Source organism: Emydura macquarii, unplaced genomic scaffold (genome assembly GCF_026122565.2).
Source record: "Emydura macquarii macquarii isolate MOO-44397 ecotype Brisbane River unplaced genomic scaffold, CSIRO-AGI_Emac_v2 contig_2676, whole genome shotgun sequence".
NCBI classification, from domain to species: Eukaryota; Metazoa; Chordata; order Testudines; family Chelidae; genus Emydura; species Emydura macquarii.
Window position 1 is genome coordinate 2,000 of NW_027132813.1, and position 281,443 is coordinate 283,442.

At 49.2% G+C, this 281,443-nt stretch overlaps 10 protein-coding genes and 2 long non-coding RNA genes across 19 annotated transcripts; 4 read left to right on the forward strand and 8 right to left on the reverse strand.

Annotated features, from left to right (window-relative positions):
- Nucleotides 1-12,218: 12,218 nt before the first annotated feature.
- On the reverse strand, nt 12,219-22,336 carry LRRC73 (leucine rich repeat containing 73). 2 transcript variants are annotated; one of them, XM_067564697.1, is made up of 6 exons: nt 20,892-22,336; nt 20,071-20,231; nt 18,857-18,979; nt 16,186-16,286; nt 15,263-15,374; nt 12,219-13,142 (listed from the first exon to the last, which is right to left on the reverse strand). In XM_067564697.1, exons 1-6 carry the CDS (start codon nt 21,161-21,163, stop codon nt 13,072-13,074), a joined length of 840 nt encoding a protein of 279 aa, XP_067420798.1. In that variant the 5' UTR covers nt 21,164-22,336; the 3' UTR covers nt 12,219-13,071. The 2 variants fall into 2 exon arrangements, with proteins under 2 accessions (XP_067420798.1, XP_067420797.1); XM_067564696.1 differs by having other exon boundaries at nt 15,191-15,374.
- An 8,048-nt stretch (nt 22,337-30,384) lies between these two features.
- YIPF3 (Yip1 domain family member 3) lies at nt 30,385-38,808 on the reverse strand. Its single transcript, XM_067564698.1, has 9 exons — nt 38,586-38,808; nt 38,098-38,304; nt 37,742-37,848; nt 36,853-36,898; nt 35,898-35,990; nt 33,825-33,956; nt 33,113-33,226; nt 32,406-32,529; nt 30,385-30,856 (listed from the first exon to the last, which is right to left on the reverse strand). The coding sequence occupies exons 1-9, from the start codon at nt 38,679-38,681 to the stop codon at nt 30,735-30,737; spliced, it is 1,041 nt and encodes a 346-aa protein (XP_067420799.1). The 5' UTR covers nt 38,682-38,808; the 3' UTR covers nt 30,385-30,734.
- A 324-nt stretch (nt 38,809-39,132) lies between these two features.
- Nucleotides 39,133-44,211, forward strand: POLR1C (RNA polymerase I and III subunit C). Its single transcript, XM_067564702.1, has 9 exons — nt 39,133-39,293; nt 39,414-39,485; nt 39,742-39,849; nt 40,695-40,827; nt 40,998-41,117; nt 41,287-41,439; nt 41,918-42,067; nt 42,597-42,713; nt 43,595-44,211. Exons 1-9 carry the CDS (start codon nt 39,225-39,227, stop codon nt 43,711-43,713), a joined length of 1,041 nt encoding a protein of 346 aa, XP_067420803.1. The 5' UTR covers nt 39,133-39,224; the 3' UTR covers nt 43,714-44,211.
- A 2,579-nt stretch (nt 44,212-46,790) lies between these two features.
- Nucleotides 46,791-82,072, reverse strand: XPO5 (exportin 5). 3 transcript variants are annotated; one of them, XM_067564699.1, is made up of 33 exons: nt 81,857-82,072; nt 80,849-80,970; nt 80,053-80,125; nt 79,008-79,145; nt 78,533-78,715; nt 77,560-77,601; nt 75,575-75,601; nt 74,953-75,138; nt 74,095-74,171; nt 73,415-73,514; nt 71,964-72,047; nt 71,371-71,496; nt 71,020-71,110; nt 70,288-70,416; nt 69,350-69,465; nt 68,241-68,396; nt 67,618-67,659; nt 66,217-66,306; nt 64,508-64,707; nt 63,540-63,639; nt 62,316-62,497; nt 56,702-56,802; nt 55,342-55,438; nt 54,690-54,826; nt 53,701-53,798; nt 52,832-52,878; nt 52,088-52,182; nt 51,024-51,089; nt 50,316-50,398; nt 49,391-49,498; nt 49,054-49,191; nt 48,695-48,859; nt 46,791-48,043 (listed from the first exon to the last, which is right to left on the reverse strand). In XM_067564699.1, exons 1-33 carry the CDS (start codon nt 81,959-81,961, stop codon nt 47,903-47,905), a joined length of 3,645 nt encoding a protein of 1,214 aa, XP_067420800.1. In that variant the 5' UTR covers nt 81,962-82,072; the 3' UTR covers nt 46,791-47,902. The 3 variants fall into 3 exon arrangements, with proteins under 3 accessions (XP_067420800.1, XP_067420801.1, XP_067420802.1); XM_067564700.1 differs by lacking the exon at nt 77,560-77,601; XM_067564701.1 differs by lacking the exon at nt 80,849-80,970 and having other exon boundaries at nt 81,857-81,919.
- A 229-nt stretch (nt 82,073-82,301) lies between these two features.
- On the forward strand, nt 82,302-95,164 carry POLH (DNA polymerase eta). 3 transcript variants are annotated; one of them, XM_067564705.1, is made up of 10 exons: nt 82,302-82,740; nt 82,834-82,968; nt 83,558-83,784; nt 84,693-84,862; nt 86,156-86,259; nt 89,046-89,165; nt 90,155-90,278; nt 91,668-91,733; nt 92,495-92,667; nt 93,685-95,164. In XM_067564705.1, exons 1-10 carry the CDS (start codon nt 82,604-82,606, stop codon nt 94,535-94,537), a joined length of 2,109 nt encoding a protein of 702 aa, XP_067420806.1. In that variant the 5' UTR covers nt 82,302-82,603; the 3' UTR covers nt 94,538-95,164. The 3 variants fall into 3 exon arrangements, with proteins under 3 accessions (XP_067420806.1, XP_067420807.1, XP_067420805.1); XM_067564706.1 differs by having other exon boundaries at nt 82,302-82,572; XM_067564704.1 differs by having other exon boundaries at nt 82,302-82,968.
- A 2,292-nt stretch (nt 95,165-97,456) lies between these two features.
- GTPBP2 (GTP binding protein 2) lies at nt 97,457-111,657 on the reverse strand. Its single transcript, XM_067564707.1, has 12 exons — nt 111,490-111,657; nt 107,881-107,907; nt 106,936-107,120; nt 106,411-106,519; nt 105,593-105,790; nt 104,973-105,147; nt 104,068-104,287; nt 102,793-102,928; nt 102,291-102,349; nt 101,146-101,317; nt 100,599-100,763; nt 97,457-100,119 (listed from the first exon to the last, which is right to left on the reverse strand). Exons 1-12 carry the CDS (start codon nt 111,655-111,657, stop codon nt 99,922-99,924), a joined length of 1,812 nt encoding a protein of 603 aa, XP_067420808.1. The 3' UTR covers nt 97,457-99,921.
- A 3,856-nt stretch (nt 111,658-115,513) lies between these two features.
- On the forward strand, nt 115,514-120,578 carry MAD2L1BP (MAD2L1 binding protein). Its single transcript, XM_067564709.1, has 3 exons — nt 115,514-115,598; nt 115,733-115,998; nt 117,784-120,578. The coding sequence occupies exons 1-3, from the start codon at nt 115,562-115,564 to the stop codon at nt 118,318-118,320; spliced, it is 840 nt and encodes a 279-aa protein (XP_067420810.1). The 5' UTR covers nt 115,514-115,561; the 3' UTR covers nt 118,321-120,578.
- A 681-nt stretch (nt 120,579-121,259) lies between these two features.
- On the reverse strand, nt 121,260-135,891 carry LOC137164122 (epoxide hydrolase 1-like). The gene is made up of 9 exons (XM_067564708.1): nt 135,768-135,891; nt 132,415-132,625; nt 130,703-130,883; nt 129,795-130,022; nt 128,332-128,461; nt 126,640-126,854; nt 125,812-125,920; nt 125,324-125,449; nt 121,260-122,203 (listed from the first exon to the last, which is right to left on the reverse strand). The coding sequence occupies exons 1-9, from the start codon at nt 135,794-135,796 to the stop codon at nt 122,002-122,004; spliced, it is 1,431 nt and encodes a 476-aa protein (XP_067420809.1). The 5' UTR covers nt 135,797-135,891; the 3' UTR covers nt 121,260-122,001.
- Nucleotides 135,892-168,217: 32,326 nt separating this feature from the next.
- Nucleotides 168,218-189,841, forward strand: RSPH9 (radial spoke head component 9). 2 transcript variants are annotated; one of them, XM_067564711.1, is made up of 7 exons: nt 168,218-168,535; nt 169,623-169,785; nt 170,701-170,830; nt 171,630-171,776; nt 188,958-189,030; nt 189,257-189,271; nt 189,471-189,841. In XM_067564711.1, exons 1-7 carry the CDS (start codon nt 168,309-168,311, stop codon nt 189,565-189,567), a joined length of 852 nt encoding a protein of 283 aa, XP_067420812.1. In that variant the 5' UTR covers nt 168,218-168,308; the 3' UTR covers nt 189,568-189,841. The 2 variants fall into 2 exon arrangements, with proteins under 2 accessions (XP_067420812.1, XP_067420811.1); XM_067564710.1 differs by lacking the exons at nt 188,958-189,030; nt 189,257-189,271.
- A 1,158-nt stretch (nt 189,842-190,999) lies between these two features.
- MRPS18A (mitochondrial ribosomal protein S18A) lies at nt 191,000-219,304 on the reverse strand. Its single transcript, XM_067564712.1, has 6 exons — nt 219,160-219,304; nt 217,949-217,980; nt 214,680-214,784; nt 206,264-206,387; nt 201,949-202,015; nt 191,000-191,738 (listed from the first exon to the last, which is right to left on the reverse strand). The coding sequence occupies exons 1-6, from the start codon at nt 219,257-219,259 to the stop codon at nt 191,594-191,596; spliced, it is 573 nt and encodes a 190-aa protein (XP_067420813.1). The 5' UTR covers nt 219,260-219,304; the 3' UTR covers nt 191,000-191,593.
- A 2,353-nt stretch (nt 219,305-221,657) lies between these two features.
- On the reverse strand, nt 221,658-222,099 carry LOC137164461 (uncharacterized). Its single transcript, XR_010923037.1, has 2 exons — nt 222,000-222,099; nt 221,658-221,801 (listed from the first exon to the last, which is right to left on the reverse strand). It is a non-coding gene; the product is annotated as an uncharacterized lncRNA (long non-coding RNA).
- Nucleotides 222,100-256,342: 34,243 nt separating this feature from the next.
- Nucleotides 256,343-265,889, reverse strand: LOC137164462 (uncharacterized). 2 transcript variants are annotated; one of them, XR_010923039.1, is made up of 4 exons: nt 264,778-265,889; nt 263,849-263,909; nt 261,930-262,003; nt 256,343-257,990 (listed from the first exon to the last, which is right to left on the reverse strand). It is a non-coding gene; the product is annotated as an uncharacterized lncRNA (long non-coding RNA). The 2 variants fall into 2 exon arrangements; XR_010923038.1 differs by lacking the exon at nt 261,930-262,003.
- Nucleotides 265,890-281,443: the final 15,554 nt, after the last annotated feature.

The following is a 281,443-nucleotide window of genomic DNA, read 5'->3' on the forward strand; positions in this document are numbered from 1 at the left end:
TGCAAAGTATTTCACTTAGGAAGGAAAAATCGAATGCACAACTGCCAAATGGGGAATAACTGGTTAGGTGGTCGTACTGCTCAAAGGGATTTGCGGGTTATAATGGATCACAAATTGAATATGTCAGTAGTATGTTACTGTTGCGAAAAAGGCTAATACCCTCCCAGAATGATATTAACAGGCGTGTTGTATGAAAGCCATGGGAGGTAATTGTTCCATCCTGTTCAGCACAGGTGAGGTCTCAGCTGGAGTACTGTATCCAGTTCTGGGTGCCACACATTAGGCAAGATGTGGACAAATTGGAGAGAGTCCAGAGGAAAGCAACAAAAATGAGCAGAGATTTAGAAAACAGGAGCTTTCAAAGGTTCTTCTTCGAGTGCTTGCTCATGTCCATTCCGCTATAGGTGTGTGCATATCTCCGTGCATGGTTATCCAGAACTTTTTTCCCCTTAGCAGATCCCATAGGGCCGGCTCCGGCACCCCCTGGAGCCCCGCGCACATACCACGGTATATGAGGCGCTACCAGCCCTACACCACCTCAGTTCCTTCTTCCCGCCCATGACGGTTGCTGGAACTAGCCTTGCTCACAGCAAGTACTATTCCCCTTGTTTGGACTTGTTTGATATTCTCAGTTAGTTTTAGTTAGTTAAATAGTTAAGTGTTGTTAAAAGTAGCTAGAGATAAGACAAGTCCCTGTGGAGACTTCGAGCGGCTGGGCTACGCCCCGATCGCCGGGATTCAAGCCGTGTGCCTCCTGCAGGAATGCTTCCCACTCAGCGACCCCCGTGACCACTGCCTTAAGTGCTTGGGGGAAGCACACAGAACAGATAAGGGTAAGATCTGCAGGGCTTTTAAACCAAGGACTCAAAAGGACCGAGAAATCCAGTTGAAAGCCCTGTTGACGGAGGCAGTGCTCCACCTGGCGTCCGAACCAGCCTGCTCCATCTCGGCACCAAGCATGACCTCGGTACAGAGCGCACCACCGTCACCAGCCTCAACTCAGCACCGCGCAACATCGCCGGCACCAAGGAGGAAGAAGCTGCGCGCGGAGTGCGGACACTCCACAGTGCCATCGGTACAGGCAGTGTCGAGTACAGAGATGCACCGGACCCAGCCCGTCGAGTCTTCTCCAGTGCCTGCATCTCCGGTCAGGGAGCCTTCCCCAACTCCTGGGAGTGGGAGAGTGCCCCTGCCAAAACTATCAACACCGGAGGCTTTTCAGGTGGCAAGAGCCTTGTTGGCCTTGCCTACGCCACCTCCACTCCACCCTCTGCCGAGGGAGAAGGGGCCAGTGTCACAGGGGAAACCCACGTTGAGTCCCCCTGAATAGCGGTGAAGATCCCCGGTATGGGGAGGAAGATCTCCTGCTGGATGGTCTCTGAGGGTAGAGCAGAGCCACTCCCCCAGCAGTCGCTCCAGGTCAGTGTCGTCGAGCTGACCTGCTCTGGCACAGGACGTGGAGTCTCCCTCTCAGCGCCAACCTCAATCCCCGGCACTGGAGGCAGCACATGCCAGGAGGCGGCACCGGTCGAGGTCTGCCAGGCGGCGGTCGGACACCTCCCACTCCAGATCTCCGGCACAGAGGAGTTCACCTGCACCTAGACAGCACAGAACCCAATTGCCGTCGGAGGACCCGGCACCGAGGAGTTCGTGTGCACCGAGGCGGCGCAGAACCAGTCACCATTGGAGGACCCGGCACTGTGCAGTCCACAATGCGGAACCCGGTTGCCAGAGTCCGGCTCAGCACCGAGGAGTTTGGAGCTGTGTCAACCTCGGTCACCGAAGGTGTCTGCAGGGCCGCAAGGCAAGCGGCAACGGAAATCATCGGTACCGAGACGACGCTCCGGTACCTCTAGCTCTTCAGAGCACACCTCCGTTCATCGGCACCGCTCGTGGCAATGGAGACAGTCCTCATCGTCCTCCTGCATCAAGAGGGCGGTCCCCAGCATGGAAGGGCACCTGGGACCAAGGACGTACACGGCACCGCTGGTCTAGTGACTCGGGGTCTCCCAGGGAGGACAGTTGTTGGGAGAGCTGACACCCCCACAAAGTGTCACAGCCTGTGGTGCAGTCACCCCTGGGTGGCCCTAGGGTCAATGGCCGCAACAATGGCTTTATTGGGCACCATGTGGTATCCAGATGGGGCTGGGGCCCCAATCCATTATGTCATCGGGGGTGCAGTCCGTGCCTTCGGCACAGGAGAAGACCCATAGACACCACTCCTTGAACAAGGAGTTCGACCCCATGGAGGGACCCTCAACGGGTGCAACCCTCCTCCAGGAGGGGGCGCACCCGCAGGACGCGCCTCTGCAGTCCTCTTCCTCCTCACTTGATGAGGCAGTCTCTCAGGACCACTCGGCGCCACTGGAGGATTTCAGGGCGCACCAGGAGCTACTCAAGAGGGTGGCCTCCAACTTGGGGCTGGAGGTGAACGAGTTAGAAGAGGCCGAAGATAGCCTCTTTAATGTGCTGGTGGTGGTTGCCCCAGCAAAAGTGACCTTACCAGTCCACGAAAGGGTCCTTAAGATTGTAAAGGCCCTGTAGCAAAACCCTTCCTCGGTCGCCCCTATGTCAAAGGTGGCTGAGAAAAAGTATTATGTCCCGGCCGAAAGGTTTGAGTATTTGTTCACTCACCCTGCCCCGGGAACCCTGATGGTAGACGCAGCTAACCAGCGAGACAGGCAAGGTCAGCCAGGGTCCACTCCCAAGAACAAAGACAGTAAGAAGCTGGACTTGTTTGGGAGAAAGGTTTATTCCACGGCAAGCCTGCAGTTCAGGATTGCCAACCGTCAGGCCCTCCTAGGCAGATATAATTTCAACTTGTGGGACTCCCTCAGGCAGTTCGCTGAGGCCCTGTCCCAGGACCAGGCCTCAGACTTTAGCACCATCGTGGAGGAAGGAACCACGGTAACTAGGGCAGCGCTCCAGACATCCTGCGATGCTGCTGACTCCGTGGGCAGGGCCATAGCCTCTGCCATCTGTATGAGAAGGTGCTCGTGACTGCAATCCTTGGGCCTATCTGAGGTGCAACAATCTATTCAGGACTTCCCCTTGGATGAGTTGGCCCTATTCTCTGACCAGACCGATGTGAAGTTGCACGGTCTGAAGGACTCCAGGGCCACGCTTCTCTCCCTGGGCCTGTACATGCCCCAGTTTTCCAGGTGTCAGTCACGGCCCCAGGCGCAGCAGCAACCAAGGCCTCCGCCCAGGCTTTTTCAACCCAATAGGGATAGGGTGTTTAAAAGGAGAAATCAGCCCCCCAGCTCATCCTCAGCTCCCCAGCAGGGGCCCCCCAGGAGATCAGGCAACCAGAGGAGACAATTTTGAGGGTGCGCCCAAGGGTGACACCCTGACTGCTCTCCTGGATCCGCCCCGCCCCTTCCTAAACAGGTTAAGGCCCTTCTATCCCAAATGGGGAAAGATCACTTCGGACCATTGGGTCCTTGGGATAGTCTCAGGGGGCCATGCCCTACAGTTTACAACTACCCCCCCATCTACTCCCTTCCCCTCCGTTCCTCTTCAGGGACCCCTCTCACGAGCAACTCCTCTTGCAGGAGGTGGCCACCCTCCTCAACCTGGGAGCGGTGGAAATGGTCCCTCAAGGCAGAAGGGGGAAAGGGTTCTATTCGAGGTACTTCCTCATCCCCAAGGCGAAGGGGAGGTCTGAGACCCATATTAGACCTGCATCGTCTAAACAAATATGTCAAACGACTCAGGTTTCGCCTGGTTTCCCTAGCCTCTATAATCCCTTCTCTGGATCCAGGAGACTGGTATGCTGCCCTTGATCTCAAGGACGCATACTTTCATGTGTCCATCCTCCCCAGCTACAGGCGTTTTCTCCGTTTCATGGTGACTGGCTCCCACTACCAGTTTACAGCCCTGCCCTTTGGCCTATCTTCAGCTCCAAGGGTGTTCACCAAGTGCATGGCAGTAGTGGCTGCCCACCTGAGACGAAAGGGTGTGCAAATTTTTCCTTACCTAGACGATTGGCTGATCTGGGGCAGGTCCAGGTCCCAAGTGCAGGAGAGCGTGATTCTCACTTGCTCCATGTGCAGCAGGCTGGGACTGCTCATAAACGAGCAGAAGTCCACACTAACCCCAGTGCAACGCATATAATTCATTGGGGCCACCCTGGACACTTCCCAGGCCAGAGCCTTCCTGCCTCAGCCATGTTTCGAGGCAATGGTTTCTATCATCTCCCAGCTGCACCGATGCCCCACGACAACAGCCAGGCACTGCCTACAGCAGTTAGGCCACATGGCGGCCTGCACGTATGTAGTGAGACTACCTCGCCTGAGGCTCAGACCGCTTCAGGCGTGGTTGGCCTTGGTATATGTGCCGAGCAGACACCCATTGGATTGGGTGGTTACAGCTCCCCTGCCCGTCTTAGCCTCCCTAAACTGGTGGCGGACTCCCAGGGCAGTGATGAAGGGAGTTCCATTCAGGAAACTGGTCACGTCGGTCGCCCTAATTTCCGATGTGTTGGACATAGGATGCGGAGCCCACATCAGTGCCAACCTAGGCACTCAGGGGCTCTGGTCGGAGGAGGAGAGGCTCCTGCACATCAACATGAAGGAGCTGAGAGCCATTTGCCTAGCGTGCAAGGTGTTCCTCCGATTCCTGACAGGCAGAGTGATGCAGGTGCTGACAGACAACACCGCAGCCATGTTCTACATAAACAGGCAGAAGGGAGCATGCTCCTCTGCAGAGAAGCTATCCACCTGCCTGTGGGACTTTGCCAGGAGGCACGATTTCCATATGATATCCTCTCACCTCCCGCGAGGGAGGAACGACGAGGAAGACCACCTCAGCAGGTCATTTCTACCCCACCACGACTGGTCGCTACACCCAGAGGTGCTGTCTATGATCTTCCAGAGGTGGGGCTCTCCCCAGGTGGACCTGTTCGCGTCGGCCTGGAACAAGAAGTGCCCACAGTTCTGCTTTCTCCATGGTCAAAAGACTGGGTCGATCTCTGATGCCTTCCTCCTGGACTGGTCGGGGAACTTCATGTACGCGTTCCCACGCATTCCCCTCCTGCTCAGGGTCCTGGTAAAAATCAAGAGGGACGGAGCAGATGTTATCTTGATCGCTCCAGCTTGGCCGCGACAGCACTGGTTCAGCATGCTGCTGGACCTCTCAATCGCCCCCCCCTCTGGAGCTACCGAGATGGCACAACTCCTGTTCCAGGACCATGGTTGTCTGTTGCACCCGGACCTAGACTCCTTGCAACTCACGGCATGGAGGCTCTGTGGCTGACAGAAGGCGAGTGAGCCTGCTCAGTGCAGGTCCAGCAAGTCCTGCTTGGCAGCAGGAAGCCTTCTATGCAGATCATGTATTGGGCTAAGTGGAGACAGTTTACCTGTTGGGCGGAGTCCCGGGGTATCCCACCCAGTGTCTCGCCTATACAGGCGATCCTGGAGTATTTGCTCCAGGTAAAGCTCCAGAGTCTAGCTGTGGCTTCGTTGCTTACCTAGCAGCTATTTTGGCCTTCCATCAACCGCTAGAGGGGAGATCGTTGTTCTCCCACTCAATGTCAGTCAGGTTCCTCAAGGGGGTGGAGAGGCTCTAGCCGCAGGTCCATGACCCGGTGCCTCCCTGAGATCTCAACCTGGTCTTTTTGCGACTCACAGGTCCCTACTTTAAACCCATGGCTTCATGCCCTCTGCTCCTGCTTTCCTGGAAGGTGGCCTTCCTGGTGGCCATTACCTCTGCAAGGAGGTTCTCCAAGATTAGAACGCTGACCTCGGAGCCTCCTTATACGGTGTTTTATAAAGATAAGGTTCAGTTGCGACCACACCTGGCCTTTCTGCCCATGGTGGTTTCCCAATTTCATTGTAATCAGGATATTTTTCTCCCCGTGTTTTTTCCCAAACCTCACAGTTCGGAGGAGGAGAGGAGATGGCATTCGCTGGACGTGAGATGAGCCCTGGCCTTCTACATCGAGCACACAAAGCCATTCCGGAAATCGACGCAGCTCTTCGTGGCTGACTGTATGAAAAGCTCACCTATCTCCATCCAGCACATCTCCTCGTGGATTACATCATACATCAAGTTCTGCTATGAGCAGGCGAAGATGCCACTTCTGGGAACCATTACAGCACACTCAACCAGAGCTCAAGCTTCGTCTACAGCCTTCCTGGACAGAGTGCCCATGCAAGACATCTGCAGAGCCGTCAGGTCGTCGGTGCATACCTTCATATTCCACTACACCATTGTCCACCAGGCGAGAGAGGACGCGAGATTTGGCAGAGCAGTGCTGAGGGCAGCTCATCAGTAACTCCAACCCACCTCCGAGGTATTGCTTGTTAGTCACCTATAGTGGAATGGACATGAGCAAGCACTCGAAGAAGAAAACAAGGTTACTTACCAGTAACTGCTGTTCTTCGAGATGTGTTGCTCATGTTCATTCCACAACCCACCCCCAGTCCCCGCTGCCGGAGTTGGCAGAAAGAAGGGACTGAAGAGGCATAGGACTGGCATAGGACCACAGCATGTGCGCGGGACTCCAGGGAGCGCCGGAGCCAGCCCTATGGGATCTGCTAAGGGGAAAAAAGTTCCGGTAGCCGTGCACAGAGGCATGCACACACCTATAGTGGAATGGACATGAGCAACACATCCCGAAGAACAGCAGTTACTGGTAAGTAACTTTGTTTTTCTGCTTGTGCCAAATTCTGACTTCAGTGATTGCAAGTTAGTTGCAAGTGAGTTCCAAGCGAGCTCCTCCTCCGATCTCCAGTGTCACCCCATCCCCTCCGTGGGGTCCCTGGTGAGCCACCCACCGCAGGGAAACTGGAAGCTGCAGGCCCTCCAAGCAGCCCGGGATCAGAGCAACCCCGAAGGGCGAGCATGGAGCCAGGCCCCCAGCCCAATGGTAAAGGCAGCATCCGTGCTCTATAGCCTCTGTGCCTAGCTTCAACTTCCAGCCATTGGATCGTGTGAGACTTTTGTCTGCTAGACTGGAGAGCCCAGTGTTAAATAGTTGTTCCCCGTCTAGTTACCTATAGACTGGGAGCATGTCACCCCTTAGCCTCCTTCGCTGATGTCTCTGCACTTTATAAACATCCTGCTTGAATGGTGGGCACCAGAACAGGATGCAGGATCCCAGCAGCGGTCAGAGCAGGGCCAAATCCAGAAGTAAAATAATGTCTCTGCGCCTATGAGAGATTCCCATTTATCCACCACAGGATGGCATTAGCCCCTCTGCCCCTAGCATCGTGTGGGGAGCTCATGTTCAGCCGATTATCTACAATGGGAATCAAATCGTGTTTGCAAATGTCCTGCCACTTTCCCACAGTGGGGATGTAATTTCACAGCTCTGCTAGCAGTTGCACGTTCTGTGCTGGTGTTAGCCCAGCTCTGAGGAGAACGAGCCCCCAGCATGGCATCCTGAAGTGATCCAGGGCGATGGCATGAGCTGAGTTGTTGTAACATGAGCTGTGTATCCCCAACACTGCATAACTAGCTTGAGCATCACCCCATTGCCCTGACCTCCCACACCCCACCGTGGCCCACCCAGCTTGCATCCAAAGCCCACAATGGAAGTTTTTATGTGTGGCTGTGAGCCAGTTTGGGGGGCTAGCACTTGAGTTATAATTCATGATGACTGGGCTGTCTCCTGGCTCCCCCAGTCTCACAACCAGGACAGGGCAACTCAGCCCCCACCATAGGGATTCCCTATATTGATCATTGGGGCTAAGAGACACCAGGATGGGGTCAAGAGGTCATGAGAGTCACAATAAGGTGGGGTCAATGTGGCATCAAGGGATCATACTAGGTCACAAAAAGGGGATTAATAAAAAATAAAAGGGACATACAAGGTCACAATGGGGGCGTCAATGAGTCACATGAGGTCACAATAGTGGGTCAATGTGGAGTCAAGTGGTTACAATTGGGATCAATGAGGAGTCAAGGCATCATACGAGGTCACAAGAGGCATCAAAATGAAGTCACTCAGTCATATGAGCTCACAATGGGGGTCAATTTTGAGTCAAAGGGTCATTTGCGGTCACAACAGGGGGTCAATGAGGAGTCAGGGGTTCATGAGATGTCACCATGTGGATAAATATGAAGTCACTGGGTCATATGAGGTCACAATTGGAGTCAAGGAGTCAAATGAGGTCACAATTGGGGTCAATGAGGAGTCAAGGGGTCATATGGGGTCAAAAGACGGCATCAATTTTGAGTCAAGGGGATCATATGAGGTTACAGTAGTAGGGCAACGTGGAGTCAAGGGGTCAAATGAGGACACAAGGGATGTCAGCAAGGACTCATGGGGTCATTTGAGGTCACAATTGGGGTCAATCTGGAGTCAAGGGGTCAAATGAGGTCACAATTGGGGTCAATGAGGGGTCAAGGGGTCATATGAGGTCAAAGCAAGGAATCAATTTTGAGTCAAGGGGTCATATGAGGTCAAAACACTGGGTCAATCTGGAGTCAAGGGGGTCAAATGAGGTCACACTTGGGGTCAATGAGGGGTCAAGGGGTCATTTGAGGTCAAAACAAGGAGTCAATTTTGAGTCAAGGGGGGTCATACGAGGTCACAATTGGGGTCAAACTTGAGTCATGGGGTCAAATGAGGTCACAATTGGGGTCAATGAGGCGTCAAGGGGTCATATGAGGTCAAAAGAAGGCATCAATTTTGAGTCAAGGGGTCATATGAGGTCACAATAGTAGGGCAATGTGGAGTCAAGAGGTCAAACAAGGTCACGATTGGGGTCAATCTGGAGTCAAGGGTCAAATGAGGTCACAATTGGGGTCAATGAGGGGTCAAGGGGTCATATGAGGTCAAAGCAAGGGAGCAATTTTGAGTCAAGGGGTCATACGAGGTCACAACACTGGTTCAATCTGGAGTCAAGGGGTCATATGAGGTCACAATTGGGGTCAATCCGGAGTCAAGGGGTCACAATTGAGTGGGGTCAATGAGGTCACAAGGGGTCATATGGTCACAACAAACTTGAGGTCAATTTGAGGAGGGTCAAGGTTTTGAGTCAAGGGGGTCATCAACGAGGTCACAATTGGGGTCAGTGAGGCGTCAAGGGGTCATATGAGGTCAAAGCAAGGAAGCAATTTTAAGTCAAGGGGGGGTCATATGAGGTCACAATAGTAGAGCAATGTGGAGTCAAGAGGTCAAACAAGGTCACGATTGGGGTCAATCTGGAGTCAAGGGGTCAAATGAGGTCATAATTTGAGGTCAAAAGAAGGAATTAATTTTGAGTCAATCTGGAGTCAAGGGGTCAAACAAGGTCACGATTGGGGTGAGGTCACATTTGGGGGGATGTGGAATAAAGGGGTCATATGAGGTCACAATTGGGGTCAATCTGGAGTCAAGGGGTCAAATGAGGTCACAATTGGGGTCAATAAGGGGTCAAGGGGTCATATGAGGTCAAAGCAAGGAAAATTTTAAGTCGGGGGGGTCATACGAGGTCAAAACACTGGGTCAATCTGGAGTCATGGGGTCAAATGAGGTCACAATTGGGGTCAATGAGGGGGCAAGGGGTCATTTGAGGTCAAAGCAAGGAAGCAATTTTAAGTCAAGGGGGGTCATACGAGGTCACAATTGGGGTCAATCTGGAGTCATGGGGTCAAATGAGGTCACAATTGGGGTCAAGCGGGAGACAAGGAGTCAAATGAGGTCACAATTGGGGTCAATGAGAGGTCAAGGGGTCATATGAGGTCAAAGCAAGGAATCAATTTTAAGTCGGGGGGGGTCACACGAGGTCACAACACTGGGTCACTATGTAGTAAAGGGGTGAAATGAGGTCACAACTGGGGTCAATGAGGAGTCAAGGGGTCACAATTCAGGTCAATCTGGAGTCAAGGGGTCAAATGAGGTCACATTTGGGGGGGGTCAATGAGGAGTCAAGGGGTCATACGAGGTCAAAACAAGGAGTCAGTTTTCAGTCAAGGGGTCGTGCAAGGTCCCAAAGGGTCATACGAGATCACAATTTTGAGTGAAGGGGTCACAGAAGGTCAAAACAAAGAGTCAAGCTGGAGTAAAGTGGTCATATGAGGTCACTATGGGGGTCTATGTCATATGATGTCACAACGGTGGATCAATGTGGAGTCATACGAGGCAAACCCGCTCCTGGGATAGCAGGGGCTGTGGGTCAGGAGTCCAGGGTGCCAGCAGGGTTGGTGGGGGCGGCTCCTGTGGTTCCCCCCATCCTGGCTGCTCCTGTGCTGACTGGGCCCCCCCCACTTGCTGACTCCGACCTGTTCAGTGTGCTGGGTGTGGCCGAGCCGGCCGGATGGTTCCCAGTGTGGGGAGCCGTTTCTGCATCCCCAAGGGAAATCTACCAGCTATTAGCAGCACAGCCTCCCCACCCCCCAGGTGCTGCTGGCCTGGCTGGCTCATTGCCAGTGCTGGCCTCCGCTTTGTTACCTTAGCGCCTGGGCCCAGTCTACGGGAGCACTGTCCCTCCACAGGCCCCCCCGTTCACCAGCAGCCCCACTGTTCCCCCTCACCTTCACACACAGTCTGGGGTCGGGGATGTCCCTGACCCACATTGCCAGAACTAGAGAAAAAGGACCTGAAACAGCTGACGGTGAAAGGGTGGACCCAGCCAGTTCTCAGTGAAAGCCGAACTGCCCCATAGAATCTATTCCCGTTCCCAACGGCCTGTCCCAGCTCCTGCAGGATCTCTCCCTCATGCCCAGTCCAGGCAGTGCCTGGCCCTTCCCAGGAGCTGAGATCAGATCTTGCACCCTCTCTTCCCTTTGTCCCTTTCCACACAGAGCGTTTCAGTGCCGCCCCACAGGGCCCCCTCCAGCATCATGCCTCGGGGGGGCTCGTCTAGGCCGGTTGTGACCCTGCTGTCCCCATCAGGCTGGTCTGAGCCAGACGATGCTGCTTGTTCCTCCTGGACCAGGTCTAATCTCCTTCCCCCCCTCCAGCAACTTAACTAATCCCAGGCTCAGGACTTGTCTACACGAGGGAGCGAATCCAACTTAGCTTTGGAAGTGGATTAGTTAAATCGCTGTGTGGCTGCTCTTGTTCAGAGGCAGGGATCTGCTCGATACTGCCCGAGGGAGAAGTGGGGTCCCTGCTGGACGTGGAGAAGGGCTGACGGTGGTGGCAAGCGTGGGCCATGTGTACAGGAAGCTGCGTGATGGCAATGGCGAATGGGCCAAAATGCAGGGGCTGCAGTGCGTTTCCTGTGGAACTCAGAGCCAATCCAGTCACGAGGAGGAAGGAAGGAGACTAGACCTGGCCCAGGAGGATGGAACAATCCGGTCATCCGAAGCAGGACACTGGGAAAAACACAGACCTCGAAGGCAGGAAATCCCAGGGTGAGATGGCCCTGGCTGCGTACTGGGCTAGCAAGGCCATCCAGCTGTGGGGGGAGATACAGAGCTCAGGGAGCTAGCAGGATGGTAGCTCTGGGGGGAATGATTAGGAGGGTTGAAAACAGTTTGTTTCCCTTCGGTTTTGGACTCAGAGGCCCAAGCAGCCCTGTGGAGAAAAGATGTCTGGGTTAAATTACCCAGTGATGTTCATCTGTGGAGCTCAAAGCCCTGCACTCAGGAAGGACATTTGCGTCCTTCATGTGCTACAGAGGGGGAAACTGACGCACGGAGCAGGGTGGGGGACAATGATTCATCCCTGGTCACCCAACCAGGCAGCAGCAGCACCAGAAGCAGAGCCCAGGCATGTGGATTTAGTGTCAAATGAGACATGAGCAGATGGAGGAGGCGGCCCCTGGCCGTTTAAACAGCCCTTGGCTTTGGAGCCATGCAGGGGCTGCTAACTAGACACTAGACACACTTTCCTGGGAGGAGGGTGCCCAGCCTAACCACAGAGGAGGTGGAGGGGAGGGAAGGTCATACACAGATCCTGGGCTGAGTGGGTTAGAGCGGGGGGGAAGGGGAGACTGGGAGCCAGGACTCTTCTAACCACTGGGCCCCACTCCCCTCCCAGAACTGGGGATAGAACCCAGGAGAGGGAATACTGGGTGGTCTCTGAGGAGCAGATGTATCCATCCTGTGCTATACCCTACACACTCTTCTACCTACCTACCTAGGGGATCCTGAATTTGTTCATAGCATGGAGTCTCCTCCACCCCCATTATGTTAACACAATCCCACCCTCCTGCTGAGACAGATGCTGATACAGCCCCTCCCCTCCCGGTGCAGGGCTTGTCCCCTCCAGCAGGGGGTGGCAGGGATGGGGACACACACACACACACACCCCTCATTCTCTAGTATCTAGGGAAGCCTAACTTGAGGCTGGGGGGATTTTCCATTTGTGAACAGAGACATGTCCAGGGCTGCAGCTGCCACTGTCCAAGTTCAACCATGTGATTTGCTGGAAGGGGCGTGAAGTTGGGGATGCTGCCCTTGTGCGGGGGAAGAAAGAAGGCAAATAGTTCAGGGGAGCCAGCTGCTAATCCCTGTCCCCCTTGGCCCACAGAGAAGTTTTACTTTCCCCTTACAGAGGAGACATGATAAAGGACTTCAGGATAACGGTGCCCTGGAGTTACAGAGGTCCCTCACCCCCACAATCAACCTCTCCCAGCCCATTCAAAGTCCTTCCCTGTCAGTGGGAGCAGGAACGACAGAGCCTCTGGCAGCCATGATGTTGTGCCATGTCTGTGAACTTTATAAAACTCTCCTCAAGACACTGGTACAAGCAATAGAAAGAACATCTGTTATACACAAATATACACACCTAAATAAATACAGCCTCCAGCACTGGGTCAGGAACGTACAGCTGGGAGGAGGGCATGTGATCTAAACATGCAGTAAGTGGGCAAGCAGAAGCAGCTGACAGAGCATGTGAGACACAGACAGCCATGTAGATTCACTCAGGCCAGGATCCAAAACTCAGAGCTGAAAGGCGGCATGGATGGGACTTAAAGGGTGTGAATGCACAGTAGGGGCAGGCCTGGTGGAGGCATGTGGGCATGGGCACGGCCGGGCACGGCAGGACATGCACACATACAGCACAGGCATTTACCCAGCATGTGTGGTGTGAACACACACACACACACATACTCTGTGCACGCATTGCACATGATCCACACATACAGGGGAACAGTACTTTTCTCAGCAGACGCCACCGTTGTATCCTAGTCACATCTCTGTTTCTGCTAAGAGGCTCTCGCCCAGACCTGACGTCACCAAGACCATCTGAGAGCTGGAATCTGTGGAGCAGTTGGGAGAGAGAATGTTAGACCTTTGGGCTGGAGAAGAACAGAGGTCTGTACACCAGGCGCAGAGCCGAGAGCAAGAGAAGGGAACAAAGGACATGAGAGAGGCAGAGCAAATGAGGGCTAATGGCATGAGCCAGAAACCAGAGAGGATTCTGAAGCGGAGAGGTGACCAGATGCACTCTCTGTGCAACGTGGCAGAGTTAATGCTGTATGGGGGACCCTTAAAGTGACTGTACCAATGCCACTCTGGGGATCTGGATTAATCGTCTCCCAGGGACTCCATGTGCTCTGGTTACACAGGAAAAGCCAGCCCTGAAAAATCTCCTTGGGATCTGAAAGTCTTTCCATCACATGCATCATCACAAGCGCTATGGAGTCTGTTGGCCAAATTAGTGACACCTGTACAACCCCACTGCCTGCAAAGTCTGCCCTTAATGACAACTCCTGTGCTCTCAGAGAGGCTGCACAGGTATAACTGGCTGGAACTTAGCCACCAGCTCCTTCTGTTGCTGATCCACAACAACAGAATTCAGCTCACTCCCCTTTAGCTGTGCTGGCACTGCAGGGTTCACAGGAGTCAGCCCCAGATCTGCGCTTGACACACATGCGGTAACAAGGGGCTATGTGACCACCAGCACTTGGCACTTTGTTTCCCGGCTGACACCCGGAAATTCTCACTCTTCATGCTGTCTGAATAGAGGGCTGACATGTAACTTTCTCAGACAGTTTTAAAGAGGAAGGTGAAAGTGGACAGGACATACCACTTCCCCACCCTCCCCATGGCACTGCCCAGTATGTAACTGCACAAAGAACCACTCTGCCACAGGATTTCTTCCCCAAACTCGTCTAGGTGACTGAGCACCTTGAGGATGGCAGGTTTGGAGGTCAACACGTCATATGTGCTCCGGTTGAGACGGCTATTTAAAAGCAGACAACCCTATCCTCCTCCCCAAAGGCTAGAGTCAGGTTCTTGCACCAGGAAGTGTTGGTATCTAGATGTTTTTGAACTCAGAACAGCTGTGCTGATCTCTATTTGGACAATGAAATTTGGGGGATTGGGTCCAAAAATTGGTCGAATCTCACAGAATCTGGGTGTTGGAGCCAGGCTTTTGGGTACAGCTGCACCGAGACACGTCAGGGTACAGATGTTTTCAGTGCCGCATGAGCAGCTATACTTGTTTTCTATTCAGACACTGGGACTGGGCGCAGGAGGGAGTGCAGGCAATGTCCAAAAACTGGCTGGATCCAGATGCTAGTTCCGAGTCTTTGTGGTGCTGTGGCATTGGAGTCTGGATTTGTTCGGCGCTTTAGGGACAGCTAGACTAGTTCCTATTATGATGGGACAAATGGGGAGTTTGGGTTAAAAAATGGGCAGGATCTGGGTAGATCTACTTTTTGCCTTTATCCCTGTTAGTTCTGCTGGATTCCTATCAAACACTGGAGCACAGTAGCTCATTGGTATCTCTACAATATCCTTTTCCTTCAAATACAGCCACTGCACAGATAGAATATAGTGCATGGTAACCCTCATGAGGTGTAGGCCAGGAAGTGAGGAACAGTGGCATACCCCATTCAGAGTGCAGAGGAATTTAGGGAAGCAGTGTGGAATGACACGAACTGGAATTTTTCTGAGACACCAGAGCCATCACCCCAAGTTTTATTAAAAGACCTGTGGGATCTTTAATACCCATGACTCTGGTTTTAAGTCTTTGATGAAAGATGTTAATTCTTGCAGCAGCATATTGGCGCACCGGTACTGGAAACAGCCCACTGAGCCCCACCCTCCACTTCCTGCAGAAGCTGGGTTGTCTTAAGGGGCTTCCATCCAAGTACTGACCCAGCCCAACGGTACTTAACCAGCCAATCAGTCCTGCAAGCAGTCTGTATTCCAGCTCACACTGAAATGGGACCTTCTCCATTTACTAACTCCACAGTGACAGACTCATCCCAGTAGAAAACAACACAGAACCATCCCTCGTTCCTGCCAACCTCCCCAGTCCAGCCTCATCTCCACTTCTCTGGGGTCCCAGAGGTCTTACTGCTCTGGCAGATCCAGGGGTTCTTCTCCCTGGCCGTGACTTCACGAGTCTCATTCTCCTCTTCTTCCTCACCCTCAGAGAGCAGGTCCGAGATCTGCTGCTGCAGCTCGGGACTGATGCTGTTCTCTGCCAGGATCAGCGTCCTCAGGGCTGTTGGGTAATTCTCCACCATGTCCAGCAAGATCTGAGCAGAAGAAGAGCCAGAAGCAGGTGGACAGGCAGCACAGACAGAGGTCAGACTGACAGGAAAGGGGTTCAAAGCTGCTTTATACTTTTCATCCCCCCAACCCCTGCCCTCGTTTCTTCTCTCTGCCCGCCACTGGCTCTGAGCCCGCCACACCAGCTTTTAGGGACGCTGAGAACTCTCCACTTTTTCCTGAGGAGAAGCGGAGACCCTTGCCAGGACTTCCCGGCTGTACCCAAGGAGGAAACTACACATCCTGCTGTCTCCTAACTGCAAATGTCCCCTGCCACCTCCAGTTGTGTCCCCTGAAAGCATGTGTCAGATGAATCTGTGAGAAGGGGAAATCTCAGTACGAGCTGAGCTTCTCAGAGAAGAAACCACTACGCAGATAATGATCTATAACCCCTAACCTCAAGCCCTACCCGCCCTAAGCCTGCACTCCAACCCTTATTCACAAACCTAGTTCCTGAAGCCAAACCTTCTCTCTCACTTTTCCAGAGAGCCAAAGAATCCAGAAATGCAAAAAAACCCCAAAACAACAACCCTGCTCTCTTGTCCCCCACCCGTTGGAGGCTGAGGCAGGGGCCAGGAACCTCAGGCTACGGTCTGAGCAGCACCTGCATGGGCTGAGTGCCATGGGCCAGGGAGAGGAACAGACAGTAACAGCACTTCTTGTGCAGAGACTGCTCTGAGAAGAGAAGTGGAGGGAGGGAAGCAGGTACATCTCAAGGTTGGGGACTCTACTGTTTGTTGAGACCTGTGCCCCTGAGGTGCAGCAGATGATGATATATCAGCACCAGGCACTCCTTACCTGGGCCGACTGGTTGGTAAGCCCTGTTCCTTCCAAGTCCAGAACCTCCAGGGTGCGACTGGAGGCCACAGCAACAGCCAGCATCCCTGCGACCTGGTCACCTAGAGGAGAAGAAAGCCAGGGGACGTCAGCAGAGTCTGGCTTCACACGGGCCGTGCCCCACTGGGCCAGGCAGGTCCTGGCATTAAACCTCTGGGAGCCTCCCCCATCCCAGTGCTACCAGCCAATCTCTATGTGCTAAGCACATCTTGGAGAAGGAGGTAAAGGGTTATTGGTTGTGAAAAGAGACAAGTTGCGGGGGACGGATTGTTGGTTGTGGGCTGTGACTGGCTGTTCCAGGAGCGAACATGGAGAACTTGAAGGAACAGTGAAATTGTCTTTTACAAGAAGATTTTGTTCATCCACAGCACCTTCCATCCACATACCCAAGGAATAGAACCCAGGAGTCCTGGCTCCCAGCCTTCTGCTCTGACCACTAGCCCCCACTCCCTCTCAGAGCCAGGAATAGAACCCAGGCATCTACTGTCCTTGTAGGGGGATGTCTCCTTTGGGGCTGGCCCCACTGGCAGCCAGTGCCAGCGAAGAGAACAGATTCCAATGCACTCCCCTGGCAATCCCCAGGGAGGAGGCAGGGGACGGTCACAGCAAGCTACTGGTCACTGTCCTTTGTGGAGGGAGGAGGGGGCTCCATCAGCTACCAAATTAGGGACTCTTAACAGAGAGTAGAGAGCACCCAGCCAGCCAGGGCCGTTGCTAGGTCATGGGGAGACGGGGCAGGGAGGGGAGGCACAGCTGCCTGGCCTAGTTTCCTGGGGCAGCGTGAGGTGGGAGAGCCGCATGGTCTGGTCTGTGTCTCACCAGCTACCAACCCTGCTCCAGCAGCAGGAGCTGGAGAAGGAGAGTTGGTTTCTATGGCAACCATTGCCAGGCTCTTCTCCTCCTTGCTATACTCTGGGGAAGGAGCTGGGGGAAGAGGGGGGGGCACATTCATCTGGCAGGCCAGTGGCTGAGGTCTAAGGGATTGGGAATGGGAGGGAGCAGAGAAGGTCAACACCTAAGCTGAGGGCTGACACAGACAAACACACAGGCAGTGGGATAGGCAGAGGTCAGAGTCCCCAGGGATGGAGGAGGGGACACTGTCTTTCCCCCCTAGGTTGCCTGCAGCTGCTATCTCCTCTGTGAAACATGCTTGATGCATTTCCTAGCAAAGCATGTGTCCTCATCACACAAACTACCAGCACAAGTGAGACGAACTGGCCCCCAGTCTCAGCACAGAGGACTGAACGAGTTATGAAGAATAAACTCCCCCCTTCCTAGGGTGACCAGATAGCTTGTGTGAAAAATCGGGACCCCCCCCCCTTTTTTTTTGGGGGGGGGCATAGTTGCCTATATAAGACGAAGCCCTTAATCATAGAACTGTAGGACTGGAAGGGATCTCAAGAGATCTTCTAGTCCAATCCCCTGCACTTACGGCAGGACTAAATATTATCTAGACCATCCCTCACATGTGTTTGTCTAACCTGCTCTTAAAAATCTCCAATGATGGAGATTCCACAACCTCTCTAGGCAATTTATTGCAGTGTTTAACCACCCTGACAGTTAGGAAGTTTTTCCTAATGTCCAACCTAAACCACCCAGGCTGCATTTTAAACCCATGGCTTCTTGTCCTGTCCTCAGAGATAAGGAGAACAATTTACTTCCCTCCTTCTTGTAACAACCTTTTATGTACTTGAAAACTGTTCTCCTGTCCCCCCCTCAGTCTTCTCAGCTCCAGACTAAACAAACCCAATTTTTTTCAATTTTCCATCACAGGTCATTTTTTCTAGACCTTTAATAATTTTTGTTGCTCTTCTCTGGACTTTCTCCAATTTGTCCACATCTTTCCTGAAATGGGGCACCCAGAACTAGACACAATACTCCAGTTGAGGCCTAATCAGCATGGAGTAGAGCAGAAGAATTACTTCTTGTGTCTTCCTTACAACACTCCTGCTAATACATCCCAGAATGATGTTTGCTTTTTTGCAGCAATGTTACACTGTTGACTCTTATTTAGTTTGTGATCCACTATGACCCCCTGATCCCTTTCTGCAGTACTCTTTCCTAGGCATCATTTTCCATTTTATGTGTGTGCAACTGATTGTTCCTTCCTAAGTGGAGTACTTTGCATTTGTTCTTATTAAATTTCATCCTGTTTACTTCAGACCATTTCTCCAGTTTGTCCAGATCATTTTGAATTTTCATCCTATCCTCCAAAGCGCTTGCAACTCCCAGTTTGGTTTCATCCACAAACTGTATAAGTGTGCTCTCTATGCCATTACCTAAATCAATGATGAAGATATTGAACAGAACCAGACCCAGAACTGAGCCCTGCAGGACTCCACACGATATGTCCTTCCAGCTTGACTGTGCGCCACTGATAACTACTCTCTGGGAATGGTTTTCTAATATCGGGACCTCTGGTCACCCTGCCCCTCATCTCCAGAGCAGGGAAGAGGCCCAGCAGAAAGGACAGCGTGGAGGAGTCTGCCCTGCCCTGCCAGTGCCCATGATGTCCCTGGTCTAGATTCAGTCTCCAGCATCATCAGACCAGCATCTTCAGCAGCAGCAAACTCACACAAAGCCTGTCACGCTAGTAGTTCAGAGTCTCTCACACGCTTGCGCCCCAGCTCACCGAGGGGGTTGTAGTCCAGGTTCAACACTCGCACCTGGGAGCTGTGAGCCACTGCAATGGCCAGGCGCCCCCAACCTTTGGCCGTGACACCTGGATTTGCACTCAGTGTTAACTCCTTAAGGCCTGGAGAAGAGAGAAAAGCCAAAGAACACCCTAAGGGTCCAGACAAGTCACCAAACCTTCCAGAGGAGAACCCACTCTGCCAATCACAAAGCAAGGAAGTGGCATACTTCGGAGTTACACAGCTCCTTGCATTCTGATTGGCTGAGAGTATAGGATGTACAGAACGATTGTGGTAAATTACCTAATTAGCTACTGCCTGCAGTGCTGCCCCTTCATTTGCTCACAAGAAGCATGGCTACCTGACCTTCTGCCCTCTCCCATCCTGACACCTGCCCACCCCAGACAGCAAATATAATGGACTCAAAAAAGGAATCAGTCTCAGTGTAGGAGGGGGGAGATTGGCAAGCAAGGGCAGGACCAGCGGGTATTGAAGCTTGAGTTTCAGGAGAGGTGGCTGCTGTGTCTAATGTGAGCATATACATGGGAAGGCCTGAGGTCAGTAGCTGGTTAGGGTGCTGGGATAAGAGGGTGGAGAGCACAGGCCTCAGACTTCATCCCTGTAAAGAGGAACTTATTCAGCTAGCAGACAATTATTCCCCATAAAACAGCCACAAGGGATCATTCAGTGTTAATTCCCAGAGGAGCCATTGGGGCACATTAGCTGTAAATCCCTGTTCCGGGATGGGGAAACGTAATGTGTATTGATCTACATTCATTTAAATGCACCAATCACAGCTCAGGCATCATGAGTGCAAAATATTAACACCAAAGCAGAAGTCCAAGCCCTGCGCCTCCCTCCCCCCAAATTCAATCTCTCTCATCAGCAATCTCTCCCATCAGCAACCTGGCCCCATTCCTCACTAGCATCCTGCCAGTGGAACAGTCCGGTGTACCAGGTGCCATGCTCCATTGGACATGGCTCCCTCCCCTTCGGAGTAGTACGCTGGGAGGAAGCAGAGTCCTCACCCAGTGCTATGTCTCCGGTACTAACAGACTGTTCTACTGTATGTTCGCTGGGAGGAGAAGCCTCATGCCATGTCTCAGCAGAGGGAGAAACTTTACATCAGAGGAAGTTTAGCTCTGAGCAGAGGGGCCTGAGCCATATATGCGTTCCACTGGCAACTGCACATCCCACAGACCCTTTTGCTTACCTGACTTGGCCCCATCTGGAGGCAGAAGCCCACAGATCAAGTTGATGCCCTCGTCACCCAGCATGCAGTCTCCCAAGTCCAAAGCCACCAGTGAGGGATGGATGGAGAGCGCTGGATTGAGGAGGACTAGGCCGGCGTCTGTCAGGGGGCTCCCATGGAGGCTGTGTGGATAAAGGCTAGAAATTATCAATTTGCCTTTCTCAAGGCACCGGGGACTGGCTCAGCCAATGGGAACCAAGAAACAGAAGGAACAGGAGGAAGATGTTGACAAATGCCACTGCCTGGTGGGAGCAAAGCTCCAAAATGCCTAGGGATGCTGTGACCCTGAATGAGGGAGCTTAGTTCAAACTGGGCAAAAAGAGCTCTGGTGACAGATGGTAGAGGTACAGAGACTGTCCTCTCTCAGGCTGGGACAGGAAGCAGGGCTGGAGACTTTAGGGGGGCAGACAACTCCCACCCCTCATGGGACAGATGGGTGGTCTTGGGAGTTAGGGATGCAGAGACAGACCCCTTCCAACATAGGAAAGAGATGTCCCCAGCGGAGATGCCAGAAGAATACAGATCGGAGAAGTGCCCGGGTGGCCTCAACCCAGCATGGGGGAGGAGGACTCAGTGCTTAAAATCAAGTACATTTTTTCTCAGATAAGAATTCATTTGCAGGACTGAAAAGCAATAGAGAGCCCCAGAGGGAGGGGTGAGGCAGTGGGGGCAAGCACATTTCCCACATGGGTGCTCACTGGGGAAAGGGATACTTCCCTTCTGGATAGCCACTATTGAGGGTGGCACTTCTCCCTGGCACCAGCAAGGTCTTCCTTACTCACAACAGAGACTGGATGGAGCGGTTTGTCTTCAGGGCTTCAGCCAGTTGCTTGACCCGGTGGATGTTGGACACAATCCCCAGGTTGAGGTTAAGCTGAGCCAAGGAGTGAGATTCTGCTACCCCTCGGCAAATGCGCCCAAAATCCCGGTCAGAAAGCTGGCAGCCCCGGAGTGACAGCAGTCGCACCGAGTTCTCCCGCAGGCTCTCGCAAATGTCCCGGATCTCAGTACTTGATAAAGTCTCCCCAGAGATCTGGATAGACCCCGGCAACATCTTTCACCAGTTCTGGCAGTGAGCAAACACACTCAAACACCTGCAGAAGCTGTTGTGCAATCTGGATCTGTTGTGTAGGTAAACAATGTGCAATCTCGATTGGTGCAGGTGAATAGAGTGCAATCCAGATCAATGCAGGTAAGCAGTGTGCAATCTGGATTGGTTCAATCAATGCTGGGATCTGCTGTGCAAATCTAATCAGGGTAAAGGACTTTGTGCAGTCTGGATTCGCATAAGGGCTATTGAGCAATCTGGATTGGTGTGGGGATTGCAGTGCAATCCGGATTGGTGCAGGTAAATAATATGCAATATGGACCTGTGCAAGGGTAATCCCAATTGTGCAATCCCAATCCGTGCAAGTAACTAATGTGCAGTCTGGAGCAGTGCAGGTGCTTGTGTTGTGCAGTTGGGTCAGTGCAGTGCTGCTGTGCGATCCGGAGCCATGCAAGGAAACTATATGCAATCCGGATAGAAGCAGGTAGATAATCTTCAATCCTTGTAGCGGCTGCTAAATCCCACGCAGTTAATGGTAGAGTGAAAGGTGCAGTCCGGATCGAGCACGATTGAGGTGTGCAATCCGCAACGGAGCCGGGTACCGTGCAATCCGGATGACCAGGAAGCAGGGTCTACATCTAGAGCGGAGCCGCATCACAGCGTGGCTCACCCCCGATTCGGAGGGATCTGAGCCTGTCCTCTGATGACATGGGGAGACGCAGCCGCGAGATCGGGGAAGAAACACAGAAGAGGCCTGCACTGACGTCCGGGTTCAGTCCCGCATCAGCGGCCGGGAGCTCCCCGGGCGTGGATCATCCCTTACCCGGTGCCCGGCTCCCTTCCCTCCGTAGCCAGGCCGGGATCTCTGCCCTGCGGCTCCCTCCGCCCGCTGCACCTGCTCCGCTGGAGGCGGGGACTCTACTCCCGCGGCGCCGAGATCTCCGGGGCGGAGCTGGCCGGCTCCCCGGCCGGGCCCGGCTCCGGCTCCGGCTCCCAGCGGCTTCCTCTGCACCTGGCTCTGGATCCCGTGTTGCCAAGGGGGAGCGGCTTCTCCCGCAGCCCCGGCTCCTCCTACCGGCTCGGCAGCGGCTGGAAGCCCCGGGGCATGGTGCCGGCCGAGCTCTTTGGCTGCCTGGTTCCTATGTCACGACAGCCTCCTGCCCTGCCTGGCGCCCACCTTCCCGCTGCTGCTTCCTCTCGCTTCCCCGCGGCACGGTCAGGCGCTGCAGGGCCGGCTGGGTGCGGGGCAGCAAGTCCCCGCTCCCCCCCACCCTTTCCTTAGGTCACCTGGCTGCACCTCTGTGGTGGGATATAGCCCCTCCCCCACTAATGTAGTGAGGGCAGGAGGCCTTGCACCCCCACACCTCAGTGAAGCCTCATCTCTCCCTTTCCCTCCCTGGCCCCCGCCCCTGCCACCAGCCTACCAGAGAGAGGGAGGAATTTTGCACTCTCTGGTCACCAGCCCCTGATTCTCCCCACTCCCCTGCTCAGAGCACAGGCCTCTCCTGGCTGAATACCTGGGTTCCAGCTGACGCTTAAGGAAAGGAAAGTGAACCCTGCTGGGGTGTGTAGGGAGGGAGAGCCATGCAGACGGGACTTGCTCAGAGGCCAAGGCTTGGAGCAGCCCCAGTGGCATTGGAGCAGTGCTCCAGAAGGCAAAGAGAAGGGCCAGTGGCCCAGGTAATAGAGCCACAGAAATGGGTTCAAAGGCTCAGGAGATATTAGGGTATCCTGGGACTGACAGAGCCTTGGCTGAAGCACTCAGCCAAAGAGCCAGGAGACTAAGACGTTCCATGGATGTCTGGGAGGGCCAGGTGTATGTGAAAAGGACCTAACTTCCAGGCCGGAGATAGGTGTGGAGGATGTTGTGGTGTGACCAAAGAGCTACCTGTCAAGTGAGGCAACCCCACACACTGACCCCAGAATGATCAAGCTATTGGGCTGGAAATGGGTGCTTTCCGGGCTGCTATCATCGGAGACATCTGCTGAAGTTGGGGCTGGGCAAGTGAGTGGAGCTGGTGGTCGGCTGGGGGTGAACAAAGTGATGCTAGGAACAAAGCTGCTGTATTACTCAGTGTTAGTACCATTGTTGTGGCACAGGTAGAAGCAAAATGCCTGATCTGACATACAGCAAGCGTGCTTGATATAAAGCTCTCCACACCAAGGGTTAAAACAGAGGGCCTGCCCCAAGGGACTCCATGAGGGCAGGCTGCAGCAACAGCTTCCAAACGGGGGTTCAGGGATCCTGTCAATTCAGCACTTTCTCTTCTCTGGTTGGGGAGTTGCAGAGGAACTGGCTGCAGAGGGCATTGGCTCTAGTCAAATCTGGCTGAAGTTCTTCTGTGTTGTAGCACAGCTAGACCAAAGAAGAGTTAACATCCAGGCCTGCCTGAACTAGCTAGCCCCTGTGATCCAGGCTAGTGACTTTGGGCTAAAGAGTTTTCCAAATGGAAGGCCAGGCCAGGATACAGGGACAGATGGTATGTGTTGAGCACAAGACAGAGGCCCAAGGTCACGGAGACAGATGGCTAGCAGCTCCTTGGCTAAAGCCCTTGAGGGGTGTCTGAGTCACGTGGTCTGCAAGCGGAATTGTCCCTGTGAAGGTTTTGGCCACCTGTGTTTAAGGTGATCAAGTTCCATGAACGTGGCCTGCTGTTTAAACTAGAAATGGAGAAGAGCCATTCAGAGGGGCTGGCCCAGAGCTGCTCTGGTGGAACTACAGCCTGGCTTGAGGGGGAAGAGTGAAAGGAACATTCTCTTCTGCACAGGGACACAACAAGGGAGTCACATGGTTTCAAAGGCTAAGGAGCTATTCTAGGGTATCATGAGACTAATAGAGCCTTGGCTGAGGCAGGGAAATGACTGGGAATTGTAGATCCCAGGAGAGGTTTGGTGGGGAAGGATTCTGATAGCAGTGAAGGAAGTCAGGCGGTTTGCCCACCCCCGCAACCCTGCGCCTTTCTTCATCCAGCAGAGAGAATGAATGAAAGCTGATCAGGAAATGATCTGACAGAGCAGAGAGGCCTGAGACATGGGGATTTGTTCGATAAACAATGGTGGCGTGTTCAGTGACATGGTCCCTGCCCCCAGGGCTCATCGTCTGAGTTAGACAGGCCAGGCTTTGACCACATCCCTTGCTCAATGCAGGGAGGCAGCTAGCATTAAGGAGAGAAGGGGGTTGGAGGCATCCCAGCTTTGCTTAGATCAGCAGCACTCACTGCGCAGGACTTTGCTGGCCCAGAAGTCCCATGAAAGTGCGAGGAAGGTAGGTGAAGGGAGCCTGATCCTCTTCTGTTCTCAGTGCTCCCCCGAGGTGCAGATCAGAGAGAGCTAGGGAAAAACCATGCTCAGGCCTCTAAAAGAATTCAGAAGGGGGTGGGAAATAGGAAGCAGAGAGTCTATGGCTGGTGGATTTCAGCTCAGAGAAAGCACAAAAGAAGCTAGTGGAGTGATGTGAAGATTAGGCTAAACTGCATACGTAGGCAGCTTTCTGCAAATAGCTAATCTGTTAAAGAAAAGGATTAGGTGCTGGATATAGAAACCCCCAAGCAAAATCCCATCCAGTGGGTAATTAAGGAAGCAAAGCCAGGCTTGTGAGCATCAGGCACAGGCCAGGAAGGGGAGAGGAGATGGAAAGTGAGGGAGAAATAGGATCCTGGGAGCATGTTAAGTAGCCATTCAACTTTTCTCTTTGCAGTGGAGAAGGGGTCACTTGAGCCAGGGATTGCGTTTCATGAGGTGGCACAAGGTAGCATATAGAAACCAAAGTGGAGCTGCAGAACAAGGCAGATAAAGATGTGGGCTCAGATGACAAGTCCCAGGCCTTGGTTGCAGCATCTATGTCAACATCCTGGCTGAATAATCCTTAGCTGTCTTCTAGCACTTTCTGGCCACCACTTTATAGAGGTGGGTGAATATCCATCTCCCCATTTCACAACATGTAAGGCTGGGATGGAGAAGGAGGGGGAGTAAATGGGGGGCTATGTTTTCAAAAGGCTCAAAAACCCAAGCAAGAAGACTCAGTGGGGTAATGAGGGTGTGGAGAAGTAGCCACAATGGCTCTGGAGCAGGAGAGGAGCTTCTGTATTGTGATGCCAACACTGACTCCCTGCATCCGGGTGTCCGGTAGTGGTACAGGTGATGTTTTGCAAACAGAACGTTGCAGGATCTCTTATGCGCTCAGATTAGCTGTCGGAGTGGTGTGCAGTTTCTTAATAGAATGGCTTTGTGTCAGAATATCCCAGCAGCTCCAGCGGGGGAGGATGGTCAGATAGTCAGCCAGATCTCTTTTCAGTGCCTCTGGCCAGTGCGGGTTGAAAGGGAGATGTTGCATTTTCCTTCATGGTTACCTCCAGGCACCAATTATCCTTGTTCCACTAAAAGGGCTATTATTAGAGAGTGGCTCTGGGACGAGAGCCCATGGGACACGTCCAACTTCCGTTAACCACAGCAGCCCTGCAGCATCACTCGGGTTGAGTGCTAAGCCATTTCTAAGGCCCTGGCACTGAGATCTTCTGCCTGCTGCTCCACATGGTGAAGAACACTTTGAGGGGACAGAGACTGTTAGTTCTGAGCATAAATAGCTCTGGGTGTTTGGAGCATGGGCTCTGAAAACAGCCGGTGTGTTGAGTAACACGGCTTGGTGGCTAATCAGTTCTTAAACCAGGGCCCCAGATCAGGTTTAGTGAGTCACAGGGAAGGGGTTTATGCAGCAGTAGATAACACCCTAAAGCGTAAGTTTTGATCTTTCTTATGCAAAAGGACTGACTGACCTCCATTTGGTTCAGCAGAATGCAAAACACTAACTGGGCAGAAAGTGCCACTGTACACTCACACTAGTGCTCGCAGAGTACAGACTGGGGCTGGGAAAAGGAATGACCCAAGCCGCACTGCAGCTCAGACAGCAGTGGGAGTGGGGAGTCAGACCTTATGCCAGTCTCCCAGACTCAGGCGTGGTACTCCCCAGAGACTGACTTTCAGTGAGCAGGAGGGAATGGGCTGGGAACCAGGCAGTGGGGCTGAGCTGGAGGGACCAACGCTAGGTGTGGAAGCGGAGACATAGCTCTTTATCTCTTGGCTGGGAGCCCCGCAGATCCAGTTGTGACGGAGACTCTGCCCTAGCAAGAACTGCAGTGAGAACCTAGTGTCCACTGGCAGCGGAGAATGACTTTTGGGCCCTGCTGAGGTGGGCTGCAGTTGTCCCAGTGGCCTGGAGCTGAGTCTCTCTCCTTTCCCATCTCCAAATCAGTTCTGCTGCATCTGTTGCATGGGGCGTTGGGAGAACCAGCATTGAAGGAAGAAGAGGAATAGACTCATTCTAGACTATAGAGCAGAAGGGACTAATTGGAACCTAGGCTTTAGTGCCCAAGCTATTAGAAAAGAGAACAGTGGACCAAAGAAAGCCACTCAGAGTACCCAGTGCTGGATAGTGCCCCCACAGTGATCCTGACTGGGTCATTCTGGATGATCATAAGCCCAAGTAAGATGCCTGGAGAGAGGGAAACCAGCCAGGCAATTCTGGGGAGGAACTTGCATTGTGTGTGTGTTGTTGGAATGTTCTATCCCCCTGAGGAGAAGCCTGTGATGAATTGGGGAACCTGTATACAACTTAGGAATGCCGGTTGATATTCCAAAGTTGTTACTATGAAAACTGCTGGATCATGAAGCCCCTCTGTCTGTGCATGTGTGGATTCCACCTTTGTTGGCAAGACTGTCTCACATCTTACCCCGACCGGGCACAAAGGAGAGTTGCCAACCTTAATTACTGTACTCTGACCACACAATAGTTATGCTAAGGAGAGTGTCTGAGGTTTGGAAAATGAGTTTGACCACATTGGTCTGCAGGGAGAGTAGAAAGTTATCAAGCAGCGCAAAGCGACAGGTGATTAAGCAGCAGAGCTGAGCAAAAATTTTGTCACAATTTATTTGCCAAAAAGTGCTATTTTGGTCAACATGAAATGTGAGCTCAGCAAATAGTTTCAACCAAAACCAAAAACATCAAAATGTTTCAGAAATATCAAAACGTTTAAGTTTGACCCAACTTAAAATTCTGCATTTCAACAAAAGCCAGGGAGACTAGTGTCTCAAAATGGCTTGGTGGGGGGAAGAAAAGTTCTCCCTTATAACCTGTAGCCCAGTCATTAGGGCCTTCATCTGGGCTGGAAGAGATCCTGGTTCAATTTTGCTCTCTGCCTGGTGTAGAGAAGGGATTTGAACTTGGTTCACCCACATTACAGGAGCATATGCTAGCCATTGGGCTATGGGATATTCTAATGCTGCTCTTTCTCAGTCTCTCCTTGTCACAGTTGGGCCTGGCCCCTTCAGAGGGAGCAGATCCAGTCCCACTGTTGCCAGTTAAGTGCTCCCAATAAGGTTAAGAGTGGGCACCTCTACCCTATATAAAATCAGGTAGTTGTTAGGAAGAAGGGAAGGAAACAGGAAGTACCAGCAAGGTGAGCCTTGAGGAAGGTGGGAGGATGGCACCCTGGCCTAGACTAAGGAGGACAGGTAATCCTGAGCTCAGGAAAGGATCCTTTGTCCAGGGAGAGACCTGGGTGGCATCACCTGGTAACGGATGAACGATTTAATTATTTTTCTGAGGACTGTACATAAGGCTGTCTCAGGGAGAGGTGTTCAAGAAGGGTGGATTTAAAGAGGATCTGTGATTTATTGATTTGGCTTGGGAGCGTACTTAAAACAGCCTCAGGAAGAAGAGCTCAGGCATGGCAGAAGTCCCAATGGGCATGTTCCTTTGGCCAGGTTATTGGGAGTTTGGACTTTGGCAATCTTTCCATTATTGTGGGACTAAGAAAGTTACACTTGTGCCAAAAAAACCAAGCCCAGCTAAGGTGTAGCAACAGTAAGACTTTTGCAGTTCCTGCTTAGGGACAGAGAGAGAAAGAGTGTGTGTGTGTGTGTGTGTGTGTGAGTGAGAGAGAGAGAAATGAGGCAGATCTGGGGCACATGCGCAACTAGCTACAAGGGGGTGCTACAAGATGGCAGTATCTGACATCATTGCTGAAGCAGTTTAATTTTTTAAGAGACTGTGGAACAGGGTCTCCCAAGTCCTAGGTGAGTGCTCTAACCACCACACTGTGGAGTAATTCCCATACTTTCCCCTGGTCTATTGACTAATCATTGTCATTCAGGGTGGCAATTTATAGGTGCTTGACTAGCTCTACCTGAGCTGAGGGCAGATTCTATGAAATGATGGCTCCCCTCCTACACAGAGCAACCTAGAACAGCCTTCAAGAAGGGGGAGAAAAGGGGAAAAAGTTGAGAGCCAAGAACCAGCTACAGCTTTCTACTCTTTGCTCTGGTACAGGTTAGAATAGCTTGGAGGCTGCTCTCATTTACACTAGCTGGCTATAGCTGGCAGAAGACTAAACAGGGCTAGGTTGAGCTGCTCCTCTGCAGGAACGGTGCAGAGGGAAGGTCTACAGAGCTCAATACATCTGCTCTATGGCCAGTGGGGACCTCCCCCTTATGGGGGAGTCCCTGCAGGGGACTCTCGGATGGCTTCTGCTTGCCTGGTGTTACCTGAGTGGTGCAAATAGAGTGAAGCAGGCCTGAGAATGTGCTTCAGAGCACTTCAGGGAACCAGTGCTTGGACCTCCAACTGACAAGGTTGGACAGCAGAGGGCAAACCATTCACAGAGTGTGCTAGGGAGCTGGAAGCCCCTCCACTACACCAAACATAGGCAAACCACTGCCCACAGCTAGGAGACAGGCAGAGTAAGTGATTTGCCGACTGCCAAGAATCATAAGACTGGAAGGGACCTCGATAGGTCATCTAGTCCAGTCCCCTGCAATGATGCAGGGCTTAGTATTATCTAGACCATCCCTGACAGGTGTTTGTCTAACCTGTTCTTAAAAACCTCCAGTGACAGATTCCACAACTTCCCTAGGTAATCTGTTCTGCTGCTTAACTACCCTGACAGGAAATTTTTCCTAATGTCCAATTTAAACCACTCTTGCTGCAATTTAATGATTAAGAAAACAATCACCCTTCTTTATAACAACCTTTTCCATATTTGAAGATTTATGTCCCCCCGCAGACTAAACGAACCCAATTTTGTTCAATCTTTCCTCATAGGTCTTTTCTAGACCTTCAATCACTTTTGTTGCTCTCCTCTGGACTTTCCTGTTCGTCTACATCTTTCCGAAACTGTGATGCCCAGAACTGGACATAAGGTCTCAACTGGAGTAGTATCAGTGCTGAGTCAAGTGGAAGAATGACTTCTCATGTCTTGCTTACAACACTCCTGTTAATACAACCCAGATGTTTTCTTTTTGCACAACAGTATTACACTGACTTGTTTAGTTTGTGATCCCCTATAACCCTCATCCTTTTCTGTAGAACTCCTTCCTACGCAGTCCTTTCCCATTTTGTATTTGTGCAACTGATTATTCCTTTCTAACAGTAGTACTCTGCATTTGTCCTTATTGAATTTCATCCTGTTTAATTCAGAGCATTTCTCCTGTTTGTCAAGATCACTTTGAATTCTAATGCTGTCCTCTAAATTGCTTGCAACCCCGCTCAGCTTGGTATCATGAGCAAACTTTAAGTCTACTCTCTCTATGCCCTTATCCAAATAATTTATGAAGATATTGAATAGAAGCGGATGCAGGACAGATCCCTGCAGGACCCCACTTGAGATGCCCTACCGACTTGAGCATTGACAGCTGAGTATGGTTTTCCAGCCACTTGTGCACCATCCTAGAGTAGGTTAATCTAGAAGGTAAATAAGCCCCTCGGCCAAAGGCCATGAGCAGGCTCAAGTAGTGCAGTCACTGATGGGGGTGGAGGAGGGAACCCCCATGCCACGGAACAATAAAGCGAAGGAAGGTGAGAGAAGACCAACAGCGGGATCATGGAGATGGAGGGACTATGTCACAGGGCCAGACTGAAACAGCTCGCTGGCAATGGAGAAGAATTATTTGTGGGGCATGCCAAGGAGGAAGGGGGTTCAGTTAAGCAGTGCAATGTTCCAGCTGAATCTCAGGGCACTTTTGCTAATATTGAAGGGCCTCCGGGCTGTTGAATTGTTGCTCAAGGGAAGCTCCCTCACATGGGACATTGTCTAACCTATTTTTAAAAGGCTTAGAGAATAGACTGCAGTGAATATTCCTGTTTGGCCTTAGGAGGGGAGAAGGAAAGTTAGATGGGACCCAACAAAGCTCTTTCTTCTCTCCCCTGTATAAGCAGGTTCCAATATAAGACATCATTCAGCACCAACATCCATTTAATTCTTCCCTCTTCAGGAGGGGAGCAGAGCACATAGGCTGGGAATTACAAGAGCAAGCAAAAGGGTTGAAGAGGGAATAACAGAGCTAGGAAATCCCAGATCATTGTGCATGAGGCTGAGAGGATGGCTCTGCCCAGCACAGATGCAGGCTGGGGAGAGCTGAGTTCCTTTGAGACACTATGGGGAGCCCTGCACTCAGCTCCCCAAAAGAGAGGTGCAGAGAAACCAAGTCCTGCTTGTGCTGTTTTGTCCTTTCCCAGGTAACAGCGGGTGGTTATGACCGAGACGGCCCCAGAAGAGGTGAGGGCAGCAAGTCAGAGTCCATGAGTCTACAGTGTCAGCGCGATGGCTTTGGCTGTTGTGTTCAGTACAGCAAAGGAAACAACGGGGATGTCTCTGGCGACTCTCTGAAAGGGGGGAACGTTGGGTCCTTCCAATGTGTCCAGGATACCTGTGGGGGAGGGTAAGAAGGGGGAGTTAGACACTAAGGGAGATTGTTTCTATTCCACTCTGGTCAAGGAGTAGGGTATTGATGACAGATGGGCCAGGGAGATGGGGCACATGCTCAGAGTTGTTGCATATATATGCTGGAGGCCAGGCTTTCAGGACAGGCAGCATTTATGTTCATACCAACAGTAACACTTCAAGAAGAAGCCCTACATGCACGTGGCCAAACAGCTGCACAAATTGGAGCTGGTCACCTCTGAAATAGGGCAGGGTGGCTGTGTCTCAGAGTGGAATACAGAGCCCCTCACCCTGAGGCTGCCAGCTCTAATCTTCTCTGGGGGACCACAGCAAAGTTGTAGATAGTGAATGCTGCTCCCCTGCGATACTCCTAGGCAATTCCAGCCTGAGGGACCTTAACACTGATCCTGTTGTCCCCTGGGACAGCCCCACAGACCTCACATTGCTGTTCATCCTTAGCTACACATACAGAACTTACAGTGGGAGGCTGCAACACTTGTATCATTCTGCATTACAAATATGGAGGTGGTTTGGCAGGGAACACAAGTGCAGAGGGTGGAACTGTGCCCCATACCCTGCTTGTAATCCCTTTAAAGCAAGCGGTCACTCCTGGAAGCTAGGGAACTCCTTTGGAATATGTTCTAGCATAAGTCATTTTCTAGCATGAGTCACACACCTAGGGCTGGGAGCCCTGGCTCTGGCAGAGAGAATGGATCCATGCCAGAGCAGTGCTGACTTCCGAAAAATGTTATGTTATTCTATAAATATAAATGGTGAGGCCTCCTCTGGAGTACTCTATGCAGTTCTGGTCACCCCATCTTAAATAGGATATTGATGAATTAGAGGGGCACTAGAGAAAGGTCACAAGAATGATTAGGGGCCTGGAAAAAAACTCATTTGAAGAGACTGTGATTGTTTACAGTTGGAGAGGAAACTATAATGAATGGGAAACAAGGGAAATCTGTTCTACCTGCCTCATAATACCATAACAAAGGGATGTTAATCACATTTAAAAATGGCTCATTCAAACTGGATAAAAATACTTTTTCATACAATGAATAATTAGACTGTGGAACTCCCTGCCACAGGAAGTAATTGAGACCAAAAATTTAGCAAGATTCAAAAAGGGACGACATTTATATGGAGGACAAGAACATCCACAATTATATTATGGACGACAAGAATATCCACAATTATAATACTTTATGCTAACAAACACTTTGGAAGGGATATTAATGCTTGTGCTTCAAGGCTTATGCCAGGCTCTAGCTATTAGAATGAGACCTAGTGTAGGCAGAAGACTATGCCATATCTACCTACTGTTAATCCCTTAGACCCTCATCTGAAGCATCTGGTACTGGCCACTGTCAGAGACAGGATACTAGAGTCGCTGGATCTGATCCCATATGGCAAGTCATAGGTTACTTGGCCCTGAGCCAGGCTACGGCTTGGGAAAAACAGTAAGCAGAGCCCCAGGGTGCCCAGCCAGTAACCCCAAGCCTAAACAGGTGTTGCCTTCTCGTCCCTTCTCCTACCTTCCACCACCTTGTGATAGGCAAAGTGCAGATAGAGGAGGAAAAGCATGTGCAGAGCAGCTAGGGTTCCGCACAGGATGAGTCGCTGGGTATGTCCCACTGTGCGTGACACCAGCACAGCAACCTAAGAAAGAGACATGGATTAGAGAGACAAGACTCCTGCTGCCCCAGCCTCTGACTTCAGAATCTTGAGCAGGAGGATGCATATGGGAGATGGGCCAAGCAGTACAAGCTTGCCAATCTTTCACCCCCTCTTCAGCCAGAACAGTAGGATCCCTGCTGCAATTAAGCCTCCAATATCCCTAGATGGAACTCTTGAGTCTAAGTCTGAGAACGCTGGTATGGATGAGATAGTATCAAGTTCAGTGAGCAGTCACCTCCTGTCAGCACTAATAGAAACAGGAAACTCTCTGTGGGAATGGACATGGACCTCTGGGACTCCCTATCGTGCCGCCGATTACAAAGGAGAGTCAGGCCGCTTCTCCAAGCATCCCACTCAGTTGCAATGGGAATTACTGCCAGTCCTATAGAGCAGAAAGCACATCACACTGCCGTCTCCTCTAGTCCCATCTGGAGAGGGGCTTCTAGCAGCCTAGAGACACCCAAACTTTAGCCACTAACCTGAGGGGGAAGGGTGACACCAAGCGCAATCTTACAGCTCTCGAGCTAGCTAGCAGAGAGCCTCTGCTGGGCTGCCCATCCCTTACCATTCGTAGTGTGGAGAGGCCACCGATCCCCAGCCAGAAGACATAGAAGAGGGAGTGGAAGTGGATGTTATAGGTAACGAAGAGGGTGATGCAGTGTCCAAAGAGACCGTAGCCCTGAAAGGAACAGAAAACGTGTGGTAAGAGTGGCAGCCCTGCATGGAAGCACATGAACAGCAGCAGCTCCTGCTGAGGATCCCAAAGCTTCACTAAGTGTACATACACCAGAGAAGTGCAGCAGCCAACTAGCACACAACCAGCTGTGGCTACCGTGCCTGCTGGAAGTATGGCTTCCTGACCCAGAATGCCAGGGTCTGGCTGTGGGGCCTACAGAGGACTTAGATACCACAGAGCCTGGCTGTGGCAGATGAAGGAAACCAACTTATGTTTCGAGGCAAATGGGAATCTCCCAGTTTCACAGCTGGGCCTTGAAATCAGGGAAAGAAACAAGATGTCAGTCTGCAGAAACTGCCCCTTTCCCTCATCCCAGGAGAGGGGTCCCCTGCAGGGCAGCATGGAGCAGGGAGAGCAGCTTGGGACTCCTATTAAATTCCTGCCTTGCCCCAAAACAGCTGAAGGGGTTGTTCATATATACACAGTACAGACATAGAGACCATCAATTTACCATGATGCAAAGGCTATATTCCCAACCTCCATCCCCTGTTGGAGCTCTGTGCAGTTAGTCTGCACCCTGGAGACTCCGCTCTGTACATACCAGCAGTGACAGCATCTGCACCATGGTGATCTGGGCATTGCATAGGTATGCCAGGAAATAGATGAAGGAGGAGACACCTAGCCAGTAACCGAAGCAGGTGCCAATCGCTGTGCCCATCAGCGTGCCTTCCCTCTGCAGAGAGAGAGCAAGAGGATGAAGAGGATGGGAGAGAAGACACCACACACACAACAGTTACCAACCAACCACTACTCACCCTCATCAGATTCCCCCTTGCCTTTGGTAGATGTTCACCTAATGCCTAGCTAGCAGCATCTAGGGGCGCTGGATCAGTGATGCAGTGCTACACTGTACAGAGTGGAGGAGGCCTGCAGAAGTGGTCTCAAGTTGGTAATTCTGTCATGCACGAGACAGATTTTGGAGGCTTATCTTCTCTGTGACATGGCCATAAGAGAGGCCCCATATTCAATACCTGACATTTTACTCGACTGAAAATCTGCATAACAGCGATTATACACAAAGAAGCTTAGGCTTGATTAGCCTAACCAAAAGAATGCTATGGGGAGATTTGATTGTTCTCTATAAATACAGCAGAGGGATAAATACAAGGGAGGGAGAGGAGTTATTTAAGTTCAGCACCAATGTGGACACAAGAACAAATGGCTATAAACTGACCATCAACAAGTTAAGGCTCGAAATTAGACGAAGGTTTCTAACCATCAGAAGAGTGAAGTTCTGGAACACCCTTCCAATGGGAGCAACAGGGGCAAAAATCTTAACTGGCTTCATAAACCTATCAAGCTCAGTTTTGGAGGGGAGGGGATGATGGCATGGGGCCCATCTGCAACTGCCTCTAGCAAAAATCCTCAACTGCTGGAGACGGGATAGTAGATGGGGAGGGCTTTGAGTTACTACAGAGAATTCTTTCCCAGGTGTCTGCCTGGTGGGTCTGGCGCACATGCTCAGGGTCTAACTGATCACCAGATTTGGGGTCAGGAAGGAATTTTCCCCCAGGTCAGATTGGCTGAGATTCTGAGATTTTCTGCCATCCTCTGCAACGTGGGGCATGGGTGACTTGCAGGTTTAAACTAGTGTAAATAGTGAATTCTCTGTAACTTGAAGTCTTTGAGGACTTCAGTAACTCAGCCAGAAGTTGGGGATCTATGTCAGGAGTGGTGAGGTTCCATGGCATGCGGGGTGTGGGAGATTGGACTAGATGATCACTCTGGTTCCTTCTGACCTTAAAGTCTATGAATCTATGAGACTTCAGACCTTAATAATAAATACACATATCGTATCAATATAAAACATGCATAGTTCAACTTTTATATGCCAAACTTTAAATTAAGTAGCAAGGCACAGCCAAAGCACACAGGTAGTTAATCAAAAAGCCTATTGGTGGCACATGTAAGATACCGTTTTACAACATTAATTGTCTCTACAAATTTCAAATAAGGGCAACCTTCACTGGTGTGCTCCAGCTACGTTTGTTGGGCTGCTCCATAAACCCAATTTAACTGGGTGATCGGACCAGCTTGACAGCAGTTTTCCCCCAGCCCCCATTTATCTTGACAGCCCCCACACTCATCCCAGCAGCCCTGACAACACATCCCACTTCCAGCAGCCCCCCAACATCTTAGCCCCACTGGCCACAGACCAACACCTCCCACTCATCCCCAATATCCTGGCCACCAACATCCCCACTCACCCCACAATCCACTAACAACTCACCCTGGGACCTTTCTAGCCACCCACTGGCAACCCCCGGCTCAGCACTTCGCTCCTCTCCCAGGCTAGGGCTGCTCCTCTCCATCCTAGCCATCCCGTCCTGGCTTTCACCTGCCAGAGCGCCTCTCTGGACACTTCCAGTGGCACTACACCTCTGCATCGTACCATCCACTGCAGTAGGCTATTTCCCACAGTCCAGCCTCCCAGACAGCAGAGTATTGGGTTCTTCTGACCCTGCCAGCCCCAGAACAATAGGCCTTACTGCACACCAAAGTCCCTTTCACCAAGGCATTTCTAAGTCACTCTCAAAACAGAAGCACTCCGTGTAACCAACAGCAGCTCAAAGCCTGGTGCAAACCCTGGCTTGAAACTGAAACATTCCCTTACAATGATGGTGTCTGAGGTCTTCATTCCATGCAACAGAATGGCCACCAGCGTGAAGACCAGCATGAGGGGGCCGTAGAGCTCACCTGCAATCTTCTACAAGAAGAGACAGAGAAGGAAGGGGTTTGATTAGTGCTGCAGGCAGCCAGAGTAACTCCAGGCTTCATAGAAGTGCCCCAGAACCAGCTCATACTCCGGTCACTTACTGACCTGAGTAATTACAGCAAAGTCTGGTGATAGGAACCAAACAGAACCAATCACATAAGTAAGGTTCGCTTAACAGAGGTACTGACTGAGGAGTCAGATCAGGCTCTAGGGTCACGCTTGTTGCACTGCATGGGGGTAGGAGGATGTGGTTTAATGGAAATTAACCAAGAAATTTGATTGAGGCACCATATAAGAACGATCCCACACAACTCATACAAAAACAATGACCCTTGCACATGTATGGCAAAATGCTTTTAACTAATTCATTGATACAGCCCTACTTTATAGGGACAGGGAGGAGGAATGAAGACAAAACACAAGGTCACATAAGGAGTCTGTGTCAGAGCTCAGAGTTCCCTGTTCTCAGGCCTAATACAGCTCTGATACAATTACTGACAGAGTGAGCAAGAGCTGTCTGTAGCACTGTGCCCACAGCACTTTGCTGACAGGCTTATTACTTAGCAAACTGACAGCTTGGGAAAGCATCGGACCTGGGGGTGGAGGGGAGTAGGCGTTATGCAATTGTGCCAGCTCCGAGAGAGGCATAAAGGACAGCCCTGCCTTAAGAGAGCCATCCTTATGGTCCCCTTGCTGCCAGTTAGAACTGCTGAAACCCTGTCAGGCAAAGGTGTGCAGTCTACTGATAGGCTTTTTATAACACTCGTCTCCCTAACATCTGATTAAGTGCTCCTATGCCTCTGAAGCCCATTCACTCAGGATACAGAGCCTGGCTCATCACAGGGGAACTCACCTGGGGAAAATTAATCATCTTCACGGGGATCATGGACTCCAGCAATCTGCACCGCACAAAAGCACAGGAAGATGTCAGGAGTGGGGAAAACAATGAAAAAGTTAAGAAACCTGGGAAGTCAGAGATACTGTATTCCATTCCCTGATCTCTTGAGCCAGCATAACCCCTTGACTTGGTGCCAGATTGGTACTAATGCTCTAGTCATGTATATCCCTTTCCCTCTGACCCCCAACAGAGCCAGCCAGTCCCACTAGCAACCAGGGACCAGACTGGAAACAGTGCCCTAGAGGAGAGAGGATCTCTGTCACAATCCTAACCCTCTGAGCAAAAGCACATTTCTGAAAGAACTCCTGCCCACTGTGGAAACAAACTTTGTGTTACACAGTTGGAGGTTTTGTAGGGCTCTGAGCTTTCCCCACACAGAATGCAAGATCAACAATGAAAGGCTAAAGGAACTGCTGGGCTCAGCGCCACAAAACCTGTATCTTACACTCAGACTGGCACCAATAGGCTACAAATGAAACAGCATCCAACTCAGTTAGAGAATATATTGTATCCTTTACAGATAATGAGGAGTAAGTAATAGGAGGATCTCCAAAAGCTCTCTCAATAGAAAGCCCCTAAGCAGAAGTGGACTATTTAGGAGCTATCCAGGCCTTCATTATCCAAGGGATACAAGATGGAAGATGCTCCTCACTTTATGGCATGACTTTTTGGCCCTGTTCAAGCAGCAACTCTACTATGTGTCCCTGGTCCATTATCATGGAGCAGCCCTTCCAAAGCACCCTGAATATGGGCCACAGCAGCGGATGTGGCTGCCCAAGAGAGGGTGGGAGGGTAAGATGCCTGCATGACCTCAGTCATTTGCCCCTCTGCCCAGTTTGCTCACCTGTTCCGAACCTGGAGAGGCTCCACGTCAAAGTAGGGTCTGAGAATATCAATGTTGGCATAGAGATTGAAGGCCTTCGAGGCTTGTCTCTTACCTGCCTGCCACATCTGGAGAGAGAAATGGACAACTGCAGCAGACTGAACATGAACACTCCCTTTGCAAAGCTACGCTGAACAGATTCCCTTGGAACCCAAGCACCAGGTGGCTAAATAACCAGAAGGGAAACGAGGATAGCACAGAGTCATCTGGGAAACGGCTACTTGGACCTAAGATGGGACCTGGAGCCCATCACAGTCAGAGTCTGATGCATGAAGATAACACAGCCAGCACCCCACCCCTTGCAGTGCTCTGCTCACCTGGTCAGCTACTTGCCGGCCCAGCTGTCCCTTAAAGCCCTTCATGCCCAGAAACTCTCCATCCTCCTCATCGGCTGCAGCAGCTTCTGCATCCACCTCCTCTTCCTCCTCCTTCATGCGCTGGTGCATCTCGCCCATGTCCTCGAAGCTGGAGCCAGACGTGTCGTCCATGTTCTCCATGTCGATCACAGCGGAGCCTCCTCCTGCCTGCGCCCAGGGCAGACGGGACGGACAGTCAGTCTCAGAGCCAAGGCTCGGGGCAGGGCCGGGGAGCCCCGCTCCCAGCGCTGCGGGCCCGCAGCCACAGCAGGTTCCGCTGTAGCGCCCGTGCCGGTGCCTCCGTCCGGGGAGCCCGGAGCAGCGCAGGAGCTGGGTCAGGGGGACAGAGCAGGAGGCCCGGCTCGGAGGGGGGCAGCTGCAGGACTGCACAGTCCGGCCGCTCCCCCAGGCCGCCCCCCCACCCCGGGCTCCCCCAGGCCGGGCCGTACCTGCATATTGTCCTCGAAGCCGCCCCACTCCGCGGCAGTCCCGCTCCTGCCGCCGCCGCCGCCGCCTCCCCCCGCCGCCCCGGACCCGGACATCATCCCCCTGGGCTGGGGGGACAGGGGCCCCGCCTGCTCCGCGCCTCGCTGCAGGGGCTCCGCGGAGCCTAGTCGAGCCTACGGCGGAGCCGGACGTGACGGACGTCAACCAGCCGCCCCGGTAACTCACTCCGAGGACGTGGAACCCCCTTTGCTCTCGCGACAGTTTGCGGCAGCGGCCTGGCCGCGGCGCCATCTTAGTTGTGGCAGAAAAAGCAAAGCGAGCGTGAGGGAATGAGGAATGGGGGGACCTCTGGGAGAAGGGTCTCGCCCAGCGGTGCCGCGCCAGTGGCCAGACAGCGCGCGCCCAGCCCGGCCGCTAGCACCGACACAGCAGCGGCTGTTTCCCATGACAACGCCACACCCAATATGGTGAAGACCAAGCGGGGCCAGTACGCCTGCGCCGCCAGAGGGGCAGGACAGGCCACGCCTGTATCACGTGACGGAGGGAGTTGCGCCTGCGCGCAGGGAAAAGAGGCGCAAGGTAGGCGAGCCGCACCCCGGCCAGCCTTCTCGCGGCTCACACGCGAGTCACGTGTCAGGAAGATGGCAGCGCGCGGCGGCGTGGAGGAGATGCGGAGCCGGGTGATACTGGGGGAGTTCGGGGTCCGCAACGTAAGTGGGGGTGGGGAGCGGGCGCGCGCGCGCGCGCCCAACGGTTCTGGGGGAGCGGCGGTTGAGGGCATGGGGCGGCCCGCCCCCGCCCAGCACCGAGCTCACTGTGCTTCGCTCCAGGTTCACACCACGGACTTCCCCGGCAACTACCCCGGCTACGACGACGCTTGGGACCAGGCCAAGTTCGAGAAGGTGAGACGCCGCCGGGGCGGGGCCCGGATGGGGGGCGGGGGTGAGACCCTGAGAGCGGGGGCTGGGGGGGAATCGGGGCCTCCCGTGGCTGTAGCCCCGACAGCTGGCCCCGGGCCTGGACGTGCAGCGCGGGGCTCAGGGCCCTCGGCTGCCCACTCGATGCCCATCTGCCCCTGGCGGCAGCCGGCGTGGCCGAGCCAGCCCTTGGGAGCTGGGGACCCCGACTGACTCTGCCCCCCTTGCCTCTGCCCTGCAGAATTTCCGTGTGGACGTGATCCGCCTGGAGGAGAACACGCTGGAGTTCGACATGGTGGGGATTGACGCCGCCATCGCCAATGCCTTCCGTCGCATCCTGCTCGCTGAGGTGCCCAGCATAGGGGGCGGGGGGTCTGGACCCTGTCCTTCATGCCAGGGCTGTCTGACCCAGCTGCTGGCCCCATCAAATCCTGTCACGTCTGTTTCTCCCACTGCTAGCACTGGTTAATGTTGAACTGCTTTGGGATGGACAAAAAGTGTATCCCAACCTTCTCTTTCTTTCCCCAGGAGCTACGTTGGGTTGACTGGTAAAGAAATCTCAAGGGAGGCTGGCTGGGACACTAGCTCCTGGGAGTGGCAGGGAAAGTGAGACCCAGCTTTTGGGAAAGGCAAGATTGTGACAGGCATAGAAAGAAGGTAGAAGCCCCAAACACAGTGGGGTGGAGAGTAGGCTCCAAGTGCAATGATGATATTCCATGGATTGCAGAGTTCACAATACACCTTAGGTAGCATCATCTCTGTCCCTGAGAAGGAGGTAGATAGTCCTTCTGTAATATAGAAGAGCTTTGGGGGCATGTAAGAGACCAGCTGTATTAAGCAGAAGCTGTTGCTTTTCTGGGATGGTAAGTATACTCCTACAGCTAGTAGCCCTTAAACAATCTTCTAGGATCTTTTGCACAGGTCTGTGCTCCCAGCAGAGTGCTCATGTTGGGTAATACAAATCCTATTAAAAGCAAATACAAAGAGAGAAAGAAAGGGTGGTAAAAGCAGGGAAGAAAGAATTTACAGGATCCTGGTCCAGATCCCTCCTTGGGTAATAGTGTCAGTGAAGGGCAAAAGTTAATCAAACTACAAAGAGGGTAGGGGTGGAGCAAGAAAACTTCTGACTGGATATTAGGGAATGGTGCTTACCTGGGGTACTGCCTGCCTGATTTGCTGTCTCCCCTTCCTCAGGTGCCGACGATGGCTGTAGAGAAGGTCTTTGTGTACAACAACACGTCCATCGTGCAGGATGAGATTCTGGCCCATCGCTTGGGCCTCATCCCCATCCGAGCTGACCCTCGCCTCTTTGAATATAAGAACCAAGGTGAGAATCTGTGCAGGAGTTCTTACAATAAATGGAAATAGTGGACGCTGCTCCAGAGAGAAACCACTGCCAGGTGGATTAAATAAACCTGCAGTTTCAGGAGGGAATGGGAATCTGGTGGGGAGGTGGCCAAGGCAAGGACTCATTCTGCTTTCCCCATCCTTTTGTAGGTGATGAGGAAGGCACAGAAATTGACACGCTGCAGTTCCAGCTGAAAATCAAGTGCAGTCGGAACCCTCAGGCAGCCAAGGAGTCATCTGATCCCAATGAGCTCTACGTTAATCACAAAGGTAAACTCTCCCCTCCCCCAGGTGGATATTGACTCTTGATCCCAGTGAGCTCCACCTCAACCAGACAGAGAACTCTTCTCTTCTCCTTCCTTCTCTGGTATAAGTGTTGCCCCATCTCCCTGGCTGCTGAGGCAGGTTGGCCTGATGCCTATGGCACATCTCTCCACAGTGTATAGCAAACACATGACGTGGGTGCCCCTGGGAAATCAAGCAGACATGTTCCCAGATGCAGATTTGCGGCCTGTTCATGATGACATCCTTATCGCCCAGTTGCGGCCTGGCCAGGAAATTGATGTGCTCATGCACTGTGTCAAGGGCATAGGTGAGTCAAGGGTGCTTAGCTGGGTAGTGAGATGGAAAGCATGGGTCTCTCAGGTGGGGTATGGTGTGCGTAGGTGGCATGGGGTTATAGGGATTCCTCCCTGAGCTGTGGGGCCTTAAGTGTGGCTTGGCTATCTGCTTTATCTGTTTCAAATTGCAGGCATTAAGGAGCATTTCAGAGCTTAACCATCTGTAATGGGTATTAGTGGGCACTCTGAATGAAGACGTGCTCCTCATCCTTACTGAAGCCCAAGGCAGTCCTAGGATGAGCCCCACATCACCCAGCAACTAATTCAGGCTTCGATCCTGGCCACACAAAGTAGCAGAGCAACCTCAGAGTGGGTTACGATGCCTTGTTAGCCCTGCCTGTGGGCCATTGGGCTGGGAAGTGCCATGGTAATGGCAGGCCCCCGGGGGGTCTTGCAGCAATTCAGACAGGGTTACAGGTGCCCCTTGCCTTCTTATCTCTTTTCCATCAGGTAAAGACCATGCCAAGTTTTCTCCAGTGGCCACAGCTAGTTACCGGCTACTGCCTGACATCACTCTGCTGGAGCCCATCGAGGGTGAGGCAGCTGAGACACTGAAGAAGTGCTTCTCCCCTGGAGTCATTGAGATCCAGAACATCAAAGGTACCTTCCTCTTCCAGGGATTCAGCATTTGCAGAGATGACTGAGTATGGTCTAGAGCCAGGCGTTGTACAAACAACCCATTCCTCCAATGGCCTTTGATCCTGAACCTCTATTCTGGGTTTGGGCTCCAGAAATGAATGGGTTTGTCCTGTGTAAAAATGTGTGAGGTTGAGGTGCCCCATTTCTTTCCTTGGGATGCTAGGATGGGATATGCCTGTTCACTTAGCTTTATTGTTGCTCTCTCAGCCACCAGTGCTGTTCTGTTGTCCACAGTGCTTTGTTGTAACTGTGAGCTTGCCATGCCCAGCAGTCTTGAAGCCTCAGGTGGATCTGTGCCTAATGTTGGACAGGATGCATATTAGCTTGTTGAGCTGGAGCTGCCAGTTCAGGCTTATGCCTTGCTGAAGGTTGTGTTGGGAGTAAGGCAATTTCTTGTGCAGGACTTTACTGTCTTTTCCTGGTGGGGAGAATGTTTTGGGGGCAGTGCTGGCTGGAAGGAGGGACAAATGATTGCCCCCATCTCCTGCAGGGAAGAAGGTGGCAAAAGTGGCCAATGCTCGGATGGACACGTTCAGCCGGGAGATCTTTCGTCATGAGGATCTGAAAAACCTTGTGCGCCTGGCCCGAGTGCGAGATCACTACATCTGTGAGTAATCCTCTGCTACTGAGTGCTGCAGCCCATTCCATGGCTGCTCAGTGTGCAGAAACTTGTCATCACGCTACTCTAAGCCTTTTTGTTTATTGCCTGCAGAAGATCAACCCTTTCATACACTCACGTGAGTGGCTGCCCCATGTGGGCTTGGCTTGTTGTGGCTTTGGGGCAGGAGGCATCCACATTTCTTACCACCTGTACTAAACAAACCCTGCAATACCTGATCTGTTGCCCCTAGTGAATTAACTTGTCAGTGTGGGCGGGTCACTTTCTGTTTGTAGTCACAAGTAGGTAGAGTGGCTGGGAGCATAGAATCATGGGAATGGACCGCAAAAAGTCATCACTGAGGCAGGACCAAGGAAAGCTTGACCATCCCTGTGTTTGTTCAGCCTGTTCTTAAAAACAATACCGGGGATTCCACAACCTCCCTTGGAAGCCTATTCCAGAGCTTAACTACCCTTCCTTTTTCAAGACTTAAACAAGACTAGTTTTTTTAACCTTTCCTCATAGGTCAGGTTTCTGAGGAGAGCAACAAAAATAAAAGGTTCAGAACTCTCTCACTTTTGTCCTCATCTTTCTGAAAGTGGGGTGCCTGCAATCAAACAAAGCATTCCTGCTAAGGCCTCACCAGGGCCAAGTAGAGGGGGACAATTGCTGCCTCTGCCTTACATAAGCCACTCCTGTTAATACACCCCAGAACATTAGCCTTTTTTGCAACTCGTGTTCAATTGGTAACCCCCAAATCCTTTTCAGCAGTCCACCTCGCCAGGTATTCCCCATTTCATAGTTGTGCATTTAACATACTCTCCACTCCATTATCCAAGTCATTAATGAACCTGTGGGAGCTGTTGTGACCCGTGTCTCTCTTTCCCTAGTCTCAGTGGAGTCGACAGGTGTCCTGCCTCCAGATGTGCTGGTGAGCGAAGCTATCAAAGTGCTGATAGGAAAATGTCGACGGTTCCTGGATGAGCTGGACTCCAACCACATGGATTGAGCAGTTCATGTCTGAGACGCAAAGACATACTACTGGCCTGGGCTCTTTGTCTGCGGGGATTGTTTCCAGCCCACAAGCCTGTGTAAACAAGAGGGGTAACTTCTGTGTTCCCAAGCACTAGGACCATCCACCATGTAGTCCCCATACTGTATACAGGTTTGAAAGAGGGCTGCAAGCAGGTGGATACACCAAAATGAAGGTGTGCTGTTAACAGCTACAGGACCAATATACACAGAGCTGGGAAGTAGAGGTACTATGCACTAGCTGGAGCGAGGCTCTCATTTTCTAATGGTGCAGAAGACTGCCAGTAAGGTACAGCAGGGGCTTTTATTGGCTACTGCCTTACTAAAGGCCCTAGATCTCCTAAGTGAATCCTTACTAAGGAGAAGAGCCAGCTCCAGCCCCAGGGAGATTGTGTGGAATTGTTAGAGGCTGCTTTGACTGTCAGACATTTCTTTAAATAAACTTAGCCTCTGCGTGGCTTGATTTTTCTAGGTGTGTAAGTGAAAAGATGCACCATTTATTGCATCTCATTCATTAACAACAGAAATGCTTGTGCTGGTGCTTCAAAAGCTGGGCTACCATCTTGAGAGGCTAAAAATGCACCAGTTACCCTATTTCCCCGCCCAGTGTCAGTAATTGCTGTTATGGTTATTTATCACCAAAGGGAAGAGAGATGCTAAGACCATCTCTAAGATGGAGTCCTCTCTGTGAAAGTTGAAGCTGTACTGCTTATAGAGGAATGTGTGCTCTAGGGCGAGCTTAGCAAAGCATGAAGAGTAAAAACGAATTGGATTTTCAATATTCTTAATCATCTTCAGGCCTCAAATGAGCATAGCTGCAGAAAGTTTTAGAAATTCTTAGAGTCCCATCTTGCTAAATGGAGGTGCATTTGCAAGGAGGTCTGATTGCAAGATTATCACAACTAATGAACCTAGTAAGATGGAAAGCATAACACTCATGTAAGGGTCACAGTGTAGAGGGAGCCCTGCACTGGCTCTGAGCCTGTTCATTGTACACAAGTAGCTTGTTAAGTTGCAACTAAGTATCACTCGTGATGGGCTCCAGTAGGTGACCAGAAATAAAGGAATATCAGTAACACACTACCCTAAAAAAAGGCTGCCCAATTTTTACCTCTTAAGAAAAAAACTTTGACTAAAATTTAATTTCAGAAGTTAACTTTAGAAACAGTAACATGCTCTCACATTAGGAACTTAATGCAGGCCAGCTGATGACTGCTGGAGCCCTGCACTTGTTTTTAAAAATGGCTCTAGCCCTCTTCCTTGCAAAGACAGACTCCAAAAAGTAACCCAACTTTTTAGCAAAATAATTCTCTGGGAAGAAGTTTTCTACCAATAGTGAAATCAATCAGGCCAGCTGCTTGTGTACCAAAAAAAAGTGACTGTTTAAGCTCTTAGAAAGGAGTAAGGATGGGGCAGCTTTCAGCCTGACATCAGGAATGGTGATAAGGCTCCCCTCTCCTACAATCCTCTGCTGTTCAGGCCCAGATCAAGAGGGTTAAACTGAGGAAAATCCTAGGCACAGTATAAAAGCTGGGAGTCCATCTGATTTAAGCATATTACACTTTCTAATTTTACCAAACCTTGAAAGGTAAGTTAGGGAGCAGCTCTCACACAAGGCACTGACTCAAATAACTATCACACTCCCTTAACTCTGCTCCTCAGAGGAAGTAAATGAACTGACATCTAAACTCTAATCCCAGGTTGCAAAAACTAGTGCAAAAGCCAAATGTTTGCAAGATGCATTCATTTGTGCATCGATTTTCATATCATTAAGTTTGTGCATAACTAAGCATAGCATATTACATGTCACTTAAACATATTAGGGGAGCAGCCCACTTCAAGCTTTCAAGTTTAATGATTAACATGCACAAGTACAGGCTATAGTTCTTTAACTGCAACGTTTAAAAAAAAAATTCCTACTGTGTAAGTCACAGCAGTGTACCTCCCCATTCACTGCCTTATTTTCACATCAACTTTAATAGATTTTTAGGGCCAGAAGGAACCACTTATCATATAATCTGATTTTATGCAGGTCACAAACTAGAATCAACCTCACCCCATTGAAATTAGCTTCCATAGCTCAATATCAGGAGGGACTTTCAAAAGACCAATTAATCATGTAGGCAATACAAGAATGTATCGCCATCATGAAACAAGGTATGTCAGTGGCAGCAGATTTAAGGTGGAGGTGGTTATGTGAGTGAGCCAGTATTTTGTTTTAGTGCTACTTTAGCTTCTCATTTCCTGGCTTTCTAACTTCAACAGTGGGTCTGGAAAGATCATGTATGCTTTCCCCTTAACTAGATACCTTGAACATAGACTTGAACACAGTCCTTTAATTTCTGAGTTGACCTTCAAACAAATGTAGCTCTTGGCATAGTCTCATTCAAGTGAGACCAGAAAGCACATTAATTTCAATCCTGTGAGTGACTTTTGCCACTGGAGTAAAAAATGGGTTATGGGAGGAGAAATACAGAAGCCTCAGTATCAACTGGACAAGAGAATGCCACAGAATAAAGGCAAACTTGATACCTTGTGTATGAAACTGAAATACCTTTACTGACAGTCCAGTTTAACAACCAATTCAGAGACAGCTTCGCATTTAATATTCCTACAAAAGAAGGCTCTAAAACCATTTAAAAAAAATCTTTGTTTCTAGCATGAAGTCACCATGTTAAAAATACCACAACACAATAAATACAACCAGCCTCTGCTGGGGCCAGGAGCCAGTTCAGCTCTGGAGTAAGTAAAAAAATGATGAGGCAAAGAGTGGAAGGGACTGTGCAACAAAGGCAGTAAGATAAGTGGGCTCAGGCCATAGTGATGGTCACAATGTTCTCAAAGCCTGCTGTTCTCTCCAGCCCCATTGTCCTAAGCTTTTCTGTTCCGCCCCTTGCTCAGGCCCCAGCCTAGCCAATACACTTCTTATTAGCTTCAGTTATCTGTTCTTTTGTAATCTCCTGGATGGCAAACCATACAAGCTGGTTTTGGACAGAAAGACATTTGCATTACAGAGCCCAACTCCTGCCACGACACTTGATCCTCTGATAAGTAACAGACTCTAAACCACTCTCTCTGCCACCAGAACAGGGCACAGAAGGGTCCAAATCTCAGTCCCCATTTCCTTATTCTGCTAAAATGGAAGATCAGGAATTTAGCCCCCATCTTCCTCAACCTTGGCTGCTGGAGGTCAAGATTTCAGGGAGAAAGGTGATGCCGGACACTGCATATCCCCAAAGCAGAATGCAGGCTCATTCATCCCCACACAAAATTGAGGGCTTATCCCTTTAGAGTTTACAGGCGCTTGGCAGACTGGTCCAGATTTTCCATACCCTGCCCCTGTCATGTTCCAATCGACAGGGCGTGCTGGGTAACATTCCTGCCCAGTCCTTAGGGGCTTTTGATAGAAACTGGCAGAAGGCAGCTTTCCATTTGGTTCCTTGTGGAATAAGATCTACTGAGTACATGTAGGACAGCAACATCTGTCTCCTTCCAGAGAGGAACAGTGTTTTAAAAAACATTGAGAACACTGAGTCCAAGGAGATTCTAGGGCACTGTAACACTCCCAAGCATGCAACCTCCAGCCAAGAGAGCAATCACAGCTTAGAAAACTAGGGCTTTCAAGTAGTCCAAGAGGGAAAGAGATTCATGAGAAAACAAGCCCTCTGCTGATGTCACACTGGAGATGATGCCAGATGGGGACAGCCGGTGGTGGGCACAATAGGAGTGTGATGTGTCCCAGGTGAAGGTTGGCTCCTTCCCTTCAGAGTGAAGCTGGGAGTGCCATCTTCAGCTGGGACCCCATTCCACCTCTCCCATGAAACCTAACTCCTGAGGGACTAGCCCAGAAGCAGGTGGGGTTCAATTGACCCAAGGCTGCAAAATGACTAGGCTCTACCTAGTGGAGTCTATGTGCTCAGCTCTCATCTTGCACACAGGCTGAGGCCTAAAGCTGCAAATCCGACAGGGAAAAATCAGGGAAAGCTTGACAGGCTGGATCAAGTCCAAACTCAGGCTGCATCCCCGCACAGGAAAAGTAGGGGGATGAGACCAGTAGGGGTGTTGTTTAGGCAAACGCTCATGGAGGAGTGAGAAGGGGAATCTTATGTGGTTACTACAAGTGGAGACAGTAAATAGGAAGTGGTGGTGGTTGAGGTGTCCCAGGCTCAAGGCTCAAAGAGCGCAGTGAGGCCTTCTCCATCCTCGTTCTCCAGTATATCTGTCTCCAGCGACGGCTTCACCTTTTTGAAGAGAGATGGGAGGTTCCGGATGTGAACCTCTTTGCGGAACTGCTCCCCCAGAGGCTTCTGCAGGGGACAGAGGGACAGGCCTGAGTTAGTCACTGCACCTGCAGACCCACTCAGCCAAAGGATCCCAGAGTCACCTAAGTGTCTCGCAGGCATTCTCTAGTTCGAGGGCGGCCACCACCCAGCTCAGGGGCCATGCTTTGCCTCAACCTCTCGGTTCACATCCCCCATCTTTTCTGGGTTCAGGAGAGTAGCCTGGCATCTGCAGTAAATGCCAATGCAGCTGACACTACCACAATGAGGTCCTGACTTGTGACCATACAGTCAATCTATTAGAGTCCAATGCCTCTTAACCCAATGGCACTGTCCTGGCTAAAGCTCTGTACCCACCTGTGGGCCCTGCCTAGTGGTGCTTACACCCTTCTCTGCAGGAGCCCTGTATGGAAAGTGCCAGCAACCCCTCAGCTAGGAGGTCCCCCAAGGCGCCTTGAGTGCTCAGTTACCATCCCACCTGGACCACAGCTGACAAGACCCAGCAGCAGCACGAACACTAATCGGACACGCTGCAACAACTTTCCAGCCGCACCACAGAGCTGGACAAGGGAAAGGGGCTGAGGGGAGCCACGGGCTGGCTAGGGCCATTTCTGCAGGATTCAAGAATCCAGCATCCAGGGAGCAAGGAGGTTTCCTCTGGGCTCTGTGGTTGCCTACCCCGATGCAGCCTGCGATGAGGCGTTTGAAATTATCCTTCCGGCGCTTTTCTGCCGCTTTTAGCAGAGTTGGGTTGAGAAGCTTGGAGTCAAACTGCTCCAATGATTCCTTCTGGATTTCTGGGATCTGCTCCATCACCGCCTTCAGCTCAGTATAGCGGGGGCGCTACAGGGAGAAGGAAAAAGGCTAATCAACAGGAGTTCTACCAGAGAACTGGTGGTGGTGAGGGCACAGAAGAAGGGGGCTGCTACCTCCTCCACCCCTTACCCACGTGGGCTTGGGACTCGTTCATTCATTACAACCTATCAAAACTGGCACCATAAAGATTCCCCTCCTTGCCCCCCCCAACAGCTCCTTACCAAAGCCTCATAGATCTGGAAGGCCAGGTGGACAAGAGCCGCCATGCAGCCGTCATGCTGTCCGTGTGTCTGTAACCCTTTCAGCACACTGGTGAAGAACCAGGTCACTGCATCGGGGAGCAGGCTCCCTATCAGCACCTAGGGGAGAGACAACAGCAGCTGAGATACTAACACAAGCCAGGCCTGCTCCAGATGGCCCAGGGGGAGGAAACACCCAGTGCCCATCCAGACCAAAGTCGGAGTCTGTCCGTGAAGATTAGGGGGCCAGAAAGGGAGGAGTACCCCGATTCTCACCAGCACCCACAGCCTCCATTTCTGCCCCCTCCAGGGAAAGTACCTGTTTGAGCAGTGGCCAGCAAAGCTGAGTGGTGGTTCTTTGGCAGGACAGGGTGTCCTTCCAGGATAGGGATCTGTAGGCAGTGATCAGTAAAGCAGTGCAGACATCCTAGAAAGGGGAAGGAGGGGGAAAGAACCAGTCAGTGGAAGCACTTCCCAGCTTGGCTAAAGGATTTGTTCCTGAAGGGGTGTATTCACAGGAACCTACGTGGGATATCTTCCTAATAGAGGTGCCATACTTAATGCTCACAAAAGGCAAGACGCATCCTGAGGTCTCTGCCTATCCTCACATGAAGCACTCCATTCCACACGTGTGAGAGTGAGGGTCAACATGTACCTGGGCAGCCTGCTCCTATTTGTCAGCCTCTGCTGAAGCAAGGTGGCAGGCAGCCAGCCGCAAGTAGGTGGAAACACTCCAAGAGCTCACATCAGCTGCTGCTTTGGAGTCAGTGCAAAGAATTCTGGGGCATCTCTGAGGAGTTTGAGTGTGGGGATGATAGTGAAGTGGACTATGCCAGTGCCTCAGAGCAGAGAACTCCCAAGTGCGCTCTGACCTGAGCAAAAACTGCTAATTTGGGCAGATGTAACAGAAAAATCAGCCGCTGCAAGTAGTTGTTCTGGAAAGGCAGCGCCCAGGAAAGGGGGCAGGGTAAGGCAGGCAACACTACAGGGAAACATGGACCATCCATCAATTCAGATTAAAATGCCCTGGAAGCCTGTTATACTGAATTCCCTCCTCCCCCTTTAGTGCTTTCAAGGATGACGGGTGGGGCCCTTAAAACAGACTTTCCCTCTGCTACAGGGGTTCTTGTTTCAGGGGATGCACACAGACTAGACAGCTGCTCTGGGAGCATGGACAGACTACAGAAAAGTACGAGAGGGGGTAGAAAAAGTGGGTAAAGCCGCCAGCATCTTCACTCCCTTACCTCCTGCTTCATCAAACACTTGCCCAGTTCCGTGAGCTCTGCATTGGAAGGTGGGGTCACCTCTGTGGACATCATCTCATCATCTACAAAGCGAGGAAAAAGCGACTGCATGACCAGCTCCTTCCCTCGGGAAGGGTCTCACAGCAAGGCTAGCTCTAGAACTAGAGTTTAGTTGACACTGTGGGGTCACACCTCAGCACACCAGAGAAACACCTCAAAGCTAGTCTGTGTGGGTGAGAATGTCCTCCTAGCTAGGATGGAGGCCATGCAGATAGCCTCCCTCACCGGACACCCCAGCTCATCATATTGGGGTCAACTCCCACCATCCCATTCATGCCAATGAGGCCAGAATAACACCGTTTGGAGGAGGTGGCTTGCTTCATATGTTGGGGTGGAAAAGGCATCTTTGTACCCTAGAGGGAAGAGCCAGCTGAGAAGGGCTGGGAGGAGAAAGCCTCAGCACCACAGAACAAAGAATCATAGTTCCCCAGTGCCTGGGTTCCTGCAGAGCTGCCTGCAAAGTCAGCACAGGAAGCTAACTCACAAGGCTAGGACTGGGCCTCTGAAACCTAGAGAGGCTCCACCAGGGACGGGGCTGGAGACCCTGATCAGACACTGCACAGAGCCTCAGGTGAGAGCCAGCCTAAAGATGGGAAGCGTTTGCATGCACAGCAGTGGTGAGCAGATACAGCAGGGCAGCTTACTCACCATCTCCATCTGCAGCAGCAGAGCTGTTATGCTCAGCGGCACCCTTCTTTGAAACACAGCAAACAGCTACAAAGACAAGTACAGGTCAGAAGGACGGGGGAGACATCAGTACAGAGCCTGCTCGCCCTCATGGGGACCTGCTGCTTCGTCTCCCCCCAGAACTCCCCAAACTTTGTTCCCTGCACAACGGCTGAGGAACGCCAAATGCAACATTAAAGCCGGGAAGTGAAGCCCAAAGACTGGGCTAAATGGGAGGAAGGTTCAAGTGTCTCGGTCGCAGCGTTTTCCCCAAAACCTGCTGCCGCATCAGACTGGAGAGGGGGCTTCACAGAGTACATGACTGTCTCAGAAATCCTGAGCAGCAAAGAGGACACTGGACCAAGTTTATTCAGTTCCAGGGTCCTGTCTGCGGTGCAGCAACCAGAGGGCGAGGAAAATTAGGAAATGAATCACGCGATCAGGTTCTTACACCATCTTGTAATTCTTGTGTGAAAATAAATTTCCCCAAACTCTGGCCTGAAAGCTGCCCTGGGGTGTGTGAAAGCCTGGGAGCTAAATAAAGAGGAATGCAAAGGAAAGGGAGAGAGATGCTCTTGGGACAAGATGCTCTTCTCGTACTGGGGAGAGGTGATGTGATCACTAGCAACAAGATGATTATCTGGCCAGGCCCCTGACTCTGCACTCTGCTCCTGTAAGCGCCAATGCACTCGGGCTAACACCCCCAACCCCCACAAGGACAGACATCACATGTAACCCATCAGACTCCTGTCAAGAATTAAGCAAGATTCAAAGAAGCACTGGTCTTCTACCTGGATAAATAGAATAGTCAGAATTCTTACAGTTAATGCTAACAAAAAAACGTATTGGATGGAAAATTAAAACCTCCTGCTTCAGAGTGTAAATGGCTCTCTAGTGGGTATTAGATGAGACCTTCATGGTGGCAGTTTCTCTCTCATCTACTTTCCATTGCTGGCCACTACACCACAGGTCTGATGGAGTCTGGCAATTCCTGTGTTCCTGCCCAAGGCATGACTCCCCCCCTGCAACCAGCCTGTTTCACTTACTGATCAGATCCATGACTTCCCGGGTCAGCAGCCTGACCAGCTGCTCCTCAAGCATCTCCTGGGACTCAGGGTTGTCATCTGCTGTGTCCTCCTCACTGATAAGAAAAATAGGGTGGGGGAAGTTTAGGGGAGCACGGTGGGAGCATGGAGGTGGCATCTTAGCACGCTGGCTTTGCCTACATACATGGAGTGAATGACCCAGCTGGCCAAGCTTCTAGCCTGGACCATCGCCAAGAGTAACAGAAGAGGGGAGGGCAGAAACTTCTCTCACGACCAAAGAGTAACTGGGACCTTTGCTTCCCCAGTGAGGCAGGGAGAGACACTGTGGAGCTGAATGAGTCACCCCACTCAGCTCCACTGAAGACTCAGCATCAAGGGCGGTGGTGTCTCCCTTTCTGGGGTGTCTTCCCTCACAGCTCCGCGGGCGTGGAGAGAACAGTCACTTCTCAGGCAGCTGCTCACCAGCTCACCCTCTCCACTGACCACGAGCCCAAGGAGCTGCAGATCCTAGCCCAAGGCCCAGCATCACCCCCATTTTGGTTCCCTTTCCCTGGGGACGGAGGGCGGTCTCCTCTGCCCCAACCCCATCAGGAGGGCTGGACATGACTCTCTCTGGAGCTCATAGATGTTGCTACTGAAGGATTATTCCCTTCCCCAGTGCTGCCAGCTGGAGGCAAAAGGCCAGATGAGAGTCCCAAGCTGTGGTTCCCACCCCTTGCCTCCCCTTCAGTCCATGTCCCTTACCAAAGTAGACTCCGCTGGCTGATGACCTCCCATTTCTGGGACAGCCTCTGCAAAACACCAGACAGGATTCAATAACCTCAATGAGCCATGCCAGAAATGCTGTAGATAGTCCTGGACACCCATTCACCAGACCACAGGGCCAAAAGGGCAGGATTCTAGCCACCGGAGATGGCTCTGTGAACAACCTGGTCTCACTCAAAGGAGCTATAAATATACCTCTCCCCAGGCCCCACCCAGAACAGGGCAGGAGCCCAGTAAAAACTCCTTCCCCGCATGAACCCATTTGCAGATGTATTGCTTCCCGTGACCCCAGGCAGGATGGAGGATGCCATTTTAAAACTGCAGCCTCTGCACAGCACAACCTTGCATGGAGTGTGCGCGTGGGATTACTGCAACCCTGTTGGCCGATAGAGCAACCCCACTTGGGGCATGACCCATTGTTTGGGAACCACTGTCCTAGTGTTGGCTGGAAAGCTGGTGTAGCTGGGCTGGCTCTAGGAATCACAGAGCTAGGAAAGAGAGAGGGAGGGAGTGCAGACCCAGCGTTGCCCGGGGCTGAAAAGGCTACAGAGATTCAAATGACTGAAGACCACGGGGGGCTCACATCCCCAAGCCTGGAAATTCACAGCAAGAATCTGAGCTCTAACACACCAGCACAGGGGGTGCAACCGGGCAAGACGACGCCTGGAATCCCGACACTACATCCTGAAATGGCCAAAAGCAAATTTCTCGGTTCTGCTCCCTGTGTGATTGGGCTCTGGAGCCCTGCTACGGTTGAGGCGGGAGGGATGTCTCCACTCTGACACAGGAGCTCTGAGCCGTCACAGGAGCCAGAGGCACCAAGAGCCACTGAAAAAGCTGTTGCTTACCAGGTGGAGATAGGTAAACAGCGGTCCGAGCATAGGACAAATAAGGGTTTCGTAGTGCTCCGAGGGGCAGGAGAGAACCAATGGCTTCACAAACACACCTGCATGGGCTGGTTAAGGAAGTTATGCAGCACGGAAGTCTCATGTTAGGGAGAGCTGCCATGCACCAACACAGCTGACAACCACACAGCCTAGAGACCGTAGATCCCAGCATGCAAAGCTCCATTGCCTGTGTGGAAGAGCCCCATGTGTTCTGCTTCTTGGCTGAAACAGACTGACTGACTGACAACAACCAGCGAGCCATTCATACCAGACACCAAACGGCAGAGCAATGTTAGTGCTCAGGACGGTGCCAGCATTCGAGGTCAGAGCAGGAACCGCACAGAGGGCAGTGCACCAGGCTTCTCTCGCCCACCTTCCCAGCGGCTCTGAACTGGGTCATGGAGGCCCCACTTCTAGAGTGTGAGGGGAGTTCGGTCTCCCTGGCTGTTCAGCCCAGAAGGGAGACACATAGTGTCAACTGGTGTGGTACTTTTGAGATGTGGACAGCTGTGCCCTGGGAACTGAATGGAGCGCCCGGCTCATTTCACACAGTCAGTGGGAACCAGTCAGCAGATTACCCTCTTTCCAACCTCCTGAGTCATTTAGCTGCAAAGAATGTTGTAGGCTGAATACGTCAGCAGAGAGGTCCTTTTTTTTTTGCAACTTCCCAGGGCAATGCAACTTCTTTGCATGCAAAGCTGACGTCACTCTTTGCGGTGCCTTTCCCTGTGCATCTGCTCACATTCCCCGGAACAGAGGGGGACAGCCCAAGCTGCCATGTAAGGGAGGCAGAGGCAGGCTCCATTTAATTTGATCTACCTTCCCTACTCCCTCCTCTTGCCCAGCTTTAGAGAGGAGGAGGGGTGGCTGTGAAGCCAGTTTGGAAAGGGAGACCTCTGCCACGTTCTGTAGTAGTTGCTGGCCTGGCTTCAGCCACAGCCAAAGGATACGAAGCATGGGGCGCAGCCTGTAGTCGGGAATATTGTTGAGGTTAATGAAGGCTGAGTTGAGGAACTGGCTGGCTAGGCCTTCAACAGTATAGAAGTCTTGCTGCATTGATGGGCCGGCATTTCCCAGGATGTGGAAACTGCAATGAAAAGCCAGGTATAAATGAACTAAACTGCACAACAGAAGTGATGCCTTCAATGGTAGCAAAGGCCAGAAGTGCTCCACTCTGGAGATGTGCGTCACCTTGTGGTTATGTAAAGCTCAGAGGAAGTTTCATGGTGGGGTTCCTCTCCCAGGAATCTGCAGCGGGACCACCCCTGGAGCACCAATCATTTCCAAGTGCTGATGTTGCTAACCCCGAAATAGGCTACAAGCAGCAAACTAGGTCAGGGTATTACAGTGACAGTGAAAGAGTGATCAGGAGACCCACCCGTCTGAGATGCTCATCTGGCAGCTGCGCTCCAGGTACTTTCGGTGGGTTCCAGGAGCCCTCTATAGTTCAGCACTGCTCATGGTCACTTGGTTCTTAGAAAAACTGTAGTGCACACACATGGAAAGCTGTGTCTGCTAGCTGAGGTCAGAGTGCCATCCCTTTCCCCAGGATGGGCCACTCTGGGTTACATCTCATCAGTGACGGTGTGTGGGAGGTCTTACCAATTATCATAGAGGGTACAGAAGAAGCCCTGCATCCTTTCCAAGATGGTTTTGTAAACAGGAGAGTCATAAAGTTCCAGTAGAGGCTGCGGGAGGCCTGAAGGGAGAGGAAAATAAAATTCATCAACCAGACCCCAAACCCTCCTAATGGCACCTTCACGGGCAGCCCCAGTTCAGCAAGACTTGGCTGTTGGGAGAGCACCAAGATGCTCAGCAAGATCACATGGACCCAAGCAGTGAGGCTAGGAGCCAGTCAGCCCATTCACGGTACCCATCCCACGCACCCAACAGAACCCCCACCTCTAGGCAATTGCTGAATTCTAATGGGACGTACCCATGCTATGGAGGGGGCAGCTCTCGAAACTTAGGGAAATGCAGCAAATGCGTGTGCAACTTCCAACAGCTTTAGCCCCTCTGCACTGCTCCGGATTGGCTGACAGGGCCAGCCTTTCAAAGCAGGCCAGAAGAGAACCAGCCAGTTCTGCAACCCTTCTTCCAACAGCCCCTGCAGGCTCAATAGTCACCTTCTGTCCGGGGGGCTGGCCAGTCTCACTGGGTGCCCATTGTTAGTACCATGGTCTCATCTAGAGTCCCCAGCAGGGCCCCATTGTCCTAGGTGCTGTAACACACAGGAAGAACCAGTCCCTGCCCTGCAGAGCTTTCAGCCTAAAGAGAGGAAGGCAGATGGGGAGCAGAGGCACAGGAAGATGAAGTGACTTGACCGAGGTCACAGTGAATCAATGGGAGAGTCAGAAATTGAACCCTGATCTCCCGAGTTCCAATCCAGTTCCTTAACCCTTGGACCATCCAACACTTCATTTACTCGTGTGCCTGATACATTCCAAATCTACTGACTGAGGTTCTGAAATGCCTTAGAATGCCTGGAGGCTAACAGCAGGGCCAGACTGCAGGACTTCTATGGAGAATGCCCAGGTGGCAGGTTTCTGCTCTATGGCAGCAGCCAGTGTTGCTTTGGAACCAGGCTCTGGTTATGGGAGCACATAGACCCAGAAGTATGTACCCTGAAAAATCGATGCAGCTCATGAGCATACAAACATGAGTAGCACAGTCTCTCTTTTGGGAATGAGCTGCCAGGAAACAGTGATGTCCCCCAGCTGGGCTAGGGAGATGTGCTACCACTTCCTGCAGGTGAGCTGGGTAGGAGGGTTGATTCAGACTCTGCGAGATCAGAGGTTTAATAAAAGCTAATGAATTCAAGTCAGAGCAGAGAGCTGCACAGCTGGAAAGACACCAGACCCCTGGTTCCTTTCAATTTCAGCTGCTAGTATTAAATGCAGATGCCCCCTCCTGATAAGGCTGCCTACATGTCTTCCTCTGAAGAGGAGCTGGCTGTCTTTACCTAGGATGGCATTCTTCTCCACTTCCAGCATATCTAAAGCCTTTGCAAATGTTTCCCCCAGCTTTGCCACCATCTCTGGCATGTAGAGATTGTTGTGGGTCCTGAAAGAGAAGGGAGAGTGGTTTATACTCATGCAAGTCAAGCCCCTTTGCTGCTTGGCAGTGAGATCCTCCACCTTCAGCCTGTAAACAGCTCCTCAGTGGCTGAGGAAGGTGAGACCAAGCACTTGTGCATGGGATCCCCCTTCTCCACCTGGGAAAACATCAGGGAAGCTCATCCCCCAGAGACACGGAGAGACTCCCCCCTCCTGTCCTGGAGTTCCCAGCTGCCCTCTCACATTCCAACCCATTCACCCCACCCTTCTGGCAGCAAAGACTCTCAACAATTCCCCAGTCAACGCTGGCAACAGCTCGTTAGCTTGGCCAGAGAAGAGATTTAAAAACCCCACAGACATGAGTTCTGTTTCCAGCAAGATCTTCTGCACCTGATGCCACGGCAAAGGGAGAAGCTGTCCCAGCTCCAAAATACACACGCTGCCCCTCAGGGATGGGTCACAGTCCCCAGAGTGGCAGGCGGCACTGGAGGACCTCTAGGGAGCACAACATCCTTATATACACATGCTACAAGTGGCAGTGTGGCAGAGACACGTGCCCCCTGGACAATGCATCCGGCAGGGAAGAGTTCTGCATAATCAGGAGATAGCCACTCACTGTCAGCTCTCTATGATGGACCCCAATTCAGCCAAGGGTGGGTGGTTCTTTGCCATCCAGGCCAAAAAGGGTCCCTCACTAGCCAGAGTAGTGACTCTCAGAGCTTGTCTCAGCAGGGGGTGTCTCTCTCACCTACCTCTCTCCTTTGAGACCTCAGACCTTCACTCTGGGCGTCGACAGCTGCACACAGCATAAATCCTGCAGCCAAACGGCCCAACAGCCTCCTCCAAAACTGCAATGCCATTGTACCTGCTGCTAGAGGTGATCAAGGGCAACTCAGTATCTCCCCCTAGAGCAGCGTTTCCCAAAATGAGGGGCGCGCTCCCCTGGGGGGCGCGAAGGACTAGCTGGGGGCAGAGGGCACAGACAAGCCTCAATTGTTCTCTGGAGTCTCAGCTTTCATTTAAAAAAAAAAAAAAAAAAAAGCAAGTCTCTAGCTGCTACGATCATGAAGAAAACCTTCAAGACATGACTCAAGTACAAAAACATTCAGCAATCTCTGCCTGAGTTTGCAGAGAGCCTGAAACAATAACAGCTCTGAGGTGTGAATGATCCCATTCATTTCAATGAGTGCTAACACAGATACCAGTGAGGAGATTTGTAAGTCTACACAATCTACTGACTGACTATTCATTTTGGGTAGGCTTTCAACACCATGCAGTGGGGCTGAAAGGGGGCCATGACTGGTTTTACTTCCCTGAAAGGGGACTCAAGGCTTGTCTATATGAACAGTGAATCTGTGGCAAGCTGGGGTGTAAATCTCCCTTGCAGTAGACTGCCGCACACTAACAACAGGCATGAAACCTTGATGCCATGCACTAAAAGTTCCCTGGTGTGCTATGATCTAGGCCAGTTTGAAATGCAAACAGATCAAAGTGCACCACAGAACTTCTATTGCCAGGCAGCAGAGGCCACATGGGCATTTAGTGTGTGGCCGGCTACTGCGGGGTAGATTTACACCCCTGCTTGCTGAAAATTAAGTGTTTGTATAGACAAGGATTCGGTTCTCAAAAAAAAAAAAAAAAAAAGCTGGGAAATGCTGCCCTACAGGCTCAGAAAGCGCTACACACCTCTGTCAGAGACTTATGCAGTGCCTTGTGGCACAACCAGCCAAAGGGGCTTCATCATCTTTAAACAGTCACCTAGGGTGTGTCTCCAGCCTGTTTCATGCTAATAAAAGCTGGAGCAGAGGGATGTGTGGTTGGATGCTAAGCCATATCGTAGCACTCCAAACTCAGGACTACGGACTGGCCGTTAGTCCTGCGGGGTGGCTTCGGAACATTACTGGTCTGACCAAAGATGTTGTCTAGCCAGTCCTGTGAGGATTAGAGTATCACATCTCACAGCTCTCTGTCTCGGGTCCTATCTTAGAACAATTTCTTAAACTGGGAGTACAGCTGCATGAGTCAGAGTTTTACGCCAAAAGGGACCACGAAATCATGTAGTCTGACCTCCGGGATATCAGAGGCCAAGGCATGAGCTGATGCTCAGTCAGATAAAGGTCAATCTCCCCTGGCTAATGGCTTGGCAAAGCTACAGCAGTAGCTGAGGCTACATGAGGGGCTGATCTGCTGCTCCCCATGAAATCACAGACACTGTGCATGGTGGAATGCAGCCACTGTGTATGGCAAGATCAAAATTCTCAGCCCCACTTGTGATCAATGAACATAATCAAGGGGGCAAAGAGGCCTTTGGGGAATTCAGCACCAAATAAAACATGGAAAATGACATTCCAAATAGACACATTTATAATACAGGAAAGACACAGGGAAACGACATGACACAGGGCATGAGGGCTATATTTTCAGAGAAACAGTTACAGCTCTGCTCAACAGGCAAGGCACTGTCTCCAGCGTTGAGAGAGTTAGTCTTCTGGGCCAGAGGACGGGCCTTTCAGAGCCTCCCAGAAATCCATGTTGGGGGAAAAAAAAAATATAGTCAAGATGGATTCAGAAAGAGCCCTGTGGCTGTGCAGGGCACACGATAACCCTGTTTGGTCTGTTTCTAATGCAACATGAATAGATCCCAGGCACGGAAGATGTTGAGTGAGTCAATCTGTGCAGCTGCTGACTCCAGGAAACTGTGCTTCCGGGTAACTTCCCTTTCTCCAAAGTCAGAGATCATGTCCAAGGCCAGAGGGCACTGTTATTCAGGCTCAAACCCAGGAAGGAAATAAAGATAGCCATAAGCCAAAAGCAGCTGGATAAACTGAAATACCACAGAGGACGAGGGAAACTATTGGCCAACAAGCTGCAAGCAACATGTAATTAATGGAGCAATCTCAAGCCCATTCAACAAATATTCACACAACCAGCAAGACAGCAAGTTAGGTCAGGCACAAAAGAACTGGCCAGCTGAGGTTACAATACACTATCTATGCCCCTCAGCTTGCATGCTGACTGCCTTGGAGGAGCTACCCATTTACCATGTAAGCTGAGGAGCTTCATCTCCCTGAGAGCTTTCCCACATACTACTTACCTTAGTGCAGACCGAATGACTTATTTGTTTTCACAGCCTCTACTCCCAGCCATGGCACAAAGGCCCAGGCAAGAAACCCAGAGAAGGGTAAGCACAACCATTTACACTGGAGAACAGTCCCACACCACAGGGGCTTCTTTACTTACAGTTCAATTCAGCTGCTCAGGAGGCTTTGTGTGGCTGCCTCCCGCCGATCCAGTCGCTCTCAAGCTGCAGGAGCTCCCAGCCCCTAGCATAAGCCACTTCTACTCAGCAGCACATTAACCATGCAGGAGCTGGCTGATTCTCCCAGAGAGCTGGCCTGTTGGCACAGCGCTCTGAGCAGGGACTGATCCCAACAATAAGGCAGCTATTGTCCTGAACCTGCAATTGCCACTCAAGGCAGCCACACACATTCACATGGTCTTCTCCAGACCTCACAGCCCCTTGTGCCGTCCACATTAACAGATACCCTAGGAGACCAGTGCAGGGGAAATACATTCTGGGAGAGCAGAAACAACTCCAGAGAGAAGCACAACACAAGCTCTACCCTTTCCTGGCAGCTCCAGAGCTGCTCATGTACGGCTCTTTTTCAAATCTAGAGCAACCACAGAGAAATCCCTGCCTCCTGCATGCTGGGGGTGTCATAGAGAGTTGGGCCTCACCTCCCATGCTCAGCAAAGTAAGTTGCAAGGCTGGGGGCTGGTCACTTTCAATATCTCAACCATTCAATTCACCAGCACGGAGAACTCCATTGGGAAAGAGAGGGCGCCTTTGAGGATGGAATGCAAGCCACTCCAATATGTTCCAATCTGCTTCTCAGACATGCCTAAAACCGGTGGTCCCAACAGTACGCGACAGAAAAGTCTTATTGGTAACACTGGTGCATCACCCCAGAAAACAGCATAGGAGCCACTTCCACAGCACTAGCAACAAAGCATGTTATGTGCACATTCCTGTTAAGGAGTAGTCCTGGAGCTTCTGCTTCTTTAGAAACAATACAATGGGAGTTTGCTGACATACAAGGGTGGAATTTAGTTTTCCAGGCTTCTCACACAGGTATCCTAAATAAGCTAGGCATTGGCAGTGCGGTGACCGTGGGGGCGAACAGCTCACTCAGCCTCGGCCACCAACCTGCTTCAAGGATGGGGAATGCTCACTCGGACACTGATTTACTGGATTGTATCGATACGATGCCATGTAAACATTCACAGACAAAGTGCTCAGCACCCAGGAGACTCAACATGAGACCGCCTCGGCCTAGAGAGCTTACAACCTGCACAAGAACTGACCCATGGGATCTTCAAGCTTCACGAGTGAAAGGCAAATCTCATTTACCATGGCAGGCCCTGCCACATCAATAGCAACTGGACAGCTCAACATTGACAACAGGCTGAAGTGCTATCAACTGAAGCATCCTTATTTGCTTGAGTGGGTCAAGACTATATACGCCTCCCCTTCGCCCCCTTCACAATGGAAGCAGCACTGTCCTGATTTGGTCAATGACTCATTTTTGAAGTCCCTGGCTAGTCAGAGCCCTACATGGTCCTCACCCCATGGATCTGAATGCTGAAAAGCTACGTGGGGATTAAAAACACTTCCCACCTGCCAACTGCCACCCAGCTCCAGTGAGAGAAAGTGAAGAGGGGACAGTCTCCTACATGACACACATCACTGGCCAACACGTGGTTCAGAGCCAGCCGTGTCGGCAGCCACAGAGAATTCACCGAGGGGTAGCTCAGACAGCTGACACTCTCTGAAACACTGCATTGCTGGGGGAGGGAACTGCACAATTCAGAAATACTCCTCCCAACCTGAATGACCTTTATCTCACCTCAACCCCGGCCAATCTGCAGACACACGATGCAGACTCCCAGTGGGTACACGGAGAGGTGGCACTGCCAGGCACAGAAAGAGCCTTAGCGTGAGCCCCCATTGGTTTCAATGGCAGATCATGCTTCAGGCAGACAGAATTCACACTCAGCAATCAAAGAAGCTCAACTTAGTACTGGCGAGAGAACAAAGCAAATTCCCCCTGGACGCCATGAGAGCCGGCCCTGCTCTGGTGGTGACTGGAGAGGTGGCCTGGTGGGGGCTGAGGGCAGAGCAGAGATGTTAGTGGAGAAACACTTGGTTAGTCAGGGAAGCAGCTTTAGGTTGGACACATTTCCAGGCAGAAGTGGAGGTGGAGGAGGCAACCCCAGCCTGAGCTCCCATTGGCTGGAATGGAATCCCGTGGGCCAGGGCTGTGAGTGTGGAGAAGGCTCAGTTTCCCCAGTCCCATTCCCCGCTGAGAACAGCCAGGAGCAGGACTGGTGCAGGTGACCAAGCCTGTGCTCCCGTTGGCTTCAATGGGAGGACACGCTCAGAGCACACAACGTACATGGAAGTTTCACTTCAAGAGACTGTTTAGTCAGCACAACTGGCGTCACGTCAACTCGACCCACCTTATGAGAGCGAGCAAGTTGTCGAGAAGTTTCAGGACCTGCTCAGTGCAGGGGTTACGGTAGATCGGATTGCCGCTGGGCATGCACCCGATCACAAATCCTCCGGCCTTAGCCTCTTCCAGGGTAGTGGGCCAACGAGCCCGTTTCACAACTCCCAGAATGGTGTACACGCAAAAGCTTATCTACAGCAAAACAAAAGACATGGAGAGAACTCTTCTTAGCAAGGGCACAAGCAAAAGCAGCAGAAGGCCAGAGAGAACCCTCTCCCCCTGGCCCTTCTCCTGGGATGCTCAGTGGGATGGCACTCCGCTTGCCCAATTCTGAGGGGAACGTGCCCATGAGAAGATCCCACATGCTATCCTGATACCTTCCAGGGTTTGCAATAGCCCTTTGGCATGCAGAAGTAGCACAGGGGCTTGTTACTGGACCCAGTGTCAATGCAGAAGGTCTCGCGGAGTCCAAATGACTACGCGGGGCACCCTCTAAAAGGAAATGTTTAAGTCACCACTGTCTCAACTCCTGCACACATCATGAACTGACCAGAAGCTCCCTGTCCTTGCAACTGCCTAAAACTCCATTAGTGTCCATCACAAGCAGAGCCCTGCCATTGGCATTTCAACATCTGCCACAACCCCGAAGACAGCAACTATCAGTCTGTAGCGAGAACATCCTGCAGCTAGCAGCTCATACAACACAGGTTCCCAGCGAGTACTTGAGTTACACACCATGCCACACAGGCTCAGTCTCATGCTTTTTAGAGTGCTTCACGTGGGAATCGCAGATCACTGCGCCACATTACCCGAAGCATCCAACCTTAGCTCAGCTGCTTCCACAAAACAGACTGCTCCAAACAGAACCTGAGCTATACCAGGTATAAAGGTTTACAAAACCCCACGCGAGGGATACATCGAGACTCCTGCCTGATCAGGTTACAGATCATCTCAGAATTCTATATGTCACACAGGGAAGGGGGAACGGGAGACATGACCCTGCTGAGCCTGCTTCTCTTACGTGACCCACGTCCACCAGAGCTAGAGTCAGAAGCCATCCGCCATTCTGTAGCGTGAACGACGTGGTGATCTGGGTCCAACAAAAGGCGCATGTTTAGAACAGGTCTTGCACAAGGCCCTATCCAAAAGGCAGAATAGGTGAGCATGTGTCCGATGCAGAGGAATCACTTGCCACTTTCTGGAGACCGAGCCTCCCCAGGCAGTGGATACTCACTCTCGAGCGGTTCAGGCCACTGGGATCTTCCAGGATGGGATCAGTGATTTTGTTATCAGCACCCACGTAGGAGATGAATGCTTCAGGATCGGATAGGACTCTGAAGGGTGGAAACAAACAAGCCAGGGATTACCAGCAGCACTGCAGAACTTCAAGCCGAGTACGGCATTTGATGTCTCAGCACAGACCGTCAAAATTCCATTCACCAATCAGTCAATTCGTCTGAAAGGTGAACTCAAGGTGACCCTGGGAGGCAGCTGCCCCGAACAACTGCACTTAGCTTTCCCTTTCAGTTTAATGAAACAGGCCCCCATGCTGTTCACAAGGCCTCAACAACGCCAAGTGACCCGCAATCAGGACAGGCTGGTGGGAATGGCATGAACCCGAGCTGTAGTCTGCTTTTCTGAGTCGAGCTCTGCTGACTTGGCCCAGAATTGCAGAAGCAAGCCAACACATCCCTCTCCAAATATCCCCAGGCACAATCCACGCCCAACACCCCAGCCCAGAACCTCTTTCAAATCCATTAAGGAATATTCCAGAGAAGCCCTCTTGCACCTTCCAAAGCTCAGTGGTACTGCTGCGTGGCGGCTTCGCCAGGCAGAGGACAGCAACTTTGCTCACATGGCTTCTCCCAGAGGTAATGCAGGGGGCATTTTGACTCCCCTTTTTGCAGAGGTATGGAGCGTGCTGTGACCCCATCCCCTTCTCTGAGCTCTCGACATGTGCTGGTTAGATATACTCCACACCAGGCAGGTTTTTCCATCTCCTGGATTATAAGCAGGGACTCAAATGGTGGCCAAATTTCTTAAGAGTACAGAGGGCTTGTGGTTGGCAAATGCAGGAGGCCGCTAGGCACAAAGCCATGCTCCTCTGGTGCACATGTTCTCTACAGGCAGGCACATGCTAGCTCTGGAATCTCTGCCCCATCTTTAGCTGTAGCTCAGGAACAGTTAACAGGAACCCTGTACCTCTGCATCTCTTCAGAGAGCCACAGGCTGGCAACCGGAGACATGAGCTCCTCCAGGAAAACCTTCTGCCGCTGGTAGTCCTTGAACTGGTTGCTGATGAGGACCAGGGCCTCCATGAGGGCACACTTCTCCATCTGCGTCAGGAGCAGCTCGTTGGACAGCAGCTGCTTCACGTGGTTATACAGCATCTCAAAGTTAGGCTGGAACAAAGCCCGCAGCAGGACACGGTCACTCACCCACTTGGCCTAGGGATACCTGTCTGGTGCTGCTGCACTCACTTTTGGGGGGCAGAGACAGACTGGTACATATTCCCACACACAAGATGCAGGAAATAGCTGGACAAATGGGGCCTGTTCTGATCTTCCTTGTCCCCCTCAAGGGCTCACTTGCCTGCCCTGATCTTTCAAACCTCTTCCTTCAGCCTGACAGAGCCTTGTTTCTACCCTGCCCCTCTATCTCCCTTCCTCCCCCAGGTTACTCCAACAACCTCCACTGCCTGTGGTAAATAATGTTTGAGGTCAGGATAGATACTGCTGCTCCAGCTGATTGTACCATGGCAGCATGTTCTAAACCCCAAATCGCTCTAGTCCTCCATGGATGGCAAGGAAGTGAGCTGGTCTCTGGGCACTCAAATGTCAAAGTCCAGGACTTTCCAGCTCTCTGCTCCCACCCTTGTGAGTCTAACCAAAAAGACCCGAATGTCCAAGCAAACAGGCTATCCTCACTGCAGCGGTTCAGTTTTCACTTGCCCACTCTACTAACAAATCAAGCGTCAAGGAAGAAGCACACAAGCCAGTACAAGCATCAAGGAATGTCCACTGCCTTTGTGATGGATGATGACAAACCCCTCTTCCTTGGCGGCTGTGCCGAAATCCTCAATGACCCCAATTAGCACCTTCAAAGCAGCAGCTTGTGTTTCGCCACAAAGTGGAGACTCATCTGTAGCCACAAAGTGAGTGACAGCTGCTATGCCTCCAGGACATGAAGGGTTCCTCCAGAAGAGCAGAATGTCATCCATTATCCTTCGAACCACCAGTTTCCTGCCTTAAACAGGTTGACAATGCCCCCTAACAATCTCATATCGGCAATGTTGGAGCCAAGAGCCCAGAATTGCCAGTAGTCTGTGGGCTTGCTGGTTAAGCAAAGCTAGTAGAAGAGACTAACCTGGTGGGATCAAAGAGAGAGTGACCAGTGTTTATATTCTCTTCTATGCTCCCCGAATGGCTCCTTCACATCCTTTCTCCTGACCCACTTCTGATGCAAGATCTAAGAGATCAGCCAGGGCTAATGGCTTCAACTAAGTGGACAACTGATATTACAATATATAAAATATAGCAAGTGTGTCTATAAAATGGTTATAGACTTGAATGTCTCCTTTCCCCATTTCAGATGTTGATCAGCATCTTAGATTGTAAATTGTGGGGCTGGGACTGTGCCTTACTGTATATCTGCACAGGGCCAGCACAACAGGGTCTAGGTACAGACCAGAGCCTGTGTGTGCTACTGCAATTTACTTAAAAAAATCACTATCACTCAAGAAAGCTGCTTGGTTATCTGTGCAGCAGAAATATCTCTGCTCTAAAGTCACATCCACGTAAAAATAAGGAGAGTCTTCCTGGAAAAATAAGAAGGGATTGATGCACAGGAAGTGAAGAAATGCAGCTGAAGATGGGGCAGTGGCTCCCTGGAAGAGAGTTTTGTGTACGTACCAGGACAAGCTGAGGATAGTCCCGACACATCTTTATGATTGAGGAGCATGCATGTCTTCTCACATTCTTCACTGCACGAGTTCTTGGGGCCTGGACAGACAACAAAATTCAGGGTCAAGCTACAAAATCCAGACAGACGCAAGGCCTTCTCCCCAGGGCCAAATCCACTAACATACTTTTCTGAGCTGTGGACATCAGGGTTCAGTTGATGGCCAATTCCTAGAGGAGTCACTGCAAGCCAAAACCACTGGACTCCAATTCAACTCCTGGGATGAAAATGCAACTAATCTATTGTGCTACAGTTCCCAGCATGTACCCTGGGGTAGCAGCCATACCAACACCAACCACAGCCACACACACGCCAACCACTGAAGGGTATGCTTGGCTAGCGAGTGAAATTCACTCCCAAGTAGAGGTCTCCTACACAAATACCCAAGTGGATTATATCCTGGACTGTTTCATGGAGGTGAATTTCACACTAAATGCCTCCCAAGCTTCCATCAGCCAAGGCTTATTGGCTAAGACAGTGAAGAGGGGATTTAAGTGTCTAGGTACCCAAGGACAGGTTTGTGATTGAGAAGTGAATTGCAGTGCAATTTTAAACTCTGTCTCAGGCCTCAGTGTGCCTCTCAAAGAGGACACACCAGAAGCAAGTACTAGAGTTAAGGCTAAGATTTTGTCACAGTTATTTTTAGAAAAGTCACAGACACATCATGGCCAGTGCACACAAATGCACAGGCACTCTTGACCTATCTGTGACTTTTATTAAAAATAATGGGGGGAGGGGAAGGCTGTGGGCATCACTGAAGTCCTAGCCCCACTGAGGGAGGGGGAGGGCCCAGCAATCATAGCCAGCCCGGTCCCCTCAGCTCTGGGGTTCCAAGCTCCCCCTTGGTAGCTCAGGGCTCTAGTGTCCACTTCTGCCCGCAGCTGGAGTCTGTGGGGTTTGTCAGCTGAGGCTGTGGCTGAAGGCTGTAGGGTCCTCCACCACCCATGGCAGGCCTGGGCTGCGGGGTCCCCTGCAGTGGCTGAGAGCTGTGGGGGGGATCCCTGTCATCACTGGGTCTCTGCTGCCCACAGTGGCTGGGGGGTTCCTATGGTGGCGGCAGTTGGGGGTTAGGGAGGGCCTCTGCCAGCAGTGGCTTGGACCTGGGTCCCTCCACGGCAACTGAGAACTGCCCCCCTTGCTGAGAGCTCTGGGACCCTCGCCGCCCGTGGTGGCTGAGAGCTCCCTGCAACCGCCAGAAACTGACAGCTTCAGCCCTGCTGCCCGGGGCAGAAGCTGAAGAGCATAATTTCACAGAGGTCTCTGGAAATCACGGAATCTGTAACTTCCGCTACCTCCGTGACAGAATCACAGCCTTAACTAAAGCATTTTGTGGCCAAGTAGTATGGACTTACCTTACTCTCTTCTATAACTTCAAAAGTGACAGAGGTGAATAGCTGTGGGACAAGGAAAGAGTCAGTCATTCGCCAACATCTGGCATTCACTCTGGAACACTAGGCACAAGGATCTTGGTGTGACTTCACCAAGCCAGTGGAAACTCCTTTATTGAGGAGGGGATGAATTCCCAGTGCACTGAGGCCTTGATATAAGATAAAGCTTTTATTGAGACAGAGTGTGTCATTGAGTGGTTGGAGTCTAGGGCTGGGAATCGAGAAATCCAGGTTATCTGACTCCTCCACTGATTCCCTCCATCTTTGGGCAAGTCACTTCACTTCAGTGCTTCAGTTTTAATCCCATTTCTAAAAGGTGGGATAATTTCTCTTGTAGGAGCGTCATGAGGATTAGCTAAAATATGTAAGGGCCATGTGGTACTAATACTCCACTCAGAGGCTATCTGATTAAAGAGTATTCTACAGCAGAAGTTCTCAACTGGGGGTCCACAGCCCCCTGAGGGTCCGTGCGCCATTTCAAGGGGTCTGCGAGCAGAAGCCCCCAACCCTGCACCTGCCAGGCTCTAGAATTTTTATAACATGTTGGGGGGCCTCAAAGAAAAAGGTTGAGAAGCCCTGGTCTATACCTTGGAGAGGACTTGGGGTAGATACTCTGGCCTGTAGGTGACAAATGGGAAGAGTGCAGAGACATTGGTGAGCACACAGGACAAGATGAGAGGATCCTTTGTTTCAAAGTTCAGGACAAGCTGCAGCAGCTCTATGCCATCATTCACTGGGATCTCCTGCAAGGACAAAATGGGAAGAGGAAAGAAAGCAACAGTGAGAGATGTGACATGTAGCCAGCACTCCAATGTCTCCTCCCAGGATCTGACCAGGGAGCTGCTGTGTTGAACAGCACACTTGGGTGAAGTCTTCCATTTCTCAAGTGGGTGAAAAGTGGCAAAGCTTATTTTAACCCACGTGCCTGTTATGTGAAATTGCTGCTGGAAGAAAGAGGGAACAGAGAGCATCACCATCTCTATGGATGTCACAACCCGAGGTTCCTACTCTTACTGACTCTCGAAGGTGTCCACTTCCACCCATCTCTTCCCCAGCTCTCCTTTTGCCTCCTGTCTAACAAGTTTCAGGCTTAACCAGCCCGCACACAACCACCCTTGCAATTCTTCGCTGTGACTGGAATGACAAGCTAAAGTGCCCAAGCAGCCCAACTCTGATTAAAAATTGGTCAGTCCCTAAATGGCTAATAAAGATCATGTGATTTGTGATTTTCCAGCTGCTGCACTGCAAACAGCAGAGAGAAGCTGCATTTTTCTCATCTTTTGCTGTTTACATTTCTCTCCCACTGGGTGTGCAATAAACAGAATCTGATTTGAATAATAAAATCTGAGCACTACCATTTAAAACAGACTCTTTCTTCCAACAATACAGGCTGCTGTGAATAAATCACCTGGGACCCTAATCACTGCACTGGCTCCTCACTAAATAGTGCATAGATCCAAAGCACTTTTCTGACATTCAAAGCTCCAGTGGGACTGGCCCGACCTACCTAACAAGATCACCACTCCCAAATGCAACTATGACCTCACTCAACAGCTGTAGTTTCAGCGCTACTGTATTTTGCTGTTGCAAGCTAGCACTTTTTTCTACATTCTGTATGAAGGGCAACATAGCCAGCAAACTCCCATGTCAATCAAAAACAAAGAAACCTTGAAAACAGAGGTTAGAGGGTATGTACTTCCTTATCCAGTGTCCGGAACATCTGGCTGATGATGCTCTCCGAAAAGAAAGTCATAGCATCCCACTGTACAAAGGAAGGAGAGAAGATGGAGCAGAGACCTTCCCCAGTCTTAGCTGTGAGTGGAGAGAAAAGAAGAGAAGATCGTTGGCGCTCCTGTGACACTGGAGAAGTCTAGCTTCCCCTTTCCTCTCAAGCACAATGCCAGCCTGGAAAGCCCTCAGGGAAACCTTACTGGATGTTTTAACTACCCATTAATGAGTGCTTCTGTCCTTTCCTTCTATTCCCTTTGCCAGTAGGGGGAAGGTTTCTGGCAGGCAAGCGCAGGAGGTACTAAATGGTATTCAAAGACTGTTTGTTTTGTCATTGAGGCGGAGGCTTCTGAATCACAAACAACATCCCTGAGACACAAGAGGAAGTGCTTCCAACAAACCATGGCAGAAGGAAAACAAAGGAAGGGGCTGAATGCCCAGGCTTGGCACCAATGGCACCTGGAAAAGGACCTCAACTAAATGGGGCTTTAAAGGCAGCAAGTGGCCTGCGTGGAGAAGCGATAACAGTGACAGAGTCCTTTGCGAGGCAGATATGTTTGGATTTCTCAGGACAGAGATTGGCCAGATTTTAGAGGGAAGACAAATCCAGTCAAGTCTGGCCTTTCGGTTTGAAATTGTTTTCATGGGAAAGTGACCCATCTTCCATTTAGATACAAGTGAGAGGAACCAGGGAAGGGAAGGAGCTTTCCTGTCAGCCACATGTTCCGGACCAGGGGCTATTTCAGTAAGCAGTGAGGGATTTTTCCTGCAGAGACCTTGGAAAGCCTGACTTGGAACCCTGGACAATCTTAAGAGAGGTGGCTTCAAAAGACACACACAAAAACTTGTTTTGGGCTCCAACAGGAGTCTGAGCCTCTTGTCTCTCCTGTTCTTCAGGCAACTTACAGTTCATGAGTCCAATATCAACAGGAGCTGCCAGCTGGTACTTCAGCCACTCCCCGGCCATCTGGAAGCCAGTCCTTGGGTCCAGGCGACAGGCCATCCTCATCACCTCCCCCTGCTGGGCACGGAAAGCTGCCAAGAGAATTGGAGTCCGGTTCAGATATTAGAAATGGCTCTCCCCTCAGGGTCGCTCTTCACCTTTCCAAAGCTGGGAACATCTGCGGCTGCTGCTTTGGCAGTGGAGTTGTGCAGGGTGAGCTCAAATATCCTGGTGATAGATTAACTAGTAGGATAGCACGGGTCAGAACAGCTTTACTTTGGGAAATAAAATTTAATGCCTTAGCTAAACCCTCCCTTCTTCAGGATCCTTGCCTCCAGGCCTGGTTCCTGTCCAAGTCATTGTGTACAGTCAGTTTCATTCCCCTTATTACCCTGGATGTCTGACTGAGGAAGCATTTTCCTCAGACACCAAGTAATTAAGGCTCAGCAAAGCCTTCCTCTTGGCCAGCAGGTGGAAAGCAGAACTGAACTCCTGGGCTGCCATAGGAGAATGCCAAGAAGTTCACCAAGCACAAAACAAGCAGGAAGAGCTGGGGCAGCAATGTGAGCAAGTGAAGCCCATTGCCGAGCTGAGGGGGCAAGCATTATGCTAGACTAGGAACCCCCAGCTCTGTGAGAGAGAGGGGAAGACTGCAAACCTCAGACAGAGGTAGCAGGAGGTCCCCGGTGACTTACAGTTGAAGAAGGCATTGAAGTCCTCATCACTGTCGAAGTCAAAGCGAGAGTACTCACAACTGGGGCTGTCTGTTTTAGAGGGGAAGCCCACCTGGAAAAGAGAAGGGATTTGGTGAGGGAGGGAGTGGAGAAATTACCAACCTCTGCCTAAGCATCAGGTCCAAGGGGGCTCATACTATGGGAAAAGCTAAAGAACTGTAAGCTTCCAGTCAGGACTGCTACCCTGCAGCCTGGAGATGATGCTCTACTACACTGCTGTGTCAAAATACCCAGCTTCTCCACCATTACCAGGATGGAACATTCACCTAGGCACCACCTGCTCATATTCAGCAGAGCAGAGCTCCTCCATACCTTCACTAGGTTAGTCATAGATGCACGAAGGTACTTGGGGATCATAGCCAACAGCAGAGGGTCACGGGACAGGACTTCATGCCGAAAGAGGGCTCCCCAGGTGATCTGAGTGGAAGAGCGCAGGAACTGGGGGGAAAAAGAAGGAGAAAGAACAAAAGTTTCAACAGGGTTGGGCTCTCTGGTGCAGAAGCTTGAATCTTTGTGCTAAAAGGGCAATGGCAAGCTACAATGACCCCCCAATCCAGGCCATGCACCTTCCAGGCTTAGCCAAAACTGCCAAGCTACACTAGACTTAAGACCAAACGGGAAAGAGTCTCCCACCAAGCAAATACCAGGGTTTGCTCCAGCCTCTGAGACTTCTGCTCTCCACTAACAATCTGTCAGGCTATGCTGTGCTGGGACACTGGATGGCAGTGCAGCACAGACCACATTGCTGTCCATATTTTCAGAGGAGAAAATGGAGAGGTTGAAAAACAGGCTGGCTCTTGGAAAACGTAGCAGACATGAGCAGATTCCCTCTGCAGCAGGAGAGACACAGCCTCCGACATTAACTGCACACACTGCACTCAGAGCCGCCTCTTCCTTTCACCTACCTGGCTGGGATGGGTTGTGAAAGCTAGAAACGAGTCCAGGTATTTCCCAAGGTTGGCTGGTGTGTCCACGTCAGAATCCGAGCCCTGTTAAGAGAAGATGGGTGGCAGCACCATTTGGAAACCAGAAGCACAAGGTGCTAGAGACAGACAAGCCAGAGCATAAGAGCTAAAAAATAGCTGTGTGCTGAAACTGCTGCAGCTCAAGGAGCACCAAGTTCCCATAACCTGCACTGGAGGTGCCAAGGGGACAGTGGCCACGCTCAGGAGAAAAGGATGGACTCTGAGCAGCTTGGAAACAGTTATAACCACTCCACAACACCCAATCCATCATGAGGCATTCACTTGGGGGGCAGGGAAAGGGCAGGATGACCTGACCACCCCAGAAATGGAAGGAAAAAGGAGACCAGAGATGTAGCAATTCTTTCTGCGACCTAGTGCTGTCTTGAGTGCTCCCTTCCCTGGAGCTCTTCTTCTCAGGATTTCCCTTGCAGCATAGCTTTCTGTGGGGTTTCCTGTCACTTGCCACCCCTGGAGGGTGCCACTCACAGCAGGCTTTGCTAAGGATTAATAGCCAAGGTTGCCCTCCCTCATAACAGTGAGTGAAATCAGCTGGCACGCACCCTAGCCTGAGGTAGTTAAACTTCCTATAGCGAGAGCTGTCCCTAGGGTATGGAGAATCAGGGTGACCGCCCCCATGCTACAACACCGTGATGATGTGTTACAGCTCTTTGCACGCACCCATCAGTGAACCCCTTCCTCGCCCCCACCCCGTGGGAGAGGGAGAGTCTGTGCTGCAGTGTGCCTACGCTGTGTCCCCCGCACACGTCACTGACGGTTCAACAACCGCCCCCTGCATGCTTCCCTCGCTCACCCAGACCCAGTGGCAGGAGCAGCTCAGCTTGGCCGTGATCTGCAGCCCGTGCAAATCGAGGCCAGGTGTGCACTGCTGCCAGTCAGTCATCCCCGGTGACCGTGGGAAGGAATGTGATTTTCCCTGGGCCCCGCACCCCCAGGGACGGCCCTGCCTATAGCTGCTTCTTGTTAAGTCTAGCTTCTCAAGTGGTTTAAGATTTTCCTTCCTCCCCAATCCCTTTTGAGTTTACTCCATCACACAGTTTCTCTGCAACCTGCTGAATTGGTCTTTCCATAAACATTCTCCAGCCTCCCTTGATATATGACCACTCTTGATAAACTCCCTCTTTGGCGCAGTCAGAGGAAAATCCAAAATTCGAAGTTCCTAGTACATCCCTAGAAGAGTTGGCAGCAAACATTTTCCAGGTTTCACTGCATGCAAGGCCCTTTCTGTTCCCTCCACTGTTAAGGGGAAAGAAGTGGAGCTGTCCACATCAATGGTACAAACTAGAATCATGGAATCCATGGTATCCATACTCGGTCATCCCTGTGAAAGACAGCTTTATCAGAACTGCTTCCAGTGTTTGTAGAGGACTCACCACTAATGCGCACAGCTGACTGCCCAAAGCGCACAAGACCTGGCAAAGTCTCTTCAAGAAAACATAATGCTTCTCTACCAGACCTTCTCCATCTGCTGTCCTGGAAGGGAGGGAGAAGGGAAAGGGCAGGTCAGGATTATGCATGCTGTAGTAAATTGGGATGGGTTGGGTTCCCTTCACCATTACTGAAGTTATTGGAATAAGGGGATCCAACCAAGATTAGATGTATTTCTAGTCTAAACCCTTTGGACTTTCTCCCAGTACCTCCTGATCGGTCTCAGGCCAAAAGAAAAGGGTTTGGGAAGTTGGGAGTTACCCTGAGCAGCTTCTTTTTAAATCATGGGGCTCAGGAAAACCGTTGGCTTTTCAAGTTTTGGAGAAGTAACACTTTCTACCCTCCCCTGCTCCAACGCCTGCTTGCTGCAGTCAGGCCAGACCATAACTGCACACTGTCCACATTCAGGATTTGTGCACAGCAATGATTTGATAGGCAGCACTTGATGGTACGAGGCTGAGCACTCTATCCATCCTTGAGCCAAAGCTGTGACGGGAACAGGTGCTGAGATCAATTTTAGTTTTGCAGCTTTGGGGCGGGGAGATACTTATTAATACAGGCCAGCCGCAGCCAGTTTCCACTTAAGGCCACGATGTGCTCCCACAGCAGCTAGAACAGTACTCACTGGGCAGCAGAGAGTATGTAGTGCATGGCAACATCTCCAAATAAGACCATCAGGGGCTTCCGATCCTCCAGCTTCCCCTAAACATAAAGGGAAGGAAACACGGGTCAAAACACTTGACTGCCAACACTCATCTCATCAGTGAGGGGGCTGACAGGTCACTACCTGCGCTACCATTTGAGGACTTGCATTTTGTTCTGCTCAGTGGTGGAATGTAACAAGAAACTAAAGAACTCGTGGAGTTTAAAGGTGTTTTCTCCAGCAACCCCTTTGGGTGCCTTCAACCGAAAAACTGGTCCTTATAGGCCTATTTCTTCTTCCACTGCATACTGGCTTGTTGCTGCAGGGCAGCTGGACTGGTTTGTTATGCAGGGTTGCTTGTGAGCACTGAGCTTGTGCCACTGATCTGGGATAAACACACCCTGGGTGGGCATGGCAGCAGAACATACAGGGCACATCTCTATGGTGCTGTTTCAGCAAAAACCTACTAGGTTCTTATGGCTGGATGGCAATACCCCAACATTCTTCTGCAGTAAAGAGCACTGGGAACAGCAGGGGTTAACAATGAGCTAACATTATTTGTTCAAGCAGAGATTTGAAACTTCAAAGCTGTATGGACGGGCAGACAGACAAAATAGGGCCTGGATGGATTCCAGAAACTGCTCTGCCCATTGTCTTGGGGAAGCATCCACTCAAGTCACTCAGGAGCCCAGGCAGCCAAAGGGGCAGGTGACTTTTCATTGCTTAGATAAAGGAGTAACATTACCATTGCTCAACATGATAAACCCAGAGTGAGGGGGGAATGCGGAGGGCAGGAGGGGTCAGTGAGGAGATTAGGGAGGGTCATGAGGAGGAACTCACTTTCCTGCTGACAGCGATCAGAAGGCACTCTGCTGCTCCCACTTGGAGCTCAGGTTCATTCAGGAGCAAGCACAACATCTCCAGAAGTTTGCAGTTATCTGCTGTGATGTGGCTCATAGCCACCCAGTCAATGTAGCCCGCCAGGGTGTTAAGTGCTGCTATCCCAACACGGCAGTTTGCCTGGGCCTGTAAGGAGACCGTAATCAACAGTTCAGAGCCAGAGCAGCTTTCTACAGAAACACTCTCAGTGCAGAGCTTTGCCTCTGGCCAAGATGCAGAGCAATCCATGTCTTGGTCACAGCTGACTTCTCCATGCATTACATGACAGCAACTACTTTCTGATGTGCCCTTCTCTGGGAAAGTAACTGAGGTGGTAGGGGATGGAGAGCAAAGTCCTCAGGCTAAAAACATCAGTTCTGAAGGGGGTTATTCTCTGCCTGCAGCCCTAACATTTCCTCTCTTTCCTCCCAAGGCAGGGCTGCTTGAAATGAGCCGTTTCCTCCTTTCCACCCTGTTAGGTAATTAATCAAAGTATAAATAGCAACTTGGAGGCTGCGGCATGGAAACCCGAGTCTGGTTCTAACCAGCCTCAGTCTGCACTGCCTCCCCTGGCCGTACCCACCTTTGGCTCCTGAGCCAGGTCAGTCTTCTGGAAAAGAAAACAAGAGACAGTAAGCGAGCTGCTGTCATGCACATCTCCTCCCAGCCACTGCTGGGCAGTCCGTGGCTCATTCAAAGAGGGTGCAGCCACGAGAAGCATCAGTAAACATATACCCCGTGAAAGAGGCTGCAATACATTTTCCAGCTCGAGACACTCCCCCAGCCATTGCAACCACTTCCCCAGGACTTTCCACTAGAAGTTAAGCCACAGTTTCCCTTATCTGAAAGAAGACGTTCCAGGCAGCTGGTTCCTCTGCATGTGTGTGGGTGGGTTCAAATACTTCCTTGAAACTTCCAAGGAAGAAGATGCCTTTGTCCTTTTACAGCATCTTACATTCAAGGATCATAGCCTCTGGGAAGCATTGGTGGCCTCATTTTAATGAAACTAATGCTTAGAAAGGAGAAGTGACTTGACCAAGATCACAAAGCAAGCCACTGGCAGAGCTAGGAACGGAACCCGGGAGTCCTGACTTCCAGTCCTCAGCTCTAACTGCTTAACAGCAACAATGCACTGTGTGTGCCATCTTATAGCCTAAATTTATGCAACATCAGAGTCTGATCTGAGTAGATGCTCTGTTTTTCTGGATGCAAAGAAATTGCAAGTGTCATGCTGGCTGGATTGGGGGGTGGAGGGGGTTCATTTAGTATATTGTTTGACATCAGTATGTCAAAATCATAGTAATTCATGTAAGATATGCCATGTCAGGTACTGTTAGAAAGGCTATAATGTGCTAAGTAAGATGATAATGTTTATGTTCATGTGTTATATGTGTAACGGAAGTTATGGATATGTTTGAGATGTCTGTATTTCAAATTGTGCTGTCTGGGACACACCCCAGACAGAATGGCTGCAGAACAATAGCCTGCTTGGTGGGCCATTAAGACATTCACAGGTGCAAGGGGCCCAGGGGGAGAAACCAGGGATATAACTAATGAGTCACCAGGACTTGTTCATATGACTCTGGACTCCATTTTGGTTCCTGTGAAATTCCACAAGCAGCATGGCAAGGGCCAGAGGACATAAAAAGCAGAGGCCCAGAATCCATTTTGTCTTCAATCCTGTTCAGCTTCAGCCACCTATCTACCTCTGGATCAAGTCATCTGCAACTGAAACTGTGAAACAAACGACTGAGACCCATCCAAGTACTGGATGTATACCAGAGGGACTATACAAGCCTGCAAACTTCACAATTCTTCTAGAAACCTGATGTATATGGGACTTTCAAATCAACTGTATGTGTCTGATTGCTTTAATCCTTTAACATTTCTCTTATTGTTTGTTTCTTTTTATAATAAATCTTTAGTTTTAGTTACTAAAGGATTGGCTGGCAGCGTGGTATTTTGGGTAAGATCCAAACTTATATTGATCTGGTACTGTGTCTGACCCTTTGAGGTCAGGGGGAACCTTTTTGGTAAAGAGCATGGAGTTTGAATAACTGGTCTCTTTATTGGACCTAGTGGCCGATTGGGAGCCAGAGACTGAAATGCAGTAAAGGGGGCTGTGTGTATTTGTATACTGGCTTCTTGATAACCAGTGTGGGGAATCAGAAGCACTGTTTGTGGCTGGTTGGGAAGCCTGACTTCAGTGTCACCCACCAGTGCTGGGAGAATCTGCTCTCCTTTTACAGCCTGCCCTGCCCTTGGCATTTTCAGGTGGCTACCCTAGGCATTGAAAGGTCACAGCAAACATCCCTTTCTGCTGCGAGGTTTTGCTTTGGAAACTCCATTTTGTCAACATTTACAGTGCAATGGCTCAAATCACCCCAGTTGTACCCCAAATGCCTAAGTACAGACCCACCACACCACAGTTGAATATCTAACAGCACTGCAGAGTACAGCTCCCAGGCGTGGAAATTCCCTCCCTCTCAATCCAGTGTGCAGACTGGTAGCTGGACACCCAACCCTCAAAATTCACCCCGTGCACAAACAGCTCAAAGATCTGCTAACCTGTGGAGTGGTGAGGGCATCTCGCTCCTGGGGCGCTCCAACCTTGCCAATCAGAAGGATTCCACCGTTAGCAGAAAAACCCACACTTAAGTCTCAGCATCGTAATTCAGACCTCACCTGGAAACTTATTCAACCGAACTACGAAACGCAACAGGGTTCCCCATCCCCACGACTCAACCACAAACAGCACAAAGAAATACACAGCTCCATGGAATGGTCTTTGTGGCCAGTGAACGTGCCAAGGAAGCTGATTGAAATGTCCCTCTCGGCAAATAGGATACAGCCTGTCACTGCTCCACCTGCACGCCACAGTTGTCATGCTAAGCATGGCTCCAGATTTTAATACATTATAGGGAACAAGAAGTGCACATAAGAAGCTTGTCTCAGGATTGGTCACTGCTGTATCCCTCACTTCCCAACTCCATCTCACTCTCACTGGATCAGACTGCAAGCTCCTTGGGGCAAAGATCTGCCATTATTACATGTCTTGAGCAACCTGCACATCTCCAGTATCATCAGTAATAAAGCAGAGCCCAAACTGCCCTGTTTACAAGAGAACAAGGGGCATCTGCAAGAGGAAGGTAACAGCACCCCATACCATCTATTCACAGGTAGGAGTTTCTGAACTGACTCTAGGAGGAGAATAGGGCCAAACAGACCCCAGTATAGCTCACAGTGCATCAAGCAAACTGATGCCTAAGTGCCAGCCAGCTGAGCCCCCAGTGCCAAGCGCAAGGTTCTCATCCATCTCATGTGATCAACACTAGCAAATCCAGATTGCTGACACCAATGCTGCCTCCTGAACCTTAAGACTTCTTCATCAGCCATCGGGAGTTTCCACGCTCACTGCAGAGCTCTATGGGGTAACTACAGAAATTGATTTCAGATTGATTCTTCTCTCACTTGCCCAAAAAGTGTGACTCATATCCAAGACCCCAAGTGCTGACGGGGCTCCCAGGAAGGAGCCTCTTACCATGCGCCTATACTTGTTGACGTTCTGCTGTAGGGTAGTGAGCAGGAAGCTGAAGATCTTCTCCATGTTCTGGGTGAGGGTTTGTTGGATGTCCCGCCGCCGCTGGGTGGGCAGCGTCTGGAAGGTCACCACATCCTCTGCCAGACGCAGGAGGATAAACATCACCAGTTCTGTCTGTGTCTCCTAATGTCCCAAACAAACACACCCATGAGTCTAGCAGGAACATTATGCCTGTTAGAGAGCAGCTCAGACACACAGATCAAGGCCAAATCATGGTCTGGGGAACAGCCAGAGAGGAGTAACTAGGATGGTTTAATCTCTGATAACATGATCTCCTGGAATAATGGGACCTGACAACAGCCTATGAATCTGCTAAAACTCCAGCTTGTTTGACCATGAAATAAGGTAAAAAGACCTAGATTTATGAGCCACTGGAAGAGTACAGACAAGTCTGACAGGCAGGTGTGCTTCATACCCCTTGTTTGGAGAGCGTGTCCAGCTCCTTCAGCATATCAGGCCAGTGCTGAGGCCATTCACGCTTGATCATCTCCACCACAATGCGAGACAGGACGTCCTTAATGTGACTTTCCTCCTCTAAAATATTCTGCGTTCCCTATGAGACAAAGAAGAAGAATCACACAAGATGGAGCCAGTTGTTCCCAGAACATCATGGGGGAGTCTGGCTGTAGACACACTGAGCAATAAGAAAAAACACAAATACACCTTCATCCCAGCTGTCCCTGTCCTGATTGGAAGTCTCATCTTCCCAGGCAGTCACAGCTGGCAGGCTCTGTGCACCAGGACAACCTGAGAAGCACGTATCTGAAGACCATCGCCTCCATGGGATGGATTGACAGTTGTGGATGGGAAGCTCTGGGAAACCTCCTGTGCTGGCCAAGTGGGAGGAGGTCTAGAACTCTAAGTCCCTTTTGGATTCAATCTACAATTCTGCTTTTCCAGACACTGCTGACCTTCAGCACCAGACCAAACTGCATTCTCTACAGGAGTCACGGATATGGCTTTGATGCTGTCTCTATCCTTCATGCAAAAAGCAACAGAAATCCTTTCACCTCAGAGATGCATTTTAGAGCAGTGAGTACTGCACTTCAACTGAATAAGTGACAATCTCTGCATTTACTGAACTTTCCATCCAAGGACCACAAAAACACTGTAGATATGAAGCAAGCCTCACAACCCTTGCCCCCCCTGTGGGGTGGGTAAGTTATCCACATTTTACAGATCAGGACACTGAGGCAGAGAGGGAAATGGAATTGAACTCGGGCTTCCTGTACTTTAACCACAAGCTCATCCTTCTTCCTCCTCCCTTCCACATGCCGCCACCACAACAAAGTGAAAGAACTCTGCCAGAGGTTATGGCTCTATTATAGAAGCAGGTGGGCGAGCTTCTGTGGTCTGCAAGAAACAGGTCAGACTAGATGATCATGATGGTCCCTTCTGGCCTCAAAGTCTATGAGTCTGCTCCATATGGTAGTTTGGCCCTGGAGGAAGCCAGCACTTACATTGGATATGAGCCCCATGACGTTGTTCTTCAGATAGACCTTCTCGAGGCGAGGCATGCTGTTCCAGCGAAACCTGCCCAACAAAACACACAGAGGGCACCAAATCAACATGTTGGTACAGATCACTGACTTGTCTTAGTAATCCATCAGCCCTTTGCCCAAGCTCGGGAGGCTGGGGCTACATCGCTCACTTGCTCTGCCAGTACCCAATCCCTTACTGAAAAGGCTGAGCAACATCATGGGCTGAAGTTAAAATTAGTGCCCAGTTAGTGCACCTGCACTACTAAGATCAGCACAGTTCAGGGAATGGGCAGGATGCATTAACATCCACAGGAAAAGGAGCAAGAGCACAAAATATTGGGTTTGTGGAGCCAACCGAGAAGGATCTCCAAGCTGTATAGTGCAGAGGTATTTTCATTAATCTGAAACTAGTGGCAGAGAACTTAAGAGAGATCTACTGATACTTTCCCTGCCTGTCTCCAACATCTTTTGTCTAAAGATCTGTGCGATGAGTTAACCTGCACGGCCCCTGGCAGTGTTTGCTATTACCCCCATTGTAAAGACAAAAAGACAAGGACAGAGATGAGAAATGACTTGCCCCCTTAGGTCACCCAGTGAGTACATAGCAGAGCTCAGCACAGAACCCAAATCTCCTGACATCCAGTCCACCACTGTAAACAACAGACATCTCGGGACAATAATCAGAACTGACAACTCTGACAGTTTTCTCTCCATGAAAAGCTCTCCAGAGTTTGGGATGGCACCACATCCATGCAGCCCAAGTGAGCTCCCTTACTTGACCACATGCTCCAAGATCTGAAGACCAAAATGCCTGACAATGGCTGTCTGGGTTTTCTCTGCCAGCTTCAGACCACAGGGGACACAGATTGGACACTTCTCCTTAAACTCCTCGCAGAACTGAAAAGGAGCAAGGAAAACAATGAGCCAAAAACTATCAAGTGGCAATATGGAAATGAGCATGGGAAAAATGAAATGTCAGGGCAATTTGCAGATAAAAGGAAAAACAGAACTTCAAAAACTTCCCACTGCAAGTGGGGGAACTTTCCCTGGAAAGCACAAAAGGCTAAGTGAGCCATGTCTGTACGATTTAAGTTTCACCTCCTGTCTGAGATCCTCATCAACTGAGAATATGCTCCCAACGTGGCCCAATACTGCGAGCTGCCTTCCTAAACCTGCAGACTCCTTCAGCGACCCTGATGCTGCTCAGAGCCTCCTGAGCAGCAGAATGAGATTCTCTGATGCGCTTTTGACCCCCACCCCCGTCCCTCTGACCAGCCCTGAAAGAGACAAACCTCAGGTCATTTTCACTTCGGGAAAGGTGCTGCAGCCTCTCTCTATGGGCCTTTACTAGAGGGTATCACGGGGTATCTAAACACCTGCACGCTGGCTGAAGACACTACAGGCTGCCAGCTCTCCATCCTACAGGGCAGGGCGAGCCTGCAAAGGGAGACTGGGGAACCCAGCTCAGGCGGGCGCAGAATTCAGGTGCACCGGATGCCTGCTGTCCCGGAGCAGACCCAGGGGCTGAAGCCGGCACAGGCAAGAGGCTCAAACCTCACGTGGGTCAGAGCCGGGCGGGGAGGCCAGCGGGTTGGCCCCGGGCTCAGAGCCGGGCGGAGGGAGGGGAAAGGGGGGTTACAGATTTCAGAAGCGGGGAGGAGGCGTCACCGGCCTCCCCGGGATCTGGGGCCCTGAGGCCGAGCTCTGCCCGGGCCAGGGACCCCGGTGCGGAGCGGGCAGCGCTGAGCCCGGCCGCCCCACGCGGACCCCGCTGCCCCGGTACCTTGAGCGCCTCCAGGCGGTAGCGCTGCGTGGAGGCCGGGTCCATGATCACCGTCACCGCCTTCACCAGCTGCTCGCACAGGCTGCTCACCTGCTCCGCGGACATGGCGGCACCGGGGGGAGGGGCGGGGTCCGCGCGGGGCGACCGGAGCAGGCGAGGGCCAGGGGCACCGCACCGGGAGCAGGGAATAGTTAGTGCGCAGGCGCGCGCGCCCGGGATCAAGATGGCTCTACGTTACTACGCATGTGCCACGCGGACCGGGAGGCCTCTGCGCATGCGTCCACTGAACCGCGCGACGCTTGAAGGAGGAAAACCGCATGCGCGGACGGAGGATAGGGCGCGTGCGCCCATCAGGGATGTGGCAATGCGCTTGCGCCAGCTCCGTCCCGACTCCTTAATACCCGGCGACCAATCACAAGCAGCTGCACTTAGCGCGGCAGTTTTCCGAACTGGAGGAGCGGGGGGGCGGTTCTATCACCGGAGCACGAGCCCGATCCACCAACCCCCTCTCCGCGAGAACTACATCTCCCAGCGTGCATCGCGGGCCTCCTATTCTCCATCCCCCTCCCAGATGCGGTGCTGCGCGCGGGGACTACAGCTCCCGTCAGGCCGCGCGCGCGGCGTCTGAGTCGGGGGGGGGGGAGGCGCGCGGGAGCTGTGGCCGTTGCTTCTTGACTTCTGCCCGCAACTGCCAGGGCGGCGGCGGCGGCGCCCCGGTTGGTTGCTGCGCGCGCGGTGTGGGGGGGCATGTCTCGCGGGCGGGAGCGCGTGGTGGCGCTGGCGGACATGGACTGCTTCTTCGTGCAGGTGGAACAGCGCCGGGAGCCGCGGCTGCGGGGCCGGCCCTGCGCCGTGGTGCAGTACGACGCCTGGCGGGGCGGCGGGTACGTGCTGCCCGTGCCCAGCTCTGCCTTAACCCCCCACCCCACCCCGCGCGGCCCCGGGCCCGGCCCACTCCCTGTGGTCTCTCCCCGTAGGATCATCGCCGTCGGCTACGAGGCGCGCGCCTTCGGCATCAACCGGGGCATGCGGGCGGACGAGGCCCAGAAGCGCTGTCCGCAGCTGGTGCTGACGCGGGTCCCGGAGGCCTACGGCAAGGCGGATCTCAGCAGGTGAGGCGGGGTGAGCCCCACTGGGTGTCCGGGCAGCGTCTGGCGCCCTGCCGTGGGGCCAGGCCCTCCCCGGGCGCTGCCAGACCCGGATCCTGCGGCGGAGCTGGTGGAAACCTTCCATCGACCTAACGCGTCTACACACCGGGAGGGCTGAGGTTGGCATAGCTACCTGCTGTCTCTCGGGGGTGTGGATTTTCACACCCCTGAGAGCCGTAACTATGCCAGTGTAAGTCCCTACTATAGATCAGGCTTCGGTGCCTGGGTCTGTCAGGGCAGACCCTTCCCAGCACTAAACTCACCCAAATTCAGAAAACTCCACTGAGACATGCCTTGTGAGCTCAGCCCCGTGAGGGTCAGATTACTGTCATTAAACAGTGGGGCAAAGATATTAATGCAAAATATAAACTCCGCTCTGGGAGAGGCATCCATCCATTAAATCAGCAGCATAGTAGCCCAAGTGGCTGGTTAGGCCTTTCAGCCAATCAAGGAGTTGGATGGAGACACAAAAGGAAGGAGACCATGGGCTGTGAGACCACTGAGTTCCCATTTGCATGACAGAAACTGAGTCTCTTATGTCTTTCCGATGTAGGTACCGAGAGGCCAGCGTAGAGGTGATGAAAGTGATGTCACGCTTTGCCGTGATTGAGCGTGCCAGCATCGATGAAGCCTACATGGACCTGACTAGCGCTGTGCAAGAGAGGCTCAAGAAGATGTCAGGGCAGCCTATCCTAGCGAAGCTGCTGCCAACTACCTACATCCAGGGAATGCCAATTGTCTCTACAACAGCAGCAAAGAAAGAGTGTGTGGATCGCAAAGGTAATGCCAAGCCCCCAGGCAGATGCTTCTTTCTGTTTCTGGAGTTAAGCAGTTTCTTTTTGCTTTTCATCTTAGTTTTATTTTCCTTTAGCTCTCAAGAGAGTGAGGTTAAAATGAAATTGTCCTAAGCTGCAGTTCGTGTCAAAGGGAAAGGAAAATGGAGGTCTCACAGTGTAGGAAAGCCCTAACCTATTGCAAGGGAAACAAGGCTGCCCTAAGTAACAGGTGAAAGGTGACTTACTAGTGACTGTAAAAGGCCAACATTGCAAATACTCTGGGGAAGGATTTCTAAATAAACCATGTCCCCTTTCCCTGCTTCACCCTTCCCAACCGCTTTCATCCTAATCTGCCACACAGAATGCCTGGTCCCAAGGCTCCATGGTCACCTGCTGCTGGAGCTCAAATTCAAACTAAAGTTCCATTTTGCAAAGAAAACCTTTATGGACTGGGATTATCTTTAAAAAGAGTGCTAAGATCTAGTCTGAAATGTACCCAAAGAACCACTTGGGAGCACTGTTGTGCACGTAAATATAGCATTTTGTACATCTGGACAAAAGTACGGTACTTACTAACGTGTCTATCTAGGGCAAACTCATTAAGATATTCTACAGCACAGATGTGTGTGTGTGAAAGTCTTATTTCCTTCCTCTTCTTAGGCTCCTATGGGTGCAGTTGAGGTGTAGTTGTTTCTTTTTAAATAGTTTGGAAGGAAAGTGACGTACAGATCCTTTCGAAAAAGGAAAGTAAAGTAAATAGGATTTCTCCTTTTCTAAACACACTGGTGCAGGGAGCTTACCTCTTGACCATGGCATGAAGATGCAATGACAAGTATGTGACCACTGTTCGTTCTGACTTGCTAGAACCACCACGCTGTGTTGGGTTTTAATCCCCTTTGTGCTCTTTTTCAGAGGAGCTCCGGCAGCGTGGCTTGCAGCAGTGGCTTGAGTCACTACCTTTCGGTGACATCAGCTGTCCAGAGCTGCAGCTGACAGTGGGAGCAGTAATCGTGGAGGAAATGAGGGCAGCTGTAGAAGCGGTTACCGGACTGAGGTGTTCAGCTGGGATTTCACACAACAAGGTGCGTGTAACATGATGAGGCAGTTTTGTTTTGAGTGGTGAACTCTGATTATGCTGTAAACTAAATGAAACTTTGAGTCACCATCTGATGGAATCTGAGCAGAATTGAACATCATGGCCACATTTAAACACATGTAGTTGAAAATAACATTAAACATGGGAATGGGTTGTAGTATTTGCCCAGTATTGTGGAGATGTAAACTATCTAGTCAGAACTGAATTCACTTACTGGCCAGGGCTCTGAGTTTCCTGGCATATCTCAAGCAGTCAACTTACTGTGGAAAAGGTCTTTAAAGTGCTCAGCAGAGAGTCCACTCTAAAAATGACTGATTAAATGTTTCCTTCCTAGAATGAGACACATCCTGTGTCCATAAGATGGCTTTACTGATGTAAACTCCTGTTTAATTGGACAGAAAGAGCCCTAGTTCACTGCTTCCCCTCCCCCCAAAATGTTGATGTGAGGTGGGTCAGGTTGTCTTTCTGAGTCTCACTTTCCTCCAGCCTGGTGGATATGCTTTGGGTAATGTACAAACAGCCACTAGCAGCAGCCACAGGAACGAACTCTCACACTCACTCACACACACACACTCACACACACACACACACACACACACACACACACACACACACACACACACACACACACACACTCACACACACAGAGGCAGCTGCAAAGGGGAACTGACTCATTCCGATACTGCAGCTCTGGTGGGTTTCCTGCTGCATCAACCTATGTGAGCATCTCGTAGGTTTCCTTCTGTAGCACTCTGTTGCTGCTGACCTTGCAGAGAGAAGACTAAAGAAGACACAGCAAGAAAGAGCAAGACAGGAGCACAGAGGATGGAAGAGGAAAGGCCCAGACAGAGAGAGGTGGCAGGGGTGGGGGTAATACGGAAGGAATGTGATGGCTACTCTTGGGGTTCCAGCAGTTTCCAGACCAGAACTGAGCCAACAAAACCACATTAAATACCCTGACTGTCTAAAGCAGCGTTCTGAGTCCCTTCTCAGAGCTAGACTCTTGCATGTAACAATTGTTTAAAGACCGTTCAACCCGCACAGTTCAGATCTTGTGGTAGCTAATAGCTGGGAGTGAAGAGAGGTGGAATCCGAACCTTGTCCTCAACGGAGCTGTGCCTGTGGAAAGCGCTGTGGAATCCCAAAGCTTAAGAGCCCTGCAGCCTTTAGCTTGAAGGCCTACTGCAGAACCTGCTGGACAGAGTCTTTTAGAAGCCTGTAGTCCTCTGAGCGTGTAGGGTTTGCAGTAATGGGGTTTCCACACTCTTCCGTATTCCAGGTACTGGCAAAACTGGCCTGTGGGCTGAACAAGCCCAACCGCCAGACACTGGTATCCCAGGGATCTGTCCCACAGCTCTTCAGCCACATGCCCATCAGCAGCATGTAAGTATTGGGGAGCTGTCTGCTTTCATTGAACCCGGGAGTTGGATTGAGCTGGGACCTGTCTCAGAGGACTGGAAAAGGGTGAATATAGAGCCAATCTATAAAAAGGGAAATAAGGACTACCTGGGGAATTACAGACCAGTCAGCTTAACTTCAGTACTCAGAAAAATATTGATTGCTTAATTATTTGCTCCATTTTGCAAACACCTAGAAGATAATAAGGTGATAAGTAACAATCAGAATGGATTTGTCAAGAACAAATCGTGTCAAATCAACCTAGGTTTGGTTAACAAGCCTTGTGGGTGAGGGGGGGGAAGCGGAGGAAGCGGAAGATGTGGTATATCTTGGCTTTAGTATGGCTTTCGATACTGTCTTGCATGATCTTCTGATAAACCAACTAGGGAAATACAACCTAGATGGAGCTACTATAAATGTGTGCATAACTGGTTGGAAAACCATTCCCAGAGAGTAGTTATCAGTGGTTCACAGTCAAGCTGGAAGGTCATATCATGTGGGGTCCTGCAAGGATCAGTTCTGGGTTTGACTCTGTTCATCAATGATGTAGATAATGGCATAGAGGGTACACTTACAAAGTTTGCAGATGATACTAAGCTGGGTGAGGTTGCAAGTGCTTTGGAGGATAGAATTAAAATTCAAAATGATCTGGACAAACTGGAGAAATAGTCTGAGGTAAATAGGATGAAATTCAATAAAGACAAATGCAAAATATTTCACTTAGGAAGGAACAATCAGTTGCACACATACAAAATGGAAAATGACTGCCTAGGAAGGAGTACTGTGGAAAGGGATCTGGGAGTGATAGTGGATCACAAGCTAAATATGAGTCAATATTGTAATACTGTTGCAAAAAAAGCATACATCATTCTGGGATGCATTAGCAGGACTGTTGTAAGTAAAACACAAGAAGTATTTCTTCTGCTCTACTCCGTGCTGATTAGGCCTCAGTGAGTATTATGTCCAGTTCTGGGCACCATATTTCAAGAAAAATTGGAGAAAGTCAAGAGAAGAGCAACAAAAATTATTAAAGGTCTAGAAAACATGACCTGTGAGGGAAGATTGGAAAAAATTGGGATGGTTTAGTCTGGAGCAGAGAAGACTGACCGGAGGGGGGGGACCATAACAGTTTTCAAGTACATAAAAGGTTGTTAAAAGAAGGAGGGAGGTAAATTGTTCTTCTTCACCTCTGAGACTAGGACAAGAAGCAATGGGTTTAAATTGCAGCAAAGTTGGTTTAGGTCGTATGTGAAGATAAATTTCTTGTCAGGGTAGTTCAGCACTGGAATAAATTACCTAGGGAGGTTGTGGAATCTCCGTCATTGGATACTTAAGAGCTGGTTAGACAGACACCTTTCAGGGATGGTCTAGTTAATACTTAGTCCTGCCATGAATGCAGGGGACTGGACTAGATGACTTCTTGAGGTCCCTTCCAAACCTACAATTCTATGATAATAGAGTATCGGCCTCTCTTTACTGCTTCTGCTTTGTCCATCAGAATCCAAGCTTTCATTTTAAAACAAAAACAAAAAATCCCCTCTAGCTGGTCTGGTTGCCAAGATGCATGTTTCAGTTCATGCTCACTCTAAATGCAGAACCTGAATAATTCAGAGAGGTGTGAACTGTCCCTTTCATTTCAGCGAGGGCTAATTCAGATGCCAGTGGTGATGATATAGAAATTTCAGGCTTGTTTCATGAATTTCATGAATGTTTAGTATGCGGCAGGCTGGGGTGTGAATCTCCCTGCTGCGCATGGTCTGTTTGGACCCTGCTTACATTCACGAACAGTTCCTTAATACACTTTGAAATGGGACTAGTTCAAAGCATGTTAATGGACAGTTAGTGCATGGCAGGCTAATTTCAGGGTCAGTTTACATTCTAGCTTGCCAAGAACCAGTTGTTTGAGTAGACAATCCCTTAAAATATAACTACTTCACTGTTCGTTAAAGCATACAGGAAAGGAGAGGGAGGATCCTAGTAGGAAGAGCTGTACAATTTACTGAGAGTGACCACTCATTTTGACACCATGAGTAAGTGGATTAGGGAGATGCCACCACTTCCTCCTGCCCCAGCGAAGGAGGCAAGCCCAAAAGGCCTACCAGAATCCAGTGGGCGTCACCTGAACCTCTTTCCTAAGGTGTAGTGAAACTCAAGAAGCACAGGGGGACAACATGCCAGGCTCACCAAGTGGAAATGTACAGACTCCTCATTCATGGGGTTTTCAGACCTTAGGGGAGCTGAGCACCAGGAGCCCAGAGAACATGCACAGTCAGATTCTGAACATCTGCTATGAAGAGAGCTTATTTTGTGGGTGGCGCCTGGAAAAGTACCATCACCTTTTCTTTTCCAGTCTGAAGCTGTGCTGAGGAGCTGCAAAGTTAGCATCTGCCTTCAGGGAGCTACTGCTAGGAGGTTTCCTGCCCATGTAGGATGGCTAGATCCAGGGGCTGCAAAAGATACTCAAGGTTGGGCTGGGGAGAGTGAGTGAACAAATAGATTTTAAGCAATGGTGGGTGCTGCCTTTGTGCATCTGTCTTGTCTCTCCCTGTTCCTATGCAGCTGCCTCTCTGGCTAGGAATTGATATGCTGTCCCATCCACACTGGAATCCTCATATTTTGCCCTTTGTCAAAGAGTCTGGCTAGCCAGCACTGCTCCCTCACCTATCCTGCTTCCTGCTGACATAGCCCGTGAATGGGAGCTGTGCTGTGCTGAACATGCTGCAGTCTCCATGTGATGGCTCTCTCCTGTATTTTTTCCCCTTCTCCTGCAGCCGCAATCTGGGAGGGAAGCTTGGTGCCTCCGTTACAGATGTACTGGGAGTGGAGTACATGGGGCAATTGACCCTATTCAGCGAGTCACAGCTCCAGACTCACTTTGGAGACAAGACTGGGTAGGTGACACGCTGCCTTCTGGGCTGAAGATCTCAACAGGAAACTAGGCTTGTGTTCTCTCTCCCCTTCAGCAGTAGATTCTTGAGCCATTCTGCTGAGGTTGCTGCTCAGGAGAATTTCTGTCTGGGTCTTTTGAGGGTTGCATTGCCTCTGGGAACATGAGCAGTGTCCCATAATGATCTGTTAGGCATGTGCACTGGCGTCAGATCTTTGTAGGCACCTGTCCATCCTCACAAGGCTAAGTCCTTGGCTGCCATTCAGCTGCCCCCTCTATGCTGCTATGGAGTATGTGCTGCTCCAGGGACGCAGCCCAAGCGCCAGCACAGGTTAGAGAATACAAAATGGGAGGCAAACAATGCTCAGGCCCAGCACTGAGGCTAATCACTTCCTTGTTTGGTCCATGCTTGAAATGCACAAAGCAGTGGCTGAGAACTCCTAGTCTGGGGAAGGGGGGGGCGGGACAGACTTGAGCAGTAACTGCTGTAAGGTATGTCCTCTTAGTAGCTGAACAAAACATGCCTCTGGCTGCGACCACAGCTGCCTGGGAGCTGGCCCCATCACCGGAGTATAGTTTAAAACTTGGCCAAGCAGAGAAGCAGCCCATTGCTTCCACTAGCTGAGGTCACCTAGCTCTGTAGCTCTCAGATACGGCCAATGTGAGATGCAGTTGGGGCCATAACTCTGGAGTAAGATTGTGCACTACTCTGCAGGAGTAAAGGACTCTATTCCACGCAGCCCACTGCCTGCCTGTCTACCTAGGCACATCTGGGCAAGGAGAAGTCAAGTGGTTGGCTAGGTTTAAAACAGGAAGTTGCCCCTGAGCCCTGCCTGTGTGCATTTCCCCAGGAGTCCCTGGGACCTAGTTTCACAGGCAGGCGCAGGAGCCATCAGGCCTTCCTGAGCTGAATACGCAGTGACCCCAAATGGAGTGGGGAAGAGAGATGGAACGTTCTCGGCCTTAATCTCAGAACTCCTGTGGGACTTTCAGATCCTGGCTCTATGATCTGTGCAGAGGAATCGAACAGGAACCTGTGAAACCCAGGCAATTGCCTAAGTCCATTGGTTGCAGCAAGAACTTCCCTGGAAAAGCAGCCTTGGCCACTCAGAAGCAGGTAGGAGAGTGTGAGATCTCCCAAGCAGAACTTGGGCTATGAGAGAGGGAGATGGCCAGTGAGCCACTCTGCAGGCTGCAGCGCCCTCCCTCTGGGCTCAGACTGTTGTAAAAGATGCTCCATCTCACCATGCCAAATGCAGCGCCCTGAAATCAAGCTCTCCGGCTTTGTAGGCTATGTGCAACAGCTACTGTGTAACTCCTTGGGAAACACTACATCTTCCTCAGTCAGCAGAGAAGAGCCTCTCAGCCCTTCATCCGCTAGAGCATGCTGGTCAGTGTGGAGAGAGAGGAAGGGGTATTTCTTTGTCCTGCCCTCTCCACAGCTGCATGCACAATCACTTCTTGGCACTGATGAGTTTCTATCCCCCTGGTCCTGCTGTGCCTGAGGGAGCACCTGGATGCTAGGGTGCTGGGATGAGAATGTCCTGTGCACTCTAGTCTGCCTTTGCCATCACCACCTGACATTCTAGTATCTCCCTCCTCAAACTGCTCCTGCTGCCTTTAGCTGCAGTTTACCAAAGCAGACCGAGTGGGAGCTTTGGAGGAAGACATGTACCTGATCGTGCTGCTGGAATTCCCTCTGTCAGGATTGCTGGCCTTTCCTTCTGTTACTGCTAAGTCTCTTCTTCACGGGGAATCCAGATTCCTGCTGGAAAGGAGCCTTTAAATCCTTGGGTGGAATGAAAGTTGTTGTGTGACTACAGCAGTGCAAGTGGTGGTAAACCTGCTAACACAAACACCACCCAAGTCAGTTGGGCCCATACTGGGAGCACCTTGGCTCTGGGCTGTCAGGGGGGGAGTTGTGTAAACATCCATATGAGAGAGCAGCACAAAGCTGAATTCTTAATCTCCCAGTCTAAGTTCAAGTGCAGGTTTAAAGGAACACTGTCATGTTAGAAAGTCTGTCCTTCCTTGTGTTACTAACAGCTGGCAGTGGGGGGGGCTCTAAAAATCTGCAGGATTTCTGCACTTGCTGTGTTTCCCTTGGCCTGGGGTAGTGTCATTATGTGATCCCGTCCCTTTCAGATTCCCTGCATACGCATGTGATGCAGTGTCTGGGATGCTCTAGCTTCTGAGGCATGGCTGCATCTCAGATTAAATCCAAACCCTGTCTCCCCTGGATTTACTGAGTCCCTGGAAGCATTTGTGGTAATCTTGGTGTTTTTGTTTTAAAAAAAAAAAAAAAAAAAAAAAATTGACCTGTTGGTCCTAGTCTGAACCAAGTGCCCCTTGAATGTTCCTCACTGTCTGGGGCTCTGGCTGTGTCAGCAGCTTGCCGAGTGTGGTGTCATTCAGGGCTAACTGCCAGGTTCTGTAACAGCAGCTGCTTCGACGTGCATGCGGGCGTTCTGGGTCTGTATCAAATGCTGCTGTGTGCTGCTTGCAGGTGCAGCACTGGCTTCTGCAGATGGCCTTGGAGCTGGAAGAGAGACTGAGCAAGGACAGAGACCAAGTAAGAAGGGGCTTAAGAGGGTTTTCTGCCTCCCCTTGCTGTGGGGTTGGGCCAGAGGCAGCTGGGTCTCTGCTCCCTGAGCTGTCTGACACCAACCTCAGGGATGTGACTGTGATGAGTGGCAGAGGAAGTTGCCCTGCACTCAGATGTACAGCTGCTGGCTGACAGTTGATTTAAGAGGTGAAAAAGGATGCACAGAGGGGAAAAATGCCATAGGAGGGCCTGGCCCCAAAATACCCTACCTAACCGCTGTCCTTCCCTCCCTTACTGAGTGTGAGCATCAGGTATGCCAGAGGGGATGAGTGTGCTTGGGGAAGGCAGCTTCCCCTCTGCACCTCAGTCCTAGGATGCAATTCCTGCTGGCTCATTCTTGGGAGCTCCCCTGACCACTCTGAGGAAGCCCCTCAGTCCTGCCCTGCACCCCTAAAAGTGAGTGAGCTGCTTTATAACCCGCAGATCCTAGGTTGCAGGCCAGGGCTGAGACTAACCTGGCAGTTACACTGTATTGTGATGTGGATAAAGAGGAACGTACCCTTGTAGGGCTGGAAGCAAGGATTACACCCGTCCCCCATCTGTGCACTGGGTATCCACCTCAGACAGTGATGGTGACAGACGACAGCTTGTCCTGCCAGAACAGATTATGGCATTGGATTGAAAACTTACTGGCTGGCAGTGCAGTGCTCCGGGCTGAGTGCCTCTCCGAGCCCGGTCCTGGCATTCATTGCTTTGCCTTGTAGTGCAGCCGTGTCCTCTCTCCACAGAACTGCCGTGTGGCCAAACAGCTGACCGTGAGCATCCGCATGCAAGGTGATCAGCGAGCCAGTGCCCTGTCCCGCTGCTGTGCCCTGTCCCGCTACGACGCCCAGAAGATCAGCAGTGATGCCTTCACGATCATCCGAAACTGCAACGTGGCTGGAGCCCAGCAGGCTGCGTGGTGAGCAGATCCCCTTCCTGGCCTTGGGTGGTGTGCTGGGGGAGAGGGGCTGGGCTCTGCCCTAGAACAGAGGGGCTCCGCTGAATACAGACAGGAGCAGGGATTGAAGTCTTTGGCAGGAGCTCGCTCTGGCAGAGGGAGCTGGGGCCTTCAGAGCTTGAAGACACAAGGTGCATGTTGTCCTGGGCTCAGGTGTAGGTGGGCACTACCCGTGCAGAAGGGCAGCTGTTGAGCATTCCCCTCTCTCAAGCCCACAGCATGCAGAGCTAGCATCCATGTTCAGCATGTGGGCAGGGCCAGTAGAAGGTGGTGATGGGGGGTGGGGGCTGCACAGCTGGAATGAACAGAGCCGTATCTGCTGCGGCGCAAGGACCTGGCTGGCTTGTGCTCAGGGGACCATACCCGGGCTGGCCAGAAGAGTGGCTGTCTTCTAATGCTGTGAGGACAAGGTGCTTGTTTGGCAGATGGGCTATTGGGGTGGGGGAGGAGAGGGAATAAAAGCACTTTAGCCAAACCTCTTTCCTTCCCTCCCCTCCCCTCCCCCCACGTCATACCTACGGCAGGAGGATGCAGTGTGCTGGGCTCAGAGCAGCGTGGCTCCTTCAGGACAGGTGGCACCTGAGAGTTGCAGGAGCGTCCACCCATGGCGGATGGGACTGAGGGTTCAGGCTCCCTGCCAGAATCCAGGGGACCTGGCTCAGCTCCCTTTGCTCCAGTCATTCCTCAAGGAAACATTGCTCTGCTCCTGGCAGAGACACAGGCAGTTTGCAGCACCCAGGCCTTTTCGTGCCACGTTCATGGGGGCGGTGGAGTGGGGAAGGGAGGTACCAGTATTTGGCCAAAAGGCATGACTAAACCCCCTCCTTTTTCCCCCAATACCACATCCTGTCCTGGCTCTCAGCTGCCGCATTGTCTCCGGGCCCAGTGAAACCTTACACTTACTTAAATCCTGCCTGGAAAGGCTTCTTGCTTCCTGAGCTGGGTCTGAGCTGCTGCTAAATCGGCCTTTCTCCGCAGGTCCCCTCCACTCACGTTTCTGCATCTCTACGCAAGCAAGTTTTCTGAGGCTCCCACGCTCTCCCCTGCAGGCATTGTCGCCTTCCTGACCAGCGATGCCCAGTGTACCCGGCTGGCTGGTACCACTGCAACCAGCCCAAATGCCAAGTCCACTGGGAGCCCAAGAAAAGAGCCCAGCAAGAAGCCCATGAGTGCTATTGAGTCCTTTTTCCGGAAGGCAGCAGAAAGGCAGCAAGTCCGTGTGGCCACAGGGCCCTGCCTGCCTGGTGTCATCAATGCAGAGGCAGAGTTACCAAAGCCTGATCCCTGTGGCCGCAGTGAGAGCAAAGGTCTCATCCTCGCTAAGAGTCAGACTCCAGAAGCCCTTGTGAGACACAGTCCCAAGGGTGGCAGCTCTCCCTCTTCTCGTGAGGAAGCCATCGGTCTGAAATTGCTCCCTGATTCTGCAGAAACCCCCTCTGCTGGCTCAGCCTCCAGGAGCACACTGGAAACAGAATCTGCTGGAGCAGCAGCTTCAGAGCTACCTAAGTGTAAGGAGCAGAATTTGCCACCTTCTGCTGGGTTTGCACAGAGCCCTCCCAGCTCACCAGGACACCAGCTGCACTGTGAGAAGTGTGGCCAGCAGGTGCCACTGTGGAAGCTGCTGGAACACATGGACTATCACTTTGCTGTGGAACTGCAGAGCTCCTTCTCAGAACCCAGCCCCCTCCGGGCCCCTGCTGCTGCCGCTGCTTCCCCTTCTCCTGCCAAGGGCAAAAACAAAGCCAAGAGCCCTGGAGGCTCCAGTGCAAAGCGATCCAGGCAAGGAGTTACCAGGACTCTGGATTTCTTCTTTAGACCACTGCCTCCCTAAGAGCTCTGAGCCCATTTTAGCCTGAAGCTGAGTGATTTGTGAAATTTTTTTATCCTTCTTGTAAATAACTTTTATCCAAAGATTGTATAATAAATGTCTGGAACCAGCGAGGCTTTTGAGGAAACCCAGCAGAGAAATGAACCCGGCTTTGCACTTGACAGATTCCGGTAACGTTACTCCGGGCTTTAGCTGCGGATGCTGACAAAGTGTCAGGATGGCCCACGCTGCGTAGTGATCTGGCATTTCCATGGTCCCATTACTTTGAGCTCTGCAAACAGTAATGAATGTTAAATGTGCAATGCCCCTGTGAGTTGAAGTGTCATTATCCCCATTTTACAGCTGGGGAACCATGGGACAGTGACTGCCTGAGGTCATGTGAGTCTGCAATGGAGCCCTCAACCCTGTAGTGCCTTAGCCACAGGGTCTTCCTTCCTGTTTTACTATAATACCTCCAGTCCTTGCTACTGCCAGGAAGAGGGGTAGGGTGGTAGCTTAGCCCCATGTTCAACACTCCAGCAGGAGAGTTCCTCTAATCGGCACTTTTGTCTGAGCCAAGGCAGAGAAGTTGCCATTGGCGCTCAGGAGGCTCCAGGGGCAGAGTGATGCACTACAGCTTTCTGTCAGCCTGCCTTCTGCATGGAGGGATGTGAGCAGCTCCTCTGCCTGGGCCAAGGTTCTTCAAGTATGCTGGCAGGCCAGCTGAGCAGGCCTTTCTTCACTAGTCAGTGCTGCCTGATGGCAGAGCCCCATGGCTGAGGAGGGTCAAATATCAGCCCCTGCCTGGAAGCCATTACAGTAGTATCTGTAGGACCAGTTTAGTACTGGCTGAGAGCTGCTGGCAGGCCTGCTGTGACCCTCTTGCAGAATAGACTGGTGCTTCCTGTGAGGTGGCTTGAGCAGCAAGGCTATACAGCTCAATGGGCCTCTGAGATGCGAGGCCAGGGTCTCATTACCTCCGTAATGATGCGGGTGTAGTTAAAGTCCAGCACAAGACTCCTTGTGGGTGGGTGAATCACATTCTCTAAAATCAAACCCCCTGCTTGGAGGGGTAGAGGAGAACTGGCTAATGGAGTCTCTCAGAGGCCACATCACCCAGTTTGTTTTGTGTCTAAGGGCACATCCTGTACCCCAAGCATGAAAGCAACATGCGCTACTGGCCCAGTTCTCCCCCACTGCACCAAGGATACAACAAGGATCTGGGTGGCTTATGCTGCCTGGCTGGGGAGTGATCGCTTGCCTTTGGGAGGATGGAAAGGGCTGCCCTAGCACTTATTACCCCTGCAGCAGAGCAGATCGCACTAGAATACAAACAAACCTGAACTGAGAGCTGGACAGCATTCAGTGAATGAGGAGCCATCAGCCTGTGCTGCTAGCACAGAGCTCACTTAATAGGGAACCAACCCTCCAGTAGATATTTCTTGAGGTTTGGGTCCTATTCAAAGCAATAGTCACTGCCATGCGATTGAACTTAATGCTGGGGGAAAGCAGCTCTTGTAGGCAGTTTCATCAGCTGGGGGATTCCCCTCCTTGAGTGAGCAGTGTCAGGTCAGCCTCAGGGTCCTACTGCTGAGTGTAGATAGCAGGGACCAGCTGTGTTTGCATGATTATTTCCATTCCCTTCTCCCACCAGCTCAACTTCAGCAGCAAGTACTTACAGCAGTGGCTAGCTCTGTCTCAGCCACAGCCTGCTTCTTTGCCTTGCTGTGGGAAGGCTCCTCTGCTGGTGCTAGTGCAGTTCTACTACCTTCCCATGCATTCCACTCCTGTAGCTTTTCTGAGGGGGGTGGGGGAAGAGATTCTTTTGCCTCATGGTGCTGCCCATACTCATTCAGAAGGAATGGAATTAAAAGGACCTTCCCACTAATGTTAGGCTTCCCATTGAGAAAGAAATGATGGGATTTCCCCCTCCCACCAACAGATATTGCAACCTGTTTGGTGGGATTGCATCACTTTGCTGTGACAGCAGCTGGTTCCTGCAGGACATTCAGGAAATGAAGTTGACTCAGATGCTGGTGACCCTGACCAAGGGCAATGCCATAAAATAGAAAACAGACTGAGTAAGAGAAGATGCATCAAGATGGGATGAGCAGAAGTGGTGTCAGGACAAGGCAGGTCACCCTCAGTGATGCACCGAACAGGAATTTTCCTGCACTTCAGTCCCTTGGAGGAGGAACACGAGCATTTCCAGCTTTGTTAGTCTCCTATTGTATAGGCTTGGAGGAATTAGATTTTAAGCCATAAGTGTCAAACATCCATTTCACTGTATGCACCCAGACTACTGAGAAAATATTTCCATTGATAATCAGTTTACAGACAGGCACGGTAAGAAGAACGCTGTTTGAGAACCTGGTTTGATTTAAGGCTAGATTCTTCGTATATTTTGACATATGCTGACAGTTTGTGTTTTTAATGGTTATAAAGCTTTAGCTTTTTGAATCTCAACACCTACTGTCATGAAACAATTGTTTGACCTCCCCCCATTGTTTCCCATCACTGTAAAAACATAATAAACATTTTAAAAGTGCTTAAAAACGAACATTGCTATTATCCATCCCAATTTAAAAAAAAAAATAAATCACATTCTACCAAGTTTACTCCCACAGCCAGCCCTGTTTGCAGCCTGCTCTGGGAATGAGTGGAACATACTCAGCTCCTCTCCCTCCCAGCTTTACATATTGCCTTTAAATTAACTTCAGCTGTGTCAAAGCACCAGTGAAGGTCAGTCACACGGTGTTTCCCTTTAATCAAAGGCCAGAGTAGCAAATTTGTGGCTTCTGAGAAGCATAAGTGCCCACTGCAGTAAGAACTGCTCAGGATGACGTGGCTGTCAGCCACGTAGTCACATGTTTGGTCAGGCTCAGCTAAGCAGGCACTGTGCTTTGATACATGCATTCCTTAGCAGTATTTATAGGGCCCAGCACAGAGTGTTTACTGAGGGGGAAGAGAGCAGCTTTCTAAAGCTGTGATGTAACTGCAAGGGCAGCGGGTGGGGAGGGCTCTGCTCAACCATCTCCCTTCACAACTCAGCCAAAGTTCCTTCTCAATAAAACATCTTTATTCTGTACATTATATATAGATGCCAAGGAAATGGAAACCATCCTTCTGCATTAGAAAGTCCAAGAGGAGAACGGTGAGCATGAAGAGCATGGTACTGAGAACAGTCATGCCACAGCAGGCAGGGAGGAGATGCTCAGCTCCTGTCATCTCTTCCAGGGCTGAAGGTTACCCCAAGGTCACTGCAAACAGCAGGAGGCAACACCCCTTCCTCCCCCACCCTGCTCCATTATTTGTACTTGCACAACAACACCAGAGGGGAGTGCTGGCTGGGAGATTCCTTCCTGCAGGAGTGTATGAGGGGCACGCACTGTAATGGACCCCAGCTAAGTGCCAGGGCTAAAAGAGGAAGGGTCCCCTTTTCTTAGACAATCTGAGCCAGCAAAGCAATCATGGGCAAGAAGAATGAAAGGGAAAAAAAGACAGACTAAGCCTTTCCCTCGCCCCCTCTGCACAAAGTGTGCAGGGTGCAGCCAGCAGAGTGAACACACTACCCCACCCAAGGGCAGAGGCAGCACCTGGCTCATGCCTGCTACTAACAGCAATACTAGGACGGGTGGGCTTGCCCTACAAGGCCCCACCCTAAGCCAGAAAGATTCCAGCAGAAAACATGGTGGGGGAATACAAAGGAGCTCCAACTTAACCCTTCACAGGGGACGAACAATTCTCCTCTCCCCACAGACCAGCTTGGTGCACTTCAATAGCTTGCAGGCAGAAATCCCCGCCCCCACATGGCCTGGGGCAGGGAGAGCTGCTGTGAGCATGTCACCAAATTGGGGTGGGAAGCACCTTGCATGCACCGCCCACACCAGGAGCCCCAGTAGGAGACCCTGAGCTGGAGGCAGCACAGCCTAGCAGTGCATGGGGGCTGTGTGGAGAGGTGGTTCAAGGCAGCAGGGTGTGAGCAGCTCCGTTTAATAATCATCAGTGAAATCAGAAGCCTTCTGTACAACTAATGAGCCTGGACTACACGACCCTCCCCTGCCCCCCAGTTCCCAGCTGAAAAGGGCTGACCCTCAGCACTGGGTACCTGAAAGGCACAGCTGGGGAGACATGGCAGCAGTGAGGGGCAGGAATTTCCATCTCTTCACACATCTACAGAGTCTCTGGCTGTGTTGGCTCCCACCAGCTCTCCTAGACCCCTGAAACCTCAGTGGCAGAGACAAGAAATGACGTTTCCCTTAAGCAGAATGAGAGCAAAAAAATCATTGCAACAGCTTTGTCAGATTGCATCCAACAATGAATGTCCTCTTGGGTCAATCCCACAGCTCCCTTCTGCCTCTCCGCAAGAGTTGAGGCAGGTCCCAAGGGAGCAAGCCGGGCTGCAGCACAGACTGACTGCCACAGGGAAACCCATCACAAAGCACTACCACTAACTCAATGAAGGAGCCCTCTCACAGGGGAGCTTCGTTGAAGCAGACAGCAGGTGTGTGGCCAGCTCTGTTCCACAAAGTGGCCTCCTACTTGGGGCAGCAGGATGCTCAGCTGCTGCAGCGAGCAGAGGTCTAGGCACAGACTCTGGCTTCATGCAAGTTCTAGAGGAGGCTGATTGCACTGGGATATGTGGGGGCAGCCCGAGCTGCACACAAGGCATGAGCACTAGGAGGGGCATGGGGCTCAAGTCGCCGTTTGGCAAGGGCTAGTCCAGGGAGGAGATCCCTGTTTGTGCTGGTTTGGGGAAGAGCTGGGACAGCCAAGCAGGAGCCACTGAAAACCGAACACACAGAGGGGGGCACACATGGGATTAAAATCAACCAATATTAAAAGGGCTAAAAGTGTCCTGAACTTTTCTGGGGTTCCTTTTTTTTGTGACCAAGCCCCTGCGCCCTGGGTGGCTGGGCTTCCTATGCCTGCCCAAAGCTCTGTGCCCAGGAGGGAAAGCTCGAGGCTGGGAGACGGGGGCACACGCAGCGTGGGTAGGGCCCGATGCTCAGAGCTCGAACGGGACTGATCCTGTGTCAGAGGTGGCAGCAACCCTTCACTACTGCTCAGCACCTCAGGAGCTTTGCTATGTGCCAGCCAACAACTTCCCACTGAAGTACAATGCACAAAGCCAGGACTCGCCTGCCCAAACTGAGGCTGCCACTGGTCTATTCTGGTGGAGGGCAGGATAATAAAAGCAGCAGGCGATGCAGAGACAACATGCTTAACTTGCCCCGTGTGGGGTGCTGACCACAGGAGCTCTTCTGGGCTCCATCTCACAGTGTGGAGAAAAGACCATGCTGGAACCGGACAGCAGCAGCTCCAGTCACATGAAGGGCAGGAGAACTCCCTCCATCTCTCTCCTCCCCCATTGCTGGTGTCTGGAGATCCCACAGACCTCATGGGAGTCAGAAGGTCAAATGCCCAGGCCCCAGGGTCTCCTCCAGGCCATTCTCTTCGGTGGTGATCGCTTGGAGGTCGGTGACGTGCCCAATACCTTTGGTGACTCCTTCACGGAACAGCAGCTTGGCGCCAATCTTCAAGTATTCAGGATGTTTGATGAGCCTGAAACGAACGACAGCCTTCTCCCCTGTCCGCAGCTTGTCCTGAGGGAGAGGAGAGGGCACAGTCCATCATAAACAGGAGCATGCCCACCCAGCCCAGGGCACTGGGAAATCCAAGGCAGAGAGGGGAAGGAAGGATGCTAACACCATCTCTTGAGGCTCCCCCAGAAACCCACCATTTAAAGTACCACAACTTGAGGCCCTTGCACTACAGTCAGGGCACTGGGGGCAAAGGAACTCTGACTTCCAGCAAAGAGATCAGAGACCAGGGGCTCACTTGTCTGCCCTGCCTCACTGATGTTCCCTGGTCACACTAGCAGGCCAGGGGACAAAGGCAGCTTCCAGGGAGGAGAGGAAAGGCAGGACCCAATGCAACTCCAGTGGCATTAGGGGAAGGAGTAAAGTGAGACTTCCTAACAGAGGGGAGGGGAGGAGTCCCAACAAAGGAAACCCAACAAGCTGGAGCAGGCGTGAGTCCGAGAAGCTGCCAGAACACCCTCCTCCCCCGGTGAGAACCTCACCTTTCCATGGATTTTCTCTACAATGGCCGTCTGCCGCACATTCCCCACGTGCACCGTCACCTGGAATCCTTTTCGGAAAGTCGTGGCATGGAAGAGCAGCACAATCTCGGCTTCAAATACTGAGCAGATGGTGGGGTTCATCTCCGGGCTCACCATCACCATGCCCTGCACAACAGCTTCAAGCTCAAAACCCAGACCATCGGGGAACAGCTCCCTTGCTGCCTCTGAACCCCATGGCCTCTCCTCCACAGTCTCCCCCATCCCATCCTCTGAACCCCACTTAAAGCTCCATGCATCCATCCCAAGCCCTGAGGCCAACTACCCCACCACTTGAACCAGAATCTGGCAGTAGGACGAGAGTGGGGTGGGGTTTCTACTGGGGATGGGCCCTGTTACACCTGTTTGGTGTTTCTCCTCTCAGGTAGGGAATCTCAGAGGAAGCACAATAGCCTCCTTCTTGCTTGCTCAGGATCCTGGTGGCTGATCAGTCAATGCTGACTGGGGAGGGGAGCAGCTGCAGCTCCCTGGAGATGGAAGCAAGACTCACCTTGCGCAGCAGGGAGCGGTCGAAGGGCCCAAGGGCCAGCGTGGCAGCCTGTCCTGCCCGGAGCACACGGCATGCGGAACGGTTCCTCTGGATGCTGCACACCTTCAGCCGGAGGAACTTGCCGTCATCAGTGGGGCCAACCACGAGGCTCTCCCCCTCCCTGCAGATCCCACTGCCGGGGCCACAAGAGCAGGACAGAGTTTAACCAGAGACACAGGGAAAGACACCCAGTGAGATGAACCCGCATAGCCTCTCTGAATCCCACTGGAAATGCCTGGACTCTCCCTCACCTGTGCCTGACCAGCTAACCCAGATGCCCAGCAGCAGGGAGTCAGGATTGCCAGGACTGGCAGCTAAGGCAGCTCTCTTAGATTCCAAGGGGTCCGACGTCTTACACACAGGCACCACAGACAATTTCCAACTGCTCTTCCACTCTGTGCTGCCTCTACTGGAACAGAGGCAGATGACCAGCATCCGTGCTGGTGCTGGTGCTGCCCGGGATCCTTGAGAGACTAGCTGCATTGGGCTAGTCCTGGAATACTGACCAACAGCTAAAGCTGTCCCACACTCCTACTGGAGCTGATGGAGCAAGCATTGCCCTGACCTGCCTGATGCTTGCTGAAGGACTTCTGAAAGTCCTGTGAAAGAGACACCCTTTGGGAGGCCAGCCAAGCTCCAACCACAGCCCTGTTTGGAGGGCAAAGCAACTCCCAGGCCACACTGGATTCTCTGCATCCTGGCCTGATCTTCCTCCCGACTAGGCAATGGAGCCACATCATGGACCAAGCAAATCCTCAGGCACTAACCTCACGGCTGGTGCCCTTTCTCACCACCATGTTAGCAACTGGCTGCCCAGGGTTCCCACCAACATGTTAGGGCCCTGCTCTGGAGAGAGCCCGTCCTCTGGGCTGAGATTCAGTCCGGAGCATCCCCCTACACTGCTCCCCACCCAACCCGGGGAAGGATAAATTCAGCCTCCAAGTTCACCCCACCCCCAGCACTCACAGGCAGCTTCCTCTACCCCGCTCTGCCCGTACAGGATGAATTTAATCCTCTGGGAGATCCGGCAATGCTCAGCCCACATCCTTCCCCCAGTCCATAATCCCCCCGAGCCCATCCCAGGCACAGCGCAGAGCAGCACTCACCTGGACAAAGTTCCTCCCACAACAGTCCCCACTTCAGGCACGGTGTAGATTTCATCCACCTGCAGCAGGGCAACAAGAACAAACTCTTTAGACTCACCGGGCAGCTGGGAGAGCAGCATTTCAGAGCTGGAATGAGCCACCATCCACCTACCACAGACTGCATGGGAGCCTCCTCTGCCCAAGGGCCCATAGCAGACCTGTTCCCTGCTCCCACTGACTCCCATTTTGAAGCGGACAACAGAGAGGTCATTATTCAGAGATGTGCCCAGCACACCTCCTGGCTTGCACTGAGCTGGGCCCTTTCAGAAGCAGCACATAGCAGAAGTGGTGCCGATCCCCTCTATATTCCAACTCTCCAACCTCCTCATTACTCCAGTGGCTCAGCCCATTATCTCCCCTCACCCCAGATATAGGGGTCTCCAGTGCAGCTGCCCTCAGTTAAGTGCTGAGATGCCATGGTAACGGGTGCAGTAGAAGAACCTCAGTCAATGCCCGCATGTACCTGGAACTCTGTAAGTTGCTGCATCAGCTCCTCCTGCTCTTTGCTGTTGGTCAGAGGAGGAAGGATGTTGAGGAAAACTTTCAAGAGATCCAGGTTCTCCCCAGAAACACTGGACAGAGTGAAGATCGGGGTGATGCTGCCAAATACACACACAAAGGAATGAGCTGGGGCCACCACGCAGCTGCAGAGCCCATCTTGGGGCAAGTACTGCAAGGAATTGGCCCCCCTGGGAGGAATACATGAGCTAGAAGGGACCTAGGAGAGATGGCGCTAGGAGTTCCTCTCCAGAGCTCAGCCCAGGTCATCTGCACCCACCAGTCCAGGCTTCCTCACCAGAGCCCTGCCTCCAAGGTAAGCAATGAACACATTCACCCCAGTTTCAGCCATTGGCACTTGTTCTTGGGGATCAGAAAAGGCCTAGGAGAGGGGGCCATGTGTGAAAGGAGCTGAAGGTGTGAAATCTGGGGAGGAGACAGATGGACAAGTTTATGTCAGTTAATGCCTCCTAAAGATGTAGTCTCCTTCCTTGTGTGAACGGAGCCATGGGCATAGTTTTGGAGGGGAACGGGGGGCATTACCTCCCAAACAGAGGTAAGGCGTGGGGAGTCCATGGACCACTTCTCCTCTCCCCCCACCATGATTCCTCCGAGCTGCCCTGCAGGGCTTGCTGTGCTCAGCCTGTGGGGGTCATGCTGGGCCTCCCTCCCCTCCCCAGCAAGTTTTGGCTCTTGGGGAGCAGAAGGGGCAGGACTGAGCACTTGTTCTCCTGGGTCCTAGTGCCCACCTGTACAACAGTGAGTGCCAGTGGAGGGGGGAGCGGCAGGGCAAGTGGGGGACTGGGGGAAGAGACAGTGGAGAAGGGGAGTGGGATAGGGCAGGGGCAGTGGGAGAGGAAGGGTGAGGAGGTGGGGAAGAGACGGGGATGGGGAAGCGGGGGGGGGGAGGAACAGGAGCCCGGCATGCCCCCTGAGCAGCAGCTGCCACCCCAGCAGGGAAGTGTTGGCAGCAGCTGCCAGTCCTACAGTGGCCTCCAGCAGCAGCCAGGGCTCCCCATTAAGCCGGCCCATCCCTCCCAGCACGGGCAGCCCAGGACTACCACTCAAGGTGGGGGGAGAGAGCCAGTGAGCCAAGAGACCTGGCTTCAGTGTGCATGTGTGCGCGCACACTTTGCCCCCACCCAAACATAGCAGTCAAACTACGCCTGTGAGCAGAGCTGATAAAATCCCAACAGACTAAACAAAGCAGACTTCCCCTGCCCCGTGGGGAGTTCCTTACTTGGGAGACTGTGCAAACTGCTGCGCTGCCGTGACGGCGTCATCATCGGAGTTCACTAACAGAGGCAGCTTGTTGCAGCCCGGCTGCTTCAGGATCCGCTCCAGCTGTTTCACTGTCCGTTCCATGGTGGCTTTTGAACACAAGTCCACTTTGCTGACGACAATGAAGAAGGGAACCTTGAGGGCCATGGCCAGGCCCAGGTGCTCCCGTGTGGTACCTGCTGCAAGAGACAAGGGAGAGCTCAGCTGAAGGGAGCACAGGCACCAAAGCCACCTGGTCACAGGATGCCAGAGTCTCCCAGCACAAGCAGCACACCATGGGCCCATCATACAGATGAGGATGGAACTGCTGTTTCACCCCATCTGCTCAGCATCTCAGGCAACAACAAGGGGGCAGTTTTTAAACACCATTCCAGAAAGACAGATCAGAACTTTTCTGGGCCAAGGCCTCCGCTTCTCCTCCATTCCGACCCAGGAGTTTCTCTCCAGAAGCTAAGGGACTAGTCAGAAAAGTGGCTGTCCAAACGGCACAGGAGAAGGTTCTAGTTTACTTCCTTTAACAGGCTTTGGGATCCAACATATCCCACTAATATATCAAGGGGATTTTCTCCTGACATGATCAAAATGCCCTCAAATGCTACCCAAAACTTTCCTGCCCTGGACACCACCCTCAGCAATAAAGTCAAAGCTAAGGTTGCAATGGTGTATGAGGCAATCAAGTTCCCAACTTATCCGCAGCACCCGCAGCTGCATTGGAATCACTGGGCTACAGAGAGTCAGGAGGGAATTGGAGTCAGCATCATTTTTTCTAACTATGATCACCCATTAGCCAGCATCTACCCTGCCCCAAAAGCATCCTGCCAGACTCTCCCTGCATACCTCCAGGCTGGGTCACGGCACACTTACCAATGCCGGTGTTGGCACTCACCACCAGCATGGCAAAGTCTGGGCAGTAGCTAGTGAGGCCAAAGATGGTGGTTTTCAGGTACTTGTGGTGACCAGCCAGGTCGATGAAGGTGATCATCTTGGAGGAACTCTCACAGATCTCTTCTGCCGTCCGTGAGTCACTGTAGTTCACCACCTAGGGAAGAAGAGGAACCAGAGACTGAGGTATGGGGGTATGCAAAGGGGAGAAGAGACAACCCCAACCAGCAACAAGTGCCAGAGAGCTTGAGACTCTGCGCCTGGAAAGGGACTAGGCCTGACAGAGCCTGCAGACTGCTGTGGCTATACTGTGACGTCCACCCCGCACACCACTAATCTGGAGGCAAGAAGCAGGACACCAGAACAGATGCCTGTTCCCCTCCCACCTCCAACTGATCATTCCTAGGCTCACTGCTGCAGCAGTAGGGGGCACAGAACTGGGCAGCCTCCACTCCTTTGCTGCTATCGAGTCAGTCCTGCTATGCCCACTGCAGTGACAGGTAGCACAGAGCCAGGGGGGCGGTCATGTTCCTCCCACTCCCCGTAGGGGATTGGGTCTGTCACTCTCTCCGCGCTGCCGCAACAGCACTCACACTGCATACCTCTCCTTTGCTATTGAAGCCAAGGATCTCAAAGCTGATGCTGGATGTTCTCCCTGACTGGATCTCATGGAGATGCCGGAAGAGATTGAGGCGAGCTCTGCCCCGCCCATTATCCAGCTCACCCTGGGTCAGAACGCCCAGCAGGGTCGACTTCCCTGAGTCCACATTCCCCAGCACAGCCACTCGCAGGTCTAGGAACTAAAGAAAAAAGAGCAGAGAAACCATAGGGCACCCTGCTCCTAGTGTAGGGACACCACCCACAGGCATGATGGCATGTGCTCACCCCATGTCAGCAGACATGCCCCACATGTTCCCTCCAGGATGAGCAGGGAAAGGCAGGGATCGTTATGCAGCACAACTTCTTTTTAGATTCTGCCCCTCCCACGATGTCACAGACCAGGGTTTGTGACACCACCATGGCAAGTGTGATATCCTATGTCAGGCCTATGACATCACAAGAAGGTCATCTACACACACACTGTAATACGGACTCCATATCACTCCCCAGTCTCTACAATGGGCTGGATTAGAATTGGTGCAGTGGCGGTGAAAGGCTTAATATCCCAGTCTCTGAGCCAGCCAGTCTCCCTTGTCTGGGGTGGGTTGGAGCTGGTATCCTGGAAATGAAAGGCTCTGTCCCTCAATCCATTTTTGGTAGCTCTTTAAAGCATGCCTTGTGAACCATTCTAAGGTGAAGTAGCTCCAGGGGAGGGGTTACCATCTCATCCCAAAGAGAAGCATCTTGAACAGAGTCTGGGAGTCTCCTGTAGCACAGGGCTCCCAGATCAGGGAGAGCAGCTCAGCCAAGAGCTCCCTACCTGCTGGTTATCCGGGACCTTCCGGACAAGAACCTCCGTTATTTTCCTGGGAATGTCGCTGTCATAATCTACCTCGCGCTCCCGCAGGATGGTGATGTCAGCTCCAACCCTGCAAAGGAGACAAGAGGGAACAGTTGGGGTGCGCAAGTACATGACTGGCCCCTTATCCAGGGCATCACCTGCCCAGAGCACCACAGGGGACCTAGGAGCAGGCTCAAACTGCAGGGCAGGCTGGAGGCTCTGAGAGCTGCAGGGCAGAAGCCTCAGACCTTCAGACAGGGGACTCTCTAGCAGCGAAGACCCCAAAGCCTCAGCTAGGCTGTTTTCCCTGGCCTGGGGCCTCTCGGAGCATGATGAGGAAGAGGCTCTTGGCTAGGAGATGAGTTCCCTTGATCTACAGGCTTTTTGGAAGGGGAGGGGCGGGAAAAGAAAGAGCCACCAGGACCCTTTTAGGGGTGGCAGGGACAATGGGGCCCAGCTGGGTTTCTCTGACCCAGCAGAGGTTAGAGATCCTGAGAAACATACTTTTCAGCCATCCGGCGCAATGTCTTGAGGGACGCACGCATCTCCTCCTCTGACAGGCCCACCAGTAGCCCATTGTCCTCCACACCAATCTGATAGACAGCCTCACCCCGGCCTTCCTGCAGCCGCCACTTCATCTGCGTCACCAGGTGCTCAAACCGATACTGCGAGGGGTTCACCAGCTTCAGCTGCTCGAGGGAGGGAGCGGTTACAATTGCTGCCTGGGGGCAGAGAGAATCCCATCTCCCTGGGGCAGTGACTCCCTAACCCTCTGCCGTGGAGCAATGGCCCCCACAGCAGACCCACCTCTGGGAAACACGCTCCGAGTTAGCACCTGCAGAGGAGCCAGTGGGATAGGAGAGAGGGTTACATGAGACAAGAACTTCTGTAGCCGAACATGCCTGCATCTTGCAGATGGTACCCGAGAACCGCCAGGACGAGGGAAGCACTGAATTAGGGACCTAGTGCAATGGGGCCAGTGGGGCCCAAGCCATGTGTATTCTGGCCTGAGTAACTGAGAATGGCAGGACTGCCCCAAAATGCAACTGGAAAAGACATAAATGGCACCTGTAGTTCTGGATCTCTAAGGAAGGAGTGAGGGGAGTCAGGAGACGGGCCTCAGAGGAAGGAGGGTGGACAGTGACTGGTCAGCACATGTGACACAAAACACACCTCAGGGGGCTGAGTGGCCCCCTCCAGGGCATAGTCCCAAGGGACTCTGCACTGCACGTTCTCTAGGATCCAGTTTCTCACACTGGGTTCAGAGAACCCAAAGTGCAATGGATAGCACCCTACTCCCAAGGGCAAAGCTGGGATAGTTCCCTTTAGGGTATATCCCTGGGCCTGTTCCCCATATGCCCCTTTTGCTCAATTCATCCCCTTGGTCCCCACATTACAGGGTCTCTCTCCAAAAAGAGGATCCCCCTCTGCAATCCCCCAAGGACTCACCTTGTATTCTATGTTCCCATCTTCTGCCTGGTTAAAGAACCAAATGAGAGATGGGTTAGCAACGACCTCACAACATCAGGCATGCAAAATCCAGATGCCCTTGCCCTCCCCACGTCTTCCCTAACACCATGAAGCCCACACACCATTCCGGATGGTCTGGAATGATGCATGGGTAATCAGCTCCTGTTGCCAGCTTCGCCAGGAGAAAGAAACCACAGGGAATTCAACATACAGTACATGCTAAGTCATAGCCTCCCCTGCCAAAGCTGCAGGCCACAGTGCCATGCCGTACTGGAACCTACTGTGTGTATGTTGCTGCTGTTTGTTCTACAAAGCAGCTGGGACACTCTAGTATGAACGCTGAGAGGCTCAAATTCAGGGGTCCTAAAGACTTCTATGTCCACAATAGGCACAACCCAGGCAGTGGAACCCACAAGCCTCTTCATTCACCTCCCAACCCTGCCCTGGATTCACCCCCTGTAGGGGTGAGAGCAGAGCTCATTCTCCATGACCCAATCAACTGATGCCTCTGCTGAGGTTACCAATGGTAGCGTGTCCTCCTAGGAAGCGGTCTGGGACACCCCCAGCCCAGTTTATGTTACACAGAGACCATTAAAAGACTGATAGGAACAGCTTTATCTGGTGACCTGGGGCAAAAGGTTCCATATCCCACTCCCCAATCCCAAACCACCCAGCTCATCCTCTCCTGGATCTATACTGGAACTGGTGACTGGGGTAAAATGCTCTGTACTCCTAACCCCAAGCCAAAGCCACCTAAGGCCCTCCCTCCCTCCCAGCATTATACTGCTCTAAAACCTGCATTAGATACAAGTGAACCTGAGAAGCGCTCCAACACTCAGCTGATCTATCAGAGACTGTCTCACCTTTCTTGACAGTGACTGCACCCACTGCTAAGTGTTCCTCTACCTGGAGCATGCAGGCTGCCCTCCAGGGAGAAACGCTCCTCACAGCTCCATGAGGAAGTAAGAGTTACTGATCAACTTGTGGTAAAATAAACCACTCACTGGCCTGACAGCTCCAAAGAAATAACACCAGCAGCTTCCAGGGGCACAGAAGGGCTTCCCCAAGAGACCAGCTCCAGGCCAGATCATTGTAGAAATGAAAAGACCCATTAGCTCACCAATTCCATTCCAGCCAAGGCATGATCCAGCCCCCAGAGAGAAGACATGTCCAATACTAAATTGGATCTCCCACTGATCTCAGTCCAAAGGTTACAGAGATAAGGCTGAGCTCTGCAGGGAGTCAGGAACTCTGGTGAGAAGAGCAATAAACCAGACTGACAGCAGTGTGAAAACTGATCTGCTTGAATTTCACATCTTCCTGAACTGCAGGACTGCCCTGACTGGGCTGGTTTCTCTGGAAATATACAGCTCCCTTTCCCAGCACGTGAATCTGTCCAGCAAGGGAAAGTAAAGTCCCCTCCCTGCATTTTAACTCAGCCCCTAACTACAATAAATGTCTTATGGTGGCAAAAGGGCCAAAAAAGCAAGGCCCTGGATTAGCAGCTCTACTCAAAGTTGAAGCTGCTTAGCTAGATAAGGAAACTTCTGCTAACTCCTCCCATCCATCAGCCTTTCAGCTCTGGACACTGCATCAGTATCGCTGTTATGCTCTAAACAAGAGGGTTGTGCCTGACTCATAGCAACTGACATTCTAGTGCAAGTGGTACAAGGGCAGTGACAAGCCTAGACTTGCCGGATAGTGGTGCAGGCAGGGGGTCTTGGGACAGGAAGGAAGGGATACTGAAATCTTTGAGGACTGTCCCTCCTGCAGCTGAAAGGCACAACAACCAGGTCACTGCAGGGAATGATCCTGTCCTTGAGGATGGACTATTTGGGACTCAGCAGTGATTAGCCTGTTCTAGCTTCTTTGTTCCTCATTCCTAAGAGCAAGGCATCCTGCCTTGGACAGCAATACCTGTCCCCACCTCCCACTTGGGACTGTACACTATCATCAGAAACATCAGCATGCCAACATCCTATGATGGGACACAGGGCCAGACCATCAATGGTCCGTGGCAATCCTCATTCTCCTCAGACAGTGATGTTCATAAGCTCCATGCGAATGGGAAGTGTCTGAACTACCAAGCTCATTTTCACATTGCAACAGGCAAACCCCATCAGATATGGTACCACTATCTTGGGCTGTGTGCTGAGCTGTATGGCAGGACCTATTCCCAACGCTGTAGCTATCAGACTGCCAGATGTGCTCAAGTGGCATGCCAGGCAGCCAGACTGTGCCCCACCCATGCCAGCTCACTAAACACCAATGGAGTTTAAGGACCTCCGTGGGACTGGCAGCACAGAGAGGAGCACTGCCACATCAGAGCCCGAAGGAGGGACTGCCCAGGTGTCGCCCTCCCCAAGAGGCCAAGCGGCTAGTACTCATTAATCAGAGTTAAACACAGAGAAGGCAAAATGTGCTAACAACATGCTCAGGATGCGGCCAGGGTGGGGAAAAAGGATATAATGTGGCCTCATTAACCAACTGAACTACATTAATATCCTAGTGCCTTAACAACAGATACACACCATCACATTCTCCTCATTGACCCAACACAGGATTCACACTCAGGAACTGCTTCCAATCTTTTTAATCATCATGAAAACCTATTAGGCTTTTTCACACCTAAAAGGGTGGGGGCTAGTGAAGAGACAGCAAGAGACTATGGTCACATACAAAGAGAGGCAGGAATACCTCTGCTACCACTTGGACCATCATCTCTCACCTGATGCAAAGCCCCTTTTATAACCTTCCCAAGCCTCAGCTCTCCTGCATCCAGCACGTATATTGTCTTGTCACCCCCTCACTGAGCCCTGACAATTTTCACTCGCCTGACAAGCTTTCCCTGGCAGGAAGTGAAGCTATTAACTTATACAGAATCTAACCTGTCAATTAAAATGTTCCTAGCCCTTACGGTTGCAAAGACTCTTCCAAATATGAAGTGGATTTAACCTAGGCAGACAGGCAACTCCAGTGACTCCATCACAACTCAGAGCTTCAAAAAAAGTGAAAAATTACTAGAGCCTTGTTCAATTTTCCATACTTCTACTGGAAACCCCAAAGCAAACAAGAAGTACACCAATTTCACTCTCTTGCTGGTTGGCAAACATTAGCAAAAACAGAGGCAGGTAGTGGAATTCTCTGCCAACAGGGGTTTGAGAAGGCCTCAAGCATACCAGACACCTACTAGTCAGAAGCTGATATGACAGCAGAGACAGCATCCCTACCTCCAAAACTTTATAATCAGTCCAGTGGCACTGGAAGTGAGATAAGGTCTTTCTGGGACTCCAAGATACAAGACACAAAACAGCTGCACACAGAGATCAAGAACCCACAACTCCATATGCAGAGACGGGGGCACTCCAGCCCTGCCGCCCCTCCTAACACAACCCATGTCAATGCACAGCTATGAGGACCTTCTAACCCCATTAACACCCCCAGCCACTGGGATCCTTATTCATGGTAATAAAAGCACTCAGTGCTGCCCCTCGACAAAGAGCAAATTCTACTCGACCTGACTAAAGTTACCCACGTCCCCCTCCCCCCACGTCCCCTCCACCAGCCCGGCCCCCGGCCCCGGCTCACCTCCGGCGGCAAGTAGGGCGGGTTGTTGGCTTTGCCGCCCCGGTTCCTCCCGCTCTTCTTCTTCCCCTTGGAGCCCCCGGCGCCCCCGCGGCCGCGCAGCGCCCCGCCGCCCCCGCCCCCCACGGGCCGGCAGCAGCCCCCGAACAGCTCCGACACCCGCGAGTCCATCCCGGCCCTGCGCGCCCCAGCCTGAGCCGCCCCGGCCCGGCTCCCGCCGCCCCCCGCCCCGCTCCGGGCTCCAGCCCGGCCAGCTCCCTCCGGCCTCTGGCTCGCTCTGGCGTCAGAAACAGCCGCGGGGCTCCACGGGAAACCGAGCCCGGCCAGCTCCCCATGACTACAACTCCCAGCACGCACCGCGCCGCACACGAAGCCCACTCCCAGCATGCACCGCGCCAGCCGCGCCTCTCTCCCTAGGGGACTGCCTCGCAAAGGCCCACGGGAGCAGCAGTCCGGACTCCCAGCAGAGAGAGCTCTCTGTAGCTCCCTGGTTGCTCCATGGGCTGCTTCTCTGTACCAGAGCCGTGACCCGCATCGCTCTCCGCCAAGCAAGTTCCGCTTTAGGGGTCCCTCCCAGCAAGCTGCTGATGCCGCTTCCTGGTTGGGCAAAGTTTGGGCACCACATGAAGATCTGATTTTTAAAACGTACAGATTTACATCATGTGTGCAGTGCTTGCGTGTAGGGTGCTGTGTATGTACATAAGATGATGTATAATTATAACAATATGTTTATATCAAACATGGTCTGTAACACGTATTTTAACCGTATGGTTTAGTGATTAAAGCAAGAATTTTGGACTGAGAAAGTCCTGGGTCCTCCTATAGGTCCCCCAGTAACTGACTGTATAGTGTAAGCCAAGTGACTTTGCCTCTAGTGAGGTTTGACTAATGTTTGTAAAGCACTTCGAAATTTTTGGATGAAAGGTGCTAGAGATGGACATGGTATCAGTGTAGCTCATACATCACATCCCCACACAGACGAACATGCAGAAGCCACAGAACTACAGATCCCATCATGCCTTTAAAATATACAATGAGGGCTCCCTTTTCTTCCCCATTTGGACTTTTAAAATTGCAGCCAATGAAGCTTCAGGGATGCTTTGTTTTCAAACACAGCTAGCTGTAGCCACACCCTCTCAGTGCTTCCTGGTTCCGCCTCCTCCAGAATTGACCTATTGGTTACAAATTGCATCACCCACCGCAGGAGGCTGGGAACGGATAATGGAGTCAGAGCAGTTCCTTCATTCAGCCACAGGGAGGCATTCAGCAGAGTACTGTACATCACTACCTCTGCACAGTTCAGGTATGTCATCTGTTGTGGATGACATGGACACAAAAATATCTGATATTTAACCACCGTGACAATACCATTCCAGCCATAACTAATATATTACCAGTGCCATCATTACCATTACTAATTATAACAATGGGATTTATACAAAAGGCAGATCAGAAGGTCCTCTGCAGAGTGAGCCATGACATTGTAAAGAGCTAGGACTAGAACCAGGAGTCCTAACTAGTTAGCTTGTGTCATAACCATATGACCATCCTTGCATAGCTAGTCTTGCTGTATTTTTATAGGAGTCCATAGGAAAGCCCAAACCCCCCTGGGGAAAGGCAAGGGAGGGAATTAAATGCAATCCCTATTTAACTTGCAATATTGAGGAAATTGCAGATTCTGCCACAGTTCTGACAGTGGGAGCCCTGGGTCCCCACTCTCAGTCCCAAGGGGCTAACAGCGAGGGGCCCATGCTCTCAGCCCCGGGTGGCTGACAGCAGAAGATTGCGGAAAAGTAATAATTATTTATTAGCACAAATAATAAGGTCCATTATTACTTTTCTGCAATTTTCTATGGCTTGTCCACAACTCAGCCACAATTTTTTGATAATCATCCTGCAATTCAAGTAGGGCCTTAGCTCCATATAAACTGGGTCTCCCGTTGCATTTCTGTATACCACAGCATCTAGGTAGATAGACTTATTACTTTTAACTTGGCTGTGAGAACAAACTGAATTTGGCCATCAATGTGCTGCAAAGTAAAGGCCAGGTTGTAGGGTCCTTCTAATGACCTCTCACCAAGAACAGGAAGGGATGTCAGCTGCAACATCTTTTTTGAGACTCATATCAGTGGAACAGGGCCTGTCCATGGCCTCCTAGGTGTGGGAATAATGATTAATTTTCTCAGACTCTCCAAGTTTGGAGAGGCGGGGGTACATCTTTCATAACACACCATTTCCCCTTCTTTAGTTTCCATGTCAAACTGGTTTACTATAGGCAGAATTGTCTATTGATTAGTGCAGGCTGGGGACGGAGACGCAGGGCTCCTGGATTGTACTGCCTACTCTACTACAAATTCACTGCATGACTGTGGCCAAAACACTTATTCTTTTTATTATTTATATTAAGGTAGAACTCAGAGGACCTAATCAGGATCAGGATTCATTATTTTAAGCACTGTACAAACACAGGTTTACATTACGAAAATGAGGACCCATAATTAACCACCAGTTGAAAGCACTGGACTTGACTAAACATTGTAGTTTTTACTGTGTCATTTAGCCCTCCGAGCAGCCAATGTTCAGCCGGATAAGCCAGTGGTTATAATACTGGTAACCTGTCTACACTAAGGATTCCACCAGACCTTCACCAATATTGGGAGGATTTGTGAAACCCCTCAGCATAGATGCAGCCCCAGAGTGAGAGTTCGTTCCTGGAAGGGTTTACAATCTAATGTAGAATGAAGAGGTAAGGGGCAGAAACATGTGGCTATAAATTATAAGTCAACATATGGATCAAACCAATATCAGCAATGGCCCCCTGCAACCAACCCAACTACTCAGCTGTCAATTTCCCTTGGGCCTCATGGCAGAAGTGGCTCTGGGACGATGAGTATTGCCAACCTCAAGGCTTGAGTTTTCACTGATCACTATGCATAAAGTAGCCTAAATATTATCAAACAACGGTTTACTTCAAACAGCCCAATTTTTCCCATTTCAAAAAAGGTTAACATTGATGAGGTAGCCTTTACACAATCATGTGGGCTGTTTCCAAGTTTATATGCTGCCTGTTTCCCTATTGGCTGCCTCCTCACCCAGTTGGATACATCCCAATGTCAACAGGCAGTCCTACTTCATTGTGGCCAGCGGCTTCCAAATCCCAATGGTACAAGTGCTACGTGGCCTCTGCTTACCAGAGAGGTTGATTTGGTCCAGCTGCCCCTGTGCCTCGATGGCTGCTCATTTCAAAGGCCACCAGGTAGCAGCGAAGAGCCAGGGATTGGGGGGCTGCAGGACTCTGCATAAAATTGCCCCATTTCATCTCAGAAAAGTAATTTGTAGCCCCAAAAGCCACCCTGTTGCTGATTCAAGACTTTTCTGGTTGAGACCTTTTCAAAAATGGCCCAATGGGTGCAAAATCACCAAGGTTGGCAACAACAGGGGACTCAGGGAACGGAACTGGAGGCTGCTCGTGCACCAGGCAGGCAGGGCTGTGGAAGGAGCAGGGAGATGGGCGATGGGGGTGGAGCGCAGTCCGGTGAGACAGGAGCAATAGGCAGGGCCCAAGCATATTTTTTTCAGGGCTGGTACAAACTTGTAAAAGAGGCCACCCCCCCACACACATACCCATGGGGGTTGCAGCCTGGCCCTGGCCCCCCAAGGCCTCCGTGCCCTGGTAAAGTGTACCCCCCCCCCCATGTGGGGGCCCTGGCAATAGGACACAGCTAGGAAGGGCTCTCAGGGCCAGGCCAAGGCGCCTAGGTGGGGCAACAGGGAGGGGAGCCCTGGCTCTGTGGTGCCTTGGGGCTGTGCCCACCGCCTAGTCCACCATGCCCCGGCCCTGGCCCCCTCTGTAGCTGAGACCCAAGAGCTTCCCCCCGCCAAAGAGCCACCGTGACCTCCGTCCCCAGCCCTGCCAGACGCTCAGGGCAGAGTCGTAGCCCCGTGCCCCAAACAAAGATGGCTCCGGCGGGGTCAGGACCGGAAGCAGAAGGGCGTGACCGCGGGGCTCCCATGATGCCCCGGGGCGGCGGCCATTCAAATCGATTCAGGGTCCGGGACGCAGGCGGCGGCGCCCATGGCAGAAAATGGCGGGTCGGGGCCGGCAGGAGCGGGTAGGTAAAGGGCGGGTCCCGTCCCGTCCCGTCCCGGGGGCTCCTCTGCCCGTGCGCTGCGGGACGAGCTCTGTTTCCCCCCCCGGCCGTGCCGACGCCCCGGGCGCGCAGTGACCTCTCCCTTCTCCCCGCAGCTGACCTGCTCCAGACCCAGCCCGTGGAAGCCCCGACGGTGACTCCGGACCCCGCGGCGGCAGCAGCAGCAGCAGCGTTCCCCTCCCCGCAGGGCCCGGGCTGCCGCTTGGTGTCGGTGGTGTTCCCGGGCCCCGTGACCCGGCAGGGCTGCTGCCACTTCGCCTGCGAGCTCCTCAAGCACGTGCTGTACCAGCGGCACCAGCTGCCCTTGCCCTACGAGCAGCTCGCCTACTTCTACACCAGGCCGCTGCCCCGCCAGCCGCAGGTGAGTCCGGGGCCGCCCTCCCCGAGGACGGGGCCTCCGGGCCGAGCTGCGTCGGCTGGCGAGAGCCGGCCCGGCCGACGCTTGGCGCAGTCCTGGAGCCCGGCGGCTGCCAGGTTTGTTCCGCGGGCGTAGCGCCCTGTGCGGGGGGAGACGCTGTTCTGCTGAGCTGGCTGCCAGGGGCCCGCCGCCTTCCTTCCCCCTTCCCCTCCCAGGAAATCTGCTTCAGTCCTCTGCCTGAGCAGCAACTCGCTCTTGGGGGAGCCTTCTGGGATCTCCGCTTCCCTCTTCTGCACTGTAGGGATTTTACCGTGGGCCAAGGAGGGCTGGAGGCAGTTCCCGGCATGTTCGGCAAAGAGCAGCGTGCTCGCCCTGCTGGGGAGGAAATGGCATTCCAGCTGCTCCCTCCAGGTCAGGTGGGAATGGGATGCTCAGCCCTGACTCAAGAGAGAGCAGCTACAAATAAGGTAGTGTGCTTTCTGGTTGGTTCAAGAGCAGCAGTGACAGGTTGCAGAAAGAGTCCTGGCTGGAGTGATCTCTTTTGGAACCAATGAGAGTTGAGCTATGAGAAAATGTCTAACTACTCACCTTTACACAAGTAGGGTAGATCTTCAGACTCCGTGGGAACAGGGTAGGTCTGCCAGGGATGTGAAGCCCCATGTATTTTGAAATAGGTTATTAGTGATAGAAACTTGCATGTGGTAGCGAGAGTGTGTATTTTAAAACAACCCATGAGGTTAGCTAAATAGGGAGATATAGACAACCTTTCTCTCAGACCTATCGAGAGTTTGGTGTGCAAGACGACTGAGCCCTGGTCTACACTTATCTGGCGATTCAGCAACAGTCGACGGGAGTTACGCAAGCTACTCTGTGTAGCTTGCGTTACTCCCAGCGACTGCTGTGCTTCCCTTCTGTGCAGTGTCTTCACTGCACTGCGCTGGTTTCCGTCAATGCAGCGCTAAGCCACTTGAGGGGGTGGATTTACAGCGTCGACTTCTGGATCGATTGAGTGGGTCTTCACTGACCGCTCAATTGATCCAGAAAGGTTGATCTGATAATGGTGACTTTGCTGCTGTCAGTGTAGACATACCTTTTGGATAAAGACCAAGAGGCACATCTCTCTTTCTCAATGAATGAGGAGGCACTGGCTCCTGAGGCAAGTCAGCCTTTTCTAAGACTTGGCTGTCTAATCTATTAACTCTTGTCTTGATTGTAGTTTGTCAAGATTTCTTTCTGTATTTCAGTTTATAGGTGCTGTAGGTTTTGTCTTAAACACTGATTGCATTATGTTTAATGTGACTCCTGGGGGGACAATATCCTAACGAGAATACATTCTGTAAGGACAAAACTACTTCATCTCTCTGGCTGTGCAAATTGTCTTAACTACAGACCCCAGAGCACAGCAGAACATCAGCATCGTAAGAAAATCCAGAGGACACCCCTCCACCCCCACCCCCGAGTGGGGTGAAAGTTGACTGACATCTGACATATTGAGCTATGACAAGCTCTGAAAGGTCACAAGTTTCTAGCTCAACTAGATCCATCCTGATATCTTTATTTCTACTGATCTAAAATCCAGGCAACACTAATACTGAAATGTTCCAAGCTGGTTGCTAACAAGACACAGGATAATTCCTTTTTTCAGTCTTAAAAAAACTCTAGAAAACCAATACAATCTTTCAACTCAATTCTTCTTGTGTCAGGTCTGGTTGTTCAGGGTGCTAAATATAGTCAAATGCACCACCACTTGCCTAGTATTTCAGAATGTACCAACTTTTTCCTTGACAGGATGGAGATGTGATTAAGAAGAAGCCACATCTCACAGACCCAGGGAGCAGCAGGAAGTGCCAGCAGGTGCTAATGGAGCTAGAGGGCATGTTCTCACACTTGGAAACCATGTTCAATCTGACATTGGTCCCCCGGATCCTTATTCTACTTGGAGGAAATGTCATGAGACCCAAGGAGCTCTATGAGATCAACTTGGAGGGCATCTCTGTGGGAAATGCCGACGAGAGCCTGGAAACACCATCCTGCATTCGTAAGCTTTTCCACTCACTCTTCCTTTCAGATGTCTTCAGTGAACTACAGGCTGTCCCTGTCATGGGTACGATTGTCATGGTCCAGGGACACCGTGACTGTGGCATTGACTGGTTCCGACCCAAGCTCAACTACAAAGTGCCAACACGAGGGAGGAAGCTGACTGTTAATTTGTCCTGTAGTGGAAACAGCAGTACAAATCCATCTAGTCAGCAGGGAGTGACCTCTGCCTGGGACAACTACATATGGTTCCAAGCACCAGTGACAGTCAAGGGCTTCCATGAATGATTCTTGCCTTATAACATTTTAATGGGGGCATTTTTAATAATCTGGTGCTACTTTAGTTGATACAAAAGAATGTTTTATGATCTGTAACTACACATCCCTTCTCCTCTCTAAATCCTGTATCCAGGGTATCTGCTATTTATAAGCAGCTGGGGTGTCTTCTACTGTCCATGCAACAAAGCTTTAAATGTCTCCATACAAGGGGTAAGCACTAGAGCAGTTGTGCCCACAGATGTAGGTCTCTTGGAAACTGAGTCAGGAAGAAGGCATTACCTAGAGGGTTGGTGGGAGCAATTTTATCTTTTGCAGTGTGCCCACTCACCTAACCAATACTTGAAGCAGCCTTTTCTGAGCGGTTCCCCCAGGAATATCATGGTGTTCACACAGCTGTTCCCCTCTACTTGCTGATAATGTAATGTGCAATGTTAATGGATGAATTGGGACTTTACTAATCAGTGCTTATGTTTAATGTGGGGGTAGCAAAGGCTATATAGCAGGTCTTACCAAGGTGCTCAATCTCAACTTCTTTATGGTCTGGTAATACCATGAAAATTGGAGGGAGGCTTGCTTAGCTAGAAGTTAATTCACTTAAGATTAGAGCATCCCTTACACAAAAGGGTCCTAAAGAGGGAGACCTCTAAATGTGAGAGAGATCTCCTATCCAGCACTGCTTTTTGGATTCTTATGAGAGAAGGGATGTCTGAGCAATGCCACTTGCACCCATGTCTTAAATTTTCCAACCATCAGTGAAACAATATGAAACATGAATCATTTATTTATATGAATGGCTGAGCTTCACTAATCTCAAACTGCACAGCTTCTGATGCCCTAGTTTAAACTAGGGATAAGTGTCTTCGAGCTTGTGGGTTTCACTTTATAGCCCTTACTGTTCTTCTCTCTCCATCACCATTCAGGAGAAGGTGGTACAAGAGGTTTTTCACTTGATTTATGCTGCCCTACTTCCAGTATATACAATCAGTTTGTCAAAGATAGAATTTGTTACCCACTCTAAATTTTGTTGCAGAACAACTAGCACACCTATCCCTATCCTGTTCTTAAAGGAGATGGAGTGCTTCTGTTCTCTAACCCATGGGTTTTGTAGACTCAAGTTCAGTAAGGTAACAGCAAAAAATTGAGGCTAGGCACTGAGAAACTGGAAGTAGGGGCAGCAAAGTGACCTAGATGTGGTAATACCCTGCATGTGACCTTCATAACCTGAACAAGATACTGCTTGCTCAGCAGCAAAACTCTCCTGGTGCCCTTGATGACCTGTGCTGAGACTTGAATGGGTCACATCTACCCTGGAATAACAGAGGGGAGAGACATGGAAACCTACTACTTGACTTAATCTAGTACATATTCCCTTTCAGAGTATATCAGATTCAAAGCATGGCTGGAGCTAGTTCAAAAGGCATTGGGTGAGGTGATCCTATTGCAATTCAACCAGGTAGGCTTTTGTTACCCAATTTTTGGGTATGGCCTGGGCCTATACAAATGCCTCAATCTACCTAAAGAGAACTAAATTAACTCTTACGGGCAAGGTCATTTAGGTCTAAATCCACTATAGGAATTAGGTGCCTAAATTTAACATTTTAGCATCCCTGAGATGTTCTACTTAACGTTGGAGGCACCTAAATGTTCACTGTTAGTCTCCAAAGCAGCTAAGTTTTTTGCTGCGGGGTATGTGCACTGCTGCCTTGTTCCTGGTGACTGGCACCTAATTCAGACCTGAGCCCTGGTGGGATTTTCAGACTAGGTGTTCCCATGCCTATCTAGGCTATGGATCCTGATTCAGTAGGTGTTCTTGGAACATTCCTGGCTTCACAAAAAATGGCTGGGGGCTAAAGAGAAGGCAGAGAGGGCCTCCCTTTTTACCCTTTAGTCTAGTGGTTAGGTCTACCACATCTCATGTGAGAACTCTGGGTTTGGTTCCTCCCTCTGCCTGATGTGAAGTAGGATTTGAACTGGGTCTCACAAAAGTGCCCTAACCTCTGGTCTATGGGATGTTTTAGTATACGTCTTTGTCTCTCCTGTTGAAACTGTTTTCTGGTGTAAATAATTAAACATACAGTGAGCCAGAAAGTGTATAGTCGAGGGGCAAGGGCACTCACCTGAGGGACTCCTGTTCAAATCTCTTCACTTCAGGCAGAGGAAGGAATTGAAGTTAGGGCACTCACCCAGGATATGGGAGACCTAACTGCAAGATTAAAGGAGTCAAACTGGTTGTGGGAGGGAGAAAGGATATGTGGATTTAGATGCATGCTGCTATGTTTCTTGCAAGATGCTGCTTATATGCCCGACTCCAGGAAAGGGTTCATGACTGGATCCCAAGCAGAGATAGGCTTCTACATTTTTGAGGGGGGTGGGGCTTAGGTCACGTCCCTCTCCTTGGCATCTGCTATTGAGCTTAGGTAGCTCACTGCTCAGCAGGCTGGCTTTTTTTGGATCCAATTCTTAGGCACTTATCTCTCTCCCTGCATTGTATAGGGAGCCTGGATGCCTAGCCCAGTGCTGTGGATTCCATTGGGTGGCTAGCTGCCTAAAAGTTAGGTATGAGTGCAATACTCAGTGTTGCAATGAAGTTGCCTAATGGATTTAATGATTAGATTCTTCCTTACCAGCAACTGACCACAGTAATGGAAGATTTTTTTTTTCTGAGAGTTGTCAAAGGAGAATTGAGGTGAAGCACGGAAACTGAAGTGTGTCTGGCTCCCACAGGAGTGGGGTAGGTCGGGAGAAGTAATGCTTCCTGTTCTACGTGAACCATCTCTGCCTTGTGTGAATTTAAGATTTGGGGATATAATTTTAGCCATGCCCTCCTGATCAGTCTTTAGTTGAAAGCCTGCCAAGCTCACATGACACTAACCTGAAATGGAGAACAGCAGTACCAACTCTGCTCTTCAAACAATCTATGGGGCAGCTTTCTGTACTTGTGTGCTATATTGTTGTAGAGAGACTGAGTGGTGAGTTCTGTAACATTTAGCAAATGCATTGATCTACAATGAGGCACAATCTCTAAACAAAGTCAGAAAGCTGCCTTCTTTGCAGGGCTATCCAGACCTTGCAGGTGAATGGTGCATTCTAACATGCTGTGCTCTCTGACCTTTGTGGCACTGTTTGCCATATGATGCTCGGTAGTTATCCAGAAGGAGGGTCTTGGACCCACATGCCTGAAAGAGTGAGACCTTCACACCTGTCACTTCTACCTCAGCTACTGAACCCTGATCAAGTCACTCTCGAGATGAAGACAACTTGAGTAGGCTTTTCTGTGGAAGCTGCTGCTCTTACTCAGAAATAGGTGGCCATTTTGTCTTCAAAAAGCCAAAGTCCAGTGCAATATCACACATTAAACATCAACTATCTGCTCTCTCCTGTAATGGTCAAAGTCCATGTACAACAGGAGTTTGCCCTCCAGAATGCTCCTAGAATGAAATAAGACAAAATATTCCTATCTTTTAGTGAGAATTTAGCTTTTTTTTAATTAAAAGCTCTAGAAATTAATTGATTTAATCTTCATCTGGCATTTTTTTAAGGTGGTGGCCTACCAAGCAAATGGTGGCCTATCAAGCAAATGAATATTTGGCTTTATACGGTGTTAGCAGAAATGCAGTTAATTACCTCATGCTGCTGGTCAAACAATGTGCTCCCCTTTCACTGTGAATAGTGCTCCTGCTTGCTCATGGCTCACAGATGCTCCACCTTTCTGACCAACTGTCTGATATCCTGTGCCAGGAGTTCTGGTTCCTCAAAGGCAGCAAAATGCCCCCCACGTGGCATGTAGGAGTACATGACTATGTTCTTGAACTTCTTCTTTGCCCAGGAGCGTGGGGTATGTGCAAGCTCCTGGGGGAAAGCAGCAAGGCCAGTAGGTACGTACACTTCAACCCTTTAAAAAGAAAAAGTATCCTATTAGCAGTTTTTTTTAAATCAGTGCATGTTCTTTGTGAAGGTATTATTTAAAGCATTTGGTTTTTATCAATAAAATGTCAGATAATCAAGCTCAATCAGATTTAATCTTGAACTAATACTCTTTGGCTAATCAGCACAAATACAAAAATAGGAGTTAAATCTGGGAAACAGATCTGCAGTGTAATCTGTTCTGGAAATATACTTACTACTAAGTAACATGTATACCTTAGTATGTTACACCATGACAGAAAACACTCCAAATTGGTTTGTAGCAGGAGTACCCTAATATTTCCTTTCCCATGCAGTCTGCACTGGCTGTTCAAGGTTACTGGAAATCTGTATGCAGTTTGTTGCAACAATTCAACCAGTTTGCTTATAGTTATCTTGTTCTTTGCAATCTCTACCTGTTCCAGGAACAAGAGTTCATTCATCACAGTTTAATATATTTCAGTACATATACTGGGAAAAATGTCTCACTACTTCTTCGCAGGGTGATGTAGAGCAACTTTTACATTTACATTACATTTACATTAATTTTACATTCAGATGGTTAAACCAGATAATTGCATCAGGAGTAGCAGTGTCACTGTGATGCATCCTTTGGATTTGTGAATCTGGCATTGATTTCTGTGTTCCAGGGTCTGTTCTGAGTGACCACAGGAGAGACTTTAATCTTCCATTTGTGCAAGTATCCGCATCTGCCATGATTTGTGCAGATGCAGTTGAGGTTTGCCCGTGAGCTTTGTGAAAGATCAAAGCCAGGAATCTTCTACACTGGGTCTTTCACGAGGGGGGTGTGTGTGTGTGTGTGAGTGACTTCTTGTGAACTCCATTCAGCTTTTCAAGCTTCCTCAGAGTTGAAGTTGCAGTGGCAAAGGTAAAACGTGTGGGTCTAAAAGGGCATACATGACTTCAAGGGGTGGTGAGGGATGTTAAGGTTCTCATGGTTGGGGAGACAGTCGTTTTCCATGATATGCTGGAATTCCCAAAGGGTGGTGGCATTGTGGTAAATGGGGGGGGGGAGGGGAAGGAAGCAATGTACAACTGCATTGGCAACCAAAGTGTTAAAGTCAGCTTGAGGGTTCCAGTGACGCACTGCACTGCAGTATTCAGTGGGACATCAAAAGTTGACTGGTCCAGTGGTGACCCGTACTTGGTTCACTTTAACATAGCTAATAGTATGTATTTCTAAAGAATTGGACAAAATTGTTACCTATAAACAGTCCCCTGTCTAGTACCTAGCCACAAATGGAGAGACTGGTTGAGAATCTTGTTTGAACCCAAGCTAAGCTCAAGTAGGTTAAAGCTATTTTGATAGCTGGAAAAGGGTCATGGAAATTAACTGTCTAGCACTTGATCCCAAGATAGACAACTTTAATTGGACTCCCAGCAAATTAAAATATCTTAGGTTAAAAACAAAAACACAGCCCTGTAGATCATAAATCTGATTGGCCCAATGTAAAACACCAAACCAGGGTCACCAGGCCTAAGTTTTGCCTTTCCATATGCATGCTGTTATAAGGCAACTTGACTTCATAAACCGAATTGAGCTCACTATTCAATGTCTTATTGTTCAGTGGTATAAACCGAACCTTATTAGATATACACTGAGAACAATACCATTTAGCTAATTGTTGCGTCACTGATTAGAGCAGGCAATTTACCTTGTCCAGCCTCCCTTAATAAATTGGTTTAGCCAGTTAACATATAGCTACCACAGATAATCTCTTTACCCACATGGTGCTCCTTTACTTATTTTCTGTAATTCATTAATTTTTACTTGTATTTGGTTAAAACCCTTGAACAATTTCACATCTCATACAGTATACCTTTCTTCAGTGGCCAGCCCAATACCAGGCACTGTAGGTTTAACAACTGTTTGTAAGCTGATGCTTGAAATATTTAACATGTCTTTTGATATTTTCCATATCTGCACTGTTCCTCCAAATCTGCTGGCTGTAGTTGCTGGTTGAGCCTGCAGCAGCAGCTGCACAGCAGCTCATGTCATGGCCATAGTGACTACTGCCTCCTGGGGGGTGCCTCATTTTTTCTGGCTTACTACTTAGGCTGGAGAGGTGATATGTGCCATTCAGGCTCTGAAATGCTTCCACTGAAAAGCTATATAGCAAATTTGGACTAGAAACAACCACAGCCAGCTTCTAGAACAGCTCTGCCTGCTCTAGACTAGAACATATTACAACTTTAACCTTACTACATTTAATTTTATGTGGCAGGAGCCCAAACCCTTCCATTCAATGACTGTCTCCTCTCAGTAACTGATTGCATTTTAAAGCCTCTGTTGCTGTTGTACACGGAACCCTTTTAGATTTGTATAGGGGGCCTATGTAAGGGTCAATTTTCTAGTTTCATGCACTAGGGGGAAACTGAATCATGCAATTATTAGGAGGGGGAAGGAAAGAATCATGCTTAGCAAGGTGCTCCTTGCTTTGCCTCATCAGTGGCAGTTAGTTCTTCACAAACACAAAGCTAATACCTGTTCAGCATACCAAATTCCATAGAGTCATCCATGTTCTGCTTTAATACATTAACAAGTTGTAACCTCTCCTGGAGGCCCACCCCTTTGTAAAATTCTTCTCTAAATTCTCCTTCCCTGTGTTCCCTCTTCACTTATATGGGGAGCTCCTAGTTGCAGTCTGTCCAAAAGTGATCGCTCCCTTACTAATTTGATGAAACTGTTCTCCAAAAGGGAGAGAACCCCCACAGGAGCTAACCTTAGACTAAACTCACTCCCAGGAGAACTAAGAATGACCATGGGCCTCTACTTTGAACACGTCATGTACAAAACTCATCACTGTGACTTCACGTTCCTTCAAGAAATTCTACACGTGCACCACTCACCTCTACATTCACAAAATAATCAACCTATTTCTCCAACAGATTGGGAGGAAACCCCCCCACACACACATGCACCCTTTATTATAACGATAGCACCGCCCTCAGAACCTGGATTTATTTGTTTCTGAAAGATGTTAGGAGCTCAGCTACTGCAATGATGGAGCCATATAAGCACCCGTATGGTTTATCCTATGGGGCTGCAGAGGGGTCTACCCTGCATCTCACCCCACCCCTCCTTTACCTGGCATCTGGAGCAGTGTTGAGGTTCTGAGAAAAATTCTCTTTGTAGAAGCGCATTGAGGGCACAATGGATGAAGTTACCCAATAAATCATCACATTGGTCAGAAGGTCATCCAGAGAGAATTTCCTATTGAGGGATAAACCAGAGAAGCATCACTGTCACAGGAGCTGCTCACTGCACATTATCAGGTACATGCCCTGAGGAATGGGCAGCCTATCTGTTCTCCACTCATCACTCCTGAGCAGTGAGTTAATCAGGGCCCAGTTTGCCCCTGAGCTGAGCTGTAGCGCACCGAATGTTGGTGCAGCAGCAGTGCAATCAATCCATTATAATTCTAAATTGTGCAAATTGCTTTATGTATGTTCCCTGGCCCTCCACTTAAATTTGATCTCTGTGGTGGATTGTCTCACCTCCCTACCCTTGTGAGGAGCTCTCCTTTGGTTGCATTTCTCCCCACCCCCATTCATTGGCTTGCCTCTTTTCCATACCTCTCCAGACCCCCATTGTCCATGTTGCGGAATGATCTATCAGTCCAGGTAGAGAACTTCTCCAGAATGTATGCAGCAAGTCCCACCGGGGAGTCATTTAGACCACAGCCTAATTCAGGAAAGCAACAGAACAGCTCTCAGGTTCACATGGTACTGAACTACCTCCACTAAGGATTAACGGGACTTCCAGGAAGTCACCATCAGGGATCGAGCAGAGACTTTGAATACTACCCACCTTTGTGCTATTCCATTTGGGCCAGTTTAGTATTGGCAGAGCCCAGACTGTCACTCTCAGACTTGCTTCCTCTACCCTCCGTTTTTTAATGCAGTGAGAAGCCAAGAAATAGGACAGTCATGGCGGTGGCAATAATAGCACAAAGAATGTCCAAAGAAACTACACTTTAAAGGAGGCAGGAAGTAGGGATAGTTTTCCCAAACAATCTGTGAATGGAAAAGGTTAGCAAGTCCTAGAGTGTCTTTAGTCACTTCATGGAGGTGGAAGGATGAGAATGCTGTGCATCCACTCTCCTCTTCTTACCCAGGCTTTGTGAACCTAAACATAGCATTTATATAGCATAGCATCTGTTCACCTTGTGGGGTAGGGAAGCATATTACAGTTGAGAAAACAGCCAGAGGGAGATAAAGTGACTTGCCAAAGGCATCTGTAATAAATCATTGTTAGAACTTGACTAGAACTCTGGAGCTCCTGGTTCTCAGTCCACATTGCTCCTCAAACATTCTAGGCCTTTGTCCAAATGTGATGGGTATCTCATGGACCACATGTGTCTATTATATGAACTCCACAGCCACATGGAGACTGTGCTTTACCTGCTGTATCTGGCTTGGTGGCCTGGATGTGCAAATACCCGGACTCCCGCAGAAGATCATACACATTCTTCTCGAAGAATGGGAATAAGCGGTTGGAGTCTTCCCTGGTGAGGCCCACCAGCCATGGCACGTAGGCCCCCAGCAGTAAAGAAACCAGCTTCCCCAAACCTCCTGAGGTAATGAAAACCATATTCAGATGAAGCCCTTTCACAGACCTGAAACCAAGGGTATTGAGGAATAGAATAAGAAGCAGCAAAAATGGATTAACAATAATAACTGAGAACAAAAGGGATCCTGTCTCCAGGTTCCTTCTGAGATACAGAGCTGTGCTAGAACAGCAATGCTGATAGCCTTACATTCAGCTTGGGCACTCACTGTGTCTAACGTTTTCAGAAATGACCACTAATTTTGGGTGCTGAACTTGAGGGATCAAAAACTGGGATATCCAATATTAATGGTCATTTTAAAAAATGTGGCTCTATGCTATTTCTTTTTTTAAAAAAGACACTAACACTATGGAGAGAGTCCAAGTGACAGTAACATACAGAGGAAAAAGTATGGAAAAATAAGAGGAAAGAAGAATCCTTGACTCAAGATGACTGGGAGGAGACAAATGCAAAGGAGATGGGGGACCAATTCTTATTCAGCTTCACAGGCTCCAGTTATGGTGCTTTTCTTGGGTTAGTTTACATTCTAGGATCTCTCTACTAATTGGGGTATTATGTTAGATCAAGAAGTATGTTCCAACTCTATCTAAGGAAAGCTTATAACCTCTTAGGGGATTGTAGCTTTGCCACTTGCTCCAGAATCTGGACTGCTGCCTAGCAGCGATGCAGAAAAGTCAAGAGAAATCATTTCAGAATCCTCCTGACTCCTGCTAACCTGGAGACTGCTCATCAGCTATATTTTGGTCAGGATTCTCTGGGCTAGGGCTGTTCAAACAAAGCATAGATAACTTGGCAGGAGTCCGAGGACTGAAGTTAATCCCCATCCATCGGAGAAGATGGCAAGCATCTGAATCTTTAATACAAGGTGAAAAGTTCTAGAGGGGTAGCCGTGTTAATCTGTATAGAGCAAAAACAACGAGAGTCCTGTAGCACCTTAAAGACTAACAAATTTCTGCAGGCATAAGCTTTTGTGGGCTGCAACCCACTTCGTCAGATGTGTGAAGTGGAAATCACAGATAGGAGGTATATATATACATCCAAGGGTAAGAAACAACAATGGGAGGGCAAGTGCTAACAAAGTCAATTCAGGACCTCACCTCTGTGCCAAAGAGGAGTGCGGTCAGCATTTACACTCTGGCCATCACTGTTCTGTATACTACCAACCCAAAGCATTCCAAAATCAGGAGTCAGGCCCTACAAATCATGAGATTTAAAAAAAAAATCATACATTATGGGTTCTTTCCATTTGCCTTTTGGGTTTTGAGCCTTTAAGTTCATATTTTTCAGTTTCTCTTTCCAACTATGAGAACTAGAAATGTTCTTTTATCTTTCAAATGAAGGCTGAGATTCTTATGTAGTCACGTGACTCCAGGAGCTGGGGAGCAAGACTCCAAATATTGCAAGACTCGGGATAAAACTAAAAGAGTTGGCAACGAGGTGTCCTGAGTACAAGGGGGAGGGCAGGGAGTGTCATGGGAACCAGAACAGACAACTATCCCCTCTCCTAACCCCGTTTGTCACTCACTTTGGCAGCATCTGAGCCATGTTTGTGGTGATCCGAGAGCCCCAATCTCCCCCCTGTACATAGAACTCCTGGAAACCCAGTCTCTGCATCAGCTTGTGAAATATCCGAGCAGCAGCCAGCGTGTCAAAACCTGTGCATAAGGAGAAACTTATCATTAAATACTTGTTCTCCATAAGCTGGCTCCCCCAGCCAGGAATCACTGATACCAAAGAGGATGTGAGTCAGTGTTCTGCTGGGTATTGCCTGGCACTTTGTGCTTTCCCAGGCACAACATAGGGCACAGACTCTCTTTCCTGCTCTCTAGCCTCTTCACTTCTGCCTTCTCTCCCTTGTAGTTCATCCAAGTTAATCTTTCTCCCCATACCTGTACCATCCATCCTCAAATCCCTTCACTGGCTCCCACTATCCAGCATCAAGTCCTGCTCCTCCCTTTTTAAGGCTCTGCAGTCTCCAGCCCAGCTCTCATTTCCCCTTCCACTCTCTATTCTCTGCTCCCTTTGCCTCCTTCACTCACCTTGCATCTTCTTCCAGGCACCCGAGGACCTCTACCACCCTCCCAATTAAGGTTCACATAATGCCCTCCCTTGTCTCCTCCAACAACACTGGAAACCCCTTCCCCCCGCACAATCCATGAAGTGTCCTGGCTCTAATGACCAGTCACCTCGCGTTGCTCCATGTTCTACTGCACATCTATTCCTTGGGGAAGGGCTTTGTTAGGTATAATCTCACCCCGTTGCACAGCATGGGGCTCACCTATTGTGCTACATACATAAGAAAGAGCTGGCACATAAAAGGACTTGCTGGCTCAGGGGGGTGGCAGAGTGGGATACAGAGTCTTTCACCCCTAGGACTCTGGTTCCAGACAGGGGAGACTAGCGGGGGGACTCAGGGAAGTGATAAATGGACTGTGGAGCCTATTGCCTATGGAGCATCAGTTCCTCTTCAGCCAATGATTGGGGTGACTGGCTGTCTTAGGGGGTATGGGATATGGAACCTTTCACCAGGGCAATAATCACTTGGCTCACAGGACTGGGGCACAAAGCCTTTCATTTTCAGGCATTTAGTGACCTGTGTGACTTGAACTGTAAGTCTGAGTCCAGTTCCCACTGGACACATGTCAACAACACAGACATCATCATAAATACTCCCTCCCCTCTAGCCCAGTGGAGACGCCATGGACTGGCCGGCATGAATTTCCCTCTCACACTTAGGGGTGATCTCTGGAGGTCAGGGGAGGCAGGTTGAGAGAAATCTGCCCTGGCATTGTCCCTAGTGTACTTGTTCTGTGGATACAAGTCATTAGGGCTATCAATCCACCACGAGATTTGCTTTATTAAAAGAACAGGTGAAGAATCCAACTCCCAATGTTCAGAAATTAACCTCTGGTTCCAGGGATGTGTCTCCCAGGTGCTACACTAGAAAGCACTGGGATTCTAATTGCCTGTCTCCTGCCCATCACTCACCTTGTTGGTGAGGTGCCTCGGAGAAGCCATAGCCTGGGATGGATGGGCAGATGACCTCAAACACCACATCCTCATTCAGGCCCTGCCCAGCTGGGTCCGTGAGCAGTGGGATGATTTTATAGAACTCGTAGAAGGAGCCGGGCCAGCCATGCACCATCAACAAAGGCTTGGCTGCCTGACCGTTGGGGACACGAGGGGGCTTCACGTGGACAAAATGGACTTCAATCCCTGCCAGAAAGCCAAGAGAAACAAGTTAATGCTCCAGATGCTTCTCAGGTCCTGGCTTAGACCCTAAAGGACAGAGGCAAAGTCCTAGCCAGTGTTTACAGCAGAGTCACACAGAGAGAGGAAGCTGCCAAGCTGGGGCTGGCAGCGGGATGTCCTGTACCCCTTTGGGTTTATGTTTGCTCCTTTGTGGGTTAGGGATAATGCTACAGTGAGAGAGGCCTAGACCCCAGTACTAAGTCTGTTGGGAAAGGCATCCTAAGTTTGTCTCCATGATTCTGAAGGTGGTGACCCTAACAGAAAATGGATGCCTTGGATACCTCAGCCTGCCTTACTGTATCTCAGTGCAATGCCCAGCTATGCATGGAATAAGCTGCCTAGTCTTGGATTCCAGAGAAACTTTGTCTCAATTATGCTCCCTGCATAGGAGGGCAGATGGGAATAAACATGTGGGGGGCTCCAAGGTGGAGTGCTAAGCCAAAGGGGGGGAGGAAGAAATGGAGGGGTGATTCATGAGTAAAGGGACAGGGCAATGGGGTAGGGGGATAAAGTAAATAAGGGGAAGTTGTGAGGAGCACCAAGGGCACTGGGGGAGCGATATGTGGGTGCTCCATTGAGAAGGAGGCACCAGGGCTGCTGGGGAAAGCAAACGGAGCATTCAAGGGCAGCTGAGACTCACTCACCTTCAATGGTTGTTTTGAAATGTGGATATTGGTTCAGAATTTCCAGCTGCTTCCGCCAGTCAAACTGGTTCCTCCAATAGGCAACAACTCTCTGCAGGAAGGTGGAGTTGAAACCATACTGGAAGGCAGCTCCCTCCAGGGGTGGTATGTAGCGGGTCTGGTCCAGGCGCTGGTGCAGTTCCTGCAGAGGGAGAGTTCCCACACTGCTCCATCACAAGCCAAGCTCACAGGGCTGCTCTCAGTGCCCATCACCCGCTGGAGGAGATGGAGGGGAGCCAAGGATAAAGTCTCCTGCTTGCCCAGGGCCTTAAGGAGGCAGCTCTGCTTTTTATATCATTATCTGGGGCCCAAAGGGCACTGTCCAGGCAGCCACATGCTGCACAGGATTTCCTGGATCAGGTACATGGTGAAAATATATTTTGTATGTTATTGGTTAGAACTGGGGGCAGAACTCCTGGGTTCCATTCCTGGCAGTGCCTCTGATTTGCTACGTGATCTTGGTCAAATCACTTCACTTCTCTGTGCCTCAGTTTCCTTGTCTATACAGTGAAATAAGCCTACTGACCTAATGCAGATTAGGGGCTGGGAGGCTGTTAATGTCTATAAAGGGCGTTGAGCTCTTTGGAGGAAAAGGGGATAAAAGGGGTTGCTGCGTGGAAGTGCCAGGTTCTAGTTTATCAGCATCCTCCTAAAGAGCCTAAAGCACCCTGCTTTCGGAAAGGAGCTATACTGCCAATACCTGGGTTTCATGCTGTCTTTTTACCATGGCTGGAGTAAGAGCCCTGGAAGCTGAAGGCCTCTTTTTATCCATAATATGGGTCTGGCATGGAACCCTGTCCTGCCCCAGCAAACGTGTCTCACCCCTGCCCTGGAGGGACAGTGCTCTAAAGGGGAGGAGGTGAGGGTCAGTCGCCAAGGCCCATTCACCAAGGCCCTTGGTGTCTCTGCTCAGGCTGCAAACAACAGAGATAGCTGGTGCCAGATGCAGGGTGGATTTGCGATCTGGCCACCCAACATGAGCAAGCTCCTCAATCAAATCAAATGACAGCAGCTTTCAGTCACTACTGACTGGGGCTTGAGTGGAACTAAAGGTGACCTAAAGGTGAAAGTCCCCATGGCTCAATCCTAGTTACCAGAGCTGCCCACTGCCAGTAAATTAGAGGCTTAGTGGTAGGAATAGTCCACACTTTCTCATAATAGCTCTGCCAGTGCCCCTCACTCCTGACCTGCAGTCTCCTGCTACCTCAGCCCTGGGCTCCCCACACACAGTTCAGCTGATGCCCTCAATCCTGATCTGCAGCCCCTTGATATTTCTAAACCCGTACACACATCTCTACCATTCAGTGCATCTCAGGCTTCACTAGCAGCCTCTGCTGTTCCCAATGTAGGCCCCTCAGCAGGAACTGTCTTGGACTCTGTGGAGATTTTGTGATTTTGATAAATTTCCCTTAGGCTGGGACCCAGAAAACTCGGTTATTTTGTAATCTATTTTGGGCTAGAACTCAAGTCAATAGGGATGGATAGCCAGTACATTATCTCACGGTGCCAGACGACTGTGCGGGAGTATTTAAGCACAACCCTAAGGTCAATAGGATATCACGCTGAAGCAGATGGATCTGACTGGCTAGCTCTACCTCACTGCTTTCTACTCCCCACCAACTGCCCCATCCTGGATTCCTCTCCCAACCTCCCTATTTCCCAGCCAACGATACCTGAATTTCCCTGTCAGAGGTTTCAATTTGGAAAGATTGGATTTTCTCATCTTCTTTCTCTGTTGGGGGTCTCTCGCCTGAGCCCCACCATCCATCTCCCATTGCTAAGGTCTTGATCTTCCGTCTAGACAGTAGCCAACAAACCAGGAATCCTCCAGCTCCCAGAACAGCAGGGGCAAAAATTGCACTCCTCTGGGGATATTCAAGGGACCTAGGAAGGCACAAAGATGCTCGCATTCAGGAACAGAAGCTGCAAGACACTGACACTGCACCAAGACCTCATACATACATGGTGAGTTTGGGAGAGGACGAGTATCCACAACTTCCATAAAGTCAACAGGAGCTGTGAGTTCCCATCCCATCACCTCAGGAGATCAGTCCCTATAAGTGTCCCTCCCAAGTTGGGGATCCAAAACTGGGGACCCCCAGAATGAGTGGCCAGCTCTGAAGATGTCGGCCTAAGAGCCTGAAAGCAGGTTAGAAACAGAACAACAGTTTCAACAAGAGCTGAACAGAACTGCACCAGCCGGGGAGAAGCTTCTAGGCTTCCACAGAGCTTCCCCAACAGCTCTCCAACAAAGGCCATCAAGGGATCACACTTGCAACTAGTGAAACGGGTTGAGGAGCCTGGATCACCATCTGCCTGGCCACTGGTCACAAGGCTGCCCAGGCCCTCTCCTAGTGGTGACCAGCAGTCCCATATTCTCAACAGCAGAAAGAATATCAGCATGGACTGAGGAGCTGACCACGGGAACACAGGGAGGCCTAATGTTCAGACATACATTAGCACTGCAGTGGGGGAGGGGAGCACACACATATAGCTCAAGGTAGCCGAGTCAACTCATCCAATCACAAGCTGGATTAGTGTCACTGCCATGCATGGGAGTGTGATGGTGCAGGAGGTGGAACTTTCCCAATGCACAGCAAGAGTGGGCTCTGGGACAAGGGCAGACACAACTGCTTCAACCTCTGGAAGGAGCCATCAGCACAGGAGCATAGGAGATAGTCTCCTCCAGCTCCACTCTGCAAGGCCTCACATAGGGTTTAGCATCTCCTAGGTCACCACTGGATCTGGGGCCTTTGTTCCCCACAGAACCAAGGATCTTCAGGGCTGTGACACTGGTAAACCAAGTGCCAGCTCCTGCCAAGGTCATAGGCGTTACTGAAGACCCGACAAACTCATAGCTGTAAACCAAACCAGCTCACCTGTATGTTAGTTTTGTTCAGACTAGGTATTAGTCTTATAAAAATGCTTTTAGTGTTTAGACTCTATGAAATGCTTGTAAGTTGCTGCATGCATTCATCTCACTTGCAGTGTCCGTATTCCATGCTACAAGGTAAAATATGTTTGTTTTATAATTGTAAAAAATGCCTGCTCTGAACTTGTAAACTCAGACAGGAAGATTGGCTTCCCTGCCATCTAGGAGGACTCTCAGAAAGTAAGTGATGAGCCATTGTAGGATAAAAGCTTTGTTGATTGCCCCACCCACCCAAAGAGAAGTATGTGCAGAAGGCCTCATTCCATCAGTTTGGATGCTGGAAGAGGGAAATAAAAATAGTTAACATAAAGATTTTTCATCTCTTTGCTGTTTGGACTCTCACCAGGACTGGAGTCAACACAAAGCAGTGATTCCCAGGGTCCATCTGAGTTAAGCCTTAAAAAGACATTCAGGGTTGACAAATTACTACATCTCTGTCACCGTTTGAATCACAGACTGAAACTCATCTGTGTATATATGCGTGTGTGCTTTAACCTGTAAATAACTCATTTCTTTTTCCTAGTGAATAAGCTTTTAGTTAGTTTATTACAGGATTGGCTACAGGCGTTGTCTTTGGTGAAAGATCTAAGGTACAGATTGATCTGGGGTAAGTGACTGGTCTCTTGGGACTAGAAACAACCTGAATATTTTGTGATTTTTGGTGTAAGTGACCATTTATCACTAAGTCCAGCTTGCCTGGGTGGCAAGATAGACTGGAGAGTCCAAGGGGACTGTTTATGACTCCATGGTAAGGCTGTTACAGTAAACTAGGTGTTTACATTTTTTAATGGGTCAGTGAAATCTAATTTTAGAACATACCACCAGCTTGGGTTGTCTGTCCTGCTTTTGACAGTCTGCCCTAAGGTTGGCACTCTTTGTCGTGAGCCACTCCAGGCAGCATGACAAGGGCCATCTCTGTCTGGTGCCCTCATTCCCTCCCCAGGGCTGTCACTCTCTAGGGCCCATACTCACCACGACACTGGGCCCAGATCATGTTGCAAGATGGTGCCATAGACTCTCTAGGAAAGTGCCACGTAATCAGGGCAGGCACTAGCAAATTTGAGGCATCATGTAAAGCCATTCAATCGCCCCTCAGCTAAACATTGGTTCAAGACGTAATGTACAACCCCCTCCCTCCAAACCTTGCCCCAGCTCTTCTGCCAGCTAAGAGAATAGTGATTGTGCCTAGACCTGACGTGGGGAACTGTGAAGGAAATTAGGAGGGTCAGGAAAGAAGATTTTTTGTGACACAAACAGTGTGAGGGGCTGCACTGTGCCTAGCCAAGGCAGTGAAAAAGGGGGAGACAGCTGCATCAGGTGGCTCCCACTCCACCCACATGATCTGGAACAGAAACAGCTCCTGAGTTGCCACCTCTGAGGTGCAAAAACCCAGGAGATCTGGGCTGATCCCGATCCTAGACAGCTGGCAATATGTCCTGAGCAGCTTGACAGATTTTCCAGGACAGCTACCTCCAAAAAGGGACGATCCTGGGAAATCCCGGACGGGTGGCAACCTTACTGGAGACCCTTGTGATGGCTGGTTTGGCGACATTCTCTGAAACAGCCCCAGTCAAGTTGCTGCAAGTTCCTGCTAGCTCTGCCTGCCAAAGCAGAGCAGGGCTCCTGAGAATAAAAGCCTAAACTGCACCCTTCATTGTGCTCTCCGGGCACTGAGCAGTTTACGCAACAGGTAATCGAATCCCCGTGAGCTTAAATCCCAGAGGGTTTAGCTGCTTGGCGGCCTGAAACGCAGAGTATCATGGCAGGTTATGGCACCAATTCAGCACTGAGCAGCTTAACCCTGCTAATCCACATCAAGCAGCTCAGATCAGCAGCCCCTTGACTGCCCCAAAGCAGGGTTCACTAGCAAAGCTTTGTCTGTGACCACATTCCAGGGGCTGCATAGTCAGCCACCCCCCATGGGACCCTTCCGAAGGGAATGGAACGGCTCCCCTGGGTAGCGTTCTCTCCCCGGCATTAGATTAGTGCTGGAGCTTTGAGCAAGGGCCCTGTTGGACTTTACCCCTCTGCCATGATTCTGGGTGACCAACAGCACTCGTCCCCAAAGGGCTCTCCTGCACCTGCTGCACTCACCGGACACTCTGAAGGATTTGCTGCCACATGTCTGTACGGGTGTCTGTGACTTGATCTTCAGCTCAGCCCAACCGTAGTGCTGGACTAAGAAACGGGCCCAGGGGTCCCAACCACAGTTACCGCCTTCTCAGTGACGATGCAAACTATCTGTATGTAGCCTTATAGTGCCACCTGCTGCCTTAGTGTGGAATTGCAGATGGCCCAGTCACCTGGGTTCACCTGTGGTTTTGGATGAGACAAAAAATTGAGGCCATGTCCAAAGCATCAGGGTGTCCTACCTGCATTCTGACCGAGGGAATTGTATTTTGCCTCCCTAACATTCCACTGCAGTCTCATTTGGATAAAAGATTCTCCTTTGATTCCTGTCCTAAACTGCCCTGTAGTACCATTGGTGCAAAATGCCAGCTATGTTTCACTGAGGTGGTTGCAATTCAGTGATCAGGGAAGAAAATTCCTGCATCTATGCCATGTTCAATGAAACAATTCATAGATTTCAAGGCCAGAAGAAACCACTGTGATAATCTAGTCTGACTTCCTGGGTAACACAGGCCATAGACCTTCCCTGAAATAATTCCTGTTTGAACTAGAACAGGTTTTTTAGAAAAACCACACTCATTGAGGTCTTTGATGCTGAAGTCCCATTTGCTGTGAGTCTCTCTGTGTTTTCAGGGCAACCTACACCTCTGGCAGTGGGAGAAGCTTGTAGGTACTTCAGAGGTCAGGATTCAACCAACAGCTGTCCCATATTTCTGGCTATGTTAGTGAATGAGGAGCAACAGAAGGAAGAATTAGAACCCAACAGTGTGGAAGGCAGCTGGGAAATCCTGTAAAAACATAATTAAAGTGCAACAGACTGTGATCCATCTGAAATAAAGGAGAGCCCAAGGGACACCTTATACTGTGAAACCCTTACTATTTCTTACCTAGCACTAAATACAAGTGAAGTGGCCTGTGTAGTTAGAAGAGGAAGTGGCTCAAAGATCTCAAGGTAAAATCCTCTGTCCAAGGGAAGGAATCAACACCGATAGTTAAGGATGCAAAGAGAAAGATAAAGGCTGAATGAGTTACTGCTGCCAAAGGGCTAAGGGGAATCAGATGGACTTTAGCTAAGTTATAAGGGGAGACAGTTGGATCATTAATAAAAAGGAGGCAAGGCAAGATAAATAAGTGATGATTCTGATATGGCTGAGATACTGAAACTGCATTTTAAAAAGGGCTCTAACAAGCATAGAAGTTTTGTCTGTGAGGAACTGAGGAAGCCCAGATGGGAAAGGGAGTACAAGGGAATCCTGGAAAATCATCTGCTCTTGGACTGCCCAGTAAACAAGGATAATTTTCTCTTACACTGCTACCTCTAGTGCGCCAAAATGCAGAACATCTGGCAGGAGTTGCTATAGCTGAATTCAACAAGACTTTCATGTAATTTTAACGTGTGTCCTAATAATCTTTTTAAGTCTGCACATTTTCTCATGGAGATATCTGGTCTGAACTACAATACTCTTTACTATCTACTTTATTTCCTTTTTCCTGGATACATCTGAAATGAGCAGAGGTTGACCACATGTAATATACTGATTTTTTTCAGCAGCTGGCAAATTAATTCAGCAGCTGGCAGCCTCTTTCCACTTTTACCCTAGAATTTTACTGCTGACCTGCCCTTCTAAAAAATTACAATGCTGCTGCTGTTTTGTACAGTTGTGGGTTCAAACACTGTCATTTGTAGCGCTTGCATAGATTACTGCAGAATACCCCCCATTATCAGAGGGAAAGCACCCTAAGTTTGAACAATGCACATTTAACAAGATAAACTTCCTCAATTCAGAATAGAATTAAACTAAGCAGTATCACACAGTTTCTCATCTTAAATACACTTTGAATTAACTCATTCATCCTGAGAGCATGCCAAGGAAAGGGATAAAGGATTATTATCCCCCCCTGCTTAGAAATGGGGAACCTTCCCTGGCCATGTTTGCAGCAGGTTTTAGTGCCTGAGAACCAGGAACAAAGAGGAAATTGACAAGACTCTAAAGGAAAACTGACATCTCTCCAGTTTCATTGTCCAAACCAAGTGAAAGGCAGAATGCAAACAAGCAGCATCAATAGGGAAAAGTGATTTCTATCTTTACAATTATTTCAGTCATCTCAGGAGTTGTCAGTGACCTAAAGGAGGACAGGGTGAGTGGCTGTTAGTAGCATGGCTTTACAGTTTCCTGTTAATGTCACTGATTTTCATTAATGAGAGGAGCAGAATTTGTCCCATTTTGTTGCCCTTAAGTTTGCTTCCCAGGCACAATTCTTGTCCTGGAGCAGAGAAGGAAATTCCATTCTACCGAGGGCATACACACAGGTACATACATACATACATACATTCTCGGGGTAATATTCCACCCAGGAGCTGCAAGAGGAGCTCAAGGGAAACCCTGGAGCTCCTACTCTCTTCCCAGTCTGGTCTCTAAGGAGATCAATAACACAAGTGTTATTAAAGCCATATCGGATCGGATGGAGTATGTAGGGCGGTGGACAGAGAATTAACTCACCCAGCTCTCATTAACAAGAACATGAATTCCCCACTCACCATGCTGACATTCCCCAACCAGCTCTGACTACTTTAGCTGTGCGATTCATTATCTTCATAGCAATTAGGCTTCCACTAACAATGCTTTCTTTTTTAAGCTGTTAATTGCGTCTATCTGGCATGCAGCAAAGTGAGGAGCAGGACCCGCTGTGGCCACTTCGTGACTTTGCCGAGCTTTCCCTGCACCAGCTGCTTTTATATTGTCCAGAAAGAAAAGGTGGCAAAGAAATTAGCCTTAGTGCACTTCAGTCTACTAGATGTAACTCTGAGGCTTGAGAGATTCTGGTAGCCTGCAGCCACTGTATCCAGTGAAACAGAACCAGTATCTATTACAGGGGATCACAAACCTTTGAAGAGCATGAACTGCATTTTAACAGAGACGAATTTCTTGGACATCTCCACTCCCCTTTGCCATTGCTCTTTGCTGCTACTGATCATTGCATATTATCCCCATAATGACTATAGTAAACACTTACATGGCAATGAAATAGTAAGCATTTAAGTGTATTTTAGCTCCAGTTTAGCAGCTGGAGACAAGCAGGGTAACCTGCCAGCTCACTACACACTACCAGCAAGGGCTTCACAGATCAGAGTCTGAGCACTGCTGCTTGAAAAGACACCAGGACATCTGTCGGAAAGGATCTCCCTATAAAACTAACTTCTGTGCTGTGGGCTGAGAGGCAACCAGAGAAACTGCAATACAGTAATTTTGTGTGCATTGGGCTCCCTCAGGTGGACATAAGAAGTTCATGCTGTACATGATAATACTGTTTTTTTCCCAGTTCTAGCGCCTTCATCGAAGGATCTCAAAGGCCTTTCCACATGTCAATGACTTAAGCCTCACAAGTTAGTACCCTTATTTACAGAGGGAAGAAAACTGAGGCACAGAGTGGGAAACTGGCGACTTCCTCCTGGTTACCCAGTGAGTCAGTGACAGAACTGAGACTAAAGCCCAAGAATCCTGACTCTCAGTCTTGTGCTTTGTATCTCAGGGTAAGAGGGTAACTTGTAGGACCTAAAACAACCATTGTAATCTTCAAAGTCACTGTAAGCCTCTGACTTGAGTTTGTGGAGGTGGCTGTAATGCTTGCCCCTTCTCCTCGGGGGAAGTGCGTCTCTGGTAACATCGGCCTTGGTTAATAGTTCCTCCTTTCAAAGGAACAATGTCAGCTTCAGCATCTCAGAGAATCTCACTAAGGAAACAAATATCTCAGTGTGTAACAATGTTGCCAGGAGCCCTTGCTCAGTGACATAAGGGGGACCAGGCTGCCACCTCTGCATGTGGACACCTCATAGCTTGCTGGCTAGACTATGTGTGTGCAGTGCAGGGCACTGTCCCGCACGTTCTGGAAGCTTCCTGGGAGCTTCCGTGAGTCTTCCTCCTCATGTTGGGTTCCATATGCATTATATCCTTAGATCCATAACATCTTTCCCCCCAGCTAGCTCCATTCACTTCAAAAGCACTAGGGGCTATCCAGAGCTGGTCAGTAGAGAGGGCTGGGAAGCATTTCCTCACCCTGCAGGGAATCTGTTGGTCATCTCCCAGTTGCTTTCAAGGACCAAACTGTACCAAGCCTTGAGATAAATATAAGGGGAATGCAGGGTCTCACAGGGAGTTTGTCTAGATATGCCCTGTATGCACCACTGCCCAGAAATGGCAAGAAAAATCCAGATATTGCATGGTCACCTTTTAATAGCACTAAGGGCCTTTGCACAGTGCATTTCCCAAGGACCTGTGGGCTCCGTCTTGGGCCATCATCTCCTTCCGGGGGATCACAAATCCCCCCAAAATGCCCCACAACACATTGCTATTGCTTAAATCAAACCAAGAAATCTCATCCCTCTTGCACTGAACATGTGACTGAGCAGAGAGTCTGTGGCCTCTGGCTGGGTCCTGGAGTCCAAGGAAGAGTTCTATTCACTCACCAATATCCCCAATCAATAGGCAGAGAAAGATGTCCCCTTACCAAAGGAAACAGTGATCTCAAGGGATTCAACTGGTATAGAGGAGATTTGTTTTGCCCCGAAATCTGCCCCAAGCATGAATGGCGGCCTCTGTACTCAGCCTTGATTATTATATTTTGGTAAAAAATGCTGAACTCCTAAGCACTTTCGAGCCGTTAATTCCTGAATCTTATTAACAGCAAATAAATCATTATATCCGAGAGCAGCTCGAGGCATCACCTCCCGCCTTCCCTGGGAAATCTGTCCACGAGGTCTCCACAATGGCTGATGCCTCAAAACATCTTACATAAAACTTAGGTTCAAGTAATTGCGAGCAGCCTGGAGGAGTCACAGAGGATCTCCTTCCTCTCTACACCTACTGTCCCAACATCCCATCATTATCTCTACAGACCCCTTCTGCACAGCTTCCTCCCTCCACCACACATACACACCTCCTTCTCATGGTCTACTGTAGTAAGCATGGGAATAAAAGTTTGTGTTTTCCCAGCTGGAAACGGCCTCTTTCATTCTTAGGAGAGTTCACAAATGCTTCACTGCTACCTCCAGCAAGGATTAGCCCCTTCTGTTGCTAATTAGGAAGCTAAGAGGGTCCTCAGGGCAATTTCCCAATGAAACTGAGTCCATTAAATGAATGGTAGGCAGTGGGATTGAGGGTAGGGGGGAGGGAAAGGAGGAGTTACACAACCACCACATGGAACCAGATGATTTGTTGTTACATGTGCTGGCTTTAGAGACTCAGCAACATTGAAAACAACAGCAAACAAAAGCAACCTTCAGATCCAGGACTGTTTATTTAGGTCACTGATACACAGGGGTGGGAATGGTTGGGATATCGTACTCAGAGTCCGGGTGTGCAAGTCCTGGCACTAATGCCCTCAGAGTGGATCCTGCTGAGCCCAAGAGGCCGTACTAGTGCCTTGGGGTATGGATCCTGCAGTACATGGGGGGTGGTGATGCAAATCTGGGCTAGTACTCTGGAGTCCTCCTGTGCTCAGGTACTGGGAGTGTGAGTCCTGATGCTATTGTGCTGTATGACATAGGATCTGGATCAGGAAGTGAGAGTGGCTGAGACAGGCAGGCTTGGCTAAGTCAGGGATCTGTACCCAGATGCATGGACATGGGTAAACTCTACACTGAAGAATACACCCTCAGTGACAGAGGCCATCAAAGCTGGACATCCTGCCTGGAGGTTTATCCCAAGTGCCCATGCCATTGGGACTTTAAACTGCAAGGTTTTTTTTAAAAAAGAATGTTTTTAAAATATCCTGCAGGGAATTAAACTCAAAATCAACAAGGAGGCTGCTGCAGAAACCTTCACACTTACTGTGTTTATTGTTTTGCAGCCCCAAACTGTATGGAGCATCTCATATAGCCCCTGCTCCAAAGCACTTACAGTATCATTTCACATGACCCAGGAGAAATAACACAACAGTGGGGTAGAGATGGGAGGGGATCACAACACTAAAATGAAACAGTTGGCCAAATGCCTGGGCACAGCATGGAGAAAGAAGGTTTTTTTATTTGAAAGACTATATAGAAATAAATTAATAAATGTCTCCTGGAATAGAGTGCCTCAGATGTGTCGCTTCTTGTGGGTGTTGTGGTAGAAGAGTCAGAGGAAAGAACGGAAGTCAGGATAAATTAGTATGGCTAAGGGGCAGACCCAAGAATGCATTCAGGCCAAACCATAAAAACCTCCCAGCAATCAAGTCTCAGTGAGGCCAACAGAGCCAAAGAGAAATGGCAGAGAATTTCCCTCCCATCACGCTCAGTAACAATGACCAGAGCAAAGAAATTTTCCCTCCAAAGCATCCTCTGTCTCTGGGACTAAGCCTCTAATAATAATAAATAATAATAATTAATAGTTACCATGGGCCAGATTCCAAGCTCCTTCCACTTAGTCCTCGCTCAGGGAAACTCCTGGACTTGCCTTCAGATACTACAGTGATAGGCCTGGCATAAGAACATGGGTATATCGCACTAGTGCAACTTCCATTTCTTGCTGGGGGAAAAGAGAAGAAGGAAAGAGTAAGAATAAATTATCAGTTCCCAACAGTGGGAAGAGGTTAATTACGTGCTACCCCTTGGAACCAGCATTAAGAATGGTGATGGCCAACATAGGTCAAATACAACCCCTTTGAATTCAACGGCACAGTTCTTCAGGACTCCAGCAGGACCAAGATTTGGCTCTCTATGAATGATCCAGAAGAGGGAGTGATTAGAGAGGTGGCCTGATTTGATTATGGCAGAACATGAAGTTACTCAAGATGAGAGGGAGTTGTGAAGAATTTTGGAAGGCCCTAATAAAGATTTTTGCTCCAGCTCCTACTGAAGGCAAGGGGCATTTTGGCATTATCTTCAACGGGAGCAGGCCTGAGCATAAAGCCAGGTGTTTGGGCAACATAAGAGTAGATAAAACTCTATGTGGACACGGCCAGTTAAGGTATGTTGAAAGCAGTTGTACCCGCAGCTGTACGCCCGTTACGCACAGTGCATACCGTCGGTAGGGAGGCACCGCCATCAGCACTGGGCCCTCCCAATGACAGTGGGCCGCTCTACTGCCCATTGGGGTTTGGCCCCACGGCCCTTCCATCATGAGTAGGGTTGCTAGGTGTCTGGTTTTTGACCGGAAAGTCCAGTTGAAAGGGACCTATGCAGTACTGCTGACCAGACACCAAAAGTCTGGTTACCACAGTAACTGCAGTTGGCCTTCGCTGCCAGGAGGGTGGGAAGAGCAGTTGCTGCTGGAGTTGCTCAGCTGCTGGAGAGAAGCTTAATCTGAGGAACTGGCTCTGGTGGAGAGGTAGGTATCGGTTCCACCAGGTGGAGGGATCCTCACAAGTGTGGGGCATTTGAGGAGCAGTGCTAGGGACTGGGCTCATCGCCATGGTGGCCCTGCCTGTCCTGCCTTCTCAGCCTCCTGGCTCTTTCCACCCCCTCGCTCCGGTGACCAGCCCCTGCCCCGCCTTGCCCTGATTGTCCCCAGCCCCTCGCTCCAGCGACCAAGCCTCCCTCCGTCCCACCATGCCCCAATTGGGCAGGCAGGCAGGCTCCACGTCAGTGCCTCCCAGCGTGGCTTTGCAAGTGGCAGGTGAGTCCAAGGTGTGGAGGAAGTGAGTGACAGCTGGGGCCTGTAATGTCCTGTTTTAAAAAATTGGAAAGCTGGCAACCCAAATCATGACCAGAATGATAGAGGGCCAAAACAGAGAGAGTGGCACATGGGAGGGGGTCACAGCCTCACTCACGTTTGGCCCCACAGCTCCTGTCATGACTGGGGTCCCCACAGCAGCACTGTAACTCCAGGCACGAGGTCACCACCCCACTCACTCAGTTTAGGTCCCCTCATGACAGAGGGGACATTAGGCAAAACCTGAGCATGCAGAAGGGCAACCAGCACTACTGCTCATCTTTGCTGCCATGGGGCCAGGTCCTGCACCATCTGTTATAATTATATAAACTAGAATGCAGGAACTAGAGCGCACTTGGTTAATAAAAAGGAAACAAACTTGAAGTTGTGGTAAAGGGTTGACTTCCTGGAGGTGGCTGGGCATGCTGTAGTAGCTCCTTCCTGTCTAGCACCCCCTGCCAAGGGTTGCTCTGGCAGCCTGCCTCTTCTCATCACTCAGCCCTCCAGACAGCTCACATTTTAGTTCCCCCCTTTCCAGGGTACCAGAAAGTCCAACAAATAATTTCAAGACTGTGACAGATTTCCAGTCTCGGACTCTGGGCCCTGTGATCCTTACATCCTGTTCTCAGGCTTTTAAAATCACCCTTATCTCATGTTAGGGGGGCTTCAAACCACTTTCCCCATTGCTTGGGAAAGGAACAGATCCACCTTCTACACACCATCCTTAGGGTGAACAGCCAAGACCTGTTCTATCAGACACCTAGCCACTGCTTCCTGAACTCCTCCTTGCCTCAGGCCTTTCCCCCCTGCCATCCTTTTTCAGGGCTCTTTGTAATGAGCAACACCGTCCAGGCCTTCTGCCCTGAGGTCTGGTTTCTACCCTTGCATCAGAATCAGCCACAGGAGTTTGTTTAAGTCCTGTGTCTTCCAGGCACCTTCGCTCCCACGGGCTCCCTCCTAGTCCTGCAAGAGCCTTCCTATCCCCCAGCTCTCACCATTCTTTAGAATCAAACAAGTAACTACACAATTCCTACGCAGCTGCTTCTGCTCTCAGCTTCCTGCCTTTATAGCTCCTCCCCAGCTGCCCTTCATCTTTAATTCTGCCTGGCACACACACCAGGTGCAACCAGTTGCATTCAGAACCAGCCTGGGGTATACACCTCCTCACACAAGGATTAAAGGAAAAACATTTTATGCGGCATATACTTGTGAAACTCACTGCTGCAGAATGTGACCAAGGGCAAATAGCTTAGTCAGAATTAAAAAAAAGAGTATTTAGATATGTCTATGAAAATAAAAACAAAAAGCCCCCCCAAACAAACACCTCCCTCAGCGTTAGAAGTGACATTGGATAGGGCAAAGGGACCAGGGCTAGCCTCCTGGTTCAAGGCAGACACTCACTGGCTCTGGTCAGGAAGAAGTGTCCTTCTCATTGTATAATGCTTCACCATTAGCTGAATTTTGGCAGTTTTATGACACTGTTGGAGTCAGCCTCCCAGAACAGATGGGTCATTATTGGTCTTTTCCAGTCTGGCACTTCCTATGTTCCTAGTCCCAGGATTCTCACACACAGTCTCTGAAAGCAATGTGAACCATACACCAGGGCACTGATTCAACCTCCTACAATGGGAAGAAGAAACCTGGAAAGCTGCAATGAAGAGACTTAGGGGTCAGAGTAGACAGCAAGAAATGGCCAATGGGATCCTGGGTTCCATACACAAAGGCAGCGAGGCAGGGGCTGTCTTTTTGTTTTGTGTTGGTACAGCACATTCCACAGTGGGGTCCTTGTCCAGGACTGGGGAGCCGAGGCACTGGGGTAATACAAATCAGAAAGAATAATAATAATAATTCTCTCCACAGCTCTGGTGCAGTAACAAATCTATATGCTGATATGTATTATAAGTCTTCTCTAAACCACATCCTCTTTGGGCTAGCCCCCGGACGGCAATTTCACATACCTGCTCATACACAAAGCCCATATGCCTGGAATATTGCCTTCCGTTCCAGGCACTGCACTACCAGAAAGATATTGGCAAATAGGAAGGAGTACAAAGAATAGCAACAAAAATGATCATGGGGCTGGAGAGACAGATGAGGATAACATTAAAAAAAACAAAATCTTTCTAGTTTGCCCAAGGAATGACTGATGGGGGACATGATAACAGTCTCCAGATAGCTGTAATGTGTAAATAGTCTCGATGGAAGGAGATTATTTAGCATAACAAAAGGAGGTATAATTATGAGTAATGGGTAGAGGATATAAGACAGGAAAACGTTCCTCATCTTCATGTTGAGTTTTCCCTAATAGTGAGACATCAGGCTGTAAAATACTATTATTGTTTATATTCTGGTAGCATCTAGGAACCCCAGTCAAAGAACAAGGCTCCCGTGTGGTGAAAGATAATCTCTAGGGCAGAGACTACGTGTCTTCCCCTGCCCTACAGAACTCATAATCTACATGACAGACAGGATGCAATATGTGGATGAACCAGACAAGCGTGGTGGGAGTAGGTGGAAAGGACGAGGGAACGATAAAATGAACAGTTTAGAGAAAAGGAGAAGTCAGTCACCTTCTTAGGAAAGTGACGCAAGTCCCATTACCTGGGACATTTGAAACTAGATTGGACAAAGCAAAAGAAAATTTCTTTCAGCATTGGCCTACATGACATAATAGGATTCTTCCATCCTAATGTCTGTGATACAAGTGCTAGATCCTCCCGCCTCTGTGCACATAAGCAATAGCTCCAGTGTAGTGGGGTCCACAGCTTAGAGCACTAGCACCAGAATTCATCCTCCCACCTCCTAAACATGGTGGGATCCATAGAGCAGGAGACTAGCACCAGAATTCACACTCCCAGCCTCTGAATGCACAAGGACATACACACTGTTGATAATAATAAGCTATTGGTCGCCTTCTCATTCTTCCCCTAAGGTTGGTGTTTAGCATCACGTTAAAACTCAATTCTTACGTCTAGAGGCCCCAACTCCTGCTGTGTTACACTGAGTAGTTTTGCTGCCTTGTTTAATTCTTCAACTTCTAGGCTAATTCAGAAAAGCACCTGCCCTGATGATCTTCCCCCCTCTCTGGCATTCACCTAGAGCCCCTGCGCCTGTGAAGACGTGCTGCTTTTACCTATGGAAGAGAAGTATAAGTCTTGCATGATGGAGCTGGGGGAAGGGGAGATGAGATAGGATGGGGAGGCTCAGAGGCTGATATCCTGGGTAGGGGCAGGCTAGCATGGCAGTGTCTCAGAAGCCCTGAATATTAGCCCTGGCTAAGCCTTAGCCTCACATTGGATTCCTCAAGACAAAGAGTAGATTCAGTAGCCTAGGAACTCACATAGTTGGCAGGATCACACCTCGTCAGCGCTGAAGGCTGAGCTAAGCTACAGGGCTAAAGCCGCGACACTTTCACCCAGTTAGCATCTTTCCTCTTTTCAGAGTGGAAATCCCCACCCTCCCTCAGCCCCCAATTCTGGCAGGGTGATTTTCCTCCCTCCCTCAGAGCACATAGGTGAATCTGGTTCAACTCAGCCTTGTACAAGTTTATAGGCAGCGGCCATGGGGGGCAGCTGGATTCAGCATGGTCTTTGGATCAGAACATTGTGTGGGGAAATGAGGAATACATAGTATTTTCCCATGGAAGCCAGGCTGGGAAATACATCCTATATGTTCCCATGGGCCCGTGAAAGCAGGGCAGGGAAGGAAGGGGAAATAGCCTCAACATATCTCCATGAAAGGTAAAACAAAACCTTCACGTCATCTCCAAGTGTCTGAAGCAAGTGGTGAAATGTGCACAGAGCCAGTTCTGTGAAGTTGTCTCCCATTTCACAGTTGGTAGCTGCCAACCTGTCTGGGTCATTGGTGCTTGATGGAGTAGCCACCCCAGGCCATGGCAGTGTTCATTGTGATGCTGTGAAGGGAATCCAACTCCCTTCTGTTTGCGTGAGCACGGTCTACATTTCTATAGTACCCAATTCCTTTATGTCCAGCAAGAATATAAAAAAGGCCATATTGGGTCAGACCAGTGGTCCATCTTCCAACCATGGCCAATGCCACATGCTTCAGAGGGAATGAACAGAACAGGACATCAATCGAGTGATCCATCCCGTCGTCCATTCCCAGCTTCTGACAGTCAGAGGCTAGGGACATCAAGAGCATGGGGTTGCATCCTTCATCATCTTGGCTAATAGCCATTGATGGACCTATCCTCCAGGAACTTATCTAATTCTTTTTTGAACCCTATTATAGTCTTGACCTTCACAACATCCTTTGGCAATGAGTTCCACAGGTTAACTGTGCGTTGTGTGAAGAAATACTTCCTTATTTTGTTTTAAGCCTGCTGCCTATTAATTTCATGGGCTGACCCCAGGGTTCTTGTGGTATGGGAAGGAGAAAATAACACTTCCTTATTCACTTTCTTCACACCCGTCACAATTTTATAGACTTGTATAGTATCCCCTCTTAGTCATCTCTTTTCCGAGCCTGTAACTGGAATGATTCCTGCAGGGACTGGAATAGCTGGCATTTCTCCCCACAGCCAGCGCTCCTGCCCTATTCCCTTCAGCGCCTCCTGCTGTGCAAGGCAGGGACTGGAGTAACTTAGAGCTCTCCCCACAACCAACAGTTCTTCTTCATTCTTGAATGGCCATTTCCCGTGGTCTCTCTCTGTTTGTCTGCCCATTGCTCTCCCTTTCCTTGTGTCCATGGATCTCTCTTCAGTGATGTGTAATTGACCCAACAGGAGCCACAGTGGCTCTTGGAAGGTGTCTTTGTGTTGCGAGAACACTCCTTTCGGTGCAGAGTTCTCAGAGAACCCTTGCAACTGTGAAAGAGTGGCCTCACCCTTAACAAATGCTTGGCTGGAAGCAAAACAGGCTCAGCTAATCCCTAAGGAAAATGATTACAGCCACAGAACTGCCTCTCAGTGGCACGAGATTTGGGATTCATTTTATTAAAACACTGCACAGTCAAATACAAAGGGTGCTCTGGAGCTATTGCAAAGCCCTGGGAAAAGAGTGAGCATGGCCCTCTCCAATTTCTAAAGTGCCCCCGGTAGAGCAGAACCTTGGATCCAGGCAGGGGGCTGTATATTTAACATTCTGACAGGCTCTGGGGATGCAGCTCACAGACGGCTGCTGTGATGTATAATCGTTGAAAGTTGGGGGGGGAGGGGGAGGGTTATTTGAAAATTATGAAAACTGTTTTGGTTTTTCAAGGAAAACCTAAAAAATTCCCCAATATTTTTGTTTAGTTTCATTTGTTTGTTTTTAGCACAAATGGAATATTTTAGTCTTCGAAATATTTTCACAGGAAATAAAATACCTTTCCCAACCAGCTCCCGATCCTTACTTTTACATGTGTGTGAGAGAACTGCTTGTTAGTATGCATCACAGAGTATAAAATGCTTCAGGTAGATTCCAGATGGCAACCGTCCTGGGGCAGGGCCGGAGAAGGATACAATTCCTACGTGTCTAGTGAGAGTGAATAGCGGGAGATGGAGGCTCTGGGAGGCAAGTTACACTGATTCAATTACATTGACTTCAGAGCGGCTGCAATGGTGCGGTGGTGCAACTGAGGAGGATAAGGATCTCTTTTTCTCTTCCTTAACGTCTGTTTGAGGGGACAAGAAGCTGTTCCTTTTAATTCTTTTAATGCTCCAGTTAAAGTGCTGTTCTGTACCAGTGATAGCACGTCCTCTTGGGAAACAGAACATTTATCTGTAGATGAGTTTAGCTACATCCCCTCACTCAGTTTGCTGCCACATTTCTTCAAACTGAGGATGGTGGGATCCACCCCCAGGGTACCAGCCCATCCCAGTCTCTGGAAGCAGCAGGATTCACACCTCAGGAGCACTAATACCAAGATCCACAACCCAGCACTATCAGGTTCTTGTTAAAAGTTAATAATTACATTTCAAAGAGCTTTGTTTTAGATTCTGTCACTGATTCTAGCCTGGACTCGTGTTAGGGCAAGAACAAAACAAAGGGGTGCTCCTTTCTTTGTGGGGACTGCTGGCTCTAAGCACAGAGAACAAACCCCTCTCTCCTTTCAGCTTCTGGATGGTTTATAAGGCTGGTCTGAGCCTCAGAAGGCCTTCCACCCTCTACAGCATCATAGATGGAGCCCATGCCCTTAGACCCACAATACAGGCCTCTACCATCCAAGCTAAAGGAGCAGCTCCGCCAGCTCAGAAAGAGGGAACTGTTACACATAAGCAGGTGTGACATAACCCCTCCCACAAGCCTCTGCCTTTCTAATGCTCCTGGAGTGACTCTGGCTGTTCTTTACTAGCATCTCTGTTTCCATTAGTTCCAGGCTCTTCAGCAGTAGGCAGTCCAGAGACAAGCATGTGGAGGGGGTTGGGTGGGAAACAAGGGAACCAGGCTGCGGAAGAGGTTCTCACAGCTTTATGTAGAGTGCCAACACCTCCTTCCCCAATATCTCACTGTTGCAGAGCTATGCCTAGTGGGTATCCCACAATGCACTCATGTACGTGACCTGCGTGGAGATAACAAGAGCACAAAGAGGGAAGCACAGAATGTCCTGAAACTGGAGAGGTGACAGATGCAGAAGGGGAAGCCACAGCTGGGTGCCTGTTTATTTTTCCTGGCAGTTCTCCCTGGCTGTGCAGAGTCCATGCCCACAGGCTGTGTTCCTGGGAGAAGCAGTTAAAGATTTTCACTTGAACTCATCATATCCTGTTTTTTACCGGCCTCTTAAACATGAAGCTATTGCGCGTGTGAGAGAAAAAAACAAACAAACATTCACACACATTCACTCAACAGCAGCGGCAGTCTCCTCTGTGTCTCAGAGGCTCTGAGGGAGAAGCTTCTCCTGGGTAACAAAGAGCCCTGATGAAGCAGTGTCCCCTGGTTAGCACAGAAGCCATGGCAGAGAAAGCTGTCAAAGTATCTGCTAGTTCTTAACTGAAGATCCCTATCCAGCCCTGGTTGACGAAATGCTACCATCATACCAGAAGGAAATCCCTGCCTCTCAGAGATGTGTGAACAGGACAGCAGCCTAGCTTTCCATGAGATCTCTCCCCCTCCCTGTCACACTGCAAGCTGCCATTGTCCCAACCTTTCTCTTCTTGACTTAGGGAGGAGCGGAGCACATACACCAGAGCAGAGAGCAAAGTCAGCTAGAGATGGTGTTGGTGTGGTGCATCTAGAGATTAGCACCCCCCTCTGCCTGGGGCCCCATGTTTTGTTCATCCTCCCCTGCTCTGGGACTTGGGACTCTGGATCCTGCCAGTTTTGTTGTTCAGCTGGATGTAAAGAGGTAATTTCACAATACTTTGGAGCTGCTCTGGGTTCACTGGCCTCTGAAACCCATCCCACTGTGTATTGCTGACATTCCCTTTCCATCTGAAATGGTTTCCTCATCCAGAGTATTGCCAGGTGTTACTGCTTCTGACTGCAGTATGGCATGGTGCGGGAGAAAGGTGCTTCACCGCAGCAGCTCAGAGTTTAGTTTCCCTGCATATTTCAGCTCCCTGGGGACTGCTAGGATGCTGAGAGTTAGCAATGATTCTGGCACACGCCCCTCACTCTGGGGAAAGATTGTAGATGGAGGGCAGTGCTATTTTATCCTTTTGTGCTTCCTGATCCCAGAGGATCAGAAGGAACAACATGAGTCATCAAGGAGGAAATTATTGCATTATCGGAGGTTTTCCACATCGTCTGGGGAGGAAACCATCTCCCGCTCCTAGATCGCCTGTAGGTTCTACAGAAACTCTCAGCACCACTGGGTGACCTTCATCTTTCAAACCTTAGCCCTGGATGATCCCTTGTGAGCCACCTTGGTGGGGGGAGGTTTGAATGGGGAAAGACTGTATGTGATAAATAAGCTGTCTCCTTTTAGTAGGACACTGTCCCTTGACTCCTCTCCCAGTCTCACTGAGCTCCCACAGGCAGGAGCAGAAGTTGACCAAGCACACAATCTTTGTTGAAGATCTTTAGGATTCAGTACACTGCATCACAATATCAGACCATGGAGCAGGGGAGTATACTAAACAGCATTCACAAGAGGTTAAAAGCTCCAGCATCCTGAAGACAGGGGCCCTGCAAGTGTGGGAGTAGCAGGTATCGACTGTGTAAGAGGGTGTGAATAAAAAGGAAGCCCATAAGGTTGTTCTGACATGTCTCTTGTAATCAGAACAACTGGAAACAGTGATGTCAGGGAAGTGAAATAGAAACAACTCTCCAGTCTCTTGCAGCTGAGCTCTTGTGACATAGCCTGGGGACACTGCTAAATTCTGGTAGGACAGGAAGAGGTACAACCAGCAGAAGTACACCTGCAGCAGAGTACGCCGGGCAACCTCTGAAAGCATCCCAGATATAGCTGTGAGTGCTATAAGAGCCCTTCTGTCCCAGCACACTCCCAGAGAGCTGCAGTTCAAGGTAGTAGGCTGTGGATGAGCCAGGAAGTGTAACTCATTACATAGAAGAGCTCCAAATCAAAACACAGAGGGACAATAGATTAAAGGGGAACAGATGTTGGCTGAGCCTGCCCACCATGCTCCTGGGAGGCAGCCCTGTGCAGCTGCTGTCTGCCTGGGGCTCTGTCAGTTCAGGCTAGCCGGGATGGGACTCTCTCAGACAGTCTATTCTTCCAGATTGGGGCCCTTGGTTAAGTACTTTCCTGCCTTGTTTTTTGTGGGAGTCCTTTTTAATCAAAATTTTATCAAAATTCACTTTAAATAATCCACAATCATAAGACATTTACTGTAGAATCCTGGTCTCCTCCTCCCATGCTGCAAATCGGGATGTAGACCCCATTGATGACAAACCTTCTGATCTGTAACCAGAGAGGAGTCTTGCACTACCAGGTCACTGGCTCCAGTTCAGCCTATGCCACTTGTGAATGAAATCTGTTGCCATCAGGAAGCCCTTTGGTGACCAGTGTAGGCCTCTATCTCCAGCCTTTCAATCAGCAGCCTTAGTTCCAGCTGATCTCCAGCACTTATCAGCCTGCAGACAGTCAATGATTGGGTGAGATGGTCATGGATGGCAGTTTTATTAGCTGGCAGGTATTTCTGGTCTATAATAATTTGACAATGACCTTGAATTTAGACTGACCACTTGCTCCACATTGGAAACCTTCTCAGCCAGATGAGGGCACATCTCCTCATCACAGAGAGGTGGCAAGAGACAAAAAGGATCTTGGCATTATTCCCGAAAGGAAAGATAGGGATAGATTAGAGCCTTCCCCAGCCACAAGCCTAAGCGCACAAGAACTCTAGAGAAAGTGGACCACTTTGCTCTTTTAAATGCCTCAACTCTCCTGTATTAGACCTTTGGATTTTCAGTCAATTGAAGTAAATTTCTCTCTGTGGTTTCAGGGCCTAGTTTTTGGCACAAAGTGAAATAGCCCAACAATCAGCTGAACTGCAACAGCTTTCTTCAGCGTCTTCCTTTATCACCTCTAAAACCAGCCTTTCCCTGTCCCTGCTGACTGCCCAAACCCTTGTCCAAGTCTTGCCCATGTTTCGCTTTGACTGCTGCAACCTTCTCCGGTCTCCTCATTTCTTACCTCATGGCAGTTTATGCAGCATTCAATTGCCAAAATTGGTCTCCTCACTCAATAACTAAGCCATGTTTTTCCCTTATTCAAATCCGTCCTGGCGTCCTCTCATCTTCCAAATGCTCCCTTTCAAAGTTCTGCATAGCTCTGTCCCTGCCTATTTTTCCCTCTCCCTCTTCTGCTTCACTCAAGCCTCCACTCTTCACTTTCCTTCTATACCCTTCTCCCATCCTCAACTTCATGCCTGCTCCATGCTGCCCCTTACATGTACAACAGACAAATTTCCTCTCCTCATATGCTGGTCACCCACATGCTCTAATTCCTCCTGAAAACGCTGCCTCCCACCTTGCATTTCAGGTGGGATTTTCAAAAGTGTTGAAATAACTTTTGATGGGACTTGTGCCTCTCAGTCACTGTGACACTTTTGAAAACCCCACCTTTCAGCCAGAACCTCCCATTGAAAGAAACAGAAATTACTGGAGGCGGTGGGAAGTGAAAAGCTAACCAACCAAAAACAGCCCAAACTGAACAATTTACTCACGCTCCTCTCAGATACCTTCCCCCAGGACCCCTTCCCTCACCAGTCATCCAGCCACTGGTATCTGTGAACATAAATGGAGTCTATGGGTCAGAGAACTTGGGCACAGTAAAGCTATAGAGACAGAATTTGACCCATCACTCTAGTATCCAAGTAGTAGTGAAATCCCTGTGAGTCATGCCAAAGTATCTTCCATGTCAGCACACCCATAGGATTATACTGCAACCTCCCTGTTAGCTCAGCCCCAGGACCACACTTATGCACCTTTCCCCTCAGTGCCACCTTACCACTTCACTGTCTATACCCCCAACTGGTCTGTACCTTCCCCATCAGGGAGTTCCAGGACAGCATGTTCTTGGAGATTTAATACAGCCTCATATGCCACCTGATTCCTGCAAAAGGAACATCTTTCCCAGCAGGTGTCCTGAGCCCCCCCATGAAGTGTTTGCTGTTCTCTGTTTGCAGATCTATTCTCATTTGTCAGGCTAGCCCAGTCACTCACCACCTCCTATGTTAATGCTGCACTGTCCAGGCGCTGAGTGCAAGAGTGGCAAAGCCGTTACGCTCCAGCTGGGCAAAGGTGGAGCCTCACTCGGTAAATATTGACAAATCTGAAAGCAAAGAGAAGGCAGCTTTCAGCAAGCAGCTCTCTGGCTCCCTGGGCTGATGGGGACCAGGGAAGCTTCTTGCTTTGTGGTGATGAGCCTCTGTTTACAGAGTGGATGGAGGAATGGGTTTCCAGCAGCTGCGATGACAACAGCAAATTGATGGGTTCATATGAGTCACCAGCTGGGTGCCCACTGCCCACCTGCAGCACAACAAGTGGCTGCAACCACTTCAGCCTCTGGAAAAACAAGCTGTGTTTCTGTCTCCCCCAGCCGAGCCCATCACTCAGCTATTTTCATCCACTGACGGAGCGAAGGGCAGAGCGGGTGTGAAGAATGTATGCAGTACAATCTCCCTAACAAATGTCCCACACAGCTTTGAGTCTCACCCTCCTGTCTTCCAGGTTCCTTGTCCTTAGATCCTCCCTTTAGAGGTGGCTGTTGCACTGGGAGGCCTACAGTCACGATCAGCAAGGTTACCAATGAATTGTCAGACTGGATCAGCCCTGTGGTCAATCTAGATCAGTATTCTGTCTCTGACAGTGGCCAATATCAGTCACTTCAGAAATTCTAATGTAAACAATCATGGAATAACATGCTCGTAGGGGAAGTTTCTTCCTAATCCCTGGCAAATACAGGTTGACTTGTGAGGGTTTTATAGACTATTTCCTGTTAGATCAGGAACCCCACTCCTTTGCAAAGACTGGACAGACTCCCCAACTTGGGAAGAGATGGAATTGTGAGATTTAGACACTGGATCAGGACTCAGGAGATGTGGGTTCAGTTCCTGGCTCTGCTACAGACTCATGGTGTGACTGTGGTAGGGTGACCAGATAAAAAGTGTGGAAAAATCAGGACAGGGTTGGGGGGTAATAGGATCCTATATAAGGCAAACACCTACATATCAGGACATCTGGTCACCCTAGACTGTGGGCAAGTTACAGTTCTCCATTTATAAAACAGGGACAATAATACTTCCTGTCTCCCGCTCATTGTCTGTCTTGCTTATTTAGAATATAACTGCTTGGGGTCAGGGACTGTCTTTTTGTTCTGTGTCTGTGTGGCAGTCAGTATAGTGAGATCCTGGACCATGATTGGGACTCCCCTAGGCACTATGGAAATACAAATATACTAAATAATAATCTGTTCTTGGTTGGGCCCCCAGGCACAATCACAAAACAATAAATAATGATAAGAGGATGGATCAGATGCTAAAATGATCTCAGAAGAAAAGGCAAGAAGCAGAACTACCAGTGCAGGGGTGGTTCAGAGGCCCCCATGTGATAAGGAGTCTCCCTTTCCTTCTTTCATGCCCTCCTCAAAATTCCTTCTTCCAAACTGCTTTCTACCCTGCTGTTGGGCCCAGTGTCCCGCTCCCTCTCTCACTCCGGATGAAGACAAAACTACCTGTCTTCTACCCCATGTGTGAAACAAACTCACTGACTATTGTGAGAGCTTTGTGGAGAGAACTCTTTTGAGAGCAGGTCCCTATCCTTGGGGCATGCAGTCCCTTTTCCTCCCTTGTGCTCTGTTGTCCTTTTTCACTGTTATCATTCTATCAGTTTCCTGGGGCAGGGACCTCTTCTATAGCACCATGCACACTTATGGCACTATAATAACAATAGTAGCGGCTGTGCCACTTCCCAATGCCAGACCTGCACTCATAGGAAACACACACCCCCAGAGGCAGCAGAAGCTTGCTTGAAATGGGGGCTGCGTGTGTGTGCATGGAGACTCTTGCCAGGGGTAGCTGCTCCCAGCTGGATCACCTCCTCCAGGATCTGCTCTAGGTGCTGTGGGGATTATTCCAGCTCCTTTGGTTCCCACTCAGGGCCCCGGCCAGCCTGAGGGGCCTATGACATACGGAGGCAGAAACATACATCAGTTCCCATGATGCTTCCATTGCAGGGGTTCTAGCCCCCCACTATCCCCCAGGTCTGCTACCCCTGCACACTGCAGTGCTCTATCATTAATTTCTGGGGTGGCATTTTTTAAAATGATGACCAAAAATCCTCCACCCCCATGGCCCATGCTTTGCAAATTGTGGATGATGGCAGATCTACAGCATGGGGACAGGAGGGCATATATGGAGCCACTACAAGTGGGGGAGGTAGGGGAAGCACAATGGTTTGGCCAGTGTGCGTTGAAATGTTACAATGCTACTGCAGCTATTGTCCTGGACAAGATGCAGTGAACAGAACTGGGACCCACCAAAGTGCCGCTTGTTAAAGGATCAATTTTCTGACCCGAACCTGAATTTCTACAAAGACACTTGATTAATGCTAAAATGTCTCAGTTGTTACTCTCCCTCTAGTCTCCTTGCTTTGTGGCATCTCTCCAGGACCCTATATGGAAACCTCCAGGGTTTTGGTTCAACTGAGATCAACTCTTCTTCTGTGATTATTGGATCCCCTATAGGAGCCAGTGTCAAAGTGGCTGTGGGCCTCCTGCTATGGCAAATCTACCAGCAGAACATGATTATAGGGACTGAGCATAACCAGGCACATTGCAACAGAACTGAAGTATGGGAGGGGCCAGAGAGAGAGAGAGAAGGGGAGAAGAAAAAGAGGAAGACAAAGGGTATAGACAGAAGGGACAGATAGGAGGAACATTAATCAAAGAGGCTGACTGGTAACACCTTTGTTAGTTACTAACTGAATGAGTGTTCACACACCATCACTCAGGAGCAGTGACATAACTAGAAATTGAGACCTCATGGGGCTAGCAAGCTCCCTGTCTCTTCTGGAGGTCACCCACACTGGCAGGTCCTTATATCTGGCTTCCTCAAAGGATTCTGGGATATGATGATAGCCATATAACATTTTCAGTGTACCTGGTGCTGTACCACAGGAGAATTGTGTCAAACAAACAACAGGCTTTTGCCTCAAAGAACTTCCCGTGTAACAGCATGCAGGTACAAAGGAGCACCACACAGTATTAAGCACATGAAATGGTGACAAAATGGAGAATCCAATTATTTTGTCCTGGGCTTTTCCATGACCGGAATGGTGCTGGAGTGCAGCACTGTCTGGAGTCTGAGCAGAGTATTCTCAATGCAGGATCCGTTTGGAACACTTGCTTTTCTCCACCACAGACAGATGTGCACAGACACAGGGAGGAAACATCTCTTGGCTGAGAGGTCAGAGTATATTGGCGATCAGCAGTGGAATGTTTTCATAGCAGACACCCGGCCCTGTGCAGCAGTAAACATACCTCCTGTGGGGAGCAATGTTTTGACCCAACTGAGTCCCTCTCCAGGGACTGGATTCCCAGGGCCTATTCACAAGACCCCTGTGGTATTTACAGAGATCATCCATTTAAGACCAGCTGCCACTCTGCACAGTTTGTTTCTTTTCCTGATTAGTTAGTTTGTATTTTCATTGCTCCTCCTGTCTGCCTCTTCATATAGTTCCTGGAACCGAGAGTGTCTCTGGACCTCTGAGGCTCCTATGTGCTCCAGCCAGACAGAGCAGCTGCAGGATTCCTCCTTGTTGAATGTGCTCAGTCAGCCATATTTGTCTCTAAACTCCTCCATGCAAACAGGTGTCTCAAGCTCTGCTCCACGCAGGACAGGCACAAACCATGTTCATTTCCAAGCACAGGACCCATCCCAGCTTTTTCTACTACATATGAAAAAACTCTCCTGTCAGCATCCAACATCGCTATTCTCTGTATGCCATTGGTGATTCCTGTTACACTGCAAGAAATGTGCTAAAAGCCAATTGTGCCTTTCTTGCCCCCTTCTCTGTGACTCAGAAGGCGGGCAGTGGGGGATGCAATGCAGCTACAAGAGTGCTTCTTTGAGAAGGAGGAATGTGAAGTCTTGTGATAGTGATTCCAGTGACAAAGTTCATGTGTGCATAGAAATGTTTATGAGGGGAGAGGGTCACCGAATGAGAGGCTCGCTAAATCTACATGTTTAGGGCCTCCCATAGGCTCCTGTAACCAGAAGGGCTCCAAATTCCCTAGGCTACCCACCTCAAGGGAAATAGAGCTTCAAGTGGATGTAATTCTAATGATCTTGTGGAAGGTAACAGCACCCTGCACCAATGTTTGCACGGGTGCAACGGCTCCTGTGTTCACGTTTGCAAGAATTCCCTGTATGAGCACAAATACCCCTAACTAAATGTTCGCTGTGCTCTGTCTTGCGGCTGTTAGGACCCTTAACTTGCACATGATTTCCAAATGCACAAAGATTAGCTTCAAGGGGCAATGCTGAACTGCTGGCATCTCCTCCACGTGTCTGTCAGGCAAGATTAGCAATGATGAAGGTACAGAAGCTGCAGTCTTGTTTGTGGTACAAAGAGGGCAGTGTCTACCAAGCTTTTCCAATCTGAGATAGCTTAGAAATCTTCCATACGCACCAACTCCCTGCTTTCTCTGTTCAGAGGGCTTCTGCCTCCACCACCTTCTCTAGTCCCTTTAATTATGATCTAACCTCCATTACAATGAAACAGTCAATCTACATAAATTGTCCCTCATATGAAGTACACAGCTGTTCACCATCCCTGGGGACTGAGAAAGAGAGAGAGAGAGAGAGAGAACTTCCTCTGTCCAGCCCAGATGTATTCTAGAGGGTCAAAACCCTGCAAAAATATAATGAGCTTTAAAGAAAAGGCTGATTTAAAAAACAAACAAAAAAAAACAACAACCCCAAAACAACTTTCTTCAGATGTGAAGGAGTCACTGCCCCTCCTTCCTTTAAGGTTTTACTGGATCGAATCATTCAATCTAAAAAAAAAATGGGGGAGATTCGGAATGACAACATTATTATTTGTTTGTTTATAGCACCCAAGAAGATGCTATTTAATACAGTACTGCATTATGCCAAAAGCTGAGATCTCTTGCAAACCACCCCTTCCAAAACCAGGTTCCTAATGTTTGGCAAGAATTATCTGTTTGACATTCTTACATAGCTGAGGCAGCTGCTCCGTGGGGTAGAAAGTCTAGGAACATTTACAAGGCAGGAATTATAGAGCACACAGAGATAGCTAGTCATCAGCTCCAAGGTTAGCACAGGTTTGAGCAATCAGTTTGATGGCCTATAGTATTGTTATACCATTGTAACCAGAAGTGCCCTGCACCATATTGTGCTCTCGCAGGAAGTAACCTGGCAGACAGCCCCCCTTGGAGTCTGTGTGGATTGGTAATGAGGAAAGGCATCAAGATCTGTCTTCAAGGATGAGCTACCACAGCCTTATTCTATGCCCTTGCCATCCTGATGTGAATCCACTTTCCAGCTCTTCTTCATATGACATGGCCACTGTAACTTTCTCACACTATCCATGATGCTCTCCACCTATCCATGAACTTGTTCTCATCTCTCCATGAAAATGTAGGCATTTGCCTTACAGCCCATTTTGCTCATTTTTTTCCATCACATTGAGGATCCATGTTCCCACTCTATGGGTGAAATTCTGGTTCCACTGAAGTCAATGGGGAGTATTGCCACTGATTTCAATAGGGCCAGGGTTTCATCCCATGTGTACTGGCTGCCAGCATACCAGGGTCCTGATTTCAGTTTTTCTATCCCCAAAATTCACATCACTAGGGGCTCACCAGCAACTCAGCAGCATGACTGTTTGCCCAAGCTCCTGTTTCTGCTACGATGCATATACCAAATGGATAATGCTTTGAGCAATGCTGCAGCTTCAGCTGATCTCCAGTGAAGTTCATAAAGCTGTGACCAGCATCCTATTACTCCAAAGATGTGATACTGGGTTAACTGGGGCGGAAATAAAGCCATGGTCAAATGAAAAGCAAACCCTCAGTGGTTCCACATTTTGGAATCAAATAGGCTGGTGTTTGCAAACATGGAGTCATGGAAGCCGCAGATCAATCAGCTCAGCAGCACCACTGGAGTTCTGTGTTGAGACGGGCTCCCCTGAAACTAGAAATGAGGCCCATGCCAAAGAAATGTCAGACACATGGCTCTGAAAGACAGTGGTGACTGTGACAGCAGAACCTCAGTTTAGGAGCATTGTTCCAGACTTAGCCCTCATGCTTCAGGTTTTCATTTGCCAGCAATGTGAATTACTTGTCATAGATGCCACAGCCCATCATAGAGTAAATCTGTTGCCCTATTTTCTTGCAGTCCATCATGAGGGACATAGGTCCCAAAAATTTAACAGCCCTGGAGCTGCAGTGCAAAGTCATAAGAGTGCAGCATGTAAGGACAAGCCAGTTGTCTAGTGGCAGCATGTTGTGCTGCTTCCTGGACAATCTGAATTTGGAGGTTTAGAGAAGGGGACCCTGTTACTATCACCACAAAACTTTCACGGTTGAAACCTGGAGTGACTTCCAACACTTCTTGGATAAGAGTAGTGTCACTGCAATGTAAGTGACTTGGAGGGTGCACCGCAGAGGAGTCTCCAGAAGCAAATCAGTATTCATTCATTCATTATTATATAGGATTTATTACTTGTATTCCAGCAGTGCCCAGAGGCTGCCACTGAGATTGGGGCCCCATTGCTAGATGCTGTACAAACACACACAGAGACAGATGCAAGGTTCCCCACGCAGGTTCCTCACGGCTGAGGAGTTCTCTGAAGGGGTAGCATTTACTTGCCTATTTTTTGCTGTGACTTTTTCCAAACTTTTAAAGACTGTGGAATTCGAAAATGTATCAAACCAGGAAAGGGTGGCTTGGGGATTTCCTACGGATCAGTGCTTTATAGGGTTAACCTGGACTTGGGAGGGATTCAGACAAGGACAGACAAGTCGAGGAGGGAAGGAGAGAAGCAGGAAATAATTTTCAGAGGATTATAAGTCTGGATCTGGGTATTAAAAAGATGGAGTGAGTCGTCGCTTACATCCATGAAACCCCAGCCTGTGTCTCTCTCTGGTACCAGTGGGAGTCTCTAAACTGAAGGGAAACAAATATCCAACCTAATAGAGCCCTGTCAATGACAGCTCACTTGATGAACATGATTTCCCAACACATGATATAAAACACAGCAGGGTGGTCAATCACTCCTCTAAATGACACCCCACCAGCTACAAGTGCTTACTTATAGTTTCAATAGCTATGCTGGGGGTATAAATCCATTAAATGTTTTAAATATTTCACATACAATACTCTCCTGAGCAGGGAGCATGATAGTTTAGGCTTTCATTATATAGGATACATCCTGGGATAAATTCTGCTCTCAGAAAAGCAGATGTAAATCTATCTCCATTAAAGTCAATGGACATAACTTACACAGGTATAGAACCACGGGGACTGTGAGCAGAATTTGGTCTCATGACGTCCAGTAGAAAGACAGGAGGTGGGCCGCAGCAATGGAATACTTTAAGTCAGATAAATAAATAATAATTTTGAGAGCCTTTGTTGCTGAAAGGAGATATTCAGTCTGCTCAAAGCACCGTCTAAGTCATTAAAGGGTTCCCAGGTGCCAGCATTCGGAAAGAGTATTAGCTCTTCAAATAGTTTAGGCAGACTGCTGTTCTCTCTCCTGGGCCATCTCAGGTTTCTTCAGCCACAGCCCAGCTCTGACCAGAGGCAGAAAGGAGAGACTAGGGATTTCAGAAGGGCAAAACTTTCTCTAGAACCAGAGAAAGCAGTTTTTTCCCCTTCCACAGCAATAAGGATACCCCTTCTGTTAATGCAAATTTAAGGCTACATGGAGGAAAGCCTATGCAGTGTGTGTGTATATATATATATGAAGGAGATGAGGGGGAATGAATGGGCTCATTGGCAGATGCAATGCAGAGAACAATGAATACTTATCCCTTTCTTGCTGTAATTTACCTGAATTGACTGTATCATTGGGAGAGAGAATGAAGAGAAGCCACACAGCATGAGACAGCTGGGTTGTTTGAACATGTTATGAGGCATCTAGGGACAATGGTGGAACCACACAAACGCAAATGGTTACAAAGGGGGGGTGGGTGACCACAACAAGGAGTGAGATGCATTGCCAGACCGTCAGTGCTCCCACAGTGAGAGACACAAACATCTAACTAGGAGGGCAGTGCAGGCTGATGTCTCAAATCCCCCTTTGACTCTTAGTTCCGGTGCCTGCTAAACTTTTATAAACAGGTACCTGAGACTGAGCAGAAGTTTCAGGTTAGAAAGTTTTCCTGAGAAAGATGAAGGGTGTCAAGCCAGGGGTTGGAACGGAAAATGAACCCAGACAATGCCATTTTTCTGCTCTTCTTTTGTCTGGCTGACCTAATAACGTGGCTATAACTAGATGGGTAAGGCTCATTCTAGATAAGAAACAAAGCTAGCTAGAATCATTCTGAGGAAGTGTCATTTCACTTTGAGTTAATGGAATTTGCCCTGTGATCCCAGTGTCTTTGTGGACTCATTTCTGCTCTGGATTCTCCGATAACAGGTCAGAAATGTCCTTGTCATCTTCAGCTGGCCAAATGATTGAACTGGGAGTCTAGCAATGGTCATCCAGATTTTTGTCACTTCCATGCTAAACTAGTACAATATGTTCTATCTGGAAGCACTGGAAGCTACAGAATGTATTGGCCTACTTTCTATAGGACAGACTGATGAGACCATGCCAGACCAGTGCTGTGCTTTCCATTGACTGCCAATTCACTTCTAGATGCAATTCAAGGTCTTGGTCATGAGCCTTAAATGGTCCAGGACTCTGGCAATCTTAGAGACGACTTCTCCTCCTGCATCCCACTGCAGCAGTTGCAGATCACAGAGATGATCTGGCCGCTGGTCAGTCCCCAGGGTTGAATTTGTGGGGGTAAGACATAGGCTCTTCAAACAGGAATTCACTCCCCAGAGAAATCTATCAAAGCTTACATCTTGCCACTTTTAGGGGATGATGGAAGATGCATCTCCTTCTCTGAGCTATCTCTTAACTATGAATTCCCCCTGGCTGGTTCTCTCTTGATTCAAGTATCCTTTAAGAAAGTAGCATTGGATGACATGAGGGACAAGATGAGTATTATACCCTAATTTAAGAAAAAAAATGTATTTTCTCAAATGATTTGTATTAAAGGGGCCAAGATACTAGGACAATGGGATCCTTAGAAATGTATCAAATAAATAAATACAGACATTGAAGCCTCCCACAACCTTAACTAGGAGTCATGACTGTGACTTCATAAAAGAATTTCTTTGTGATATTTACCCCTCCTGAAGCACTTTAGCAACACGCTGTCCATCATACTGTGGGCAGCTTGATAGGCAGTGTGGTGAGTACCATGTCCCACAGAAGCCTACATCTCATTGCTCTGGGTGCATGGAGAGCACAAAGGAAGGGGTCTACACTAGGTCTGTTGGCAGGAGAATGGCAGCTGCTGTTCATGTGATGCCCCCTGTAGTACAATAAAAACAACACACTGGCACTTCTTTCATAAGTTCTTCCCTTTCCTCTGCTCCAGCCAGGAAGCAGGAAGGACACTACTACAGAAGTGCTGAAAAACATGGAATGAAGCCAAAAGACAGAAAACTATATGTAACTAACTGATATAATGAAGACAGCTCTTTGGCCCTGGTGCCTGTCTTTTCCTTGACTAGGGCAGGATAACCACACTGTCTGGGCACATTTCTTACTCAAGTTCACGCCAGAGTCTCCAGGGAAAACTGGCCACAGTTATCCCACAGATTTGCTCTATCTCAGCACAGCTGTTCCCATCATGACCTGCTGGCCCGGTTTCTTCCTATCTTGTTACAGAGAATGCTACTACAGGAATTCCAGATGTGAAACATGTGGGATGAATCCCAGACTCTGGAGCACTTTGAATCTCTCACCCCTTCCTTTCCAGATCTTTTCAACAAAACAGTTTACTTAAGTGCCTCGGGTCTCATCTATGAGGAAACTTAAATGGATGGAACGTGCATAAAATTTTCACATATATAGCAAAAAGGGCAACAATCATGGAAAGAGTCAAAAGAAACTGACAGTCTCTGGTATTACTCTGCACTCAAAGTAACTTGTGTTTCCCCATATTTAGTGCAAACTCCAGGCCAGAACAGAGCACTTGTGCTATGAGAAAAAGGGACATCTCTGGTCCTTTCCGTCACTACCGTGCTGTCACTGAGCTCCAGTTCCCTGTTCACTTTTAGTGTAGCTCAGGGTTTTGCTTTGAAGCTCTTGATGAAGTTCGTGCAATCATTTACCATCCACAAACTCCTCCCACATTAGCCCATCCAGTCATGAACCTCCCTATTCATCCAACCCTCCTTAACACAGCAAGCTATGCACCCTTCCCTCCTGCTTACTAACATTTACAGCCCCATCCACCCACCGAATGCTCACTTATGCACAAAAAATCCCTCAATGTCATGGATATTTTTAAATGCATGACAGTCCTGAGACTGCCATGAGGAAGGTCTAATCTTACACTTTAGGGATAAATAATCTCAGCCTGCATCTCACTCCATCAAGGCCAACTTCTGTCTTGTCTCATAGCACCAAGAAGTAACCCATGGCATGCCAATGATACTGATCCCACCTCTGTTAATTGTATAATCTGAGAGTAGTGATGGACTACTGGACACTCTGGACTGGGCAGAATTTGTCCCAGAGTCCACTGCAGAGCAGTCCTTCACTGGCTGTTGTGGTAGCCCTGGCTGCTCTGCAGTGCCCCCTTCCAGGCTATGTATGGTACTGCAACTGTTCCCTGCCTTAGTCTGTAAAGTTTGGCCACCTGCGTGGGGCAGTGTAGCCTGTGCCATAAGCTTGGTGACAGTCTCTTATCAGTAATGTAGCAAAATAGCAACTCAGGATTTGGCTGCCTGTACCTTAAAACAAAGAGCAAAAAATCTCTTCAAAATGTAAGCACTTAGTTGCAGTGCTTAGTACAAGGGCCAGGGCCTGGGTTTTGGGTTCTCCCTGAGGAACCTCTAGTCTATCCCAGTCTCAGTCTCACCCAGCTCTGCCTTTCTTAACTGTCCTGCTGGTTCCTGATTTGCCAGTATTTCCTCCTGGCCCTTCTAGAGCTCTGAAGGACTGTCTTGTTGGCCATCCAGTCTGAGTGGATTTTCCTTGGCGGGAGTATGTATCTGTGTCCCCGCACCCCCCAGTAAGGGGCAGAGAAGGCCTGAGATCCTGTCACAGCTATTCCAGGAGGTGAGGAGACATTGACCAGGCCATTATTAATATGATATCTCCAACTGGTTCCCAGGAGGTAGTTAATGGATCAACAATTGTTTTTTCCTCTTGAGTTGTGATGCCTTAATTAAACACCGTAGAAGATAAACTGTTTTTCTAGAGCACCTTTACCACTGGAAGTATCTCAAAGCACTTTATGAACTCAAGTGATATTGGCAGTGTAAAGCTTGCAGGGGCTATTCTGCATCCAGCAACAACCTACACAAAGTCTCCGGCATTAGAACTGGTCTAATCAAAGAGGAAATATTTGACCCTGACACCGATGTTTTTCTTGAACTCTTTTTTGAAAACTGCCATAGGATATTTAATATCCCACCAGAGATAGGTGGAAGGGATCTCAGTTTAATATCTCACCCAATGAAAGATAACTCTGACAGGACAGCCATCCTGTTAACCTGCGGTAGGAGGTGAAATCTCATTTGGGGTACAGACAAGAGAGCTAGCTGCATTGACAACAGGTTGGTGTTTGCTCCTGAAACACTTGACTTCCCCTCTTTGAAGAAGCTATTAGAAATGAAGCCCACAACCAAGTGTTGAACTGAACTATATCTGGTGTCCGTGCTTTGTTTCCTGCAGCCTACCTGGCTCCTCAGCTGCTTGCTGCTTTATCCTGGAACAGCCACTGATGGGAGAGGTTGCTTTCAAATTGTTTAATAACAGTGATGGTAACCTTTGACCTTGCTGAATGGCAGCGCTTTTGACCTTTCATTTGTTAAATAATACAGCCACTTACTTCCCGATCCTTATCAGTGTTTAGTAATTGGGGTCAGGACAAAGCAAGGCAGAGTACAGTTACCCACCAGGCTTTATTGAACCTGGAAGAATTTCCTTAAGCTATAGATTTCCTTTTCGATAATCTTCAGTCAAGACAGGCAGAGACTGGAGACTGGGTGGCTTAGGGGATCAGTAATGGGATAAAAAGCCTTTCAGTGCTCGGCATCTGGTTTGAATTCAGTTATGGATGATAGTGATAGAAAGTCATTACCATGTGAGGGTAGCTGGCTGACCCATGCGAATTGGGTTGGATTTCTCAGTGTAGTTCTTACTGGACAGGTGTCCATATAAAAAAAAATCACCCTAACAGTTGGTGTAGTTGACAGTTTCAACAGAGAAACCAAGGACAAAATGGACTATGGAGACTGTACTCCCCTATTACTTCTCCAGGTAATTTTTCCTGATCATAATGAGGCACAATGGTAGGTGACAATGTATATGGAAAACTGGAGTTGTTCGTGCCTGTGATGATCTGAGATTAAATGGAGGCTGTTAGTCTCCAGGGTTATCAATCTGACCCCTTTCCCCAGAATTAACTAAAAGTAATAGACCAGATTCTGTGCCGTGCCTCTCAGAAAGCACATCCCAGGGCTAAGGCTAAATTTAATTATGCTTGGTAGAGGGGCAGCTGATAATAGTTTATTTATATAGAATGGGGAGACCAACCAAATAGAAAAGTTATAAGCAGCAGGCCCAAGGTCACTTTTTTCTCTAGGTGTGAGTAGGAGAGGAAATGTGAAGGGAATCCAGGAAGTTATATTTGATAAGGAATTTTTACATATGATTAAAAAAATCAAAGTGATTTAGAGCTGTCAAGCTGTGGACATTATAAATCTACATGCAACCATAGAACCTGATTATCCTTACCCTCATCTTTTACTCACTTATTGCATCTTATCTTAAAACTAAAAAGTGTAAGCTCTTTGGGGCAAGAACTGTTTCCTCTGTCTGTAGAGTGCCCAGCATAATAGGCCCCCAAACCGGATAGCTGCCCTCAAATGTTGCCATAATATACAAGATAAAGAACATCAGTAAAAATTAAACCAGAGGGGGTGAGATTCATGTGGGGTTGGTTCATGTAGGGAATGGGAAGGAAGAAGTTCTTAATGGTACCCTACACAAGACACACAAAACAGTTAGCTGTCTTGCAGGTTTACAGACTTACCTTGTGGGTGTACAACCTCCTGAGGAGAAGATCTGATGTGTATCCATGCAGGGCAACCTGCTCCAAGCACATTCTTAAGACTGCTTGTCCCATATGGCTCAGGAAGTGCTCCACTTTACATAGGAGCAGCACACAGGGGTCTTTTTGGCCAGGCTGCCATCTGCAGACTCTCACAATCCTTGCTGTCTCCTCCATCACCAAGTGGAACTACCAGAGAAGCACAGGGTTGCCTTTTAAAGGGCCAGTATGCAACTCCCTCCCATGATTACAGGTGATTAGGTGCTGTCTGGATTTCTCCTCTCACTGGATCTCCCGGTAGCATTCGCTCCCTGCCTGCCAATGGGGGAGGGGGTTGAGGCTGCAGAGGGAATTTGAGTCCTGTGAGCAGAGTCAAGGTTTACCCCACACACGACAAGAGGGGGAGAATATAGTCAGTTCTTGGGAGCCCTTGAAATAGCTACCCAGTTATACTCTGAGTCACTCAGGCCCCTGCCACCCTTCCGGGTCTTGGACTCCTGCCCTTGCCTGGGAATCTGCGAATCCCCAGGCCAATCATGCTTGTCAATGCCATTAAACAGCTTGGCCATTTTGCCCCTTGTTCCAGGCTGATGACCCTGGTGTGTGCGACACAGCCCGTCCATCCCCTGTGTAATTCACTAAGTGGCAATGCCCGTTCCCACCACCACCACGCTCTCGCCAAGTGGGAAGGCCAGGGCAGAGGGATGTCTGGCCTAGGGGGGGAACAAGCAGGGGGAGGGGGGTCTGTGCCAAGCCAAGGTGAAGGAGGGAAGCCACATGATGTCCCTTATGTGTTTCCTCAGGTCAACTAGGCTGGGCTGAAAGCGGGGTTGTGATGGGCTGTTGCCATTGCCCAGGGATCCTTTGTTCCCATGGGTGTTGCCGTTGCCATGATGCCACCAGCTGCCGCTGCACCGTTTCCACGGGGCTGGATCTGATTCGTTTTCAGCGTTGACCAAACCCCTCCCCCCGCCCCGCAGCAAAGGGTTAATAACAGCACCTCGTGACCTCTCACCTCCCACCCGCAGCCACCGCTCGACCCCGCCCCCTCCGAGCGACGCGTCTCCGTGGAGGCAGTTGCCAGGTAACGGGACGCGGCTTCCGGCCCGCTCGCTGCCTGCGCCCCCGGCCCGGACCGGCCCGCCCCGCCAGCCCCGCCATGGACGCCGAGTCGCTGCCCTTCGCGCTGGACCTGGTGGCCGGGGGCGGCGCGGGGCTGAGCCCGGAGAAGCGGGCGGCGCTGCGGGCCTCGCTGCTGCTGCTGCGCCGGGACTATCGCTTCGAGCGGGTCCGGCTCTGGGGCCGCATCCAGGGCATCCGCGGGCCCTATTACATCGCCGAGGGGCTGGGGGGAGACCGCGCCGGGCCCAGGAGCCGCCTCTACAGGTGTGTCTGGAGGAGCCGGGGGAGGGGCCCGGGAGCTGCCCAGACACGTGTGTGTGTGTGTGGGGGGGGGGGGCAGGATGGGCTCAGCGCCTGTCCAGACAGGTGTGTGGAGCAGGCTGGTCCAGGAGCTGTACCTACAGGTGTGTGTGGGAGCCAGGCTTCTGTCCCGGAGCTGTCCATACAGTACTTGGAGGGGTAGCTTCATTCCAAGATTTGTCCACACAGGAGAGGGCAAGGGGCGGTGGGGCAGGCTGGGCCTAAGAGTTACTTCTGCAGCTGAAGGGGGGCTGGGGGTGGGGAAGAGCTGGTTTATATCTTTACCTCTAACTGTGACAAGCTCTTTTTATGGTACTCACCACCATAACATCTGAGCACCCCACAGACCGTAATGGATTTCGCCACACAATTTCCCTATGGAAAGGGGATTTTACAGAGAAGGAACTGAGACACAGAAACGTGTGGAAGCTTGCTTAAGGGTACATATACATTACAATAAAAGACCCACAGCACTGGCCCGGGACAGCTGACTCAGACTCAGGGGGCTGCAGGTCTATAAGATTGCTGTGTAGACATTCAGGTGGAACCTGGAGCTTGGGCTCGGGGACCTTCTTCCATTATAGGGTCTCAGAGCCTGGGCTCCAGCCTTAGCCCGAATGTCGACGCTGCAATTCTATAGCCCTGCACCCTGTGAGCCTGCATCAGTTGAGCCAGGCTAGCCTCAGGTCTTTTGCTGAAGTGTAGACATAACTTAAGTTCACACACGGAAGTCTGTGGCAGAGCTTGGAACAGAACCCAAACCTTCTAGTTCTTTAACCATAGGACCATCCTTCCTTTGAAAATGTCTGTGTGATGCTGGCTGTGCAGGGTGCACAATGGAGTATTGAACAGCAGTTTCCATCCTGCCTTTCTGAGCCCCTCCATGCTGTGGTGCTTTGAGAAGGCAATCAGTTTCGAATCAGTTTCTCTGCATGTGACCTGTGTTACTGATGGTTCTTACAAGGCTCCCAGTGAGCTTCATCATGCCTGAAAAGGAGGGTCCCTGTGTTTCAGTAAGCTATGCTCTTTGCTGTGTTTGTGTGGCTGACAGCTTGAACTGCGTGGAGTGGAGCCTTCTGCCACCAGCTACTGAGGAAATGATCACACAGACTGCGGGGCTAAAGGGCCGTTTCCAGGGGGATCCATCTTATGAGTACAGTCCCACTGAGAAGAAGGGGGAAGAGAATGAGAGAATGTATGATGAGGAAGGTGGGGTAAGTACAACAAGCCATTTTCTAGACCTGTCTTCCATGCTGTCTCCTAACAGTTGTTCCCAGCCTGAACTGAACAAACTAGGATTGATGCTTCTTCCTGGTAATAAACCTATGCTGGGTCCCAGTCTGCTGCCCTTCCCAACCAGATGTGAATGCTTTAACTATCAATGGAGTTCAGACTGCTTAAGTACAAAGTCTTACACTTGCAAGGATCCCGTCATTCATAACCAATGCATATTTGAGTGGGCACCACTGAATGGGAGGAGTTGTAGAGAAGCAGATTGTGCTGACTGGTGTCCCAAAATATGGGGAACTGTTGCCTTAGAAGAGGGATGACAATATTTCACTCTCAACCGGAGCTCAACTTAGGTCATATTTCTTTATAGGGAACTCCTGTTCATATTGGGATGAACATGCGTTTCCCTGATTTCTGTTTCTGTGGAACAGCAGCAAATTTCATTGCGCGCTTCAGCTAACCTTGGAGTTATAGATGGCTCAGAAATATCCTCCTCCTCTCTATTGATATTAATTAGTTGGATTTAAGATTTAAGATACTTTTTACGTAGTATTATTTAACATTTGCATATTGCCTCATACCTGTGCCTGACTCTTTATATAGGAGCTGAAGACACAGTTCCTTATAATCACATGGCCAAATTTTGATCTCAGTTATGCCTGGGTTAATCCAGAGGAAGGGAAGAATAGCTACTGCCCCAGTGAGTTTGACAAATCTGGTCTGAACAATGCTCCCTGTTATATTCTTTCACTAAGAATATGTGAGGTGTGATCATCTTCATGATCCCATCTAACTCAAGATGATGAATGTATTGTGGTTCCTACAGGCACCCTGAGTTTATTTCCAGTAAATGAAACAATGAAAGCTGTGATTTAATATTTGCTTATTTTTCTTTAAAGCCCATGATCAAGGAGGAAATCCGTCTTGTAGCTACAATAGATCAGATAGATAAGGCAGTGGGGATCGTCCCCCGGGGTGCATTTGTGAAGACCCCCCTTGGACCTGTCCATGAAAACAGGAACTTTGAAGGTAAATCCACATCATCTATATCAGGATTCAGGTGCATGTCTGTACTTTGAATACAAAAGCAGTAAGAGAGGATTATTTTCTCCTTCTAGCTGGTATTCAGGTTCTGGTTTGTTCCTCTCCCTTAGCTTGGTGAACAGAAAATAGGGAATCCACTGCTGCGCCTTCGATTTTGGTTCAACTTATGGAGCTGCTAACAGAATCACTAATATGGAGTGCATAGTTCTGAGAGATGGGAGGAGAAAAACTCCAAATCACCAAAATGGATCTGATTTGGCTCTGGGTCTGTAAAATCACTGAGCATAGAATTTCCTTTATGCTATAGTCCATGGAGTTTATAGCAGCAGTTGGTAGTTGTAGTGCTAGAGCAGTGGTTTCCAATCTTTTTTCATTTCTGGACCCCTACAAAATTTCTAATGGAGGTGTGGATCCCTTTGGAAATCTTAGACATAGTCTGCGGACCCCCAGGGATCCATGGACCATAGGTTGAAAAGCACTGTGCTAGAAGAATTCTTCCTCTGATTGCATAGCTCAGCCAAATTGGCACAAAGAGATTTGTCTTATTCAGCACTCATTGCTAATCTGGGACTGCAATTTGCATTGCCTGCAAAATCTTCCCTAACCCTGTGAGGTCATCCATTTCCAGCAGGTCTCTGATCTTTTTGTGGAGCCCAGGGGACAAAGTTGGAGAGAGGCTGTGGTTCTGCCATGCAATTTGGACTCTGAATGACCAGAGAGATCTCTATATAATAAGTGTTTGATCTGGTATAGTGCTAATGGTCTCTAACTGTTCATACTACAGGTCTGTCTCTGACTGAGGCCAAAAAGTTAAACTCCTATTTCCACTTCACTGAGCCTGTTAACCTGAAGAACAGAACACTCCTGGAAAAGGCTGACCTGGATCCATCCATTGACTTCCTGGACTCTTTGGAGCATGATATCCCAAAAGGTAAACAGACTTGCTTAGTAGATGAGAGTCAAGGAATGGAAGGAAAGGGATAGCCTCCTAGTGACCTTCCAGATCCAAAATGGACTAGGCCAAGGTGTCCTGTGGAGCTGGCATGCTTAGAAGGAGCCCTTTGTCTGTAGTAACGGTCTCTGCTGAGCCACTCTGAGCTTCAAAGCAACTCTGTCCAGCACACAGGAATATTGTGCTAGGCCCCTCTCTTAAGACATCTTAAACATTTACAGTGCCAAGATTCTCCTGATAAATACAAACTGCAGTAGGATTGTCACATCCTTACAATAGGTAACTTCTCCTGACCCCTATGTCAGCACTCTCCTCTACTAGAGCTCTGCATTCTCTCCTGATTAGGAAGGGGTCTGTAGCAGCTGGTGCCCTGCTGGGGGAGATAACACTGGTAGTGATAGAGGGCGGTTTATGGGGTTTGAAGTATTTCACACCTCCTATCCCACCCTATATTGCTCTCCTTATCTAAATGGGCTCTCATTAACTCTAAACTCATATCTTTGAGAGGCTGGGTTCAGACTTTCCTTTGATAAACTGCAGTAGAAATGCTGCAGTGTGTAATAATCTGTTACATTGGCAGGATAAAACAAACTGAAAGGAGGAAGAGGGAGTACATGCATGTGCATGTTGCAGTGTAGATGTAGTTCAGACCCCATCAGTCTGGTGGACAGTAATTTTTTTTCTCTTTAATGCCCCCACAGAGGACTCCTTTGGCAGAATCTTTTTCTAAAAAGATGCCAGTAGGTTGAATTTATGAAAGTCTTCTGTCTCTGAAACTCTGGCCAGGATCTAGTTTGTAGCTTGGAGGGAGAGTGAGTCTTTATAAGTCCCACATGCTCTGCAGATATATTCTTTGTTGCTGTAGTGGGTTTGGAAGTTCACCTAGATCTACAAACATGTACTGTATTCCTTATAAAACATTAACTGCTTCCAGTTTCTTGCTCTTTGTTTCTGTCTGTGTTTTGCTGGCTTGCTAAATGCTTTTGGCTGGCGCCAAGGATTCCAGTGTGGGATATTCCCTTATCCTGATATCAAAAGCTCTCGTTGCCCCAAAATTTGGATTTTGGCTTGCCATTTTATCTCCTCATGGAGTAGCTATCTGTGTGAGCCGCCCTCTATGGCTGGCAGGACTGAGAACTGTCAAGGCTGTAAATAGTTTTCCAGATTTTGCCCAAATACATATATTTTTGTTCAAACTTTCCCTGCCAAAAATGAACTTATGAGAAGAGAGTGAGGACATTTCAGCTCAAATTCTGAAAGTTTCAGGAAGTTCTGAGTGAATATAAACAGTGGTAAAATGAAAATTGTTATTCAACTGTATTGGGAGTGCTGCTACTTCTACCATGATTCAGAAGTGTAGCCTGAAGAGACTGCAAGGGCTTGTCTACAGGGCCCAGCAAAGCACACCAGAGGGGTGTGATTTGTACAGCGCACTAATGTGCTGCACTCTAACTGCCTCCTGTCAACCCTGCTGGTTCTAAAAGGTACCAAGTTTGCATTAATAAAGTCCTGTTTGAAACAGCATGAACTAGGTACATTTTAGAGTGCACTAGCAGGGTCCACTTGGGGCAGTTAGAGTGCAACACATTAGAGCACCCTACAAATCGGACCCCTCTAGTGCGCTTTGCCAGTGCCATGTAGACAAACCCTAAGTCTCTGCATGTGGTGCTCCTTTGAGCTGACCAAATCAAATCACATAAAAAAGGAGCAGTGCATGTAGGGATCTGTAGTGTCCATATGTTGCACCTTCATGTTAAAGATCAGGGATACTGTGGACCACCATCCTGAATAATGCTCGAGGGCTGCAATCCCTGCTCACTCTGCATCTTTCCCACTAGAAACAGTAATCACTTCCTCTGATGCTCTAGGGAGTATACCTACTAATGCTGAGCTTCAAGACATCTTAAATGATCTGGTGTTGGCTGGACTGCTACATTTGCCCATTTTTGTCAGGTTTTTACTTACGTATCTATTTCTCCTACCTAGTTCTCTCCTACATCCATTCTCCATTGAGTTGCATGGCTTCCTGTTTGCAAAGCGTGGCTCCTAGATTCCTCCAAAGAAAGGCGTTAATCTTATCCTAGTGTTGTAGCAGCAATACTGTGCTGTAGTTCAGGTTCTGTCTGAGTTTCTCTTATAGACGCTTCTTTTCTGGGGTTCATATTTCAGCTCTTTCTGAATCCCAGGGTACAAGTTTGTAACCTGATGGTGAAATAGTTAGTTAGATTTTAAAGTTAATGGTGTATATGAATAGAGCCTTTTCTACCATATAATATACTACCTTCCTCCCTAGTGCACCATTTGGAGTTCCTTAATGTAAATGTGGGGATTATAGCTCAGATTCTCAGTACAGTGTTCACACCATTATGTCACACCTCTCTTGCACTGCTGTTGCTGACTCTGTTCAGTGAACATAGGCCTTTGAGCGCAGTACTGTCAATGAAGCTGCTGCCTTTCACCAGCCCTCCACAGTCTGTCTTTTCAGGTTGTGAGAACCCAGTCTTCATGACTCGCCTATTGCTTCACTGATATGTGTCATTGCCACCAGTCCAGGAGAGAACACTCTCTGCAGAGGTAACAAAGAAGCTGACATGCAATTCATCTCTATCAACAGCAGAGTTTGTGAGGACAGAGATCAAACCAGGAACTGACTGAAGGCAAAAAAGCTTAAATCAGGGGCACTGCTTGAAAATGTATCCAGGAGTCAGGCCTGCAATTGTTCTGTGGAGACCAAGAAATCCAATACAACTGCATGAAAGGGCAGCCTGATGAGACTACAGGTCCCACCCTGCAACTCCCCATCTGGTTCTAAGGGACTAAGCAATTTGTAGGTCACACCTCTGTGTTAGACATGAGGGTGGCTGATTTGTGGAACTCTAATAGCTACATTTGACCACAGGCTGTATTTTAGCCAGCCCTGTGCTAGAATGTGGGGGTCACAGAGGGGAGAGGCAAATAGCATGTTTCATTACCCATAGCAAGCTGAGGTTACTGTAAATGTGAGTTGTTGCTGTCTCTTTTGAGAAGGTTATTGTTGCAAATCTAAATCTCCTTAGTGAAGGTGTTTCTCAAAGGCAACTCCAGCCCAGGTGCAGCTGTGCACTTCTTAATAGGAGAGTTGGCCATTGGAGGATTTTGTGTGGTGCCTGCACAAATCAATCATATGTTGTCTGTATAAATCCAGCCAGGTTCCCCTGCCACTGCTTGGACTGTAAAGAGGACTCTGATAGGATGAGCCTATCAAGATATGGGAACAAGGCCAACATTGCTCATGGGGTCAGCAAGGCATGCAGCCTCTCTACATGCTTTCCACAGCATGCAGACCAATCCCAAATGGGAGCTTTGAAAGTTAAAAGGGACCAACTCACCCCTTGAATGAGCATGAAGTTTGTAGGGTTTTTTCCTCTATCAAAAACTTGAAATGTGTGCTTATGAAAATGAGGGGACAGATAGCACAGGGCAGAGCCAGGCATAGTGCAGGTAGATGCTATGCAAGTTTCCTCTGCACAAATCTACCAAAGTCCTTCAATCCTAGCTTCAGCCCCCTGCTATTGGGCTCTCCTTCCGCACTCAGCTCTGCCAATGCACCTCAGTCCTGACCCACAGCAACCACAGCCATTCCTCTCCTGGACCCCTTCCACACTGTTCAGCCAAGCCCCTCAGTCCTGACTTGAAGCATCTCCTGCCTTTCCAGGCCAGGACCTCTATTGAGCAGAGATTGTCAAAGTTCAGAGGTGGGTTACCCCAAAATGTACTTTTTGTAGAATTAAAAATTGTGATTGGTGTTAAATTTATTCCCTTGATTTGAAACTAAATAAAACTCCATCCCTGTCCTGCCTACCCTCCACCTTATTGCAGACCAGGCCTTTCCCCTCCAAAAATTGAACAAAATTTGTGTTAGCTAATTACTCAGGTTCCATGTTTGGTTCCTCCTTGTTTCTCTGAACGATGCTCATAGAGCTCTCATACCACTAGTCTATTTTCTAGTGCTTCAGATTGGCCTTCTTTCTTCCACCTGAAGCCATCTGAGCAGAATAAGGTGCACACCATGTGGTACTTGGCTTCCTGCTCTGCCTCAATCAGGTGTGTTGAAAAGTGGATCAGCTGAGTGGGAGCTCTATGGGTAGTGCCCCGGCCTACATTGGCCCTAAAAACTGCAGGAGCTGCTTAAAGACAAAGGAACTAGACCAGGGGATTAAAGTATGACTTTCCACATTTAAAAGCAGGCAAGTAACAACTGTAATTGGAGCAGTTTTATTTTTCATTGTATGTTGAGTATTTATGATGGCTTCCAAATGAATTCTAGTCATAAAATGTTTGGGAATTGCTGCAGCAGTAGGGTTGCCAGGTGTCTGGTTTTCGACCAGAAAGTCCGGTTGAAAGGGCATATGTACAGTGTCGGGTCAGAAGTACTGACTGGACACCAAGAGTCTAGATACCGCCTGCAGGAGTACCAGACCAGGGGGGTTGCTGCCTGCAAATGCCACCACCAGCCTGGCCCTTATGCCCTGCCAGCCTGGCCTGGGACATGGGGACTGGGAGGGGCCTGGGCAGGGGGCAGAGAAACGTGTGTGGGGGTGCCGGTCATCAACCCGCACCAGCCCTTTCTCTGCTGGAGCTGCCTCTTACCTGCATTTTGTGGGCAAGCAGGCTCTGTGTCAGCTCCCAGCCCAGCTCTGCAGGTGGCAGGTGAGCCTGGGACACAGGGGAGGAAGCGACAGAGTGGGCCTGTAGTGTCCGGTTTTAAGAAATTGGAAACTTGGCAACCCTGTACAATGGGCAAGAAGCTAGACAGATATGGGAGACTGGAAAGTTGGAGAGAGAGTGAGGTTTCTGTTTGAAGTCTGGGAAGTGGAAGAAAGGCAGCTAAAATCAGATTAATAAGACATATTAATAAGTAAGAGCAGGGAACCAGCTGCAGGGATGCAGCAAGCAGCGTTCTATAATGGGGTCCCCTGCTGTCCTCATCTTAAGTATAAAGGTGATGCCTAAGGAGACTACAGGTCCCAGTATACTATAATATATACCTATCTAGTTATATGGGTATTTCCATAGCTCAGACAGGATTGCCATTTCTCATGACTGTATTATGAGTCTCATGATATCTGGTATCTTTCTTAAAGCCCCACCTGTCAGAGGCAAGTGATTATGTGAGAATCAGCTTTCATTTAAAAAAAGTAAGTTTCTGGCCTTAATGATCATAGAGAAAAGCTTGAAAACATGAACCCTACAGTCTCAAAAAACAGAAGGCAAATAACCCCTCCCCCCCAATAAATATTATTTTTAAAATCTCATAACATTTAAACCAACTTCATGAAGCAATAGGCCAAGGCTTATGGATGAACAGCAGCGCTGACAGTTTTTGGGGAAAGTGTCAGGTTTGGGTTGGGTCGGGTCTGAAAACGATTCAACACTCTCAGGTCAGGTTTGGGTCAGCTGTGCTTGAGTAGGTTTTGAGCCCAGGTCAGGATGCCACTTTATGCATAGAGCAAGAATCGAATACAAGAGCAAGGAGTAGACAGGAATGCTAAGGCACCAAGATGCAATAAACTGTTATGCAAAGAATCAGGAACACGTGATATAAACAAGTTGTAAAGCTTAGATAAAAATATTGTCAGGTAACTTTTGGACCTCATTATGATGGATAAAGATAATTGGACTGGAAGTTGGTGGTTGCCTAGGGACCAGGGAGCATGACTTGATTACATTCAATATGGGCAAACAGAGGACATGCCCAGTCAGTAATATATGTTGATTCAAAAGGACTAGAGCAAAGGAAAAGAGCAGAGGAAAATTATGTGCAAAATTAATTGGGAGGAAATTCTCAAACAGAAAAATGTGAATGAAAATTGGGAATTCTTTAAGAGGACTTTAATTAGATGGCTAAAAAGCCATGATTCCACAATCAAGAAAGAGGTCAACTGTAGCTAAAAGCCCATCCTAGCTCAGTGGCAAAGTGAGTGCAGCAATTAGAAAGAAAAGAACTATAGCTAACAAATGAAAACAAGGTAACAATTTTTATAAATTATAAGTAATGAATTTCAGAAAAATGATGAGAGACACTAAGAATATCAGGGAAACATCCATGACTGGCATGCCTAAAGACAAGATGAAGAAGTTTTAAAATATAGTAGGAACAAAAGAAATCCTAGCAATGGTATAGTGGTTTTCAACCTCTGTTTCATTTGCGGACCCCTAAACAATTTTGAACGGAGGTGTGAACCCTTTTGGAAACTCAACTTGTGGTCCATGGTCCCCTACCATAGAAGTCTTTGACCGAAAACTGACTGAACAGAATTCAACTATAAATGTTGCACATGCTCGGCATCGCATTTGACACAGCATGAGAGAGGGCGCTAAACTGTGGGATTCTGTGGTAGCAACAACACTTCCATGTTTTGACCTGTAGGTGGGGGTATTCACATACTTTTGATTGATCAGAAAAACGGAATGCCTTTTCTGGGATCTGAAACTTTATTTTCATTGTCATCTTTTGCAGACCCCTTAGACATAGTCTGCAGACCCCTACAATATATGTTGGCCGAGTGGCGGCTGGTGATGGCCCCCTCCCAGGGTCGGAAAAGCCCAGCGCTCCCCAGTGGGTGGCAGAGGGTGAAACAAAGCCACCAGGCAATGGGTGGAGGGCGAGGAAAAGGGGCTGGCCTTTAGAGGCAGTGGCTCCCAGGGTGACTGGAGGAGGTTGGAGTGTTTGCACCCCACAGTCTGTGGCTATCGGGCCTCCTGGAGTATCGGCCCTGTGGCCTTCTCAGGGATCAGGGCTCAGCGGTAGGTAATCGGGACCATCAAGGTAACAGCCAGACCCGGCAGCTCAGGCATTTGCCTCTGTCTGGCACTGGCGCCCCTGAGCCCTTCCCTCATTCCTGGGCAGAGGGTGGCTGTGAGGGGCACCAAGATGCTGGGTGGGTGACTGGGGCAGGGCTGCCAAGTGACCAGCTTTAGGCACTCAGCGAAGTGCTGAGGCGGAGGGTGTCATTGGGGGCCGACTATGGTACCTGCCTGGTCCCTTCACCCTCTCGTTGGCCGTGCTCCCTGCTGAGGTGAGAGGCCACGCACACCCCACGGGAAGCCTCTCCTTGATGGACGCATGTTAATGGTGGGCTGCAGTGCCTACTGCAGCTATACAGGTGGGCCTCAGGGAAAAAGGTCTGGGAACTCCTGGATTCCAGTACAGGTTTGGTTACAGATGGTAACTGCAAAATGCAATATACTTAGAATTTTGAAAGGCTTAGTGACGTTCAACAGTTTGACTGAAAAATTAGCACTATACAGTATCAATAGAGCACATGTTAAATGGGTGAAGAACTGGCTGACAGATCTCAAAAAGTAGTTGTCTATGGGGAATCATAATTGAATGGGGGCGTTTCTAGTGTGATTGGTAGTAGGCTTGGTGCTATTCAACATTTTCATCAATGATCTGGAAGTAAATATAAAATCACTGCTGATAAAATTTTCAGAGGATACAAAAATTGGTGGAGTGGTAAATAATAAAGAGAGTAGGGCAGATTTATAGAGCAGTCTGGGTCATTTGGTAAACTGGGCACATTCGGACAAAATTCATTCTAATCCAGTCAAATGTAAGGTCATACAACTAGGAACAAGGAATACAGGCCAGAACTACAGACTGGGGGATTGTACCCTGGAAAGTGGTGACTGAAAATGATTTAGGGTCATAGCAGACAAGCAACTGAGCATGAGCTCCCAGTGCGATGGTGTGGCAAAAATGACTATTGTAATCCTTGGTTGTATAAACAGGTTGAGAGCAGGAGTAACAAAGTGATTTTACCGCTTTATACAATATTGGGGAGACTGATACTGGGATACAATATACAGTTCTGGTGTCCACATTTTCAAAATGGTGTGGAAAAGAACCACATAAATTATTCAAGAACTGGAGAAAACGCCTTAAAGTAAGCGACTTAAGAGCTCAGTCTGTCCAGTTTATCAGAAAGAAGATGGAAAGGTGACTTGATTACAGTGTACAAGAACCTTCATGAGGAGAAAATACTGGGTACTAAAGGGCTCTTTAAGTGAGCAGAGAAAGCAATAACAAGAACCAATGGCTGGAAGCTGAAGCCAGACAAATTCAAGTTAGAAATTAGACATACATTTTTAACAATGGGGGTTATTAACCATTGGAACAAACTACCAAGTGGTGGATTCTCTCCATCTCTTGATGTCCTCAAACATGATGTCTTTCTGGAAACCTGCTTTAACCAAGACAAGTTACTGGGCTCAATACAGAGGTAACTGGATGACATCTAATGACTTGTAACACACAGGAGATCACAGTAGATGATTTAATGGTCTTGTCTGGCCTTAAACTCTATGGATATATATCTGCTGATAGTGCTCGTGGGGTGAGAGTGAATTGGCACTCCCTCGCTCTCACTGCAGATGATGCAGGGGTGATGGTGGCACGAGCTCCCTGGCCTGTGACTCTAGCCTCAGCATTGCGTATAACCGGTTCTGCGTAAGGGCAGCCTGAACTAGAAGGCCCAACTCTGCACCAAAGAAGGACCTGTGGAGATGAGGCTTCCTGGGGTGTCACTGTTGTCTCAGCACATGGGGGAATGAACTGAGATGAGAGTATCAGTGAGAGGGAGAGAGATTTTTGGGGAGGCTCCTTGCTGGCTCAGTATAGGCAGGATGGGGCTCCTTGGCCTCTTTCTATTTCAAGAGTCACTCGGGGGATGGGGAGAAGCTTACTTAATGGAATCCACATAAACAGAAACTCTTCCAGCTCCTTTCCAAAGTAAGTGTGGCGGGAACTGGCAGCCCCTCATTCCCAGGCACTGCCTCTTCACAAGGATGTGTTGCTGCCCCATAGTATTCCTGCTGCAGCACTGCACATGAAGTGGTTTGTGACCACCACTTGGCCCCACACCTGTGCATTAGCTGAACCTTAAACTCTCCTAAAAGTAACCTGGTGAAAACAGTGACGTACTTGCCTCTGAACTTGGCTTGCACACGCTTTATCTGCACACTGAAAGCCAGTGCTTAATGGGCCTTTGCACATAGAGGGACTGTATTGTTGAGCAGGAGATAGAGCTCCTCAGTGCGTTTGCTTCAGCCATCCCCACCATGCCACTGTTTTGGTAGTGTTTTCATGGCAGCCTCAAAAGCCCCAGGTGCTGGGAAGGACAGGGCCAAGAGACATGAACCTGCTTTATCTCCAGGCATTAACACAGCTAATTAACTCCCTTTCAAAGGCCCCCCTGGGGTGATTAATCCCCTATCAGCCTCCGTCTCCAGCCATTCAAAGAGTCTGTGTCTGCTGAGGCATTTACGGCCCCCAGCTAGCCAGCAGAGTGCAAGACAGCCTGTTATCGGGGCTCTAAGACAAATGGCTGCCTATCTCCCCAGGGGGCTTGCAAAATCCAGCAAAGTGCTATGCTGTGCTGGCCACCTACTTTCACCCAGCCTCCCCTCTCTGCTAACGTTTCACAGATGTGACCTGAGCCCTCCCCTTTCATTGCTTAACAATAAGCAGCACCACCCTAGCCCTGTGAAAGCGGAGAGTGAGAGAGCACTTTACTTGACTTCTCAGCCTGCCAAGAGCCACACAGGGACAAGGCTTTTCAAGCTGCCTTACTGAAATCCAAACTAAAAGGCTCATAACGAATGAGGGAGCAGTGCAGTGCTAGAAAGAAAAGGATACTTTAAAGCGGGGGTGGCCAAGGTATGGCCCAAGTTCTCCAATATGGCCCATAGCCATCCTCATCCCCAGAATGGAAGGGCAATCCTTGGAGACTGTGTGTCTGAGAACCTGAGGGTTTCTCACCAGTTAGAGGGCTATTTCGGTAAACAAGCAATTGCACAGCCACACTGAGAGAGTACAGCTGACGAGTGTGTTCAGAACTTTTGGGGGCCTCCAGAGGTGGGAATCAGACCCGAGCAGCCAGGGCACTGGGTTACAGGAATTTACTAAGGCACTAGTTTTGGCTGAATCTGGTTTCCTTTTTGTGTTTAACATAAATCAACCATCCACACGTAAATTTAGGACTGCTACACCCAGCATCTTCCAGCAGGGGACACTGGTGTCAGTATTATCAAGTGCTGAAAGGAAACCATAGAAAACGAAAATGAGCAAGTATATTGAAGAGAGCTTTAGACTATTTGTGTGTAAGGTGAGGACAAGAGAGAGCAGACTGTGTGTGATATATGGACTCGTCAGAGAAGAGATTTATCTGTCCCCCTGCAGTTTAGACAACTTCTAAGAAGGGCTGTTGGGCTTTCTAAAAGCTTTTCTGGCATCTTCACTTCACTGGTGTGCAAGTGTGCACATATGAGTGAGAGCATGCATAGGTTTAGTTCCTCCATAATTTACCCCTTCAGAGGCTCCACATGAGAGCTACCCATCCTTCTTGCCAAGTGGAGAGGAGTCTGGAGTCACTGCAGAGCTTGTCATCGCCACTCCTGCAGTGATCCAAGTGAGTTGCTCAAGAGTGACACAAGATGTTCCCTCCTCCTGGAGCTGGGCATTGCCCCCCAAGGAGTTCAGGACTGGACTGAAATCCCTCATGTGGCAGTGCAGGAAGAGAACTCCAGAGCTAGCTAGTATTACAGGTTTTGATTTACTGTCCATAGTCTGCTCAGATTGCTGGAATGGTGGCTGTTTTCCTTGGGCTCGGTTTCTCTGCAATAAAGCACTGTATTTACTGTCTTTGGTCCCAACTCTACATCACTTCAGAGGGCTTGTTTAGCCAGAGGCCTTGGCTGAGTTTATACTAGAGCAGGGTTGCCCATCAACCTCTGGGCTGTGGTGAGGCTGACCCTCCTGATTGCTACAAGGCGATGATGAAGCCAGAGACAGAGTCTTTGCAGCAGCTGCTTTCTAGGGATTGTATTTAAAGTTATATCTCCCTCAAAAAATAATATTCCACTCAGTCTCCATTTTGGTTCCTGGTCTCTTGTTCATTCCACTTTTGCTAATGCCTTTTTTGTTGATCTGACAGGAAATGCAGGTACAGCCTCTTAGGTAGAACCATGTGTTCTGGCTTATCGCCACATAAATCAGTGACAGAATAAACCTTATTCTGGGGAATGATGAGATATTACATGAAAGGTGAAGCCCTAGGGTAGTAACTGTGTTACTGGAAGTGAAAGAAAGCTTAACCAAACCAGCTTTTGCTCGGAACAATCTGCATCTGATGTGAAATGTGGCAAATCGTGCCAGCTCACAGGTTGGCATTGACGTCAGCTGCATTTATATTGTCTCAGGTGAGCAGAGCTGTGCTGCAGGCCCTGCAGACCGCTCTTGCACAGTAAAGTTTTCTCTTCCCATCCCTGACCTATGGCATTATTGTTCATTAGTTTGATGCCCACTGTTGTCTCTTAAGCTTTCCCTGTAGTTCCGATCATAAGTGACCGTTAGTGTCACAGACTGTTGAAGGACAGCTGAAGGTTTCTAGTGCAAAAATAATTTGGAAGCAATGGGCCATACTGTCCGCTTCTGTGGCATGATGCAGAGGGAATGGAAGGAGCAGAAATCCTGCTCCTTTGGTGGTAGAACTTGTGGAAGAAAGGGAGTCAACATGCCATTGACCTGTCCCTTCACCCCCTGGAAACACCTCTATACAAACATCATATGGGTTGGGGCTTTGAGGGCTTAAGGGACAAATGGCTGCATGGAGAGTGGAGAAGTTTAGGGACAGTCACTTTGTGACACAATCCCCTGGGAAACTGGCAAACCTATGGGGAAATTCCCACTAAAGTTAATGCTGTGCCACTTAGCATAAAAACTCCCACAAATTCTGACCCACGGCCTCTGTTGCTACTAGGAAGGGGAAGGAATAGTCCTGGGGTGGGAGGTAACTCCTGAGCTCCTCTTCTAGTCCTGCTTACAGGATGATCTGGGAACTGTGTCTGTCTCTGTATAACTCTACCCACCCTACAGGTTTTTTTTCCGGTGAATGGGATGTGTAGCCAGTGCATTGAGTCTGAATTGCAGTTTGTACTTTTGTCTGCTAGCACAGAATCAAATGCACAGTCCTTTACTGTAGGATAATTTCCAACATTTATCCCTAATCTATCCCCTACTTTTTGATCAAGTAGGGGTAGAGACTTACAAGGCAGACATAATTTCCTCTGAGAGTCAGACAAATATTCTTCCTTGGTTAAGAAAGACGGTGACTGAAAACTCTGAGGGGAAGAAGGATCCTAAGGCTGGAACAAAGCTGCCCATTGCACCCTTTCATCGAACTGTTAATCTTTTTAACATCACATTTGTTCGGTGACAAAAGCTTTAAAGAAGCTGAATTGAGCCTGAAATCCAGCAGCAAGATTTAGAGGAAGTGTCTTTCATTCAGAGCAAGGAGGGGCAAGAGACGCCTTCTTTTTCTTTCCTGTAACCAATGGGATCACAGGAATCTGCGAAGGTGACGGATTAATGCAGGGGCTCCCCAGGTAGATGCTACGTGACTTCTGGCACGCTCCGAAAACGTTTCCACAGCGACCAGCTGAGCAAGAAATATGGAGTGTGACGGAATCCAGCGGAAACCTGCACTTGAGGAGGAGGAGGGTGCTTTGCAACTCCAAGAGATTTCTAACCCAACCATACAGGGTGCAGGATGAAGTGATTGGGGGTGTACTTACCAGAATCACAGCAGCTAGTAAGAGACTGGGATTGTAACTATGCTCCCGCTGCCAAGCTTTAATTCTATATTTTCTTGTTTCCCAGTGCAAGGTTTCATTCCAGACCTGTTCTTGAGCCTTCCTCTGCAAAATCTGCATCCTTCTCTTTTGGTAGAAATGCAGCTAGCAGGGGAATTTTCGCTCCTCCCCAAAGATCAGATGGTGTTAGACCAGTAGGCCTAGCTGGGCTGGGTGTGGATCTAACCCTCTGCCCTCAGGCACCTGAGCAATGCGAATCTGGGATATCAGGGGCTCCTTCTTGCCATAAGAAAACAGATGCCTTGTTTTTAATTGAAATGCTTTATCTTCCATAATGAAAAATAGTTCACAATAGGAGAGAAAAATGTATAGAGAAAAGGACATGGAGCTTTTGGGTGTAATTGTATTTATGTAACAAGGATGTTGCCAGCATCAGGCCATGCAAGAGCCTTGAACACATGGGATGCAAGTGGGAGAGATTCAGCTTACAGCCAGGGAGCAATGTGATGGGGCTGTGCCCTACAGGGAGTAGTGGGGATTTGCTCTCAGCTAGTGTGCAGTGTAAGAATGCTGGTGGGCACAGAAGTCCAACAAGAGCTAGAACAGGGAGCCCTTTCCTTACGGCCCCCTCCTTTGCAGCTTTCTTTCTTTCTTAGCGACAGTGAATTAGGAGTGTGAACCTCTCCCCAGTGTAAGTTTTTTGTCACTGACAGAAGTGGAAGTTAAGCGTGATGATGTAAGTGTGGGTGAAGCACTATCAGAGGTGAGTGATTGTGGTCATGAAGAATGTGTTGTTGCTTTAGCAAGGGAACTTGGCCATGCTGTCATGTGTGTGGACATTAATATTTGTGCTATTGACCAGGTGCTCGGTTTCCACCCCCCAAGTGGCAGAATTGCAGTGGTGTAAGATATTCTTGTGTGTGATGTTAGTGGTGCATGTAGCCATGCTATTGCTACTCTAGCCACAGGACCTTTCTTCCTTTTAAGAGGTGGTGCTGTCACTTTTATTACCCAGTGGGGATCTTTTGGGACATGAAGCCTTTGTATCAGGGCAGCATTACTTATAAAGCTGCCTTTTCTCAGCCTCACCCCCAAATGAGGAGCACTGACTCACTTCCAAAGCAGCCGCGCTATTGATTGAACATGGCCCAGGCGAAGATCTTCTACAAATAGCATTGTTTAAAAAGCCTCTCCTTCTACATAGCCTTGCATACATCCCATTGCTCTGTGAAAAAGGTTCAGTCCAGAGTTGAGACAGACACAGAGGATGAGACAGGGATTTCTATCTGTGATTGGAAAGGAAGAAGCTGAGAGGGAGGTTGACTTTAGAAATGCAGCCTAGGTATTCTGGCAGCTGTTAAAAGGCCATAAAAGAGGCAGTGGTTTAACACTAGCTGGTTGAGCTTCAAAACAGTTTATTGTTTGGAAAGATGTAAGGAACTCCTCAACAGTCCTGCCTGTGTTTGGAGGGGTGGAGGCTGCAGCGTGCTCCAAATTGAGAATAGGAAGCTCCAGATCTTCATCCAGAGGATATTTTTCCTATGCTCTTTCCTCCCACACAGCAGCTCCCTCCCTTCCCGTCTGGAGCTGAGAAAGACAATAGTTTCAACACAGATAGCGCTTGGCTTATTTACCTTAGGTGGGTGCAACTTAAAAGTAAAATTGTGACTTTTTTTTCATTTTAAAGAACAGAAACTTTAATGGAGTAGCCTTATTGTGGGAAGCTTCTGCCTTGAGCACAGTGATCTCCAGGGCCCTGCTTCTTGGGAAACCTCTACCCACTTACTGCCAAACTGTGGGGGTCAACTGCAGGTGTGTGTGTGATTTAGTTACAGCACAGGCCACATCTGACATGTGTGCCTTACAAGCAGTAGTGCTTAATGCTAGTAAAAGCCATTTATTACCTACAAGGTACAACTTCTATTTACATTTTCCCTGCAATGCGAATGATTTTTTTATCTTTCCTAGTACCTGCCATCTGAGAATCTCAAAGCACTTATTAGACTAATGAATTAAACCTCACAATCTCCCTGTGAGGTAGGTATTAGCTCTGTTTTACAGACGAAGAAACTTAAGTACTGAGTGCAGTAACATGCAGGGTTGTGCTGAGGCTGGCAGAGGCAGAAAAAAAACCCAGGCGTTCTACCTCTTTCTTCATTTTATGCTTTAACAGAAGACTATTCTTTCTCCCAGATATACAGTGACCGCTGCATAAGCCTGTTTACAGCACCAGGAAAGACACCGGCATGGTTGGAATGAAGCATTTAATTTTCCTAATTCTCAGGAGCTATTGTAATTTTATGATTTCATTAGCTGCATTTCTAAAACATTCTCTCAAAGGGGAAGGAAACGGCTATTCTTCCTTTTCAGTTGTTCTCTGATCATGCTCAGATGCTGCTGACTGACTTCCAAAAGAGCAGGGTTAGGGCCATTTATGACCGGCTCATTTGGAAAACTCCTGCATGAAAAGGTGGATTTTACATCGTTGTATCAAGACAGTGAGATCTGAGCTCAGCCCCTGCTCTGGTAAATGAGAGCTCCATAGTTACAAATTCTCCAAGGAGAACACTCTGACTACATGCTTTATGAACGCAAACCTGGTCTTTGTCACTAGAAGCATCCTTTTTTGAGTGCATCTAACACAGTGGGCTATGGGAAAAGTCAGGCTCTCAGGTAACTGAGCACCAAATCCAGTTAAAGCTAAGGACCAAGATGTTGAAATGAATCCGGAGTTTGATTAGCAGGTAGTATAGAGCACAGAGCTGTTTTGATGTCTTCTCCTTAGAAGGCAGACAGCTACACAGCGCATCAGTTTCAGTTTCTGAATTGTCTTTAGCATCAGTCCCAAGTAGAGCGCATTGCAGAAATCCAGTCTGGAGGAGATGGATGCACAATTCACTGGCTTGGGCTGCATGAGATAGGAATGGCTACAGCTGTCTGGCCATCAGAAGATGAAAGAAAGCATTTCTGACCACTATTATTTTGCATTTAGAATGCAATCTTTGTAGGCGGTGAGACCATAGTTCCAGTAAATGCATCCTCCTACTAACCAACAACATCTCTTGTTAGGCTTGACCTTGAGTCATCTACTTTTTGTGCTGAGCCTCATTTCATAGAGGACTGAATCATTAGGGGCACTGCATTGTCTGTGTTTGTCCGGCCCCCCCCCCCCCCAAAAAAAAAAAAAAAAAAGGCTCAGAGCTTCCAGCAGAAAAAGCATTTTCACACTGGCTCCCAACCTCCTCAGGAGAGCCAAAACAAAACTAACACTGAAACTAATCCTCACCCTCACCCCCACTCTAAAGGTGGAGCCAAGAAAGGCTCAGGAAAATTAACCTCTTCCATAAATCACTCAGAATGGGGAGGCAACTCTGAAGTGTCCCTGCCTTTCACTTTTCTCTCCTTTCCGCTCCCCCCTAAACTACAATAGGGCATCTTGGAGCTGGAAAGCTGCTTCTTGGTCTTCCTGCTGCTAATGCCATGTGTCATGCTGGGAAGAGACTCTAGCTCTTGACCAGCTGTGGATTCCTGCTCCCAAGGCTGCTAGTGGCTTGGATCCAGGAGACTGAGATGAGGCAGAGCAAGTTGCTCCAAGGCTTAGTACTTCACTCCAAGTTAGCTTCCTTAGAGCAGCCATATAGGCTAGGGTACTATATAATAGCAGAATGCCAGCACTGCTTTAAAGTTGAGAACTGCTTTCTATTTAAAGGTTGACTCTTCTAAATGCTCTAAAATCTGCATACTTAAGTGGATTGCCTTGAAATCTGATGTGCTTCATGGAGGCATGGGGTAGGGTTAGTTATCCAAATTTGGTGTCATTTGAGTAAACAGTTGTCGAAAAACAGCCCCCTGGAGAAAAAAAAGCTCTTTTTTTAAAGTTGACAGATTTTATAAACTTTTTGCACAGACTTAGGATCAAATCATGCCTGTGATCATGGCCCAAATGTTGTCAGTCACTTACCATTTACCCTGATGCGTGCATGGCATCCACTAGCCCTTTGTGGGAACACAACTGAAAATAGTTGTGCACATACTTAACACTTGTGAGCCTCACAGATTACACTGTGAATTTGAAGACAGACAGCCCAAGACGGCTGTTAGACTGCCATGGTTCATCAGGCCTGTGTGACTCAAGAGGACATCAAATTTGAGCAACACTGAGGCACTGCAAATTCAAATCTGACATTAGCAGAAATCTGGGGGAGGGGAGTTGACACATTGCTACACTCTGTCTCTATCAAAAGATTTTTTTATTTGGAGGAAATGTAATCTGCATACAGCAGAAAACTCAGAAGGCATTCAAATTATTTCTGAAAATAAATTACACAGGTGAATGCTCACAGCTGGTGGGGTGGCTACAGCAACAGAAGGGGAAAATGGGAATGGGTGGTAGGGAAGGGGAGAGAGTTGGAGGTGCTCAGGTCAGGGGGTGAAGGTAGGGATTGGGAGGGCTGATACAGAGGTGCGTAATGTCGGTTTAAAGTTGCATAGCTGTGTACCTTATCCTCTGTATTTCCTGGTTTTCAGAACTTTCCATTCTGGAACAGCACAAAATACCAGCATGTAATCTTAACTCTGCATTAACCATTTTTTGTGGTCAGTGGGTACACAGACCAAGCCGGCTAGAGAGCCCCATTAAAATATCTGCTGTCTCTTAGCAGGTATAGCCAATTATAGCATCTGCTGACTCCTTGGCGCTGACCACATACAGGTATCTCTCATCACACCATAGCTGTGGGAAAATGCTGAGTGACACTAGAAGGGAATGCCTGGAAATAGAAAGGCAGCCTGGAGTGCTAGGATGAGTGATGTGGAAGGGTTCAGAGTCATTTGTTCTTCTGGTATGGCAGATCCTTTGTTATCTCCGAACAACAGCGAAGTCCCCATTGTGCTAGCTCAGCCTTGTGTACCATTTAATTCACTTCCCTGTTCTAGCAAGGCAGCAACCCATTGGGATCTTGCCCTGATCTTAGCACATTTCACTGCTGGAAGGATGTCTCTCATTTGTGCAGACTCATCAGCCACACTGTTGTTATGTAGGATCTTGGAGCATCCAGCTGGAGAGGGGAGGCAGCCTGGTGGTTCTGAGGAGCTTGCTGTGGCCAGGACTGACATTCTACCACATCCCCATGACTAAACAATATGGCTATATCTACCTCGGCACAGGTGAGAAGAACATAGACCTGCCCTTCATGCTGTGAATTGCCCACCCAAGCTGAGGATTCAAGGAAAGAGTATTCCCATTTAGATTTTATACTTGGGAACTTGCAGTTGTTCGTTCTAATAAATCTGTGTGAAACCTCTGCACCTGTAAGCAGTTTTCTATGCCCCAGAGAGAGTCCTGAGGATTTCCTTAATGCCTCTCTGTATGTATTCTTCCCCCCAACTTCTGGATTGAGTTCCTTTCTGAGCCTGGCACTGCAAATCTTAGATTAGCTGATAGCGTTCATCATCTTCTTCCAGGAAAGGCTAGGCCACACATCAGGAATCAAACCTAAGCCCCCAGGCATTGAGTTAGAGATCTTATTCCTAGGCAGCATGAGTGAAGGTTGATTGTAGCATGAGACAAAGTAGAAAATAAGGCTTCTGTCTTAAAATCAGAAGGAAAACCTGCTGCATTCTAGGTCTTGCCCATACACTTAGGGTTCCACACTATTATTCCTTGTGCTCGGTGTGAGTGCTGGGGAGAGAAGGGAGTCTGACCTCTCAGGTGCCATGCTTTGCCAAAAGTAGAGGCCCCTCCTGCTTATTGCTGGCAGAAGTGAAAGACCCAACTGTACAAGAGTCAGTCTGGTGTGTTGGTAAATACTGCGCTCTCACGTTCTAACATTCAGGGTGCCATATGGAGTACAACTGCACCTGTCTCACCCAGTCACTGTTCTCCCACTATCAAACTGATAGCTGATTTGGGTTACGTGCAATAGAAAAGATGCCACAGAAGACTTTGTGCTAGAAGCAGTGTGAGTAGTGATCGTTCAAAGAGAGTGGAAAGGGACAGAACAGGGCAATATAACTCCTGGCCTCCATTTTCTCAGGCTCAGCAAGGGATTTTACCTTAATAATTATTCAACACATTTAGAGTCAACCCTTACGTTTTCCCAATGCCAAGGACCCAGGCATCTTGCACGTCCCATGGTCTGAATCTAGAGCTTCCTTTTCACAGACTTAAGCCAAAAAGGATCATTATGTTCATAGAGTCTGACCTGCTATACAACACAAGCCATCGCACCTCACCCATTTCTCTTGCTGGTAACAGACAGTTCTGCCTAAACCAACACAAATAAACATCAGCACAGCAACAGATAATAAAAAAGGGCTACACAGCCTGTAGCCTCAGAGGTATGTTAGACAGAGGAAGACACAGCAGCAATTTAATCTCCCTTTTGCGTCAGACCCATACCTAGCATTTTGGAAGCAGGAGCACTTGCTAAGGTGAAAGCCAGCTGTGTTGTATTGTCTACAATACTGTACAAGTCCCAACCACACACAGTTCCATGCAGCAGCTGCAACCTTGACAAGAATGGCTCACAGCAAGTTCATATGCAAGGAGAAGAAAACAAACCAAGTCATTAAGGATGTCAATGTGTTTTGTATTTGTCAGGCACAGGATTTACAGCGAGCCAGTAAGTAATCCTAGCAGGCACATAATGAGACACAGTTATCATGCCAAATGCCCGCCTGCCACTGCCATGTATTTTCTGCCTCAAACTAAGGTCATGACAGACTACAAAAATATTCCACTTCAGCAATGATTAACACAATTTCCATCACTACTGATGAGGTAGGAAGGAGCAGAGGACTTTTCTTTAGAGTCAAAGATACTAGGGCTTGGGCCAGTGACAGATCTGATCTGACTGGTATTCTTCTCTAAAGCTTACTGCTGCATAAAACCCACTTGGGCCATGACGAAGCAATGATCTGATCCTTTCCTGTTTTTAAATGATTGTTAAACATCAGCCCTCATTCTACCTGCACAGGAAGCCAATGACGAGGAGTCCTGCATGCACTCAGAGGAGCAGATGGTAGCTTGCTCGCTGGAAACAGGGCAATGCTAAAAGGAGAGATGCTTGGAATCAGGATGTTGGTGGGGCTGAGAAACTCAGAAGAAGGGCAGAGTGGCCTGAAGAGCTGTGATCCACTGGCTATGCAAGTTCCACTGTGCTTCAGTGATTTAAATAACTAGGCTTCTTCCCATAGTTGATGTTATCCATCAGCAAGGGATGTCCAACAGGGTAGGGTTTTTTGCACCATTTAGGGCCCCTCTTCCAGATAGGCTTAGCAGATTTGATTGACCAGCGGGTAAGATACCTGTAAAAACAGAAGCAGAAAAGCACCTAAAAATTTTGAGACGGATAAGTGAGAAAAAGCTTTGGCTAATGCTGGGATGACCACTGTCTTTTTAATGCAGAGGCAAGCACTATGAACACCAGAGGGCTCAGTATGCAAAGCCCCGCCTTTGATCAAGAAGGACCACTGAAAGGGAGCACTGCATCATGGGACTCACAGGCTGTACCTCAGTGTGGAAGACAATGGCTAGTGCCATGAGCTCCATTTTGTGTAAATTAGATGCAGGCTCCTGGCAAGTTGTCCATCTGATCCTGTTTGGCTAAGTTCGAGCACCCAGTTCCTTTACTGTGTCAAAAGCCAAGTCTAAATTCATTCCCTCGTTCCATCTCACTGGAAAGATACCAGCTCCACAGCCAGTTTGAATAAGGCAGGCCCAACTCAGTTGAAAATCTGCAAAGGCATCAGTCTATTTTCATTAGGTAGGCAGCTATTTCTCCTGGGATTTTAGCCAATTAATTTATTCTCATACATCTCCCCCCCTCTGCATGCTGTGATGTTGTATAATTTTGTGTTCCAACTTGCTGGTGCAGGAAACCAGAACTTGCAATGCAAAAAGTGCTGGGAGTGGAATTACTACAACTGCAAATATAATCGCGAGAGCAAGTATTAGTGACTTAATGTCCTAACCTGAATTTTTACAATTTGAACTTTACATCTGGCTGTGCATGCAAGATGAAATTTCATGCCCAGTGTCATCTAGCAGGGATCTAATTCCATATCTGGGTGGCCTGGAGTTTTGTTGCCCTTCAAATCTTTTGCTACGGGTAGGGAGGGAATAGAGGTCCTTGGAGAAAGATAACAGTTTTGTCAGACAAGATCTGAAGAAAAACTCTGATGTAAACCATACTTGGACAAATTAAAATTTGGAACAGACTGGTAAGTTTTTTGCCCAACAATGTTGTTTGCACATTTCTGCTGAGCAATCATGTGATCTTAGTGCAACCCCAATCTGCTACCTTCCCCCTCTCCCCCAAAAAAGAGAAGATTTTGTTGCCTCTTATTTGCATCATGCGTGAATTTAAATGTTAAGTGCTTTGGGCAGAGGCCAAGTGCAATTTATTTGAATAGTGAGGCACTTATGACACACTTGGGAACTGTAAAATAAATCTCACAGTTCTGGTTGGTTATGGAATATATGAAAACAGTACACATTTTGCCAGCATTTATTTTTCTTGCTCAAGAATCCAAAAGAACTTTACAAACAAATAGGGATCCCTGCTACTGAAACAAAATTGCCTCTGAGGTGCTTTACAGGCAAATAAAGAGATTTAGGCTTTTCCTCGAGGAGCTTACAACCAGAGCAGACCTGGACACGAACAGAGGTGACAACAGGAAGGGAGTGACAATGCACATCATAGAATCAGCTCACTTATTCTCAGTTGCATACATTGAGTTAGTCCCTTTCTATGGTTAATCTTATACTGGTGCATTAGTGGGAGCCTTTAGGACAGGAAGTGAAGGAGACTCCCATATCCAACTGAAAATACAGGCAGGATTGAGAGAGACCAAAAGCAATTATCAAATTGGAACTTGGCCAGCGGCAGGGGTTAATGCTATTTCTTTTGGGAGAAGTTCTACAGGATCTTTAGTGAACACAAGGGGACAGTTCCTTAATTTTACATTTCATCTGAGCTGCAACCATCCACCTACAGTGAGCTCTGATTGAGTGAGACTTAAATTACAAGGAAAGAGGATGAAAATCCAAAATTGTTTCAATGCATCACAATGTGCCAAGTGCAGTTTTGGTCACGTGACCGTCCACTTACGGGAAAGAGCTCCCGTGATAACAAATGATCTCATTGGAAGAGGGAAGCACAGTGAATGTCGGAGATATATATCAATGCTGTGTGCAGGATTAGACAGTCAGTGGCTTTAAGAAATCCCTTTGTCTGTTTCCATGTGGGCGCTGGAAGCGCACACCCCAAATCTGCATAGGCAAAAGGATTTAGTAGTAGCCTGATTTTAAAGCTTTTGTTATTTCTCCTTTGAGCAGGTCTAATCCAGGCCTCTGGCTTCCTTTGGGGACAGCAGGCTGTGGCTTTTCATTGTTAGTTGAAACAGACATTTGGACGCACTCCCTTCCTGGAGCACAGTTTGCTTTTACTGTTTCTAATGCTTGCTTTGTCCAAAACTCAATTTTGTCCTATTTTGCTTGCTGCCTTTTACTTTGATGATTCCGCAGTGGCAAAAAGCAAGCATCATCCCAAGCGTAGTCACTCCTATGCAAAACTCCTTTCCTCTCTGTCTAATCCCTTGCTCCCAGTGTTTGACGCTATATTACACTCATTTTCTATCAGGGAGCAACACAGATGGGTGGACCATGGAACCTGTCCAGAACCTGGAGTTATCAGGCTCTCTCTGGTTTCCGAGCAGTGCTCGGTTTGGTAATTTGTGCATCCCGTTTCATTCAAGTTTCCATACTGCCCGTTACCATTATATCCAAGCATTAAGGTCCATTTTAGAGGGGTCTTTGCTTTCCTCTACACTACACACGGTCTGCATTTTCTTAACCATGAATCAGTGTTGCCAGGGCAGAGCTTAGAGCCTGACGTGCCTTGGAGAGTGGACGGACACAGCATTCTGCTAAAAACACTTGAGCTATTATCAGAGTACTCACAATCTTTTTTTACACGGTTGCCAAAGGGGGACACGACTACCAATCCTGGGGAAAGAGGTTTGGGAGAGGCGCATGCAGCTAGCCCCACGTCACAATCACCACTATGTAACAACGTGTGGTGGAAGCGAGCAGTTCAAGCTATTTTCAACCCTGCTGGGTACTGGCAAGAATTAGAAGTATGAAAACAGCTGCAGTTGGTCTCCTATGGTCTTTGGAGCACCCTGGGTCATCCCAAATTGCTCTGGCGCATGGAAGTCAGGTCGGGGGTTCACTCACGGGGAAGAGCCCAGAGGTCCCATTATCCAGACACTGCTGCTTAACAGCCAGGGCCTTCCATGTGTTAGGGTGAGGGAAATGACTTGCACATGGGGCAGCTGTGGCCCTGCATGCAGCCCAAGCAAGAATCATCGCCGTGCAGCTCAAGGCTGAACTTCTGAACCCTGACTGAACTTTTTCAATCTGGCTCTTGTTTGTATTAAGAGCAGAAGGCAGAGGGCTAGAGCCTGTGCAGGAAGCACTCTATCAAAGTGCTGGCAGGGCTGCCTCCTCCTTGCCACGTCCCCTTCCCAGGACGCCTCTTGGCTTCCACTCACCTGAGGCTACTCTGGTTCTTTGCTTTTGAATTCATAGTCTACACAGAACATAGGAACAAGACACAAGCTTTCAGTGCAGGTGAGAAACCACACGCTGCCCAAGTTAAGTGCTGATAACAAGAAGAAGCTGGAGTCAGCTCCCAGAAAGTGGAGAGGTGTCTGCAGGAGTGACTCCTTCCTTGTAGGAGCTTAGCAAGCAGCCAGTTGCTATTAAGTAATCTTCTTACCTAACATATAGCAACTTCTCCTTTCTCTAGGGGTATGTCTACACTGCTGGGGCTGCACGGATCGATACAGCGGGATCCACTGAATGGGCGGTGGAGACCCACTCAATCGATCCCGGAAGTGCTCTCCAGTTGACGCAGTAAATCCCCTCCCGAAGAATAAGGCTGCGTCGACTGGAGGGTGTTCCCCATCGACGCAGAGCAGTGGAGATGCCGCGGTAAGGGAATGTTAGTAAGTTGACAGGAGATACACAAGCTACACTACGTAGCTAGTGCATCTCCCGTCGACGGCCACTGGCAGTGTAGACCAGGCCCAAGAAGGAAGAAGACTGGAGTAGCTGGGAGATATCTCCACCCAATGTTATGACTGAAGCCTTACAATGCCTCCATCTTGCAGGAAGGTGGAAATGGAGTAATTGTGAGCTCTTCAAATCCAGTGCTTCTACCCCATCGTCTACAGCACCTCCCATTGGCAGACACCAGGCCCTGTGAAGCTACGACCTACATTACAACTGTGATCCTGTAATAGTTTGTGAAAGGGATGATTTCATGGAGTTTTGATTTAACCAATATTTTGGTCCCTACCAAATGAGCAGCCAGTGCAGCATCCACATAAAGGTGACTCCAGACTCTCCCTCTGAGATGGCCATTGAGCTCAGAACAGCGATCTCCCACGCTTGGCCTCTAACAACCCATATACTGGAAAGGAAGCTGCCAAATTAGTGAGGTTTCAAATCTTGAAAGCAAAGAGGGAGGTTTGATCTGCAGCTGCTCATGACAGCTTCCCAGACTGTTCTGGTGTGTGTGGCCTGCACACAGATGGCTCTGGAATTTGAGTGCATACTGCAGTTGCACATGGTGCTGAAAAAGCCTTTCAAAATCCCTCTCTCTCAAACTGGCCATTGAAAAATGTTGTTGCTGCAGCACTGAACTGATCAGGACATGCCAGGTGAAAGCATAACAGAGGCATAACTAGGAAGAATGTGATGAAATGAAGAAAAGAAAAAATGCAGGCAGAAGATCAGAGAAAATCCCTGACAGTGAGACATGTTAGCCTGTGGAATCATCTCAGGGAAGCAGTGGAAGCCCTAAACTGGGCAAAGCACTAGAAAGTGCCCTGTAGGGAGCAATTCTGCATTGACAAGAGATGGAGTCGGAGGCTTTTCTACCTCCAGTTTCTACAAACATGATATCACAGGCAGGGGCATCACTCTTCAATGTGCGATGAGGAGGGGCAAAGGGCACAACAGCTAACGCACCGCACCCTATTACAGTCTGGCCATCAAAATGTTGGTATCCAACAACAGTATTCCTACAATTGGCCCTCAGCTGGTAAAGCAGCTAGTAGATGACATTAACAAGCTACTACTGTCAAGAAGCTACCTAGCAGGAAGCAAAGAGGATATGAGAAAGACAGTGAGAGGTCTCTCACCTGCACAGTGTCCTGACAAGCGGGAGGAGACTGCACAGAGTGCCACTTGTATGCCCAGATCTCCTCTCTCCAGCCTAGCTGCTGACCACGAGCTGTCACAGCCTCAGTAGGCATCTCAAACTCGTACACTAGACCTTCTTCTACTTTGGTCACATCTCAAACACCTCCTCAGTGTTAAAAGCAAAAAGGGCTCTCCCCATCCTGAATGCAGACTCCTTCCTACGCAGGACCATGTGTAACTGGGAAAAAAAAAACCTAGGGTGTGCCAGTCACCATTTCGCAATGATCCAATCCTCAGTGCTTGTGCTCCTACACACAAAATGTGGGCAATGAGAACAGGAACAGTTACTGCCATCACCACCACACTGCTGGGAACACCTTGATTGGGCAAAGGGGATGCTGCAAGTAACCTGATGCAAAGAATAGCTAAGATGAGAGAGGGACTCTCATCACACTTCAGGGAAGTGAGGGGGTGAGGAGAGGTTCACACATCAGGGTACACAATGGAACCACTTCTCAGTCAATAGTAAACAGGGCTTTTGTTTTCCTGAACAACAACAGATATATGAGACTGGGGCACTATGTATCTGCAGGAAGCATACTCGTGAATGAAACATTTTATGGAGGGGAAAAGGGGATAGGGCAAGCAAGGATGGCTGCGTGCTAAACACACAAGGTAGTCTCACTGGGCCAAGGGACACATGGCTGAGCAGCAACTCCCACTGCCCTAAAACAGAGCTCATCTTGCGTGACTGCATTCCTTACAGGGGCAAGCACCGTCAGAGTGATCATCCAGATGAGATCAGAAGGCAGACCCTGTGCTGTGAAACAGGGTCACTTCAGTTGACAGGGTAAGTGGAATTTGGGCATGGCATGTTGGAAGACAGAAAACATCCTTGATGAGATGACCTTAAGTGTAGCAGAAAAAAGTTCAGGAGCTGCTGCTGTACAGTCCCCAAATTTGGTTTGTAAGAAGACTGAGCTTGACAACCCAGCACTGCCAAATATGCTGTCCCTTTTTCCTTGCCCCAGGAACCCTACAGCCCCCTCCCAAGAGCTGGTTTTCCATTCCATCTCAGCAGGCAAGGAAGGACAGAGCTGCAAATATCTCAAGAATAAAGACTATCTGTTGGGACAGTTTATGCAGCTGGCTTTTCATGGGAAAGTCCCAGGACACCTGATGAACTGCCCTTTGAGAGGCTCTATGGAGCCACTAGGTGGGGGCCTCCGTGTAATTGCTCACTTCAGGGGAGGGAGAAGGAAAAACAAAGGAGTCTTGCATTGGTTTGGTCTGCAGAGACTCCCTCCAGCTGATGCTGCTCTGAGCACCACTAATGGGACTCTGGAAGGAGCCCTGGTTAAACCTCCTCCCTCTCCCTCAAATGAAGCCATTTGCCTCATTCCTGTCAGTCGCACACTGAAGCTCAAGTTCAACTCTTGGAAATAAGATTTAGAGCCTCAGGCCACACCTTTAGCAAAGTTATCGGGCTGTGACTCCTACCTGGGGAGCCGAAAGGTCCATGGGGATGGAATGAAACCACTATGACGCTGATCAGCAAGGTTGCCTGGTTTTTGTCTTAATGGCCTGCCAGGGATAAGCCTACTACTAATAGCAAATCTCTTCTGACCTAAGTAGCGGCGGATGGGAATCTAACACCAGCCATCTCATCTCAGGTAGTAGCCCTGATCCTGTCACTCCAGCAGCCAATGAGAGCATTTATTCAGCCTATGCCTCAAGATGACATACGCTAAGTGTTTGAGAAGCAGTTCAAAGCACCAACACCTTTCACGTCCAGCTCAAGGTAACGTTTCCCCTCCTCACACATGAGCCCAGGTTATCCTGCCTGACATCTTATGGAGCTCTCTGGTGGTGATGTCCAGAGCTAGATAGCCCCTTCCCAGCTCTCTCCCCACTCCAAAAAGAGAGTGGGACATTCAGCCAGGGCAAAGAGCCAGACAGGACAGAGATGGCTGAATGGGCTGCTTATCTCTCAGCACAGGGGAGCGATGAGAGGAATTTCAGGAGCAGAGGGGGGTGAGCTCATATAGCTGCAGATAAGATGTTAACACAGACACAGTTCTTCAGCTTAGGGAAAATCTCTAACCGCCACATGGAGAGGAGACTTCACTCCCCACACAAGCACAAAGCTCTGCATCCCTATCGCCCTGTCTCCTGTTCAGGAGACCCACAGAAGGAACTGCTCCCATACCATATGAAAAGAAGAGAGCAATGCAAGTTCCTGAGACAGAGATATATGGTTGAGGGGCAGGAGTTGAGGGGAAAAGACCTGAAACAGAGCAACCACATGGTGGGAAGAGGATGAGAATCAGGGAGGGCTGGACATTGCTAGGCATCTGAGCAAACTACTCTTCTCCAAGAGTCTGCAGCTCTGGTACCCACCAGGAGTTAGGCCCCAAATCAGCCCCCACCTCTCCTCCTCTTGGCTTTACTTCCTCATGTCTTCCAGGTTTCACCCACCTGCCCCTTCCTTCAACAAAAGACCAGAAAGACACTCTAGAGAGCACAACAAGTGATGCCCCTTTATCCAGAGAGAGAGGTAGGTCACTGCAGAGTAATGCAAGGTGCTCTGCCTTCCTGGCTCCCATATAGTGGTGCTAAGAGGCCGCCAGGCCCAGCTGATAGCATGTCAATAGCAGAGCCAATATGTTGCAGCAGTGACGGGCAGGGAGAGTGTTGGGGGTTTTGCTTTTACCACCACTCACAAAGCAGTCTCATTGGGGGAGCACAGCATTCAACACAGCAGTCCCTACAGGGCCAGATGGAAGTGGGGACTACTGCTCTTGGGAAATTGATAAATACATCATTGAGCTGTGTGAGACAGTGTCTGCTGGGGAAGGCCAGACCCTTCTGTTCTGCCTTTCTCTGCAGAGATCCCCCCACTTCTTCACCCAGTCTCAGGCCCCTCTCAAAGCACAACGGATCCCTCCCCAAGCAGGCACACTGAAATCCAATAGGCTCAAAGGCAGCGAAGTGACAAGTTAGATGACCTGAGGGGTCCTAATGTTACACCTCAAAGGCTTTGTGGGGAAACAGATAAAGGCTCCTCAACTCTCACTGCACTGAATGGAGGTGGCTTATTTCGCTCAAAGGTCCCAGCCACCTACCTCACTATGGAGAGGATCTTAGGGTCCCATCACCACCTGATCTGAGCACCACCCACATATTTGTGGATTTTTGAGGGACTTTACAGATGGGGAAATCATTGCAGACAGATTAAATGACTTGTCCAAGGTCATGCAGGAAGTCTGTGGTCAAGCCTAGAACTGAACCCAGGTCTTCCACATCTGGATCCAGTGTCTTAACCACAACCCATTTTTTGACACTGCTGGGTACCATGAAGGGAAAAGGAGGTGGTGGTTTGGCAATGTGAAATGACCTCACCCCCAGAGCTGGAGAAAGGAAGCGGTTAAAGTCTTGTGCCCCGTGCAGTGCTGGTTGCTGTTCCAGGGAGCAATGTGGGAGGCACAGTTGGGGGTAGGCATGTGGCCAAAGCTCTCACAGTGCTGCAGTGGCTGAGACATGGCCAGGTTCCAAAAATGCAGAGCTTTCTACCTCCAGCAGTTAGCAGAGACAATATCTCAGCAGCATTCCTGAAATGCCCTGATTGCAGTACCCCAGCTCCTGGCCTGCCTCTGTCAGCTTCATCCTCATCTTCCTCAATTCCCAGGCTGATCTCTCAACCCCATTCCTGCCTCCTCCACAAACTGCCAGCTCCCTCTCAACACCGGGCCTGCTCCATCCCAGCTCTGTTCCTTGCCTGCGCCAGCTCTCCCACCACATCCCTGCCTTCCCTTCCCCAACTCAATCCCAACCCCAGTTCTGTTACTTCCTCTCTGTGGGAGGAGCAAACCAAGGATACGGCAGAGAGAGGCAATAGTGATCCCAGGGGAGCACTCGGATACCGACTCCCAAGCTTGATTCTAGGGGTGCTCTGCTGTCAGATGTACATGGATATACCCATCGTCAGTGTTCATTGAAGAGCCCACAGCAGAGTTAGTAAAAGTCAGGGTGCCAGCCCTTGAGCCTTGGTCCAACTGCAGTGGGAACTGGCCTTCTCCATTTCCTGTCCTAACCAGCTGGGCAGTGTTGCTGTGTGTGATGAGCAATTGCTTCACTCCACCACAGATGTGCTGGACATGCACAACTAATAAATAGTCCCAAAGCATTTTAAGATATAGAAATGTGAGGTACTACCGAACACAATATCTGTGGAGCCTGGGGCCATATCCTATACAGTCTCCTGCTGGGGAGACCTGACCATCAGTACAGATTCTGATCCTTGTGGACAGGCACAGCATGGGACTGTCTATACTGCAAACTACACACCCGCAGTGACCTGTGCCCACTGACTTGGGCTGTGGGGCTGTTTAATTGCAGTGTAGACATTTGGGCTTGGGCTGCAGCATGAGCTCTGGGACCCTCCCACCTCTTAGCCCAGTCACGGGTTTTTAACTGCAGTATAGACATGCCCCCACTGGCCTGGCAAACCACAAAGAGCTGCCCACCAAGTTTCAGCAAGCGAGCCAGGCCCAAACCCCAGGAGTCTCAAGTCACCCTGAGCCTTGAAGCCTAAGCTCCCCCAGCAACAGGCTCACGGCCTCTGGTAACCCCACAACTCTCTAATGAAGGTTCATAAACTGCACTGACATCTCCATGGAAACAGAGTGTGAGGTCATAAACAGGGGATTAGCACCTCTCAACAGTGAGCAAGGCACAGGGGGAAGGAGGGGGCTCAGTTCTTCCATCAAAGGTCAGGGGGCCCTGCGGTACTGGGGGAAGGGGAAGAGAGCTTGTTACACAGGAAGGGCAAGCTGAGGGTGAACAACAAACTACAGCCAAAAGGGGAAAACAGTGAAAGAGCGAAGAGTGCCACATGCCTGTAACAAAGCTCCTTCGGCCTGCCCCCGACCACCCACTGCTATTGCCCACTCTGCATCCTATCTAGCTTAGGGATTTGTACCAGCTGTCTTCACTGTAGTATCTTCCCTAAGCCATTGCCAATTATGGGGAAGCCAGTGGGTTTGAGGGAAGGAGAGTGTATCTAATGGGCATGGGTTTCTTAACCCCATGTGGATGGTCTGGATGAGGCGTGGTTAGTTGCGGCATGCCTTGATGTACTGGCAGGCCAGAGCATAGTGACAGAGACTCACACTCAGCAACACTATCAACACTGGTTATAGGACCTGGATCCAGGCTGACTTTGCTGCCTTAAGCCTGTTCTGAGGCAGAAATGCCCTCCTCCCCCACCAATCCCCTTAAAAAAGACAAGTCAAGACTAGTCACCTGTTGAGCTTGGGTTTCTTGGAAACATGTCCTTCAGGAAGCACAGGCCTGTGGTTTGGCAGCAAACCTGAGATGGGAAAGGAAAGATCTGAGATTTTGTACTGTTCCCTTGCTAATAACTACAGTCATACCACTCTGAGATCCCATTACAACTCATAAACTAAGCAGACCAGGTCAGGATTCCTAGAGAGAACCCAAGGGGCTATAGTGGAAGGGGCATTCTTCTCTCCGAGTCAGTACTGAACCAATGCCTTAACACAGGCAGGGGTGCAGGGCTACTGGAGGTGCTGTATTTGAGATGAAACAATCAAAGACTTGACCACTTGTGTTCATTAAAGGTCCCATGGTGCTGCTTACTCGAGTAAGGGCACCAATATCTAGCCAAATTCCAGCTCAAGGATTACAATCTGCCTCTTTAAATTCTCTTTGCATTTTAATTTGGATATAGCATGGGAGAGCAGGCATAGTGGTTAGAGAAGGAACTACTCAAAGGGACCTGGAATCCATCCCTGACCAACACCTTACTGTATGACCTTGGGCAAGTCACTTCCCCATCTCTGTAAAATAATCTGAAATCCTTGGATGAGTGGGGCTATATGCCAAACATTACATTTACTTCCGATCCTAAACTCGTGGCACGCTGCTATACACAAATAGTTGCTTTGTTCCATCTCCGAGGCCACTGAGACGTGAAAGAACAGTTACCATATAGTAACTGGTTCGAGATACTGTAGTCAGCGTCAATCCCACTGACTACGTGCACCTCAGGTTTTTTTGGCTAGCAGGGTCTGTCAGACCATAAAGGGCAGGGCGGCCACAACCCTTTTTAAATTCCTTTACAATTCAAAGGCCATAGTAGCTCAGAACTCCTAAGAGCAGGCTTGGAGGGGCAGTTGTGGGATCCAGGCTGGCTACAACACCTCGAAGATCCAGTTGCTGTTAGGTAAGTAACCATTCTCTTTTGGGGTATGTGGCAATATGGAGCCAACTGTAGGCAAGAAGTATCCCTTGTGGATGGTGGGAATAAAACACTTATATAGCATTTCATCAGTAGATTTCACAGTGGGCTTTCCCCTATTTTACAGAAGGGGAAGCTGAAGCACAGAGAGGTGACATGACTTGCTCAAGGTCATGCAGCAGGCCAGTGGGAATAGAATCCAGACTTCCTGAATCTGGTTACTCTCTCCACTAGGCAACTCATGGGAGTTCCAGCTGCATCAAACAATGATTGTAGTGCTGGTCTCCTGAACAGCTACGTCCAAGGTACAGCGCTTGACAAAAGCCAGTGGGTTACTCCACATGACAAGCCTGCAGATCTTGGACATTAAGAGAAGACCGTGTAAAACTACACAAGTGGATGGCAAGCTGAAATCACAGAGGTGGACTTAAAATCAAAGTGAATGAGAACTGCTAGAACTGCAGGAGGTCATCAGGGATCTCAGGAATTGAGGCCTGGGCTGGGTCTAGGCAGTTTTGGGCTGCCCACGTTGACAACCATGTCCATATGGAAGAATATGTTCTTCTGGTGGATATTTTCCTGTGTTGTAACTGGATTTCCTGGACCTGTAGGGAGTGGTCCCGATCTGTGGTGCAGCCCACAGCCACTGGCAGGTGTAACAATTTCAGGTCTGGATGGAGCATCTGGCTCTGTTGCTACAAGATCGGATCCATGCTGAATGGACATTTGGAATAGGTCAGTGAGCCAGAACTGCTTCAGCCAGTATGTATGGAGCTACTAGGATGTTTGTGGCTTTGTCTCTTCATTTTGGAAGCAACCCTAGGAATCAGGGGGATTGCTGAAAAGCGTACAAGCAAGCCTTCATTCCACTGCAGGAGAAAAGCATCCAACCAACAATCCTGGACTCAGACTTCTTCTTCAGCTAGTTCTGACATTTTCTGTTGCCTTTGGTGGTAAACTGGTCTATAGAGGATCCCTACTGCAGGAATATCATATCCATGATGGATCTATGCAATGACGATTCATGGTTAGTTATCAACTGCCTGCTCAGGAAGTTTGTTAGGTTGATGATGACTCCCAGGAGATAAAGAGCCATTGGGGATACCCTATTTTGATTACACCAATTACAGAAATTGATGGCCTCTAGACAGAGGAGCGAGAAGCAGACATCCCCTTGCTTGTTTACGTACGGCATGGCTGTTGTGTAATGTCTGTAAAGATCTGCACTATCGAGTTTTGTAGGCCAGACAGGAACACCATACAGGCCAGTTGGTGGCCCTGAGCTCTGGGATGTTCATATGTAGCCCCATGTAGTTTGAGGACCAGGCACCTTAGATCAGAAGGGGTCCAAATGAGTTCCCCAACCTGTCCATGATAATCCATGATCAGAGTCTTTGCTGCAGAGGGTCCTAGTAAGACTATTTTCCACAGGACTGCAGGTTGCAGCCAGCAAGCCAGTTCTGCACCAACATGACATGGTACTACAACCTTTTTGTCTAACGTTTCCCTGGACAATAAACTGCCCTGAGCCAGAGCTGAAAGGGCTGCAAGCAAAGTCTGGCAAGCAGAGTCATGTCTGTGCATGCTGACATGTGGCCCAGCACTGCTAGACATGTTTGTACTGTTGTAGCTTATTGTGATGTCAGTTGAAGTAAGAGTTCTTGTAAGGACTGGAACTGGTCCTCAGGCAGGTACGCTCCGATGTGAAGTCAAACAGCGCCCCCGTGAACTCTATCATTTGCAATGGGGTGAGAGTGACAGTTTTTACTCATTCACCAGCAGGCCCAATTGGGTGAATAGGGATAAAATGCAGTCCTGGCTTGTTGTTGATTCCTGCTGAGACTTGCCTCTGATCAGCCAGTCATTCAAGTAAGGGTAGATGTGACTACCTTTTCTTAGGTGGGTTGCTAACACTGCGAGACATTTTGTGTAGAGCCTTAACGGCAGCACCTTGTATTAAGAATGATTTGACCCCACTGTGAAATGTAATATTTCCTATGGGCCAGATGGATAACTAGTTATGTGGAAGTTCACATGTTGCAAGTTGAGAGCCACACACGAGTCTTGAGCCTGGAGAAATGGAATGATGGAGGGAAGCATTACCATCCTGAATCTGAGAGAGCATATGTATTTGTTCAGTCTCTTCAGGTCTAGAACAAAGACCAGTCTTACCCTTCCCTCTTTGGGATAAAGATGCACTGCAAGTAGAAGCTTCTACCCTGTACTCCTGTGGAACATCTTCTACGGCTCCTAGATAAAACAACAATGCCACTTCTTTCTGTAATAGGCTCTCATCAGACGACCCCTGAAAAGGGATGGGGAAATGAGTGGGAAAGCCACAGACTTGGTTCCCAGCACCCATCTGTCCAAGATTATATCAGATCATGACCAATGAAGTGGGGCAAGCTGGCTCCTGAAGGTCATTGACAGCACCTGATCAATTCTGATGTGGCCCATGACATTCCCATTGAATTTGCTATCTGGCTGATGGGGAGGAGTGGGTGATGGAGGAGGCAGATGAAGGGCATCTCCACCAGTACTGTTGGCAGTCCAGTTGTCCGCTTTGGGAGTAAGGGTGAGACCGTTGCCTTCGTTGGAGCTGATATTTGTAGGAATTCCTACAAGTGAACGGTGTGTAAATCCCCAGGGATCTTAGGATGGCCCGATTCCTTTAGGGAGGGAGCACTTTGCTGGTCCTTGAACTGCAGAGCTCCATTTCCTCAAATGGGAGATCTTGAATGGTATCCGATACCTTCCTTGGTACCCTCCAGGATGATAGCCATGACTTTAGACTCATGATCACAAACATGGCTATCAAACTGGTGGCTATGTCTAAGGCACCTGTGGTCACCTGCAGAGCTCTCCTGACAACGATCTGACCTTCCTGTACAATTTCCTTCAGCTCCTCCTTAGTGTCTTGAAGCAATTTGGGCAAAAAAATTATTCCTGGTAATTTGCCTTATGTCATTGCAGTGACACCAACAATAGGCTTTTTGCCTGAACAGATCCAATGTTTTGGGCTCTTTGTCATCAGGAGTTCCTTTCCTTGACTTGGATTTTTCTTGTACTGCTATGACTACTAAAAACCTAGGGTTTAGGTGAAAGGAAGATGGGGCTCAAAATTCTTTGGAAGCACTGGGTAACATTTCATCACCCTTTGGGAGGTTGGTTGAATGATGACCAGGTTTTGCAAAAGAGCTTTGGGCACTTGATAGTCAGGGGTTCCAAAACAATAAGATTTCACTGGCAGCTCAGTTACTCTGATGGCTGTGGTAGCGTGGGGACAGGAAAGTGTGTTCCCTCCCCAAAGAGCTTACTACTAAATAAAGAGGCCTGTTCCCAGAGAAGAAAGGTTACCTGCTCGGTGAGCCATTTGCACACACACTGCGACCTTCTTATGCTCCTCATTACAAAGACCTGTGACCTTACGGGATAGCATCCCACCATCAGAACGGATGAACTGACTCAACAATAAGACATCCTGCGGAAGCAAGGAGAGAAGAGTAAAATGATCAATGCCGAAGCTGCACCAATGGCTACAATTTTTAGGTGCTGACTCTGCCCCAGTGCTATGTATGAGAAATTCAAAATTATTCCTTCCAGTGTATATTACCTTGCATCTGGTCAACAATGATTTTAACCTGCCATTGTGTTGTCTATTGGCTTAATCTTGTTAGGTCCTCTGAAGTTCTGAGCCTTTTATAAATGTAATTCATGTAAATTACAATTGTCACCTGCAATTTCTGCCATCTCACCATTCACTGCTATTTTCAGACTATGTACCTAACAATCTGTAGACTATCTATATATATAAAAATATACAGTTTTACAAAACATGCAGGAAGATACTATTTTACACCATGTTTTTTGACTGAGTGGAGAGATGATTTTTAGCTCATCAAGGGCTGGGTTCTTATAGGTCACAGATATCAGTGCTCATATTAGGCCACATCTGGGTCTTCCCCTGTGAACTGAATGCAGGATTGTCCTTTACTGTCTATTCCTCAATTCTTTATCCAGTTTCCCAAAGTGGAGCTTCTGTCATGTCCCTTTGGGGAGAGCAAAGAGGCATTAGTCTAAAATCTAGTAGATCTTGCCAGAAGTAAGCTCTTCCTAAGAGAACTGTACTGTAACTGGGGAAGACCTAACAGAACAAACTGTGGCCTTCAGCCCTGTGGCAGTGTGCACATTAGGGGGGGGACTGTAAGTGCAGCCATAGGGAAGAGAAGGGAAGTCTTGTTACCAGAGAGCACTGAGAGCAGGTGGTGTGTTCAGGCATGGTTCAGAGATCTTTGTAGATTTTGCTGCTGTTGACCTTTCAGATTAAAAGTTACAGAAGTGCAAAGCATTATTTATAAAACACAATTTAAGTGATGTATCTCCAGGGTCAGATAACACCACATAACCGGCGCTTTAGACACAGCAGCAGCTGCTGCGTTGGGGTCCATTAGCTGTACAAAGAGCACAGGCCTGCATTCAGATATACGCTTTCCATTTCCACACCCAGCACAACAAATGCCAGACCGCTCAGACCAAGGCAAACACACCCACTTGACATGCTGATATCAGATGTTGTCCCATGGGTCCACCAGAGATGCTGGGCTTGTTTTTCCCAATCTGCTGGAATTTTCCCACTTCCAGACACACCATGCTAGTTGGGAGTTTATTTCTCCATTGCTGCTGTAAATATTTCCATTATTTTGGGTGGAAGGAGCATCGCATGCAGCTCGCAGCCAGGAAGAGACCTGGCAGCAGACATTCCACATGCCCAGAAATCAGGGCCAGGTGGAAGAGCACAATGTACACTCTCTAACCTGCTGGTGCAGGCAAACTGGACCTCTGCTGTGGGCTGAGCCAATGCAAAAGACACAGCCAGGATATCCAGCTATCAAGGTTTATATCTCACACCCATTATTACTGTACAGGACAGACTTGATTCTGAAATAAAGTGACTTGCAGCACTGCGTTCTGGGAGCTATGGCTCATGCTAGACTGCCTCACAAGCCCTGTTGACATCTACAGAAGTAGAGTTCAGAGCTTTTCTCAGTCACAGTTTCTACCACATAAGGGCACCTGTGTCAGAGTATCCAAGATGCCTGCCACTGACTCCTCCCCATCTATCGTTCCGGTGCTCTAGCTCCATTCTAATCCCCTTCTTTAGATCCAGCCCCTTTTAAAACTAACATTTAGGCAACTTAATGCTGATACAAGGGGCCTGACCAATAACCCTGTGGAGTGATGATTTATCCAGACAACAGGGACAACAGCCGTACCAGTAAGCCTTGGTGCTAACCTGGAGAGACCATCTAAGAACAAAAGAAAAGCTCAGTGTTCATGTCTCAGCCAATCTCTGGCCTTGACACTGAGGCCACTAAAAGAGGGCTCATTAGTGCCAGTTGCATTGGTAAAAATTGGACTGAGACCAGCCCAACAGCCAAACGGCAATGACTTTTGGCCACTGCCGTAGGTTGGATTTGATCCACTGACCCAGTGTGAAAATCCACATCCCTTTCCCCAACTCCTTCAGCCATCCAGTTCTCTATATTGCCAACAACTCGGCTCCCCCACCCAACACCGAAAGAGCTCGCTTCCCTATGGGAAGTTCAGCTCTAAATGCCCCGGATGTGAAAACTTTCCTAACTGTTGAAAGTAGCCTGTTTAATTGTTCCTGTGTGTGTGGAGGGGAGGGAGGGAGGAAGGCAGGCAAGGGGGAGAGGAGGAAGTTAATGGTAATTTTTCAGCTGTTCCAGCCTCTGCAGCAGTGAAAACCTTAAGTAGGCCACAGGCCTTTATGAGGCATGGTATAAGTGTGAGACAACCCCACACCTAGAGTGCATGTGGTCCCAGGGCTTTCTCACGTTACCATCACGCCCTGTGGTGTCACAGGATTGATATAAAATGTTTCCATGCAAAGGAAGAAAAAAGGGGTGACGGAGATGGATGCTCCTTATCTATTGTGTTGCCAATCAGGGGAGCCATGCCCCAGTGTTAACCCAGCCCAATGCTGTCAGCACCAATCAGCTTTTCTCTTGTGATGGTTATTTCTTCACTGAAATCATCTACATCCCACCCATTTCTGCCTTCCAGATTATGCACGAGGTCATTTGGCTTGAAGTACTGCACATTGGCGAGAATCTTACAACAACTTCAGAAGGGTCCCAAGCATAACATGCTAGGTGCCTCTCCCAGAATCCTCACCCAGATGCATCTCACCCCTACGGAGAGGGCAGACAGAGACAGCCAACTTTGGGGGGATGAGGAGGAAAACTGAACAAAACCATAAAGGGGTTAAAGAAGAAAAAGTCTGGCAAGGTTTCACATTGCCGTCATGTTCCATGAAATTAACTTTCTGTGCTAGCGGGCAGCCAAGACTGTAACCACAGATTTCCTTTAATCATTGGACAGCTCCTGGGAGAGGTTGGACCCAGTTTCCCACCCTGTAATCTGTAGCATCTGATGAAAACAATTTGGATTGAATTAATCCGGGGCTAATAGGCAAAGGCTGCAGTTCAGTCTCCCGTGTGCTGCCAAAGTACAATGACATACTTACTGTCTACTCAAACTAAGGATGTTCAAAGTGGAGAAGGGGAAAAAGGAAAAACAAGTTTAGCTCTCATCTACAAAGGGTAGATAAACTGGATAAAAAAAATAAAGTCAAGTTCAAACAGTGCATTCCCTTGAATTGGTGGTCTGCTGAAATGCCGCACAGACCTAAAACCTACAAGCACTTTGAGAACCAAGACAGATTGTTAGTTATGCGCATTTCATCAACATCTTCATTCACTCTGAGACAGTTCTGTTTGTACAACGAAGCAAGTACGGGTTTGTACCAGACAAATCTGCCAATTGTTACTTTGGGATACATAAAAGTCAGTTTTCTTTCTCCTCTATTACTCCTGGGAGCTTTACACTATTCTCCACGCATTATATATCTGGTATATTTGAGGGCTGAGACATCTAGGTTGCAGGTTCTAACCTAGCTTCGGGTTGAAAGTAACTGAAATTGGTTTTCAACTCTAATGGCTATTAGGTGACTTAGGTGAAATGAACTAGGGTCTCAGTCAATTTCCTGGTGGACAAGTGTCTCCATCACATAAACCACTACCATAATTGGTATTATCAGTCCTACTTGCTGGGAACCTCAGTAGAATCCAAGGATTGAATGACCAGTGGAGGCTGTCCCCCTCCAGGGCAGGGTTGAGGAGCACTGGTACGGAGGCCTTATGGAAGCTTGACCTGCCACTGCCCACAGTGCCTGTTTGGTTGATTAAGAATCTGAAAGACTTCAGTCCTCTGTTCAGCTGACACACAAACTAAAATCATTTATTGTACCACTGCCTCCGGCTCCACTATCAGAGGTGTTAGAGAATTAGTAGTCCTGAGGTCACTCATCCATCCCCCACAGAGGCTAATGCAAGACTTCCGTGTATTATAGTGCTTTATCCAGTCCAATTTTGGGTGTCCCAGCAATGGGGTTCATACATTTTCCTTTGTTTTACAGCTGACTGGCATCTCATAGATTCCTAAACTGTAAGGCCAGAAGGGATCATCATGCTCATCTAGTCTGACCTCCTGCACAGTGCAGGCCACAGAACCTCACCCAGCTACTCCTGTAATAGACCCATAACCTCTGGTTGAGTTACTGAAGTCTTCAAATCATGATTTAAAGAGTTCAAGTTACAGAGAAAGACTTCAAGTAACAGAGGCCACAGGCGTTCTCTGAAATAATTCCTCTTTCAACTAGAATATATCTTTCAGAAAAACATCCAATATTGATTTCAAAATTCCCAGCGATGGAAAATCCACCAGAATCCTTGGTAAATCATTCCAATGGTCAATTACCCTCACTGTTAAAAATTTCAAACTCTATTTCTCAAGCACTCACTACTGCTGTAGCAAGGAAGAACAACAGATTTTATGAGGGCAAAAGAAGCATTTATTCCATGCAAACACTTGAAAGTTTGAAAAAGAACTGATACAAAATGTAGACACATAAGAGAGACACTGAAACAGAGAGTCTTTACAACAGAACTGAAGTTACTCTGCACAACTCCAATCAGTCCCACTGGAGCAAGACAGGACTCTGGGTGTGGATTTGTCATGATCCGCTACTGCTCTGACTTACCAAGCCACACCATCCCATTTCGCTCCTTCTCCAGCTTTTCCTTTGGACTGCAGCAAGTGAACTGGTTACACAGCTCAAGACTCGCGTTCATCCAAAGGCCAAAATTACTGCCACGACAGCCGACATTTCCTAGCTATCTTCCGGAGATCAAGAATGCAATGTATTCTGATGGGAACGAACTTTCACACAATGGCTCCCGAGAGTCCAGCCAAGCCTCTTAAAACAAGATGAGCTCCTCTGGTGTTTAGTTTTCACCTCCCTCCAGAAGATCGGGGTCTAAGGAACTGATGCTAGTAAGGGGCAAACTGTGTAGCCCAACTACAAGCACATTGACCAGCCTACCTGAATTACAGCCCTAAATTTAAAAGAGGATATTTTTCATCCAGTGATGGGACCTACAGTCCACTCTGATCTTAGAACTCTGATCTCAGGCTCTAAAGGCACAGTCAGCACAACAGACTTATCTACAACTACCTCTGTGCTTCCAAGTAGCCCTTTTATTCCCACCAGTGGCAGAACCTCCTATCACAGAGAGCACTAGAAAACGATTCCTAATATTCATCTTCCATTTCCCTCTGCTTAATGAGGTCTTCCTACTCCTTGTTCTATTCCTTGGACCAACTTAAACAACCTCTTTCCCCTGGTGGGGTTACGTTCTTCACATACTTGCTGACAATACATATGTTTGTCCTCATCCCTTAGTGATCAGTGTTTTGGATTATTACCTACCCAGGCTTGGGTTAGTATGCAGGTGCTGGGGGTACTGGTGGTCTGTGATATACTTGACATCAGACTAGATGATCTAGTAGTCCCTTCTGGGTTTAGACCCTAAAACCCCATTTTATTGGCTGCTTTTGATAGGCTGAATCTTTGTTATTTCCTAGCTCTCTTTATAACACCTTCAGACTACAGTGCTGAGCACATTAGCAGTATATTGATTTTTAACTTGTCTCGGCTCTCAAACTTTGGCCCATGAAACACTTGCTGGTGATTTGATGAAAGATAGTTGGTGCTGGTTCCTTGTTTCCAGTTGCTTAGAGTCATATTAAAAAATTAAAAACACATTAAGTTCTTTCCTAATGTTACTTTTCCGTGTAAGCAATTGCTGTAGTTACCACAGATATATTCTGCAATCATGAACTGGAGAAGAGGTTCCTCAAGACAATCTTTGCATTAAAGTGTGGTCAGCACTATGAAAAAGTCCAATCCCCTAGTTTGATAGTATTTTTCTATCCTTGGTGTTTGCAACTCCTCCCAATTTAGTATCATCTGCAAATTTATTATTTTATTTCCTGATTCTTCTAGAGAATTACAAAGACGAGACCAGACACTGGACACTTTCCCCCAATCATTTATTAACGCACTCTGCTTATAGATAACACCCGACAGCCTGTATTCAATGCACTGATAATGCTCACATCCTAGCCAATTTAATTTCTACAATATTTCACTAGATACTATAAAAATATTTTATTGAAGTTTAAATCTCAAATGTACTGTGTCACCTGCATGGAATAATTTTTGGTTCAGCATGGTTTTCATAAATATGCTCTTCATAACTCCTCAACACTACACATTGCTCTTGCTTCTATTATCCTGTGAATACTTAGTGTGCTTCTCTCCTAATGTTTGTTATATTACTAGGAATAGAGGTTAGATTTACCAAAGGGCAGTTGCTGGGACCATGCTTCCTTTCTCAGATGTTTAATATCTCATTCACCATTTTCAAATCCTTTAGTACCTCCCCATTTTTTTAAGCCTTCTCAAAAATAACTGTTAGTGGAGCCATACGTTTGTTAGCTAATTTCCTTAAGATCCTGGGGGGTTGCATGTGATCCTGACCTATTGGTATGCATAGATAGGTCAACGTCTCTAAGAATTCCTTACCTGCTTTTTGGCAACAGCTAATTCACAGGATTGTCATTGTTATTATTCCATTATTCAAACTTCTTTTCCTTATTTTTCTTGTTATGGATACATGGCAGTAGCTCAGCCGTTTTAGAATCATCGTGACTTTCAACCCCCTCATCATTAGTGAGCTTAATTTCTCACAAGTATTTATTTTCCTCCAGATGTATTTGTATCTATATCCCTCTAATCCTGCTGGTATTAACTTATTCTGCATTTTTGGTTGCCTTATCTTTTAACTATGCATTCTTGTCTGGTTCCCTTCCTTTCTATTTCTAGTACAGATTTTTTTGTTTGGTTATGGATTAATGTTTTTTGGCCTTTTTTTTTTAAATGCAGTTTTTGAACAGCCCCTTGTAATGCTATGTTCTCCAAAAATAGTAATTGGGCAGTTGTCATATTTCTAAACAACTTCTTCATCCCCCTACCCATTCTTCACCATTCAGTTGTAAAGAGAACTGATAGCAATGAGAAACTTGTAGCATTTGGAGACATTACATCTAATTCCTCTTTGGGAACAGGGACTCAAGCTTTCTAAGCTACCTAGAGTCAGAAATAGGCTTGAACAAGCTGACTAAACAGTGGGTTTACTACCTAGAGTCCAGTAGGAGGACTGACCCAATGTTGGATATTGGGGCTCATTAGAAAGATAAATCCACTCCAGATCATATGCTGGGTGGTGAGGGATGCACGTGTCCAAAGTTCTAACATGTCCTATTGCTTCCCTCCCGCTACACGCAAACTACTCCAAACCAGATATGAACAATTCAAAGGAGGGCTGTGTGGTAGGCAATGTTCCCTCTAAACTGTGCACATGCATAGCTGCACAGCAAACTTGCATGTACCGCACATCACAAGACATGCTACTCACAACTCTGACTCTGTCTCACGCCATCCAGTTTCAGTTACTGCCTCTCATTGGCTGATTGGCTCTCAGCTCGCAAACAATCAGGTTCTGGCCAATGCTCTCCAGCAGTGAGCAAGACAGGGCACACCTCCACCAATGGGGAGGAAGAAAACAGAGGGGAGTGGTGTGGAATAGAGTCAGAGTCTGTGTCGATGGGAACGGAATACAGCCTGTGACTGTGATCTGGAGCCCATGCACCATGTCTCAATGCCAATCTTTGGCCCAACATTTCTTTGTCACTCATGCAGGGCAGGGGCTCTGCCCCATGCCAATCTGCTTCCCATTGGCTGTGAGAGCTAAATCTGACTGGGGCCAGCCTCCCCCAACAACAGGTCAGGTTGCACCTCTGCCTGTGGGGAAGCAGTAACCAGAGTTGGGGGGCAAATGGCTGAGACCCTTCCCTGCTGGCATGATGGAGGAATAGCCTGCCAAATCTGAATGGTGTTGCGACCCAGTGCACAGGGTCCAGCTGCTCCCAGCCTCCGCCTCTTCTCTGTTCCGCCATGGATGCAGGCTCTGTCACATGAAGCTCTGTGGAGCTTGTAAGCCGCTCAGTACTAATGAACTTTAGAGGGCACATAGGTAATAGAAGAGCAGTTAGCACAGGACTAGCTAGCTGTGCTTAGATGCTGTTCATCAAGGCCACTTGTGGAATTGTAGGAACTGCTCTCGCACAGGAGGTTCTTACTGAACCTCAAGGTGAGGGAGATGGAGTTAAGAATCTTCATTGTGCCCAGAAAGCTAAGAGAACAGCAGGCTGTGCAGTTTAGCAGCAACATACTGGTCTTAGCTTTGAGAATAACATTCAACTTGTTAAGTGTTACCACACTTACCTCATAATTGTATTTGTACTTCAGGTTCCAACGACAAATGGGACACTGACCAGAAGGGTTAGGAGGAGTTGGGGTTTTGACATCTTCTATAATTTTGCCCTCAATCTGGGAAACAAGTCAAAGGATACACTGATCAGATGAAAAGCCCATAGTTCAGGCCTGTGTATACATGCAGTAGTCTGAAGGCTTATCACTCAAATTCCAGCAGCATACTCAGCACTGTATAAACATAAGGGAGTCCCTGTACTAAGCCATTTACAGTCAGCTACACAGAGAACAAGCAGTTCAGATGTACGTAGGAGATGGGGAGCTGGCACAAGTCCAAAGAGTAATTAGGGCCTGCTAAGTCTTGATCAGCGGATTTGTTTTGAGTAGTGGAGAGCTCATTTAATCCAAGTCCCTCCTATTTTGAAGAAAATTTCAAATTACTTTGTAGCAGATTCAGACTGAGCTTCTGTGAATGCAGGGTAGTATATGGTGGGGACAAATACTTAGTCTTCTGTCTTTGAGTTTGGGCCTGTGTCACCCACTGAGGTACTAGCTGCTGGGAATATTTCATGCCCCAGTCTGTGTTTTGGACCCATGCCATTCTTGCCCAGTGAAGTATAGTTAAAAACTGGGTCCACTGTGGGCAGAATGTCTCTGTACCCCCAGCTTTTTTTAAAGAAGTTGTTGTACAGCTGAATGTCTCTCAAAAATCATCGCTTCCTGTTAATCTAACCAAATATAGCATCTAGTATTCCATTCTTGGGTGAGGTTGTTCTGCGGTGAGTCAATTCACAGTATGTGGTTACCTCAGAGCACCTTGATCTTTGTCAGGCTGGATACAGACCTGGTGACATTAAAGACTTCACTGGCTGCTTTGATAAACATTTCAATCCTGGCAACAGATTAAGATCCAGCATCCACGTTGGTATTATTACATCATCTGCCTTTGGTATTGCTGACCACGAGATGGTGTTGACTTTTCTGCGAACTCTAGAGAAAAAGCCACGCGCACTTCAGTGGCTTTAGTCTCCTCTCTTGGAGAAATTTCATTGTGTATTTTTTTGGCAATTGATCCTCTCCACCTAATTACTCTCATGTGGGTTTCTGTGTTGTCACCCCATGTGTTCATTGTGTGTATTGGTCCTGCAGAAGAACTAATGGGGAGGCATGTGTTTATGTTTTCACAGGCCAATGAGACCCAGCTCTCTCTCATCCAATGAATAGTAAATACCTTCCTCAATGTTTGATAAAGATTGGAATACAGATAAGGGCTAGCTGTCTGAGTCGGAATCCAGAAGAGATTGAAGTAATGTTGATAGGATGTGTGGAACAACCAGAAGATATAATGAGGACTATGTCTGCTCCCTTACTTGATTCTGAATGCCTATCATTTGTTGAGAGTTTCCTCTCTGTACATATTGATGGATCTCCAGTTGCTGTTAAGAGATTATGTAACAGAAATTATCAGCATCTCTTTTCCCACCACTATCTACATCTAGCCAGGAGGTTGTGACCATTTCTTTAAAACAACAACCTTGCTACTGTGATCTATGCTTTTGTTACCTCAAGCCTAAATTATTGAGAAATGCTCTCAATAGAGCTTGGAAGTTGAAGACAAGCAGATTACTGAAATATGCACAAAATGCAAATCCCTTGTTTTTTAAAGGAGATGATTTTAGCAGGGTGCTCTTCTTGTGGGGCTTCCAACATTAGAATTCATTTCCCCATTTGGACTGAAATAGCATCGATCTTTTGACCTTCAGAGCATGGTGCTAATTCATCTTTTTCCTGAAAGCCTGGTGCATGTGCATTTGAGGGTAGGAAAGAGAGACTCTGTCATCACTCCCCCAATTCCCATGCCTGCTGCTTGATTTTACTCTTGTTGGTACAAGTATGTTAAAAATATAATCAGTCTCATATAAAGACCAAGAAACTTAGATAGACCTTTGAAACAAATCTAAAATAAATATAAAAACTCTGCCCCATTAAGGTACTCAGATTTCAGTCACAACATGAAATCTAATGTAAAAATAACAAAAAAAACAAAAACACCCAAACTTTTTAGGGAAGACACTTTTTGGGAAGTGTGTCTTGTCAAATCTTGACTACACATCACTAACAAAAAAGGACACTTGTAGGCCACCTTTGATTTCATCCAGTCACTTCTAGTTATGCTTTCTGGTAATATCTCAAATCACTCTCCTTTTTGGTGTTTGCCTTTTTCCTGATTCAGAAAACGGACAGGATCTTCAGTCCACTGAGGGCCCCAATCCTTAAGGAAGGGCTGGAAGGACTTTGGCCTACTGAGACCCCATAAGTCTGTGTTCTTGTTCTGAGAAAAGGGTTTTATGAACTTGAAACCAAAGGAAAACCTGTGTGGGTTTTGAAGGACTGCTCACTTGCCAGAGTCCATGTTGAAGTTAGGATGATTTCTGGTAAGCTTATTAAAGTGTGTAGGTTCTTCTATTGTTTTAATATGTTTTCGCTATTTTGCTTTTACTTTAAGAATAAAATGTGCTTGCTTAGAAATAGCTATGTGGCATATTAACTGTGGTAATTACACTGTTAACCATTTCTGAAGAGAATGCAAAAGAAGCCTGTCTTCTGTGGGGGATATCAGAGTATAAACTGGAAACTGTTTAGCCTGGAAATACCCCAGTCAGAAGGGACCCCATGTCACTACTCATGAGAGGAAGCTGGGGAACCAGAAGCCTAGCATGGTACCCTTGCTGAAAGGAATACAGGTGCAGCTGCTCTGAACTGTGATAGTTGGGTTTAGTCCATATCATCTGTCCCTCATTTTTTAAAGCATTGACTATGAAGGATTCCAACCCCCTTCCATCTAAAAAGTTCCCCCAAACCAGGGCTTCCAATTTTAACAGTAGCACTGTTGGATGGTAACATGGCAGCTTTTCCAGCTACATGTGGTTCTGACCATCAGAGCTTAGAATCTCATGCTGCTTTCATCCATGAGAGATAGGAAGACCCAGAAGTTTAACAACCCAACTACCCACCTGGGTTGCATGAATTAATAACACCTGGTTACATTTGCTTTGCATTCAAGCCACACAACATTTAAGAGTGAATTGCACTAAGTAGAATGAAAACATGTACTGTATGTCCCACCTCCAGACAAAATAAATCAGTGTGACCAGAAAAAACTCTCAACAGCTCCGTCCCTGAAGTTTCTAAAGAAAGTATTTCTCCTCATTTAAGAGAAAAACTATATGGCTTAAGAAATAGCATGTATTGTGATTTGGAAAAAAGTAATAAGCACTTACAATAGTTGTATTTCCTTCAGTAATTTCCACAACTGCAGAAATAAAAGATGGAAAACAAGGTCAGACATATTCAAGATGGAATAAGTGATTTTAAAAAAAATAAACTGAAATTATGTACAAACAAAACAGGTGGTAGACAGAAGTCAGTGATGCAAGAGAAGAGTGTGACTCCCCAACAAAATAAACCTGAGGTGAGACTGTCAAAGGTAATGCTTTACTGGTGGGCAGATGCCGGCTGAGCAACTGCAGGAGACCAACAGGCAGAGCAGAGAGGATAGGCCTTTCAAACTGGGGACCTCTCATTGCTTGATTGCTTTTGTTTTGAGTATATTTGTGCTGTCTTCAAAAGTTTTATAATTTCCCTACCATTTCTGACTAATTCTCATCAGGGAAGTCAAGAGACCCTCATAAGCAAAAACAAACTGAAAATGCCAAGCATTTAGGCTGCCTACATCACAGTTTCCAGTTCCTACATGGTTAAAGCCTATGTACAGAGAAAGGAAACTTCCTTGCTCTTCTGGTTTTGACAGTCTTCAGACAGAAGACCAATACCTTGCTTTTAATCTGTGAAACTAAAAAAAGAGAACTGGGATTTGGTAAGTTCTCCCATTCATAGCAATGGGAAATTAAACCCGAACCCTAATTATTGTGACTTTAAACAACAACACAATTATCTCTATTTATTTTAGATTACTTACATGTCCCTTATCACTGCAATAGATCAGCACTTGACAATCATCAAGGGAGTATATCTGCACCCCACCCTTCTGAGAAAGAGAAGCATTATCCCCATTTCACATCTGGGGAACCAAGGCAGATGATGTGATTTGTCCAAGGCCACACAGGAAGCATATGTCTAAGCAAGCAACTGAGCCCAGGGCTCTTGAATCCCTGTCCAGCACCCAATCGCTAGCCCCTCCTCGCGGCTCACCCTCACAAGCCGGCCGTGGCACCTACAGGTGCCAAATATCAAAGGCCGGGGCAGCCCGGCGGATGGGCGCCCCCTGGCTCTGCGCCCAGACGCGGTAGCAAGGGTAGATGTTACCGTCTCCGCCGGCCAGGAGCCCGCGCCCCTTCCCCGCCCGGGGGCCCCCTCGCGCTGAGGGTGACGCTTAACGACTGGCCCGGCCCGGCCCGGCAGCGCTGCGCTGCGGGAGGCTCCCCCCGGCCCGGGCAGACGCTCCCCGCCTCGCGTCCCCCCCGGGACTCACCCTCTCGGAGCCCGCGGGCCGGAGGCCGGGCCCAGCCGCCCCCCAGGAGGCCAGAGACCAGCCGGCTCCAGCCGGAGCGCAGCAAACCGGGGGCCGCCATCTTTAGGAATCGGCCTTGGGCCTCTCTACGTCACTTCCGCTTCCGGGGCGCTGAGCCTCGAGCCGGACCCGCCCCGCAGCCGGCGCCGGCGGGAAGAGAGGAGAGCGCGAGGGCGGCCTAGCTCAGAGCGTCGCCATGACGCCATCTTGGAGCGGGGCCCGGGCGCCCTATCCCGGGTGTGGGGATCCCCCGCCCCGGGCCCATTCAGGGGAGGCTGCTCTGATGTGGGAGGTTGGGAGCCCGGGTGTGTCCCGGCCGGGGCCTGCAGCGCCCCCAGTTACGGGACCCTGGCAGGGGAGAGCTAGGGAGGAGCTGCTGGGTATGTGAAAAGTCAATACGCGGACGCGGGGCTAGTGTCATGGCCCAGACACAGGTGACTGCAGGTGAAACACAAACCATGGAACATCTGTTGGTCTGCCCGCCTGAGACACAGCCATGCACCCATGGAAGATGTTGCCAGTGCTATAGATGGGGCAAGCCACGTGTGCCCGACACTGGGAGGGAAAAACTATGATTGTGGCGGAAGGGCATGAGGAGGAGGAGGAGGAGAAGAATATAGCCGTTCCCTGAATAGAGCCACCAGTAGTCCTCTCCCTAAAGGAGACCTTTTGCAAGTATTCCTCTTCCCTCAAGGGGCCTCCAAGATTCCTCTCCATCCCCCCCTTTTTAATCTGATTTGTAGAGCCTTTGTTAGTTAGCATAAGGCTTTAACTTGTTCCCTCTTGTTTTGCTATGTGATATGGCCATCTCTTGAAGCAGGATGGTTTCTAACTTCTCCAAGTTTATACCTAACAGCTATAAAAGACATTTACTGATTTCCAGTCTAGGGATATTTTCCTTGTGAGGGGGATGGAGAACAGTAGTGGACACAGTGATGTCACATTTTTGTGGGGGTTTTCTTACTTTTTCCTTTGTAAAGTGAGCTTTATGGTGGTGAAAGGAGTTTAGCTACAGGAGCCTGATAGGTTATTGAATAAACTCTCCTAAATTGAATGCAGTATCTTCAACTTCCTTCTCCTAGCATCTTGCCACAGGTGGTAAGGAAAGTTAGAGGGCAGACTGTTTTAAATGGGATGGAGACCAATAGGTGGGAAGCACATAATTGGTCCATGAATAATGAAGACGAGGCAAACGAGGCTTTTCAAGAGCTTCGTAATATCGTTTTACCTGGGATAGGGATGTTAAAGCTGAACTGTGGAGAAGCCTTTGGTCCTACAGAATGAGGCTAAGATGATGCTCCTTGACCTTCCACTCAACTCCCATCTTTCCAGAGAAATTTAACTGGCATATAATTTAATGCAGGAAAGAAAATTATCTGTCTTCATAACAAATAGAAACCTTTGGGCAGGCTGATTGTTTTCTTACGTTTACTTTATCTGATCAGAGAGCGTTTTTGACAATAACTGTTAACAGTGTAGATCATACAGTCCCAAGGATACAAACAAAGTGCCTGCCAATTTGGGTAGAAGCCCATCCTATCTGAGTTTGGAAATTTGTCATATTTCTGATTTCTCACAGTTAATTTTGAATTTGGAGCAGTTACCAAATGTATTTCTCTCATCAAGCCCTGGTACTCAAGGGAAAAGAAATAATGCTGGATATTGTCTATGTGTCACAAAAGAAGAAATAAAAGAGATTCGCCCAACAGACTTCTCTTAAAGCCAACAGCCATATAATCTTGGGTTGTGACCTTGTCAGCACTAAGTAGAGTCAGGTCTGATCAGTACTTGGATGAGAGACCTCCAATGAAAATCTATGATGTTGCAAAAATGACAGGAGTTCTGTAGCACTTTAAAGACTAACACATTTAATTTCAGCAGGCATAAGCTTTCGTGGGCTTCAGCCCACTTCCACAGATGCAGTTGCAGGTGATGCTGATAATTCAATAGGGGATGCCCCTCTTTCTGACTTAAAACTGAACCAATATACTAGTGAGTGTTTTGTGGGGTGGGACCAAGCAGGACTGGAAGGGGAGAGTCAGAGAGGTGTTATGTTTTGGATGAGACATAAAACCAAGTTCCTGATTGCTTGTGATCATTAAAGATTTCATCTCACTTTCTCAAGGAAAGGGTGTTTCTCTTTTTATTGTACTTTGGGGTGAAAAATATGTTTTGCTAAAGTAAAAAATTAGGTGAGGCTTTGTGTTCCCTTTATTTATTGGCTTCTGTTCCATTCTTTGTCCTCATCTGAGGGATTTAATCTATTTTATTTTTTGAGTTGATTGTTCTATATTATTACTTTCTGCTTCCAGTAATAGAGAAACTGTTCTGGTCTCCTGGACTGCCAGTGCTAATGGATGGCATGTGTCTCCCTTGCAGCAGTACCTCCATGTAAATGGCAGGACCTATTCCTAGGAAGGTTGAGGCACTTCCAACTAACCCTGGTCAAAGATTCATAGAAGTTAAGATGGAAAAACCTATTAGGTCATTTAGTTCCCACACAACCTTGGCCAATGCAGGTTTATTCCTTATGGGACATTTTCTGTTGCTTTCCATAAGGGGTCACTGCAGGTCAGTATTCAGTGTTTGCATCCAGAAAGCTCCTGTGAAAGTAAAGAAACCTTTTGAACTCGGCATCAAGTAGATTGCAAAATATTACTGTCAAGAATTGTAGTGTTGTTGGGGTAGCTGTGTTGGTCCCATACTATTAGAGAAGTTAGGACCTGAAGAAGAGCTCTGCATAAACTCATAAGCTTGTATGTCGAACGAAAAGAAGTTAGTTCAATAAAAGAGATTCTCACCTGGTGTCTCTACTGTCAAGACGTTTATCATGGCTAATAATTTGATGCTGCAGTGTGGGATGCTTAGGGGCAGAAGAAATGTGGTTAAGTTTGACAACTGATTTCCAGGTTTTAAAATGAGGAAACTCAGTTTCCACTGAAGAGATACAAAATACAAGATTTTTATAACTGCTAATACCATGATCTCTAAAGAGTGACTGTGACAGGATTGCTTCTGGGTTCACAACAAACCACTGTTAGTCCACAGATAAGTACATAAGACAACAGGTTTTTATTCAGTTGCCACCCCTTTCAAGGCAGGCCACTACCTGAAGCAGTCTCACCCAGCAACAACACACAAGTCACTGCAGGAAATCAAAACCTTTCCTCAAGGAGGCTGTGTCAGGCAGCAATCTCTAGTCATTTTCTGGCCCCAGCCAAACTTCATTCTCTCAGAGTGAAGTCTGCTCTCCCTCCCAATTGAGCTGGGCTCTCCTCTCTTTCCAGGTCTGGCAGGTGTAGCAATGTGGGACTAATTGACCCATAGCAGCTTGTTATCCCTTTCCTGGCCCTTTCAGCCTTTTCTGTTTTGCAATTAGCTGAGGTTTGCTCTCAACCCAGCATTTTTCAAGAAAAAAATTAGGGACATCAGCTACTTGATTTTGGCAAGTCTCTGAATCCCAACTATAAATGACCAAGTCATCAAAATAAGCTGGGACATACAGACTATGTGGCTGGAGGCTTTGTTTCATCAATTGTTTAAAGGTTGCAGGCACTCTGTGGAGGCCAAAAAGCATGGTCCAAAATTGATGCAGCCCACGAGTAGAGAAGGCAGTCCTCTCATGGGATTCTGGTATAAGAAAGATCTGTCAGTATCTTTGTGAGGTCCAGTGTAATGAATTTAGCCTGGTCTAACAGTTCATTTGCTCTGGTTATACGGTATGTATTACATTTAGATATGGCATTAGCTTTTCTGAAATCAATGCAGAACGGAGTAGTGCCATGTGGTTTTGATACCAATGTGATGGGGGTTCTCCACTTGCTATGTGACTTTTTATTAACTCGAAGCTCCAACATGGTTTGGAGTTCTTGCTTTACAACCTCACACATTTTCCTGAGAAGTTGGTGTGGTACTTCCCTGACTCATTGCCCTGCCTCTGTCTCAGTATGGTGGTAGATTAAATAGGATCACCCCAGCAGGGGCAAAAAGACTGTTGACAGGGAGGTCATGAGTTACTGAACCTGGGCTTTCTGCTGTGGCAGGAGGTTCTCCCCTACTTGAATGGACCCTCTTGCCTGAAAGGTGGACACCTGGGCTCCTAACTCTGGCTCAGGTGGATAAGGGGCTATGAACAAGCTGTCTTAGGCCTTCTAAGGTTTCACATGGTAGACTTGTGTCCCTTTTTTTTGTCAGGTTGTCTCATAATGCAGTGGATCCACCTGCTGTATTATTTCATAGGGCCCCTGCCACTTCACCAAAAGCTTAGACTCCACTCTGGGGAGCAATAGGAATCCTTGGTCCCTGAGTTTAAACATACACAAGCAAACACTCTTGTTATATGTTCATTTCTGTGCTTGCTAACTATTAAGGAGCCTCTCCTGGAGGTTAAGTACTTACTGTATTACATTCTTTGCCCTCTGAGCCTGTTCCTACCACATCTCCTGTACTAGGTCTAAGCTACCCTGCAGCTCCCTCCCATATAGGAGTCTGAAGGGGGAGAAGCCAGTGGACGATTGCGGAAGCTCCCATACAGCAAATAGGAGGAGTGGGAGCAGTTGGCCTGAGCAGGACTGTGACCCTTCCCATGCCTAGGGTAGCCACCTGAAAACGCCAAGGTCAGGGTAGGTTGTAAAAGGAGAGCAGATTCTCCCCAACACTGGTGGGTGACACTGAAGTCAGACTTCCCAACCAGCCACAAACAGTGCTTCTGATTTTCCACACTGGTTATCAAGAAGCCCAAAATACAAATACACACAGCCCCCTTTACTGCATTTCAGTCTCTGGCTCCCAATCAGTCATGAGGTCCAGTAAAGAGACTAGTTATTTAAACTTTATGCTCTTTACTAAAAAGGTTCCTCCTGACCCCAAAGGGTCAGCCACAGTACCAGATCAATATAAGTTTGGATCTTACCCAAAATATCAAGCTGCCAGCTAATCTTTTAGTAAATAAAACTAAAATTTATTATAAAAAGAAAGGAACAAACAATAAGAGAAATATTAAAGCAATCAGATACATACAAATGATTTGAAAGTCCATATACATCAGGTTTCTAGAAGAATTGTGGAATTTGCAGGCTTGTATAGTCCCTCTGGTGCACATCCAGTACCTGGATGGGTCTCAGTCCTTTGTTTCACAGCTTCAGTTGCAGATGACTTGGTCCAGAGGTAGATAGGTTGCTGAAAGCTGAACAGGATTGTCGACAATATGGATTCCAAGGTTTCTGCTTTATATATCCTCTGGCCCCTGACATGCTGCTTGTGGAATTTTACAGGAACCAAAATGGAGTCCAGAGTCACATGGGCAAGTGCCGGTGACTCATCAGGTATATCCCTGGCTTCTCCCCCTGGGCCTCTTGCACCTGGGAATGTCTTAATGGGCCATTAAGCAGGCTATTGTTCTGCAGCCATTCTGTCTGGGGTGTGTCCCAGAACGCACAATTTGAAATACAGACATCTCAAACATATCCATAACTTCCGTTACACATATAACACATGAACATAAACATTATCATCTTACTTAGCACATTATAGCCTTTCTGACAGTACCTGACATGGCATATCTTACATGAATTTTTATGATTTTGACATACTGATGTCAAACAATATCATAAATGCTCCCCCTGATCCAGCCAGTGTGACAAGGACCATCCCTGTTCTTTCAAAGGGGGTGTCTACCAAAAGGAGAGGGTCTAAAACAAGCTTTTGAAATTCTTTTAAGAGTAACTAGTTGGCACTCTGGGCAAGGGGCATAGAAGTCATTGATTTCTTTATAAATTCTGGGCCAGAAGAAGCAGGTCAGAAGTCTGGCCTGGATTTTCTTTTTCTTTTTTGGCCTAAATGCACTGCATATGGTATGGTATGAGCTGGGTGTAGGACTTCCTGACAACATGGCCGGGGAACTAGAAGCCGTGTCTCTGTTTCCCCCATCTGGCTGTCCACCTCTAGGAAGTAAAGCCACTCAGCTTGGATTTTTAATCATGGATATAAGCTGGTTCGATAGAGATCTATTACCTCCCTGTTCACCACAGCCAACCTTGCTGGAATGCCTGATTCTTGGTGGGGGGGAGCTGCCGCCGCTGGCTCCTCACTTGGTTGGGAGACTGAGGGAGCCTCTTATTGGCAGAACTCCCCTCTGTGAGCCCTGCTTTCTCACTTACCTCTATGAGATTCTGGGCAACCCTGTTCAGAATATAAGAGGAGTTCTGGGGCTTCTCCAAGTCTTCTCAGTACCTCTCCGAAGCACTCTCAATCCTGACCCAAATTAAGTGGGCAGGCAAGGGTTGAGGCCAGACCTGTGTGTTCCTGTATGGTCAGTTGGATCTGCGTACTTGAGTAGAGCTTAATATTGCCATGAATACACTGTAGATAAATGGTCTCCTTAGGGGGTCCTATGTCCTCTACCAAGTGGTCCTGGAATAAGGTTTGGCTATACTCTGCATTGACCAGTTCTGTCATCGTAGTCCCATTTACTTGGATGGGGATGGTCAGTTTACTCGGGGGGCTTGCATGCCTCACTTTCTGCTGTCCAGACATGCCTATACTTGCTCTCAAAGTAGGGGCAGTCTTGGCACATGTGACCTGTGAGCCCCCACAAAAAGCAGACCTCAGCTTTTGGTGGGTTGGGTCCCTAACCTTCAAACCTTTGTCAGGCAAACCAGCATGGCACCTTGGCTTTCCCTTCTGGGGCACTTCAGGTAGCTCATGCTGTCATGCCCAGGTTCTCATCTAGGGTGTCCAGGCTTCTCTGCCAGTCTCCCCCCACATGATCTCCCAGGTCCTTTTCAGGGCAGCAGGTTCATGTCTGGGGTTTGGGCTCCCAAGATGCTGGTCTCCCTGGCTAGTTCTTTCCCTCTTGAGCAGGCTTTCATTAGGTGTCCCTGAAGCAGCCATGAGATTTTCCATCAGCCAGACAATCTTGGATGGTGTTTTGGAACCCAATCTCTACCCCCTGCCTGGAATATTTGAGCAAACTGCTCCACCAATATGAGTTTTGCAGCCCAACCCCCTGTTCATGGCTTTGGCTTCAGCCCCTGCTTGCAGATGTCCAGCAATTTCTGAGCCACTGTGCAGGACTCCTAAGAGAGAATTCTCCCAGAAACATTGATGACAGGTCAATGTAAAATTCAGGCAATCCAAAATGGCTGCTCTGACCTGGGCATAGTTCTGGGCAACCACCGCACCAAGTCCCTGTTACATGGCCGGTGCCACCACTGTCGAATAAGGAGCCATCAGGATGGGCCATTGTTCAAGCAGCCACATTCACCATTTCGAAAAGTCATGAGAAAGGCCTCAGGGTCATCCTTGAGGCCTGTCTTTGTTAGCCTAACTGGCACAGCTGGTGTCATGAGGGCTGGGCCCATAGGAAAACTCTGGATAACTCCTTGAATTTGCAAAACGTACTGTGCCAGCCATAGCTGCTGCTCCTGTTGTTAAGCTGGACTGCCATCTGTTACAGAAGCGGCTGCTGGTTCTCCACCATCCGTTTTAACATTCAGTTACGGAATCTATGTTGCCATATAACAGTCAACTCCACTCCCCTCAAGCCTGTGGGTGGTTCAAGACTAGGTTTATCTGGGGGGTAGGACATTGTCTGCATTCTCCTCCATGTGTGACATGCTCACAACAAATCATTGCCAGGTCCCCAGTTGGAGACACAAGGCCACAGGTTTGTACTTGGCAGTTGCACCTTGGAGGCGGGACACCACCTGCAGCAGTCACACTCAGCAGCAAGCAAGTCACTGGTAGGGAAATCACAACACTAGGCAGGCCCCCCTTCCCTCAGGGCGGCTGTGGTATGCAGCAGGCTCTAGTCCAGTGGTTTCCAACCTCTTTGGCTCGAGGGCCACAGATATCATTTTTACAACCGTGAAAGGCCACCAGTCTCTGCCAACATGGCCCCCTCCCCACTGCAGCCAGTCAGAAGGAGTTCAATGAGGAGGCTGCCTACTCGCTGATTTCTCATCCCCCTGGCTGTAGCAGGGAAACCACATGCATCCTGTACTCCTATGTGCTCCACCTGGGTCCCTAGATCAGTGCTTCCCTCCGCCTCGCTCCAGCAGGGACCCCAGTGCCTATGGACCCAGATGCAGCACTTTGCCATTCTCCCTACTACAGCCAGGAGGAGGGGAGCGCTGATTTCCCATCCCCTTGGCTGCAGCAAGGAGCCTGCACCAATCTTTTAGGGCCCCTGAAACACGCTCTGCCTGGGTCCTTAGGCAATGGCTCCCTTCTGCAGCCAGCAGGAAGGGAGCTGTGGGCCACTTTGAAAGCCCCCTGGGTCAATTTTGGCCCCCAGGCCACAGGTTGGGAACCACTGATCTAGTCAGTTCCTGTCAATCAATGTCAATTATACCACTGCAAAGAGTCCTGGGAAAGAGTAAAAAACTAGCAATGGACATTGTGCACTGTTTTTTTTCCTGTCCCTAGGATGTCTGTAGAAAGGAATCAGTTAATGTCACTCAGGCCCAGATCTACAAAGGTATTTAGGTTCCTAAGTTCCATTGGTGTCACTGGAAGTTAGAAACCCAAATACGTTTGTGGATCTGGGCCTTAGTAACGATCAGTTAGTTACTGTTCATCAGAAGTGCAGCTCACCAAACAGCCCATCCATCCAGAGCCACTGGACTTCAGAAGCCCTTCTGAGCATTGCATAGTAACCCTGACCTGTTAAAGCCCATGGGTTACTGAGAAGTTAATCTCACACATACCTCATCACTCATACCTCATCTCACCTCAGGTACAATTAGCAGGATGCTTCTTAGCAGGTGAGACTGGTCCATTCCGTAAACTGACAAGCTCCTTAAATGTCCAGATTTGTGCAAAAGTGGCAACTAATTAGCCTTTGATAACATGGAGCTGAGGGGCTGGGGGAGAAGGTTTTTGAAACAGAAATAAGGAAGTTGTGGAGGAAAGAAAAGGTGAAGGAAGACAGAAAGACATGACAGGAGATACTAGGCAGAGAGTAGGGGAAAGGGAGAAGAAGGCGGCACCATGATAAGAAACTGAACTTATTTGAAAACAACTTGTTTACATTTCCAAAGTTTCCTGCTTTTCCCAGTGGATATGATTATTTTTCAAACTAAGACAACAAAGTAATAATTTAATTACATTTCCTTCCAAGATTTCAGACTAAGTGTAAACAAGTAAAATCCAGTGGGGGAAATCAATCCAACTTCTTTTTGCAATAGGACTTTAGTCTCATAGGTATTTTTCCTACTATATATTCCAGCTGCTACTGTCCACAGCCATGCTATCTGTGGCACTGCTATCACCACCTGAAATGCCTCAGAGAAACATTTCTCAGGTGGATTTTTTAAATTTCTAGGTATACATCATGGCTTTTGACATTTTGGGATTGTTGCTTATGGGCAAGTAGATGTGACAGTTACAGTTGAACCACTTACACTGATAATCTTGTGTTCTGCCAAGTTAAAATCTATGACTGGTCTACAAAGGGACACTTGGAAAAATTAATTCAAATTAACTTTTTAAGTGGATTAGTTAAATCACATTAAATCCATGTGTGGACGCTGTTGTTCAGTGTTAAAGTGGCCTTTTTTGGTTTAGTTTAATTCACTTTGGAAGTGAATTAAACTAAGCTAAATTAAGGGCACTTTAATTTTGAATGATGGTTTTCACTTACTGATTTGATGTGGTTTACCTAATTCATTTCAAATTCACACCTTCAGTTAATTCATATTATTTTTTCTGGCTATCCCTGTGTAGACAAGCCTCTTGACTGCATAGGAAGATCACAGAGATCAGAAGTTCAGCAACAACATTGTGGCAACCAGACCAAGGAACTCCTAGCAGAATCTTTGATATCTCCAGAGGCGATGAAGTTTCTCCCTTCCCCAACCTAGATGAAAAAAAGAACTTTAACAAACAAACAGTGAAGAAAGTTGTTAAAAAAGAGTTTATAAAGGCCCGCTGTAAAACAGCAGCTGCTGTATTGTAGTATGTTCAGCTTTGTTCACTGTTATCAAAGCACAAGCCTCATTCATTTGCAATGAAAATGCAAACACAAAGATTACTTGGGCTATAAAATGATGCCTGTGGTATGTGATCTTGTGGTTTATGACCTGTCTGTGACTCCCTAAAAATGCCATGATAAAGCAGCCTTGCTGATGACTATTTCAGGGAAGCTCTGAGCAAAAGTGAGGTTGGGTTGTGACAAACATCCAGCTGTACCTCAGCAATGGGTGGGCTTGTTAATAGTAGAGATGAGTTCAGGAAATAAGCAGGAATTCCTCAGCCCTCCACCTGTCCTCGTACATCAATGAATTTCTTTTTCTGGAGGGATAGAGTCTTATGGTTGTCTTTTACTTTGGAAAGCCTTGGAGGTCTAACAGCAGTTGTCTCCCTTAATGCTCTTATGCTATTGGCTGGAGTGGATAGACTGGATTCTTCTTCTCTCCTGTTATGACTAAAATACAAAATATCCCAGCACAATGTGAGCAAAGCCAATGATCCCCTATCCTTCCTTTTGGTGGGCTCCAGTGCCACTGCAGAAACTGCTTCTTTGAGTATTTAATTTGGACATCTATCGGCTTTATATTCCCATCCTCTGAGCATGAGAAAATCCACAGCTCCAGGCTCTGAATGCAAAAAGTTCCACCACCCTCTGCCTCTGAGCACAGCAGGATACCACACATTGCACTAGTGCCAAGGTTTGCACTCCATTCTTTGAACGCAGCATAGGATCTGCACCCCAGTGCCAGGATTTAGACTCCTGGCCTCTAAACACAGCAGGATCTACATAACCAGGCATAGAGTCAGGACTGAAATCCTTTGCAAGAGTGAGTGCCAGTTGGACTCTCACATTGTGAGGACATCAGAAAGACAAACTTCAGAGATTCCTGTTCTCCCTCCTCCCTCCGTTTAGTTGCACTTTTTTGGAATGGAGGAAATCCATATTGTACTCTGATATTGGAGCATCCTGGGGTATGATGGAGAGACCTCCTGCAAAGTTTTCTTCTTACGGCTGCTCCAGCCAGATGGCTTCAATCTACTGACCAATTCTTTGTGCTTTGTGTGAGGTCTGTATGCAACTTGAATGGAGTCTGTTCTCAGCTAGTCTTGCCTTTTCCCTAGGTCTTGCCCCAGTAGCAGAGCCAGATTTTGTAACTAAGGAGAATCAGGAGGAGCAGTGAGTCTTGGCCATTTTTCAGTTGAAAATTATGCTTGAAAAGATGCCATACATACACCTAATGGACGCTGGGGTTGGCGGGGGTTGGGGGGGCAGCTGCCCCCTCTGCCTTCCTATTGGCTCCACCACTGCTTCCCTTTTCCTCCCATGCAAACACACCAACTTTTGCATGCTCCTCCCTCCTTTTTAGGCACTTTGAAACATTATGCTGGCACCATATAACAAATATGCCAACTGAGTCTCTGCCAAAGCTCTTCAGTTCTGGAGAGGTCAGCCATCAAAGCCCCCAGGGTGTTTCTCAGAGCATGCACACTTAAGATCAGTTACAGTAGAACCTCAGGGTTATGAATGCCTTGGGAATGGAGGTTGTTCGGAACTCAAATGTTCGTAACTCTGAACAAAGTGTTACAGTTGTTCTTTCAAAAGTTTACAGCTGAACATTGACTTAATACTGCTTTGAAAGTTTACTAGGCTGAAGAAAAATGCTCCTTTTAACCATCTTAATTTAACTGAAACAAGCACAGAAACAGTTTCCTTACCTTGTCAAAACTTTTTTTTTTTTAACTTTCCTTTTTTTTTAGTAGTTTAAATTTAATACTGTACTGTATTTGTCTTTTTTTTTTTTTTTTTTTTTGGTCTCTGTCACGGCCTGATTGTGTACCTCCAGTTCCAGATGAAGAGAGTGGTTGACTGGTCAGTTTGTAACTTTGAGGTTCTACTGTACCTAATGGAAGCTGTAAGTACTAGAAAGATGTTCCTTTTTGCTACTGTGTTTTCCTGATGGTTAGAAGTCTAGGATTGTGGCATTATCGGTGCCACCTGGGCTTGATGCCAAGCTGAGTCCTGAGATAAGTCTGGAATGGACAAATTATGTTTGTCTGAACCTAGAAATCAATTTGCAGATCCTGAGAGAGCAGGCTTTCTTTCCAGATTTTTGGTAATTCCCTGTACTGTTCTGTTCAGAGTGATCTATGTGAGAAAAGCTCTTCTGTGTTTTGGTAAATTTCTGGTAATTGATGGACTCTCAAAAAACTGTGGGCACTGAAAATAGGGGGAAAAATAACCATTTTTTTAATTTTAGGAAGATTTGGTGGTTGGGCTGGCATTTGGGGCAAAGATTCAGGTTGGCTGGATTGGAATTCAGGTTGTTAGGCTACTCAGATCAGTTTACTCCATCCCTAATTATTGTATGTGCTTTCTGCTTCTCATTGTTTTGCATTCCAATTTTCCACAAGAAAGAATATCTCTTGAGAGAATACCCAGAAGGGGACTTATTCTTTCATTACCTAAGGGCCTGTGGGTGGTTTGGTGAAATGTGCTGCCTCCTTGCCAGTCAGGTGAAAACACTACATGCCATTTTATTTCTCAAATCTTTTAGGTGTGTATCCCAGGCCAGTGAATTCATTCCCTGCAGGTGAGTCACAAAAAAGGGTTGGGATGTACTTGGCACACCTAGGGAGGAGGGACCATGGGTGACTTTATGGCACTTCTCTCCTGATACTGGGGACTACACTGGCCTCTGACACAATTTATAGCAATTTAATGGCCCTTGAGGGGCCACTCCACTGGCCAGGATCATGAGAGTGTGTTGCATTTTAGCCCAGCCCTCTCTCACCCTGTCCTTTCTCTCTCCTCTCCCTGGGAATAGCTGTGACATTCTGAGGGGACGTTGCTGGCCAACGCCTCCATGCCACTACCCAGCAGTCACAAGAGGGCCATATGCATTATCACATAGGTCCCGGGGAAATAAACACCACAGGAAGTTCTATCTTGGAAGGCCAGAGTGACAGCTCCCCTCGTGGCCTCTGATTGGTTCAGGTGCCCTATTTAAGCCCAGGAGCAGTTCCAGAAAAATGTCAGTGCAATTACATGGTGACTGCTACCAGTCACAGTGTGGACCTGCCTCTTGGCTTGCTCTTAGACTCTTGACCCCAGTTCTGACTCCTGGTTCCTGATCCTGACTTTGATCCTTGACTCTGACTCCTGGAGCTCTGATCTTTGGTGCTGTTCCTGGCCTCTGACCACCCCTGTTCTGACCACTAGGCCTGACTGTCCAAACCCCATTGGTGAGAGTAGGATGATGTGTGTGTGTTGGGGGGCAATTTGCAAGAGTTTGAGGATATGGCCCTGGGCATGAGACATCAAGCTAGGAATGCACTATCATTATTATTTATAAAGAGACACTGTTGTGCATGATGCTCTGCAGGTATACACGGCAACTCAATTACTCTGCCCCAGGGAGCTCTGGGCTATAATCTCACTGAGTGAATCAGAGGAGGTTGAGGCTGGTAGGAAAGGAAAAAGCTGGTACTCAGTGGAGATGAAAGCGAGATACTGGGGACCAGAGAACTTAATTGGGTTTTCCTAAAACACACTGTTCTTTTCAATTTGGCCACACGGTGATGGCCTCTTTTTATGGGTCTGGCAAGACAACAAAACTTTAAATCTCTTTGTGACTGGGAAGAGGAATCAATATTCAAACTCTGTATCTCTGAGGCAGAGAAATGTAGATGCAGTGGAGAGGGAATAAGACTTTCTTGAGGAAGCACAAGTCAGCACTAAATCAGCTTAGCTGCACTCCTCCCTTTCCCCCCGCGCACACCCTATCATATTCCTTGGTTGCCATTGGGGAGAACTCAGCCCATCTTCAGACAAGATTGTTACTTGAGTTCATGGTCATTTCCTTTTTCACAGACATGCTGTCCAGTGATGGATGGGCCGTGTTAACCTTCTGCACTTCACTCCTGGTCCACACTTGGTTGGGACCTCCATCCCTTGCGCCACTAGGCAGTAGCTTCTTGACTCTGCACACTCACAACCCTGTTCTGAAACTGGAAACCACACTGTTGGGAAGGAACGTCGCAGAGAGTCTCAGCTGGAAGGTATTTTACTGAGGAGATGAGGTTGACGGTTTTGGTTTCTTCTTAAGTGGATGTTCAGCCTCATGACAAACCCCTTTCACAATAAGCCATTCCCATCTGATGGCTGTTTGGCAGCCCACATGTGAAATGATTGGAGGAGGAGGGTTAATTGGATTTCTAGCAGGCAAGTGTCCGCATCACCAAAACATCCTAGCAATTGACTGGCATTATTTTCCTTGATAGTTTCACCAGAGCAGTCATGGATTGACCTCGCCATAGAGATTGAGCTTCCAAGGGACCTAGAGGTGGGGCCTGTGACACGCTCTGGGGAAGCTAGTGCTGGCTACCTATGCTGTTCCTTTTGTGTAGAGCGAGGCCTTCATTGTCTAGCGTTGTGAATTCAACAGTATGCAGTTCAACACAACTGAGTTACAAACACAAAACAAATGGTGTCGCTTTGCATTATGTAATGGCACATTTATTCACTTGCAGTGCCAGAGCTTTTAATACCAACAGGCGGAAACTAACCAAATGTAGGTCAGTCAGGACCAGGCAGGTCTTCTGAGGAGATTCAAAAGGATCTAACCAAGCTAGTTGAATGGGCAACCCAGTGGCAACTAAAGTTCAGTATTGGTAAATGTAAAGTAGTGCACATGGGAGGGAATAACGTAAACCATGTGTACCTCTCACAGAGTGCTAAAGTAACTGTATAAATGCATGAAAGGGACCAGAGCATCATTGCAGATAACTGAAGAAAAACTTTTGCTCAATGTGCAGCCATGGTCAAAAAAGGAAACAGGATGTTTGGATGCATGAGGAATGGCATGGAGAATAAAACAGAAAATATTATCATGCCATCATATAAATCAACGGTGCAGCCTCTTTTGGAATACTGTGTGTCGTTCTGATCATCTCTCTCAAAAAAGATTAGAGAAGGGCCAGAAAAATGATCAGGGAAAAACCTCATATGAAGAGAGAGTGAAAAGACTGGGGTTTTTCATCTATGAAAAACGATGAGGAAATAATGAATGGGATGAGATGGGAGACTGGGAGCTTCTGTTCTCCTTGCTTCATAACACAAGAACAAGGGGACATTCAATTATATTAAAAGGTGACAAATTTGAAATTGATAAAAGGAAATCCCTTTTCACACCATGTGTAATTAGATTGTGGAACTCATTGGCACAGGAATTTGAGATTGAGAATTTAGCCAGATTCACAAAGGGATTGGACATTTATATGGATGACCAATGTTTAGAGTGATAATAGTTACTGCCAATAAAAATGTTGGATGGGGTGTTAAACGTCATGCATTAGGGTTTGAAACCTATCTCTATTAGAGATTAGGATGAGATGTAATGCACTGGGTAGATTATTCCCATATCTGCCTAATTGCAGGGTTCTTACATCTTCCTCTGAAGTGCCTGGTGCTGGCTAGTGTCAGAGATAGGATACTGGGCTAGAGGGATCTCACGTCTGAACCAGTGAGGCAATTCCTATGTTCCACGATTGACAGTTCTGTCTATGGGAGACCTAACATGGAGTATAGGAGGTGATGCAAATCAGGACTAAGGGGCATTGGAACACTTGTTTTTGTGGGACCCAGGACCAGACTTGCAGGGGATGTCATACATCAGGACTGAGGTACATCCGCAGAGCTGAATTGGGCCTCATGACTAGAACAGCACTGAGGGGCTGCAGGTGAGAGGGGAGGGGCATTGGCAGAGCTGTGTATGGGGTGCCCAGGGCTGGGTTAGCAGCGGGGCTGTAGGTCAGAGGGAGGGGTGTCAATAGAGCTGTATGGGTGGTTGGAGGTGTGGACCCCAGGACTTGAAATAGCAGGGGATGCTGCAGGCTAGTGCTGAGGTGATTTTTTTTCCCTCTTTCTTTTTTAGATGTAGTGATTTGAAAATCTTTTCTGTATTCTGAAGTTTCTTTTTAAGGATCTGAAATCGGTGAGAAACAGACAATCCTGACCATAGTGGAGAGGAACAAGCTGGGGAAAGTTTATTTAAAGGAGGACAGGTTAGAAACACAACCCCTCTCTTCACTGCTTGAAGCTGTCAGCGTGACGCTGACGACAGCGCAGCTGGAGGGGACTGCAGCAGGCTCCTTGGTCCTGAAGCAAAGCAGCCCACACAGTCAGTCAGTGTTAGGAGACTGATCTGTGCCTGGGGGAGGTGTGGCAGGGTTCATTGGGGGGGGGGGTGGCATGGATGCAAGTCAGATGATCAAGTGTCCATAAGCATCTAATCAAAGCAATCCTTTTGATTCCCTGTTCTGTCAAGGGAATAAAAGGGATAGGGAAAAGTGCATGCTGAGTTTGAAAGAGGTGCTGCAGGACTGGGCCTCTCTCCAGGATATAGGGCACTCTTGAGTGTCCCTCTCTGGGAGTGTGTTATTGACCAGTTAAGAGATGAAAAGCTCTTGATGAGGAAGGTGCTCTCTCTGCAAGTGTCTCCAGTGCCAAGGGGTGCTTATAGCTGAGCTCAGTGCAGTCAAGGGGCAGCAGATATTCTGGGGGGTAAGTAGCTGAGGTGCTGTGGAAGCATGTGTCCGTGGGGCCTGGGAGATCAGTTAGCTTGTTCTTGGCTGGTAGCCCAAGCCAGTTGGTTGATGTTTGTGCTGAGGGGGAAGGAGGCAGGTTACTGCAAATATTTTTCGGTGAATATACTATTGAATTTTTACACAAATTCACACTGGCTTTGCTTGTGCCCCTTTTGTGTTCCCTTTGCAAGAAATCCAGCCCCAGCCAACACAAGGCATATTTACCACTTAAGTCCCACTCAGACCCTCAGTGCATGCTCACTCACATCAGCCACAACACACCTGTGGATGCCATAGCGTTCTGGCACAAGCAAAGAGTTTTGGGTGTCAGTGCACCATTCTTGGCCTGCTCATGGCTTGATGGATACCTCTATGGGCAGGGGGACTTGAGCTTCTTCAGAGCTTTCACACCATCACATCCTCTCCTTTTTGCCCCACTCACTGTCAGCCTGAGGAATGCCACCTGGGAGAGCTTTCCTACTGGTGATGTCCCATTGGAGCTCCCACTCATGGTTTGCTTTGGTTTCCTGGGGAGAGGAGAAGTATGTTTCTTTCCCAGAGCTCACCTAGTCAGCCAAGCCAGTGGGAGCCTCTTAAAGACTAACAGGAGTCAGTGTAAATCAGGTCTGATTTGCTAGGCGCTTTATTGAGCTGGACTTAATTTGAAGTCACCTACCCCTGGCCAAGACAATAGGAACAGCACTGATCTGATATAATCCTTGCTGAGCTGGTCTTGGATGAAAGTCACCTCCTCCCTGAACTGATAGGAGCCATGTTGGAAAATTGCTTTGCCCTGGACAAACCATGCTGGGCTGGTTTCCTCTGAGAGTTGTTTGCAACTTACACCATCCTATCAAGACCTTTTTTAAAGGGTCAACACTGGAACCTATAGCTTTTACATAATAAGTGGCAGGGTTCATTGAACCTAAGGCCAGGCTGGGACTTTCTCTGCTCATAGGCTCTGTCTGAATCCTTTGTGTGTTCAGTTCCGCAGCATGGATGGTGGATTCACCGGCTCACCAGAGTTACTCCAGGGAACTCTGTTTCCTGGTCCTAATGCTCAGAGACAGTCATTCTCCTCTGTACCTCCTGGCCCTTTTCATGAAGGTTTCCTCTTCATAGAAATGCCCTGTACAGGAGGGACAGGAATCTGGAGGCCTCAGCTAAACCACAGAATCCAGTAGGGCTCTGCCTGCCAGCCATCACCTGGAAGCTAAATGGATTGCACATGGCTTCCCTGTTTTCATCTTCCTTTACAGACATTGGAAATCCCAGACTTCAGGGACAATGAAATACACCTTATAACAGGAAGAGTTTGTGTCCTGAAAACAATCAGTGGGGGATGAGAAGGGGACTTGCAGGCAGATTTAATTGCTAGAGTGGGATTGGTTAGAGAAGGGCTAGTTGGTGAGAAGATGATGGCGTTAGCTAATATTTGGGATCCTTTGGTGACACTGCAATAGAAATAATAATAATAATAAATTAATAATAATGTTTGCACGTGCTAGTGTGTCATAGCATCCACAAACATGTTGCGGAGTGTGATAGCAAATCATATATCTAACCATGCAATAATGTGTGAGCATGTCGTGGTATGTATGGTTGTGTGCAAGTCTGTAAATACAGCTCACACATTTTCCCCTGGCTGCTTTGCTCCATCTCTGCTGGGATTGTAACCTCCTGATGATTGTGTAAAGTTTCTCAGGCCACTTCCAGGCTGTTCTTCTGATTCAGCATTATGCTACCAGTGGTTAGGGCAATAGCCTGGTACTTAGGAAACCCTGGTTCATTCTCTGCTCTGCCACAGAGTTCCTGAGAGCCCTTGAACAAGACAACTAGTCTTTCTAGCCCAGAGCCTCAAAGGTATTTAGGCTTCTGACGTCCATTGAGTTCAATGAAAGTTAGGAGCCTGAATACCTTTGAGGATCTGAGCCTCAGTTCTGATCTGTAAAATGGGGATAACAGCATGGGGCCCCCCCCCCATCTCACAGGGGATGTTGTGAGGATAAACAAATTTAAAATTGGGAGATGCTCAGATACTACAGTGATGGGGGGCATAGAAGAATCTAAATGATAGGTAGATATAATATAGTGCAACCCTACTTTCTTGAACATGTGGAAAGAAAGGGTAAAATCTCAACAACTGTGGAGTATTGAGGCTGTTTGTTTACTTTTTGCTCCTCACCCAGCTTGGACACTGAAACTGTCCTGACCAGTTGTTCCCATTCTTGGTTCTCAGGCACATTGATGCCATCAAACTGGGGCTCCAGAAGAAGCAAGACTTATTCCTGGTCTTAGTGGAGATTCCAGTGGATTCTATTCAACCCCTGCAGCTGGTCTCTCTATGTTACGCACTCGCATTCTCATTACACTGAAATCCCATTCATAGCGCACACTGTAGTGCTATAAACCAGCACTGACTGCATGTCACACAATCAGTCTATTCAGTAAATTGCCCCTTCTGGTAGAACCTAGGCCAGACATGGGAAGGGTTGGAAAGATATCTGGGATGGAGGGTGTAGATGATGTTTGTCAGGCGGAATTTGACTAGCCCCATTCTGGATTCCCTAATTTCCCCTCCCACAGATTGGAGAGTCACTTTCTGAATGAGTTTCTTGCCACCTGCTGGAGATCTGCAACTAGGGGATCTACTCCATCAGTTTTAGGGGCTATGTATATATATATATAAGTACCTCATTCTCTCTTTTTTCCCTGTGGCTGGGAGAACAAAAATTGACCCAGACTCTCTACTAGTAGAGCAGGAAGAAACGCTTGGCTCACTCAGCTACGTATTGTCTGTTATGGGAGAGACACCATTTGCCTGATGGCGTGCAACTTTGCATTGGCTCTGGAGTGCAGGAGGGGGGTGGGCAAGGTTCTCACTAGGTCAGATGTGGGCTTATTGGTCAGGCAGGGAGAGGAAGTCATTGGATCACTCCTCGCTCTTTCATCCTCTCAAGTCGTCTTTGCTTAGCAGGATTCAGTTTTTGAGCTGCGACAGAAAAACAGCCTGTTCCCACATGCCACCTTTGTTCGCTGTCCAAGCAACCTCTTCACAGCTCTCTAACGGCTTCTTCTGCAACCAGAGTTAAGAGGGCAGCAGAGCCTGCCAACAATAATTGTGCTGCCTTGGCAATTCCAAGGAGCCCTGAACCGCTTCTTCCTGCGTTATTGGAAAGAACCAAGGGATGCAGTGAAAGCCCAAAGGCCAAGAATACGTGAAATCTGGGGCTAGGGCATGTGCCATGGGGGTGGTTTGTCCCTGATGCCAGTGGGAGGGCACAATGGCTCACTCCTCTTGAGGCAGAAAGCGGCGTTAGGTGCTGCTGAGCCGGCAGGCTCTTGAATAGGCTCGCAGGCCTCCAACAAGATACACTGCTCCTTTTAGAGGAGACTTGGGGTGCGTCTCCACAGCAAGCATGGGCTATGACTCTCAGAGCCTGGGGGCTACAGACTGGAGCTCGCAGGGCTTGCCCTGCGGCGCTCAGAACTGCTGTGCAGACGTTTGGGCTCAGTTTGGAGCTAGGGCTCTGACGCCCAGGGAGGGGGGTGGGCGTCAGAGCCTGACCTCCAGCCCGCGCCCGACCGGCTACACGGCTATTTTTAGTACCATAGCGTGAGCCCTGTGAGCCTGACGGCTGAAGCGTAGAGGGGTGGATTTGGCCATAAAGTCTCTCACAAATGAAGCGTTAAGGACAAAGCATTCAACAGGTTTCATGTGGCAACGGTGTTTTGGAACTGGTCTCACTGGATGCTGAGCGCCAGGGCTACTTGTCCTGCAGTAGAATCCATTAGCCGTAAAGGCACTGAAAATCCGTGTGCAAAATGCACTGGCTGAAAATGGGGCTCACTGCTTCAGCAGGTTAAGGCTCTGTAACAACGATCTGAACTTGCTATTAATCAGCTCTCCCGTGAGTTACCCATGCTTTTGGGACCCACATGCAGCAAGATCTGTCAGGCAGATGTGAGCACAAAGCAAAACTACAATCCCATCATTCATTGTGTGCTGCACACGCTCCATGGACAGCACTTGGCTCTTCAATTTAAAGGGCTTCAGTCCCCAGCCTCCTGCAGCTCTATCCCTGGCTCCTAATGGGAGGCCTCTGCTAGCTTCTACACGCTCCCCTCCCCGCTCACCTTAAAGCTTCCCAGAGCAGCTGGGAGGAGAGGCCCCTTTGAATAGCTGCTACTTGGGGAAACACATCCTAGGAAGCCAGTACAGCAGGGCTGGAATGAGTCAGAGAACTGGGGCTGATCAGTACTAATGGCCAGGATGGAGCCTGACAGCCCCACACCAATGGGCCACTCTCCTCAGCGGGACATTTATGAGGCCTTAGCTTGTGTGGCCGCCTCCACTTATGAATGAAAATCAAAACCAGATTGGTGTCCCCCCTCCCAGCAGCAGCAATCTGGTGCTTTCCATAAACCCTGCTCTCCGGCCCCTCTCCAGGGGAACTCCATCAAATAAATGGATTCATTACATGCGGATGATTTCCTCTTCCTTCTGCTCTGGTTAAACAAAGAGTCTATTAGACACAACATGGAAACTCCCACTCTCTCGCACTCACACACGTGGAGAGAACGCGGAAAGACATGCAGACTGGGAAAGCTCCCTCACACTCTTCCCTAGCCACTCCTGTGCGACCCCTCCCCCCATGAAGCACACACATCCCCCTCTTGTATGCTTGTGCCCACTTGCACACAACGGTCATGCAGACCCTCCCTCCCCCGCACACCAACACTTGGACACACGACTGTCTGTAGTCACTGTCTAAACCAACCGGTGTGGGAGCCTCTGATCTGCACAGAGTGCAGCGTCATACAGAGCGCAGCGCAGTTGAGAGCCCCTTCTCTGTGTGTGCCAGTGTCCTTTTGCCCACCTGCCTGGCAGAGCCCCGTAAAGTCATTGAGTGCCAATGGGTTGTGCCTCTCGTATTGGTGTAAGGTCCATGCCAGGAGCCAGGTCTGTAACGGTGGGTGTGACTGTATAACCGCAGGAGCTGGCAGGCTGCCAAAGGACTGGGGTTTTACTGCCAGGGTTCATGCCAAGGCTCTTCTTCCACATCCAGCGGAACGAGGGGAACGAGCGCTGAGGCTGAAAAAAGGTGTAGGGCTTGGGATGCAGGGACCGGTGAGAAGCTTGAGTGCGTCTCAGCTACCCAGCAACACTCCAGTTGGAGGTAATGCTGCACTAAGGGCTGGAAAGCCCTCCTCCTCACCTACCCTGGGCATCTTTGCAGCACTGGCAGCTTTAGAGCCTACATACGGTGGAAAGGGGCACATTAGAACTACCTAGCTAAAACAGCTAGGTTAGATAGGGTTCCATTAGACTCGACGTGGATGTGGCCCCCCTCCAGGTGTTGTTGTTGCAGGCTGGCCCTGGGGGGTGGGTGAGCTGCATGCTGAGCTGCAGCACGTGAGGGGAAATGTCTGTTATAGGGGAGACTTGGCTGAACTCTAGGGTGCAGCAGAGAGTTCCACAGTTAAAGCATGCGTTGTGTGAAAAGGTATTTACTTTTATCAGTTCTGAATTGGTCATCTTTTCATTTTCCTCTTGTTCTTTTATTATGAGACGGGGAGAGTTGAAGCTCCCAACCTCCCTTATCTAGACCATTCATTGTATTTTATTATATACTTTTTTCAGATCCCCTCTTATTTGCTTTCTTTCTAGGGCCAGGTCTCCATTAGGAAATTAAGATGGTATAATCCACACCCTTGAGTGACGCAGTTAAACTGACCTAGTATAGACAGCACTAAGTCGACAGGAGACTTCTTCCAGCGACATAACTACGCATCTTGGAGAGGTGGAGGACCTGTGCCGATGGGAGAAGCCCACCCATCGGTGTAGGTAGCATCTTCACTGCAGTGCTACAGCAGCAACGCAGCTGCAGCGTTGAAGTGTAGACCTGCCCCAAGAGCTTGTGGCTTTATTGTGCTTTAATGAGATTCCTCCTTAAACAGTCCATTGCCTGAATCGGCTTGCTTCTTTCCCAGCTCCTTTCTTTTCCTCTCTGGGAAACGTCTATTTAAGTGGCAGTGTGATGTGGCAGCTAAGGCCTTAGAACAGGACTCAGGAGACCTGAGTTCTGTCCCCAACTCTGCCACAGACCTGTTGTGTGACCTTCAACAACTCAATTCTTTGCTGTTGTCCCTTTAGACTGCAAGTTTTATGGGGCAGGGACTAGCCTCTCAGTATGTGTTTGTACAACACCTACCACGAGCGGGTCCTGATCTTGATTGGAACCAAGGTGCTACTGTACTACAAAGAGTGAAACCTAATAATGATTGGCATTTACATAAACTTCCCTCCCCCCCCCCCAAAGCCTCACAGAAGCAGCTAACACAGAGTCACACACATGGTGTGACAACCCCTTCCTGGCAGCTTGGCCCCTAAACGTAATGGGTCCAGTGGCTCAGAAGGGACTGAGAGCTCCTCATTCTCCATAGGGAAATGTAGAGCAAACCACTGTCTCCAGAAACTATCCTGCCTCTGTCTCCCTCGTTTCTTCCTAATCTCTTGGGACATTTGTATCCAAATACGATCAAAAATAAAAACTAGGAAGCCTGAATATTCCCTGGCAGGCAGAGCGCTTCAGAGCAACCTGCCACCAGCTCAGGTGTCGACAGTAATGACACATGGACTCAGGGTTTCCAACCCCAAGAACAGCATGTAACTCTAGCCCGGGTGGGACATACCCCTTCTCTGACCGGCACCCGTGAGGCTGTCTCGTTTTTTACACTTTGGAAGCACTTGCTGCAATTTATCATGACAATAAAGTCCCATGGAACTGAACTTCCAGATGGAGATTTGCCTGATGACGTCTGCCACTCATAATTCATGGGGTGTCGGTTGGTTCTGCTAATCCTCCAATGGGGCACAGAAATGACACCTGTGACAATATTCAAGCTGCCTGTGGGCTCCTCACAAAGGATAATCAGCCACGAAGCATTTCAAGCAGCACATAAAGTGGGGTAGAGGAGGGCGCTTCCAGGATCTGTTGGTGGGTGTGATCCCCAAACAGACAGAAAGGTGACTGTGATGACTCGCTGATTCGCTCCGCTGTAGGTGATGCTGGGGACTCAGAGGTGAGGAAGCAAGCAGCTGGGATGGAGCAGGACCCCTAGAAGGATGGAAGCATGGGAGGAGCATTACACATCAGCCTCTGTGGGACTGCAGCTTTCATCTCACCACATCTTGCTGGGGACTGAGAGGGCAGCAGCCTTCCCTGCAGAGTTAATTCAGTGCTTCCTCTAACAGAAGAGCTCTGCAGTGTTGGTTAACCAGGAATCCAGCTCAGCCCCCAAAGCCATGTGCCTGGCTGACTGCCTAACGGGTGTGGGGTTTGGCTGTGTCAGATCCACTGAAGTTCACCTGGAAGGAGTGTGAGACCTGAGGAGCTCAGAGCAGTGACTGGCCCGCTGAAGTCGGGAACCTCAGAGGAAAGGGAAAGAGATGACACGGAGGCCCAGTTACATGCTGGTGTGTGAGATGGGAATTCAGCTGGATCAATCAACCCTGCCATTCACGTCTCCCCCAAAAGCCCCTGTGACAGTGCAAAGAAGCCAAGTGTGTCTTAGCAAGGACATTGTCAGGGCTTTCACCAGAAGGACAGAGAGGTTCCTAGGGATGGTCAGGACAGATAAATAGCCAAGATAACGAGACTGATGTTCACTCTGCTCACAACCCCCTAGGTTCCTATGCACCCCAGTTGGAAGCGGAACACAGTTTCTAAGAGTTTGTCAGGTTCTGGAGAGTTGAGTGGTTTAAGCAACATTTATTTCAAGTTCTCCTGTCATCCCAGTTCCCCTCACTGCCCAGCCCCAGCCCTGCACACTTGGCATTCTGAGTTGAAAGAAGGGAAAGCGGGAAGCAGTGGGGATGGGAAAGGAGGCAGTGTTCATGCGGTTGATGGTCACAGGTGATAGCATATGCCCCAGGTCTTGTGGGAGGAGATCTGCCTTCCCTAAGATGCCTTCTTTGGATTAAAACCCTACAGGTGATGGAAAGGGAAAGGAGAGAGCTAAAACATCCATCCATCCATCCATCCATCCAATATTAGGGCTGCCAACATGGCATTTCAAAAATAAGAAACTGTTTTCTTACCACCCTAGCACCACCCCTTCTCCTATTATTAATAATAAGAAGAAGCAGTACTCACCTACGTTCGCCAGGGATATTTCTTGCTGCTTTTTGCAGCACTCAGCAACTCTTGATCTTGTTGTACAGAGATGAAAAAATAAGGGAAGTCCCTTGTAATAAGGGACTGTTGGCAACCATCTGAACACCTCCCTGGTATTTGAATGCCTGGAATCTGGATGCCACTTCTTGCTTGGGGGTCTGATTCCAACCACTGAGCTGCTACCAGTCCCTGGTTGCAGAGGTAAACATTCCTTTCCGCACGGGTACTCGGAAGAAATGGGCAGGGCTAGCAGCTGCAGGCACCATTAAAACCAGGCTTATAAACCATGATCCAAAGAGTAAGATGAAGAAATGCAACGAAGCGGGGAGGAAAGCACTGATGAGGAGCAGCCCCCAAGGAGAGAGTTTCTCAGGAGCTGGGAGGCACTTTTCACTTACACTCTTGCTAGCATAGACGTTAAAGCAGCAGTGGGAGACATGCTGGGAATCCTAGTGCACAGGCATCCTCTGAGAATTGAGCTGGAAGCTGGGAATGGGGAATTCCTTCCTGCCTTTGAACACTGCTTTGCCCAGTGCCAGCTGGGAGCTTCTGGGTAGCTTTAAAAAACTCTTAGAGCAGCTGAGTGTGTCACTGAATGGCAAACACAAAATTGACAACAAAGCTGCTCCATTGAGGCAGCAATATTAAGGCCGTGATTCTCCGTTGGCCTGCATCTTGTGGAGCCATCTGCATCGGTATGAAGTGGGTGTAAAATTCTCCCAGATCAGAACAGTAGCCTCTTCCACGTCCACTTTGCACAACTGTGCATCACCCCACAAGGGCAACAGAGAATCAGAGGTAAAGGTTCTACCTTGTCACCAGCGTATCCCCACACCAGTTCAAATAGTCCCAGGGAATTAGTCAGCTTTGGTGCTGTTGCTGGCTGAGAGTCAAGGTTGTTTTCACTGTATTATGACAGAGCGCGGTTTGGAATCCAAGCTGCACTGGAATCAGACTTCTGATGAGGAACGTTTAGATGACAAGGTGTCAAATACCAGGATGTGACCCACTGGGTGTGCTTCCTCCTAACTAAAGTCTCTGAAGTGTGGGTCTTCTTTGATTCATTCAATCTTGTTTCTCAGTTGCCTGGGCTCAGGCTGGTCACAGGGCTGGGTGTATGGAGACACATACTGCAAGCTTTAAACCTCTGCCTATACAATAGGTAATATTAACTGCCCAAATGCAGCCCTGTCTGGCCATGCCCAGCAGAAGCAGAGAGGTGCAGAGGAGAGGGCTTCATGCCTGAGCCCACTGACTGACACAGCCTGGGCACTGCTAATTTGGGCTGTCTGGGGGCTGGAAAGCAATGCTCCATGGGACAAGAGGGGCGTGATGCCATGAGACCTGGGCACTGTTAGGTATGCGGAGAGGGAAGGGACAGGCCCAACAGCATTGCCCTAATGATTGCAGAACTGCTCAGCATTTCGTTTGCTTGCATGGAGGTGAGTGGCAGGAGGTGGTTGAGGGAGCATACGCAGCAGGCTCCATGGCCAGAGGGAGAAGCTGTTCCGCGTGCTTTGAGTGATGGCTTGGCTCTGATGAGAACTCCAAATTTGTTCCTTCTGAGGCTGGCTCTCTCCCTCTCTGTAACAGTGCCCAGCTCTCCACTGTCCTTTTGAGCTAGGCTCCTCCTTTTTCTCAGCAGCAAGGCTCCTCTAGAGAGAGCCAGCCAGCCAGCCTTCCCTGAGCCTGGTGCTTTGGGAACCAGAAACCTCCCCCGCCCCGGGACCTGGCTGCTCTTTGCAGGGGCCCTCAACTCATTGTTTCAAACAGCCAGAGCTTGGGTTTGAGCCTTGGGGTGGGGCAAAGGCTCTTCTTTCATCCAAACCCAGTCGTTCATTTTGGGGATTTAGCAATAAGATCTGTCAGTGCAGCACAGTTACATTAGTTCTGGGCAAAGCGGCAACCCCAATGCATTGTAGCTAATGCAGCACAGAGCACCGTGAAGATGCTATCGGCATGTCTAAACGTGGCCCAAGGATCGTGTGTGTGTGTAGGGGCGGGGATTAATCTCTGCACTGGTGCACGGTGCGAACAAAGAGGGGAGGCCACTTCTTATGTGCCAGGGCTGGAGAGCACCAGGTTGGCTAATGGAGAAGGTTAGAGAAGCCTCAGGGCTGCCTTAACTTGTGTCCCTTAATGCCATAATCCCTATGAGCGCTGTGGCAGCAGGAAATCATTGGAACGTAGGGAAGCTCCAACCACGCCTCCTCCTGCCCAGCCCCTGAATGACCTGACACATCCCTAACTTTGGGGTGGGGGCAGGCAGTAGGGGCAGAGCTAAGGTACTTGACTCTGCACTTGCTCTGTGCCAGCTGTAGTTGTGGAAGCTACTCAGTGGGCAGTGCAGAATGCGGATGGCTGCGATCTACTCCATGTCACGCAGCCTTGTTGTAGCCTGCCAGCTCTCAGTAAGCGTTCACAGCAGCCCATTGATGGCAGCCAGCCCTCATGTGAGCAAGGTGTGGGCACTTCTGGTGTAGCTGACGGTGTGCAGACCTATCAGGTTTCTGCCATAGGGCAGGAAATTCCTCAGCACCAGCTGAATCTCATAGGGGTAAACGTGTCACCGAGGATGGGCATTAAGGATTTCCACTGCTGGGTATGGGCAAGTGAATGAGCAGTGAATAAGCATAGGGAGGATACTTGATCCCATCAAATCCTTTAAAGTAAGCCTGGCTGGCTTGGTCAGTACATGGCTGGAAGAGCTCTAGGGGAAAAGCCAGATGTTGCAAGAAGTGGTGAAGGTGTTTTCATAGGAAGTAAGATTTCCTTCTGAGTCACTGCTGAGCTAAGGTGGTGTTTTGCAGGAAGTGATATTGATTATTCAGTAACTGACACCTTCCCTTACTGAGCCCAATGCCACCAAATGATTCCGGGGGTCGCTGGGGCCAGGAGGTATCATCTTTTGCATGAGATATAAAATCTGTGGCTCTGATCATTTATTATTAAAGATCTTGCCGCATTTTTTATTGGAGATGAAGTATTATCCCCTGTGTCCTGGCCAAATTCCATCTTCAACGCTTCTATGGTGCCACTCCCTGCAGTTTCAATTGATCAATGGGATTCTTCTTCACTTCTTTTTCCAAACTGTTCTATCTATCCAACTAACCTAGCTATCATTTCAAACACATCCCTCTCTGTGGTACATAGGCACATACAAAATGTTCACACCTCCACAATTTTTCTCAAGGAGGTTATTCTCTCTCTGCCATTAGAGTGAGCTAGGTTTAGATGCTTTTGATACTTGGTATAGCATCAGTGTATTCCTGTTGCTGCAGGGCTGAGATGCTGATCCGTTCTTTTGGGTTATTTCTGTGGAAGGCTTTTGCACAGAGATGGGTCTGCATTTCACTTCAGAGAGGGTAAAATCGGGGCTCATCTGGCTTTCTGGGGGGAGAAGTCCAGGTCTTGCTGCTGAAAAGCTTTGCTCTGAACCCCATGGGCTCCACGCAGGTCCTGTGGCTCAGAGCTGCTGGAACTTACTTAGGATCATTTAAATGTCAGCATGAATTGTTTCACTGCAGGCCATTTTAGCAGTATTATCCTGCTTCTGCGCTCACGCCACAATCCCAGTCAGCATCTCCAGGTGCCAACCTCCCTCCTTGCCAATATTCCCCATTAGCTGCCAAAACCTCCAGCTTCCTCACCTCCCTGGTCCCTTTGGTGAAGCAATGATGTATTTTCAAGTTAAAATCCTGCAACCCATTGAAAGTATCAAGGCAACATAAATACATGGAATCTAATATCCAATTAAAGAACAGCACGGGCACATTGGATTGATGGTAGTATTCATTTTCATGTTTATTTCAATAAAAATCATCATCTTTCCACATAGCTGAAGCTGCCAAAGAATTTCCAGTTGGTCATCCCAGAGCACTGCAATAACCAGGTGCTCTGATGCAGCATTTGTTATACTTTCATGGAGCACATGGGGCAGCTATTACTTCAGTGAGCAAATTAGTGCAATTTGAGGCTTCTGCACAGCAGAGATGGAGTCCAGTGAACAAACAACGCACGGAAACCCTCGTATTTTCTAAACTCAGACTGTCCCGGGCCTACCAGCTGTTCCAGACCTCTGCCAAGTCAAATACAGAGGCTGATGTCAGAAAATTGTTTGTGAGATTTTGGAGAGCGGTGACACGCACTCAGATGAAATCAGTGATGACGTTTCCAGACCTTCCTGGAGCTGACATATCAAGAATCACCCCATGACCCTATCCTGTCAGACAGGCAAGTGATCCATTCAATCATGACCGCCAGACTGGATTATTACAACTCATTATAGCTGGGAGTGACGCCAAAGAAATTGAGAAATCATCAAGTGATGCAAACTGCATCTGTCTGTATGCTTAGCAATACAGGTTGCTGAGAATACATCATCCTAGTGCTTCACTCTCTGTTGGCTCCTTTATTGAATAAAGTGGGATCTCTGTCCTGATGTTCAAATCCTTCCTTGAGATTGGCCCTATCTACCTGAGGACCATCTCTCCCTCTGTAACCATTCCACTGGAACAATGAAGCTGTAAACCACTAATCTCTTGGGGGCAGCTTTGGCTCTAGAAAATGGAACTCCTTTCCATGAGAGATGAGAGAGCGTGGATTTCACCGTGATCAGAACTGAGCTCCTCTCTGTGATTTAGCTCCCTGTTCGTCAGCTCATCACACGTCTGCACGGATACACAAACACAAAGCCTTCATCCTCTCCAGATGTTCCTGCAGACAGCGAAAGGGGAGAGAGTCTTGCTTTCCTTTGTATTTGTTTTCTTTGTATTTGGGACCTGCTCTGCTAGTATGCTGAGCAGCGCTAGGTAAACAGAGAGATAGGTACAGGAGGGGTGGTTCCAGAGTGCAGAAGAGAACAGGCTGTGATGGGACAGAAGCCAGAAGAGCAGATTTCTGCATGGTCCAGGCTACGTAAGGGAATACAGAAAGCAGGACACTGGAGCACACTAATGACAGAGGGGGCACTGGAGAATACCCATACTAGGGGACAAAGTACTGGAGGGCAAAGGCATTGGAGCAGATCTCACTTAGATCCAGTTTACCTCAAAGCCATTTTTCAGCACTGCTCCTCCATCCTGCCATTGAGAGGGTACCACGTATAAAGCCAGCCCTGTGCTGAGCTGGACATGCACATGGCCTGGGGAGTCTGTTCTGTTTCCAGCTCTGGGAGGGGAATGTGGTCTCGTTGTTAAAGCAGAGGACTGAGCATCTGAACTCCTAGTTTCTATTCCTTGCTCTGAGAGGGAGTGGGGCGTAGTGGCTAGACTAGAGGACTGGGAGTCAGGACTGTGGGGTTCTATTCCCAGCTCTAGCAAGAAGTGTAGTCTGGTGGTTAGAGCAGAGCACTTGGGATCAAGACTCTTGAAAAGAGACATGCTGTGATGTGAAGAAGCAATGATCAAGGAGAAGTCTGGACTTGATCTGGCTGAACTCAGTCCACTCTTAGTCTGAGACAATTTTGAACCCATTCTTTCCCCTTGAAGTCATTTTCCATTACGGATAGAAGTGGAAGAAACGACCTCATTGCATACCTGAGTAAACAGATCTCACTTCATCCCCGGTATTGGTCAGGGTCTGTGGTAGGTGAATCAGAGAGTGGATTTTTTAGAGGCCGAGTGCCAAACTAAACAAGGAGAGGGAAAACGGAAAGAGAAAGTAAGGAGGAAAGTCAGGATGATGGAGCAGAGAAAACTGAGTCAGTTCTGGATGTGCCTCAATGTCTCAGAGGTACAGATGAGTAGAAGGGAAACCTCCAGTTTGCTCTTTCCACAGAATTCAGGCAGTTGAATAAGGCGACTGCAGGGCTTAGCAAAGCAGGGAGGGTGTGAAGCCCAAATGTGTGCATGTGTGAGGGGGAAGAGGCCCTGCTTCTGGCACTGAGACAAAGGAGCAGATGTGTTACTACAGCCGTAGAGACAAACATGACTAAGGCCTGATCTACATGCAGTGTTTGTACCAATTGTACTATCAAATTATACATGGAAAGGAGAAGCTGTAGCAATACAAGCACTCCTATAACTCCATCTATGGTGAGGACATTGATTTAGCTATATGGGCTGCTGAACATATATAATTAAAGAGATACAGACTGTGTGTAGACCAGCCCTATTTCATGCTTGTTCTTGTTAATGTTTTGCATCTGGCCAGGTGGCTGGTGCAGGGAGACAATTGGCTCTGATGACTGTCTCCTTGGCTATGAATAAAGAGGAAGGACAAGAATAGGATCATGAAGGGCTGGCTGAATGGAACAGATCTCTCTTCTCTGAAAGCAGCCTGCAAAAACTTGCTCCTGTTTCCTGGGAAGAGGGATGGGTTTGGTTTTTACTTTCTGTTTCTTCAAGCATATTTAGTGCTGGTGAAAGGTGTTGGCTTAATGGCCCTGGAGATTGTAGGGCTCTGATTATTCCCAGAACAGGGTCAGTATGGGCAGCAGCAACCCCTGCCAAGGGCCCTCCGCCCCGGCCTGGAGCAGGCAGAACATCCTTTCTGCCAACCGTGCTATGGCACAGACTGCTCCCCACCCCCACCCTTCAGGCTTCCCCAGCATATTGTGTCATCAGGAAGGAACATGATGAGACAAAAGTGGGGAAGGGAGGGATTTTTTGTGGATCTGACATTGCCTGAGCTCTCTCCTGGCAGAAGCAAGGGAGTAGTAGATAGTACCCATCTCGTCTTTCTGTGAGGCGAAGACAGCAATCACGGGATTTGCTGCCTGCCATTCTGTGGCACCAGACAGCAGCTTTCCCTGGAGTGAGTCTGTGACAGGAAATAGACCCGCTGCGAAGTGCACAGCTGGACTCTCACAGGTTAGCCACGCCAGTATCTTCTAAAGTTCTGCTCACTGGGCATTCCAAGAGACTTGAAATAACCAGCATCATCACTGGCACAGGGTGGAACATGCGCGCACAGTTAAAGATGGGAGGGCTCCATCTACAGCAATTCATCCGCAAGCTGTGGCCTTTCAGACATATTTCTTTTGGGGAGATTTCCCTTACGACCCCCTCCCCAGTTCCCTGCACTCCAGCTCACAGCAGAGCAGTGCTCAGTCTCACCAACAGAATTTATCCGCAGAGGACCAGGTGTTGCAATGCGGAGACCTGGCAGTTCCTGGAGGATCCACCTCTCTGTGTCCGAGTTCTGCCGTGTGGAAAACCTCTCCTACATCTCAGCCCAGGTGATGCCAGACTGCAGCTCACCCCGGAGACAGCTCTTAGGAAATAGATCAAAGATTTTCTATGCATCAAGCAAGTGATATGATTATCACCAGCTCTATGATTATCAACTTTGTCTGTATCCTCTTTCCCAATAGCATGGAGTGGGGGATGTCAGAAGGAGGATTTCTGGGTGAGGGGAGATGGAAGAGGAGGGTATGGAAAGGTAAAGGGAAGAGCGGTTCTGAAGAAGGAAGGACAATATCTCTTTGTGGCTATTGCCATGTCATTCTTACACTGTGTCACTGGCACTGTCTTCCTGGAGATCCGGCAGAAGACTCCTGGGGATCAGACTTGGTTTCCAGTAACTGAGGATGACCATGGCTCTTGTTGGTTGCTTTGGGGTTCCAGAAACACTGGACATCAAAGTCTCCAGAAGACTGGCTTGGGTTTACAGATGGCCAGGTGGGAATAACTTAGGGTTCAGATAGCTGGAAATGGCCTGGTCTCCTGGGGTTGTTGATGGGGGTTTGTGATCTGGAGTTCTGAGGAGCACAGTGTGGGCACAGAGCTTCAACAGTGTCACGCAAAATTCTTTCCCCCCATCCAATCACTCTTCCATTATCAGTTCTATCTATAGGACAACAAGTAATTAGTGGTCTAACTGACATCAGAGTTCCACTAGGCAGTCATGTCTGCAATCCAGAGCCTATCCTGCACTTGAGTCCAATAAACCCAGACTTGCCTTGTGGGTGCTGAGTTCCTGCTTGTGATGAGGCTGAGCTGATGAATCAGAGAAGACAAGAGAGCTGAGTCCACATCCTGACCCTCTGTCTAATCCACAGACATGCGTATGCACTGACATGCAATCACCAAAGGAAGGCCACAGGCTTTACTCATCCTTGACTCACAGGACAGTGGAAAATAATGCCCTTCTAGCAGTGTGAAGGATGTGGGCCTGTTCTGAAATAATTTATGAATATTGAATGTGACCTCGCTCTTGGAATGTTCAGTGTATGACTATACTCGGTTAAATCAACAGGGTTGTCGGGAAACAAGCAGGAGGGCGAAACAATGACTCGAGATCAGATGCCCCTCAGCAAACACTTGAGGGTTGTCACAGTACAATGGCAGACTGGTTCGACCTCCCACTGAGTCCACCAAACTGGTTTTGGACAACAGAGCCAAAAAGCCAGGGAACTGAGAGAACAAAGAACTCTAGCTAGGTCAAAAGTGACTCTCCATCTAAGAGGGAGGTAGTTAGTGTTGGGGGCTGTTGAGGCTGGCAGCCAGGACCCCCTAGATTACCATCATAGGGTGGTGGGCTATAAGTCAGAGACATGCGTGCAGACTCCTTTTCTTTTATGTTTTGTTCGTACTGTTAAGATTAAACAGTACTTTGGTTATAAGAAAGCTGTCAGGTCTCTATATTCACCATTGGTCACAGACCTTAATTTTTAATTTTTAATCTACAAATTCTTAATTTATAGACCTTAATTTTTTGTGTCAGGCTGCTTTTAGCCCTGTAGGCAAAGCTTCTGGGGGAGCCCCACTGAGCCTCTATATTGTCACTAGAGGCATCTTTCTGTAGGTGGAGCAAAATGACAGAGGTGGCACTTGCAAGAATGATGTCACTGCAGTAGCCAATCAATTCCCCCCATTCAGGGCCCATTCTCGTGTGCTCAGCCATCACTAATTATTAGTAGTAGTATTTGTATTTCTCTAGTGCTGAGGAGCCCCAGTCATGGACCAGGACCCCATTGTACTAGGAGCTGTACAAACACTGAACCAAAAAGATGGACACTGCCCTAAAGAACTGACAATCTAAGTCATGATGCTACTCTCTTGGGCTTCATCTGTGCTGTCATGGGTTCCATATTTGAAGCAATTTCTATAGGACCCTGAGTGAGGGTCAATCCCAAAATTCTGCCTATGGTGCTTGCTCACAGAGGCTTCACATATGCAGTCCAGTCTGCATATGAGGTCCATTCCTATAGGCTCCACAGTCAGGAGCTGTCCCATGGGCTCCATATATGAAGCTCACTCCCATATCCTCCACCTCTGGGGCCTGCTCCCACTTGCTTCTTTCCAGGTCCTACTACCATGAGTTCTTCATTGAGCCTTGCTCCTACAGACTCCTCAGGTTCCAGAATCTCCATCAGCGAATCATCATTAGAGGGACACGTCACTGTCGCTACTACCTCTATCCCTGCTCTGAGCAGTGTCATGGTGGTCTCATTCCACACAGCCATGTTGCAGTGTGATTGGGCTGCCAATCAGCGGGCACCGGCAAGGTCCTAACTCTGTCTTCCTCTCTCTGCTGCACTAAAGAAACCGTAGAGTCATGGGGTGGAGACACGCAGAAAGAAAGAGCTTGTCTAAAGGCACTGGGATTCCAGCACAGGAGACCATCCAGCTCCTGCCCCAGGGGTGTGCGTGGGAGAATCAGATACTAATTCTGAGTTGGGGGAGGGGGAGGGGACCCATGTGGTGCGTTTAGAAAGAGTGGTGATTCTTTCTGCCCTCCCCAAGGTCTGGATACTGCCAGTGCTGGCAGATGTGCCCAGCCATGTCCATGTACTGCATTCTCCCTTTCTTTCCAGGTGGGATTGAGAGAGTCCATAGTACAGATGAGAAATCTGTTTCTGTGGCATTTAAGTTCCGTGGTGCAATTTGCTGAATGGCGAAGCTTTGGCCCAGCTACCATATCAGAGTGGGAGTGTTTGACACTTCCTTTGCACAGGAGCAGGTCTCTAGTTTGTTGCCCCCAGGGGCAGGGAGTGCAGCAGAGGTGAACCCTCTGCCTGGTGAACAAACATCAGTGATGTGTCCAAAAGAGGAGCCCATCCACTCCCCGTGAGACACAAGTAGAAGCTATGATGCAGAGCTCAGAGGGTTCTGGAGACCTTTCAGGATGTCATGAGGATGTATTCTAGATGGCGCCATTACACCACTGTCTTCTCCCTGACCAATTCCAGTTGCCTTGAGCCGGGACTGTGTGGTTGGACCATGACTTCAGGGGGAAGCTGTCTGAGCTTCCTGATGCAGGGATGAGTCCTTCACTGACTCCTCAACCCAATGGGAGCTGAAGTCTGTCTCGCTAGCTGCTGGCTGGGGACCTCTCTGCCCATGACTGAGTCCCGCTTACACACACACAGTCTTTCCTGTCTCCTCCTCCCCCACACCTGGCAGTCTGGCAGCTGCAGCCCAAACCAGGGCCCAGCTGGGATTTATGCAGAGTTCTCAGCCAGTCCGCCAGACCTATTAAAGACCCCAGCTGTACCTGCATCCCAGCTGCCAGGCCCTGTTTAATAATTTACCTACCAGACCAGCCAGGGTGGCAGCCATTCAAATTCTTGGGTGTGAGTGGGCTGCTTTCTGTATCTCTGGAGTTCCCCAGGCAGGGCAGCTATGCGGTGCTCTGTCTGAGATGTACCATGTTAACGCTGCCCCTGGCTCTCTGCACTCCAGATCAGCCCAAGGCATAGTCTTCAACCAGTCCCAATTCCCCATCTTCACCCAGGCTCCTCATGTGACCTCTCTTATGTTTCTCCACACTGTTCCCCTGCCCTGGGCCTGACCTGCACTGGGACTCACACCCCTACCCCTGTCCCAGCCCCACCAGCTCTACTCCCCATTTAGGCTGATTATTCTTGGAGCTGTAGGAAGCTGCTTGCAGTGGTTGGAGGGTGAAGAGGGGCCTCTAGGAAAGAGGCTGTCAGATGGAGGTGGATAACTGTGCAGCGTGGACTGAACACGGCTGAAAGCCAGGGTCTCCTGGGGCTCAGATACCATGGTGGTGGGCATGAGAGTAAAAAAGAATAGACCCTCTAAGCTTAACTCTGTGCCTTGGGCAAGTCCCTTCTCCCACTCAGTGCTTCTGTAACCCCATGCCTACAATGGGGATAAGGCCTCTGACTCCCCTCTTGGGGGTGAGGGCTGTTTGAGGCATTACATGTCTGTGAGGTGAGATACAGGCGATGGCTCAGGGCAGAGTTCTGCTTCACTTCAGAACATCCTGCCACCTGCTACAGAGGCTCCCATTGCCCCAGACCACCTTCCTCAAAATCACGACACCACATCACCGTGGGGGGGGAGGAGTAGAGGGGGTAACAGACCTGAGGGGGTTTTACACCCACTTTTGCACAGACGTGACTCAACAAAGAGCAGGAGAGACTCAGGCCCCTTGTGCTGACTGCTGCTGAGGTTTCAGGTCTCACCTGAATGATGTGCCTTGGACTTCAAAGAACCAGATCCACTCAATGGCTCCAGGCCCACTCTGCCTTTGTGGCAGGTGAGGGGAGAGGAGACTGGGAAAGGGGAAAGAAGATGAGGAGAAGGGAGGGACGGCTTAAAGTTGGGGCAGGTGATGCACTGACATCAACGCTGTTCTCAGCTCTGGGATTGCTTAGCAGAAATGTCTAAGGTAGGCCAGGAGCCTGCTGTGTTGAAATTTTGGATTCCTAGCATGGAATCTCAGGCTAAGAGTTTGGAGGGCAAGGAGCAATTACCACTGACTGGCAGGGTGTGATGGGGGCATTTGCAGCTCAGAGGCCTCAGTGCAGAGTTACTCTGCACTAGGAGAGACCGGATGGTGCGTGTGACTGAGTAGGAGGTGAGGGTGCGGAGTGGGCTGGGACTCAGCATGGATGGTTTAACTCCCCCTCATCTTTTATTAGGCTGTTTCAGGGGTGAGTAGTGGTGCCATTCTCTGCGATGTTTTTCTGGGAGAACTTTGCACAGGAATGAAGCATTTAATTCAGCAGGTGGCAAGATCTGTGCTCATCTTGATATCTGGTGGAAGGAGACTTGGCAGTTGAGGGGCTGTTGCTGAAGACGCTCTGCCTGTAGCCCCACAAGCTTTACTGTCAGCTCCATAGTCCCTATAGGTGAAAGCCCCCATCTTAGGTTGAGGTGAGAATTCTTGTGTTGAAGAGCTGCCATGTTCCACCCCAAATTACTGGCTGCAAATTACTGCCTGAATGCATGTGTGTGGTATTCCTTTGCTCCCCCAAAGTGATGGGGTGTTCCAGTTTTTTTCATTGTTTCAATTAGCAGCAATGAGGAGGGTGCAGAACCATCTATTCACCCCAGTTCCACCGAAGGGGTTGAGTTAGAGACGCTATGTGTGCTACAAATACTGTATGCAAGATCCCATCTGTTCCATAAAAGAAGGGGTTGGCCTGTACAGTGTGAGAAAGGGTGGAGTGAAAAAACCAACATGCTGAAGCCCTTGGATTTCCAAAACTCAGTCTGCCCCCAGACCACCATCTGCTCCATGCTGACCCCACCCCAGCCCCTCTGTCAAACAAAGCATAATGGCAGGGATCTGCTCCAGGAGATTCTGGAGAACAGTGGCCAACACAGCTGGAATTTGTAATGATGTTTCCACCCCCATTCTCATGTGATTTTATCAAACTCAGTAAGTGCTGAGCTGGGAATAGAACCTAGGATTCCTGACGCTCAGGCCCTGATCTCACAACTAGACCACACTACTGAGCTTGCATGAATGGGCTGCTGACACTGCCTTTTCTGCTCTAAGGAGTTTGAAAAGTTTCCTCTTTGAATTCTACAGTGCCCCAGCAGGGGCTGCAGTGAACAAATCCCACAGGGGAGGCTTTTTCCAGTGGATTTCCATGGAGCTCATGGATCTTTGTGGTCCCCTAGGCAGACTTGGTCAATCACTCTGAGATTTACTGTAGCTGCTGTGACACAGCCCGCTCTCTCATTTGCTGCTGCAGCCCCGATGTTGCATTTGCTGGTGAGGCTGAATTGAGTCAGGGAATATCCAGAAAAGTACAGCCAAGCGATTTCCAAAGCTATGAAAATAGCCCGACTCTGCAGAGTTCCTGGTGAGTCTGGGAAACCTCTGTCCAACTCTGGACGTAAACCAGCCTTTGGCCACCCACCTGGTGCCATCTGTGTCTGAATCACAGATGTTCAGTCCTGAGGGAGGGCAGAGGCCGTGACTTCCTCTCTGCTCAGTGCAGCACCATGCACCCTGGCACACATGAACCGCCTGGCTGCCAGTGGCTGGACGTGATTGCATGGGGCAAGCCTCCTGATAAGAGGGGTGCCTTAGAAACCCCTGGAGTGGGAGGCTGGGACATGGGAGCATCCAGAGGAATTGTGAGTTATTTTAAATAATGAGTCTAAATTATCAGAGCCTTGACATTGAACCCCATAACCCCCCAGTATCTCAACCTCTTTGCAATACTGTAAAAATACTTACAGACTAGTTGGGGGGCATGGGACCCCACAGCATCTGGGCTTTGTAAAGCATCTGAGTGCTGCTCTGAACTAATGGGCCTTTGCTGTCTCCCAAAAGGCTCTCTACCCTAGTATTTGTCTGCATGGAGGGCGGAGGCCTAGTGGTCTGCTCTCCCTGTCTGGTGTGCTCAAGGAGAAGATGGCAGGTCTGTACCCCAACCTCTCTGGCATCTGCAGGCTTCTTCCCCACCCCTCATGGTAATTTCAGGGGGCATCTCCCCCACTTTCTCTCTACCCTAGGCTGGATTCCTATTACTCCAGACTTGATTCTTCCTTGCTCACCCGCTTCCTTCCCCTCCATTCTGTTTCACACACACAGGTTCTGGCAGGACTGAGGGAGGGAAAAACCCACCCCCTTCATTCCAGTCACTGCAGCTGCTAGAGAGGAAGCAGCTGTTGCCTGCTGTGCAGAGACCAGCCGCTGAGGCAGGGGGAGGAGGCAGCAGCCCCATGTCTGTCTCTTAGCACCACAGCCCTAATGGAGGGAGATCGGCTTTGTAGGAAGCTTCCTCTCCTGCAAATCAATAATCCTCAGGTTACAGCTGCTGCGGTCCCAGCGGCTGTGGGACCCTGGCACTGGTGAGCCACATCTGGGGTAGTCCTGCACCAAATGGGGGGGTTGGCAGCTCTGCAATGATAATAAATAAATAGATAAATACCATTATTGGGAGTCTATAGCAAGCACTCCCCAGGGAGGGAAGGATTAAGGCAGAGGCATAGAAGCCTATGGCTAGGGCTCCAGCTTCTGGAGTCATGGGATTGAATCAGACTCTCAGCTTTCATTACAAGTAAGCTCTTAGCTCTTGGGATTATGAAGAAAAGCTTATAAACCACCCACCCGATGAGCTGAGCATGACTGATGCAGAGACGCCTGCCTGAATGGGCAGAGGGCCTGGAATAATAGCTCTCAGAGACGTAAACTCCCCCGTACAGTGCAGAGAACCACTGCTCTAGGGGTGGGAAAGGGGGCTGTCAACACCACTCCAGCAGAGGGCTCGGTGTGTGGCAGAAAGAGAAGAGCATATTCCCCATACATATGTACCCTCGTTCCTGGGGGTAAGAACTGAGCACCCCTCTGCTGCCACCCCATCTCTCTGGAGCGAAGGAGAGGACCTCTGCTGCTGGCTCATGGAGGGAGAAGGGTGACTCATGTTGTTGCCCCTGCCTTTCTGGGAGGAAGCAGCCCCTCTGTCACCACTGCCCCAAATGGGGTGGGAGTGTGGGGAGAGAGGTGCCCTGCGTCATGAGGTGCCTAGGGCCCCAGGGTGCCTAAATCCAGCCTTGGAGGGGAAGGAAGAGGAGAGGAGAGGCGGCTCAGGGATCCCCCTTCATTTAATTCTCCCATCCGGAATACCTTCCCCGCAGACTGTTAAATCACAGCCCAAGCTGCCAGCCTGTTAGCCAAGGAGTGCTGAGCTGGATTCTCCCTCATCCAAGCGTGTCAATATCCCCCCTCCAGTGAAGTGGTCACAGATGAATCGTCTGAGTCCCCCTGGCTTCTTCCCTGTAGGGGCCAACCCTTACCTGCCTTCCCCTCCCCAGGCTGCCTACTGCACATGTGAGGGGAGTTTATTTCCTGCCTGCAGCACTCTTTATTGCTCTGGGACTATTAAAGGGTTAAATTTGTGCCCTAAAGGCGCAAGAGCAGGCAGCAATGAGTAACCTTAGCTGTCACCATCACGATGCTCCCCTGGGAGCTGCTCCAAACCATTTAAGCCGTTTCCACTCCTCTGCTCGCTCAGGTGGGGCCTCTGTGGGTACGTGCTGTGGGAAAGGGAAAGGTGCCGAGGCTTGTCTGGGCTGGGTCTGTTGAAAGCGGAGGGGATTTCAGTCGCCTCCAGCAAAGAGCTGCTTGTCCCACATTACTCTGCTGGCGTTCAGTTGCTCGACATGTTCCTGTGCCCTAGAAAGGGGATTTTGGCTTTCTAGTGGGACAGACAGTGCCTGTCGGCTCTAAGCACCGTGGGATGTGATCTGTCCCTTCGGTCAGTCCTGGACATTGCAGCAACCATTTGACCTGTGGGGAAAGAGTCGGACACTCCACGGGCCCTCAGCGTAAGCATCAAGATGGATGGGTGACAACCCCGACAGATAGCTGGACAGAAGGGAACACATGGAGAGAGAGAGATCAGACAGGCCACAGAGATTTGGCTCCTGGGAAAGACCTTTCTGTCTCCTGCTCTGTCTGCCATCAGCTGGGGTGAGGCACTGGCTTGAATTACATCACTTGAATCCTCGCTCTGTGTTGGTTGAGATCTGGTGTAGAGCATCCCAATAACAAGGAGCCTGTCAGGCTGAAAAAAAGGCTCCCCAAGGGGAGTGGTGAAAGCCCCAATGCATGAGTGAACTGCAGGCAACAGCCCTCCTCTGGGCAGGGGGGGATGGAGCAGCTGTGACCTATGAGGTCTCAAATTTCTCTGCCTCTGTTCCTCCATGCTGCTGAGCTCACCAGGCGCAGTCCGGGGCTCAGCTGGGTCCCTGCCAATCACACAGTGACCCAGCTGCTGGCTCACCCATCTCTGGGATGGCGATGGGAGATATGATTTAATCAAAGTGCAGAGGGACTTCTGTGGGTTGTGCAGTCCAGTCACCCTTTCAAGGCAGTGGTGCCACTGCCTTTCGGGTTGCCAACCCTCCAGGATTGTCCTGGAGTCTCCAGGAATTAAAGATTATGTCATGTGATGAAACTGCCAGGAATACGTCCAACCAAACTTGGCAACCCTAGCTCAACTTCTCGGATGAGCTCTGATTTTCTGGTTCCTTGGGTGTTTGCTGGCTTCAGCTGGGACCTGGAGGGGTGCTGAGGGAGTGCTGTCGTCCTAGGGAGCACATGGAGCTTTGATGCAGGGAGTGACAGACCAGAGAAGGTTACTCTCCAGCCACGTTTGCTTCAGGCTCACCAGCCCACTAGTGGTTCCAGTCCAGTAGCTCTCTGAATTCCACAATCCAGGACACAGGCCTAGGCTAGGTATGACGTGCGATGAGCGATCTTCACTCCTCTTTCACAACCCTTCACCATGCTAGGAGGCCTCTGCTTAAGGCTAGCCCAGAATAGAAGGGGGACAGGACTATAGGTTATGGATGGAGCAGCGTGAGGGAAGCTTGCACAACACCTACACACACTGCACTTGGCTGTAGCCAGCGTCACTCACCCTTTCCTTTCCAAAACACTACAGATAGCTGCAAAAATAGGAGGAGGGGATGGCGATATTGGCCCTCTGTGTGCTACAGGCTGATGGGGCCATTCCTGAGCTCTTCCTTACAGCCTCCATTACCCAGGATGCAGGCTGTCCTCAGCACAGGGTCTGCCCAGCATCGGAACCACCTCCAGGAAACGCATTTGCCATAGAAGGAACTCATCTCATTCACAGTGTGTCCTGGCTTCCATGTGGAAACAAAGTTCCCAGCCTGTGGATGGCACAGTTACTGCTTTTCCTGCTGCCCAGGCTTGGGAACTGAGCTCAACTCCCAGATACAGAAGCATGTAATGTCCTATCTAAGCTGCTGGTTTTAGCAGTCCTCACCTGGGTTCCCCTCCCCTCTCTCTGCTCCAGTGTAGGGACCAAACCACGTGGAAACAGGGGAAGGGGAAGAGGTGCTTTGCCCTCAGCAGCACAAAGAAGTCAAACCAGTGATTGCCAGGGAGGGCTAACATTTCTTGTGCCTGTGGCTCAGTCCTGCTTTTAAACAAAACGGAAGAGTAATAATAAAATAACCTGGCAAAGAGCTTTAACAGAACACGTGTTATCGTGAATGCGATCCCCATTCTAGGGCCCTGCTGTGAGATCACTTATCACACAGGTCATATTTGTAGCCCTGGCTAAGTAGCAGTGCCACTCTCTCTGAGCCGATTCTCTGCAGCTCACATACGCTGCAGGAAAGCTGAGTGCCGTGGCAAGCTCTGGAGCTGGTGTATGGGGAAGGTCCCTTGCAGCCTGTGTGAGATCTCAGGTGGGCTGCATAATCCCTGGTCTCCTGGTCATTCTGGCTGACATTTGGTAACATCCATCAGCGTGCCTCTGTCCATTTGCATGCACTGCCTGAGATGGTGTGACCCTGGGAACCCCCCAGTGCCAACTGGCAGGGGGACATCACACGATAACTCACACCAGGCCTGACACACTCATTGCCCCAACTCACTGCTATCAGAATCTGTTGCTGAAAGGTGTTACAGTAAAGTATCCTATGCAAACTGGTAACATGCTGGTCCCGATAATCATTGCCTGATGTGTGTGCAGGGTGTATACAAAGAGCTATAAACGTGTGCTGGAAGTACGTTCTAAAAATGTGTTTGACAGGCAGTGCGTCAAGCCCAGCACCTGACGTAAACAAAGGAAAATGTATTTACTTGTCTGACCTGCTCGATCGCAGAGGACAATGAGAAGTACATTTATGTATTAGGGAAACAAAGCCATCAAGCTAGCAAATAGTCACGCTTAACGTCACGAGGAATGGAGTCTGCACCCCAAGAAGCCTTCCTGGCAGAGACAATGAACTTTGGGCTAATATGAGGGGACAAAGAGACATTCGAGGAATCTATCAGCTAGGGGACAAAGGAGAGCAGTACCTTTAATGCCATGAAAGATGGATCTTCTTGACCTGGGAGGCAAGAGTAGCCGGACTGGACTATAGGTGAGAAACCTGCTTAGACAAAGATTGTAGCTTGCTAAAATTAAGTTTTTAGTCCTTAGAAAGCATGTTTTGTTCGGTTTTTCTTGTAACCATCCCTGTCTCTTTCATTCTTACCCCTTATCACTTAAATCTCTGTTCTTTGTTAATAAACTTATTCTTGTTTTATTACAAAACCTTCGCAGTGCTGTGTATTGGACTGGAGAGTGAGTCCTCAGATAACCTAACAGGCACACTGTTTTTTAGGCAGCAAACTTAATAACTACTGTGAGTGTCCAGCAAGAGGGTCTGGACGTTGCAGAGAGATGTCTCTAGGGCACTCAGGAGCTAGGTGTGTGTGTCAGTGTTTGTTACCTGCAAGGCAAGGTTTGGCCTGGCAGAGTCCTTTAGAGTTTGCTGGCAAGGCAGACAAGTTGGTGTGTCACAGAGCTGACACATAGCAAGTGAAAGCATCACTGCTGCTAAGCTGAGGCTGAGAGGGGTAAGAGTGGGTTTCAATTCTGGGTACCCCAGGAGAAGCATCACAAATGGTCTTTTTCCCCAACTGGCACTAGTGAATCTGTGCCCTAGCTAAACTCTACTGCCAGGGACCTAACTTGCCAATCCTAAAAAGCTTCAGGTTATGGTTATGGGCAGCAGCAGGCTCAATGTGTGGGACTGAGATTGCTCAACATGGTTCAGGATCTGTTGAGAGTAAAGATCAATGAGGCCGGGAAATAGCTCTCCTGAAAAATTTTCCCATCATCTTCTGGCTGATTCTGGACCTCCTTAATCCCTGCTGGATCCAGAGACAAAGCCATGGAAGCAGCTGAAGATAGCTTCAGCTGGGAAGTCAAAATGCCCTCTGGAAACTAGAGGGGTCTAGTACGGAGAGCAGGAGCCTTCTGAACTGTGTGTGTTTGTCTAGGACATTATTGCCTAATAAGGAGCATTGTGGGAACTGTATGTGTAGAGTTTTACACCTTCCTCTGAAGTATCAGGAATTGGGTGTTCAGCGTGGCAGCAGGAGGGATCCTGGAGTAGGGAGGGAGAGGGAATCAGGGAATGATTTATTTCTCCGCTGCCCCTCAGGCCTCTCATCTGCCTCCATCATTTACCTCTGTGTGATAGAAGGTTGTTCCCATATGTCTCTGTTTGGCCCCCGCACTGGCCGAGGATGGAACAGGCCACAGAGACAGAACTCTCCTCAAATCTAGGGGGGGAGTGTGTAGGAGGGAGAGGGAGGAGGGCTCTGCGGGTCAGAGTTGAGATGCATCAGTGATTGGACTTGTGCAGGAAGCTATTACTGTTGCTGCGCTTCCTCTGGGGATAAATAATGGAGGCCAGGCCAACGGGCTGTTCTTCTCACTCCTTAAATACTCTTATTAATTCACTTCCCTCACACTGTCTCATCACAGTTTGCTGTGTTCTTGCAGGAAGAAAATTGATCATTAACTCTTGCCCAGTAATTTTTTTACACCATCCTCAGCCATACACAGTCATTACCTGGGATTATCATACCGTAGCAGGTACCAGGGCTGACTGCCCAGGTTTAGACTGTGGGGGCAGGGAGAGTCCCAGGGGGAAAATGTCAATCAATGGAACTTTTTATTTTACAGCTTATTCTACACAGCTCTTTCAAGAATGAATAAACCTAACCGAGCACAGCTGGCAAGGCTCTCCCCATTTAACTCATTCCAGATGTGGAGTCACATGCTACAGATTCTAATTAATGACATCTCTGAAAATCCCTCAGGAGTCTCTAGTGACAAGGAAGGGGGAGGGGGACCTGCAAATGGCCAGTTGACACCCACTGCCCTGCGGCCACTGCCAATATCACCCAGTGAATGCCCAGACAGTGGCAGGACCTCCACTTACCCCCTGTATCTCCTCTGAGGCCAATAGGGTGTGGCTGGTTTTGGAGAGTCTGACGCTGAGCCTTGAGCAGAGAGAGAGAGCGTGCGCATGAACGAGTTTGCATAAACATCACAAATAAAAGGTCCCAAGCCTCCCCTGAGATTCACTTGTCCAAATCCAACAGAAGCCACAGGAAGGTCTGAAGAAGTTCCGCTAAAACTTGTGTGTGCTGGAGTTGGACCAGCGGTGAAAACCCACCTCAGCATTTCCTTACAGAACCGTAAACAACGGGATAAAATTGGTATTTGCATGAATTTCCAGCTACATTTTTTGGACCAAAGAGGTTCAGATACATCCCAGGATCTGCATGCTTATGATCTGAATGGAACTGTTTGAGGGATCTTGCTCTCCCTGAATCTCATCAGCTCCCAAACCAGCTGCCTCTGCCTGCATCTCTCTCTATCGAAGGTACATATCTAGCCTCTATTGCTATAATATTTGCGCAGCTCAGAGTCTTCAAAGTATCTATTGTCACAAATTCCCTATGAGGAGGGCAGTGCTATTATCCCCTTTTTACAGATGGGGAATAGAGGCACAGAAAAATAAAGTGACTGTCCCAAGGGCACACAGGACGTCTGTGGCAGAGCGAGGAATTGAACATTAGGGGGTCTCACATCCCAGGTGAGTGCCCTGGCCACTGGCTAATACCTGCTGTAAGAAACAGAGCCAAACTGCCTGTTAGCTGGGCGAGTAATTTTGAGTCTTTCTGTCATTCCCATCATCTCTGTTTCTCCCCACACACCTTTGTATCTGCCTCCTGGAGCTGTTAACTCTGAACTCTTGCTGATCCTAGTTAGCCATGCCACAGGCTAGCTGATAAAGTTCTCCCCACCCCTTGTTCTAGCCCAGAACTCACAAACTCACAGGGGGTCTGGCAAGCTATGTCTCACCAGATGAGGCAGGAGATTTGTAGTGGAGGAGGGATGGCAGGAGTCCGAGAGCCCCTGCTGGGTAGCAGTAACCAGAGAGCTAATCCTGGAGTCACAGGCCTCTGATAATCATCTCCCAGAGCACAAGAGCACAGCAGGAGCTCAGCAAACCACCAGGCTGCAGGAGGGAGACAGCCATCATGGCCTGTTGTGCCCAGAGATACTCTGGCAGCTTCTGCCCTGATCCCCACCTAAGGCACAGGCAAAATAAAGGTATCACATGCCCCTTTACAGAGGTGAGAAAGGCAAAGGGAAGCCTTGTGGCTCTGCTCATGCTCCTACTAGCAGCTGCAAATCTCTGCTTTGCCTGCAGGTTAAGGCTGATGCCTATAGGATTAACCTCTCCTTTATGACCCAACTATCACCGGAGTTTTGGAGCAAAGGGGAATGTAATCTCCCTGCTTGCTCAGCCCTGAGCATCCCCCTCTTGCCCCAGAGGGACCCCACTCTGGAGGAGAGAGGACATCAGTCTCTGTTCACCCCATAAATCCATCTCCAGTCTCTCCTAGAGTGGCTGGAGCAAGCGCTTTGCAACTCACAAGCCTCTGTGATGGTGTGAAGGTCACCCTGCTGCCCACCTTTTCAGGCAGGCATAGCACTGCAGCCCCACCTCACTTCCCTTGACCCAGCTTATAAACAAGTCCAGACAGAACTTTTTTTTAAAATCAAGAGTTAACCCCCACTTTCAGGGCACTCCTATATTAATGACAGCAATAGGCACAAGCAGAAGCTCACTCAGATACACCCAGGGATATCTGTTAGAACTAGTTCAGCTAGCAGACTCTGGCTCCTTTCTTTAGGAGACTCATCTTTCCTGTGCCTGAAAACAGGATCTGGTCTAGGAACCCTCCCTAGTTCCTTCTCAGGGTGACCCCTTTTCAGTCCTTTCTTAGGAGGAGGAGTCACCCACTCTCCTCCCCAGACCAGGGTTTTGTTAGACAGGTTAGATAGTCCATCCTAAGAAGGAGTCTTCCTCTCTGAAACAGAGTTATGGATTAGCCAGCTACAGGGTCTTTTCCAGCTACTAGCCCCCTTCCCTTAATGCAGCTTCTCAGTAGGCCAGCCTTTTCCCTAGTATCTCCAATGGTCTGCTTTGGGGTGAGAGGAATCAGCCTTTATGCTGGTTCCCTTCTCCCAGCTCATCCCCAATTGGTTGGGTGAGAGGGGAAGCTTTCCCCGCCCTTTCTACACAGCTCCTGTCTCCTTAAAGAAACAGCAATGGGATTTCCTCCAAAACATTTCTTACTCCCGGGACCATTTCCTCTCCCCCATTGTCTCTCTGGTCCTAGTATATATACTCAGACTCTTTATTCTCTTAACGGGCCATGCCATGTGAAGGGGTGGACTGACCATTAGGCGCCACTACCCTTCAGGGACGGACTACCCTATCACAGCCCCAAAGACTCAAAGTAGGGTTTTCCAGAAAAGCCCCAAACAACCAAAACTAATTCACACTTAACCTAATGGAGGTAGGATGGCTTTTGTCATTTCTTTGCTCCCTTAATATGAAAATTCAAGGCCTGATGAAGTGTGTGACAATAGGGTCAGTTTATCCATGGGAACAGCTTTTAGCTCCACCATGTCCAGCTGGGTAATAGCTGACACAGTGGGAATAACAAATAATGACATGGTCTTGTTGTGATTGTAGCTTCAAAAGCGTGGGGATTGGTGCAAATAAAAGAGAGCCTCCCACTGATGAGCAAGACATCCAGGCAGTGTGTAATCCAGTGAGACAAGGAAGAGACGCAGGAACAGCCTCACAAAGAAAGACCACTGAAGGCAGGGGCAGTGGGTTTGAAATAGAAAGCAGCCATTGATACCAAGGGAGCTGTTCTGATTTACACACACTGAGGATCTGTCCCATTGATGTTAGTGGGGCAGTGCTTAGTGACCCCAGCTGGGGATCTCACCCACACAGTATAAAACTCCCATTTCCCTCTTTGAAGTCCCTCAGCCTAACCACAGAGAGCCTGATTCTCCACTCACTCCTAAATGATTCCACTGACTTCGTGGAGTCACTCCTGATTTTCACCAGCGTGTCTAAGGGCTTGTCTACACAGTGCTGGCTAAGCACATCAGAGGGGCGTGATTTGTAAAGCGCTTTAACATGTTGCACTCTATTAACCTCTGAAACAGGACCACCTTAATGCGAATTAGGCACCTATTATAATCTGCCAGCAAGGTCTACATGAGGCAGCTGAAACGCAACATGTATCAAGTGCTTTACAAATCACCCTCCTCTGGCATGCTTTGCCACACCACGTAGACAAGGCCTAAGAGGAGAATCAGGCCCAGAGACTGGCTGGAACCCTGAGCCACTGTGTAGCCAGGTGCTGTGGCCAAAGGGCCGTGATGCCCTTGCTGGACGGATCAGGACACTGCAGGCCACAGACCCTGGGAGCAGAAGGGTAGGGCCAAGCCAGGATGGGGAAGTACAAAAGGCCAGCCTAGAGCTCAGTGTGGGGGAAGCTGCTGCCAGAGAGGGATGCTTCTTCCCTGAGGCTGTGGTCTGAGCCCAACCCAGGCCCTGTGGCTGGGCAGCGTGAGCCCTCCGTGGACTAGAGTCTCAAGGGCCTGCTGGGGCTACCGGGCCTTAGTGACTGGGAAGAGCTACTGGAGGCTGCTGACTGGGAGGGACCCCCTGAGGCCAGCCAAGACCTAGAGGAGCTGCCTGTTGTCTGGGACGTGCTGGAGCTGCCTGAGCCCTGTGTGCTGTAGGACCCACTAGGATCCTGTGACCTGGAGATGCTGCCATCCGCTGACAGCCCTGAGGCGTTCCTGGACCTGCCGCTGGCCGATGGGGAGGGACTTGTGGGACTCCCTTTAGTCATCTACCCCAGGGAATCTGAGGAAGACCCCTGGCTCCAGGTTCAGGGTGGGAGGAAGTAGCAGGGGCAGTTGACTACAGTCTGGCTGAGCTTGCGCTGGCATCAGTGTCAGCGTGTTGCGGCTGGAGCTCTCCTGACGCAGTGGCAGAACCCCTTGCCACTGGTAGGGCCCTGGGCTGGGATGCAGTGGAGTTGGGTGGGCCTGCACCCCCTCCCCTCTTCCCTAACAACCATGGGAGTTCTTGTCTCCTCTGGGCCTGCAGCTGCAGAGGATACCAAGGCTTGTGTCTACAGACTCCCTTGCCAGTCCCGCCCTGCCTGGGTGGGCCGGCGGCTACAGACTCTTGCAACCTGCTAACTTTCCCCTTGTAGCAAGATGCTGTGGCCTTTCTCGGAGCCTGGGCCTGAGGAAGGGCCACAACGCCCCTCCTGGGTGGAGTTGCCAGCCTACACACACACACATAGTATCCTGTCATGCCAGTAAACTGGTTGGAATGGAGAGTTTGTGCTCTCTTGACACACCTGAACCCTTGCAGTGGGAGTGCCAGCATTGTGCAGTGGTCTGCTGCATAGAGAGCACCACTTGACCCATAATTATTTCATCTCAGCCCTTTCCCCTCTTTTCTGTGCCCCAAGCACAGTGAAGTTAGCTCCATCCTCCCTGGTGCTGGCAGGGAGAGAGCCCTCCTGCTTGAGCACAGGAGCTGTCTGGGGACCGGCCAGAATAAATAGCGCAGCATGAGCCGGCAGTTCATTTACATGTCTCCGTCTCCCAGTCATATCTGAGATGGGGAAGGGCTGAGCCACGGGATGTCAAAAGGCAATGCCTGGACCAGGGAAGAACAAACAGGCAGATAAGAAAGGGAGTGATGTGGTCATGTCTGGGCTATGTGACGCGCTATGCGGATGCAGGATGTTTTGATTAGGCAGTAACAACCGCGAGAGCTGTGAGGTGGGATGGGGATAGAGAGAGTGGAAGCGGTAGGGTGTTGTGCTCCTTCACCTGATATCCTCCCTGCCTTTCTCTGTATCACACACAAACAGGCACATAGCAGCGACACCTTGTACACTTTGCCTGCTGCCTTTGACTCAGCATGGCTGCTCTGTACAGAGAGGGCGCTGTTCTATTGACCTAGGATGTGACTCAGGCTGACACATCTCAGCTCAGAGCCCTGAGCAGGAACCTCCAGCCTTTTGGTTCCTAGTCACAGATGCCGACCAGTCTGCCCACGTTGACTAACACAAAGGCATCATCCTCACCTGCATCTGTCAGCAAATCAGAGCCCTCATGCTGGGATCACCAGTTGGTGAGGCGGGACTGGAGTGCTGGGATTTCCATTCTCCATCCTGTTCCCTCCCAGGGGAGGAGCCACCAACTGTCCTGAGGCTCTCATGCGATATGATGAAACAGGCTGCAGCAGGCATGTGACTGTTTTGAAGGTGCCAAGATCCCCCGGTGATAGGCGCAGGGTGAAAACCCAGGTAGTCTCGATGGCTAGACGGAGAAACAGACAGAAATAACTGGAGATTGGAGCCAATTGGGAGAAAAATGCAACCAAGCCCAAGAGGGTCTGGGTGGCTCGGAGCAGCCAGTGGCAATGCAGTGTCCTGCAAGTAGCTGGAGTAGGCCCAGAGCCGGTGTGAGGGAGTGAGTGTGGCACAGAGTAGCTCCGCAGCATGCACGTTGACTGGCCTCAAAGTCCTGGAGCTCTCACAAGCAGAGCAAGCTGTTCAAGACTCTGCCTGTGGGGTCATCAACTGGCCAGGTCTCAGCTTCCTCCCTCCATGCCGAGCTGGGAGAGAGCACGAGAGTGAAGGAATGGGGCAGACGGAGCAGCCTCAGCCCCGGTTGGGCCAGCGTGGCCTCGACAAGCTCAGAGCGCTTCATCTGAGTGGCAGGGAAGAGGAGACCCACTGACAAGCTCCCAGTGTGCACTGGGGCAGGGAACCAACCAGCAGAACCAAACCACAAAAGGAAAAGTCGCCATGGTGAGCAGCACCTACTGGCACCCTCATCGGCTGCTTTGGCAGGGAGGTCGAGGACTGAATGGGCCATGAAGCACAAACTCCCCTCGCCTCCCCTAGGGACTGGAATAAGCCCTAGAAGCAGCCTGGCACTGGGCAGGTTCTAATCCTATGGAGGTCTCTACACAAGGGATTCCCCCAAAGTTCCCACTTTGCTACCATGCCTTTTATCTTCACCGGTGGTTACAAAACCCGGTGCCTAAAATGCTGGCAGTGTATCTGCACTAGAGCTCCCACCCATACTAACACTGCTGGGAAATCCAGCACAAACAAACTTAGTGTAGATAAGATGGCCAAGTCATGTGCACCAGGGGCCCCCTCCAGCCAGGGGGAGCCACACAGACAGGGCTGGGACTCCGGCCCCATTCACCGCGTTGGGACACCAGAGGCTGTGGGGAGCCAGGGAGGCCCATGAAATTCCAGCCATCCATTGGGGTTGTCTGCGCTTCTCTTTCACAAGGTGTTTAGATCAGTTTCTCAGGGCTACAGAATCTGAAGTAACTCCACTCCCTGCAGCTGCATGCCCGCTCCCGCCCTGCTCCCTGCGCACCTCAATTCATGCCACTCACGTGGCGCTTCTGAGCTGTGAAGCAGAATCCCTACCCAGAAGGGATGAGGAACTGCACCGGGGAAGAGCAGACCACGCCAACTAATCTCCTGCCAGGGAATCTCCCAGCCACTTGAGAAGGGTTGGCACCTCTCCCTTGAAAAGCCTGAGGAGAAGGATGGTCAGATTGACATTGACTGGCATGGTAGGTCTAGTCTGAAGGCTGAAAACTCAAGGCACTGACAGAGCAAATACCAGAGCATGTTGAATCACCTGTTTCCATCTGGGCTACTTACTGCACTGTGGGGGCTTGTAGCCCAGGTACCTAGGAGGAATGGGTTGTCCTGCTTAGCTGAGACAATGGAACTCCTTGGTGAGAAGCAACAATGGGCCCAGGAAGGGTGAAGAATGAAGACTCAGGTGGAAAAAGAGGCCAGGATTGCAGTGGAGAGCTCGATTTAATGTGATCAGGGGCTGCACTCATACGGCTTGTTGTCAGAGCAGAGAGGAAACCTCACCTGAAACATGGCACTCCCATCTAGCCACCTTTTCCTCAGAAAGATGGCAAGAAACAGCTGGGAGTTGAGAAAAGAGCAACCAAAATGGCTAATGAGGTGGGTGGGACTTGGGAGGGAATAATTCGGACTAGTGACTAAGGGCAGAGACGTGACTACCACGGTGCTGAGGGTGTAAATTCCAGATGGGCAGAGGGGGCAGATGGGTGAGCTAAGGAGGTGGAGCTAGGAGTGAGGGATGAAATTACACAAAGAAACACTTAGCCTGGACATCAGGAAGTATCTCCTAAAGGATAAGGGATCTGTGAGGCTATGTAACTGTCACCCAAGCAAGGGTTGGAACCCACATAACCTGAGGTGTTGAAAATTGGACTACATAAAGCCTGGGAGAATAGATTGTAGGGAACAATCCTGCCCTGACTCCTAGAATGGGGAATGGGCTAAAAGGGGCATCAGGGGACTTTTCCATCTCTGATACTATCCTGGTGATGGGTGGGAAAGGGAATTTTACTTCATGGCGCTTTTTTTTTATTGATCCTGAATGATCACAAAACAAGCCCCATGGGATGAGGAGAAAACCCCTGATGCAGAACAGGGGAATCCTCTGGGCTGCTGAGAAGAAAACTGCTGGGAAAAGGCACAGCCAGCTTACATGAAATACTTCCTGCATTGCGATCCAGACAGGAACTGATTCTGGGAAGGAGAGAGGAGGAGCGCTTTCCAGTCTCAGCAGAGTTAGGGGTGGAGCACAGGGGACTGGCTTTCTTCAGAAGTAAGCTGCACCTGGATCTCAGGACTAATGGTAACCGGAACCAGCGGCTTGCTCTCATTTGCATTTGAAAGGGCCTCCTGTGACCATTGCACTCGCAGTTTGAACAGGTGCCAAGGCTCCTTTTTTATCATGATTATTTTTTAATAAAGTTCCCCGGTTAGCTTCCAAGGCTTGTGGCTGAAGGGCCTGGGAATTCCCCTTGGACACTCAGTATGAATTCCAGGCCAGCTCAGAGCTGCAGTAAGAGAGGGGAAACAGAGCCACATCTCTGAGGAGGGGGTTAGGGTCAGGGCACCAGCATTTCACCCCAGGAGATGAGACTACTCTACAAAGGAATAAGGGGCATTGGCAGAGCTGTGGGGAGCTGGGGGCCAGGGCTGGGACAGCAGGGAGGGGCTGCAGGACAGGCATGAGGGGCATGGGCAGAGCTGTGTGGGGGGAGTCCAGTGCTAGAATAGCAGAAGGTGGGGGAGCTGGTGCAGGTCAGAAATGAGAGGCAGTGGCAGATTTCTGCAAGGGACTCAGAACCAGGGATTAAATAAAGTAAAGAGGGGCAGAGAAAGCAAAACAGCCCCAGTGTGTAAAACACAGAGGGAGAGCTCGCCCTCCTCTCCTTGCGGTAGGGGAACAGTGCTCTCCCTCCTCTTTGGCCGGTGTCCTGAGCTCTTCCGCTCCTGGAATAGCAGGTTAGGACCCAAGCGTATTTGCAGAGCTGAGGGCCAATGGCTCATATAAATCTCCCTAATGCCCTTGTCACAGGATCTGAGACCTCCTAGAAATTCTGGTTTGCTGGGGCCATGAGAGTTGGGAGAGGGTGCTCAGAGTATCACCTTCATCGGCCTTTCTTCTTCTTCCTCTCTGCTTTTTCCATTTGGATTCTTTACTCTCTGGCTGTGCCTCTTGCTTGCTGCTTCCCTGCTCTCACCGCTTCTGCCCTTGGGATGCGCCAGAGGGAAGTGTCTGATGGTGATGGGTGTCACACAGACTGGCTTGGGGTGGGGGGAGAGCGGGGGCCTTTGCTGTATTGTGTAATATTAATATGTCAGAATCATAACGATTCATGTAAGATATACCATGTCGGGTACTCTTAGAAAGGATGTAATGTGCTGAGAAAGATGACAATACTTATGTTCATGTGTTATATCTGTAATGGAAGTTATGGACATATTTGATGTACCTGTATAGTAAAGAGCATAGAGTTTAAATATCTTGTCTCTTTACTGGACCTAGTGCTGATTTGGGGGCCAGGCGCTGAAATGCAGTAAAGAGGGCTATGTGTATTTTTGGACTGGCTTCTTGATAACCAGTGTGGGGAAATCAGAAGCAGTTTGTGGCTGTTTGGGAAGCCTGACTTCAGTGTCACACATCCACGCTGGGAGAATCTGCTCTCCATTTACAGCCTGCCCTGATCTTGGCATTTTCAGGTGGCTACCCTGGGCACAGGACGGGTCACAATGGGATCCTCTTTGATGCCCATGCCTGGGAGGATGTGTAGAGACCATCAGATCACAGCATGATGGGAAAGGAAGAGCCAATCTACACAAAGAAATCAGGGTCACTTGTGTGTCCCTGTTAGAGCCTGGAGAACCACCTTCTCTTTTCTCTCACCTCACACCCTCTCCTCTTGCATCTTTGAGTTGCCTTCAGCTTTCATTTTCCCTCTCTCCTCCAACTTATGTGCTGAGGATAAGACTTCCCCTTTGCCTTCTCGCCTCCTTCCCTCCACTCTCTACGGTTCTCTCTCTCCATCTGTGTGGAAACTTGGCAGGCCTTTCACAGACATGTTCAGTCATTAAAATGACCATTAAAAGGAAAGGCCAGAGCGCAGCTTGAATGGAGGAGGGTGGGGATCTGCTATCAGCTGAGCCCTGTTAGTTCCAAGTTGGCAGGGAGTGAGATTCCTTCTCCCCTCATTAACATCTGGTCCCCTGCCAAGCCAAACTAGCTAGCAGGGAAAAAAGGAAGCATATCCGAGCCAGAGGTTAGTTTTCCATTGAGACAGATGGATCAAGCTCCCTGCCATTGTCTCTGGAATTGGAGGACAGGCTAGAGATGGCGGGTCATGGAAGATGGGCATGGGCAGGGCCTGCCCTAGACCACATTGTGCCCCAGGCGAGAAGCATCTTCGGTGCCCCCCTCCATTTGTTAAACTTTTTAATACCTTATTTTGTAATTGCATTTGTAGCCCATTTCATGACTTCCATTCTTCAAGCCCTAAAATATACTGATCAATGGCTTGGAAACTGGGGTGTGGAAGAACACATGTCCTCCCCATTGTTTAGTATTGCACAATTAGGAGCGTTACCAAATGGGGAGGAGGGATTATGCTACCACTGAAGCATGTGGCAACATAGCTTGTTAGCTCTTTGGGGCAGGGACCATCCTTTTGTTTTGTGTTTGTACAGTGCCTAGCACCATGGGGTCCTGGTCCATGACTGGTGCTCCTTGGCAGCACGGGAATACAAATAATAACAACAATAACTGATCCCTGATGGAGGGCGTGTTCTCAACTAGACCAGCTAATAGGCTATTCCTGTCTAATGGGGGCGGGATACCAGACTAGAAGAACCAATCGTTTGTTGTTTGTCAATAGCCAGGGTTCTAGGCTAGCCAGACCAGTGATGTGGCCTGGTATCGCAGGAGGGAGGTTACTGGGGGCTAGGTGGCCAGTGCCAGTGTTAGCTTTTCTCACTCACTCTCAACGTAGCGTTGGCTTCACTTCTGACAATGCTGAGCCCTGTGGCTCCGGTTCCCCAGCCACTGTGCTGGTGGCTGAGCTTTGGGGTGTCGTGGTTTTGTTTGTGAAGCTTCCGGGAGGAAGCTGTCGACAGGCAGCCTCCCAGCCTGCCAAGAGCTTTTATAGGCACTGGCCACTACGGGTCAGGAGCAGATATGAATCAGAGCCAGCTGCTTCCAACTGTGATTGCCCCATTTCTGGCTCAAGCAGAGTGAGGCAAGGAGAACAGCTTATTCTGAGCAGGCCTGTGGGAAGCATAATGGGATTCCCTCCAAATAAGACAGGAGGTGGCAGGGGAATAACTTCATAACCCTTCTCACTCCCCCACCAGACTTTTGGATGCTCTCCAGGCATGTGAGGTTGTCTCACCACTACTCATAGTGCAGCGGTGCCTCTGGGGATCTAGTAAGAATTTGACAGTGTCCTCTCTGTGGTATCTTGGGCAGCTTTGGCCTCTCCATCTCGTTCCCTCAGTGACTTCAACCCTTCACCAGTTAGCCATAAAAGAAACCAAACTGGAAAGAATAACCCTGATGGACCTTGGAACCCGCTGTCCGCTGAGGGGAAAGGAGTTTCATGATTGTTACTGGAATCTGTTGGAGTGGCTACCAGGAATAAACCACTTCTAATGGAGACCAGGCACTCCGACATCAACTGCCCTGCCAGCTCACATGGAGGCTTAGCTAGCCGGGCCATCTTCCTAGCCTTCCTGCTTCCTGGCAGAGAGTTGTTCTGCCAAATCTGGGGCATGACAAGGACAGAAGATAAGGTGGGAAGGACAGACTCCAGTATGCAGATGCAGATGGGCACAGCTCCTTCCAGAAGGCTCTCTACTCTTTCGGAAGGGAAATGCCTTTTCTGGGAATGCCTTGGTCTTAAGAGAAGGTGACAAGTAGAAAGAGAAGAAGCTCTTTGGGTTTCACAGGGAATAACAAGAGCGGGGCCAGGAGGTCTTTGAAATGACAGGGGTTCTGCCCAAAGCACAACAGCAGGCCACGATTCTTCTCAGAGGCAGGGCTGCCTAAAGCTGCGACTTGGCACATGTGGCAGCAGGGCAAGTGGCACTTTAGGGAGGTGCCCCTGTCTGTGTCCTGCTTGGCTTTCAAGTGTAATTAAACTAGACCGTGTATCTCGCTAGATATTTCTGTGGCCCCCATCGTCATAGTGTCTGAGTCGCACACAGACCATCTGAGACATGTCCTCACAACACCCCTGAGAGATGGGCCGCTATTTCTCATCCCCATTTCACAGAGGCGGAACTGAGGCACTTGCCCAAGGGCACACAGTGAGTTTGAATCCAGGTCTCCTGAGGCAAGTGCCTTAACCACTAAGCCATGCTTCCACCCTGCAGTCTTAGAGAGATACCAGCTGCACAGGTAAAGGTTGGTGGTGTTACATACTCCATGCCCCCATACTCCCAGGAGGAACCAAAGGGTTATAGGATTCATGAGTGAGGGCTTTGGAAGGCTCTTGGAAGAGGAATCTGGGCTGGGAGCCCCTTGTGGAACTGGGATGGAGCATTCAGCAAGCAATGTGGCACAGGTGAGACCAGCAGAGGCAGACAATGAGAGCACTGAGCTCCTGCAGCATCAGCATCATCCTCATTAGGGGCCCATGCCCATGCCCCATGTCTAGGTAGGGTAGGTACAGCTGGTCCCTCACTGAGAGAATCAGACTGAGGCATCCCTCTCTGTCCCATCTGATGCTAGAGCAGACTGCATCAGCTCACACTGCTCCCCTGGGATGGGCCTGGTGAGCCCTCTCCTCAGACCCCATTAGCAAACACTTCCACCTGGGCCTGCCCCACAGTTGTGCCTCCCTCAGAGTGAACTGTGGCTGTTCTCATTGGCTCTGCCCCCTCCTCCTGGCCTGTGCACCTCCCAGCATCTCTCTCTGGCTCCTCGCCAGGCGGTGCGCTGGGACATTAGGTAGCTGAGGAATGAGGAAAGGAGGATGAAAACTGCAGGCATGACTGGCGGTAGCAATGAGCTGAACTCTGTGTGGGTGCAAGGATTAGGCCAAACCATACTCCTGGTGGCAAGGCCTGGGAGCTCCCATTGTTCACTGAGTGCCCAGTTGCCTTCCGGGACGCTGTGTACTTCTCAGGTGTCTAGGTCCTTGGTGAAAGCAGAGCAAGAGAGAGGGATCCAGTGCAGAGGCTGAGATCCTGTCAGCAGCATGCTATGTGCTGTGTGCTATGAAGGCAGCCAACTCACCCTGCAGTGGACATGCGAGCCGAGCCAGCCATCTTGGCCAAGATCCTAACCCCAAATAACAGAGCCAGTTGTCAGTCAATGCCTGGTTTTCTATCCCGGAGTCAGAGGGAAGGAATGCAGCTGGCTCTGCGTGGCCAGCCTGCTGATGCTGTGGGAGTCTGCTCTCTCATTGCCACTGAAAGTCAGCCTAGCCCAGAGGCTGTGGGCAGCTGGGTAGCGTAGGGGGCTGATGTTCTTCTTGTCTTTGTGTTAATGGCCTCTTCCCACAAGGGGCAGGGAGTCTTTGGCTGGGCAGCCCAGGGCAATAAATCTCAGATGCTCAAGAAGGTCTCCACCTGAGCTGGGCAGAGAGAGACTCCCTGGATAGCCTAATTGGGGTGTGGTTGAGAGCCCCAGGGCATTTGTGAGTTAGATGAGAGTATGGACAATCTGCCTCTCTCCCCTTCCCCATCCCTCACACTGGGCTTCATGTCTGAAGGTTTCACTTGCGGGTGGCAACGTGGTACCCCTTCGAGGAACGGGCACCTCAGCATCCTCCTAAGAGATTATGGTGGTAGAACAGCAACAACCTCTCCTCTAGATGAGAGAAGTGGTGGGAACTCCTCAAAGGGGCACTGCCCACTTAAACCTCATCCTTCTGTCTGACAGCTGTTCCCCTGCTACTGATCTGCGATGCTCCCAAGAATTCCAGGGATTAGAGAAAAACATTCACACTGTTTTCCCAGTTTGTTCCTTTTGTGCATTTATCAGCACTCGGCATGTAGTCACTTTTCTCTGTTGTTTGTGTGGGTCTTTCATACACCTTCCGGGGAGAGAAAAGCTTTTTAAAAATATATGTGACTGACCTGGGGTCTTAGGGTAATGTGTAGGACCTGAAACAACTTCTAGCTGTCAGGATGTGGTTAGTCACTGTCCTGATTGCTTTGCCGGCCCTATTTCCCATCTTTTGTCTGTTATTTGTCTTTATAGATCCTAGGGTCTTTGGAGCAAGAATCCTGCCTGCTATGTGTCTGTAATGCTTAGTGTGCTAGGATTGCTACTGTAACAAAGAATTAGACATAAAATAACCATAATGTACTCCTTTTGGAAACTGTCTAGAGTTCAAATTGATGGTTTCCTTCATGTTTAGGAGTGAAGCCACAGACCCTGAAAAAACTTCAGCTGGTAGGAAACCATCTGCTTAGCAACACATGAGTCTTCATAACTACATCCCCCCGCCCATGCTCTATGCTCTTAATCGGCTCCCCGTTGAATACAGAGTCCAGTTCAAGGTCTTGGTCTTGATATTCAAAGCCTGGCCCTAGCTACCTCACAGGTTGTGTCTCAGTGCATGACCGTGACCTGCTATGGCAGTGTTGTTCCATCGGAACAAGGAATCAGATGGCCAATAGGGGAGGCTGGTGAGTGTGGGAGACAGATCTTACACAGGAGCAGGAAAAGTGGACCCCTGCTATCACCCCCACTGCTCTTGAGGGCTTCTGCTGCTAGTCCTGGAGGGAGCAGGGGGGGTCCCATGCTACTGCTGCTGCCCCTGCCTTTTTGGGAAGAGAAGGTGCCCCTCTGTCACTGCCATTCTAGGTAGGGACTTGGGGTCACAGTGCAAGAGGTGGGAGCATGTTGTGGTGTTGCCTTAATCCAGCCCTGCTTGGCCCTGTCACTTAGAGTCATACACCTCAAGCAGGAGAAAGCTGCAGAGAGCCAAATCCTGGTCCTAGTTACTCCTGCGACATTGTAATGGCTCCCCATGCCATCAAAGGCCCTGTGGATGCAGGGATGTGAATAACTGACATTGCTTTTCATGGTTCTGCTGCCAGCCGCTTCAGCTGTACCTCACACTGGTTAAAATCCTGGACAGCTGAACACCCTGTCCCCTCAGCCATGCACCTTTAACACGGAGGTGCCACTATGGCAGAGAACCTTGGCAGGCGCAAGGAGGGAGGTGACGATGCGTGAGGTCGGAGGCGAAAGTTCCAACTACCCACTTGCCACCTGGAGCTAAACACTGCATGATTTGTGCATTATAAAATGTAACACATCCCAGGGTGAGACCTGGGAGAGAAGGTGGTAGAGCGCCCACAGGGAGAAGGGAGGGGAAAATAGGGGCTCCTTACTCAGTGTAGTGTTGATCCATCCAGTTACTCTAAGGGGAATCGCTTGCATTCCTCCCTGGAGGGGCGTCTTGCGGGATCAGTGGAGGCCACCCAAAATGAGTGGGCCCATATCATGCTCTAAACACAGCTGCAGAATCTGTTTCAAACCCCACTGTTGAGCACTGGGTTACAGAAACAGCCAAGATCTACAGCCAGAGAGGGTGTGGCAGCCTTGCGCTCCAGCGAGTCTGGCAAGGAATTTCCCGTTGGCAGAAGCTCCTGATCCCACGGTTCTGGACCCCGCAGGGAGATTTTGATGGCTGAGTTAATCTCTGGGAGCCAGGGCACATTATGAAGATGCGGGGGCCACACCCAGAGGCGCCACCTTGATCAAACCTTCCCAATTGCCAGAATGGCTCTGTTTCTACAGTGTGTGCTGGGGAGGCCAAGAGATTCAGGGACTCGCTCTGGAGCTTGGGTCAAGCGTCACGGAAAGTGTTGCTTTTTTCTAAGAGTTCCTGCAGAAACTTCCACAGGCTGGAAGTGCCATCTGCCCTGTGTTCTGCTTTGCCACATTTCTGCCCAAGGAACTCAGCGCTCTTAAGACACTTCCCTTCTCCCTCTGGAATTTTTGTCTTTGTTTCTCCATGTACCATGCTTCCACATTATGTTCCGGCAGGGGACTTGCATTCTCACCTGCCACTTGCACTGACTGTTCCAGAGCTAGCTCTCATATAACTGTAATTTTTCTGAAAGTCCCTTGTTTAAAATCTCAACTACTAGATGCTGCAGGATCTGGTCCCTTTTGGACCCTTTTGCCTGGGTTTCTGTGCCTCTTGCATTTGTGGGCATATGCTGGGAGAGATCAAATAGCTAAGCAACCAAGAGGAGGGAAAACTTCTGATGGGTCTTCCTGGAAGGGGCTTTCAATCTGTATTGCCCCTATTCCCATAGTATCTGAGCGCCTCCATGATAGCTCAGGCACATAGGCTGAGAAGGCATCTCTAGTAACCAATGCAAGGAGGTTCATCATAATGACACCATGTCTCCCAGTCCTGCCACAATCAGATCTGGCTACTATGGCAACTTGGACACAGCATCCACCTCGGGACTCTCTTAATGAAGCCTCTGCCATGTCAGTGATGGGCGGATAATAATATTGATGAATAAATACACAGCAGTGAGTGTTTTCAAAGCCCTATGCTTTCATTAACTCTCTCGTCCCCGCCTCACGAGGGAGGTCCATATCATCACCATTTTACTGATGGGAAACTGAGGTACAGAGCAGCAAAGGGACTTGCCCAAAAGTCAAATAACAAGTGAGTGGCAGAGCATAGGCGTTAGCTCCAGGAGTTCCTGACTGCCAATCCCATGCTCACTCCACTAGCCCACACTTTCTGTTGGATTCAGAGGCCTCCCCTTTTCCCAGCTCCTGTGGCAGCTGGGACAGATTGTGCTGGAGGAATGCACTTGTGCAAGTGGCTATTAGTACCGTGAGGAGTGCTCTGCACTCAAGGGGAATTACTACAAACCACTGGCTTCCAAGCAATGCTTAGAGGCAGAGGTAGGGATTGTGGCTGGCTGAGGTGTGTCCAGCCTGCAGCAGCTATGCGCCGTGGACTGCACACACACTGTGTCAGGGCTGCCAGGCAGTGCTCCACTGAATTCCAGTTTCACCCATTTCCCCACTCATGGCGATCTCCCAAGGAAACATGGTCAGAGGATCACAGTCAGCCCATAACAGGGGGCAAGGCACTTGCCTTCAGCCCTGGAGCCTGCACTTTCCTCTCCAAGAGCATTGTGAGCACTGCCACTCTTATTGACAAACAAAAGAGTTGCTGCGTGTGAATGGCACGGTGAACCTTGTAAGTTCTGTGGACCTGATTCACCACCACTATGCACCCAGGGCAGCAATTTATACTAGTATGGAGAGAGTGGATCATGCTGCCATTCTTATCTGGGAGCATTTTACCTCCACTTTGCATTCACTAGCCTAGATGTAAACGGCTCCATGAAGTGCTGGGCAATGATGAATTGGGCCTTATATGGCCGTGAGCATTACTGCTCCCAAAGTCTGGGTCCATTGACTTTACTGAGGTGTTTGTTCCCAACTTCCCCATCTCTGCAGGGCACACAAAGGCTCTCTCTTTCTCTTCGCGCACACACACACACAATGATAAAATGTTGACTGCCTGGACTGCAAGGGAGAGAGACAGCCCTTAACTTCCAGAACCTGCACCCCTCCATGCTCTCTTTCCAGTCTAAGAGTCATTTGAACATTTTCTATTTAAAAATAGGTATTCTATTCTTCGTCAGCCAATGGCTGACCAGAGCCTGGAAGCCAGAGATGGGCCAGACAGGGAGTGTGTTTGGCTTTGTGAAACCTTATCGATCAAGGCTGTATTGTGCAAACCAGGGGGAGTTCAGGTCCTGGCCCCTTATATCCAAATCCCCAACAGGCTGCTGGCATGTTGTGACTGCTGCTCATCAGTGTTCATGATTGTCTCTTCATTCCCTTGGCCCTTGCCTGCTCCCCGCTTCAACCTCCCCCAGCTCTTTGTTGTATCCACCAAATTGTCTTTCATCTTGTACCTAGATTGTGAGCTCTTCAGGGTGGGGACTGTCTTTTTTTTTTTTAATGTATTTATACCATGCCTAGCCCAACAGGGCCCTGATCCAAATGACAGCTTAGATAATGAATGTTAATAATGTGTGTGTGTGTGTGTGGAGGGGGGAGAGATTTGGATAAATGGTTCCAATCTGGGCCCATTGTTAATGGAGACTGAATTCCTCTCACTCCTAAGCATCAAGAGCAGAGAACACTGGTAGGGAGAGTGGCACGTGTGTTGAGGAAGCTTGTCCTCCTGCTGCCTTGACTATATCTGCCCTAAGGGTAC

Excerpts from the sequence above, each read along its gene's own strand:
- LRRC73 (XM_067564696.1), bottom strand. The coding sequence starts at position 21,163 with ATGTTGCCGGGGTCTATCCAGATCTCTGGGGAGACTTTATCAAGTACT. Across the intron at positions 18,980-20,070 it reads TCCAGATGGGGCCAAGTCAG|GCCTTAAGGAGTTAACACTG; the intron begins GTAAGCAAAAGG and ends TCTCTTCTCCAG. Across the intron at positions 15,375-16,185 it reads TTACCAACCAGTCGGCCCAG|ATCTTGCTGGACATGGTGGA; the intron begins GTAAGGAGTGCC and ends TCTTCTGCTCAG.
- YIPF3 (XM_067564698.1), bottom strand. The coding sequence starts at position 38,681 with ATGATGTCCGGGTCCGGGGCGGCGGGGGGAGGCGGCGGCGGCGGCGGC. Across the intron at positions 37,849-38,097 it reads GCCGGCAAGTAGCTGACCAG|ATGTGGCAGGCAGGTAAGAG; the intron begins GTGAGCAGAGCA and ends TTCTCTCTCCAG. Across the intron at positions 33,957-35,897 it reads AGACCTCAGACACCATCATT|AGGGAAGGCACGCTGATGGG; the intron begins GTAAGGGAATGT and ends CTCTCTCTGCAG.
- POLR1C (XM_067564702.1), top strand. The coding sequence starts at position 39,225 with ATGGCAGCGCGCGGCGGCGTGGAGGAGATGCGGAGCCGGGTGATACTG. Across the intron at positions 39,486-39,741 it reads ACCAGGCCAAGTTCGAGAAG|AATTTCCGTGTGGACGTGAT; the intron begins GTGAGACGCCGC and ends TCTGCCCTGCAG. Across the intron at positions 42,714-43,594 it reads AGTGCGAGATCACTACATCT|TCTCAGTGGAGTCGACAGGT; the intron begins GTGAGTAATCCT and ends CTCTTTCCCTAG.
- XPO5 (XM_067564699.1), bottom strand. The coding sequence starts at position 81,961 with ATGTCCGCGGAGCAGGTGAGCAGCCTGTGCGAGCAGCTGGTGAAGGCG. Across the intron at positions 64,708-66,216 it reads ACTATCCTCAGCTTGTCCTG|CCTAACTTTGAGATGCTGTA; the intron begins GTACGTACACAA and ends GCTTTGTTCCAG. Across the intron at positions 54,827-55,341 it reads TGTACCCTCTATGATAATTG|TTTCCACATCCTGGGAAATG; the intron begins GTAAGACCTCCC and ends TTTTCATTGCAG.
- POLH (XM_067564704.1), top strand. The coding sequence starts at position 82,604 with ATGTCTCGCGGGCGGGAGCGCGTGGTGGCGCTGGCGGACATGGACTGC. Across the intron at positions 83,785-84,692 it reads AGAGTGTGTGGATCGCAAAG|AGGAGCTCCGGCAGCGTGGC; the intron begins GTAATGCCAAGC and ends GCTCTTTTTCAG. Across the intron at positions 86,260-89,045 it reads CACATGCCCATCAGCAGCAT|CCGCAATCTGGGAGGGAAGC; the intron begins GTAAGTATTGGG and ends CTTCTCCTGCAG.
- GTPBP2 (XM_067564707.1), bottom strand. The coding sequence starts at position 111,657 with ATGGACTCGCGGGTGTCGGAGCTGTTCGGGGGCTGCTGCCGGCCCGTG. Across the intron at positions 105,791-106,410 it reads AGGTCCCGGATAACCAGCAG|TTCCTAGACCTGCGAGTGGC; the intron begins GTAGGGAGCTCT and ends TTTTTTCTTTAG. Across the intron at positions 100,764-101,145 it reads ACCGCTCCCTGCTGCGCAAG|GGCATGGTGATGGTGAGCCC; the intron begins GTGAGTCTTGCT and ends GCTGTTGTGCAG.
- MAD2L1BP (XM_067564709.1), top strand. The coding sequence starts at position 115,562 with ATGGCAGAAAATGGCGGGTCGGGGCCGGCAGGAGCGG. Across the intron at positions 115,599-115,732 it reads GTCGGGGCCGGCAGGAGCGG|CTGACCTGCTCCAGACCCAG; the intron begins GTAGGTAAAGGG and ends TTCTCCCCGCAG. Across the intron at positions 115,999-117,783 it reads CGCTGCCCCGCCAGCCGCAG|GATGGAGATGTGATTAAGAA; the intron begins GTGAGTCCGGGG and ends TTTCCTTGACAG.
- LOC137164122 (XM_067564708.1), bottom strand. The coding sequence starts at position 135,796 with ATGTGGCAGCAAATCCTTCAGAGTGTCCG. Across the intron at positions 128,462-129,794 it reads CGAGGCACCTCACCAACAAG|GTTTTGACACGCTGGCTGCT; the intron begins GTGAGTGATGGG and ends CCTTATGCACAG. Across the intron at positions 125,450-125,811 it reads GACAATGGGGGTCTGGAGAG|GAAATTCTCTCTGGATGACC; the intron begins GTATGGAAAAGA and ends ATCCCTCAATAG.
- RSPH9 (XM_067564711.1), top strand. The coding sequence starts at position 168,309 with ATGGACGCCGAGTCGCTGCCCTTCGCGCTGGACCTGGTGGCCGGGGGC. Across the intron at positions 169,786-170,700 it reads TGTATGATGAGGAAGGTGGG|CCCATGATCAAGGAGGAAAT; the intron begins GTAAGTACAACA and ends TTTTCTTTAAAG. Across the intron at positions 171,777-188,957 it reads GGAGCATGATATCCCAAAAG|AACTTTCCATTCTGGAACAG; the intron begins GTAAACAGACTT and ends CCTGGTTTTCAG.
- MRPS18A (XM_067564712.1), bottom strand. The coding sequence starts at position 219,259 with ATGGCGGCCCCCGGTTTGCTGCGCTCCGGCTGGAGCCGGCTGGTCTCT. Across the intron at positions 214,785-217,948 it reads CTGAAGGAAATACAACTATT|ATTGAGGGCAAAATTATAGA; the intron begins GTAAGTGCTTAT and ends CTTGTTTCCCAG. Across the intron at positions 206,388-214,679 it reads AGTACAAATACAATTATGAG|GATGTCTTATTGTTGAGTCA; the intron begins GTAAGTGTGGTA and ends TTGCTTCCGCAG.